The following is a 288,358-nucleotide window of genomic DNA, read 5'->3' on the forward strand; positions in this document are numbered from 1 at the left end:
CTTGATTTACGTGCATAATGAGGAATTTCAGCAAACAAGCAAGCACTGTTCTATGTGCAAAATGGCTTCACTGTGCAGTTATGACAGGAGTCACTGAAAGACGGTTTTATTCCAGAGGCCACAGACGTCAAATACAGTCATGGTGCCACAGACACACAGACTATTGCACTTTAACCTTGGTGGGATTGTTCTTCTGGAGGTGATTGTCCCGAAGATATCAGCTGATGTCAAACTCTACTCGTACACCATGCTGCACACTCAAGGTGCTTTCAACCGCTTGTCAGAATGTAAATGGTTTTCCTCACTTGATGTCTGGAAAGGTTGCTGACAGATTGCAAGAGCTTTTACATGATCCAGACTTTCACTCCCGCTTCAAGAAATCAACAGCGCCCCTGCTGTATTTAAGAGACTGACAGAAAAGGCTGTGGGAGACCTGACACTGCTGCGAAACCTTGTATACCTGCAAGTTTTCAAACCACCACTTAAGTATGCAGGACACAGCGTCTGAGACAAGAATAGATCCAAAGGAAGTGAAAGCAGTCACACAGTGGAAAAAGCTCATTTGTCATCGCTATGGTTTTTACTAGGCTTCTGTGGCTACTGTTGTAGATTCAAAGCCAGTTATTGAGCCATTGTCCAACCACCAGCCAAATAAACTATTTTAAAGTCCATTTTTAACAGGGAAGAGGTGTTTATTGAAGACAAGAACGACCTCAAAGAAGCAGAGCCGCTTGGAGACCAAAACTGCATATTTTCCAAAAATCACCCACGAGCTCAACCATCCACGTGTCTGCTTATGCTGACGTAATCAGAGCAAGTGCGCAGTATAGATTTCAGCCTGAAGGAGCAGCAATCGACAGAGGATTCTCAAAGGCACTGAAAAATAAACAAGTCTGACAAGCTGTGCCCCGTGATCAGTTGGAATTTCTGACTTTTTTGTGAATTAATTCTAAAATTACAGGACAGCAATCCCTCCTCGTATGTGTGATATTGACAAAACTGAAAACCACCGGCCAGACGTGGCTGGCAGGCCTCACTGCACATGACTTTGTTATTCAATGCAACACAATGAAGCACACTTTTCATCTTGAAGGCCCAGAAAAGATCTTCTGTAAACACAGCCCTGTGTCAGCACGTAAGACTTTGTCGATCATGAGGTTTTTATCAGATTAAAAACGTGTCCGAGTGCATATACGCATTCCCAACACACCTGGGGGAAGAGCTGCATAACCCTAACCCACAGAAGAGGTGTCTTTCCGTCTTGCAGACATTTCTGTTGCAAAGGATATTGATGTATTTATGGCTGTGTTTTGTTTACTGAATCACACAGTAAGCAGCTGGAATCACCCGGCTGGACATTCCTAAACAGATTGGATGTGCTTTATTTTCTGATGCAGTGGAAGTTCTTCAGCTTCAACCGTCCATAACTACAACACAACCACTGCAGTAATGAGATTAGTGAGGGAGGACTCTTTCTGTCTGAAATAGCACCAGAGCAGCTGCTTCTGTTTCTGGATGAGCCTTCCACTGACGCGATGACTTAAAGCAGATACTGCAGCTTTTATTTGGCTCAACTTGAAGTCATGATGTGAACAGCCCACACATTATTAATAGATCATATAGCTGCTATGCACCATTTTATTTATACCAAAAGCAGACTATGATTTGTGGATGAAATAACTTCTTATCAAAGATCACTGAGCCTAACATTCATGTTCACCATGGAATGCCCATATTAGAAAAGGAGTTAGCCCATCGCTAATTTGTCCTGTCTCGACCTTGCATACTGATGTTCTGCTTTACCCTTCCTCTTTGACACCCAGCCCCTCCTTTGTAGTCTATTTTTACATCAAACATCCATTTTTATCCCTCAGCCTATAAATGTGCCATTAAAGAATTAGTTGTCTGCAATCACAGGATGTGGCGAAAAGCCAGCAGCGAACAGCTGTTGACGTGTCAGCCTCTGATCCTATATGACAGAGCCACTCCTCTGCCAAGCCCCCACCCACACCCCACCCTGAGCGATGAGACAAACAGGAAGAGGAGACGGAAACTAGTCATTCACTTGTCAGACAATTAACCTGCCTCGACAAATCCATAACTGCTCCCACTGGGTGTTAACATCAGGAGGTTAAACCCCTGCTTTGTCTTACAGACACGTAGGTGCCACACGGAAAAACTTGTTCACCATAAAAAACTTACAAGGGTGATAAAGTATTTGAAGGGCTGTTGCTGTGAGTGTGTTTTGGAGTCAGCCCTCAGAAATTACTTAATGCAGCTATAAGTTGTGGCCGAGCTCCTGCTCTGTGTTTTTCCATCCTCGTGCCATACTTAAACATATGGTATGGGCCAAGAGTGGCTTTTGAGTAGAGTCTTCTAGGAAATACGCTCATAGGAAAAGTATGGATGCCTTAAATTGTTGAGTAATTTAGCTGATCCAAACAAAAAGGCAGATCTAGTGTTTGTATTCTGTACACGTGGCATTTAAATGCAAAATGTAAAAATGCTTTCATTTGATCATTTATCCAGAAAATCATCCTAATATATGACCGAACATTATACAAAACAATGACTTTTGCGCATGAATGAATGGGAGGGAGTAGAAAATCACAGTAGTCACACAAAGATGACAACAATGAACATAGCGGCGCATTCAGCTGCTAAAGAGCTAAATGTTTCCCTTATCAGGTGGTCGAGAACAAAAACAGAGATTAAAGGAGAGTTAACATTGAGCTTACATCCATGAATGGTAATGGCGGTGTGTATCTACTGGATGTGTGAATAGGCAACTGCTTGCTCACAAGTATATGACCTTAAAAGGCAGCGTTGGTGGTGATGCATTAAAGTAACGTGTTGGAGTACTCATAGTATTTATTTTTTTGTTAGTCTCTAGTTTAGCAATTTAAGTAATCAGTTATCTAGTTACATTTCAAATAAGCAATCTGTTATTGTTAACATTATACCATATTTCCTGTTCTTTCTGCTGCCACAAAATAAATAAATAAATCCAGCTGTGTACTAGTGGACAGCGTCCAGTCTGGAGAGAACAGCGTTTAAGTCCTGGAGGTATTCACATTATTTTGAGCTTGTGGGTGAAAGGGAACATCGCAGTGGATTGTAAATTGTTCCTGGGTGGTAAGTGTCTGTCAGTCGTGAAGAGCTATCCTGCAAATCTGAAGAAGCATCTGCAAGCTAAGCACTCAGGTACCCTCGATTTCTGTTTACTTTCATGTACTTCAAATTTTTTTTTTTTTTTTTCATTGCAGCTGAATTACAAAAAGAAGAGGCAATACATTCAATAGTGACATACTGGAGGCTGTGTGCCCACTGGACAATTTAACCAACATCAGTTCTAGTAATGCAAAAGTATTCTAACAAGTTATTTTTCTCAGTGGGTAACCCTGTAATGTGATAAAGTACTTTGTAATGGCAGTAATTTTGCAATCTAGCTACGAGCTACAGCTGCCTCAAAGTGGAAAAAAAATAAATAAATACTTACTGCAAGTAGGTATAGTAACAAAATACTGTCAAGATTATTTTTCATAACATGAGCTTTTTGTGATGCACTTTTGATATATTAGTTTACCCACATCAATATAATTTGTATGGCCTTCACTATAAGTTACGTAACTTAAACATTACATTAAATTGTTTTAGTGTCATGTATATGTGGAACTACTTGTTCTGGGACATAGGAAGAACATGAATTTAAAACCACATCTTCACTGTTATTATTATCATTAACATTGTAAAATTCCACGTAAATGCAGTGTACTTACTCGAGGCCCAGCTTTCCTTCTCTGCCTCCTGCATTAACTTGCACAGGCTTGGCTGATACATAAATCCTCGGGGAGATCCAGTTTGCAGATGTATGACTCACTGCCAAGACGGAAACCGCTGAAAACCCCTTCAGCTCATCCAGCGCCATCAGTCACCACATTCTTAGTGATGGAAGATAAACGTTATACAATCCAGTTCAGATTGATGCTTGCTGCCTAAATATTTCTGTCTCTGCAAAGGAGGTTTTTGTATTAGTGGGCGAGATCTTTGCCAAATGTATCTCACATGCATCTTTCTTTGTGTCTTCTGCACACAGAACTAATAATTATTTTGTTTTTAGCCAGACCAGAAGATTTTGCTGTTTTTCAGGGCCGTTACTTTTGTTTGTCTGTGAGGAGGAACAAAAACACCACTTGTGTACAGCTCAGACTCTTAAAGCAGAGCATTGTCTTATCATTGTAATTGCATACAGGCTCAGTTGCACGTCTTTCACTGTTTGCCCTTTGTTTCATTTGGCGTCATATTTGCTAAACCATGCTGGATACACCTCTGTGGATGATATGAAATCTAAAAACATGAGTATATTGCAAAACGTATTGCTAACAAATAGTTTTCTGGTCATTAGTTGACACACAATATATTCCTTCAAGCAGACAAAACACATATAAGTGCTCATCGTGCATTTAAAACATGGAGAGGACAGACAAAAGGACAAGTCGCAAAGTGGAAAAGCAAGACAAGCTGAAAGACTGTCTGGTAAGTGTTAAATTGTTGCATAACCAAATAACTGTGGCAGCGAAACGGAAAATGGATAAATCATTCAGCCGTGGCGGACACCTGCAGATGCAGCTCAGGACACCTAATCCATGTGTAAACCATGTATTGATTAGTGCATGTTAGCAATGGGACATAAAAGAGTTGTGAGTGTATGTATCTCAGCAAGGCAAAGGCAGTAAGTTAACACTTGTGTGTGTGCGACCATGTCGATTTCTGAAACACCGATGCCTTCCATCTCCTGTGCACTTTCTCTGAATAATGAGTTGTTGACATGAAAGCTGCTGAAATTGCCTTTTTTAGAACATGAGAAGGTTTGGGACACCAAAATATATCAAGAGTGCTTTTTAAGCCAATTTTGCGTTATAGTAATGCGCTGTGAAACAAGGAAATGACTTTTTAATCTTCACTGTGGAAACTGAAAATATTTCAGTCTATTAAAGATGGTCTGGAAAGCCATCAAGACAGCATTGATTCTTTGATTGATACAAAATCGCATACATGAAGTCATGCTTTTAATGCATGTTGCAGTATTTTTAAGAGCGATTATTTCGGTGCAATGGCTTTGATCAAAGTGCTGCCCACACAGAGAGCCTTCTCTTAATGGGCAGAAACAAAACCTGGGTGGGAGAAAAGCAAGCAGAGTCGAGGGTACGGCTGCTGTCCAGTGTTATCTGTCCACAAGACATTATACTAGATGGTTCTGCGAGATGACTCAAAGCAGCTCCAATACTTATATTTACATCAGTAATAGACCAGATGACCATGTGGGATGTGAAAGAGGTCACTGGTATGACGTACCTACAGTGAATTATCACCCTGTTTATTCCCCTCAGGCTTTTAGCAACTTTCAGCCAATTGTTGCAGTTTTGTGGCTCACAGCTGTTTTCCACGAAGAACCTTTGAAAGACCCACTGAACACTGCCTGACCAGCATCAGACAGCCGGCAATCAGGTGGTAGGAACGTGACTGAAGGTATAAATAGGAAACTGCCTGCAGTAAATGACTGCAATGGTCCTGCTTCAAGCCCATTGCTGCTGCTGCTGTTATTATTATTATTATTATTAGCCATATTTCAATTGTTAACATTATTACTGCTGTTATCATTGTTATTGTTGCTGTGTTTCTGTCTTTCTCTGTCTTAACCCAACCAGTAAAGTCAGATGGCCGCCCCCCCAGAGCCAGGTTCTGTTGGAGGTTTCTGTCTCCTGAGAGGAAGCCATTCGTGTGCTCTATATGAATATATATCACGTGTCATGAAATAACTTTTGTCATGATTTGGTGCTCTAGAAAAAAAACTGAATTGAATTGAATGAAGTCCTACAAGGCAACAAACACAAGTTGTCAAAAGATTAGTAGTCACATTATGTGTAATTGAAGATAAAGTCAATAAATTGAAATGAACGTTCACAACAGACAGTTCAGGGAAATCATTTCTCCGTTTGTCTGTGGTGTATGATTCAAAATAACTTAAGCTCGCTATTTGTTTAAAACCTGTGCAACTGCCTGACGTCTTTGCGCTCGAATTGCTGACTGCAATGTTATTATTACTGATATGAATGATGGCCAAACTAGAAAAATTGGACCCAAGCTGTAATAAATACATGCACGGTGCATCATAAATATGAAAGATAAAGTCAACCAGATTAGAAATAAATTAGGAGTGTGAAGGCTGAAATGGTACATGGTGTGTTTCCAGTGTACAAACAGACCTCTCCAAAGAGAATATGTCTCTTCGGGAGTCGGCTGGAGATCGTCTCATCTGAGTTGCTGCGATGACTTCATATTAAGCGTGAATCTGCACTTTGAGCTCCATTTAGGGGCAGCTGCACGAGCTGTGTCTGGAGCCACAACAACAGGCCATCTCTGCTCAAGTTTCCATCTCAACAACATTCCACTATACTGTTAATTTTCCCTTTTGTTTGTTCAGCAGTAAATATACTGGAGTTGAAAATATAGTGAAACAGTAATTCCATGTCTTGCAGCTTCTATCCAGACTGCCCAAATCCTTCAAGCTTTCCTTGATTCTGTCACAGCCTCCATGTATGTTCCAAGCCGTGGCCTTAACATAATCCAGAGCCACATGGCAGCAGAGGATAGATGAGTAGTTTGACCTTATCTGGCAAGGTTAAGAGGTGTTCCAGCACTGGCTGTGCTGTAACATAGCTTGGTCAAACAGTACTGTAGTAAACGGGACCAGAGGTGACTGATGTTTATGTTTCCTCACGTTACAGCTGGAAGGATGTTAATGATTTATTCTATTTTCAGCTCTCTTGTCATGAGAGTTTCTCTGTTTATGCATATCTTCAAGAGCTCCAGATTTGCTATGTATCTGGCGATGACGACAAAGAAAACAGAGAGAAGAGAGATGTATGGAGCGTATCTGTTCTTACTGTCAGTCCCATCTTCTCTTGAAGTTTCCATGCATGAAATCTGGTTTCCATATCCTCTGATTGCAGAACTGGAGCTGCAAGACATCAGCAGCACATCAGACCTACTGCACAAACGTTTATCTGTCGTCTGGCACGAGCATTGGCCTTTATTTTACTTTCAACTGCACTTCCAGGAAGTTATTTACGAGCCTGACTTACTAAAGGGTTTGTGGCATCATTAACGGCATGTATTTAAATGTAAAGAATGTGTGTATTTATGACCATCCCCACTGGCTGCCTCGGGTGATGAGGTGTTGACGTTGTTAAGGATGTTGTTTCTATTTTTCGCCAATGCATGAAATCAGTTAACCGGTGAGAAACATTGCACATTAGGCATTAGGCATTAGTGCTTACAGATATGCAAGGAAGACAGTCCTCAGCTCCAACCCAGTTCATGGTCACATGAAATGATGTGCGAGCGTCATCTTTTCACAGTCACGGATCCTCATTCCTGTGATTATGCCTCTCATTTTTTCCAGTTTTTCATCCCTACTGAGCCTCCAGATTTTTCCATATAAAAGGAGAAACTATGCTTCTAAAATGATTCTATTTAGTTTATATTTAGATGAGTGATTTCACATCTCAAGCACAGAAGAACTTTTTGTAGTCACATGAAACTCAAGTGTTTTTAATAGCGAGAGGGGTGAATGAAAATCTTAATCAGTATTTCTGTGTGGGTGTTCTCACTGGATGCTGGGTCCTGTAGTTTCTTATTACAGTGATTAGCCTTCATGCCTCTGTACTGTCTTCTTCATGATATCTGTGATCAAATGAAGAATGAACCAAGCCATGAGTCAAACAAGATTTTGGATGTATTAGGTAGGATGTGCCATGCTGACATCATGAGCTTGATTCATTTCCGCTGTTTCACTTCCCCACTTTGAATGACACACACACGCTCACTAATGCCAGATCACCACAGCGTCAAACGGCCCATTAATGTGAATCAGGGCACACAATCAACAGGGCAAAGCGCAGGGGGAGGAAATGGTGTCATAACTGGCAGAGTGTGCACATCTGTCTGGAAGCTACGCAGAGAAGTCTGGAACACCTCACGGGGAGAGAAGAAATGTTCCAGGAAAAAGCTGAAGCTGCAGATGCAGATTATGTTAAATTAACTTGGATGGCAAAATGAAAACATTGGTTTGGATTTGGGTTTAGTGAACAACAAAATATCAGTGCAGTTGAAAACCACAGGGTTTTTTGTTTTTTTTTCTATTCTTTGAAGTTATTACTCCAGGAGATGAAGAAAACAAGACTTAGGAGACTTAAGAGCCCTGTGAGGCTGTAATGCTCATTGTGAAGAAATACAAACTGTTCGATAAACCAGAGTATTTGAATTGAATTTTTGACCCAATGGTCAGTGTCAGTGGATCACCAAAGTTTATAATATACTATAATAAGTTGTATGCCAGAAATAGATTTAGTATATGCCAGGACATAGTATGTCAAATATCAGCGTGTCCTACTGCATCTGGTCACACTGGTATGTGGTATGCAAGTATCTGGTATGCAAGCTAGCATAGCATAGCTTTTCGGGCTATTTTCACCCACAATCCTCCACACAGCGAAAGATACGCCACATCAACTGTGCCGCCGGGAGCAGGGTTTGTAAAAAAAAAAAGTCTTGGCACTCTTTCCAGGTCGAATACTTTCTTCTTTTTACATCAGATTTGCACTTTGGGGGGCAAAGTTCAAGATGCAATGTACAGTTCGTGCTTTGTAAGGTCAATTTAGAAAGCAGCCATGGTGTTCTGAGCTACAAACAGTAAAATGTCAACTCTAATAGTGGAGCTGCAGCACTCATATCTGCTCTGCACATGCCAGGCCCAGTGTTGTCTTCTGTTCTAATAAAGAAGCGTGTTTAGGAAATAACATGAGTGGCAATGTAGGATTTAATTGGCTAGTTGAGTAATCTGATGAGGCCAGTGGGTTTTCGGTTGATTGCAATCCTATTAGTGAAGTGCATTATTGGAGCTTAGTGTTACTGTACTTACAAACATTCATCATTTAAAGTGTTTTGTTGTGGAAGAGCCCACATGCTTTTTCTCTCTGTGATGAAGAATCCAGCAGGGTCCACGTGAAAACAGCTTGATGAGGCAAAAACTGAAAACGTGTGGGGAAGAATGGAAAACTGGATTTGCTCGGACAAAATACTAGTATATGGGCGTAATTCAGAATAATGTGTAAGAAAGTGACTTAAAGACATAAAATCAAGATCTAAAAATCTTTCTTCCAGAAATGGTTAACATGTAAACAACTATAAATTCTAAAAATGTGAGCAAATATCTTCTTGTACCATTCCCGTGTCTCTGTGTCATCAAACTTCGTGAAAGTGGAGGTATCTCTCACACATCAGATGGCTGAAAGTGGGCGTACAGCCTGAGCTGTAGCCAGGAAAAACACCTCTTACCTGATGCCTCACTTGCATGCAAATGCTTTCCAGGTGGTCTGAGTTTGTTTTTTTTTTCTTCAGGTTGACCTTGCAGAAGTTTACTTTAATTTCACACCTCATCTTCAAACAAACTGTTACATGGTGTTGATTAAATGCTGTTTCATTATGGAGGAACCATCTGGAACCGTCATCCGCCAAAGCTTCTCCTGGGAAGCAACGAAAAGCGTGTCCTCGAGCTTCAGAAGGAGCAGAACTGATTATACAGAGCCTTAAAATAACTTGGGAGGAGACAATGAGACAACATATTTGTTTAAGGTGTTGGTCTGGTCTTAAAAGGGCTATTATGTAATGTAATTGATGGTTTCATGATATTAACTGAGGAGTTTAACAGAAGCGGCAGTTATGTACAGGAACAGTTTGGCAATCCTTGACACCAAAATTGCATTGTGCTGCACACAACTGCTCCCACTCCCACTCCAGCCCAGTTGAGTTCAAAGCAAGACAATGAACCAGTGAGGCTTTTAGAAGTTTTTCATGAGTTTTTGTACCTTTTCTTAACAAATAGTTCAATATTTTTTGAAATCTGCTTATTTGTTTTTTGGCTGAGAGTTAGATGCATTAGTTAAGGTAATTACTGAGTGTGTGGTTATCCAGACTGAGACCTCAGCTACCAATTATCAGTATTGGTAATCAATCACCATGTTCGTCATTGTCATCTCTTCCTCCGTATTATCTCACAATGAAATTTTTATTCTTCTTATTATTATTACCTTTATGTAACCAGGAAGTCCCATTGAGATTCAAAATATCTTTTACAAGAGAGACCTGGCCAAGGTACCAGGCAGTCAGAACATATTAAAAAAAAACCTTCAGCAGGACTTTATTCAAGTCTCTATTTCTATTTGCATAAAGGCCATCTATATATAAACCTTACCTTTTCTGATTAGACCACTGGGATAAGACAATTACACTCTGCTTCCTTCCACTCCCTTCCTTCCCTGCCTGTTGCTTTTTATAAAGTCCCTGTCTAACAGCAGCAATGACAGCATCTGCTAAAGCGGCCGAGTCAAGGCTAATGAAAACTGGTGGGGCTGTGCATGAGGCAGGTAGTGTGCCACGTGCAAAATGTTCCACAGTAAAGGTGAGCTCAGTACAGTTAGGGCCCCCTTGCTTCCTCACAGACTGAGGGAAAACCTGGAAACATATGTGACGTGCAAAATAAACGTATCTTGACGTCCTGGATGACATCCCTTCATGTAGCGGGTCAGATGATGTGATGAATATAGAAGAACGAATAGATACAAGGAAGATTTCAATGAAACTGATCCGCTGTTATTTGTCCATCATGTATTGTGCTAAACTGTGTGGATGAGGCACGACGGGCTATAGACAACAAACACACAGCAAACAGGATTGAGGGATCCACTGAGTCAGCGAGGGCAGCCGAGTAGACGAGATGTTTCTTTTGTTAACCTGCCAAGAGTTGAAAGGATAGGCTGATCTGAGAATTAAGGATTAATCGAGGCTTATAAGCCCTTGACTGCTGCACAAACAGAGAGACAAGAGGGGGAGTCCCGCTGAATTCAGTGTGACTGAATGTTGTGCGTCTTGTGAGTTTGTGTTGCTAAAAACAGATATCGAATATAAGATCTAACAGCTTTCACAAGCAGAAAAAATACTATTAAAACTACTACTGTACTGTTAGAAGAGTTGAGGAATTCATCTATATAGGAAGTAAATGTTAAAATAACTTGCTGCCCACAATGACATGAATAAAAAGATTTTCTATGAAGCAATTGTTATATACTCATGAAAACATAATTTTTGCCAATAGATCCTCTTAAATCCTGCATACTGGACCCTAAAGTGTGTATATCTGCTCTTTTGCAATTAAAAGTTCTATAAAAGTTAACTGACACTCCAAAGAAGTGTAGAGGGATTTTGGGGAAAGAGCTTATTTGCGTTCTTGCCAAGAATTAGATGAGAAGATCGATCAGTCGGCTAAGCTAAACTAAGCCAGTAGCTTAGTTTAGCTTAGCCTAAAGGCTGGAAACAGGGTGAAACAGCTAGCCTGGTTCTGTCCAAAGTTTAAAAACTTTGCCCAAAAAGTCCCTCTAAAGCTCTCTAATTAACATATAATCTTGTTTGATTAATCCATAAATTGTGATTTATGGGAAGTTATGTACCAGTAGTATTTTGTTGCTAGGCAGCGCTTCCAGTCTTTGTGCTAAACTCAGCTTTGCTAATTACTTCTAACTTCACTGGTATCTACAGTATGTTCTCCTCTAACTCCTGGCAAGTAAGCAAATTAGTCTATTTCCCATAATGTCTAAGTATTACTTTAAGATTATCTACAATCTGTTTTGTGTCAGAACTTGATATAAAACAAGATGAATACAAGGCTTAAGTTTTTTTTTATTACATAGCACGTGTACTGTGAGTTCTGCTGAACTGAACAGCAATAAAAAAAAGTATTGGAAGTTTATTTCCCCATAGCCCATCGAGACGGTTTCATAATGTTGCATAACACTGACACACTGCTCTCAATAAAATGATAACAACCCTCACTCCATATCCTTGTTGGCAAATTTTGTTCTGACAGAAAAGTCAGATAAGAGACTGTCACGGCAGAGGAAACATCAACGGCCATATTTGGTATAGCAGGACACCAGAGATGTGAGCAGGAAATGCGAGTTGGCGTGTTTTGGGACTCACGCGACAGCTGAATTTGAAAACAATGACAGACGCCGAGATATGGTTTACACAGATTAAAGAGAGGAAGGAAACTTGAACAAAGGGTGTGGGGGAAAAAAAGGAATTCAGCAAGAGTATGGCATAAAAAAATGCAAGCGTGGGTTCTGAAGACAAAGACACGGTCAAAGGGGGACCGAGGCGGAGAGGAAGCAGGCCGAGAGAGGCGATAGAGGATGATGACAATTCCTTCTGGAAAAAGAAGCTGTGTCTGTCAAAACAGATGGCAGCTGGTTAAGCAGATTAGGCGCTGTTACTACTGTTTCCAACACCACTTCAGACTGATCAACCTCCCCCCAAACACAGACAAACACACACACACACTGCCCTCACAGAGCTTCAACTGTTTCCTCTCATCCCAACCCAACAACCGGGTCGACTCTCGACCCCGCTCCTCTTTCCACAACAGCAAAACAGCTGCTGTCAGGATGAGTGTTGATGTTCTGCGTCATGTCTCAACACTGCTCCACTCCATCCCAACAATGTCAGAGTATTGACAGTCCATATAGAAACAAACTGTTTCAGTGTGTATGGCTGTTCATAGATGTTAACAACTTGGACCTTCCTTTTTGTAGTTTTGGCCATCATTTCTGTTGGATTTGATGATAACATTGCTCCTCAGTGGGATCTACGAACATAGTGACATTGCTAGTGTGACCAGGCAACAGACACAAGCCATCAGTTTAGTGATATTATCTAAACTAGGTTATTTGAAGGTAAAGGCAAAATTAAGCTCTATACAATCAAATGTTTATTTGCTCAAATTAATGGTTTTAAGGTTTGGAAAATACACTTAGTTGGCTTTCTTGCCCATAATTAAAGGAAAAGTTCAGTTACGCACTCATGTCTGTGGGCTGAATATGAAGCTAGTGTCAGCAGACGATTAGCTTAGAATAAAGATGCCAGTGGGGGGAAACAGCTAGTCTTGCTCTGTCCAAGGTTTAAAAAAATCTGCTCACTGATTAAGGTGTTATATCTGTATTTCGTGAGTACAAAAACTGCCCTCAAAATCATTACTTGATGACTTACTACGAATTAAACAAGTGAGATATGTTACTTAATGTGTTAATTAGTGAGTTTTTGGGGTGCTAGTTGGCATCTGTTTCCATCCTTTATGCTAAGCTAAGCTAACGGTGCTGGCATAGGCTTCATATTTAGTGTTCAGACATATCAATCTTCTTGTCCCCCTGCAAAAAAGCAAGTAAGTGCATTTACCAGACTATTCCTCTAAGCAACTTCCTACTACTCATCAGTGCTTCAGTGCTTCTGGACCGATGTTTGTGACCAGTATGAATGCGCAAATGCACATAAGAAAAATGCAGACAACACATCTTACTTCATCAGTTGGTTGGTTTATTTATCATTAGCAATGACACCAAATGTACTCTACTGTTTTCACTTGCTATCATAGGAGATGCATTTTGAATTGTAAACAGTGAAAATGATAAAATGCATTTCAGAAAACTCCTTACAAGCAGTGTATGACCAGGGAAAGAGCAGATTGTACCTGCTCTTGCTCACCTATTTTTTTTTAACAATACATGTCATCTTATAGTTTTGTCTCTCGTATTTACATAGATACAGCTGGGTCCCACATTCATCACCAGCAGAGACCTATTGGTTTTTTGTTTTTGTTTGTTTTTAATGTGTTATCACATAGTTTTTCTTAAAGAATTATATTTACAACCATAACGCCCCCAGCTGCCTGCTGCCGGGGGTTAACACACAGTTAGAATCACTTGCTTAAAATTCATTTAACTACTTATGTTTCTTGAAAGTTTGCGTTGTAAGTCAACCTTATAGCTCTAAGTTTTTTTTCTTCTCTTAACAAATAAAGTTAATACAGAGCTCAAGCTGTTCGTCTTTCCCCGTAAAAATTCAAAATTATCCAAATAAATGAACAAACTGAATAGAATAATAAAATAAAATAGAAAATAAAAAAAAATATTGCACTTAAAGTTCAGGACAGCATTGGACCTGTTTGGTGGTTAAGAGGAAAGTGAGAGCTTTTAGCTGAGTGCTTTAGAAGAGGTGAGGGTGTCTGTAGAAGCATCCAGCAAGTTAATCTAAATAAATACGCAAACTTTTGTACAACATGAAGCATCTTCTTCTTCTTCTTCCTCCTTGACTATGACACGAGCAACGCCTTGTGTATTGCTCAGAAGAACTAGGGAGTGCAGGTTGGAACCCTAAAGCATATAAAAACAGTGAGAGTGTAGAAAAACAGAAATAGCCGAGAAGATAAACCAAGCTGGAACCTGTCATAGCAATGTCCTGAGAACGCTTCCTCGATTAGTCCAGAATGAGCTACAATGTTAAAGGAAATGTCGTTTGGCTGCACAGAATATTTTTTTCTCTTTCTTCTTGAGTTTTTCGTTCCTTGTTGTAAACAGTCTTTGGAGACAAGAAGCAAGTTGTCTTTTTCCCCCCATTACTGGCTTTGAATGTGACTTTTAATGTCTTTTAATGTGAGAGTGACACATATCTGTGTTTCCTCACAGCTCCGGTCCATCCGTTATTTATACATTTGCCTTCTTTGCCCACCGCTGTCTCCGTCTTTGTCCCTGTTGAACACTCACAGTATCTTTCCAGTCTTGGGATGAACTCAAGAAGGTGAAAGCTGTTTAGAGAAGCTTTGAGAGGTGTTTAACAGAGATGCATGTGAAACAGAGTCATAGATCTAGCTTTCATTCAGACATCTTGTTTTTTTTTCCCCTCTGTCATACGGTTTAGAGCCTGATTTAAAAAAAAAAAAGAAAAAGAAAAAAAGACACACAAAGAAGAAGGGCTGTGTCGTACCAACAGCTTTGAAGTGGCTTCACAGAGAACAAGGTGGAGGAAAGGAGGGGGGTTTAAAATGGTAGTTTTAAAAGGAAATTAAGGGGAAAAAAGTGACAAAACAGTACCGGACTGTCTTCATGTCTGCAGGGTTTTCCGAGCAACCCCTCCTTTTCTCCAGTACAACTGGACAAAAACTTAAAAACACAACCGAAAGACTGACACCGAAAAAACAAAGAGAGACAGTGATCAGACAAGCGTCCAGCTCCTGCTCCAGCCCTCACTCGTGGGCTTCTGCATTTTTAGTGACATGCATCCATCCATTCATCGGTCCATTCATTCACCCATCCACCTGATAACTGTGTAAACTACATTCCTTTGCAGTGCCATTGCTTTGCCGCGTCCTCTCAAAACAACAACAACAAAAATCATAGTGGACAGGATGACAGACACACAAAAAATAAAAAATAAAAAAGGCAATCAAAGAAGCTCAGATCCCGCCCACCCGCTCTACTTTTTTTCAAGTCTGCCCCCTTTTTTTTTTCTCTCTCTCTCTCATCACAATCTTTCTCTTCTCCTCATTTCGTTTTCTGGTCTCTTATGATGAAGATGAAGTCGGAGTGGAGCTGGGCTTTTTTTGGTTGATTAAGTCCGAGTAGAGTTCTGAGCGCAGGAAGCGGGGGTATGAGTCCTTCTCCATCAGCCCGTATATCCGCCTCTGCGCTAGGTCAAAGCAGGAGCGCGTCACATTCTGCAGGTTGTCCTTAGTGTGATCTCTGGTGTACGAATCCAGATTTACCTGCAGAGGAACAGAGTAAAACACGTAAGCGAAGCGCAAGAAAATGCATGGCTTCTTTCCGTGCAGGAGGCCATTTTCCCCCCAGCGTCCGTATGAGCTGCGCACGCTCTCACTCACCTCTTTACAAGACTGGATCGCGATGTATTCTGCAAAGATTTTCTTGGCTTTCGAGGCCATCTTGGACTGCGACTTGATCTTCTTGTATTCCTCACATGCTAGCCAGAATTCCAGATTCTCCTCGCTGAACTCTGTGCGCAGGAAAGCTCTGAAGGCTGCCAGACCATCTGAGGGGGAGCGGGGAGGAGGAGGAGGAGAGTAAACAAGAGGGAAGTTGACTAGAGTGCCATGGCAACCTCACAGCTGAAACGCTCCTTGGAGTTTCAGTGCCTAAAATAGCTCTGTGACGGCCTTTTTGAGTCATGTGGTTGGAAAAAAGTGAGACATAAAAAATAACGTTTTCAAGGCTGTTGCATTTATTCAAGTCCTTTAAGTGACATCACCCTGCTGACCCAGTCCTTCCTTACTATTCAGCATGGTATCTATGCATTCCCCTTTATGCATGCTGGGAATGAACAAAGAGACGACTGTTTTAGTGTGAGGGGGGAAAGGACTAATTCTGGCGCTCTGGGCTTTTTAAGTTTCAGTCCGTTAATCATTTGAGGAAAAGGCATCCACGAGAAAGAATAGCAGGAAGCCGTGTCCACCCACAGCTCCCGTCTGCACCTTTCCGTTCCCATGAATCACCCACGCTGATAAGCAGAGCCGATGCAGGCGGTCATCTCTTACCTCATTCTGGTAAGCAGGAGTGAGGTAAGAGGTGGAAGGGAGGAAATTAGAAGAGGGAGAAGAGAGAGGCCAAGAAAGCTGAATGAGGAACAGATGTGGCGCTGGCTTTGCATCAGCTTGCTCATTTTAAAAAAGGATTGGGGCCGAAGTGTGGAAGATGAAATGTGGAGAACAAAAATAGCACACAGGTTGGCTGCTTTCTCTCGTTGTAACACATGGACTCTGTCCGTTGGGATTAGGGAAACTTGCTGCAATGAACTGCAGCAGTGTGTGTGTGTGTGTAATCCATACATCAGTGCATGCATATTTCCTGTGCTCCACCACCCACCCCCACCACCTCATGCAAGCGCTGAATGTCTGTATTCACCCACTGTCTACGACCAAATCGCACTAATCGCAAGAAATATCCAAAAAAAGACAGATGTTTCCCATGTATTTAAAGGAGGGAGGAGACAAAAGAGGAAACGTATCAGGAAAATGATTTAAAAGTAACTTACATTTGTGTGCCAGTAGCTTGTCAAGTGAGTCCCCCCATTTCAGTGCTTCCTCGGGGGTGGGCCTGCAGATAAAAGCAGAGCGATTCTTTAACAAGCCCATCTCAGCCAGGTTTCTCATTGTGTGACCCATCCGCAGAACTTTGTCTAAGCTGGATAGACGAGTGGAAACGTGGAAGTGGGTAATTCCTCTCCCTCCGTTGCTTCCTTCCACTCTAGTCTGTGTCTGCTGGTTCTCCCCTCACATGCGGCTCAGCCTTGTGAATGCCTACAACACTGTCAGCCTATCTGCTTCATCCTTGTGGGGGTAGGCTTTTATATTCCCGCTGAGTGCAACTTGGAAGGCGGGAGGGGAGGGGCTACGGTCGGCCAATGGGGATGTGTCGTCGGGTTTAGACACCTCCCCCCCAAACCCCCACCAGTGTCTGTCTGCCCCCTGCTGCCTCTCATCCTTTCTGTACTCTTGCTTTGAAGCATGCCTCCTCACAGGGCTCAGCTCACACTCACTGTAATCCACATCTCAGGCCTTTTTTGACACAGTAAGAGGAAAGTTGCTTTGTAATTTCAGACACATTTTAGTCCATTTTGAACATTTTTCTGTGCCTTCCGATGATGGATGTCAAGTTTTAGTGGACATTCTGACATTCTTTGTGACAAATCAGCAAAAATTGCCTCTCATGTCATGTCATGTCTTTTAGAAAATGTATGCTCACATACTGCATTTATGCATTGAAGCAGTTGCTTGGCACATTTACTTTTGTAATACAGGCCAAATGTTAATGTAATAACCTGTTAATATTTTCATGTAATTCTACAACCCCGATTCCAGCAAAGTTGTGTAAATCATAAATAAAACAGAATGTGATCACTATGTCCAAAAACACCTGTTTGGATCATTCCACAGGTAAACAGGTTCATTGGTAACAGGTGATGGGGCATCCTGGAAAGGCTCAGTCATTCACAAGCGAGGATGGAGCGAGGTTCACCACTTTGTGAACACATGATTGTATGAAGGATGTTACTACAAGAGCTCAGGAACAGTAAGGACAGCTCGTTTGCAAATGATTGCATTCTGTTTTTCTTTATGTTTTGTGGTTGTCTGGGACCAAATGGATACTGATATAAAAAAATATATCAAGGACAGTTGCTCGTGTTCCACTCTAACATTTTCCTAGCTTCCTGTGAAAGCACGGAGTGGAAACAAGGAAGCAAAGTCAGCCTAAATTAAGACATTGATCTCTAATACTTCATATATGATATTTGACATGAACACATTTGATTTGGTAAACTAATTTTCTAAATAATTTAAAAACCTGCTTCCGGACAATTCACTTGTTTCCACTGTTACAAACATTCACTCACTTCATAAATGCCACACATATCTAGCACACTCCCATCGCTGCTACTGCCCACATGTCTGCCTTCCAAGGCCAGGTCATCACCAGTTGTGGCAAGACCCGCACACACCCCCACGCACATGCCATCAGGAAGTGGCCACTTACTTGACTGACTTCATAGATTTGTCTAACTTGCTGGCTGGGTTGCTTCCTGGGGATTCATTCCTCCTCCGCAGGAAAGCCAGCCGATTCTTCATGTCTTTGGCCCTGAGTGAAAGACAGATAGACGAGAGAAAGAGGGAGACAGTTGGCAAGAGAGGGAAGATTTATGAATATGGAATGAGGTGAAGGAGGGGGAAAGTTGAGACAAGACGAGGAGAAAAATGGAATGTGGGTGAAAGCAGATAGAGGAGGAGGACAAAAAGAGACATGGGAAGAAAGTGTGTTGAGTCCAAGTCCAAAGTCCACAGTTCAAACAATCCAAGGCACGGGAATCACCAATTAAGTTCTTCAGCACTGTAAATCCAATCCACACGAAATCAAACCCACAAATGCCAGAAAAGAAGAAAATAAATGCCGTGTTGTGTACATTTTAGTCTTCAGCCACGTATGTTGGTATGGTGGGACAGAATTTTTCCAAAAGGCGGATGTCAAGCTCCCCTTCCTCGCTTCGAGCCTCTCCTGTCAATCTAATATCTCTGACAGTCTTTCCTGGAGATGCGTCCCTGGCAGGTTCCTCGGCAGGGACTGAGCGAATGTGGCAGAGAAGGAGGAGAGAGACTCAATCCTCACTCCTCTGTTTCATCACGCCATTCTCCATGTGCCTAGAGGGGTTGCTGAGAGGGAGCTGACCCAGGGCCGAGGCAACAGGGCACAGTGACCTCCTCACCTCTCTGCCGCTTCAATCCAGCAGAAGCGTCCAAAATCCTCCTGACCGCCCACCTCAGTTGTTTCACCTCCCTCGAACTGACTCTCACACGCACACACACACACACACACACACACACACATAGACCCCCCCACCCCTCGCCGCTGCACATGCGCCACCCAATATCTCACACAAGGTGATACACCAACCCTCAGTTCCCATGGTGCCTTCAGAATTCTGCGCATTCCCATAATCCCTTGGTACGTGTCCTGGCTTTTCCCGACCTGGAGCACGTGCTACCTCATTGGGATGTGACCTCACTCAACACCCATTTCCTGAGTCCCTGCTTTTGATTTCCACTGTGGATTGCCTGGCCCGCTAATAATGCAGAGCGGCAGTGCGCGCTCGCCGGCCCTAATCACCGCCAGCTGTCCCACTGCCAACCCACAGCCCCCAGGAGAGCATGTACACCCCAAATTAAGACACAGGGCTTCCTGTTATAGACACTTATCATTCAAATATGCACACACGGGGCGGTGGGAGAACACACAACTGCAGAGTAGCACAAATGTCTGTGCCAACTCATGCCCACTTCATCGGGGCTTTCATGCCAGTCACAGGTGTTGGAAAACACCCCGACTCCACCAGCGTGAGCATGTGTGTGTGAAGGGAAGTGGGATAATTTATGCGTAAATGCCGAGCGGTCACACAACGCGGCTGAACAGAGAACACAGTCAGCCGTCTGGTGTGAGTTTTTCCAACTGCTGCAGGAAAGGAAAGGTAGAAGCATGATGCGACATGACTGCATGAGCTGTTGGAGGCAGCAGCAGCTGAATGGCTCCTTTAACAGCAGGATGAGTGTGACTTGTGGGGGTGTATCGATTCAGGTGTGTCTGGGTTTCAGGGGGTTCAGCCGGTGCGACTCAGAGACCCACAAGACGTCTTTCTTTTTTTGAAAGCATTTGTAGGGACAAACCGATAAAAGACGATCGAAAGGCTTCGAGGAGCCGGAAAATTCACTTTCAAACTCGAGAAACACCTAAATGTCGACACAGCATCACTGGCGGAGAGATGACTCATCCATTGATTGAAATAACGCAGCTACCCTGTATGAAGCAGGCTGAGACCAGATGCTGGAGTGCTGAACAACAGTCAGGCCCCTCTTTCATGGTTACAACAGGGTGCTCTCACACAGTATACCTGCGAAAAGCTCACAGCCTGAAGGACATTAGTGCCCAAATAAATACTCTCTCGCTGTTAAATAAACTCGTAACATCAGAGCGGGATTCATTAGATTGTTCTATTTTTGGGCTGTGCTCAGGGCAATTAGGTCTTGAGCTGACAGAGAGCCTCTGTCTTGCCAGTGCATGTGAGGAGAACAAGAAACTTGTCTTTTACAAGAGCTGGCAAATATTTTGTTGGCCTGACAAAAGACGACTTTATTATTTATGTCTAGGTTTTATACAAGCTGAGCCTGCATGGGAACGACGTGACAATGATGTCATAACAACAGTCACTTTAAGGGAAATGTATGTTTCTATCCTGCCCCCATGTGGGTGTCAGTGGACATTGCAAACAAACATTTTCAGGCTTCGAGCAGCACAGATTGCTGGCATGGCGTTCTCTTACAAACAATAGTTGGCGTCAACACTGACAACAACTTGAGCCATGATTTATTGTTCCAATCATTTTTCAGAAACTCAAACACAGCCTGGACGCCTCACTTGGAAACAAGTGATATACACTACGTATCATGTAGCTGTCTGATTTAAACCACAACACACTGAGTGCAGCGACACTTTTTTCTGTAAATCTGCATGTTAGGTTGTATGTCATCCTGCGGGAGGTGTGACATTTCTGGTGCTTAGCTGAGAGACAGACTTTCTTCCTGCATGGCGACTCAGCCGACACGGCCGTAAATGAAACTGCCTGTGTGATTATTAGCTCAACGTGAGTCAACAACTCCCCCTACAAGGGCAGACACATTCTTCACCCGGAGTCATACGGGGGGGGGCAAACATGTCTGCGTCCTCCAGACGAAGAGATTTGCTTTGTTATAATGGCTGAGATATGCAAAATCAGCTACTTAAATATGACTTGACAAAGGGAAAACACTCTGAGCATGTTGAGTAAAGGCGATACTCTAAACCCTGAAGAAAAACTCACAGCCACAGGGAGGAAGCGCTCTTCCTCCTAACAAGGCCAGCTATTTTTGACATTAAAAAAAACCTACTGGTACACATTTTTCAAGTCACGTCACTTTATACCGACATTTTATTCGCACCATGCTCTTTGCACCTCTGCACCTCCTTATATGCCAATGACTCTTCTAACAGTCTCTCACTTTGAGTACCTCTGTATTTAAAGCTCATACTTCACTGTTTCTCTCCAGCTGAGCCTGCTAATAGCTCCCCCGCACTAACACAATTAGCAATGCGCTGCATTGCACTGCATTGGATTTATTACATCCCATGACCCCTACACTTAACTTAATCTGCTAAAACACTGACACATGCTCTGGAGAGGATTATCAAATTAGGATGATCTTTGAACTAACATGCTGCCACCCAGAAAAGTAAGCTCCTCTGCCCCCTCGGGCACATTACATACAGCATGTTTGCAGCATGGGCGTCATGTGTACACACATCTGAGTGTCTACTTGTGTCTGTCCAAGAGAGAGAACAGTTCGTGTGGTTGAGTGAAGGAGCCAGAGGTCTTCAGCTTCGCAATTATCTGCAGGTTTCCGTACTCTTTATTCCCTCTTTGCTTGGCTCACATTAGACGCACTAATAGCACCCCGTTGGCTATTCCTGGTGTTCTGAAAAGTAGGCCGCACTCCCAGGGAAAGGCTCTGGGAGCACATGGGGGAGAGCTGCAGACAGACATACTGCAGATCACAACGTACCATACAAGCACAAGCCAAATCCGACTGGCCCACTTCATCCCACTTTTCTGTTCGGTTTGCCACATGAGGTTTTGTTTCCCCGCAATGATTGAAGTTCACCCACCACAAAGCCTGACCTGTGAGATCTGGGGTACAGCAGTGATTAGAGGAGGAGCTGAAGTCCAGATGGTGATAACAGCAGCAAGGTGAACAACATTCAGGCATGTTTTCATTCTATCAGCCACGTTCTATTTACAGAAGGCTTTGTGCCTGTGAGGTGAATACAGGACAAAACACACACGCTGTGCAAGTGTCACTGTGAGTATAATGGGTCGTGGGTTGTGTCAGTGTGTCGAGAACACTTTAAATAACATTTAGATGATTTGGGCTGTGCCTAAAAAGATGTAGGAACACACTGTGAGCGTTTGTTCTGTGCTTTGCTGACAGAACAGTCCTGAGGTGCAACGTATCCCAAAGCAACACAATGAGAAGGAGAAATCATGACGAAAAAGTCACTCTGCGATATTCCTAGAAGAACAACGAAAAGGGGAAATGTCCTAAATCTAGTCCATAAATATAACACCATCTCATTCACAGTCTCCCTCAATCAAAACCAAAAAAAGGAGCTCTATTTCTGAACAAACTCACCTTCCTAGCCACAAAGACCACATGAGCAATCCTATTCCTGAAATCCAGGCTGCGTATAATAAGAAAAAGGGGCGGCCTCGAGTGAGAAGTTAAAGCTGCTTCCTCCAAAATAGTTTGAGCGCTTCACCCTCGTGGGGGGATTCTTCTCCCTCACTGCGACTGTCAAATGAGATCCATGTAGAGGTCACATAGCTTCCTACCAGCTTGAGAGCATCGATTCCTGTGGGAGGTGAAACAGCCCCCCATCCACACCTTCCTCGCCCTCCCTTCTGATGTTTCTAATTCTTGCTAACCAAAATCAACGTGCAGATGAACTCACACACACACACACACATCCGCTGCCTTGCTCTTACCTTTCAAGGTACTTCTCTGAAAAATCAACCATAGTGTGAAACATGGGTGCCAGCCTGTCCACAGGTTCTCTTGGTGTGTGTGGAAATTTGACTGCATGTAAGCGCGTGTCAGGCGTGCCGGTGCTCGGGGTCCAGGGGTTTGTTTGACAATCACATTCCTCTAACCCCTGAGAGGCTGTGGTGGAGCTTTATATAGTCCGGGGGGTCTGGAGAAGGCGGACCCTGGGCTCACCCAATCACCACACAGTGTTTAGAGAGGACAGATTCCTTCCACTGGGGCCTGGACGGGTTTTTGGTTTTGTGGGTTAGTAAGTTGAGATGACATTTGTCTTTTTAGCAAAAGAGGACGACTGTAATGATCTGTTCATCCGTCTCAGGTGACGAAGAGCGGAAGAGCTTTGTGTTAAATCTGCAACCAGGCTATAACAATGACTTCACACACGTCTTCTGTAGTTTCTCCACACTGGATGATTGCATCCAACGTTATTTAACTAATCAGTTTTAAGACGATTTCAAGTTAGGTTCTGGTGCTGTCTTTGATTTTCCAGCTGCTTATATGTCAGAATCCAATTTAAAGTCCACAGTCAGGAACTCAAAATTGATGAACCTTAAAGATCTTTTCAATGAGGCTCCTGTTCTTTTAAATTCAATACCTGAGGAGCTTTAGTCATCGTCACAGAAGCAGTACTGCTTGACTCATGATTGTGTGTTAGGGGTTACAGCGTAACTACTGAGCCCACACAACACCACCAAAGATGCGCATCTCCAAAAAATGTAGCTACACACTGGGGTTTCAGCAGCTACAGATACATCCATTGGAGACAGTAAGAACTGTGATTGGGCAACATGGCTGTTTTCTCCAACAAATTTCTAGTGGAAGTAGTTGTCAGTGGTCCTTTTCAGAAACAAAAATCTAGCCAAGCCATTTCCACTGCAAACCTGCTCTGAGCGACTGCCGCTCTCTACGAACAAATGAACGTAAACATGGTGATTGCCTGGCAGCATTTTTCTACCGAGTAATGAAACGAAGCACAATAAGTTAAATAAGCAAAAAATAAGTTCCTCGAAGTAATACAAGTTTGCTTGTGTGGAGTTGGAAAAGTAGCGAGGTTACCAGCCCGCTCCTCATCTCTGCTTGGAGCCAGCAAATTGAGGTTAAATTAGCCACTGCTAGCACAAGCCACCCGAAACTACGACTGAACTGTCAGCGGTCAAGTATTGACAAACAAGAGGAATACGTGGAATAAAAAAGATGATATCTTGACATTGATCACAGAAATCCAACACTCACCCAACAGGCTTCATCAGGTTCACCAACTTGAATCTGAATGGGATGTCCACACCTCAAGTTCCAGTTATTACATACTTTCATTAGGAGATGAAAAATTCCAGCCTCAGGAAGTCCAGTTAACTTTGACGTAGTACTTCTAGGTGTCCATATATGACCTGGATAACCGAGACCTGAGCGGTTCTCGTAATCTCAGCACTGGTTCTACAACAAGGTCAGCGCAGATCATGGCTAACCACAGAACTAACATTCACCTTGACCAAGTTTCCCAGCCCCAAAAAAAGGGCAGCAAAACTAGGTGACAGTAATTATTTGCATGGGAACTATGAGGGATAGCACAGAATCACTATTATGCTGTGAAAAACACTGTGTCTATCAATACTGATTAGTATATGTTTTATATACACATATATATACACACACACACATTATGCATACTGTATGTCAAACACACAGATGGCCATTTGTGTGTCTATAATAAAAACACTTCACGGACACTCTGTGTTTTGCCTTCTCCAGCTGTCTGTATTTCCCGTCTTTATGAACCAGAGTAGAAGTACTGGGATGTACATGTTTGTTGTAGTGATAAAATACACCTAAAAAAATAAAAAGCATTGCCTCTCAGACTTTTTAAACAATGTGTCGACAAGCTCACATTTCTGCATGCGTTACTCTGGTGCCCTAGTTGATGCATTGCTCTAGTTGATGCTAGTTTATGGCTCCATTGCTGGAAACCACCAGATGGGAAAAAAGGGAGTGGAGCTGTGCAGAGATCCATTGCTTTGGGAAGCAGAACACCTGGTCTGAGTGAAAACAAAAGGTGATAATAGAGCGGGGAAGGAGGAGATAACGTGGACAGTTTCAAGAAAACAGCTGTGCTGGATCCAGAAAACTAGACACATGGAGTGAAACGTGCAAAAAGGAGAGAAGGAATAAGAAGTCGATGACCAGAGTGGTGTAAATGATGCACAAGTGGTCAAGTGCTTCACAGGAGTGGACAGAGGAAGTCTCAAAGAGGACAGATGTCATGACCTCTTACATGTAGATACGTCTTCAAGTGAAAAATGAATCTATTTTCTTCTTTTATGGATATGTATGCATGATGTTTAGATCTGTTTCTCTCAATCTTCCAGTTACTAACGATGATTATGGTGATTAAAGCGAGAAAAAGGTCGTTCTTAGTGTGATATTTATAATCACAGTGTTTAGATATACTGCCACTAATTGCCAGACTGAGACCAGCCCACAAAAGAACGAGAAAGTACCCTTTTAAGCTATGAACTGCTACATCTCAGCTTGGCTTGGCTGTGTCGGATGCTGTTGGCCACTGATGTGCATCTAATGTGCATCTGATGTGTCATCTTGGCCTATTGGCTCTCTCCGTATGTTGTATATCAGTTTCCAACATCTGGGGAGAATTATTTAATTTCCGTCATGCTTGTTCATTGTATATAGAAAGCTAGAGATTTCTATCTATAGCAGCAACATATTGCATCTGTATTCCTCTGAGTTACAAAGAAGATATTGTATTGAGGGTCTGTTTATTGCTGTGATTTAATATGACTGAGTAGATTATTGGTTTACAGTGGGGCATAATGAAAATTGGATAAAAATGGGTCTCACATATTGGACGATGAAAAAATTCTCCTAAGTGATAACAGACTCGTGACATTAAGAATTTAATGGAAACAAAGACTGCAAATACAAGAAACAGAAGACAAGTGTGTAAACACGTCTCCAGCGTGCTGGGAAAGCTTTCTGAGCGATCCTCATTATGTTCACTAATTATTACAGACAAGGGTTGCTCTCAGTGATGAGGAGTCATTTTGTCTCCAGAAGATAAAGGGTTTTTTTTTTTTTATATGCAGCCTTCATCAATGTCACAACTGTGCAGTACAGATGCTTCTAAAAGAGCAAAATAAACACAAGCCATTAAAGGTAATTAGCATCTGATATTTACATAGCGAAGGATCTAGCACTGGAACGAGGGAAGAAATAGGGACTGGTCTGCCATAAAAATGTGTGTGGACTCACTAGAAGAGGTAATAATGGCAGAGCAAGCAGCAGGGATATAAAGAAGGAAAGAACTTGTACACAGCCCTATCCATTTTCTTCAACCAAGCTGAAATGTCCCATATAGATATGTTATACAGTTTATTACATAATGTACTCCATCATGTTTTCTATATCAAGACAGAGAACTCTAAATATAATCTTAATACTTAATTATATAATACACTATTCTACGCTGTTACAGTTGATGGTATCATATTAGTCTAAATATACTTTGCTGCTTAAGAAATCCACAGGGACAGAGCGGTGTGTACTATTTGATGAGCTAACATCATGATGCATGTTTGTTTACCTACTGTTGGTAAGCAAATCACTGCTTGCTAACCATGACCAATGCCAACAAACGCTGTCAGGCTGAGTAAGTCCATGACTGCCATGGCTGCTCTTCTCAGGTACACAGTTCACAGTGAGTCATTTCTGCCTTCCTTTGTCTTCTCTGTGTCAAGTTAAATAGAATCAAAAGGTTATTTTGTTCTCAATTTGTCCTGCCATACTGATCACAGGTCAGTCAAAAGCAGGTCTGAAGCTGTTTGCAACAGTGGACAAAAAGGCAACACACTCTGGACTCCAGAAAAGGCCTGTGGAATCTTAATCACTTAATCTGCCGGTTAACCAAACAACATAAAAACACAGCTTGTGCAGAAGAATGGGCAGCCATCAGGCCCAAGGACAGCCAATGTGAGTGGTTTTATTGTCCCCGCGGCGTGAAATGTGCTTTCATCTTGATGAACGGGAGCGTGAATAAAGCTCATTCAACAGCTGATGAATCACTGAGGTGTCGACGCGCGCAAACAAACACTCGTCACTCTCCACACACACACACCTTACTTCTCACACTGCCGAGAATGTGAGACACACATATGGTACTGCGCTCATCAGCTGCACACACATCATTTACCACTTAATTAAGTAGGTGATGATCAGCGTTAAATGATTAAACTTCCACCGTCATCTTGAGCTTAAAATGTGTCTGTGAGCAGATGTTGACGTTGCACAGACTGTTAAAATGGCCCGAATACCTGGATCTAACATTAAAGCTTGAAGCTTAAATTCATTTAAATTAAATGACCCAAGGTTTTAGGTATATACCCTATAGGTAAACCCTACAGGCCACTAATCCAATCACACCCATACTAACACACAGTCAGAATATGCCTCAATTAACCCCCCCATGTGCTGAAACACGTCATGATCATTCAACATTAGTTTGGACACGGGAGATCTCTTGAAAATAATGGATGGGTGTGAAAATGTTACCCTTTGACCGCATAGACATGTTGATGAAATTAGCATGAAAATAAAAGGCTAATGACTGAACACTGAAAGCAGAAGTGGTAAATGCTATTGTAGCTGAGAGGACTATGAAAGGTCTAGCTATTGTGCTGCCTCTCACTCACTCAAAGTTAACGCTAAGAGACAAAGCTTTGTCTTCCTAAACAATGGTGTGATACTGTCACATTTTAAAATCCACATTCAGGATGAACACAACTGAAACTCAGCACAGACAGGTAAAACACAGGAAAAACTCAACTGAGGTTTGAGTACTTACAGGTTCTTGGATTTCTTCTTCTTTGTCCCGTCGGGGCTGACCTCGCAGCTACAGGGGGATCCGGAGCTCAGCTGAGGGGAGATGAAGGAGAGCACACACTGCATCATCCACCCTCCGCACAGAAAGAGGGCCCTGTAGCCTCATGCAAATACTGAAGCTAGCTTTAACTAGCCCCAGCAGGCAATGGCAACCTAAGTTGGCCGGTGAGCTAGTGAGTCCTCGGTGTGTCCATGTAGGCTTGACTGAGACTAGTCCAGTCTGTAACACACACAGCCAGCCACCAAAATGTTTAATCCATAGCAGCGGTCCACAGTGTAAATCCCCCTAAGGAAAAGCTCTTGGAGATGTGTGTCTGTATCTGGCTGAATAAACGTGAGTGTGTGTATGCAGCAGATGGTGTTGGTAAGCAGTATGTGTCTGGGTATAACAAAGTAAGGAAATTCTGTGAGAGTGAGAGAGTGTGAAAGACTACGGCTGTTGTTTCTGTCGGCCTCCAACTGTGCCCTAGGTTTGAAGTGTTGAGCCAAGACCCCTGGTTTCACGTTACACTTTCTGCCAACCCACCGCTTTGATTGGCTAAGAGAAAAAGGGAAGTTGCCTCAGGGTGGGGAAAGGGTCAATCTCCACTAATCTGATGGCTTGAAGCTGCCCCATTGTGTGTGTGTGTGTGTGAGGCTCTAAATAATGAACCATTGTATTACAGGAACACACAGTTGAATCTGAGCTGAGATACTGGCCACAGCTGGTAACACATGGTGTGTTTTCTGTCTTCAGGGGACCCAGTTTGAGTTTCCACCTTCAGGGCGAGGGCGTTCTTGGCAAATTGAGGACATTCATGGCTGGCCTTCACTTCTTCAAGCCGCTGTTTTGAGGTCAAAGTGACACTCTACCCCAAAACACTCACCCTGTGGCCGTTAAAGTTGGCTGTAAAGTTTGTAGCTTTGTCACTGAGGGAGAACAGCAACTCAAATTCAGTCAGTTGTAATGGATTCATATCAAGTATCCCTAGAAACTCTCAAACAGTGGTAACACAACAATCCATATCTACTTTCTTCACACATTTTTTCTGCCATTTACAATGCTGCTTTTTACAATCCATAGTGACTGTCTGACTTCAAGCTGCCCACAGTTGTTGTAATCCATCAGTAAGGAAGCTACAATCCGCCTACAGTAATAAGATGAAGACAGATTTTGTGTGGAGCGGCCCTTTAAAAGTATAACTTGACATTTTGGGAGATTACGTGTATTTGCTTTCTTGTGGAGAGTTAGATAAGAAGCTCAATACCAGCTGTTTCAGTGTTTATGCTATGCTATGCTATGCTAATCGTATTCTGGCTGTAGCTTCATATTTAACAGAGAGAAATGAGAGTGGTATCAATCTTCTCATCTGACTTTACTTCCCAAAACGAGAAACTATTCCTTTAAGGTTAAAATTTGAGTGCTAGTCATGTACCACAGTTGTGATGGTTAGAGGCTAAAAACACTTCAATGAGGGCACTCGCTAGCATACTAATACAAACAATTCATTGTGTATTTGTGCATCCAATTGTTCATGCATACAGTGAAAATGTGCGTGCACATTGTGTTGGTGGGGTTATTATTGTATTTCAACAGTAACGCTTAGTCCCATGAGCAAATGCTTCCGTCATTATGCATCCACCTATGTTGAGCCACCCTACATAAACCAGCTGCTCGAAGAAATATCCTGTCACACTTTTGCATTGTTGCTGAACCTGGTCAACACATCACCCTTATTAAGCTGTGTCAGTGACCTACAACGTCAAACAGCAGAGAAAAAAAGAAGGGGAAACATGTTTATGCATAAGATGAAACTGCTGTATGAGACATAAATTATAAAACCTTAACTCGTTCATTTATTGGTATTCAGAATTTCTATAATATTGACCATCTTAATTAACTGTGATTCACCTGGTGCCTTCACAAATGCTGTTTAACGCCGTTGTCAAGTCTCTGGGGGGGTTAGGGAACTGATCAATACTATTGGACCAAAGGAAACTGTCTTCTCAGTAAAAAAAGAAAACCTTGGCAGTCCTCCTTCTGACTTCAGCAAAAAGCTGATTTTGAAAGAACCTTTCATTCCTAAAGTTTTGAACAGGGCTTTGTCATCACAACTGACAAAGACATAAGAGAAATGCAGATTTTTAAAACATGTCACTCAGGTTTCTGTCAGCAGCACTAACATCCTGACATCAGAGTTGTAAATTAGACCTTGCTCAATGCTGACTTGGGGGAGTACATTGTGTTAATGCTCCTTGACCTCAGTGCGGCTCTTGATATCCTTGACTGTGGCGTCCTTATTGAAAGATTTCCTCGTTCTTCACATTGGAGTGATAATGAGTTAACTATCTAGTAATTCCTGTCCGTGACTGGATCTGTCTGATGCAGCCCTGGATGACAGCAGGGCATCTTTCTGCCTGCTCCCTCCAACTGAGACTCAGACTGTCATTATAGGAAGTGTACGCTGATGCACTCAACGCTTTCTGACTAAAGTCACAGTTGACTGTGAAAGGGGAATGGGTGTATGTTATGTAGGAGCTGTCTAAAAATAAGTGCAAGCTAAGAGCAGGAACAAAATATTTTTAGAGCTGCAGTTTGATGGATACAAAGACCTGTTGAACCGACGAGGGTTTGTTATCCCTGTCAATTTTCATGATTTAAAATGTGCTTAGTGTATGTTTGCAAGCTAATGTTCTGTTGTACAAAAAAGCTTGATATTTTCAACCAAAGATGATAATATATGTTGATAATTGTTGGTGCTTCATTCACAAAATGAATGTCTGAGAAAAATTCAGAAAACTGCGTCAGTTCCTCTTATATCTTCCGTGCTATGACCAAAACCCAGACGGCGCATTCTCACACCACAATAAAATATTTGCTATATGTCCTCCACCTCTACATCATCCTACCAAAAATGGCTGCAAACAAGTTGTATTAGATTGCATGGGCAGGGATTAAGTCATTGAGGGTCACGAGAGTCTAAAAATCTAATCAGTGATCTCAGAGAGAACAGCACAGCCCCTGTCACTATGGGGCCGTCAGTCAGGCTTTCCCCTGAAACCACAGGAAACAAGTGGAAAACCTCCTCAGAGACATCCTGATGTAGCCCCCCAGGACAGGATTATTCAGGGGTATCAGGGGAACAAATTATGCTGTGTAGCCACAGCAACTCAGAGGTGGACTGTTGATTGCTCAGCCTTTGTCGGACTGCCTGCCTGCATGCTCATTCACACTAGACTGCTATGTTCCCGATGGATGAGGTTCACATGGATGCACACATGGTGCAATGTGCCTGTCTTCTTGCTATAGCTAGCATTAGCAAGTGACTGACTGGACGCCTTTTTAGAATCATGGTGCACACACCACCACCCCACTGCATCTGTACAAGTATCTAAAGAACAGTGTGGAAGGCTTCCAAGCAGTGGGCAAAGACAGATCATAAAGCAGAATATTTTCTGAGCCCGGACCTATGAAAGGCCTTTGCATCTCCCATCATGTCTCTCTGTCATAAGCCCCTTTCACACATGCAGCCTATCCCTGAAATGTTCAGGAACATTTCCTGCACGGGGTCATGTGTGAACAGGGGCAGGGAAATCTGTTTCGCCACTTTCACACCTCAAGACCTCATAACATTTCAGGAAAAATGCTGCTACGTGTGTGTTGCGAATGAAAGCAGAAACTTTGCAGGGACATGTGACGAAAAGGGCTTTGATGTGGAGCGAGCAATGCGATCAAAGGCTCCACTGATGACATATTTGATTTGTTCCTTTGAATGAATCAAATGTGTGTTTTTGATTCAAGTAGGTCACCAAAAAAAATTACTTTATGACTTATATCTTGCAAACTCCTTAAATATTAAACATATTAGAAGAGCACCGGACAAAGACAGCGCCTCGCCTGTTATGTTCCTGAAAATAATAAGAGACATCTTCCGTTAAATACACGAACATCTCGCCCTCCCATCTTCTTCTTCTGTTGAGTTTTATGGCAGTTGGCATCCAAAAGTGTTGCATTATCGCCATCTGCTGTAGTGTCCCTTGCCCCATCTATTCCGGCTCTGGCATGGCATGTGTGAAAAGGCCCAAGTTGGAAATGTTCCTGAATGTAGCTGCATGTGTGAATAGTGAAAATCACAAGCTGTGCTTGAAGGGTTATCCCACTAATTAACTGGCAACTATGTGTGAAAGAGGTTGTACACACACACACGCACACAGTGCCAGATCTCCTGTCTACATCAAACAGAAGAACCACAAATTAAGATACAGCACATTACTGCATCTTGTCAGTGGGAAATCAGATATAAGGAAGAAGTGTCTTCAAATTACAACCCGACAGGTTCATACACAATAAAACAGCTGTCTAGCTTCCTTTTAATTCCCATTTATAGTGAGGGTGAAATCTATAGGAACGCATCGATTCAGTTCTATGAGAGAGAGGTCGTTATGGACTTCAACAAATCACCTCCTGCCTGAACACTGAAAACCAGCCTCTAATTGAACACAGACTAAAGGAATAGAATAAAGGGCAACATGCAAAAAGCAGATGAGTTTGACTTATATTTAACTTATTTACTACATGACTACCAAGTTAATCAGAGCCGTTTTGCAATACACTGTACTTAATTGATCAGGGTTAGGGTCCAGGTGTAATTAACAAAAGTGTTATCAGCATTATTAGTAAAAAATAAATAAATAAAAATTGCAGCATCACAGGTTTATTTTCAGGTTTCTATGCTTCTGCTTTTCTCTGTGTTCCTTATGGCAGCAAGACCCCAACCGGGCCCCCACATAAAAAAGAGATTTAGACACACACACATACACACACACACACACACACACACACACACACACACACACACACACACACACACACACACACACACACACACACACTGCCTGGCAAAGGCCAGTGGAGCATAAAAAAGTCTGAGCCTTTTCTAAAAATAACCCCAGTATGCGTGTGTGCGCGTGTGTGCGCGCGTGTGTGTGCGCGCGCTCACAAGCGTGTGCAAGCTTATGTGTATAGACTGTGGACATGCCTCACTAAGACAGTAAGAAAACACCAAATCTGCCAAAGACCACAAGACAATCTAGCCCCCTGGGATGCAGATGCTGACACGCTGTTCAGGGGTTGCAGGGTGACTGTGCAGATGCACAGATAGAGGTTTAAACTGGCTGCATGTGTGCTGCTCACGTGTCTTAGCAGCCAGTCCGATGTACAGCATCTATATATGCATGCACGTGTGAAGGCAATCGTATGGGCAAACACGTTTCTGTGTTAAAAGTAACTTAGGGGAAACATTTAAGACACATGCACGTGGTCTGAGCACATGACTGTTTAGCTAAAGAAAGTTTGGAACACCGATGGGCTGCTGATTTCCTGATAGGACGGGGCAAAACTGCCTATCTTTGTCTCAACAAACTGCACATTCTTCAGTTGTGTTCTGCACTAACAAACACACCATAGGAACAATATTCTCAACACAGCTCTGAAGCATTCTTGACCCAGTCAACCCAGACTCCCAAATCCTCCAACAACCCAAAACCCCAGAGGTGGAGAAATGAATCTTGGTCTTTGTGTGTTTAAACTTGTTCCCACCAGTTCAACCCCTGCTGCTTTTCTTCATCAGACCTCCCTCTGGCTGCTTCCTTCCCTTTCATTCCTCCGTTTCTTCTTTGATTTAAAAACAAATTGAAAAGCTGGCGTCTGAACAATGTTACAGGGACCCAGACAATCTCCCACTCCATTTAGTGCAGCCTTGGATTTGCACTACGCTAGACCCCAGTTTCCTGGCATTGTGCGGCTCTGCTCTGGCCTGTGTGTGCGTGTGTGTCATACCCCTTTTAGCCTGACACAGTAACGTCATCCAACCTGGCATCATTACCCTGCTCCTGCCTTTGGTTTAAAGTTTTGATAAGCTTTGATATGAACACAGGTTTTAACAGTAAATACAGGATTACTGTACAACTACTGAGATATCACAGTATTAACAGCCTGTTGCAGCCGTCTCAACAATAAATGCTGGTCATCTCAATCTCAATAAATACTTGAACATTTCGCTGTGTACTGAGCTTGCAGATCTGGGAACTGTCTGAATTGGAATTAATGTGGTTAAATGGGGTTAAATGTGATTTAAACCTCATGGTCCATTTGGGAAGCTAATATTTGTGAGAAAACAGAGACAATCTGTTTCGGTTACGGTTTCGCTGTTTGTCTCTACTTTCACTCTCTACTGTTAAAGAATGGAGAAAGACTGCATGACAGATTTAACCGAAGTCATGTGTTTATCAGGATGTGGAACCTATAAAGTGCACAAATAGAGGAAATGATTCCCATGATTGTCTCCATGTGACTTACCGGACCAGACCATTTTAATTCACCGGGTGATATTTGGTGTACAGGAAAATTGGTCAATCTGCACTGGAAATCATACCATTTTTTTGAACATCAGCCTCCTTCTCTATCTTCTACAATCTGACAATGAATAGCAGATAGACAACAGTAGGTTAGCTTGGCACAGGATGAAATGTGAATCACAGTCACTGTCGGCTATCACTCGCTGTTTTGTGTGAGTGTGGCACACATGTTAACAACTTAATAGCCTGCAGCATCCAACGCAGCAGACTGTTTTGTACCACAGCTAAAATATGAAAGGGAATCAGATTCAGGCCTGTTTCTAAGGCTTCTCTGAGAATTAAATCAGTTCTAACTGCTTGGAAAATAACTCTACAGGGCTGTCCCCGCAAGCTCCTAACAGGTGGACAATGATGGGTAAAACACTTCTTTGACTGACTTTGGATAATGGTTCCCTTTATAAATCTGCCCAATGCAGCAGCAAGAAAATACATCGACAACAATGATGATTTGAGACATAAAAGCTGTGACTGCATCTACTGCACTGTCACTATAGAAAAAAAGGCTTCAACACATGTTGGTTATGCATGAATAATCTTTTATGTGGCCAAACTGTCCATGTTGTTGCAACTCAAAACCATGAGAATGAGAAAAAAGAGAGAGAGGAAGTGGGCAGTGGGCTGCTGTACATTAAAAAACTGCACTATGCCTACACACAGTAACTAGAGGAATATAATTAATTCCATTTTACTGCACTTGACTTTACTACAAGACGAAAGTGAAGCTAATTCTCAAGTTAATACTCTGAAGTAGAAGTATTTTTAGTCCTGGTCATACTTCCCAGGAATAAGATCCTTGATAAATACACACCCTGCAGAGATGTGATCCCAAAAGCACATGCTTCCAGAAATGAGGACCTTTATTGAGCAATAAAAGTCTATTATAGTTCGAGTTCTTCTATCTGGGCAAAACGTGCCGTTTTTTAATTTAATGCGAAACAGGTATTAGTAAACCAAGCAAATAACTACACACAGCTTGCTTTTCTTTGTGATGACAATTTGGCCTTTGCTTCGTGTCTGCACTTCCTCGTAGATCTTGGCCAGAGAGTTGAAAGAAAATAAGAAAAAGGAGACAAAAAACAGAAGACCAGGCTCTCTCTCTCTCTCTCTCTGAGGGGCACTGGAGGAACAATGGAGCTTTTATCAGAGCCAGAACATACAACAAGATATGGAGAAAAAAGATTTAATAAAGGCACAAACTGATGTTTAAACAAAGAAACATGGGAGAGAGATCGCAAAACCAAATGTTGACCTCAGTGGGGGAGCTGGAAACATTATCAAGCAATCTAATCCATATATGGAGGTGATACTTTGAGTGTTTTTTAAGTTTTTCTCACAGTTCAAAAGCCTTGAGAAAACATTCCTGATGTGTTTGCCTCTGTAATTATCTTTGATGTGGGATTACATAACTGCCTTAATGCCATGTTTTGTTTTTTTTCTGCATTGTTTCAATTTATGTCACAGGAAATATTTTTCCAACTTCCTTTACAAATAAAAGGAAATTTTTGGGTAAAACAAACTTGCGGTTGTAGCCGTGGGAGTATGTGTGTGTGTATTTCTGTGAGAGCGTGTGAGCTTGTGTAATTGGATGGCACACACACACACACACACACACAAACAGTTCAGTACAATGGCACGTATTAAATAATATCTGAACTTTGTGACCCACAGACAGGATACTGACTCATTCCTACTCAAACTACATAATGAAAGCAGATACAAAAGGTGCATTGTCTGCATGTTAGTGTGTGTGTGATTTTAACAAAGAGAGAGAGGGGTACGTGTGTGTGTGTGTGTGTGTGTGTGTGTGTGTGTGTGTGTGTGTGTGTGTGTGTGTGTGTGTGTGTGTGTGTGTGTGTGTGTGTGTGTGTGTGTGTTTGTTGTGTTCTTGATCAGACTCTCCTCTGCCTCCTGTTATTCAGCATGGCTCAGGCGATGGCTGCTTCCTGCGCAAGTCCTTCCCGTGTTAGAGGATGTTAATGAACAATGCTCGTTACAACGTCACTTCTCCGCGCTTCCCTGAAAAGCTGTCAGGTTACTCAGCCCTGGAACTGGCGCTATCTATTAAAACATTATTGACATTTTCTGACCAGCGGATGACCTTTCCGCTTGGAATTTTAATGGCCATGGCCTCATAGTTCTTTCCAAAGCTGGCAGTTATGCACAGACCCACCATCAGGAGCACCAGTGGGCCAATGATTCCCAGTTGGCTGCAGAAATAATGGGGCAAACCATGAATATATGTTTTCTTATTATGCTACATTGGCTCCATAAATTACATTTGTTTTCAGTAGCTTAATGACATTAATGACTGTTTTACCCAAAGCCTGCAATCTGTTGCAGCCAGACTCTGAGGCTTCCCTGTTGGCAGACACTCTCATAAGGCAATTAGCAAAGATGATGGATTTCTCACTTCTAATAATCCAGCAACAGGAAGAAAACATTAGTGACACATGCCCCTCAGGTCAATTAGCAGATGAAAGTTGTTATTTCTGGTATCAAGCCCACTTTATGAACCCGGGGTGGATGAAAACATCTAAGGACCTGTCTGATGATGATGTGTTTAATAGCTGAAGAGATAATAAAGAAAAAGAACGTGCTGCCCTTGTACAGTCAAACAGTCTTTCTGAGCATGATTTGCTTCACTGTGTTTGAGAGATTGATTGGGGATTTCGTTGTATCCAAATATCTTCATTATTACAGCTGCACACGCGCATACAGTAATTACTGTAATGTGTCACTGTCTTAGAATAAATAACTATACGCTTATAAAGTGTGTTTACTGTAATTCTGCTGTGATACATGTACTATATAATGTACTATTTTCTACCCACTATCTTGTTTAAATACTTAGTAATAGCATTCCTGGTCAACTGGTCGTTATTCTTATTAATGTATTACCAAGGTGAAGTGCTGTTCATGTATGGAATGATAAATGCATCCCTGCAAATGCATTCCTCATGCTTACTTGCAGTTCTGTTCTTGAACACTGATGTGAGTGACACCCATCACATTGACACACTGTCTTGACCTTGTAACACAGGGCTGATTGCCAATTCCTCTACAAATTCCACTCCCATTCAAGCCCTGCTGACAGGTCTACAGCACAGAGCTCTATGTGGCAAGATGTTGAGAAAGATAAATGTAATATCTACTTTAAAAGTTAAGGTTTTGTGTCGTGCAGGTGCTGTGATATACCAGTTAGCTGCTGCAGGGATTCTGTTCACAGCCAAAATGAAAGGCTGGCTTCAACGCAGGCAAACATTTTTTCTAGGAAAGTAGCATGTCGGGATGAGCTGTAATCTCGGCGAGAGGGAGGGGAGGAATGCTGCGAACAAGATTCCGACTGTGGCAGCCGGGGAATGATGCGGTTCACACACACACACACACACACACACACACACACACACACACACACACACACACACACACACACCCATGTTAAGGCCATGCTTCACCTCCCAGTGGAAGCAAACACCATAGCTGTCATGGAATACGTGAATACGTGTGTTGGCCTCTATTTGACAGAGAAGACTGAAGCATCTGTTCCCTGTGTTTTTAAAAAATTGTATTGGAAGTTATGAGCTTCATTCAATTTTTGTTATACAATGCAAAGAAGTTAGCCTTGACGTCTTCAAAAAGGTACATTTTGCTGTTGTAGTATAATTTTTTCCAAGTAAAAAGAATCCATTACAATGTCAAGCGATGCATAAATAAAAAGAAGACTGAAAGCACACATCCTCTATAAATTCATCAAGGCCAGAAAGACCAGACTCCAAGCAGCACTAAAAGAAATAACTGCGACTATTGTGAAAAAGAAAAAATAGACTAAATTCAAAAGTCAACTGTGACAAGCACATATACAATAATTCTATATGGCGATTGCTGTTTATTGCATGAATTATGAGTAATGAATGCCAGGAAAGAGCAGAAGAATAGTGACCGGCTTTTAGATTATCTGAGGGCCGGCGTGATAGTACTGTGAGATCACATGTGGAACATATAAAAGTGTGAGGAAACGACGAGCAGCAGAAACGCTTCAAACTTCAGTGTCAGGCAGAAAAAAAAGATTATTCAACTCCATGTCTTATTTCATAATATGTGCCTCATTCTAACATGAAGGCACGAACTCTGACTTCGCTTTCTCTACCTCCTGGACTGATTGTTCCCTTGACCCTGTTCCCTTCCTGTGAGGACAGCATGTGTGCTCCCATCATCCCACCACCGTTGGTCACCCTGCCTCCGGCCTCCTGGGGAGCGCGATGGATTGTGTGAGTGTGTCTGTGTCCTGTTTCTGCATGTGCTGCTACACAGTTGCGTGTGTCTAGAATTCAAACCTTGCCAGGGTTCGAGCTGATGTGGACCACATAGCTGGCATGCGGATAAAGCACACCATGTTCTTGTTATCTCACTCTGTGTACCATTTTTTACGCCAAAGACAGAACACAGAGGGACTCGGACAAAAAGCTGTGTATCCGACACGCATGACATCACTGAACAATTTTTAAAAAGCTCCCTAAAATGGAACTGAGTGAGCATTTAAAGGTGCATTTGCTGATTTCAGGTGCTGCAGGTGATCAGCATTCTGCACATCCCTCTGTGTGCTCCAGATATCTCTTTGTATGCACAGTCTTAACTCCTTGAAGGTTTGGGGTCATGTTGAATTAGATAATTACCAGATCAAAACTCAGTGTTGGACAAATCTTAGCATGGGTTGGGAATTACAGCTGAAGGTATGCCCACTCTTCACCCTGACCACAGTGTTCAAGAACAATGCACTGTTTCAATGTTTAAGTATTGCTTGTGTCTAGCAGCTTCTCCTTTACAGATTGTTATCAAATGAAATAAAGGGTGTAAGGATAAAGGCTGTTGTATGCAGTACAGATTGTAAAGCCCACTGAGGCCCATTATGATTTATGATATTGGGCTATATAAATAAAACTGACTTTTGTGGTTGCATTAACCAATTATTTGCACAAACGTCATTAATTCCCATGTGCGGAAAGTCCAAAGTGTAGCATCTATTGTTAACTTTACTGAGTATCTTTGAACATTAACGATTCAAAGATGAGGTGATGAGTGAATGTTTATGTGCGTATGTGCGTGTGTATGTACATGCGAGAAACCATTATCAACATTTACGTAACCGATTCCCGCAGCCAAAATACTGCTATGGCAACAAGTGCTGTAAACACCTCCATTAAAACACACACAGGACACAATTATGAAACAAGGGGCCTTCTGGATCCTTTCTTGGATTAGCTGAATGTCAGGAGAGGGCTTTGTTGTACCAGTGACAGCATCCAAAGTCCTGTCACTTAATGACCCAACTGCGTACACTGGAGGGCACGAAGGTGGGGGGGGGAGCGTGGGGCTGCTGACATACATCCAGTTACAAAGTGCCATGACATCAGGCCATGACGGCATATGACAGAAAGAAGTTTCAATTTAAAGGTCACCAAGGAAATAGTTGATAATAATGTTGCATATTCCCCTAAGTTGGTTTTCTCATAATGCTACAATCTATGTCTGCGTGCTTATTGCTCACCCAAACCAGGTGATGCTGACTGGGACAATGCCCTGTCTCCCTATCTCCAGGCTTTGGCAGGCTGGACTGTATCATAATGTCTTTATGTTAAGAATTTATCACATAAAGAAGCCACCTGTGAGCATGTTGATCATTGGGTGTGATTGGCCCCAATATAAAAAACCCTAACCCCCCCCCCCCCCCCAAATGTTTGGCTGAAGATTTCGCCCTTGTGGACAAAGTGGATTGAGTTACAAGACTTGTGCGCGCTGACATTCAGTGCTTGGCTTGTTCTATTTTGCTTGTGTTCCTTTGTTCTAATGGGAGACAACCAGGAACAAATAATCCTTTGGAATCAGTTTCAAAGGACACTATTATATCTTTGATTCACATTGTACTGTATTGTGTTACAGCAATATCAGAGCTAATGCGTGGAAACAGCATGTTCCCACAGTCCCTCACATACTGTTCAGCAGCATTAAAACCCCCAATAATCACGAAACAAACAATTGCTAATAAATAAACAAAACCAATGCTAGCTTAGCTTTTGCGATGGGGATTTGTGACGGGTGAGTCCATGTGGAGCCGGCTGAGTGTTTTAGTACAGAGAAAGAGTGAGAGAGAGAAAAAACGGGTACACAGGCTGAGTGTTTGGCCATGTGGGAGCGTCCCTGGCAAAGAAGGATTAGCGTGGGAAGCTTTGAACTCTCATGAGCACAAGGAGTTGCTAAGTTCGATAAGACAAATAGGTTTCATTTCAGGGGAAAAAAGCAGAAGTGTGTTACTTAGTTCTTTTTCAAATAATCTTAAATAATCTTTCACTTTGAGTTTTAAACCTAAATGAAACGACAGACGAACCATCAAAGGGTTCATTTGCTTTTGATGCCTCTTTCTATGTGTTTCATACTGTTTTAAATGAATTTAAACATTAAGCATAACGACAGGAGTATACAGGGAAAGGTGAAAAATTGAACAATAGTTATCAACCATCTCATTTAGATAATATAAATCTCACAGTGCAAACACATGTTTAATTTCATTCTGTCTTTTGGCAGGAAAGAAAATGTAATAAGCAGATGTGAAGAATTTATTAAATAATAAGAAAATATTTCATTTGACAGTGAAATGTCTCTATCAGGGCTGAGTGAAAGTGATCGCTCCTCCCAGAAGACTCGTACTTGCTATCACAGTTGCTCAGCTGGTAGTTGATTTCCCCTTCATGTCAGTGTGGCTATCTATGAGGCCAGAATATCTTATGTACTTGTCTCTGAGAGTCTGTGAGAGGGCACATGCAAGAAAGATGTGTATATTTAGTAAACCAGAAACAGAAAACTGTCACAATGGACTGGTGCCAGACCCCTCCCCTGAACAGCGACTGACCAATGACAGTTTAGCAAGTGTAATTAGGCATGACAGGCCTATTGAGCTTTGATTTCCACCACATGTTGAAGAGCTGAACGTGGACCTCTAATAAGAATGATACCCCGTAACTAAAGAGATGAAGGCGGGTGTCTTTCCTCTTGTAAAAGTGAAACAATAAAGCACAAATCTAACCTGTGTGCTGTTTGCTCCAAGTATGTTTATGTTTAGTACGCATCTAAACAGAGCTATGTTAGAGCAATTAGTTTAACATAACACACATTTTTATTTACAACATTATATGACAATACTAGGGCTAACAGGTTTTTTGCAATACACTAATAATAATGAAAACTTTAGCCTCTTTAGCCTGTTTCTTTTAGCATTATATGACATTGTGAAGTATCTATCTATCTATCTATACATAGCCACCATGTGGGCTCCTGTTTTGAGACAAGTGAGCTCAAGATTGAGTTTCCCACCAATTCACAGTGTTAACATAAGCTAATTAGCTAATGCTAACTAACTAGGTACCAAAAGCCAGCTTTATTTGAAAGCTTGTAGCCATGGTGTGCATGTGTGTGAACAAGTATTGCTCATGTTGTGGGGACATAAATCTGTTTACACAGTCACACTGTGGGGACTGACCACCCTTATGGGGACAAAACACATGTCCCCATAAGGTGAATCATTACATTTGATCATGAAGACCTTGGCTGAGGTTAGGTTTAGGTTAAGGTTTGGGTAAAGCTTAGGGTTAGGGGGTGAGGGTAAGACCCAGGCATTTAAGTCTATGCAATGTCCCCAAAAGTGAAGGAAACACAAATGTGTGTGAATGTGTGTGTGTGTGTGTGTGTGTGTGTGTGTGTGGTTTAAAAGCGCCATAATTTCTTATAATGTGTTGAGACTGTTCGAGCCAAGGTTGTAAATAACAAGATTGGAGAGTTGTGTGGAATAATGGGAAGAGAATGTGAGAGGACCATTTGGTTGTGTAATGTGTCTTAGTTATGTCACAGACTTGCAAAGGACTCACTAATGGATGGACGGACGGACGGACGGACGGACGGACGGACGGACGGACGGACGGACGGACGGACAGACGGACGGACGGACGGACGGACGGATATTTCATTGTAAACAGTGTAAAGAAAATCACCACAGACTGAAAAACATCAGTTCAGTTCATTCACATTTTTGTCAATACATTCTTGGGTGACTGGACACTTTGTTGACTGTCCTGAAAGCTTGTCCAGTCCGCTCGGTAAATATTTACATGTTACTCATTTAGCATTTCAGTGGACATATCGAGCCTGGCTCCGTCTCTCATGGATTTGAACCCTGGGGGACCTTTTGTCCATTCCAGGCCACCTACTGTATATCCAAACAGAAGAAAACCATGTTGTTTTTCGACAGTCCTGTCCGTTCAGTGTGTCACAGCGCTGTCACAGGATACGTGCTGATTCTACACCTTGGCTCTACAGGGAAAGGACGAGACCGGCTCTCATATTTATGTAGTATTGTTAAACTGTTTCCTCGAAAATCTTATCCAGCTCATTCACTAAAAAACATGCTATTATTAGCTCTGGTCATGTGTACTGACACGTGAGCTATGCATCCCAGTCGTGTTATCAGCAAGCGCTGTGCCTCTTTTACACTATAACCTTCGAGCTAAGATTAGCTAAACTACGAGGATCGTGCACATTAGTGCCTGGAGAATAATGAGAGGTCAGCACTAATAGCTTTGTCTTGGAAGACCGCTGAAGGCATAGACATACTTTAAGATGACTTAACAGTACACAAAGTTTACTAACATTTTTGTACACAGGTCGAAAATAGCACGTTGAGGTTCCTGTTGCTGTTTATCCTGCTTCTCAAAGTGCAGTGGACATTCAGTGGAGGTCCAGGAAATGGAAGACACTATACTCTGAAGGTATCCAAAAATGTTTCCAAACTCATTTTGGGACACTTGACCCAACATATATACAGTATGCTATTCTAAAAGGTATCTTCATAAGGAAAAACACCTTATTATTGGCTCTTCAAGTCTATTGTAGGCTAAATTATGGCACACACTATTTGTATAGGATCTATTTGATATTTAAGGGCCAAGGTGGGCCATTTAAATGAGACAAGGCTGTGTGTAATGTTTGCCTAGTATTAGATCATCCTGCAGTGTTCAGCCTGCTTGTTTTAGCCTAAAAAAATCATCATAATATGCAGTGTTTCCTGTAGTTGACAGCAGTCTAAATAATGTATTTCCCCTGTTTCAATCCTTGCTTATGACCAGGTTAAAGCAGCAATATTTAACTTACATGAGAACATTAATTTAGTTGTGCAGTGGCAGATGTAACAGATGGGCTGAATGTATCTGCGATGCACCAACACTAAAGGGAATTGACTGCTTGAGTGTTTAATTTTGAACGTCATTCAAGCGACACAAGAGATTTCACCTCCCTCTTGTTGCCACAATTTAGAAACTATTGCTTTTACTGCTTTAATATCTAGACTGTGTAATAAAAATGATAGAGGAGTGATGACATAGAAGTGATGAAGGGTAGAAGTAAATGTTCCAGTTCTGTTTCATTTTGTTCCTCGTGGTCTTCAACAAAGCCCCGCCCCCCCCCACCCCCCCACCCCCCCGGGAATCGTAGATGTGTTCTGTGCTAATGTACCTGGCTGGAACTCCCCCTGACCCATTTCTGCAGCCATTCTGATTCATCCTGTAGGCGTGCATTCCAACATACCAACTCTATTTATCTTTCTGAGAGTGTGTGAGTGTGCACAGGAAACACCACCTGTTAGCACACCTGTTTCCAAGTCTGAATGCATGCTTAACTCTATACTATGCCTCATGTGTGTCCTTTTTATCCTTCCCTCCACAACACCAGAATGTAAGCCTTCACACAACCATCAGTAAACACATTCAAACTGTTTGCCCCCCACGTCTGGACAGACAGTCGATATTTATCCAGATTTCAAACAAACATTCAGACCCCATAAACAAAATGTTCGGCCCACTTAAGCCAAAAGCGCTGGGATTGGATCCACACGTGTGTGTGTGTGTTGCAACAGCATCTGTGCGGGTGCAACACTTTCACAAACTGAAACAAGATGATGGATGGTGTGATGTCTGGAAAAATAGGGAGGATTTAAGGGTTGGACAGCAAGATGGGAGTTTAATTTAATGGTCCGATTGGAAAGAACATGCAGCGGTTTTGTCTTATATGGCTATTTACAGCATGCCTCTCATTGTCTTCTGATGGAAATGAGTTTTTTTTTTCTTAAGTTCCAATTAAGCAACAAACTTTCATTTCTTTAAATTTCCATTTTTGTGTTTTACAACCTAAACGCCGTTATTACTAAATTCTTTGTTGACCTCATTTCTTCTTTAACTAGTGGTGGTCGCTATGTTATATTTTATTAACAGGAGGCTTCTCATCAAATGCTATCCTGCTGAATGAGTGCTCTGTGTCTGTTCATCATTTAATGGGCAGACCATACCATCCTTATCACGCGGAGTCAATTGTTAGTCTAATATTAGATGTCTCAAAATAAACTGGTGCAGTTGATCCTTAAACTTCCCTCTAGGATGCAACTCTTTCCAGCTCATTTAATCAGCCTCAGATTGCTGAGAGAGGAAGAGAGAGTTTTGAAGATTAAAATGAGTCAAGCTCACAGGGTTGACTATAATGATGTCCCAAAGTACCTGTACAACTACTTCGCCAGAATTAGGGAATACTGTAATAATGCTGCAAGGAGTACAAGTGATTTGGTTCCCTTTAGGATAAAGAGCTGTGTGGGGAAGAACACCTTCCTGTACTCCTGTAATTCTGTGGAATGGGCGATAATGAGCATTAAGATGATGAACTCTGTAGTTAGCTTTAAGGCCTCACCGAGAAAATGGTTGAGCAGATGTCTACCCTGATGAATGAGCAGCACGGAGCACCTGCTTTGTATATTATATAGTGCACAACCCTGTTTCCAAAAAGGCTGGGACAGTGTGCAAAATGTGTGTAAACAGAAACAGAATATGATGATAGGGAAAACAGTGACACCTCACACTCAATTGAAAATAGCCCAAATACAACAGATCAAATGTTGAAACTGAGAAATGCCATTGTTTTTTGAAAACGATATCCTTGTTTAGAATTTGATGCCAGCAGCATGTCTGAAAAAAGCTGGGACAGGGTCATGTTTACCGCTCTGTTGCAACATCATGTACTGTAAGCGTTTGGGAACTGAGGCGACCAACTGCTGGCATTTATAAAGTGAAGTGTTTTCCTATTCTTGCTTGATGTTTGATTTCAGCTGCTCAACTGTTCGGGGTCTATATTTGTTTTCGGCCTTGTCCCTTGCGTACACGGATTTCTTCAGATTCTCTGAATCTTTTAATGAAAATACGTGCTGTAGACATTGCATTATTTGCCAGTGCAGTCTGTATCTTTCCTTCAGAGAGACTCAGCCTCTGTGAGATCTTATACCCAGTCATGTCACTAACCTGTTGCTAGTTAAGCTAATTAACTGAGATGTTCCACCAGGTGTTTTCTTTTAGCATTTCACCACTCTTCCAGGCTTTTGTTGCCACTGTTTCAGCTTTTTTGAAACATGTTGCTGGTATCAAATTCTAAATGAGGATATCATTTTCAAAAAACAAGGAAATTCAACATTTGATATGTCGTCTTGATGCTATCTTCAATTAGATAAGGGGTTTATGTTTTTTTCACAATATACAACCCTGTTTTGGAGAAACCCTGTTTTGGAAAAACAGGGTTGTATATTGTGATTCGAGGATTTGGGCTTCATGATGTTCCAGGTATTTTTCAATAGAGAACTTTGAGACCAGTTCAGCACTTTAGCTGAATTGTACATCAGGGTGTTTGTTGTCCATTGTATTGTGATTGATCTTTTAAAAGTGACACATGTTTAGAAACCACCCCTTTTATTGTGTTTTTGATGATGATTTCTGTATCTGGGCCATCTCTGGCTGGGGGTACTATTTGTATATCAATGCTCAAGGAAGAATTTCAATCAATCAGTCTATTGGTAACTGGGTCTTATCAGATGTGACTAAGAGGAAAAAGTCCTATGCAAATGAATGAGCTCTATTAGGCTAAATATTCATGTGGTGTACCTCTTCTTTTTTTAGGTCCCAAACGATTTGCGTATTGAAATACCAAAACCTGCTAGTGATACCTTTTAAAGTTGTTTCATCAAAGGTATTTCTGTAGTAACCTTTTGTAGTCACAGTATACCTAATCTAGATGCTGATGTGACCGATACAGTCTTGAACAATGCAATTACAGATAAAACACATCAAACTAACTTTTCTCATTCTACAGCATGTTTCGCGATAAATCTTTTTTAAAATTAGTTGTAATTTGATGGATAAATCCCTTTATGGCACAGTAACACATAAACCAGGCTTGATTTAGCAGCTTTGGACCCAGTCAGCCAGTGGCAGGAAAGACACAGCTTCTTTTAAGTGGTAGTTAAGAAAAATGTCTTAGTCAAACAAACTGACATTATTTCTCTTGACCTGCACTCTGTCTGTCCTTGGCTCTCCTTGCATTGATGATAGGCAACTCACATCAAGTGAGAGGAAAAGGTGCAGAGCGGAAAGAAAGACAGGACCAGAGTGGGTGCTTGTTAAAGGGCAAGTAAACACTGTCTGGCAAGAGAAAAGAGAGGTGACAGACAGAAAGAGACAGAGGAGGGGGGGGGCACACTGTGTCTGTTCCTCTGTCACACTCCTCTCTCTCTATGATGCACCACACACACAGTGCTATGCATCAAACAGCTCTGATTTCCTGCTTTTTCAGCCAGAAGCTTCAAGTCAACTGAAGTCTGAGCATTCAAGTCGCTGCAAAATGTCTTAGAATTGATTGACTGATGGATCCCAAGTGAAAAAAAAAAGCCACACTTTTGCACAAAATCCAAAATAGTCAAGAAAAAACGTTTCTGGGTTAGGGTTAGGCATATTTGCAGGGAAGCTAATGTCTAAATTCTGACCATCTTTCAGAATGCATATCAATTAACTTGAGCACTACGGATATGTAGCATAGTGTTACATATAAGTAATCCCAGGTCAGAGGTTGGACACACACACACACACACACACACACACACACACACACACACACACACACACACACACACACACACACACACCAACATATACTCAAGTTCTGCATCTTGAGATGTCACAAGATTTATGTGTGAAGGGGACGTTGACAGATCGTTTTAAATAATGATACTGTGTCCATGACGCCAATAGGTAGTAAAATTACCCTTGAATCTGCCAAGACCAATAGGCTCCAGCCCTGTCTGCTGCATTCCTCCTCTGCACAGCTCACACACACTGCCATTTAAGGCTACCGAGAGTGCTGACAGACTTGTGGAGGGAGAGGCAGATAAAAAGGAGCACTGTTTCTGATTGTCTGCCATGACAGAGAGAGCACTTGATCACCTCTGTCAGTTGAGTATCATTAAGTCTGTACAGCTCTGATATCACTGTCATGTCCTCTCTCTTCTATTTTCGCTCCATTTCTCTCTTTGAGAAACAACCAAATGTACACTGATGGAATAGATGTGCAGGTGTGCCGTTAAAAACTGCTTTAAACAGTGTTGTTGGCTGAAATCACTGCAGACATGATGACCTGTCTGCATTCCAGTTAAGCCGTCATAATTCTAGAGAAATTATAAAACACATTACTTCACAGTTAATAAGTAAACATACCATACCAGGGTCACACTGAGAATTATTGTTCATTACACAACTTTGACCAAAGTGAAGTGGGAAAAGATATGAGGCTGCTGGGCTCACGGGCTGTGATGCATGCTTCCCTCTGTTGGACAACTAGAACAACTGCTGCCTGTGCTTGCTGCAGCACAAACCCTTTTCAAAAAGTAATTATTTGGGAACCAAATATTGAATGAATATATTCAATTTCGTTTGGCAGAATTCTCTTTTTCTTGTGACTCCCAGCAATAAGATGCCACAGTAAAACAATACACAATGGTAGGAAAATGAGTAATACGCTGCTATGAAAGCCATCAATCAATTCATAGTCATAATTTCATGACAGCCTCATTTTTCACTCGGCTGCAGATGTTATTGTATGAACATATTGGCGTACGTGTGCAACTATCACAATACACAACGTCAGTTTGTATTTTGCCAATTTAATTTTGTGATCAATATTTTGTGTACTCAATGACAGCATTGCCTGTATGTAAACATTAAAGTTTTGTGCTTTCTTATGAGGGTTATGTTAGTGTTTAACAAATGTGCAGTCTGTGTGAAAGCAGGAATGAATAGTTGCTATTATATTTTCGGTTAATTGGCTCTTTGTTTCAGTGTGTGTCGTGTTTTGGGATGTCTTGTTTATAGCATCAGTATGTGAGGGAGTGTGAAAAGCAGCAACCGTGCTGAGTTTGAGTTGAATCTGTCCCGTTTCACCCTTATGTTGACCAACTAAGCCTTGTGTGTTAAAGGATTATATGACACTTTTTAAAAAGTAATTGTTCTGTGCAGTGGAAGCATATTAGAGTCAGAAAACTGCTTAGGTTTGACTATTGACTGCAAATATGGGTGGGTGTGTAAGTACCTTTTCTTGTGCAGTTAATATTTTAACATCCTAAACCCGCATACTTGATATGTTTTGAGACTTGAACGCCCCTTAAACACATTTTTACACTGCAGTTAAGCAGAAAATAGTTGAAAAGGAATTCTGTTGTACAGTTAATCAATGTTTTTGTGCTATAAATATACTGGATATTCAGAAACAAGACTGTCCTGGCATAAAACTTTAGTTGCAATACATGACCAATATGTACAATGTCTATGTACATGTATATTCTCCCGTCTTGGAAATCACTTGGCATTTTGTCATACACTGTAAACCTGACTCTATGGCCACAGGATTCTCATGTACTTGCTCTATTTTGCCACTTGATGTCGCCCTTTTTACAGAAACCAGTAAAATGACACTTTGGCCTGCATCACCCACCACTGCTGATGCAATAGTTGGGAGACTCAAGGGGACAGAGCTGTTTCATACATTTTACTCAGTAAATAGGCTCAGAAAGAAAAACTGAAATACTCTGAGCATTATTACAGACCCAATCCCAGTGTTAGGGCACATGTTTGTGTGTGTTTTAATAACTTTGTTCCTTCAAAATCCTTATAGTCTCTTCCTTATCTTCCTTTTTGTTGTAAATGACAACATAATCAGTGTTGTCCAAGTACAGAAAATGTGTTAGAACCATGACAGGTGCTGACTTTTCTATCATTTCTAAGCGCTGTATTTCTATACGTGTGAAGCTGCTCACCTTCCTCCCAGAGAACAGCATACACAGCTGATGCATGGAGCCTCCGTTCTTCGTCAGCTCTTTCTTCAGGGTTTTGGGTGATGGGAGTGTCCAGCCGCCCTTGTGGTGCGCTCCCCCCACCTCCAGGCAGTTGATGGCGTTGTCGGAGGTGAAACACGGCGTGCGGGGGTCCTGCAGGAGGCTCCCTTCACTGTGGGTGCGCCTGCGGAGGGAATTCTGCACGCTCAGCCCGCCGCCTCCATGCTTCTCACAGGTGGCGCCCTCCACCATGCTGCGCCGCTTGCTGTCACTACGCTGCAGGTAGGCATCGTCGCTGTCGTCTTCATCGTCCTCCTCTTCAGACTCCTCGTCTTCATCTTCATCGTACTCTTCTTCATCAGTGTTGGGTGAGGAGAGGGCATCGGCACTGAAGGAGCGATCGAGGCGCAACTCGGGGATGACAAATGAGGATGAGGAGGAGGAGGGGGGAGCATTGGTGTCAGGTGGCTCTGAGGCGTTGTCTTCATCTGTGTTAGACACCACCAGGTTTAAGTTGACTTCCTCTTCATTCCTCTCTCCCTCCTCCTCGTCTCCTTCTTTCTCTTCCCCCTCACTCCCTGGACTCTTTCTGCTGGCCATATACTCGTCCTCCTCCTCATCTTCCACTCTCCTGCCGTCCCCATCCTTCATCTCTTTCCAGATCTCCATCTCCTCCATACTCTTGCAATCCTCACCCTCGGTGGAAGGAGGTGGAGTTGGAGGCACCTTGTGTCGCTCCTCGGATCCCACCAGACCCCCGAGGGGCATGTAGATCTCATCCAGAGGGGTGAGAGGCTCTGAGGGGTGAGGACTGCCCAGGGTCGGGGGCTCTGAGGGGCTGGAGGGGTACAGGCTGCTTTCCTCACCTTCAGAGTTGCGTGGGGGCAGGTGGAGGCACACACCTCCTCGATCTCCTCCTACTCCGCCCAGCTCACATGAGGGGTCATCCACCTTAGGCTCCAACATCTAGAAAAGGGCACAGAGAAAGACAGAGAGAGAGAACAGTTAGTCATATCTGTTTGGACAATTAATGCACCGTCTATAAATCTAACAAGTCTAACTCAGCATGATTGAGATTTACTTTGTTGCCATGAGCAAATCCACTTATCACAACTATTCCATCACCAGTTATTGAATTTGGCCTTGAGACATCCGTAATGCTAGATGTTGGATCAGACTCGTGGGATCAGACTGGGTGACGTTTATGGCTTATGAGAAGATCACAATGTTAGAGTGAGCGATGACAGTCCTGCCGTGACCTGCCCAACAGAGGGACTACACAGTGAAGCCTCACTGAGCACAGCAGAGTCTTTCATGAGATGCTTCCTGGAACAGGAATGTCTATAACCATGGCATCACAAAGCACTAGGCAAATGACAGCATAAGAATTATGATTTGCCAGTATTTCAATTAGAGCCTCAGGAGGCCTCTGACATGCAGGGTAGGCTGTGAAAAGTTGGGACGCTGCGTAAGACATAAATAAAAACAATGCAATCATTTGCAAATGAAATGTGTTTACTGTTTTACAAAGCGTTCCTGAGCCCATGTAGTAACATCCTTTGTACAATCATGTGTTCACAAAGTGGTGAATCTCACTCCATCCTCACTTCTGAACGACTGAGCCTTTCCAGGATGCCCCTTTCACACCCAATCATGATACTATCACCTGTTACTAATGAACCTGTTTACCTGTGGAATGTCCCAAACAGGTGTTTTTGGAGCATTCCACTACTTTCCCAGTCTTTAGTTGCATCTGTCCAAACTCGTTTGAAACGCGTTGCTGCATCAGATTCACAATAAGCAGATATTTATAAAAATCAATGAAGCTGATGAGGTAATACTTTAAATATATTGACTTCATACTGTTTTCAATCGAGTAGATGTCAAAAAGGATTAGCAAATGATCACATTCACATTCTAACCCCCTAACCCTAACCCTATTTACTTTTGAGGGTCGTACTAAACTGAATAACAAACTGTCGTGCTCAATGCTAATTTTCACTCATGAGACTGATAATTGGCTCATCTACAACAGACCACGTTGCAATATCAGTGCCAGTGAGTTCATATTGTGATATATTGCTGTTTTGCTCACTCATGCTGCTATACTACACTGGAGCTGGCTGCACTTAGTCTGTCAAACTAACTGGTACCGTGCCCTTCGGCACTATGGAATAAAAAACAAGCTGAACCTCTTGCAGAAATTAACGCAATTACTGCTACAAACTGTTGCCACCAGCCACACGTCTGTTTAGCCACCAATCTTCTCCCTGATGTGCTCCTATCATTTCAACATACTGTAATTCTCTCTCTAGCCCAAATGACCACACACATACAAGTCTTCCCTCACCCACTTCCCAGGGCCAAACACGATATTCCCATCACACGCTAATGTACACGTGTGTGTCGTGCACGCACACACAGCACACTGCCTGTCCTCACCCTCTGCCTTTGGCAATCTATCTGCGTTAGCTCCCAAAATCTGCTGGTTTTAAATGCTGCTGTAACCTCTTCAAGCTTGCAGAGCCCTCAGTGGGAGGATGATTACAAATGCATTTTGAGTGGGACAATATCACTCAAAGTCACAGAACTGCATTTTAAATTTGACTGAAGATCATAAAGTTTTCACTGATGCTGAATACATCAAGCTGAATAAAGGAAATGCTTATAAAGTTAGCTTCTTTCCCAAAGTGAAATAAGGAGGAGCATAACTTTAATAAAGTATTAAAAATGTATTACAACAAGTAAAATCAATTTACCTCCTTCAAATCTGCAAAGAGTTCCTATGAAGGGCCTCTTTGTGCTACCTAACTTAACCCATGATGACAAGCTCCAGTCACAAGACGCTCTGCTCTAATTGGAGATCATGCTGCCTCCTCTCAGACAACTCGCATGATATTTCACAAGCTGTTTGTGTACTTTTGCAGTTCATATTAGTTTCCCCACATACTCTTGCTCTCATTGTTCTCGCCTCTAAACTTTCGACCTTTATTGGTGAACTCTGTAAAGACCTTTAAGGACGCTTTGTTCAGATCAACTCAATCAAAACAATCCTTGAACTAATGTTATCTGTACTGTCTGAAGATAAATACACATGCTATCATTAGAGTCTGTCAATAGAAATCAGTTTTTATTGACCTGGACTAGAAGCAGAAGTAATGTATGTGGTTATTTGTATATGGTGTGACTGATACAGGCACAATCTGAATACAGTATGTCTGGATACAGGACACTGAGGTCTGGAATTAGGGTCACTGTGTCTCCTGCAACAATATGACCTCCTATTTTTGTAATGTGGGCTGTGGAGAACCTCGAGACGCTGCTCAGTCTCATTTCTTGTCTTTGTGTACACGTACGAATAACCGCTTGCAAACTTTTAACTCTGATGTCTTGGACCAGACTAAGTTATCACACCAACACCTGTATGTGTTTATTTATCATATGGTGGCTGAGGGCCTGAGGAATCCGATATTTTCCCATGTTGGGCATTTTCAAAAGTTTCAGGAATGTTTCAGAAATAATAAAATGATTCAAGCCGAATTGAATCCCAGTGAAAATGACATTATACTTCCATCTGATAATCAATTTTCCCGTGTGGAAAGTAATTCAGTGCCTTGTTGTGCATATTCAAATTACAGCATCGGCATGGTGCTGAAATGAGCCCAAACAACGTAGCAGAAAGACTGCAACAGTTTTGTTGCTTATTGATAGAAACTTGATATCTTTTAGTGGGGGGTAGAGGTGCTGGCTCTGACTGGAGCCTTTATTAATGACAGATCCATTTAATCTCTCAGACACATAAACGATATCTGATCGCTCTACAACAGTCACGACTTAAAGACCTTTAAGTACAATATATTGGCTAAAGGTCTGGCTTCCAATAAAGCATTGCATCACTGGGAGTTGCCGTTCACCATCATTGTCCTAGAACTTCATGGACAGGATCTGAGGATGCAGATGCATTTAGAGTGTCCGGTTTGGGCACCTCAGAATCGCCTCTCTGCTCTTTGGAGATCATGTAGTTCTGCTGACTTCGTCAGACCGTGACCTCTAGCACACACCACCAAGAGAGTCTGTAACCCCAAGTCTGAGGCCATGGCAGACTGCTGGGAGTGAGTTGCTACCCCAAGCAAAGGAGATCAAGTATCTTGCGGTCTTGTTCAACAGTGAGGTTAGAATTCAGCAAACGGGCAGATTGGTGCCGCAGCATCAGTAATGCAGGCATTGCGTCGGTGAAGAGGGAGCTCCATTGTCAGGCTCAGCTCTCAGTTTGCCAGTCGATCTACATTCCAATCCACACCTATGGTCACAAGCTTTGGGTAGGGACTAAAAGAACAAGAGTGTGGATATGAAATATGAATTTCCTGCGTGTAGTGGCAGAGCTCTTCCTTAGAGATGGGTAACAAGCTCAGACATCCGGAAGGAGCTAGAAAAGCCGCTGTTGCATTAAAAGGATCGAGCTGAGGTGCTTTGGACCTCTGATAAAGATGCCTCCCGGGCTCCTCCCTTTTGAAGTTTTTTGGGCACGTGCAACCGACAGGAGACGCAGGGATAGACCCAGAACACACTGGACGGGTTACATATCACATGAGCGATGGTAATGATGGTGGAGCTCAAACATCAAACAAATCTGCATTTCAAGCAACTTCCAAGCCCCTAAAGAGGAGAACTAAAAATTGGTCCTTGGTCACACCTTATTTCACATCTTATTTTTCAGGATGACTTATCATTCTGGCAGGGGATCTTCCTCTGAGCAGCACAACCTGACATTTATCAAACCTCTTGCTTGCTTGTTTGTTTGGCTGGTGTTGGTTTCATTTACCATTTGTGGCCACAGTGAAGCTCTTGGAGACATGGGCAGTGACTCAGGGCTACAAATATAAACTTTGCTTGTGTTGATGTTCATGGGTATATACAAGTGCCTCAAGGTGATCCAGACCTCTCATTTTCCCTTCTAACTCCCTCTTAACCTCGCCGTGATCCCATCCAAATGGTTCACAGTAGTGTTACAACCAAGACGTCAAGGCTTCTCACTGATGCACTGGGTGTATGAGGGGTATTTTTAGAATGACGTGCGCTTTCATAAAAGCCCCCTTGGAGGAAAGTGGAAGTAAAGCCTCAGTCTTTATCCCTTTCTGGCCCTCCTTTTCCTGCTCTTTCTTTGTTCATGGTGGACAGGGAGTCACTGTCAGAAAAATTATGACTTTTTAATGTTTTACAATGGGATAAACATTTATTCTTCTGTCCGTCATTTATGCAGACCGGAGATTTACACAGTTTCTCTTTCCCTCTCTCGACCTCGCTGACCCCCATCTCTCTTCCCCTGTCTTACATACATAAAACCCTGACTGCTGAAGATATGGACTGAGACACAATGGAGCCACCTGTCCTGTCAGATACACTTGTTCCCTCTCACGCTCACAGAAACACAAACACACAGAAAATCAAGTTAACCCCTCATGTCTTTCTAGTCTGTCCTCGTGTCATGAAAAGACATCAAGTATCAGCAAACGTCTTCATCTTCAAAACATTTTCCAATTATGACATTTACCACATTCATATCCTCCCTTCAATGAACGAGCTTCAAGAGCTAAATGAAAAGCTAATGTGCTGCGTGTGTACATGCAAACACAATACACGTGTACTCAAATGGGGCTCAGAGTCATCAATGATTCAGCACAATACAATGTCTGGCATTGCCTCAATTAAGCGTGGAAACAAAACCAGCACTAAAAGGCAGGGAGAGTGGGATGCAGGGTAAGAGAGTGAATAGATGGCGGAGACAAAGTGGATAAGACAAGCAGAAGGGAGGAGGGGAGTCAGTGAATGGTAATGACACAGAAATGAGATGAGTAAGTGGAAGAGGGCAGAGAGAAAGACATAAAGCAGGAGAGAAGACTAAATCTTGGAAACTGTCCATCTTGGTTTTTTACTGTAGATTAGGCTACGACCAGCATTACCGCTCTAACTAGCGAATCGCCACTTAACTCTAACCCTTCCAGGCAATAATTCCCTGAGATAGAAGTCACTAAAATAAGCTATCAAGAAGGACAAATGAATTGTACGAATATGAATTTTGAAACATAATTTTGGAAATGGATGGGGGTTTTTTTCCATTTGTGTGGCGAAGAGTCAAACAGCAAAAGATTGGATTCAGCTCACTGAGAAGATGTGATTTAATGCCTTACTGGCAAGCTAACTCCATGTGTTCGATGAGATTCATCATGTTAGAGATTGTGCTGAAGGCCTGGAGGCAGCCTGAGAGGCTTCTGACATTTTTACCCCACGAGTTAGCGAGCTACAGTGAATTTCTCTATTCTATTTTACACAATTCTGTATGTCCAATGTGCAGAAAACACAGCCCTTTCCTCTCAGACCTCTACTGAATCTGTCAAATAAAGCAAAAATAGCCAAAAAACAGAAGACAAAAAATGTTATTTTTCCATGAGAGAAATATTCGACTCCTGTCATGCTGAAGTGAACTGGGAAATTCAAGTGTCACACAAACAGTGTGGCTGATGTATCGTGGTGATATGACATTTGTGGTCTGCAGAGGATGTATCCTGCTAACTTTAGCGACTCCCAATGTGGCCACTGTGAAGCCTCCCAAAAGTCAAACAAAAGGAAAAAGTGAGGAAAAGGCCTTGAAATGGCCAAAATCAATTAAATTATGCTTTTTAAACTACAGAAAACTGGTCAGTCCCTTCCCCCTGTGACATAATCAGTGCAACACAGATACTGTACAACTTTCATATGCCACAAACAGCACATAAAATACATTTGCATGCTTGGCAGCCTTGGGAGTCTCAAAATAGGAAATTTGGTTTTTAAAGTTGAATTGGGCCGTGGAGGGAAGCTGCCCTTGACCTTCTTTCCTGCAGTTACAGACTTTTAATGCATCACTACAGAGACAGAGTTCAGAAACTGTATCCAGAAATGTAGAAATATATCACAATTTACATGTCGCAAATTGAATTTGAACATAAAATTCTACACATATTGGACTTTAAATTGTATTAATGTGTTTACCTGTGTCCAGCACTGATGTAGTAGGGATAGAAATGATGTTGCCCTTGCACTCAGTGGTCTAATGAGCCTACTCCAACTAGCAAATCTAAAAAAAAAAAAAAAACACAACCCCTGTCTTTATCACTATCTAAGGTCCAATGGCAACTGCCAAATTACTCACTCATGAGTCATGCTTGGAGTAACTATGTCAACTGGGTGGAAAAGAACCCCAGAGGAAGGTGAGAGCAGTGAATACCTCCAAAAGTCCTACTTCCAAGATGTCTCCTTTAAGAAATGAAGCCTGACACAAATGACCTCCTTTGCAAAAAAAAAGAAATCTCATTCCGAAGGTCAGAATCTTCTCATAAAGATAGAACGAAAGGAACACACACACACACACACACACACACACACACACACACACACACACACACACACACACACACACACACTCCTTTGGACAGCCAGCCAGAGACAATCGTGTGAACTTTGTCTAGCAGTTACCATGGTGATGAGCGACCCATCCCAGGGGAGCAGCTGTGCTGTGCGTTCTCCAAAAGCTAAAGCTGTACCTTTGAACTTTGCCGTCGTAGTTTCCCTCAACCTCTCCCGCGTCTCAATTTCAAGGTGTCATCTTTCATCTTCATCTCTTTCCTTCCTTTTCCTCCTTTCATTTTCTCCTTTTAATTTCCTGTGCCCTGGTTGTTTTTAAGTAAGACATTACAGTAAAGAGCATTAAAGCCCTCCCCTACCTCACTCTACTTAGTCTGATATTAATGGTTTAATGTTTCCACCATTACACTTGCCAAATCCACGTCCAAACTTAATAAATCCGTCTCAACTCAATTAGCGATGCTGTTAAAAATATTGTGCACTGCCAAGCAAAAGGACATGTTTTCTCTTCTCTTCCTCTTTGCCACTCCCTCCGCCTCAACTCGCTAACTCGGTGGTGGATCTGTACGACAGCAAGTTGGCTGGCAGGATGCCTTGGTGATGTAACTCCACCCAATCAGTCTGCATTACTCTTGTTTATCCCGTTCTTTCATTTTCTTTGCCCACTGCCTTAGCTCATTGATTTCTTCAAAGGACATGTGAGGTCAGTGGAATCTAGACAAAGACTTCCTGCTTACATAGCCCAGAGAGGAATCATAAAATGAACACAGTGAGAACAAGAAATAGGAACAAACTGGGTACTTTCACACTTGCTCTCCTTTTATTTACACTGTCTACTTAAATTGTCTGTATGTCTTCCCTTCTCACCCAATTTCTAATGGACAATTTCATACATGTGGCAGTCCATCTTCTGACTCTGATGTTCATCTGGGGATGGTACTGTATATACAGCCATCTCCTCTGATTTAAAAACAAGTGACACACAGTTGCTTTTTGGTCACACGCAAGTTGCTTGCCGAGGAGGGCAATACCTCGTATGGATGTCCTCCCTTCAGCTTCGCAGTAAGGACGTGATGCCTCTACAGCTTCCCACCCATGAACCTGGTGCTTTGCCCTGTTTGCCTTACTCCATTCACAAATGGTTAAATTTAATGAAGCCAAGCTGAACTGTAAATATCGACTCCTTCTGAAAGATCATTTATAATTTCTTAGGATTCATAAACAGCCAATAACTCATTCGGCAAACATTTAACACAATTCGGTATAAATTTTGGCTCCATGTAACGTGAATAAATGTGACGTTTCCCAGATAACGCTCATCTGCCTGAACAACGCAAATTGCACATTTTTAGAACTGCTGATTTATCAAATTGGAGTTCTACTGAGTGTAACATGACACCAAATTTAATATATAAATACTCTGACAACTTATGACTAAAATGCGAACTTTAAAAAAAGAGTAAAATGTGACTTTAAACCACCCGACTTAAACTAAAACTAAATTTAAAATTCGTTCATTCATTTTGAGGTCCTAAACATCCCTTTGTGTGTGACCCTTCTTGTTATCTCCCTCGACAGCGAACTTGTTTTCTACGGAGTTTGTGAAGTGAACCACATCCTCATTTTCCACTAACTCCTTTTCATACACACATAACCCAAGTTGTTTATTTGCCTTAAGTGAAATCATTTGCTCCGACCCACGTCACAGGTTGTTACATAAACTCACACACACTTACACAAACACACGGTTCATTTTCTACATTCCTGCAATCACAGGTTATACATTACAACAGACTCCCACATGTTCTGTCTAATTTGGAGGAGGTGTGTATGTTGATAAGCTTGTCATGCAGTTTCCTGTCTGATAATCATCCTTCTGCTTGTTGTAACTTTGAAATATTGTATGTGTGTCTGTAGATTTGTGTGCATGTCTGCGCCAGCTAAATGTGTATTCGGCATGTGTTGACATGTGCTGTCTAGAACAATCTGTCATCTGAAGATTTAAGAGCCTTTATTGGTTTGTGTAATACCAATAACTCATCAAGGGGCCAGACCATATTGATGATCAATCTCTGAATGGCCTCATTATATGCACCGCAATGCACCGGCCCATTTTACCCTCGATTTCACTGGGAGAAGAGTGATGAGACGGTCATAGTCGTTTATACGTCACACCCCTCCACTGTGATCAGGCCGGAAGGGAAGGAGAAAATGGAAAATGGAGGGAGCAAGTGAAAAAAAAAAGGGGGTCTGTGGATCAAAGAAATCCAGGAGGACAAGATTTGAGGTGAACACTGGGAACATTAAAGTCTTTTCAACTGACCCATTAAAAAAAAAGCCATCAAAAGATTAATGGCTTAAGAGAGTCACCAGAATTACTTGCAGTTGTGTGCTTCCGCCAAGCAGTCAAGCTGCAGTTTACATCCATGTCTGCCCAGACTGATATCATAGTGGAGATTTTGAAGGAATTTTGGTGAAATGCAAGTTTTCACCATACTGACATGTAATTCCATTGAATAATTTCCAGTGAGAAACAAGCTGTCTTCACTTACAGACTATTTTTACAGAGGAGTGCAGAGAGCTTCACCACATGGTGCAACGACAACCACCTGAAGCTCAGTGTCAGCAAAACCAATGAGCTTATGGTGAACTACAATGCTTCAGATATGGATGTTGCTGCAAAGAGTCTTTGGTTGTAAACCGTGGATGCTTTCAGTCTTCAGTCCTGAAGTTCAATACAATCAGCGCAGTTTCAAGGTGGACACCCAAGATTAGTGTCACCAATTCAGGATCTGACCAAATGTGAAATATGGTCACAATCATCCCTTCTGTTCCTGAGTTACGATGCTGAATGATGGACAGAAAAGTGTTTTTTGCAGATTATGACGCTGCAGTGAAGTTGACCTTTGACCTTTTGGATATAAAACGACTTCATCGTTTTATCCTGTGAGACATTTGTGTGAAATTTGGTCAGAATTAGCATCTGAATTCTTGAGCCAAAAAAGTGTTTTATGACTGCAGTGACCTTGACCTTTGACTTTTGAATTCTAATCAGTTCATCCTTGAGTTCAAGTGAACTGTGCGTGCCAAAAGAAATTCCCTCAAGGCCTTCCTGAGATATTGCATTCAAAAGACTGGGACTGACGGACAACCTAAAAACACAATGCCACAGCTGTCACTGGCATGGAGTCATCATAAAAATGTCTTATGTTCTCATAGAATTCTAGTTTTTGTGTAGGTCTGGATTTTTAGTTTTAACTGGAGCATTTGGGCACAATATGAAGTAAAAAACCAGCGTGGTTTTCAGCTCACAACTGCAACATTATCATTATGTAACTGAAGCTCACTTATAACAATGCTGCTATTCATTTCAGGTAGCAGTGCCGCAGGATGGCAGGAATTTTCTGAAAGTCAGCAACACTAAATGAACCGCATAAGAAACGCAGTGGCCACAGAAATACCTTGCAGATGTCAACTGCAATTTATTAGCATGACGCCTCTTCTCATTAATATTTCAGCTGGTGATGTAGCCTTCCTGTATGTGCCCGTGTGTGTGGTGTGCCCACGTTTTTGTCGTTGCGATCACATTTAAGAAATAAAGTAGTGAATTTCCACACTCACGGACACCGGCCACAGTCCGTGACAGCGGGAGAGGGGAGAAATGGGATGGGGGTTGGGTTTTTTGGGGGTGTGTGAGCGTGTCACATCCAAAGATGCAAAGGCATTATTGATAGAAGCTGAAGGTTCAGAGAGAAAATGTCATTGACGTAACTTGCCCCGTGACGCCAGGCAGCTGAAGACAATGTGACCACAGAAAAAGACTGCGAAAGGCCTTCATAGGAAGAGCGGAGAGAGATGTTTGTGTGAGCCTGTGTGTGTGTGTGTGTGATAGTGGTTGAGGGCTTATGCATGTGTGTGTGTGTGTGTGTGTAAGAGGATTGCAAGAGAAGATGCATTTATCTTTTGCTTCATTTGTGTCTTTCGTTTTGTGTGTGTGTGTGTGTGTGTGTGTGTGTGTGTGTGAAATTGTTTTTCCCAGGTTTTAACAAACATGTCATTTGTTCAAGCTGGGTCTGACTGTGTAAGACCAGCATTCAGTCTTGTGTGTGTGTGTGTGTGTGTGTGTGTGTGTGTGTGTGTGTGTGTGTGTGTGTGTGTGTGTGTGTGTGTGTGTGTGTGTGCGTGTGTGCGTGCGTGTGTGTGTGTGCGCACGCAGCAGAGGGATGGGTCACTGACACTGTCCACTATTGATCAAGAACAAGGGAAAGACTGAGGGGAGGACACTCCGTATCTGTACACCACTGCACTGTAAAATTCATTCAAACACACCCACCATTTGCTGGGTTATCGATCATCTGCCTATTTGTGTATCAACAGGCACAACACAAACTCCTAAACACAGCACAAATTCTCTCTCTCTGAGAATAACTCCACAATTCCCCTAATGAGGAAAAGAGAGAAGCAATTTTCCCCAGTGTGCTTCCTGTTGTTTTTTTCCCCCTCTGGTCCCTCTGTTTGTTCTCTGCTCTCGTCTCTATCACATTCAGCGTGGTTCGAAGACGGTTTACAGTATGCCGTCTTCATGGCTTTCTCCCTCTCAGTCCCCGTGCTCTTACCCTACGACTCCTCCCAGCCATGTGGGGGGCTAAATCATGTCACTGGCACACAGCCAGAGCAGAAATGACCGGAATAAAAGTGCCAAGGAGAGGGATGTAAACAATTTGTTGTTGGGAAAATGCTGTGCACAACTCTTGTTTATTAAAGGTGATATTACAGGGGCAATTATACTAAAGAGAATTCTGAAAGTGGATGGAGGGATAGTAGAGACAGAGGAAAACAAAAGACAGGCGGTAAGAAAGAAAACAAACAAAAAACAATCCGACAAACAGAAGCATAGATACAGAGAAGTTAAATAAATCAAAGAGAGCAATACACTGACACCCATCTCCTCCTCATATGAGCCTGTCATAAAGATGCCTCGTGATAAATAAGCCTTTATTGCTTTTCCTATCTTTCCTCCCATCGCTCTGTCTTGTCTCTGTCTCCGTATGGCCAAACCACTCCCTGTCCCTCAGCAGCACCACAATATCAGCAACTCAAACTAACTGCACGAATACCCTAAAAAAACCTTTTGTTCTCCAAAGCTGAAGAAAAGCACTGTAAAATCCATTCGCATGACACCTCTCTTTTCAGGTTAGCCACAAAAGAAGATGAACTCTACAGAAGAGAAATAAAGTGATGGTTTTTAAACCCTACCTGGCAAGAGGAAGCAGTTCCAGGTTACAATCCACTTAAGGCAGATACAGGCACTCCACACATCCCCATTAAAGTGGCCTACTTCCTCTGGCAAACTGGTGTGTGAGTGTTTGTAGCTGGCTAGCTGCGGCTGGTGTGTGTGATTCTCTCAGTGTGGGCTAGGTCAGCTGAACTGTGCATATAGAGAGAGAGAGAGGGAGAGAGAGAGAGAGAGAGAGAGAGAGAGAGAGAGAGAAGGGGGAAGAGAGAGAGGGAGAGAGCGAATACCCAAGAGGCTAAGAAGGTAGACTCCCAAGCTGCACAAACAAGGGAGAAGGAACGAAGGAGAGGGAGGAGATTGCGATAATGAGAAGAGACAAATGAGTGGTGAGAGCTCAGAGAGAATGCATGTGATCGGTGTTTATACTGACTGCTCTCTGTGACAACAGATGTGTCTACAAACATATGTGTACATAGATCGTGTCCATTTGTGCCCCCACACAACACCCACGGCCTTCATTACTTTGTGAAGACATTAAGGCACTACGGCCAGGTCCCACAGGATGCACGAAGCACACAATGGACCCGTATCCATTGTGAGCGTACACAAACACCTGTAGTACAAGTTTAAACACACATACATGTTGCATACGTGACACACACAATGCAGCTACAGAGCCACAGTCACCATATAGGGAGCAATAACCGTGGCATGTTGTAAAAATGTCCTATCTGAAGAGGAAACACTAACACATAACAGCTGTTTAATAGCAGCCATAAGCCTGAAAGGTCATACGTGTGAAATGTGTGCGCTGTAAAAAGTGTTGGTCGATAACTGCCAATGTGGACAAAGTCACTATACTTCCTGGTTTTGTGGCCATATTTCTAAATCCAGTTCTTCTGAAATTCCTCTTTTGAATTCCTAGATATAACAATGAGTATAGATATGTACTGTTTGGCTGCATATGAAATTAGTTCCACAGAGACCAGAGAAGGATTTCTTAAACACTTTAAGATAGCTGGGAAATGGTAGAGCCACTTTCAGCCAAGCCAGGCTGATGGCAGCTTCTGGTTCTACTGTTTTTCCAAACTGCAATTACATTTCCAGAGGTTACTCAGACAAAAACAACCAACAATAAAACACCCTAAAAGTGTGAAACTGGAAATCTACTGCACTATAGGCACCACCAGTGCTTGAAAATTCAACACTATATATACAAATAAGTTCTAGTTTAGAGGAGGAAATCTGACCAAAGAATAAGAGATGCCCTCAGCATCTGTACGTACGTCAACAAACTAAATATTCATCAGCAGCTGCAGGTCCATCCACTGGTTTTTATGCACATTTTTAAGTCATGGCAAAGAAGTGACACTGGAAGAATATCGCAAACATTTTTTTTTAACACTTGGCTGGGGTGCAAAAGTTGTTTGTGTATTGATAAAAGCAAAATGCCACAAAGCGCTAAAGAAACAGACTTAGCAAATATATCATGACGTAGAAGAAGTACGTGACTTGAACATCAATGAAGAGACTAAAAATTGCTGAAGACGACATCAAATCTGTGCTGAGCAAAGAAGCCAACTGTCCCGCTCTTCAAAACGAATAAGCAGAAACACATTTTCTGCACTTTTTCTCCACCATTTGAGGTTTTACTGGCACTCGTTTAATTTCGCCCTTCCTGCTGCACCATCCTCTTCTGCAGTGCTTTAATGGCACCAGCTGCTTATCTCTGTGAACCAACTCCTAATAGTATTTTCTTTTGCTCTTTTTCTGGAAATTCTGTTAAACTTTGCGTTATATTTGGATGGAAACCTACCTATTTGTTAGACAAACAAATGCACCTGCTGTACCTGTGTGTCTAATTGAACCACATGGTGCCCTCACTCTGTCTCTCACTCATTCATTCACACTCTCTCTCTCAAGTCTCTCACCTTTCTCTCACTCTGTTATCTCAAGAGCCTCTCACTGCCACGCAGGGGAAAGGTTTTTTTTAATCTCCACAGTGTGACAAGGAACATTTGACACCGAGAGGTAGAAGACACACACACACACTCACTCACTCACACACACGAACCTGCTGTCTCCCTACACGGCTGCTTGGGTCTAACTATCCATCACTGACAGTACACGTCAAGAGGTAAATGTTCAACACAAAACAAGATGGTTTCTGATACAGGAGGGAACGCTTCAGTACTGATTAGTGAGGGGAGAAGAACATGAACTCCAAAGTGTCGCAATTACACTGATACTGAGTCAACAGTGGCAGAGTTTCTCCAAAAATACAATTATATACACAAATAGACAGCAACAACAGCACACCCAGAGAGAGTGTTAAAGTAGTTAAATGTCCTGCATCTGGAACTACATGAGTCCAAATTAACAGAAGACTGAACCACATTCAACCATTTGCCCACACATTAACAGAAACAACACAGTCCAAATATCCTGCACAAACTAACACAGAGAAAAACATCGCTGATGCACAAATTGAGCAGTGTGAAAACTTCACGTATGACAGCATTTACACCCCAGCGGTCAGATTCACACACAGCCAGGATATTTACAACATATTCACAGCAATAAGCACAAACACAATAATCCTAATCCGAACTACAGAGACACCACCACAAGACTCCAGACAGAGCTCTCAGTTTGACCTTCATACCAGTCCAAAAAATGACACACGTTACCTTAGACACAGGCATCTGGACGCGCAGTGTGCTCGCTCGCTTTGTATGTGTGTAAGTGTGTCGTTGTGTGTGGTGCGTCCCAGAGTAGAGCAAAGGCTGGCACAGTTCATCCACACACGCGCACACACACACTGCGCGGGGCGAACAGACACAGGCAGCTAATCCAGTGTGACCACATGCGATTATTTTTCCTGTCCGTCTCTCTGGATGTGTCAGGGCTTCTTTTCTCCTGCTTGTTCTGTTTCTTGTCTGTGTTGTTGCTGCAGTCCCAGCTCCCCCCCCCCCCCCCCCCCCCTTCCAGCTTGATAATAACGTGCGTGCCAACGTGTGTGCAAAAGAGAGGGGGGGGTGGGTAAAGAGGGATTTGGTGAAGGAGGGGAAATGAAGACAGATGGAATCAGGGAGAGACGGAGGTGTGAGAGTGAGAGGGGGAATTGGAAAATATGTGATGTATTAGAAACGTAGAGGGAGGGATGGTTATGAAAAGATCAAATGCAACTAACTCTCTGGAGACCAAAGCGCTCTCTCTCTCTCTCTCTCTCTCTCTCTCTCTCTCTCTCTCTCTCTCTGTCTCTCTCTCTCTCACTCTGTGTGTGTGTGTGTGTATCTCTCTCTCTCTGTCTCTTCCTCTACATGCTATTTTTAGAAGTTGCTCTGTCGCAAATCAAAGCACTGAATCAAAACCTATCAAAGAGCAGGATGTTAAGGGCCATGTCTTTCACACCTAATAAGATACGCACACATGCACATGCACACGCACACACGCATACACACACAACTGTCTGTTACAATGACCATGTGTCTGCATCAGACCTGAAGGGAGCCATGTAAGCTATTCATCAGGCCTTATCTAATCACATCATGTGCTAATAAATAATGGGCTTTTCAAATAGCTATTTTAAACACCGTCAATTACACTGCACAGACCTCTGTCTCCCCAGCTAAAGGTATTCCCGTAGAAACATTTCCAGATGACGCACAGTAATGATTGACATTCAAAAAGTAGAATATCAACCAAACTAGATTTTGCCAGTTTCGTCTCTTCCCAGCTTTTTTTCTGCTTCCTCCAGTTAATTGGCGGCAGAATGTATTAAAGTTCTCAGTGTCACCGCTGTCATCAAACACATGTGCTAATCAAAATGTCAAAAAGAGCCCAGCTATTTGCAGATTAAACTATTATCCCGGCTCTATTGCATACTCAGTGGAGCAAACATCATCTTTCCAAGTAAAGAATGTGCGTAATTAAAACCGACGGTGAATGGATTTCATGCTCTGCTGTACCTTCTTACGGCTGAGTCCACGAGGCTCTTATTGATACTGGCTCCTGTGCTGGTGCATAAATTGCCATTATATAACACAGTTATGAATAGTTAAAGGCGAGCTAAAATAAAGCCAAACACCACTCCATCAAAGGGAAATCATTAATGTTTAACGAGCAACGAGGGAATTAATCCTACACTGCCGGCCACAATGAATAACATCACTGAGCTGTGAGTGTGCGTGTGTGTGTAACTCACAGAGAGGGAGAGGACGGTAGCAGAAGGAAAGTAGACAGTGAAAAAGACAAAGAGAGAGAGTGAGGGGGAAAGATTGCCTATTTGCCATTGACGGCTGCAATACATTTGAAAAGTAGTGTAAGAAGACGAGAGAAAAGGGGGCAAATGACACCAGAGAAGATGGTGCTCCAGGCAAAAACCAAAGATTTTAGAAAACAAGATGAGAGGAGAATGATTCGCTCTCAACTAAAGCCTCCACATTAAGGTACTGTAGAGTTACGTGCATTTGAAATACCAGAAATACTGTATGAGCTCAAACTACTGACATTTGCACCCACATAGGAGCAGTATTATCTTCAAAAGAAGGAAACTTTCAGATCTGTTTCACTCTCACACATAAAATGACTGATAGCTGTACCAGGTATGTGTCTCCTTCAACACACAAATGCGTCACAGAGTGGAGAGCTTTTTTGGAGCTTTTTACTCCAAATTTTCTAACTGTGAAGAGCAATCCTGACATGTTTTGGTAAAAAATGTGAGCACAAAAGGTTGCCACTGCCTCACCTGAAGAAAATGGCACCACCCACTTACTGACAGTTCAGCAGCATGCTGCATTTAAGCTTCTTGAGAGATGATCTCTCTAACCAGCGGACGACTCTGTCGCACATTAAACCCTTTTAGAAGCAGGTTTGCAGAGGCAGAAATAAAACACCATTGAGAAAGACGACGAGCCATGACTACGCTGAGCTATGACGACACGTCAGCTCGCTTCAGCTTGGCTCCTCGTATCTGCTCCAGCTGAACAAGTTCTGAATATGGATGTCTCACTTTGAAACGCATCCCGAGAATAGCATGCAGTGTGCTGTTTGTGCGTGTGCATGTGTGTGTTTGTGACGAAAAGGGAAGAGCAAAGACAAGACAAATGGAATTCATCCGTGTCTAATTAGAGACAATGAAGGGGAAAGTGTGCGTCTGCAGCAGAGAAGCAAAGGGAGCGAGAGAAACGTTGATCACGTGAACATGTGCTGGTGCAGATGTTGCCCAGATTTGACTTTATATTTAAATACCTTACATTTAAGATGTAGTTTTCAGACTAAAACTGGGCGGTGATCGCACAAGAAATTCTCTATATCTGACATGCACGATGCAAATATGTGTATTTACTCTGCTTATGATTCTCCACTTCTGATGAGGTGACAGGTGTGCAAAAGCCTCCCTCACACACTCCTTTCACGGACTTGTTAGCTCTCTCCTCACATTCTCTCGTGTCACTCACTGCATCCAATTGTAACCAGTCAAGCTGTCTTCCTCTCCAACTCTCTAAGGTCTCTCTGAGCTTAAAAACCTGGGACTGTGCCCGTCACTGTCTCAACGCACTGTCAATCACCAGACTATCACTTCTAATATGCGCCCTCCTCTGTCATCAGTGTCTTCCTGACATTCATTCCAAGGGTGTTGTTCGACCAGCTTAAAAACGACCATCGTGTCTCACACTGGTCCAGTACAGATTTGCTCTACATCGTCCACATCAGACCCTTTCCCACCCTCTATCCAACTCTTCGTTTTTGGCCTTTGTCATCTTTCATTTACTTTATTTCTTCTGTTGATTTGTAGCTTGTGTTCTGTTGCAAATCAGATGTCCAATTTGGAGCAATAAACAGCTTGAAGACCGCTGAGTCATCAGACCTTTGACTAAAGACATGTAAACACACCATTAAGTATACTTCTGGGAATAAGGACACTTGTGTTCATATATCACTAGATAAACTATGTGTATACTTGTTGTTGGAGCAGTACTTTTACTTCTTTGTTTCTTTTAGTTAGAAGTGTACTTCAAGATACAAACATTAAGTGTATTTTATGCGACTGAACTACTTCATGGTTATATGTCATTTTGTACTTGAAGTAAACCTATTGCAGTGTTATTTTGTGCATAAACTTAAAGTTTACGGTGCTGCCGCTAATTATCAACGACTGAAATGTAGCAGACATCAGCAGGGTGTCTCAAATTTCAAACGCAGAGTGCGTCACGCAGACTGAAGACGCAGTCAAGGTGCATTAGCCAGCAGGTGCCGATAAAGGGGAGTGCTAAAACTGCTGAAGAGTTGACATGCAACGCTGGGAAATACAGTAAGACCGGCATATTCTGAGAAGATAACGCGAGTCAAGATGCTCCTGTGTGTAGCCCTTTACAGGCATAACGGGAAAAATGGGGAAAAAATGAATTATTCCATTTTCTGAAAAGTCCCGAACTGAACTGGAGTCATCGGCTTATTTTCTGTTTGTAATTTTGTGTTGCTGCTTAAGATTCAGTGTGTCCTCGCAGTGAGATACGCCTCTCAGAAAATGCACACTCACTGACACCTCTTATCTGTTCAGGGTTTAGGTTATCGTTGATTGAATGCATACGCGTTTGCCTGGAGGTGGAGGGACATGGTAGCCTAATTTCATCATGAATAAACAGTTTGTGGAGTTGAGAGAAAGAGCATGACAGAGAGGGAATGAGAGAGGGTCCTTGTGCTTGCATCACTGCTTCCTCCAACATAAATGCTGTATTATAACCACTTCAGCAGCTGAAACAGATTCTCATAAATGTGAAATGAGACAGCCAGAGAAAGAAAACAGAACAAGTTGCCTCCAAACCACAGCAGACACACTTTATTCATTAGCAGCCATCTTTTTTTCACTGTTCATGTGAGCCCATGCTCTCATGTACAAAATTTATGCCACTTTTACTGCAGATAGTTTGCTTTCCTCTTCTGACTCAGAGTGGGAGTGTCACCATTGCTCATCAAATGCTAACCGTGTGTGATGAAGTGCGGCTGTCATTTTCCAACTGGCCAGTCCAATTTTAATTCCCATTTGGAGGCGTGCGTGTGTGTGTGCAGCTGAACAAATGTATTTGTCCAATTGCTTAATGGCTAATGCTACCCAGGCAAGAATGTGCTTTCCAAGCAAGGACTCATAATGGCTGTGAAATACCAAACCACAACTGTGTTTCTGAACGGAAAGAAAACAGTTGAAATATAAATTATTAGCTTATACACAGTGCTGTACACTGAGCATGTTTGGTGCTCTCAGATGGCCTGAATAAGGATTGAAGATTAGAGTTGCCATCACAACATTAACTGTCAACATAAACATTAACTTTGCTGCTTTTACTTTGAAGGCAAAAAGCACTGGAGTCTTCTGTTCAACTCAGTCACTGAGGAGGGCGCGATCACAGTGTGGCAAACGTGCTGTGACATGAATAAATATTGAATAAAGTGGTCATAAAACTGCAAACCCGCTGTCTCAGGGTCTTTACGTGGGTCTCTGTCCAGGATCATCCTCAGTTATAACACCTAACTGTAGAGTTTTTATGTGCAAATATCACAGAAAAGTTTTTACGTTTGCCCAAAGTGGAAAATTTGGCGCATCAGTGAGAGTGACAAACTGCAGCGGAAATAGACTTGATGAATATATCATGACATGCATTAAGCATATGACTTAAAAATCTACAGAGGAATTTCTCAAATTAACGCATGAAACAAGCATAAATGCCATATTCCCATAATGTTTTCCACATTGCTTTTCATTGTTTGATTACATTACCTTAAATAAGCCCTCTTCTTCTGCTTCTACGGTTTAATGGAACGCTGCAAGCGCCACGAGTTGTTTATCTCAACAAACCAACTCCTCACAATAACACAGCGGCAGTGGATAGACATGTGCATTAATTTACATTTCCTTCAGTAGATTTTCTCAAAATGTGGTGCAAGTTTGGCTAAATTTGGACAGAAACTAGTGTATCATCACCTACTGCTTAATATTCTCTCTCCCATCTCCATGACTAGCTCATCCCTTTTGCCGCCTCCCATCTAAGCCAGAGAGAAAGAGATGCATCAGTTATTCAAGTTGAGGTTAGTCATCATAAACATTCGCCCCAAATCCTCTGACTTTAAATGAAGCTCTGCACAAAATAGAAACTGGCAAACTCTCATCATGGCCCCTCTCACAGAGGGACGGGAGGATTAGAGAATCTCCAAGTGAAACGGCTCACGTCCAAATTTTTCCAAAGGGAAGTATTCAAAGCATCGAGGCGCTGGGGGAACTAAGGCAGCTGCTGACATCAACACTGTGACGGAGTAACCCCATTTGCTGGAAAAACATGAATGAACAAAGTAACATAAATAGACAGAATCAATGTGACTTCTGCAGCAACTGTGTGTTTTCCCTTCGGTGTGGATCCTGCTCTCTCTGCACACTTGAACACAACCCTCGAGAAAAGTGCATGCTTCAGCTAAGTGTAGATTTACTCGGCTTTGTGCATGAGAGGACAAATGCAGTTTCTGACAAAGGAAAAACGTCTGAGTCAATGGGTAATTTTCTAAAGCTCCTTTGCTGCAATTCTTACTCACTGGCAGGAATACACACAGTGCATCAAAGATACACTCTATTCAGTGTTCAAAATAAGTTGGAGTGTTGACTCAGCAGTCACAATGGGGGCAGAAATGAAGTTACTTAAGCTCTACCAGAGGAATATTCTTCCCTGGAACACTCTCTAAGGTGTTAACTGATCATTCTGACTCAATAAAGCTTCAATGAAAAGACATTTATTTAGGTTTGGTATGTGCTGCACATGTTTATCACTATGTCAAAGGGAATATTTATTTCTTAAAATGTTTAGTGTGATTTAAAGTTAGTTTTTTATGTGTTTATCTAATGCTGTGGTCGTTCGTGGAAGCATGTGACCCACATATGTTTATACGTCTATCTATTAGAATATGCCCTCCTTTGTTTTACCAATATGAAATTACCATTTTCCAAGATGCTGAGTAAAATACACAGGACACTTTGTCTTTTAAAGGCTGCCATGTAACAGATACTACGAGGGCATCGCCTTCATGTCTCCTGTGCAAGACAAAGCTGATTTGCATACAGTTAAACACATTTGGAGTTGACTGAATACAAACTATTTGCCTCTAAGGTACTCTGGAGAAATGCAATCAAACGTGAACTAATTTGTCAAGAAGTGAAATGTTATGATTAAGCATGTATTCCCTTGCCTTCAGGACACCGTTCAGATCTCCGTTTAATAAGAGATTACAGGAAGAGATTCTAATAACTACACAAAGAAGGTACAAAGAAATAACTCCAAAGGGCATGACACACATGGACACTGGCATGCATGATTTCACTGAGATGGTACCAGCACCTTTTACAGGATGAATTTCCCTTTCTGTAGCAATGTCCGTGCCTATGTGTCTGAAGTTTTCTCATAGGTTTGCCAAATGTGAAAACACAAATGTGAAAATGGCGTGTGTCCATATAAGCACTGTTCAGTTGTTTTTCCAAAGGTGTCCATCCACACTGAAAAAACATGAAGAATGGGAGACAGGAAAACAATCTCATTTTGGTCAGTAAACAGCAAAACTGAGGCATCTAAGGTTCAGATCTCAATGAAATCACAATTTTAAAATCATGTCGTTGTGTGACAAAAAACGACCACGGTCAGCCAAGCTTCCATCAACACCACCCTCAAACTGGAGCGCCACTCGCCACACTGTGTTTATGTGGAGTTGTATGTTAGAGGAAGTAGCAGGCTTACGTCTTGTCCGCACAAAAACATAGGTGTGGAAAGCACCGGCTTAGTCTGGATGGAGGGCCGAAACTCAGAGAAAAGGAAGTGTTTTATTTAAAGGGTAAAGCGCAAACTTAGTCTCAGAGAGTCAGAGATCAGTCTCCCTCAGGTACCTCCTCCCATGAGACTCATCTCCTAAGTTCACACACTCGATGGTTTGTTTTGCTTTCTTATAAATGAAAGCAGCTGCAGCTTTAAGAAGCACAGCAGTTTCTTTAACATACACACTGATCAATGCGTTGAATTGATCAATAGAGTTTGAGCAAATGGGAATGAGCTACGTGACTTAGCGTGCTTGCTAAGCTGTTCTGTTATTGAACGTATTGAACCAAGCAGTGTGTGTAAATGTGTGGATGCACCTAATTGACACTGAGCACGGGAAGCTGTTTTGCTGTGGAAGCTCATGGATTTTATGTTTGAAACAGTGTTTAAATGTTTAAATTGGTATATATCTTAAGTAAGTTCAGAAAGTTCACCCTAAAGTAGTTCAAATATTGGATAATATTCAAATACAGGCCAAGTTCTGGGTCATTCACACTTCTGGTTAATGAGGTCCCATCCTGAATCTTTTTCAGATGAACCATATGGGCAAAAATACACACTCATATACAGGGACACACATAAATACACACACATGCAGAGCGAAAGGGATGAAAGACTGTCGGCTTGTCCCTCTCTCTCTCTCTCTTTCATGTGTTGATGAAATGAAGCCCTAATGTACAACAGGTGTGACAACTCCACACAAGGCTATTTATCCTTTTTAATCACCTTTCAGCTAAACTCAAATTAAATCAAATGTTGGACTGCTTTCAAATTTATGAGGCAAATGGGATGTTGTTGCTGTTCATCAAAAATGAAAGACGCGAGGAACAAAGAAAGAAACTAATAATAATCTAAAGGAGTAAATGCATCTTAATTTCACACCTCAGAATATTGTTCCAGAGGACATGACTGTATCTATTCAGTCCAAAGTTTTGTCAGATTGGCACTCACTCGCACAACTCTCACAAAAATTTCCTCGAATAGCAATTGGGAAAAAAAAAATTGAGTAGATTTCCCTTGGTAATGCTTGAAATGACCGAATTGGGCCACAGTAATCTCATCTTCCCAGCAGCTCCCCTCTTAATCAGGACGGTCAAAGCCCAGTGAGCACTTTAAAGATCAACTACAGTGCATCACCCTGCAGCACCATTACGAGTAGGGGTGCAAGAACATAATTCAGCATTGTTGGTAGTTTCTACACATGGTTGGATTCAATTCAGTCTGATTTGCTTCGTTTTAATGCTTCCAAAAGAAACACAGGTGTGCAAAAGTGAACTGTCAAAGGGACTTAAAGCAGCTATAATCAATATGTTTACATTAACAACAAATCAAATGATTGAGTGGATTTGAGGGGGGTCCACAGAGAATTATCACCCAACAGTTTCCCTCATCTCTATGGAGCGTTAAGCATCTTCCAGGTCATTGCTTTCATTTTCTAGCCTGTAAATTTACTGCTTTGGTTCACTTTCATAGAGTTGTTTTTGGGTGCAGAAGGCAGCGAAAAAGCACAAAAGATCCCATCACCAAACAGCAGACGAAGTTAGCAGCTAGTTGGTGATCATGGTGGAGCATTTAGCAGCTTCAGTGCCAAATATTTCCCTCAGGAGTTTGGTAGAGACCAAGGGAATATTGGTCTTACAGTCATCAGGTTCAACTGGCCTTAATTTCTAAGGACAACAGCACAACTGCTCAGCACTTTGTGCTATGACGGAAGCCGAACATAAATGCAAATTTGTAAATGAAAAACCCAACAGAGCAGCTGGCTGTCTCGAATCACACAGAGGAATTTGAGTTTTTAATGATTAAATAGTTTTTATGCATCACCACAGTTAAACTGGCATGCTGAGAAAACACCTGGTATTCACAGAGCTCAGGACTCCAGTGGGTTTCAAATGATCACAACAAATATAGTTTACCACAGCTGTGATTTTGTCAAGGTTCAAAGTTCAGTTGATATTGAGTGCAGAACAAAAACCAGCTTTTGCCAGCAAATATCACTCCTTTGGCAGAACTGAAGAGAGCCTGGCAGGGCTTAAATTGGACTGAGCCGATACTTCACTAAAGCAGTGCAACTATTCAAATTCTGCCAGATAAAAGACAGCATTAAACTTGCCCAAAGAAATGTAAGAGCTGAGTGGAAAATCGGAATGATGGTAATGTGAGCTGCAGGAGAGCGTTATATGTAACTGATCGAGTGTGCATGCTTGGGAGTGTGTGATGTTCACGGGGTATCTGTGATGGGGGTATGCACAAATATATGCATTCCCATGTGTTCATGTGTTTTCTGAGTCATCTTTGGCCTCACATGAAATTGGAAATGCTCCTTGATGTGTGTCTGTGTGTGTGTGTGTGTGTGTGTGTGTGTGTGTGTCTGTGTGTGTGTGTGAGTCTGTGTACCATACCTGTTCAAAATGCGGAACGTGAGGCTCCCTCCTGTGAAGCTGAAGCTGCTTGTCAATGTTGTCCTTCAGGCACTGGCACACGCGGCGCTTCTGGTCTGCTGAATAGGCTTCCAGGCTGAGCAGGCAGTCACACTTCTAGAGACAGAGAGAGAGAGAGAGAGAGACAGAGACAGAGAGAAAGACAGAGAGAGAGAGAGAGAGAGAGAGAGAGAGAGAGAGAGAGAGAGAGAGAGAGAGAGAGAGAGAGAGAGGAGCAAGAGGGGTGGAGGAAAAGACAACGGGCAATTAGGCATCTACTGTCAGAGAAGTGAGGAAGTAGAGTCTCCTTGGATGGTGAAAGTGCTCAAGAAGGGTAGAGGGAGCAAATTATAGGATTACAATAGGAAGTAAGACTGAAAAAAAAAAAAATGAATGAACAGCAAAAATTTGTTTTTTTCATGTGCTACAAGCGGTCTTTAATGAGACCTTAACAGTAGAGCTACCAGTGCGTGTGATGATGAGAGGGCAGTGAGTGCTTTCCAACAAGATAATGACAAACAAAAAGAGCATAATCCATCACAAGTACAGTATCAGAGGTGTCGCGTTATCGTGTGCATGAGTGTACAGTGTGCATGGGACTTCTATTTTTGCACATTCAGTTGTCATCTGAACTTTGTTTTCATGACACCACAGACTGGAAAGTGGCACTGGGAAGTAAAATGCTAGCATTAGTGAAATTAGATAATGGCCAGTATCCATTTTAGGCAGAATTTGATATGCTGACAAAATGATTATGTCACCAGTGGCAAGATGGTACTCCTCAAAGAGTACAAATCAATACACCCCTGCTGGGAAATACAACTATCTGACAACCAGTGGTTGAGTCAGAGGTGGCAGAGCTTGGTCAAACAGGGGCATTAATACCCCTCAGCTGACTCTCCGGGACATCCAGAATCTGTGTTTGATCTCACTGATGTCACTGTATTTTTTGGGGGTCATGATTCCGGTTATGTACTTTTGATGAGAGACAGATGCTGTACAAACAAACAAACAAAAAAAGGTTTGACATAAAGCACATGAAACGCATTCACAATACGTCAACTGCTCCAAATCCTAATTCAGAGAAAGCTTCTGAGCAGAGTCAATGGGAGGATAATAGCTAGGATATGAACACTTTGGGCCAGTTATTGTCATTTCAATCCTGGAGTTGTTTCCGGGCAGTGTCACCAGTGTTTACATTTGTTGCTACAATCATTGATGGGGATTATTTTAGTTCCATCACATTCTTGAGACTACTCCATAACCTTACATACTGGTGGAAATACCGAGTGTAGTAAGCGCCTCCTTGTTACATCTCTTCATACGTATAGGCTAGTATCATTCAGTGTGCACAGGTACAGCACGTCTGCTGTGACAATCCATAGTTATCGACCTCATTAGAGGAACTGCACGGTCCTTCGACACATAAAACCTATGGCTCTCGGGGCACCAACTACCAAATCCCTATTCAGCCATTTCCACACTCTCATCCACCTTTGCTGTTGTATCACTGAGGTATACTCAGTGAAGAAATAGCTTCCATTACTCCTTCCTCTTCTGATTAAACTCCAACATGAAAGGAACCCATTGTGCTCAAGTACAGCTTTTTCTCCTCTTTCCAATCTGATCATTTGCATCTACCTCGGCTGTTCAGTTTCTGGCGGCATCAGGGAAAAAAAACATTTGGGTCCTGACGTTTTTGGGCACAAGTCAAGCTATAAATAGGTTTTTTTCCATTTTGTGCGAGTCTTCGGAGATTGACCGAAGTCCTCAGGGCTTTTCTTCATGCTCACTGTCCTGGTCGGTGGTGAATCATGATGCTTGTCTATTTGCCTGTTTCCTGGCATGGGCTGCTGCATGACCTGGTGTATAGTTATCTCGTGGACTGTCTGTCTCTTTCAATGTCAGTCAATGTCCTTTTGAAGACAGGGATGCTGCTGTTGAAGGGTCTAATGGCACAAAGTGTTTGGTGGTTTAAGTCCTGTCATTGTTGTGATACTAATGCAGGATAAAAAGGTATTTAAAGCCTGTGTTAATGGAAGCAAAGTCAAGACTGTTTGGCCTTGATGCAGTATAAAATGTACTGCACACAAGGCACAGCTGTGTGTTAAACTGAAGTGTCAATATTAAGGAATATTTTGTTGCTAATTAATCCAGGAAAAAAGAAGGAACAAAGGCAAAGAGGAATGACACATGAGGTGCAGTAAAAGACAGAAAAAAATCAAAAACGGAGAAATAAAGAGACAAAAACATGACAGAGACACAGGCTAGCTAGCAAAAGCATTTATGAAATTGAGCCTGACTGTTTCCAATTGCACCACAAGATGATGAAATAGTGGCTTTTTCAGAGCGGACAGAAATCAATGCTGATGTTCTCTGATATCCATCATTTGGACTGAATCTGAGTCTAAAAGGGTGCAGCAGAGGCCATAATGCTTGAAACGCATGCACACACACGCACACACTGGCTTCAATGTAAACAACTCGCCCCTGGGCAAACCCTTATAATATCGCCGTCAGTGAAAATCTCATAATTCAATTTTAGGTTATCTTTGAGTTTGCGCGTAAAGGATTACATGATATTCTACAGGTCAGGAAAGGTCAGGAAAAACACTTCAAAATCCAGTGGGCAAAGAGGCAGAAAGCTGGAAATAATCCTGTGTCCCTTGGTTACTGAAAAGTTTACTTTTTGAGGGCAGGCCGTTGCTTACTTGAAATGTAGGGCTGTGATCACAAAGGATGTGGGACTCTATGAAAGGCAATTTCACTCAGTCCACCACTTTGCTCCAAATTGAAATAGCTCAAAAACTATTGCATGGTCTGCTGGAACATTTTGGACAGATATTCATGGTCCCCTGAGGATGACGTTGAATTATTTTGCTGATCCTTTGACTTTTTCTCCAGCATCACCAAGACGTCAAATTTTTAATTTGTCCAATACTTCAGTTTATGACCAAATTCCTGCAACATTTAAAACACTCTCCACCGCATATTGTGTTCAGTACTGATTAACAAATGTTAGCATTGTCTAATTCTGATGGCGACCACGGTAATCATTACCTGTTTAAGCATGTTAGCTTGTCATTGTGAGAATCTTAGCATGCTGGTATTACCATTTGGCTCAAAGCACCACTCAATGCACAGCCTCATAGTGGTCCAAGTGTGGCTGTGGACTCTTTATTGTTTTAGGGAAGACCTGCACACCTAAAGCTGAAGATAATTCCCTTAGCACCAGCAAAGATTTGAGCAGTTCCAGCTTTACTTTGCTTTTATTTATGTAAACAAGGAAAAAGGTGGAGAGAACAGAGAACATCGATAAATCGCACGCTGAAATTAAAGTTGTTCCTCCTTACTTACCCAATGGCATTAACTAGCTGACGAATCAACATCGCTTGACATCACATTATGGTTGCCTCGAGACAGCAAAGTGACACTTCTTACGCATGCACCAAATCAAGATGGAGCCATGTGCAGTCTGAATTTCTCCATAATGACACGTGGTCACACCCCAAGCCAACTGACGTTCAATCATGTAACGCTAATGTCACCTGTTAGCGCAACCCAGCGCCTCCCAACAGACACAATTTCCACAGATTCAATGTCTCTTACTCGTGTCTGATAAAGAAAAGATTTGTTTGTTTCTCTGTCTTCCACATCCTTCGAGCCTCAGTTAGTAATTATTTGGGATGTGTAATACTGTAAAAATAATGCAAAGGTTCAGGCTTTCCAGAAAACATTGCCTCATATGGCCAGGATTTTCCGGGCGACTCCCTACTCTCCCACATTCAAGAAAACACATCTGCTATGAAGCGGCTCGGGGTCCCAGAGGCATGCGTGCACCTGCATCCACAGACACATTCACCCAGCTTTAAAATCTGTACACAGTACCAGTTTAAACTCTTAGTATACTGTCTTAATGTTGCTATATATTAACAACACGTAATGATAAAAACCAGCTGGGTCTCTCTGCTCTGTGACTCAGAGCAAGGCACAGGTCTCAGAGCAGCATGGGGACTTACATCCTAATCTGTCAAAGACAGGAAGAGTGTATGTTTACACAGTCTTGGTGTGTAAATATGTGGCAGTGCATACTATACTGTAAACCATTTACTGACATCATGCATATTTTGTCTTGGGTAAAGAGAGAAGAGGGGGAAATAACCGATGTTGACGGATATAGAATAACATAGAGGTCACTGTTATTATGAGTAATGCAGCGCACACAGCAGTGCATTTCCTTTTGCATCATTTCTTCAAAATGAACTATGCTCTGCTGGGGGGCAACTAATGATGATTTATTTGCCTCTTGCTATTAATTCCAGCCATAAATTTCCCATTCATTTTTGTTAAACTGGCCACTTTTTTAGCTGTTTAACTGTACATTATTACAGATATGTGGGATAGTTTTTCTGACAGCGACTTGCACATCATTTCATTACATCAGTTAAAATAATCAGTCACGCCAGCAAATGAGTAAAGTGTTGACAGCTGGCCACAGACCACATATTTTAGGCAGAAATCTTCTGGAGCCAGCTGGAGCTTTCTATAATGTCCGCACTGCTGTATATTTTACAGAACAGCTGTCTGTTAGCTTGAACCGGATTTAAGTGCTTCTTCACTGTTGTGATGCACACACAAACTTAGCTTTCCTTTTATGGCTAACACAAAAATAAATTGAATAAAATAGCAGCATATTCATGTTGACTAAATCACCTTCAACATTTGGACTGTTCTGAGTTTGCAGGGAGTTCACTGGAATCTCCCTGCCTCTGTGGAAGCAGGTCTTTTGGGATTTTCATGTTAAGGTCATGCTGCTTCTTGGCATTAAACAGCATCCGGTCAGTGACCCAGGCTGCAGCCCCAGAAACAATAAATTATCCTTTTCCAAGACAAATTCTAATTTGTCAGTTCCAGCCGCAGAGTCAGGCCGTAAATGAAGTCATTATTGTTTGAATAATGGAGTGGCTACTTATCTTGTTCATAAAATGATTACCCAAAGAACTGTAGTAGCTAAAAAAGCAAATGATTCCCTCACTCTAGCTCCTACTTTAGTTCTCCCCTTTTTATACATACACCCGTCCAAGAGAGTAAACATGAAAGCTAATGAAACAAAATTCAATGAATGGCCACTGGCCTGCCATGGAGTGGCTAAAAATACAGGCAGCATTTCCCCTTAATCAGATTGATTAAAGTGCTCCCTGGTTGAAACCCTCCCCCTGAGCCATCTGGCAGATGAGTTTTCAGTGTGTCACTGGACTGCTGTCAACACGGCTCACCTAAGGTGCTTCAGCACAGGTTAGCTTGGTTTCAGTGACAGCTAATGTACATATTACTACTGGATGGGCACACGATCAGGGATCACGTTCTTCATATTGCCTGGTAATAATGACCTAAGTCTTATGTTTTTCTCTCGTGGCAAAGATCACATATATATATTATGAATGTTTAAAGGAAGAGTTTGACATTTTGGGAATGATAAGACAGATAACATATCTGTATGCTAAATATAAAGCAGCTAGCAGTTAAAAAAAAAAGACTTGAGGCAGCTTTATAAAAATTCATTCTGCTGTTGGGATGGACTTTTATCTGAGAGTTTATTGAGACACACATGAGAGTGTTTTGTGTGCACACATTGGAGGCAGATACGGCTCACTTTTTAAAGTAGATTGTAAACAAACAGTTAAAAAGCACATAGCAGGAGAGTGAGCCTATGACAAACACAGAAGAAAGTGAAATCTGCTCCATCTCAAGTGAACACCACCGAAGATCACAGCATTAAAAGGAGAAAACATATCCTCAATGTTGCAATGGAAATCTCTGTAAGGCAGTAAAATAGGTCTGAATGAAGCCATAATGTCACCAGCAGCACTTGCTATTACAGGATTATGGTAATGATTGTGAGAATGCTGCAAAGTATGTTTTTGTAATATTGCAAAAACCCTGAAATAGCTTTGCAGATACTTGCCAGACACACTAGCAGGAATGCTATGAAATGTAAAGTGCCTCTTATACCAAGTGCTCCTCAGAGAGCTAAGGCTTTTTTCCATTGCATGTCCTATCCATGCAACACTCCATGAAACACTGTCATGCCATGTTAGTCGCCCATATACTGGTGCTGAACATGGTATCGTGACCATCACCGCTGAGCTGGTTACAAATACCCGCACATCATTGTCCTATTATCTCATAGTTTTGCTTAACGACGAGCACACAAGTATAGTTTAGGGTTTAATCCCTGGAAACAGGATTCCCTCAATAATTATTAATACCACCAAATAATAGACTATAGCAGTTAAGGCTGGGAACCAATAGGTTTCTGCATATTTCTTCTTGTTGCATTTGGTGTTGCTTGAAATATGTTTTGACTGTAGCTGAAGCCGAATCAAGTGCAGTTCCCAGAATTCCCAGGATAGTATGCTCTGTTCCTGGGATAGAAAATGTCTCATTTTGGGGAAAAATATTGCTCCCTCCTATAGCCATAACTCTCGTGCCTCAAACCTTTGGACAAAACCTTCGGCTTCTCTGCACTGAGCTATAGGATTTCACTTCTAAGCAGTGATGCTTGTAACTGAAGCGTTTAATGGGCTTATGGCTTCCAATTAAGTGACATGTAAACAAGAGCTAACGATGCTTAAGCAGCTCGCTGACTCTTGGTGCAGTACATCATCACTAATGTCACTGGATGTGGAAGCCACTCATGCTGTACACTCCCTCCCTGTTATTTTCTGTATTATCTCATCATCACTTGCCTTCTCATGTGAGCTTTTTGAATTCCTCCTTCTCATTTCATAACCATGCTACTGGAATGACTCTGGGGATGGCTGGTCCAACATTTTGGCTCGAACAGAGAAATCTCAGCATCTAGTGGCCTGTTCTGGATTCATTTTGGTGATGCCTGGACTTTTCCTCTAGCAACACCATGAGGTTGACATTTTTGTTTTTTATTGAAATGACATAACAGCTATTGGCTGTATTGCAATGAAATTTGGTGAAGGCGTCTACTGTGCCTGGACACTGTATCCTTATAACTTTGGTGATCTTCTGACTTTCGCTGTAGCGCCCCCAGCAGGTCAAAGTTTTCACTTATACAATAAAATATCTACTTCAAAGAGATTCCCGGAGGATGAATCCCGCTGACTTAATCGACCCTCTGACTTTTCCTCTAGCACCACCACCACGTTTCACAGTTGGTGGTTTTACATCAAATGTCTCAACAACTATTGAATTGACTTCCATGAAATTTGGTTGTCACATTTATCCGCTTGTGACAACTCCGACGACTGACATTTACACTTGGCCTCAGGAGACTCCAACAACTCTATTGGTATTAATGACCTTGATAATGTCATTGTAAGCCTGTTAGCATGCTGACTTTAGCATTTACTTCAAAGCATCGCTATGTCTGCTACAACTGCCAGCATGACTTAGTCTTGTTCTTTCTCCACAGCAATTTTTATTTTTGTCATTCCCATTCATGAAACAATAGACTACATATGACTGCATCAGAAAGTCTTGTGAGGTCAGGATAAGAATGACTGTATTGAGTCAAAACCTGGTTCAGCTTAGGTTGGAGTCAACTGAGTCGCTGTGATGCTCCAAGGTACAGGTTCTGGCTTCATGCTTGCTATGTGGTCTCAAAGTTGACCCCTGATGGGGCAACTGCTGTCACTGACAATATATTGCACTAAACACAAACAAATACATGTTTTATATTCTACAAAAAAGAAAGCAGAAAAATTAATTTCCTCTGAACTCAGCGGCTTTCCCACAAGTTTGTGGTAAGTTTGTTTCTCCAGTTTCCACCTCAGAGATCTTCTGTGGTTTGCGAAGCAGCCATCAAAAGAGCATGTACACTGGAGTCCCTGGCCTGGGGCTCTTCCTATGGCCACCGGGTAGGATGATAAGCACATGATAGGGTTAGACGAAGTCATGCACTGTTTCGAAAAGGTTTCTGTGTGTCTTTTTTCGGCAACAGTATTTTTTCATGTTTGCTTTCGTCATGATCATTACTTGGTCAGAGAAATCATTGACCACTTGGATTGTTTTTGCCTTTTCACATGATTGTATCAGTTATGCTTTTATTGCATAAGCATGAGCGCACTATTTCGAGCCTCAGACAAGATTTGCATTCAGGTCATTTACTGGGGATATGTATGATAATATGCAAGTGATCATCATATGAATTTAATGGAAGTGAATTAGATAGTTGCTGTGAAAACCTTTTATTGTTAAATCGTTGTTAAATACTGTATGTACATACCTATGAAAATGAAATTAATTATTCATTTGGAAATTACTTCTGCACACTTTCCCATAAAGGTCAGTGAATAATTCAGATGCTGATTACCATTTGCACCGCAACTGATGGAACAGGAAGATACACCACAGTTTAGTACGGTACAGGAGAATACTTTCATCACTGAAAGCAATGTTGTTGGGTAAGTTGTTGGTGGTCGTAGATCTCAGTGCAATCATATCGCTAAGATGGAGATCTTTAAGTGATTATATTTAGATGTATTGCCACTGTCACTGCAATCCTGCCCATCTGTGCTGGAACATTAAATCAGAGAAAAAGCAAAGTAGACTTTAAGCTGTGGCTTAACTGGCAAGAAGGGGGTACACTTCGGTTCAATCAGACCCCTGAGAGACTGGTCCTGCCCTAGCCATGTTATGGATGGCGAGCATAAAGTAGGTATTCTGCTGACAAGAACCCCTGGGTGCATATCATTCACACCCTGCCTTCAAATGATAAGTGACAGCCTGTATATCATGCAGTCAATGATATGCCTGAAGGTCTGGAGAAATACATCCACACAGAGATGCATAAAATGGCATACTGTTGTGTATATACATGCACGCATAGCAAACAAGCGCCTATATGCGTACGTCCTTACAGATATTTTCAAGATGTCTTCCTCGTCTCAGAAAAAGCATCAACAGTGAGTCTTCACTTCCAGTCACAAAATTAAAATTGCTCCATTATTTACTGTGTCCACAAACGTCACATGAACGTCACCCTACGCATAATAAACCAAGAACACTCTGACCTTTTACGGTGCAGACCTCTTGCAGAAAAAAGACTATTTGTATGCACAGCACTGTGCTTTGTTAGCTGATCACAGAGCTCCCTCGCTGTTCCACGGCCTACACGCAAGCCATCACACTGTGATTTCACCTAGTTTGGCAGTATCTCTCTGCACTTGGTGCATCTTATCTCATTTCTTAATCACCACATTCGCTATGCTGTTGGGAGTATAAAAAGTCTAATTGATAAATGGTAAATGGGCTGCATTTATGCAGCACTTCTCTGTCTTACAGACCACCATGTCAGCATTCAAACTGTTGGCAACCCACAGAACTGACAGTAAACAGGCAAGAGGCCGTGTTTGGCAAACTGCAGTGCATATTCCAAATGTACTGTACACATGTCCAAAGAATGCTCCACATATTCCCACATGTCTTAATCAGAAAATGCTATTTTTATAAGGCCTAATTGCAAAAATCCAACCGGAAAATGCTGTTTGCATGACCCGTAACAAATTCAGAATTTTGTCATATTTGGAATAATAGTGAAATATTAGTGTGTATCCAAACAGTCATTGTTACTGCTGTGTTTGGTAAGTGGGGATTACTCATGATTTCATTGTAATTATTGGCGACTACACTGTGCCAATTAGACCCTAATGGGTAGACGTAGGGGAAATAGTGGTGAATGAGTGACCATGCACTTAATGGAATTCTCAGCTTCCCTTGTACAGACCTCACACACATCATCAACCATTACTGGAAAATCAGGACCACATTCATACAGCCAGTGTTGGTACAGAATAACACCAAAACAGCAGAGTATAACATATGATGTAATGGACGTGGTCACCTCGGTGCCACATAGTGCATTGAAAACACCATCAAATTACATGGCTGTTCCTTTTGGACCTACAGAAAGGCTTACTGTAATCACACATAACCAGTAAATTTATCAAGTGTGACATAATAAACTAAGAACTTCATGCAAATGATTATGTATGCACTACATAATCTCTCAAGACTCAAGCGCTTTCTTCTATCAAACTACAACTACCGCTCTTTCAAAAAATGGAACTATGATCTCTGTTCGTCTTGTTTCGTGCAGTTCAGCCACACAGTGAGAACAACGCAAATCTCCTTGTCTAAACCTGTGAATGTACTCTGAGCAGAACCATCAGTCAGCGGCACTTACATCTCCAGAGTCAGCTAGCAGGTGCCGCTGAAGAGAGCTCGCCTCCCTGACGAACCTTTTCTTAGGCCCGACCCGGTCAGCCAAGTTGCCCATGATGACTCTGTGATGACCCTGATGCGCTCCGCTGGTCAATAATCTCGCACGGCGTCTCTCCTTGCTGTCTGTGTTTTCCGTTTACCTACACAACGCTTTCTTGCTCCCTCGCTTCCTGCGTCACTGACACACTTACACACACACACGGGCGCGACACACACTTGACTTTCCTTAAATCTGGGTTAGATCAGTTCTGTTTTGAGCAAGCGCTAAAATAGGATGACCTCCAGTGATGGAGGAGAAGGGCAGGAGCAGACAAAGGGAGGAGAGCGGACTGTGACAGCGTGAGATGGAGGAGAGGACTGAAAGTGTTCACAACTTCAGGGGAAACGAAGAGAGCTTTCCTTACCTCTGCAGAATGAAAGTGCCATTTCACCTCACTCTGCCAGCATCTTATACATAACTAAAGGAAAATTCACTGTGCAAAGAGGTCATTTCAAAGACGTAGTCCTCGAACAATAAACACAACAGACAGCAGAAAATTCTGAATAAGCTAACACAAGATTTTGAGAGACTCGTACGCTCTTTGCATTTTATGGAGCAGGAGATAAAATGCTTCCCTATGATGAGGGGATGGAGAGTCTGTGGCGTGATGAGTGAGTCAGTTGGGAAAAGCTGTATGAGGTGATGTGTAGGAGCCACATATGCTGCTGTGTGGTCCCATGTGAATCAGTGCAAATTTGCACTGTTAATGTGTTTCTATTCTATTATTCAGTACACAGTTCGCTGGTCAGATAGGACCTCAGATCTATTGTATATGTATGTATGTGCACAGAGGAACAAGCCATCAAAGCAAAGATAAACTGGTACGGAACAGGCAAGAAAAATCATCTCTAAGATAATATATAAAATAAGAAAAATCAGAAACATTGCTCCTCATCATCATTCTTTTCATTATATAGGATCACAGTCTTCCAGGTAAAGGCAATGTCTAACTAAAAACATGCATTGAGCAAGAAGATGGTGTCCTAAATCTCTCTCTTTCTCTGTTTGTGTGTGTGACCTTTGCTCAGACAGGCAAGAAAGAGCAATTCAATTAGTCTGTCACATAGCACACATCTCCCATGTGAGTAAACACACACACACACACACACACACACACACACTGAGCAGTGAGGGTCAAGGACACTGCAACACTTCAAACGCGTCTTCATCTCTGATCAGCAGCAACTCAAGACCACCGTAGACGTTCTCTACCAGTCCCTTTGATATCTTTTCCTCTCTCTCTCTCCTTCATCCCTCTCTCCATCTACCTCACATCGTCCTACTCTTCACACACCGGCGTGCCCTATCAGAAGGAGCAGAAGGTCAATTGCTGTGTATATACGCTGCCCTCACTTAAAGATAATTGAGCGCCACAGTTGTTTAGCGTATGCTCATGTAACTTTGAGCCTGAATTACAGAGAGAGCATCTTCATTGATTATTTGATCAATTTTCAGCATATTTTGGTGGTTTAAGAAAAATGAATGATATTATACATCTAAAATGACCTTTTTTTACAGTGTCTCTATGCAGCACCTGCGCGAGATACTGTAGGAGCTAAAGTATCCGATGTTTTAGTGTGGCTACTCTTTGCTCCCTGAGGTATGAAATGAACTGCTGACAGGTGTATCTATTGTAATAGATGACTGCACACTGTGTGTGTTTGTGTGTGTGTGCGGGCATCTGTCAGAACGATTGGAGGAATGGGTCTGACAGAGGACAGAGGGGAAGCTAAGCCAAGTAAATCTTTACTGGAAATAAGAGCGCACATGCAACCTCTTTGCTGTTTGTCTGTCTTCTTGTCCATTTTCTCTTATATACTGTACTGTATATTGCACTAGTTTGGTATTTGGGGAGCATCCTTGCAACGCTGCCTGAGCTGACTGTTTTGCCAGAGAATTGATAGGTCTTTTCAAGCCGAAGGTGTCAAACTGTCAGTGGGATCGGCCAATGTGAGATTTATTTGCTCATACGTGGCATTTATATGAGATCTTTAAAGCCACAAGGAACACAGAGCTTATACAGAGAATACAAAAATAATAATATAAACCATTCAGTAGGAAATAGCACACTGCTGGAGAAAGAAAATATGATAACAATAAAAGCTTCAGCACAAGAGCTGATAAAGCCATTCGTGCAGACCTTTTTAATGTGTCGTATAAAATCCAAAATCTGCCTTTGACTCACTCAAACCCGCTCCCCTTCTCTCCCATGCTGTCTTACGTAAGAGTTTCTATTTATATATGTTGCCTAATTGGATAGACTGAATAATTTTAGAGCTTTTTCCTTCCTCTTTTCCAGCCCATGGGACAGATATCAGGCCCGTCTCATTCTGTCTGGAATTTCTGAAAAAAAAAAAGGCCCTTTAAAAGATTCATAAGCTGCTAATGAGGTTATGCAGCACATTTCAAAGCAAGAAATAGTGTGACGATATGTGAGCGTGTGTGTTTGTGTGTCTGCGGCAAGAGGGGTTGGGTTTGGTGTAGTCGCTCAGAGAGAAGATTATCCCGACGAAGAGACATTTGCAGCCGCAACAAATCACAGGCGAGTCACAGCGGCTGGATGGATAAAACAAAAAAGGAAAGTAGCCCCTACAGTTATGCAGTGTCTTCAGCCTAAATTTTCAAACACCTCTGAGACGTTCCATCCTCGGCATGAGTGAGGAGTGCTGATAAGCTAGTTTCATAACACGGCTTCCAAAAGGCTAAAAAGAAAGACAGGAGGCTACAGATTGGCACTTGTCTTGTCCAAAATCAGGGATGTCCCGAACTAATCTTAAGAATCTGGACATATCTGAATGGATCAGTATGAGCTAAATTGAATCTGATCAAAATCCTCCACAGGCTCATGAAAAATAAAGTGTGCCAAATTTAGAAAGCTGTTATTTCAGCGTCTCAGACACATATTATATAAAGATAATGATCGTCTCGGACTCAGCATCCGCAGATACACGATATTAAAGGAGCTGGATCCAAAAAGAGTTCACTTTTCTGTGATGTGCGATCCAACACCCCTCTGGACAGGTGCCTCTGTCGACCACAGTGAGTCACTGGTGCAGCAACAAGGACTGGACCCCCACTGGCTTCCTGCCCTAAACGCTACCAATTGTGCACGAGGCAGTCTATTCTCCGTGCCACCTGATCAGAAAGAGACAAAAATTCTGCAGGGATGCGTGCCAATTATCTCACTCCCATTTCACCCTCATTTTTGCACAATAAAGTTATTTAAAGTTTCACATTTTTTCAGTCTATCTTAATCACATGTGAAGAGATCACACCCTGGGGCCGATTCCAATGTAACAAAACTTTCACACAGTCCTCACACTGTGTAAACTGTGTGACCAAAAAAATGTTTTATTGTACTCGTGGGCATGTGAGTATTGCCTTAGAACATGTACAAAAAATGTTCAATTATCCTTTCAAGAGCCATTCAGACTCTTTCAAGCCAAACAACCCTTCCATTAGGGCTGGATTCCATTATGGTTCTGGTCTCTCCTCACTCTTTGCAAAAGGAGCACATGAAGAAAACATTTAGGTAACAGCTTATTATTTCAGCCGACGATGTTTTATGTCAACTGTCGCTAATTAATATTTAAACACTTTGAAGCAAGCAGCTCAAGAAAATTAGGTTATAAAAGTAGATGCATTGAATCAACATTTCATATCTTACGTTCCTCCTCTCATTTTCAGCTTGTGGCCACAGGTTGTGAATATTAATTCAAAACTGTTGTGTTTCTGCCTTCTTGTCCAAAAAAATGCAGATCGTAAGATACTGAAAACTAAACCTGAATATATTTGGGAAAAGGTTCACAAGGATATAGACTCTGTAAGGGGCTTCAATACTAGATTATAGGCTTGATAAAAAGCAATTGAATCCCAATCCTACCCTTCACCATGGTGCCACCCAGCTACACATCCTTGGTAGTACATGAACTAGCATCCTAAGCAGTTTGCAGCACACTTCAATGCTCTGTTACATTTTTCCCATCAGGATAAATCTGGCTGGAGGTGTTGGTGGTAAGGTCTCCATACATCATTCTTTACATGTCTTCTGCACATTAACGTAATAAGACTGGTGGCTCCAGAGGGAGTGAGGCAGCTGTTACAGTTGGATACAAACAGCTTGAGAGATACGTGCAAGATGGGGAAGGAGAGGGTGCAGGAAGGTGGAAGAAAGCCATGAGCAGAAGTGATCATCACGTATATGGCATCATTAAAGGGGTGAGGAAACCTGCAGTGGAGAGGGAGGGGCAGCTCAAGAGATGGAGGGGAGGATGACTGGCTAATACCTCCACAAACATGCTCATTCAGTACAGCAGATCTGCCCAGACAAAAGAAATTTAAAGACTGGAAAATAGCCAAACAGGCTCTATCTGTCAGATAGCTATCGTATCCTCTTTGTTTATGGCTGCTTCCCAGCAGCTTGCCTTTATGCCTTCCTGTCTCCTCTCTCCCCCTCTGTTTGAGCGCAACAGATTTGAGTTTTTTATCTTAAAAACTACTGTCTAAACACCATAAGGACTACTTGTAGAACAGACAGTAATGTATCAGGATGCAACAGAAATTGAATATAATAAGTAAAGTTATATATCAATAAGTTCCACAGAGACCCCAGTCTCCCACTCAACTCTTCCACCAAAACCTGTTCCATATGTGGACATTGTGGCTTTTTGCTCAGTTGCAATAATGTTCCTGGTGCATTGATGATTAATGATGATGGTGCTATCAAATAAACTCACACAATATGTTGGCAGAGATCATGTTTTGGTGGTTTTAAGGCAACAATATAATGTTTCTGCCTTGCTGTATGTGAACTTGCCTTTAAAATGTTCTTCATACCACTCGAATCCTGTGCACTTTTCATACTGCTGGAACGATTGAAAACGTTAGCTGTTAAAGTGCCATTACTGTTACCCAGTGTTGAATAATTGGTGAACTCAGCAATTAAATATTAATAATTATGCTTTTTCCTTTTATGCTTTTTCCTTTCACCTTAAAATGTCCGCTCAAGAGGCGTTACAGCAGATAGAAGTGAGGATGACTTTCATAATAACTGATTGTCTAAACAACAAATCACAATGTGAACAGATAAACACATCATACTTTAACACATTTATCCTGTTTTATACTCAATACTGCTGCTGTTTTGCATGTGAGAACATGTAGCAACTTATAGTCCACGGCCTTATTTACAATGAGGATTACAATATGTATTTTCTGCCCAAAAAGAATAAAAAATAACCACCAAACCAACTATTGGAAGCCAGAAAATAGCATGATGGTGCAACTAGGTCACTAGCTACGTCAAACATCTTTACAGTGTGTTTCAGCTTGTCCTGCTGTGACACACATTTAAATAATATAAAAAGCAGATGTGTGTCGTGTGTGTGAAGGGACAGCTCTGAGATGAGGTCAGATCTGAGAAAGACACTCAGAGAAAAGACATTTTCATTAGAGCTTTCTGCTAATCCATGTGTCTGCCCTGTAATGTGATTTCCACCACAGTCAATTGCCCCTCCGGCTCACAGACAAAATAGGCTCTTCACATTAGGCCCTCCTTTTCTCTCTTTCTCTTTCAAACACACACACACACACACACACACACACACACACACACACACACACACACACACACACACACACACTCGTTTCTCTTACCTCGGTCATGTGAATCAGGTAGAATCTCAGCTCTTCGGCATAATCTGTAAGACAAAGTGAGAGTTAAGAGATTTATTTGAATTCTTTCTTTGCTTCATCTTTTTCCTTCCTGCCAACGACTCGTCCATCTTCCCTCTGTTTTCATTTCCTTTCCTTCCTTCTGTCTTGTACACAAAGCAGCATCTTTGATTTCCTATCATGATTTTGCCAAAATACTTCTATCGATCGAAGGCTTTTACTTTGGGTCAGCCGCATAGACATCAACCCATAATTCACTGACGCAGCGCTCTGTGAGACAGGCCGGTGGATCTGGAGTCAAGATAGATGGTTTTAATCGAGTGACCCCCCCCTACCCCCACCCGACACACACACACACACACACACACACACTCAAACATACACTCACACATTCTATATACGCTGTGGTGATGTTTGCTATTGTATTTGAAGTAAGTGCGCACACAAGCCAACGTGCTGACTGATTGGTGTCACACCCGTCTGGTGTCACACTGAGGAGTATCTCGGCCCTGGAGTGACATTTAAAATGATTAAATGTGTTCTAAAAAGACAGGGATGATCCATTAAGACCTACAAACCTCCTTTCCCCCTTTTTATCTTTCATTGGTATCTATTTATCTATTGAAAATTTGGAGAAATCTTTAAGTATTATTTATACACTTAGACTTTATAAGGACTTCTGATGTGGTTTAAATTACCAATTTAATCATAGCAGGTTTGTTGATATATAATAGTTTCTCATAAATGAAAACACAAGTGACGCTAGCTCAATGCACTGAGGCTGTTGGGTGTGTCGGTCAGTGTGCGTCATCAGAGGAGTCTGTCAGATGGGCGAATAGCTTCAGACACTCCTGATCCCACACACCTTTCTGACCTTCACGCTCACGTCACGCTGTGATTGGCCAGTAGCGCCAAGGTGCAAGAGTAAAGCAGGGTTTGAACTCCTCTCTCTCGCTCTCTTTTTTCATCCTTCACATACATTTGTGCGCTGTTATCCCCGTATTTAAAAAATATCGCATCGCTCTCTTCTCTATGATGGTCGGCTTTTCACTCTGCCTAGGAGTGTGGCCATCTGGAACAGCTATAAATACTTGATTTCTGGCTCTCTTTAAACTATGACCATCATCCTTTCTAATTATTTTGAGGAATTAAAGACTCTCCAGGCTAAGTCTCATAACAGAGTCCTTCTTATTCAGCATGTAGAATCTGCAAGCTTTACCAGCACAGCAAAAAAGAAAACAGTGGCAAACACACACAGAGAAATCACCTGCAGTCACTCACTGAAAGATCTCTTCAGGAGTTTTGGTGTTTATTATGCTCCCAGAAACATGCATGAATCCAACGTCTACCTCTTCACACTGACAGCAGCCTCCCACTGCAGCAGAAGACCACGGGCAGCTCTTTAACTGCTTCCTGTTTCTTTATTTAAGAATACAAGGTCTGTAAACTAATGCAGCCCACAGTGTTGAGCTTAGGAAAGACAGCTTCAGCAGCGGTCGTGGTCAAGTAAAAATTACACAGATTTTCTTTTCAAAAGCAACAGCAGAGGTCACTGTTGGATATCTTTCTGTTTTCAGCAGAGTGCAGTCAAAGTACACAGTACAGCATAGTACTACTACATGAGGGGGTTGTTGATGAAGTCAGGTGAAGACCTGGTAGCACTTATAGTTAGTAGTAAGTTAAAGTCTTTTGCCTCTTGCACTGTAGTTAATCACTTGATCTCCCCCTTGTTAAACAACTGCATCACAGATTTAATTGTTAAGTCTTTTTTCCTATAAGGACTCGTCCTGGTCATCTAACATTGTTTAGTACAATAGAAATGTTTGTCTTGACATGCGTTAATGTTGGTTTTATGTGTGTTCAATGCCATTCTCAATGTTTCCCACGCTCCTCAGCATAGTATCGGGGTGACAGGAACACAGGAAAGCCCCTGTATTGAACTTGTACTGTGTCATTACACGCACGCACACACACATGCATGCACACACACGTCAAACACACCCTTGCTGAAACAAACACAATCCCCCGGCGCCTCTTTCCTGAGTGACGCTGCCGAAGCGAAATAACAATGACAGGCAGCAGGGTGGAGATGCGTGTCTGTGTGTTTGTGTGCGTGTCCTCTCGTGAAACGCACACACAGACACACAAGCTGTGCTGGATCTCCTCCCTGGCGATCTCCAATTGTTTGGGTGAAGGGTGGAGGTCAGAAGTGGCCCAGAGGAGACCAGCAATGTCTTTGGGGAGGTCAGAGCAGCTCAGGCTCTGCATTCATTGGATGTTTTCCTCAGTACAATTCTTCACCGTGACAGCCTTATTAGTTTGCAATTAATAATGTTTAATGTAGTTATTTAAAGACCTGCACACGCTGAGTGCTCCCATGAAAAACAAGGCCCTCTCTTAGCTGCTTGACCAATAAGCAGCACCTTACATTTCATTATGTCTGTGCCAGTGACGTTAGCCGATCAACAAAAACAACAAACCATGACGACAGGCACTCCAATATTGCCAAAATAAGATTGAAATGTCACAAAAACTGACGTGCATTTTCATAAACTCATTACCCCCAGCACAACATCACGCAAAAACACCAGTGAATTATGTGTTGAATGATGGCGAATTCTGCCACACGCACCTCCTGCAGTGGTGCAGCCTGGGGAGAACGTGTGGCTCTGTGAGGCTACACTGACACCTGTAGGGAGCTGAAAGTGTCAAACCTATTAGTCACTCTGCACTCACGCTGGCTGTGAACACTACGATACACTGCCATTAAAATCATTATTCTGGGGGACAGAACAGATAATATCCTCTCAACAGCATCCTTTTAACACCTGGTAAATCAAACATACATACAACCTTTCCATAATCATAGAGCACAAATTTGTGATGATACGTCACTTGTTTTCTGCTTCATTTCCTGCTCAGCGTAATAAACTGACCTGACACCCAATATGGCAGGAGTAGAGAGAGTCTATTATCACTGTCTCTCACCCATGAACTTATCAGCTTTCAGCATTGCCCGCTCTCTGCTCTGTCCCAAGAGTGACTCCAAACTTTGCCACCGTCTAAGCCAACCACTCTAAACACAGATATTTCCAGTGAGCCCTATTTATTTGATTTCCCTGGGCTCTGTGCAGCCCCAATGGCCAGACTATTCTTTCCATACTGTTAGAGGAGATGGCTGTTTACACCAAGGTGAAATAAAAAGACAAAGCAACAGGAACTTGGGCAGCCTTTCCCTAAATATCCTCTGGTTAAGCTCAACTGAAAATATCACTGCAAGCATAGTGCTGTGTGTTTACTCCTCGTTGCGCAATTTGTGTGTTTGCATGTTGAATTTCCCTTTTTCTTCTGTGTTCGACTGTTAAAGGTCAAATATGGTTTAATGTGGTGACATACAGATAAGACCGTTTGGAGATTTAGTTACATCTTACAGTTTCGGCCGCTGTATGGTTCTTTTTGGACTTTTAAGAAACATGAATTTACTCTGAAACACTGATCTCTCTGTTGTGTTGAATGAAGAATTAACCATCTTGAATGAATTTAATAAGACTTCACACAGTTTGGCGACAGGTTTGTCCGCGCTTACGTACCATCCTGGAGCCTCAGCTGTCGGAGATACAGGGGACTCTGCAGGACATTACACCTGCCCGGCTCATCTTCTCTTGTCACCAGCATCAGGTCACTGTAGACAAACACCGTCACCTACAAAGATAGAGGCGGAAGGTACAAAAAGAGTGGAGATTTTAAAGAAGTATGAAGGGGAGGAGGGGGTGAGGTTGTATGTAAATGTATTTCATACTTCGCTCTCACATGGTGTCATCAGGAGTTTACACCTTAAAGCAATCACATCTCTCAAACACATCTGCAGTCCGGTAAGATGCACACACACCACCCAACACTCAGCAAGCCCACCCCCCCACCAACCTCATGTCCTAGCACAGGAAATGCTGTTCACACTTTGGTAATCATGGCATGCATATATATACATAAACCCACGTCTTGCTTTTTAGCCTGCTGAATGTCAACCCTGCTCTTTAAAGTGTACTGACTTATAAATTTCTCTCATGTATTTAAAGATAATCAAATAACGCACCTTATACCTGCAATGTCATTATTTTTCCACTGACACTTCCCCATAGTTTCAATTTTTGTACTATTTTGCTTGCTTCTCTCAGTCGTAAACATTCATGTTCTTTTACTACTGTAAGTTTCTAAAATCATGTCCGATTTACCGGTTTGATGTCTGCTGAAAAAACAATTATTATACATGTCTACCTTGTTAATTCAAGGCATCCAAGGCATTTGACCAAGAGTTTTGCAACATGTCACAACAGCCCATGACTGGCATTATGCTTCTGCAGTGGCTAAGTGAAAAGAAAAGTCATGCCAGAGAAGCATTAAAATGAAAATTAACGTAGAGCATGAAGAATAAAGGAAAAAAGCAGATGGCAAAAAAAGAAAAAACAGCTTAAATGTACACATGAAAGTTGCTTATGTGAGTTGTGCTTTCATGCAATATGTAATTCATGTACATGGGCACTGTTTCAAGACAATGTTTGCTTTGGTGGCTTCTTCTGAAGGGTGAGATAGCAGAGGTATTTCAGATGCAGCCAGTATGTGGTTAGAGTGATTGTGAGAGTGTGTGAGTTGCGTAGAGGTTTGAGTGGGTGGAAGAGGATGTAAGTAAGAGTAAAGAACAAGGACAAAGCAAATGAGAGGCTAGCAGCAAACGGTTTTCATACAGAGAAACACACACACTGCATGCATACACACACAAATGCACACTTTTCAAAGGTGCTCAAAATGCTGCACAAAGACTTTGTTATAATTCACACACTCTCTGTGATTCTCCCTCTTTGAAACTTCACCAGTCAATAACTTACATTAAAACATTTATATTACAAGTTTTCTGAAATGTGATGTTTGAATACGGAGATGAGGTCAAATCTAATGAAATATTTGCAGAAATTTCCACGACGGAAATCTGGATTGGATGGAGCCAGGCTCAAAAGTCATGTTTCATTTTGTCGACAGCCATTTCACCTTGTATTTAGGAAGATATCTTGATTAGGTGTCAAATTGCCTGAATGTCCAGAACAGAGAGCTGCACTTCAATAAAGACCTAAATGTGTATTTTGGACGTTTCCATTCCACTAGTCTGAAATAAGACATGTCATAGAAAGAAAACAGCCCGAAATCTGCACACACACACACACACACACACACACACACACACACACACACACACACACACACACACACACGATTATAACAAGTACCAAGCAACTCGATAACAGGCTCATAAGGCACCATGTCAAATACCTGCCAACTGAAAGTATAATTACTCAGCTTTAAACATTTATACTGATTGAAATTCTCACAAAATTACTTGAGTGTAAATAAAATTATTTACTTGTTTCAGGGCATTTTTTCTACTTTATTAAGAATTCAGATTATGAAATCATTTAAATCTGCTATGTCCAAATGTGTTTCTATGATTTAATAAAAAAAAAAAAAAGTCTGTCTTGTTCAAATGTCACTTTGGACTAAATCAAATTTGTTGCACTTATTATTTGTGTTCAGACATTATAATGAAAGTCGTACGTGTTTTTGCATTGTGTGTTTGCCTCCCGGGCGGACTCACAGAACTCCGGCAAGTAAAGAGCAAAAGCTGGAACAACACTGACTGATCATTAAAAACAGTCATAGTATAAAGTGGCCTAGTGGAGAGAAACTCCCTCCTGACAAACACTGGCTGTTAAATATTTGTTTTATGACTGACCCCAGCGAGAGGCCAGAATTAGCTTCCATGCCAGCAGTCACTGCACTTCACTGCACTGCACAGCAAAGACTATCTGACAGGGCAAATTAAAGAACTGCAGGGCGAGCTTAATTCAATAAAACAAGACTCTCTCCCCCTTCTTTTCTCTTCCCGAATGCGCAAAGACTTTGCTAACACGTTCCTCCTGAAAAACATCATAACGATGACATGTCAGACAGGATTTCCTCATTCCCTCGTCCAGCTGTCGTTATCATTTTTAACGTTTTTGCAGGCGGTTGTGATGTTGTTGCAATTAATTCTACTGCCAAAACATGAAAACTTGACCTGCGTCATAAGTTTTTCTTTCAAGGAAAATATATCTGGATGTTTATCGACTAATGTGGCTAACAGTCGCTAATATTAGCTTGACTTACAGTCAGCTTTTCTATGGGAACATTAATTTAGATTATTATGGGCACAATGACATTATCAGATCTGGTGCACATTACTTAATGGTTTCTTTGCAGGATTACATGTGCAACACGTAAACATGTGAGTAGACTGACACCTAGAACATGAAAGCACCTTACAGAATAAAAATATATATTTCAGATTTCTGAAACTTCTGACAGAATGAGTAACTTTTGATAGAAAAGCATTCCATATTTCCTACGTTCACTTCACTAATATACTGTATAAGAGTCCTTATAATACAGAAAAAACGAGTTTAAGGTGAGCTTAACGTATTGTGAAAGAATCATTAATATATACTGAGGGAGCTACAGCTTCTTTTGATACATAAAACAGAATTTATGTCGGTCAGATCTTTGGCACTCTCCTCCTTTATCAATTATTCATTTTCCTCAACTTGATATGGGTTTGATAGTTGAGAGTAGTTACAAATTCTTGAAAGATGCTCAGACATCTCTTCTCCCATTCCTCCTCTCAGGAAGCTGCTCTCCACTTGTTCCTCCTTTCTGCATACATGCATAAGTCTAAAACATGCATACGTTTTGACTTAAGATGCACATCTGGGCAATGGACTGTCACTTTCAGTTTGACCGAAAACAGAAATCACGTAACTGGCTGTGACAAACCAACAAAATGTTTGCCACACGTCTGTTTGTCTGCAATCTGAAGAGGCTGGAGAGGAGAGGAGAGGAGAGGAGAGGAGAGGAGAGGAGAGGAGAGGAGAGGAGAGGAGAGGAGAGGAGAGCCTCAATCTCTGTGCATCAGTCAAATATATAAATTCTTTGAAGGAGCAGAGAGAAAATCGCATTTCATCTTCTTTCAAATCAACAAGATCCAATCCTGCCTCTTCTAACTACCATTTTGCAGCTTTTGGGTTTTCCTTAGATTAGTTTCAGGTCATATTCTGCATAACAACAACTGAAATCCCTGTGCAGAATACTGAACTGAAGTAAGACCTGGACAGAACCTCTGAGCTTTTGAACACGCAGCAAACATACAAGTTTTTAACGTGTATTGAAATCGCCCGTTAAATCATTAAATGGCATTTACCTTGAGAGAGTGGTGCTTGCTCTCGTGTAGTATCATCTCCTCAGATATGATGAGGGCTCGGCTGCACAGGTCAAGAGGCTGAACAACAACATAAAACACAGACCGGTTAGAACACAGCGTTTGTGGACACTGGCTCATTCAATTTAATATGATATTCATCAAACACACATTGTTCTTTTATATACCCTTAGTCTAATTAGCAAAATTGGATCATATCAGGAATATGATATTGCGTTTCATTGAGCGAAATAAAACATGAGGCATTGCAGTACCAAATCCATTTGGCTCTGAAATCCGAACGATCTGCAGAACAGCTAACAGTAAGCCTTTTCTCGAGTGTGGGAAATACGACTGAAAGTGATTCTATGAAGACAGAACGCGAGCTGTGACTGTGAGGCGCCTTGTGTGGTCTGTGTATGACAAGACACTGACACTTAAAATGAACTAGTGCAGGAACACGGGAGGAGGGGACTTCCTCTCAAGTCCAGAGAGTGACTGAGGGCCAATTCAGTGTGTGTGTATATGTGTGTGTGTGTGTGTGTGTGTGTGTGTGTGTGTGTGTGTGTGTGTGTGTGTGTGTGTGTGTGTGTGTGTGTGTGTGTAACATTTGCATACTGTTTGAAGCAAGGTCAGGGTTGCATGTTTCTCTATGAATTAACAGGAAGTACCACCATCCCTGCATTCTGAGGGCTTAAATGGCTGAAAGACCTTAAGTTACCAAGAGTATTTTCAATGTTGCAGTAGGAGTGACAACTATGTTTACACATGTTGCAAAATAGTCATTATAGCAACTGTAGTGTGTACTGCAGGTACAGAAGCAGAAATGAGTGCATTTATTTTGCAATGACACATGACATAGCATGACTTGCCTCTGCATCCTAATTTAAACTATTCACCCTTAATGGAAAATGCAAACTGTCTTTCCAGTTATAAAACTAAGAAGAATATATATATAATAAAACATTTTTCTACACACAGCTACTCTTACAGATACAGTTGGACGGACCATTAATATCCCATAAATAAATAATCATCACTACAGTGACTTGTTTTCTTGTCCTGTATCTGAAAAATAAGTGCAGAAACCATCCTGGTTGCTCAGTTTGTAACAATGACCCCCTCAGTTCACTTTTTGTGTTGACTGTGATGAATAAAGGATGTCTTCTTTAACATCCCCATAATTTCCTGTCTCTCTTCACAGACAGACAGAGAGCTGTGGCCTAAAGGCAGAAATTCACAGAAACATCTGCATATCTAAAACGTGTTATATGTGATAATGGAGCCTTCATGACTTGCACATTGCAAAACGCTCAGACAGAAAGACTAATAATTTCATAACTGCAAACCTCAAATGTCCATTTCTTTTTGACCGTAATGGGGAAAAACGTCACTTTGAGATTGATACTGTCTTTTGCACCACCATATATGGATTTCCCTGTTTGACCACTGAAGACTGGTTTTCAGAGCATAAGGGTGACCTTGCGGTCTTTGATCCACGCCACATAACCACTGCAGTGGTGCACAGTTCAAGTACAACCAAACCTTTGCATGCTATCCCCATCCCTCTCCCAACATGCATTTTGGTACAGAGGCTAAGAAGTAGAACTCATTATGAGTGAAAATACTGTAGTGCGCTAGGTTTCCCCTAAAGCGTGAATAATAAAACACAAAAATGTTGTGTAAATCAAGATGTCAAAACGAAAACACATACGTATTTTTGCATAAACTGGCTTACCTGAACAAAGATGGGGAAGATGAGGATCTTGGGCGCCACTTTGACATATCCGTAGTTGGCATGTGGAGTGTGTGAGCGGACTATGGTACAGTTCTGGTAATTGGCGAAGTTGGCATTCTGCTGTTGGTAGTTGGGTACAGCGGCATTAGTGGAGGTGGACGATGTCTTTGTTGACTTGGAGTTATTAGACCGACGCAGGAAGCCAGTACGGCTGGAGAGACCCCCACCGCCGCCGCCACCACTCACACCTCCAGAAAAAGCACCCCCAGCACCAGCCTGGGTGTGTGTACCAGAGGCCTGTCGTGTGGGGTACAACCTGGCAGCTGCGGAACAGAAAGAGGAAGGTGAAGGAAGGAAAGACGTAGGCTACTTGTCATTTCTGGGGCCAGTGTGCAGCAACTGCACACCAGGATTAAGCGACAAGTGCTGCTAAGGGATACTCTCTCACCAAAGTCAATTTTTTTTTTTTTTTTTTTTTTTTTTTGTTTAACTGACAGAGTTCCGTAATGACAGAGGAAACATATTTGATATTTTAAGCTGTTATACTGGCCAGATTCCAGAAAAAAATGACACACAATAAGCATAAACCTATTAACTAATTAATTCTAAAACCATTCTTTTGTCAGGATCACTAATAAGGCAGTAAATGTCATTTTGGAGAGCACAATTTAAACTGAGAGCATCAAAAGTATTTAGCATTCACTGTATTTCTGAGGTCAGTATAATTTGAGACCATCTGAGGTTGCCAAATGTTAAGTGATTTTAATCATAGTCATTAAAATAACAATAACCTGAAATGTGAAGTCAAATATTTAATTAACATTGGTCCACATCCAAATTAATAAAAGCACCAAAGCCAACTTAACCAAAGGCTTTCAGCCAAAACATCCAGTCAAGAGTTCACTGTAGCCTTTCACAAAATGTTGCATGAGTGTGAGCATAAAATACTGCTCGTGCCTTACCTAACGTTCCCTGGCCGTCTTGGTAAACAGGCCGCAAGATCTGAAAGCAGAATCATATTAAAGGACGTTAATATTAAATAGGTTTGCTTCAGTACAATGAGGGCTGGCATCTAGAATGGAATCAAGCCAAAATACATTCAAACAATGACATAAGATACAGTGTGTCATTGTTTTATTACTAAATTGATACAATGTTGATAGTTGAAATGCAATTCAGAGATTAGCTTTCTATGATGAGATATTGATCATCATCATAGAGCATCCGGATAGGAAAGGATCATAATGAGATATACTGTGTGTCCTTATTACAACAGAGAGGAACTGCCGTTTTGGAGAAAATACTGTGTGCTACATCCTACACTTTCTTTTTCTTTTGCCGTGCTGTGAGTCAAGCTGAACATTAACATGTGCAGTTTCTTGCATGACACAGAATTCAACGTCCAGGACTCAGCTGAGCCCATTTGATTTGAGCTGGACTCAGCGAGGCAATGATGGTTTCTACGTGTCATAACAAATCACATTCGGCCGAGGGAGCAAAGATAGAAAAGCTGCCACCACGTCACCATGTTGTTCACATTAGCACAGTAGGTGAACTCGGGGTTGGAAAGTCACAAAATGTTTCAAACGTATGATTAACATGTTTTTCTGCCAGCATATCATAATAAATATTTTCTGCAGTGTGGGCTTTCAGAGCTCTTTGTTTGTGAACTAGAGTATTGTGTCGGTGTGATATGTCACCAACATGACCCATTTCCACAGGGCCTTTGGTATATTTAGCCTGTGATGGCCACCGCAAAATCTCACCAAATCCCTGCCTTCTCTTTTGTTTGGGATAGAAGTGGTGGCTGTTTGAAGGGGAATGTTTGATTACTATGTCGACACATAACCTCTAATCTTTCTCCAGAGGTTAACCACAACACTCTGCTCTATTTCTTTCAATGTTTTTTTTTTCTGTGATTTCTCTGAATCTACTTCTGTTCTTCCTTTTAAAATCAATCTCATCCACGTGCCTTTTCACTGAACCTCAACCTGAGAAGCGTTCACAGATGAAGATGGACACAACATGATGCACACACAGATACACATGCATAACACACACACACACACACAGCCCCATGTTACATAGTTATTAGCAGTTGGACACAGAGGAAGAGAGAAGGAAATCAGACAGTTTAAAGTAGCCATCAGCTCTACATATGACAGCCAAAAGGATTTAGTTGTTTTGGAAGTCTAGAGCAACTATTTAGACACTGTCGGCTGAACAATCAATACAAGACAGAGGGCACTGCTGCAGGGAGAGACTCTAAAAACACATCTTGAATCTTTTGGTTCAACGTGTTTTTTACCCTGAGGTGGTTAATGGGTTAGTATCGTATTGTTACAGTCGTGTTAGCTGAGGAATTCAGTTCAGTCTTTTTGATTTAATGAGTTTGCTTTATTTTATTTTTATGATCAGAAGCTTTTGCCTCATATACATGATGTCACTGGATGAAAAAATAAGTACATGCTGTCTAAAATGTCATATACAGTACATGTCATAATCTGCATGTACATGCATGTTAAACCGAAACTGCATATTGTGCAGTGGACCAGTCTTGCAATGTGTGAATTTTCATTAAGTACTCATTAAAATACTACTTTTGTTGAGTTCTATCTCTTTTTAAAATGCGATTTGTTGTGAAAATACTGACGTATAATCCATGGCACACAGATGGTTTTTGTATTCTATATGATATCTAGAAGATAAATTATGTCAGATACATATGAACTGTTTGAGCTGTGCTTAGTGATTGAATGTAATGAAAGAAATAATGCCAAAGCTTCACATAGTACAGGCATACAAAATATTAACAGCTACATATAACATGTTATTGTCTCTTGTCTCTTGCAGTCTATACTTCATATCTCCATTACATTGACGTGTATGTAATGTGTGCAGTGTATTCAATACATGTGTGAAAGCACAAGTCAGTGATATGGCAGCAACCCAAATGGCCCAGACATGCAATACATACAGTCCTTCTATCTATCAGCACCAGGGATGTAAGGTAAGGAGACATATCTAGGATGAGCCACCATATGACCATGGTGAGGATGGGGAGGACGAAGGAGATGATGAAGATGCAGCCCAGCACCAGATTGCGGTACCTGGCTTCCAGGGTTGATGGGGGCCAGGATGATGTAGTTGTCCCCATTGGATGCCTTCACCCTGGTACCCTTCAGCGTGGCAGTGTGAGGGTGATGGAGGTGTCGCGGTTTCCCATCGAGCTCCTCGGCCGACCCTCCCTGGGCCCCCCAACCCATTGTCCCCAGGCCTACACCACTGCTGTTTCCAGCTTCAGAGCCGTTGACCAGCAGCCTGCGGGCGGCGGTGGCACGGTGGTGGGCTGGGAGAGGCGGCACAGCTGGGGGGGTTTTGCTGGTGCCAACATCTGGTGCGCGTCTGCGAGTAGGGGGTGAGGGGGCATCATAGTTTGAGGTGGAGGGCTTGTAGGAGGGCCGGTGGATGAGGCCCTCGAAATTAGGCTTAGCTGAAGGGCCTGTGCGCCACACCACCACTGTGATTTCATTAGCGCTGTTTCTACAATGAGGAAGAAAGACGAGGATCAGTCAATTCAAAGTATCTATTTCTTAAACCAACTGCACATGTATCTGTAAATTATTGAATTCTAATGTCTGTTTTATAAGAATTTAATAAAATCACAATACAGAAAGAAAATCATGCAAATCTATTATGTTGCTGAAAATGAACTGATTCATAAAAGTCTTACACCAAAGGCCTTCCTCAGGCAGTCAAGCATATCAGACTGGCTCTGATTGGTCTGTAGGTCAATCATGATGGCAAAATTAACTCCATAAACCTCTCAGTCTATCAGATAATCGTTACAAATCACCGGTGCTGAGTCCTGAATAAGCTTATGAAAAGGATTCTCCAACATTTTGGTGTAAATCCGCCCATAATCCTCTGGTGTGTTGGACTCATTACCTGATAGCGTGAGCCAAGTCCACACATTTCCACTGCTCCACTGGCTGACCATTTAGCTGCAGGAGAGTGTCCAACTGCTGCAGGCCTGCCTGATCCGCTGGACCCCCTGCCAGAGTGAAGAGACAGACAAAGTTCAAATCACTGCACACTCTCAGGGGCTATTCATGCTATACACAGCTATAGCTCCTTTATGTATTAAGCTTGTTCCCTCAGTATTGCAGGTACAGAACAGTATGTTAGTGTACAGATTACGCAAAAGTATCAGTACTTCTACAATCAGATTCTCAACCCAAGGTTGAACAGATAAAACAAAGGGAAAATACTACTTGCTTTTTCCCCCTTTCACAGTGAAAGACGTATCAAGTACTCCTTTTTTCTACTCGTAGTATTGACATTTTTTTTATCTTGACAGTTATACTACAGATGAAACAATAACATATTACTATGCTTGGAAATTGTGTCAAAATTCTGCTTGCATTCCCTCTCATCTTTCCAGCTTGTCCAATTGACAGACAGGATCCCCATTAAGTGCGACACCCTGCTGGCTGAGCTGATGCTAATGGGAATTCTCCAAGCTATGACCACCAGTGAAAAAAAAAAAAAAAGATTTAATCACCCACTGGTGACATGAAACTTTCATGATGTCAGGTGTATTCATGAGATGCCAAACTAAGGTCAATCAATGTGAAGCAAAAGCACCTTTTACAGGAATATAATCCATTAGCATATTGTTTACATAGTCTAGTGGCTTTAAAATGGAATACAGGAAACAAAATCAATATTTTCTGGCTAAGAAATCAATATTTTCTGGCTTAGAAAGCAGACGCTACGTGCTTCAAAACCATATACTTTATATGTCCTGCAACAGTGTGCAGTCTCAAGCCAAGTTCATGTCATAAAAATAATTAAAAAAGGAATCTACTCTTGGCAGTCCTGCAAGTGAAAATCCAAAACATCACTTATAGGCAGAAAGTACTACAATCAAACCTACTTTGGGAAAATAACTGCATTTATTGCTGTTTTTCAAGCTTCTACAAATTTGATTTTAAAATTAAAGACAGATTTCTCCACCTTCAAGCAATAAAGTCCAAAGAAGACCACTGCAGAACAGCGAGGACATCAAAATTGAAACAACCTCTTTCTGCAAAGCTGCGTTTCATTTGTACGGCCATGTGCATGCAAAACTTGCCTGGATCAACAGCCTGCACCCTCACGGGGGAATCTGAGCAGATGGTGAAGCCATATCCATCCTTTCCTCGAAGGATGGTCACCTGTAGAACACACACGCAGACACACATAGTCATTTTGTGATAGGAAGATAGGACCTCTCCCCACACACACACACACACACACACACATACACAGACACGCTACCGGAGGAATCAAAAGTAGCATGCTGGCAAAATAATCAACTTCCTTCCTACAGGATGATTAAGTAGATTTGTATTCTGCTTCTACTTCCTATTGAAACTGTCTTGACAGCAGTTTCCCGGTGAACCCAATTAGCTGAGTTAGTGGGAAAAACAACTCAGAGATGGAAGAAGGACATTCTTTGTCCAGTAGTCGGGAAAGAATTGAAAAAACTGAATCTACAGAAAAGCAGATCGTCTGTTCAGTTACGGCTGTACTTTTTTTTAATATTGGAAAGCTGGTATGCATAAAGAACAGGTCTACGGCGCATAACTGCTTCTTTAAGTACAAGTAATACTAACTGTAAGAGTAAATCTAGACTGTTTAAATGATGATTTTTCCTGAACAGTTCTACTGACATTAAGATTCTACAAACCTAAAACAGCAGTTCATATTCATACTCCATTCCAGTCCACTGTGTCTCTGTGTCTTTGCTGGCAGCTCTCAACATTATGATTCACTATTTTAAAATACAACATGAAGACTCAAATACACCAGACCCCCCCCACCACCAGCACACACATAACACTGATGGCTCTTTCCCATTGTCTCTCGTTTTCTTTGACCCTGCATCGTCAAACATGCCGTACCTGTGCCCGACAGCCTGAGCCAAAGTCAACATGGTTCCATCCCAAACATCTCACTTTCCATCTCATCTGCTGACAACCAGGGGCCTAGAACACACAGACACCCCTCCCTACCCCCACCCCACGCAATCCCTCTCTCATTCTGTCTCTAGCAGAGGAAAACTACATGTGTGTGCTGCTAACTTACAGTCCATCCATGAGCAAGACGGAGCAACTTAGAGAAATACGGTGATTATTCAGGGGCCCGAAGCTCGTGATGACCCTAAAATGTCGAGTACGATTGTGGTGTTTTATAGTCCACTGATTTTATATGCCCTGTGTCACACTGTTTGCAGCCACAGTTCCTTTACCATATTTCTCTGCCCTTCATCCCTCCAATTTCTATCTTTTCAGTCAACCTTCAAACAAAAAGACGACTGACTTTCTTACCCGCTGCGCAAAAGAAATTAGCATTGTCAATGGTTTTTGTGTGCATGTACCCTCTTTGACGTGTCTGAAACTTGATTAACCGTCTCGCTAGATAAAGTTGATTTGATGTTGTCTTTAGAATTCTCGTTTCATCATTGTGTCATTGCAGATAAACACTAGCAGTGGGAGCACCCATGGGCTGTGTGATTAAAAAGACACACAGTATGTTAGGGCTACTTTTATGATAAGGAGGTTGACCTTCTTCCTTTAAGGCTGAATAAGCAGTAACAGACACACACACAGGGGTGCACGTACAACACCTCATCTTCATGCATTACTTTTGCAAAAAGTACAGGTGGTTTAATAAATGCTACAAGTGCTGCTCTGCACTTTGTGTATATTTCTGTGTGAAGACAGACGGATATTAACGAGTAATCCTCAAGTCGGGCTGTGACAGAAATGGGGATAAACAGAGAAATGTAAAGTGAAAGGAATGGAGAATGAGGCATACAGAACTGTAGGTGAAGAGAGATGACGAGACGATAAACAGGGATAAAAGATTAAATAGTGATAAAAGAGGGCAGGGGGAGACAGAGCAGATGAGAGAGACAAACAGGAGCAGATGGCATGAAAAAAAAACATTACAGTGGAATTAAGCAAGACAACAAACAGTCATAGAACATTTTGAAGGATCAGCTTGAAATTTAATGCGTGAAAGAAATTGTTGAAAAGCAAAGACAGTCACTCAGAATTAACAGAAAAGAGAGATACATCCATCTACCGTGTCTCATCTTTCACTTCATTTATACCTTCTTATCAAAAGCTGTTTCAGGGACTTCTTAAGGGACCTCTAAGAGCTGCCTAATTTGGACCAATTCATCCAAACTCCAGAGACTTTACAGCATTAATTCAATTTGTATAAGTATAGTTGAGTCCAACCACTTGGACCCCTCTGGTCTGGCTGGGAGAAGCTGTCTCATGCCCCCCTTTCCCACTTGTAAATGAAAGCAGAGAGTTTATTTTCAAAGCGGAACAGAAAAAGAGGAGAGTAGCTGGGAAAAAATGCAAGAAATCAGTATGAGAGTATGATTTCAGTGCATCAATCACAAGACACATTACTGAAAACAAATGAAGATAAATGAATGGGGAACGTTCCCAGTGTGCATTAAATATTCAAATTGTGTGAGCAGGGCCGTATTGATGAATTAATAATACAATCAAAGGGATTGTGGAAGAACTGACAAGACGAAGATCTTAACTTTCCCGCAATGAATTTAGATGAGAAAACCCTGTATCCCGTGTGTGTGAATATATGTTCATGCATGTGTGGCAGAGCTTTTCCCTTTTTACTTTCGTGCCTCCACCATCCTTTCGGACTTGACTGCATGAAGCTGGGGGCAGAACTCCTGCCAACCTCCATCTGATGATGACAGTACATGTCTGCTTTCCTGCAGTGCAGCAGAGGCAACATTAACTGCAGAGAGGTCCGGATAAGCTAAATAAAATCTACCAACCAGTGGTTAAACAACGATATCTGGGTGAGTATGTTCAGACACAAGGAGAGCACACCAACCACAGACACATACATACGTTTGACTAAATTGTCATGCTGTATTTCTGTCATGTAAAGCAAAACAGACACGTCTATTCATATTAGGTTCCATCGCAGTCAATAACATTATATTCTACTTCATCGCGTTTGATTTCCCATTTGTTCTAATGTGTAGTTCAGATAAAATGTACAAAGAGGCTTATGTAAGAATAGTGGCATCAGCTCACATTATAGCAAATATTTTTCTCCTGTCTTCCACTCTTGCCATCCCTCTCTCTGTGCAGGATGAATAATGTAGAGAAAAGCGCGCTCTCCCTCTCAAGAAACACACATCCCTTAAGTCTCATACACTCGCTCTCAGATAATCATTCCCTTTGCGGATGTGTTGGAGTTGAAAGTGCATTTTCTTCCATACAGTAATGGAAAATTATCAGGATCCCAAAGACATTGCTACATCAATTTTTCATACACTGCTTTTGGTATTAGTTTGACAGCTACCTTGTTGCACCTTTGATGGAACTGGCACCGGTCAGAGATTGAAACTGTCAAACTTTTCTTTCTCCCAGTCTCACAATAACAAGTTGATAGTGTCTACTAGATGCTCTTTTTCCCATTTCCCCTTCCCCCTTCCCCTTAGCTTTACTCTCCGTAACACAAACACACCTGAGGCAGCCTACATCCGATGCAGAGGCGGCACAGTCCGTGGATAGTGTGCACCACACCACCACCTCCTCCTCCTCCTCCTCCTCCTCCAGCGTTCAAGTCTGCAGCCAGCACACACACACTGCGACGGTGACTTTCCACCTGGCCAGCCCCTCTGCAGCCCGAGTATCTCCACAGCCTCCGTTGTGCGGCTGAGTGTGTGCTCCTGGGGCTGTGCTCCGATGGCTGAGTGGACTTAAGCGTGTTATGAATCATCTCAACAGTGGCAGCTACCCAGTTTTGCAGTTGTGAAAATGTCCAATTCCCAGGTGACAGTCCAGTTGAGGTGGCTCTGGATAATGGTATTGTGTCTCACCTTGCTGGAAGACAGACAGAAATCTGTCCAGTATAATAAAAATGTGTCCTTGGAGACCTTCACTCTGCATCAACTTTCCCTAAATGAGTATAGATTCAATTTTCTTGGTAACAGTCCTTTTGGAAAATTGGCGCCACTGACCTCCAGCTGCACTGTTATCCATTCAAGGTTTGTCAGTAATGAATCCACTCATCAATGCAGCTTCCTGTGTGCAAGTTTTAATGAGTCTGTACCTGTCATTTCATCCACAGCTTCATGTCTTCCTTTTGCTTCTTTTAAAACCTCAGTTCAGGCTTCCTTTCTTCTTTCCTTTAACTTTTCTTTGCTCTTCTTCTTCTCTTCTTGCATTTCTCCTATCCCACAACACACTGCTCCGTTCTCCGTGGCCTTAACAGCAGCAGTTGCAGCAGCTCCTGAGCTCAGCTGTGTGAGAGTGTGGTGGCGTCATGCAGGCGAGACTGGCGCTGGCTCGGCCTGTTCAGGCCACACTGTAGCTCCTGGCAGGGGCGCTCATGGGAACTCTTCAACAGCAGAAGAATAGGAGGAAGTGCCTCCCACCGCCACCCCCCTCGACACACATACACACACACATGCACTTACGCATACCTCACCACCCCACAGCCAGGACAGCTTTGTGTGTCTGCCCCCGATAAGGCCAGTTTGCTTCCTGAGTCCACACTATGAGGCTGTGAGAGGTGCTATAGCTCTCAGTCATTTGCAAATATACACTGTAGTGACTCATGTAGGTGGCAAAGGGAGGCATGTATGAATCAGAGAGAGAAGCAGGATTTTTATTAGGAGGTGTCGGGCAGTCCTGGGTCCGCAAACTTGTAACAGAGAACTTAAACTCTGGACCATATTTACAGTGCAAACGGAAATGTTTCTAATTGCCTATGACTTTCAGTGACCACATTTCCCAACAGAGTGACAGCGGTATTGTTTGGGCACATATTTAACCCACACACACACACACACACACACACACACACACACACACACACACACACACACACACACACACACACACACACACACAAACACACAAATTCCTCAATCAGACTTCACACCTCAACTGACTCTTTCCACCTTAACTACCGTACTCCCAAATCTCCATCCAGACATTATGCTTGTTTGTTATGTTTTCAACTTCCATATTTCCTCTGCTTTTCCTTTCAGCTGCTCCCCCTCACCCCCAACCGCACGGCACGGAAATTCACAGGTCTGCGACTCTCTGACAATCTCCCCTCCTCTTCCAGTTATCCAAACATCACTTTTATTTTTGTTTTCAATGACTGTACGCCTGGGAAAGAGGTGGTAATCTGCAGAAAAAATAACAACAAACAGCTCAGCTGCAGTGCAAAAAAAAAAAAGAAAAACTGTTAAATACAGCTAAAACAGTGGCCAGTCTAACCCCTAGCAACCCCATTAATTCCCAGCTTGCCTCTTTTCCTTTTTTATCATTTGGATGTCTGGCTCATGTATTGAAATATGGACATAGAAGTGATGAAGAAAGAGAGGGGTGAAAGAGGAGCAATGCTGCACTAGCCTCTACAATGCTAATAAAGTGGCAGAAAAGGCCGTTGTCTTAAGATCCCTTCATGCCAATAGTAATGGCAGCTTTTCCCTGTTTGCCTTTTCAAAAGGGCGAGGGTTACCCGTCAAGCACACAAAAAACACTTTCTCTCTCTTTCATGCTGCGCTGTTCACCTCTAAATAGGCAGAAGGACGGATTAGAGGGAGAGAAGAAAGGGAGAGAAGAAAGCATGTATTAGGGAGAGAAGTGAAAGAAGAGTTTGAAAAGCTTGTCTGGGAGCCAGACGAGGCCAATCTGGTGTTTGGTAGTGTGGGATCTCTCTCTCTCTCTCCCTCTCTCTCTCTTTCTGACCTGAATAAACAGCTATCAAAGGAGGAGGCGTCTTCCAAGCCAGTGAACACACAAGATGGGTCTAAGGCCAAGTTAAGGGTCACAGCTCAGGTTGTACTTAAAATCCAATTCTCGGCATATGGATTCATAACTACATTACAATTTCAGCATTACCGCGCATAACGTGAGACAGAGTGAGATGACTAGAAATCTAAAAGAGCAGTCCCATGTCAAGTCAAATCAATTAAAATGCACAGATTAGCACACTTCGAAGTGCTTAATAGATCAATGACAAACAAGTAGCGATATAAATGGCACAACAGATACACACACACAATTGTCAAAATGTAAACATAAAATTAAAATCTTAAATAAAAATTATGAAATGCTGGCTGTGAAGTGCTAATTTATGACATTCTAGTGCCTCTGTAGGCATCACATCCTAAATGCTAATTTACAATGTTCTCCATCTTAGTTTTACATGTTAGCATGCTAACATTCACTAAATGGCGCTAAACGCAAAGTATAGTTGAGGCTGATAGGGACTGTCATTAGTTTCCATGCATTTCTTGTAGCCTAATATTCAAGTCATTAGATTTATCCTGTGGAGACGATGAACATCCTGAGAAAAAAAAGAAAGTAAATCCATCCAACCGTTATCAATATATTTAAGATATTCCTAAAATAAGATAAGATATTCCTTTATTAGTCCCACAGTGGGGAAATTTCCGATTTCAACACTGCCATCTATAGAGCGTTGCTTTTCAACCTGAGTAGTACCAAGATCTTTATAAAGCCTGTCATCCACCCATGCATAAACAATTTAACACATCGATGGCCATAGGCCTGCCATGCAAGGTGTTGGCCATCTGGAGCAGTTTGAGGTTATGGGTCTTGCTCAAGGACATGACATGTGATGGCAGGGATTTGACCACCCAAAGTTTTTTGGGCAACTCGCTCTCCCACCCGAGCCACAGCAGTCTGTACAATGTGATAAACACTGTAGCTACTGCATGAAAAGACAGGGCAGAACAGTTATGGGCGAGATTAAGCATGATCCATCTAGCAGAGGACATATGAGGGTTTGGAGCTGCCTGGACCGTGGGTCTAAAATACTCACAAAGGGACACGTTCTGGCAATAAAACCAACCATTCTTAATTTATTCTGAGACGCCAGCCAGAAGTAAGCATCACCTCCCTGTCCTCCTTTCAGCTCACCCTCCCTTCCCATCTTCCCTGTCAGACAGAAGTGTCAGACCCATTTCCACAGAGACAGTTCAGGAGCTAATGCTAGCTGACAAGCAGAGTGATGCAGGGGGACACATTGTCTGGGGCGCAACTGTTGTTTATACAGTATTCATGAACTCTCTGTTGCCTGTCAATGACATGGGCAGATAGTATTTTTTTTGGCCTTAACATAATTGATAAATGCTGACATGGCAAGTGAGGAAGTGAATTCCTGTTATGCTGCATGTCAAGTCTTTTACTTCTGGTTCAGGTGATGTTTTGGAGATACTAAAACATTTCATGATGCTTTCTCACAGGCCATCATACATCAGTGTTTACTTTAAATAAATGTCTATGAATCAAGGTAACACAAACAATGCCAGATTTTCCACAAAGGAATTAACTTAATTATATCAAAAGCGCACTGGGCTAGAGATTTGTTTCAAACAAAAAGGAAAATTTCTCCAAAGATCACCCTGACAGAAAGCAGCAGGGTCACCTCACATCACAAAATGTCATTGATGATTGATTAATGTCATTGACTATGACTAGTATTTATCCCAAATTGCCAATAACCACTGCCCACATTATCTTAAAAAGCAAACCATGGGTGCACTAGATTCTTTTAGATAAGCTCACACTGAATCAGAAGAAGCAAAACAACAGAACTCGATTGATGTGACATTTTTTAAAGCATGATTTCTTTCAAAGACATAGTAATTATTGAAATAAGAATATTTTTTTGCAAAAATGTGTGTGTGTGGGGGGGTGTTGTTGAAGTGCAGTCAGTGGGTAGAAAAGTGTTCTTGAAATAGTTACGTGGTTTTCTGAGGGACGTTCCTTTGTGGATATCGAGTATTATCTCCACCAACATCTGAAGTGTCCAAAAGCCTTCAGTGAGCTCTGTGTACATTACCGAAATTATTCATGTGTAAGGCCATCGTCAAACACTGAAAAATGTTTGAGTAGGTAAAGAGTGGGCAGTTAATGATACAACAGAGCTCTTTGTGTAGTGTGGGTGATGGCCATGGGGTGATAGAAAGAGAAAGGAGAGGGAAAAGAGAGGAGCTGGAGGAGGCCGCAACAGTGAAGGAGACATACGCAGTGGTCTGGAAGGGAGCAAGGACAAGGCAACAGAAAACGGGTAGAGAAAAGAAGAAAAAGTCTAAAAGGTTTTCCATTCTCCGCTAATTTAGTCTGTGAATGTGCTCCCCCCCCTCCCTTAACTCTCCCCTGAGACTGTCCCACACAAACCGCACAATCATCTGTTACTTTGATTCACCCGGAGATAAAGAGGAAGAGGGAGAACAAGAAAGAGGGGGGAGGGAGGGGGGAGGAAGGAGAGAGGAAAGGAGCGTTCACAAATACGGATGTAAAACTTTTCCATCTCAATGCTGTGCCACATCATTACTGCCTTCTTCACCTTCCACATGACTTCAAAAGACTCCTGACATGCTGGGTGTTATTGTTATGCTGCCAGCAATATAAGGAATTTAATGACTGCTGCGAGAAACAGAAATTAAATGTTTTGCTTATGACACGCTCTGCCAAGTACAGGTAGTGTGTCAGGTAGACAAAGCAGCAAATGCATTACATTGAGAGATAAGTAATGCCTGACTTATGTTTCTGTGTGTCTGTGTGTGTGTGTGTGTGTGTGTGTGTGTGTGGCTGCATTTTGTGTAGAGAGAGGAAGAGTGTGTGAAAGGTGAAAGTAAAGTGAGTGCCTCTGTCTAATCCTGTTCAGTCAAGCTTCTTAGCTACAGTAAGTCCATATGACCACTGCTCTGTGCTGAGTTTACATCCTGGAGTGTTTCGAAAGCAACACGGATATTTGTTTCACTGGCATACTCTGGAGTGCTGGAGGAGAGTGAGCCATTACGATCCTAAGACATATTAACAAAATTGACCTTTTTTCAACCAACAATGTCCAGTTTGGTGGTTAAAAGCTAATTATTTTCCAACTTACCTGCACTGTACCACCAATTACAAGATTACATTTTTTTTGCCTAAAGCTAAGCACAGGCAAACCCCAGACTTAAGTGTGAAGGTCCTGCACTTTGTACCACTTCTGTGCGGTACATAAAAGTAGTGCGTCATTCACTCAACAATGTTTCCAGTGAATATAATCCAGCCAGCAATTAAATTACATGCCAAATCAGTACTATATAAATGTAATTTTTAGGAGAAAGGGTTGACATGGCATGACCCTGCAGGCCACAATATTTAACTCATTCCAGTTATTGTGAAACAAATTACACAAATGACAAGACACTAAAGTTTGGCTTGGCTCTCACTTCATTCCAACTGGGCTTGTATAGTCTGATGATAGCAGCTATGACCTGCTCCGCTGGATTTCTGTCCTGTAAGCAGTCGGTACGATTGGAAATTAAAGGTTTTGGACTACACTTTAACGCAGTGTGAATGCATATTTGGACAGCATATTTGGAGCACACTCCAATATATATTTGTCTTATAGCAGGCGGCCAGGCCATGTGTGGTTGTGGCTGCCACTGTCTCTGTGCTTTTGGTCTCTCAGAATGTTTTATGAGGCTACTGCCTGATAGTGCTCTGCTGTTTTCTGACAATACGCTGTAGAAAAATCAGCTGAGACTGTATAGTTAGATTGAAAACTGTTAGTCTTTTTCACATTCATGCTCCATACACTGCAGCTCCTCCACTACAGTATCATATATAACAAGAACCTGGCGCTGCAGACAAGTGATGCATCACAGAAATACCCACAAAGGGAAGATAGTTTATAAGTTGTAGTCTCTTTATGCTACACAAGAAAACCTGTTTTTTTGGTGGAGTACAGAGGATCATTTGAGGAGCCTCACAGCCTGAAGCAAAAAGCTGCGCTGCTGGTATGGCAGCAGATACTTCTGTATTGCTTGCCTGCCTGGTCAGCAGGGTGAACAGGCTGTTACTGGGGTGGATAACATTCTATATGTCTTATATGATTTTCGATAAAGGCTGGTCCTATCTAAATATAGCCACTGTCACACATGCATCCTAACCTATTAAAGTGAATTTGCTCAAGTATTGGCATCGTGTGTGAACAGAAGCCTGAGGCAATTTGCCATGAAAGTCACTCTGGAAATTTGCCAACTCAGGACACAGTAAGATTAGAAAGCCGTGGAGGGATAAGTCTCCCCAAACAGCTGCAGCGTGAATAATAGCATGCAAAAAGATGCAACACTCACCGACAACAAGGCAATCCTATCTCTGCCAGGTCAAATGAGTCAGGGAATAAAGACAGAGGCACTCCTCTGTCAGCAATAATATATGAGTATCTTTGTGTTTGTTTATCTGTATGTCATGAACAACTTGTGGCAATGTCACTTTGCATTTGAGTATCACTTCCAAAAACAGTTCATTGGTACAAGAAAAGAAGCTCATGTTGAAATAAATGTTGATTTCTTCAGGTGTGTGTAAAAAAAAAAAGTAAAATAATCTAGTTTGTTTAAAGTTTCTCATTTATTGTCCACATAATTTTATTGTTGAGAAGAAGAAAAGGTTTTTGACATGTATCGGAAAGGCTCTTGTGCTGCTTTGCATTGTCTTTGACTGACAGATGAGCTCTGGCACTGGGACAGGGACATGATTGTGGGCAACATGCTCTGTTAACTATAGCTTAAAAGCTAAAGGACAAAGTGTGCACAGATGGCTAAAGAAGCTCCACTTTGCATTAAAATAAACTGAGCTGTGGAGATGGCTACAGCTAACTAGCTAACTAGCCTGGTGAATAATGTTAACAACTGCACTTTTCCCTGATGGATTGTATCTGTAATAGCATGCCAAGGTGCAGGTAATGTAGAACTTGGTTTCTATTGGATTTATTCCTCAGAAATCCAAATGGAACCGGCTAGAACATGACACAGCCTCCTAGTGAAGCTCAACACTGGCAAAGAAGCTGCTGGCAAAACCATGTGTTAAGGAGATAGCACATGGTTGTCTTCACCCCTCAGGAGGCCAACAGTAGAGTAAGCAGTGATAAGGACTACAGTTCATTGGGGATTGAGCACTTCAAACAGGAGAAAAACAGGGAAAATCCACATAAGCTAAAAATAACACACTTACTTCTGCCTCTTGGGGGTCCATTATGGGTCCCAAACCACACTTTAATACAGTTGAGGACTGAGGTCTTTACATATAGAGATATTTCTGTTCTTGTGTGTAGTCATTATTGCTGCTGTTGTAAAGCAAATACTGACTTAAATAATCACCTATTCCCAGCTGTAAATGGGTAAAAGCATCATCAGTCGCATTCTAGTGTCTCTCTAAACAGTTTAAGTGTTCTTTCTGATTCATTTTTAATTAATTCATGTCGACCATACAGTTAGCAATGTGGAAATGGACCTTAAAGAACTTGAAATATTAAGACAAAACTGAGAAGCTATCAGATGTAAAGGATGAGAGAGGAAGGAAGGATTTGTGATGTCCATGAACAGATAGGAAAAACTGGCTTCACATCTGACTACACAGTTCTCTTCTCCCATTTCTCATGACAAACCATCATTCTGCTCCACACGCAAGTGAGCTTTTTGACAGACATTGTCTTTCAAGAAATGACATCTTGCTCCATTCACTGCTCTAAGCTCAAACGCATGATTCAATTAGTTGCTATGGCTGCTGAGAATGCGTAACATGGAATCCATGCAGTAAATATCCTTACTGATGGCATGTTTATGCATGATGAGTTTGTTGGACATGGTGCAATGTCACGGGTCAATTACTTTGTATAAATTAAACACAGGCCAATCCATTCAATGTGCACGCATCATGTGAACGCAACAAATAAAAACACCAGAGAGCACACGCAAACTACCAACGATCAAAGAAATAAATAAGTTCTGCACCTGCAGACAGACATACTCACCAAAACTTCAAACAAATACAGCGATAGAGTTGAAAGATATTTACTGTGTGTACGCACACCCACACACTCCATTAAACTTCCAAAATATTTCTGTTGTTCAAGTTCAAATGGACCCACAGACAGAGCAGAAAAAGACAAGGATATGAGCATGGTTAAAGTTTACATGCACACGCACACAGAGAAAATGTAAAAAGGTTTGATTGTACTTACTGTTAAGCATTGCATATTCTCAGGGCGATTGGTCTCGGGGGCAGCACCATGGTTTGACAGCACAGCCTCTGAAATGTAGACAAAGGAATCACGGGCTGAGACAGTGCCTTTGGAGCACATTTCTCTCTGTGCCAACGCAAAACAGCCTTGTGGATGCACAAAAATAAAGTCCTCAAACAGTTCTGAGAGTCCATAAAAGTGACTCAGAAAGATAACAACAAGCAATTATGGCAACAGTTGTCTGGAGCAGCCTTCGCTGGGCTGGGATTCAAACTTCAGAGCGCACATAAAAGGCAAAAAACAGGCCAGCCGAGTCAAGGAAAATCCCGTAAGATGCGAGGATCCAACAAACTGCCCAAGAGAGGAGTGGAAGTGAGAACAAGTGAGAGGGAGGGAAGGAGGGAGGGGTGAAGAGGAGAAAAGGAACTCCTCTCTCACTCTATTATCTGTCCGTCACAGGGCTCCTGGGAAGTTGCTATGGTTACAGGGACTCACGCCTCAGTGTCCTTTAACTATTGCTCATAAAGGCGGCATTCAGCTTTGGGCCACAATGCAGATCCCCCTCTCTCTCTCTTTCTCTTTCTTTCTACATTTCCTTCTGTTTACATCGGTCTACATCTTTTACTAAACATCATTCCCTCTCATTTTCTGCCCTTCCCTGTCCCTCTCTCAAACTTCACACACAGCAACCCCGCCGCCCCCCCTCCAACCACCGCCTCCTTCGTCTGTTTGGTGTTTCTATCCTTCCTTTTATCCCTCACTTTGCCATACTCTTCCAGCACACCCCTACCTCCATCACCATAGGAGATAAATTATCCTGACCCAGACTGTGAAATTTTATTTTCAAAACTCTGCCAACCAAGTCGAAACAGCCCCAACACGAGTCAAAGAGTGTAAGCACCCTTCTGTTAACCTCGTGAAAAGTTGGAATAATCACATTACACACAACAAGTGAAAAAGCACATTTCTAACACTGTGTCGTACATACATTTTTTGGTGCGACACTTCGCTGAAACTATATCAAATTGAGCACATTTATTCTAAATAAAACATTCAATGCAAGACACCATTTACAATGCATTTACTGCTGCTAAAATGGAAGCTTCGAGATGTCTTGAAAATCATTTTATTCTGTTGACTAAAAGCTACAACAAAAGTATGAGAGACCACACAAAACTGCCCAAAAACAAAGTGTTCACGTTCAAGTGACAAAGCGGCTGTAGCAATTAGCACTCTTGCCTGCTGGGAACAAAGGAGGAAGTTGGGTGACGTTATTACGGAGCCAAAAATCCAAATAGGGAGGCAGTCAGGGTGGATGGGTGGTTCAACAAAATGTAGGACATTGCCACGGGGGACAGCTGTTCGTTTCCTGTTTCAAAATGACTGTCAAGTTTCTTTTAACCATAACCACAACGGCTCCCTAAAATTAACCAGGTGGTTATTATTGCAACCATGACAATAAAGGTCCTCTAATCCTAACAAAGTACCCTTGTTTAACTCAAATGATAATATTCTCCAAAACCCAACCAAGCCATGTTTGTGCCTGAACCTATACAAACCTAAACCATACAGTTTAGACACTGACAATTACATCGTCCTATCGGGGTGTTGGATCAGAAACTGTATACAGTATGTGTCATTCAGGAAGGCTGGAAGACTTGTATTTGTAATGATGGGTCCTTGTGGGTCCAGCAGAGTTTAAGAGGTCAATCGAGAGCTAACCCTAACCCTTACTGTGCTCACATGAATGCAAGGCCGTCAAGAGTCAGTCCTCGAAAGCATAGTTAAAAGAGGCCAAACACACACACCCACACACACACACACACACACACACACACACACACATACATATTGGACAATTGTTGGCTTCCAAACTAGATGAGATGTTGCATAAACATGTTTGAGGACACACTCATCACCTCAAGAAGCTTTCCCCCTTCAGCAGTGTTCTCGTGTCAAACCGTGCACACAGACCATTCTGCGCAGTGAAGGTCAAGCATCCGACTGAGGTAACAATAAGCAAAACAAATTTTTGAGAAGGGGGGACTTTAAAATGTATCTGTAGGTGATTAAAGGCAGTCCACATACAGAAAATTAATTAAGCATGTCTCAATGCTTTGGACAGTTTTGACTTTCCTCTGCAACCCTATAGATTAACCCCGAAGTAAAAGTCCCAATCCCATAGTTTCAGTTGACATGGTAACCTGGAGGCTTTTCTAAAAAACAGGCATTTTGTCACTTGTGAATCTGAAACCTCCAGGGGTCCAGCAGAAAAGAGGGGCTAACCTGGCTGGCATCAAGCCCAGGAGAGGAACCTTTTGTGAGGGTACTGTAAGACATCAGTAATGTAGGGCATCTGAGGGAAGAGGCAAGGAGCAGCTGGCAACAAGAAGCATCCAGCATGACTGACTTAAAAATGAGGGAAAGAAAGGGGGACAATAAGAGAAATAGTGGGCAGTGGGAAAAGTCCACAAAGGAGAAATTCAGGGAATGAGAAAAAGTAGTTTGAAGAAGCGAGTAAGAAACGGAGAAGACTGAAGAAAGACAGATAATGAAACTAGACGGGGGGGAAACAAAAAGAGGCTGAAAATGAAGACGTGCAAAAGGAAAGAGCAAAGAAGAGAAATCAAAAGGTGTTGGCAGTCTTCTGCAGTCGAGTCAGCCTCACTCTCAGATCTGCCAGAACATAAAAAGCCCTTGACTGTGCCCAAGTCCCTCATTGCAACACTCACTCACTTGACACCCAGCCCCTCTTTTCACCTCCTGTCGCCCGCAAACAAATAAACACTTGATGGAGAGAGGGGAAAAGCCAAGATGGGAGGAGACTGCCTCCACTTCACTGTTTGAGTGTCTTAAGATCACCTCAAGCATCGAGAACTGATTGTCTTAATTGGTAACACCAAGAACTAACACAGACTATAAAGAAGTGAACTGGACTGGCAAAGGATAGCATTGTGACACTAACACAGTGATGAGTGAATGACAGGTCGCTATGCTTCAAACTGTTGCCTATGTTGACAACCAATCAGCACATTTCAGTGTGACATGCTTGATGTCACAGCACATGGAAAAGTACAGTATCTGACAATAATGACAATATGCTGGGTTTTTGACAACTGTGTTGGATTATAGTGACATGTAATCCTTTCTTTTTGTACAAAGGTAAAACCACATTACTCTTGTTAACAATCGTTTAAGCTTAAATTTGAGTTGACAGCATTAGCACTTATGAAGTAATGAATGACATTTTGAATTTAGCAAATGCACTCTGTACTTAAACTGCTGAAGTAGTCAAGTTAGTTAAATGACTGAAAATTAAAAACAGGTAAAGTAAAACTACTGTGTACTTAGTTACAGTAAATGCAAATAAGTACTTTGTCTTTTATCAATCAAAAAAACATCTAGGATAGACCACCAAAGTCGTCTACACCTGCTAAGAAGACTGAGGGCCTTTGGAGTGCGTAGGACACTGAAAACATTTTATGACTCTGTGGTGGCATCTGCAGTTTTCTATGCAGTGGTCTGCTGGGGTTGTGGAAGCTCAGAGAGGGACAGAAAAAGACTGAGCAAACTGGTCAGGAGAGCCGGCTCTGTCCTGGACTGCCCTCTGGACACCATTGAGGAGGTGCGTGAGAGGAGGATGTTAGCCGAGCTGACATCAATCATGGACAACCCACCCCACCCCCTGCATGAGACAGTGGGGGGCTTCAGTAACAGACTGCTGCCTCCAGTCTGTCAGAGAGAAAGCTAACGCAGGTCCTTCATTCCAACAGCTGTCAGACTGTTTAACTCCAGCATCACGCAAAGTATCACAGTGTTTTTTTTCCCCAAGTCTACATCATAAATCTACTGTTTTTTGCACTACTGTTATCAGTGCAAATATATGCTCACATTATCCTTTTCATCTGGTGCAATTTCTAATTTGCTGTATGTTAAAAATACTCCTACTACTACTTGCTGTCGTATCTCTTTTGACCCCAAAGTGATAGTCAATTGGAGAGCTTTTCAGCAATGGCTGGACGAAGGCTTCGATTTATTGAACAACTCAACTGGAATGTTTTAAATCAGGGCTCAGCGCACCAGCGGGCTTTCTGCTCGACTCAGTTTCTACACACAGACGAACACAGCAGAGGAGTTGATACGGAATTCAGGAGAAAATCATATGAGAGCGAAACAAGTACACACATACAAACCACCGGAGGTTTGAATACTGCAGCATGACTGATGCTTGGTGAGGCATAGTTTCCAGTAAACAGCTACACGATTTTGTGGAACCCGACTGTTTTGGTTCTACAAATTAATGGAAAATGACAGGGAAAAAGACACATGATAACAGTATTCAAGCCGGAGTAACAGTACAAACATACAGAGTAGTGCTGTCGTGTATATTGTTCAAAATCACATTTGATTGCATATGTATGAATTGTCTGCATATTTGGCAACACTACTGTCATCGACATCTGCTTCATGATAAAGGGCAATAAAAGCTTGAATGTGCCCTGTGGCATTTGTTTTTGTAAACAAGCATAAGCTACATTTACATTCAGTGTTTCTCACCAAACACATAGTGCTGATCCTTGAGGCCTAACAAGGCCTTCTTTTTTCTCTAAATATGTTTAATCATGTATTGTTTATTGCTATTCTATCTTTCCTGGCACCTCATTACCACCAACTGAGCAGAACAGCATGAAAATGTTAGTGGGATGCGAACGGTACTCAAGTCTGTCTCCAAGAAATAGGAATTGTTTATATACAATTCATTTGCAACAGATATGTTTTGTGGGGAACGAAATGCAGACCAGATTTTGTTTTGTAAGTACAAAAGGAATAAATGTTGTTAACTAATGTATCTGGTAAGCTGCAAAAATGCTCTTAGTCTCACTGGTGCGATAAATAAAACTGGCACTTCATTCCCTCAGAAGGATGTTGCCTGTGAACATAATGGAGCAAGCGATTCGGTTTAACTGCACAAGCAGTTTAGTCACATGTAAATCTAACTTGTATGAGGAAGGGTTGTTTCCCTTTGTTGTACACGTTTGTGAAATGGGAGGTGCATGTTGGATGGATCATACTGTTTTATGTTAAGTTTGTTTTATTTGTCAGAATTCCATGTTTTTAACATTGTCTTGCGATTGTCGAGCAAATAGCATATTTGTGTTTCTCTGAACTATTTTTTTTTCTTCCTATGTATCAATAAATACATTCACACTTCAGTTTGGGTGTTTTTTTTTGGTTTGTTTTTTGGTTTTTTCGGGGGGGGGAGGGGTCATTAAAAACATGGCTCATCAAAAGGCTGAAAGAGTGAAAGCAGTCTTGAGCCTGAGGGTGTTTTTGGTGGTCAATGAGCAAACTGATCTGAAAGAAATGCAAAAGATGTGAAAAGGCCTAAAATACTGTAGCCGCTCAGTGTTTCTATATGTTCTCTTTTGATCAGGCTGGTCATTAGGGTGCACTGCGTTACAGCTGTGGTTTGTGTCCTTGCTGTTACATCCTAACTGCTGGAACTGCCTTGCAGGTTATTTCTGTAATGACTTGTACACACATCCTGTTCTGTCATCAACTCATTTGAATTTTACTAATTTCCTTTTATTTCATGTTTAACTAGGCTCTGCAGTGTTATCTCTATATTTCCTTTCCAGAGAGAGTTTTTCAATACTGCCTCACATTCAGAAAATCATTTATCCCACGGCCTACGGGGATCATCTCTGTGCTCCTGTAGCCCAACAGAATAACTGTGTGTAGATGAAAGCGCTTAGCTTCTTTTTTTTAATCAATTTTTCAGAGGTCAAATACTCCACATCTTACATTTATTTACTTTATGGGAATACTCGAGGATGAGGATGATCTCCACGGGCCCTCAGAATAATCTACTAAATCCACCAGGCCTCATTAGTTGCAATAACTATCAATGAGCCATTTTCAAGATTTGTTGACATGTTTACTAAATCCTTTGTTGTTCCGTTTCAAGAACACAAGGCATGTGCTAAACAGCTGGACAAAGTGAGGTTCATTAGGAACACTGGGGATGATGTTCATGTCACCCACTGAGAGCAGGGTGACATGAACACACGTGATTTCATTTAACAGCTAACAGAGAGTTACATCTTCCTTTTTCAGAAATCAGCTCAACAGAACAGCTACTGGATGCCATGAACCTAACTATGCTGGATTTTTCCAAAGACGGAGGAAGGACAACTGCATTATTCAAAAGAGACTTGGAAAATGACACAGTATGGCAGATGTGAGGATGAGGGTTTTTTAAAGGATTTTTAGCCATGCTAGCAGTATAGACATAGGGATGGCAACGTCAGTCTACTGGTTTGGTCCAGACTGTGATATATGGACAAGCACTGTATGGACTGCCATGATATTTTGAGGAAGTCAACAGTTCTTCCTGTTTTCAAGCAACTGAGCACAATATAATTCTAAAAGGATACTGCATTAACTTGGCAGTTTTCAATTGAAAATTTACTTGACATATTACTTGAAATACCATAAGGTGTTACTGTTATTTTGTCTATGCCTTTCATGTCATGAAATAAAGTACAAAAGTAGGTCATACATGCATATTGTAATACAAACATCGAGCCTGTAAATGGATGCACAGGTAATGTAATGTACATGTTCACCACATACAATTAGATCCCTGAGGATCTAATGCATTCTGTTTATGCATGGCTTATCGGCACAGTACCAGCCCAAAGCTGAATACATTTCAAATAAGACACAAGAGTAACGTTCACATTCAAAATACAGAACAAGAGATGCTTATGCCCTGGTCTCTGCTTGACCTCAGCAACCGCTGAGCGGCTGACTCATTTAATGCATTATGCCACATGGTACAAGACAATGTGATGACTTTTGGCCATTCTGGATAGCTGGACAGTCGTGACTGACGCATTTCATTTCCTGTTTCTGTCCTGAGTAAGGCATAACAGCCAGAAAGGATTATGTCTGCTGTCTGTTGACTCAAAGTGTTGAATGATTGTCCCTGATAGAGATTTGCAAAAGGGATTTGAAGAGAACAAACAGAGAAATATTCAGAGACTGGGAGGGAATTTCACATCCACCCTGAATAGCACCTCCAAATTTATTAATGTCAGCCACCACTACATCATCAGGTTGATCATTTAATTATACAGTAATAGCAGGGATTGTTGCAATACTATGCATTTCCTTTGGTGTAGCTTTGCTATTCTAAAATAAGAGAGTCAAAAACCGCAAACAAGCACGTCAATATTACAAGCAAGCGCATGAATTGAGCTTTAATGCCTTTTCCTTGTCTTCCTTGGCACAGTTAAGCTGCATCAAGAGAGGAGGTGGCTATTCAAACTGACAACTGCAATCAATTTTCTTACAGTATAACACTGGAGTACTTCAAAACTGGAAGAAGAAGGGAGCCAAGTTTTTACCAGTCTTTACAAGGAAAGCAGATGAGCCAAGATACTTAACAATATATATTCTGAATGGAGTATTTCTTCAATGTCATTTATTAATGATATATTTTCCATTATTTTTTCCTAACGTCACAAAATATTGACAACTTGATTGCTGAACTGTCACCATGTGCTGTCACACATGAGGAGAACATGTCTGTTCTCTATGAGCGTGCTCCTTATTGGCAGTCACACTCCCTCAAGTCGTGCCCACTTAGCTCCGTGTACCCTCTGCCGACTCAATATGCCTGCCAAAACAGGAAAGCAATTCTAATTTACTTTATGTCCATGACGACTATCAGCCGTCAAGGTTCATTGCCTCTGACCCAAACACATGAAAGTGTCACCCACTGGAGATTAAAGACTATACTGTTTGTCGCTTTGCAGTCTGAGGAGATTCATGCTTGTGATCCACAGAGTTTGGATTGTACAAGTGGCAGCATTCTCTGTGGTTGTCTGGGACTGGCTACACCCTTTCACCACTCTCCCCTCTGGTGGTAACATGTCACTGCAGTCTGCCACCACCTTCTTGTTCAGGTCATCACCTTTGATCACTGAAACATTTCCAGTAAATTTTGAGGATTGACAGCACAATTCACATCAACTAAAGAGGGGCTACTTTTGTTCCTATGGACTACATCAGTCAGCTGGGCATTAAGATTAGCTGAGCTACATCCATCATGTCTGTGAATGAAATTCCTTTTTACTTGGATTTCACTTTACTGCAGAAACCACCAACAGATGCAGATCACACTCTCAAATTGTCTTGTTACTAATAAGGTGAGTTTGGTCTCAGACTACAGGTCAATGAGTTGCTGTTTTACTCTCTGAATGCCAAGAAACACGAGGTCTGGCTCTGGTCTCAATTATATTGTTTATTTCTTAATTTAGAGATATCTCATTCAAAGGATAATGTATACTTAATTACTCACTTAAATGGCTTACCACTCCTGGTCCAGCAGTACACGAACACCTATGGTACACACACACCCCTATTAGTGTTTATGTGCCTACGTATCATGGTTGGAAAGATTACACCTATTGTAAACCTTTCTCACAGCAGACATTTAAACTTGTCACAGTGGGAAAAGCACAGGTGTTACTAATAACATTAACAATCACTTACATTCCAGCGTCCCAGTGAGACGTGACAGTGTGACCGTGAGCCAGCGTGCATAATATCAGGATCCTGAAACTGAAGTAGCTCAATGAAATTCAGCTTTAATTAGTTTTTATCATTTATACCTTTTACGCTTTTCCTGTTATGACAGGAAGTCTGCTGACCTAATAAATATCTCCAACCAACGCCAACCTGAGCAGTGGTCTGATTAGCCAGAATAAGTGAAAACACATGTGTAAAATAGTTCACAGTGTTGCTGGCTGTTTAGTTTTCTAACTATGAAAGAGATGAAGTATTTCAACAAAGTACGAAGTAACGAAGTATAAATAATGTTCTTTGAATACTGAATGCTAAGAAAAAGCAGTCAGACGGGCTTTAATTGATATTGATATTAATTGATATTGATTGATTTTGCATAGCTGACAGTGCCAAAGGCGCAGAATGTGTGGCGCTGTAGCACAGAGCTGAGAGTGTAAACTGTTGGGTCAAATGCTTCACTTCAGGTCAAATGGATGTAAGCGTGGGGTCAAAGCAGATACATGGCATGTCAGACATACATTCATCAACACACTGTCTCACATGATCACACACTCACAAAACAGCCAGTATTTAGCAGAACAACATCACAATATAAACCCCCACCCTGCCCCCCACATCCATGTCCATGTTCAGCCTCTTCCATATAATCACACAGTGTTCATTTTAATCGGCTGATTTGAAGGCTTGCAATCTGGGAGAGCAGTGTTTATGTGTTTATGTGCGTGTGTGTGCGTCTACACAGCATGTCTGGACTCCATTCACCTATTATGAAAAAGGAACAAGTGTGTGTACGATGAAGATGACACACTTTTTTTAGCACGAGCCCAATGGGTGTTCTGCTATTTTTACTTTCATGCATATACAGACCACCTGACCCACATTGTACGCTTGTTGGAGGGAAATGCATTAGCCATGGTCAAAAACACACACACGTACATGTCACTGTGGGTCAGTTGTCTCCATTGACACACTTGGCGAGCCAAAAAAGCAGAGCTGAGGGAGTTTCTCAAATGCTCACTTTCGTATTTAATCGGTAACAAATGCCAAGGCATCCATGCTTGTGCACAAACACGCACAGATGGGCAACAAAATACCTAATCTCCAAAAAAATATACTGCCAACCTTATGACCACCTGGAATGCTAAAAAGTCCTTTATTAATCCACTGATATGTAATTAACTGCAAGACTAAGCACTGTTTAACAGATATCTGCTGCTTTGAGCATTTGAGGCAGTTTGAAAAAACCTCGTAGAAACACAATTTTTCATGTTTTATTTACACTTCAAATTAGTAATATCCATAGATCCTGTACAATTAGTATTTTTACTGGTAGAACAGCATTTATAGAGCAGTGCACAATATTACTGAGGTTAAAAGAGGTTCCTACCACTGCCTAATACAAAAACATGTCCTGAAAATCAACACTAATTGCCCTGTCACTCCATATCTCAGCAATGTTGTTTGGCTGCCACTCATGCACAGCCTCTCCTTTTCAGTCTCTCAGCTCGTTTTAAGCAAAGTTAAGATGGCAGCCTTTTTATTGTAGCGCGACAGGGTAATTAGCTGTCAAGCCTCAGCAGATTGGTTTTGTTATGGAAGCGAAGAGTCTGAACTATGCAAGAGGAAAGTTTGTGAGACGAAACGGCACATGAGAGTATGAGAAGCATGACTGGTAACAATCTGATTCAGAGTTCATTCCTCTCTTTGTGCTCTGCTCATATGATTTATCTGCATGTATTTTGCATCATTTGTTTTAAAAGAATATTTTTCTGCATTATGACAAAAACTCATTAAATGGTCTGCTGATATTTGAGCATTCATATTGTTGTCGTTCTAATACTAATACTGATACTGAATGTCGCAAGCCGGCCATTAGGTCAGGCCAGTGCTACATCATGTGTAGGTGTGCTGCTAGCTTCCCTGTCAAACATAATTCTGGCCCCCTCCCAGGAGTTTTGGCCTGGTACTGTGCTGGCTCTGAACTGGCACAGGTGTCCGAGCGAGGGATTAGTTGGGCACGCTGATCCAAATAGTGCACCTCTGGTGAGAGTCTGTGCACATTAGCACGGATTAATCTAGCAGACCAGTAAAAGACTTGTTTCAACAGATGATGACTATTTGTTAAGTTAGACTTTCTTTCAAAGTGGATGTGGCGTGAGAGAAAATCCATTTATCTGTTGACATTCACTGTCTTTGAGCTTGTGTGTGGAGATGGGAATTTTGAGTTGATGTCAACTCACTGACAAATTCAACTCTCAAAGCAAACTTGAGACTAACCACAACCAAAGTTATCTTTGGATCCGTTCATTGGACTTAGCTGTCTCACCCTTGTCAAACTTCTCCTGCCTGGTGAAAGAGTGCAAACTGAACCTCCTTCACACAGCGCTCTGTGGTTCTCCCTGAACAGTGCATACTATAATTCCCCTATGTGCTACACAGAACAGGATACACAAATAAACACACCAACCAACAACACACACCAACAGCAGCTCCTCCTGAGCACGCAGTGAGAGCACAGACATTACTACAAGTTTGATATGACAACTAAAAGTTAGTTTCCCCAAAATAACACATACAGCCCTGATGGTCATGTCATGTACGAAAAACTTTTTAGCTACATCTGCAAAGAAATGTAGCCAATAAGAACAAGTAAACCCTTACACTCAACTTTCAACTCATGAAAACAGACATTCTTTTCAGAATGAATGTTTTTGACAATCAGCTATTCATATGCTTGTTCATTTATACAGTAACCTGAGCTCATACTAACAAACTAGTGTCAGAACACATACTAGTCAGAATACATAATGATTGCTGCTGTGGAATCACTGCTTGAGAGTAGTTGGAGTTACAGATGAGGCAAGCAGCAAAAATTATAAATTATCTTTGAATCTAAAGCTAACTTATCCAAAGCAAGAACAGGAACATGGTGAGCCTGCCAAGCTCCCAGCATGCACCTCATTCCCATAATTGCAAAATTTCCCTTAATGAAATAAAGTATATATCGCAATTGAAGGACTTCTATGGGCTGGCAACTAGTGTTACATCAAATTGTTTGTTTAGTGAAGGCCTTTTTGCATTCTGCCACAGTGCTAGGTTATATAAGAGATGGACTGAGGACTGAGAGACAAATGACAAAGATGCCAGAGCGAATAAGGAACAGTGACGTCTGAAAAAGCAGAGAGGGGTTAATAAAAATAAAACTACAGGTGAGAGGCGTGAAATGGAAAAGACAGGCAAGGGCTCAAGGATACTCACAAACACGTGGATAATCAGTAAGAACTGACAGACATTCAATGGGCCGGAGGAGAAAGAGAGACAGAGAGAGAGACAGAGAGAGGGGATGGAAACACATAGAGGGATGCTGTAATGAATGGATTTTGGTCAGTTCCATGTTAGTGCATGTCATGGTGCAGCAGTGCATCCATGGCCTACATTCTGCCAGCTGGCAACACACAAGTGCATGCATGGTCATGCACCCCCACTCACAAACACACACAAACACGCACACACGGATCAGATGAGACAGTAGTGGGGCAATACTGCCACTCGGAAAGATGAAAACATTTCACATCCACTACATCCTGTTTTTCCTTTCTTTTGCCATGAAATTAAAATTATTTGGGATTAATGAACTTTATTGCACTTTCTCAGCAATTTGTGTTAAACACTTTTCAGCTTAGAGCTAAACGAATTACTTGACTCTGTAACCCTTAGATGCAAGTCAAGATCCCCTCATGCACGCCTTGTAATGGTTTCCTGCTGGCTGAGGCTTGAGTCCAATCTGATACTCCTGTCCCAGTTCCATCCACAGAAGCATAAAACTAATTTTAAAGTTGCATGAGGCAGATTAGCCTAGTTCAGCCAAGCGGTGTAAATTGGACTGGGTTAGCTAACGTCTTATGATATCACCATCATTCTCATAACCCAGAATGGAACTATACGAATAAGCAAAGTACTAAGAATGGGGAGGGTTGTGGAGGGTTTGGAGAAGTGCATGTGGGAGTATGTGCATGTCACTGTGTGCTGACGTGAAAGGTTTGTGCATACGCGTGCACAAAAAGATGGTGTCATAGTGTAAGTAATTCACTGCATGGGTAAGCTAAGCTCCTTCAGGGGTCTCGCACATAGAGTAATTGTGACTAATTTGGCTCAGCAAGAGAAAATTAGATGAGAATTGGCAGATTAGAAGCCTTCTCACAGAGCAACAAAGAGACATTAAAAGTAATGTCAGCAACAATGAAAGCATGCAGAAGAGAGATGTTATGATGGGACAAGATAAGGAAGAGCACACGAGCAATAAGAAGAAAAAAGAAAGGTGAAACGGTGAAGAAGCGGAGGGAGAGAGTGCAACAGACAAACACGAGTCCAGAGGAAACATCCAAACAGCATCCTCAAAAGAAAACACTTCACGTTGCAAATTTGCTGCTTCGCAATGCAACATGCAACTTCCAAAATGCACTCATGTGTAGTGAGTACAGTAATGTATGATAACACAAACATAGTACTCACCTAGTCTAGGCTGCCCTTATGGCTGGCACAGAGTAGCATAACTCCAACACACACACACCACCACCACCAACGTGAAACTACGAGTGAGTGCAAACATAAGTAGGAAGAGAAGGAGCACTCGAAGAAAAATAGATGTCCAAACAAATGTGTCTTGGTGTGTGTGTGTGTGTGAATGTGTGGGTGTGTGTGTGTGTGTGTGAGTTTGGGTGGGTGTGTGTCTGTGTGTGAGGGGGAGATCCACTCCAGCAGTGAACGGTATGAGAGAGCTCCGTCTCTCTCTCTCTCTCTCTCTCTCTCTGGCAACTGTGACGCGTCAGGGTTTCGTCCAGACCCCTCCCTCCCCACTCTCTCTGTCTTTCCCTCATTCGCTCTCCCAATCCCTCTCTCTTCCCCTCTCTTAATCCCTCGCTTCCCCGGTCGCCCCACCTCCAGACCCAAAGACTGATAAAGACTTAAGAGCTGTGAGCCTGGCACACTCCAGGCACACACAAAGATGTCAGAATATGTACTTGGCATGTACTTAAAGTACTTAAATTGAGTTGTGTTCCTGCTGTGACTCTGACACACTGCAGATTAGCCATGAAACTACAAATTTGAATCTGTTTGTGTAATTTTGATTTCACTCTTTTATACAATGCAATATGTCATTCATAACTGAAATGTTCATCCTGAGTACAGTTTGAAAAAAATCTGTGAAATCCATGCCAATATGATATCTGGGTTTCATTAGAAAAACTGCTTTTTTTTTTCTTTTCTTTTTTTTTTACCTTTGTTTGTTGAGTTTTGGTTCACAAAAAATATGCCAAAGTGCTTAAGACTACACTATCAAATACAGACTTTTGTCTAAAATAAACATGGCTTGTAGACAGAGAAGATTCCAGATTTAAATGAGGAAATGTTAAATAAAAAATCAGACAAAGCATTAACCAACTGGATTAATTGACAAAGATAGTTAACTTACCAGTAGAGCAGCAGTGTGTGGGCACTTTAAGATGCTTCTTCCTCCCGAGTTCTTCCCCAAGTAGGTAGTACCATCCTTGAACTTCCTACAGCACATACACAAAGAGTGACTGTGTGTGTGTGTGTGTGTGTGTGTGTGTGTGTGTGTGTGTGTGTGTGTGTGTGTGTGTGTGTGTGTGTGTGTGTGTGTGTGTGTGTGTGTGTGTGTGTGTTCCAAGTGCATGCACGTCTATGCATGTCTTGAAGCTTGGGGATTCAATCTAATGAGAGCTAAATTTAAAATGAATTCTCTATGTGAAAGCATAAACATGTTGTACGGAAACACACAAACACACACACACACAGACTCAATTTGCTTGCTCCTGCAGGGCTGCAAACACTGCACACACACTCACCCACTCACAATGCTTTAGCTTATTCCAGCAGCTGCTGCCCTCACTTCTGCACTCCTGCACTGTGAGCCAGATGGTGTGTGTGTGCAGACGTGTGTTATGTGTTTGGAACTACTGTATGTGTGTTACATAAAGTCGAGCAGGCTGTGGCAGAGGGGATCTGACTTGTAATCCTGACGATGTGGACACAGTCGTGCAAAAAAGGACATGACAACACTGTTGTGAGCTGACATCATTTTACTCTGTGTCACACATTTATTACAGCACACACACACACACATGCGCGTACACACAAACACGCTGCCAGCCTCCTCTTTTGTACTAAATAATGTGATGCCATGGACAGTGACAATAATCTCCGTTTTAAAAGCATCTTATCTGAGTGGACAGATTTCTGCGGGCTGTGGGACAAGGGGGGAGGATGGGCAGGGGACTTGTATAGAAGATGGGGGAGGGGAGGGCATATGTCCTGAGAGTCAGAGAGGGATTTATGCCATCGTTCAATATTACCCTGCACATGTGACAAAGGGGGAAAGAGTGGGGCAAAGAGAGCTGTAAGTCAGGATGGGGAGAGATGAAAAGCAGGAGATAGAGAGAGGTAAAGAGGCAAACAGGTGCAAACAAATGATGAGATGTGACAGACAAGCAAGGCAGGTAACAAAAATAACAGCCAACACTCATGTGCGCCAAATACTTCAGAAATAATGTAAAGACAGAGTGGAGGGAAGGAAGGGCTGAATAAAAAAAACAGAATAGAGAGAGTAACGGATGTGTTGGCGGGGTAAAGAGAAATAACTCTGTGTGACTCAAAGCTAAAGCTCCCTCATTAGCATATTAAGCCAATTAAATATTCATCGGGATAAATGTTAGAGGAAGGAAGCCATAAGCCTGAGTAAAATATAATTTATTCCCGTTGTTTGTTTTCCGCACTCATGTGGACTTTAATTGAAATGACAAAAAAACGGGCGAGTTTATGAGAGAACAAGAGGTTTTGTAAATTTGCAGCTGTGTTGAGGCTTGTTTTCCCCGTTTTATTTCTAAACGGCAAATTTAGGGTTTTGTGTCAAATTCTCAGCCAGCCAGAGAAAAGAAAAAAACAACAACAATTACAGTGGTAATAAAAATGGCAACTAATTAAAGGCCTTTTCAATGACAGCAGAGACCATTTTTCAAATTGAGCTTTGATGTCTTAAAGTTTGGGTCAAATAGTTAAAACTGAAAGCAAATATCGACTCCTACCACAAGGTGCAGCCTTTTATTTGTTCTCATAGTCAAAAATCAGAGGCCAAAAGACAAGTTTTTTGTCACTGTCAATGTAGATGGGGTTTTTTCTGTACTGATTTCAACCCCAGACTGTCATGTGTCTTAAACCACTCCATCACCAGGACCTTCATATTTCTGCTTCACAAAGAGCCCTAATTGTGGGCTTCATCTCCGCAGAATGCTCAACTACAGAAACAGACAATTGGATGAGAGTTTCTGCTATTTCTCTGAGGTTTTCTCAAATATGCTGTAACCATAATGAGCATCCAGGTTTCCTGCTTTCCCCAAATCCAAGGCAGAATCTCTGGTTAGTTTGACAGTATATTTGTTCTACTTTTATTAAGCAGTGACAAAATTATAGACTTTCTGTATTGTGGAAAAGTACCTAATGACCTTGTGTGGCTTTAAAAATACACACAAATGCATGCTAGATGATGTAATCTCATACATAAATGATAGTGCTGAGGCATTACATACCAAAGATTGGTTACTGCACAAACCACTAAAACGTGGACTTTCTTTTTCAGATGTGAATATGTGGTATGCCTGAAGAAACTATGCACATCCGCAAAGGCAGAGAAAAGACAGTTGGATAAATTAGAGCTGAATAATTAAACAGTGAAGGGCAATAGCTTGGAAAAGCAGTTACGGGGGTATACTGTACAGTGGAGGAGAACCTATTCTAACTCAGCCACAGAGCAATGCTGAACTCTTGGACCTCACATTTATCTGCTATCACCTGGGACAGTTTGGGAAGAAAGACGAAGAGACAGTGTTCTTCCATATCATTATGTAGGTGCGTGGGATGAAGTGGTGTCATGCTTTGTGTGTCTCTGAGTGGCTGTCCTTTCCTCTGTTGGATTGATCCAGCACTTTGGTGCAGACTGAAAAAACAACTACGACAACAACTGGATGGATCATCACTGAATTTGATACAGATATTCACGGTGCCCAGAGGATCGCCTGACTGAGTTAGCATTGTCATTGTTAACATGCTCGCATGCACAGCATTTTTTGCAAAGCACTGATGTCCCTGATTGCAGCTTCACAGAACCTTTAAAACAGCTGTAGATAATAACTCTTGTTTTAGTATCTCTATAAGAACAGTATTGTGTCGTCTTCAGTGCTCACACCAGCTCGTCAAGCACAGAGGCCAGAGCAGTAGCTCGGAAATGTACAGTATGTGTGATGAGAACAGGATGTGCTGTGCTTTTGACAGCTCAAACACAAGCTGATAAAAGGAGTCAACTTTGGGCTTTGTTGTCTTGTGACAGACAACAACAAAGCAAGTTGTTCATATCTTGCTCATGTTACACTGCCTTTCTCAAAAAAGATTCATTTTAATTTGTTTAAAGAGTTAAAGTATTTAATGTCCTATTACAAAAGTCTTAATGTGTCACGTCATCTGATCATACTGCATTTTTGCGCAGCAATTTAAAAAAAAAAAAAAACCTGACCTTAATTCAGTAAAAACGTGAGATTCAGTTAAATGCATGGAGTGCATGTGTGCTTATGTGTGTGACCTATAACATTTTAGTGAAGAGGGTGACTCAAACTGTGCTGTACTCCAGTATCTGGAGGCAATGTTGCTTTGCTGTAACACTGGTAACCCCAAAGTGTTTTTCCTCTCAACTATCGAGGTCACTGGAATTCATTCACACTGAACTAAACTCTTAGATTCATGGTCTAATGGAGGGACACACACGCAGAGAAGGAGCGAAAGTTGAAATGGGAGCTAAGGACAGTGTTTACAGAATGTCTTTATACCTATAATCTCCGTGTTTAAACTTACCTTGTCTGGGTCCATAAGTGAGCACACACCAAAGCTCATGCAGCCCAGCAGAGCACTCATCCTGTTGATACAGACAGAGACAGACAGAGAGGAAAAAATAAATATGTTGAAAATCAATTAATACCCCTAACTAAAGCTGATGTGTTATCTAATTCACATCTGACACCCAAAATGTGTTTTGTATCCTCCAATTGTGCTCAATCCAGCAGACCTAACTACAAATACAAACTAATCAATGTGATGTTCTTTAAAATTTATAGTGTTTTCCATCTTGGTGTCAGACTTTGTCAAACATAATTTTGTCCCACAATACCGCATGCAGAATTATTTATTACGAAAAAGATAGGACACGGTTGTTCCCTTGGGTGAAATCTGTGTTGTTAGAGGCATCGTAAGTCATAATGAAGGCAAACAAAACACACATAAAAAGTACAAAGTAGTACAAACGTCATACTTGAGAAATATTTTTCATGAATATGTCAACATACAGACATTGCACCAATATTGTCAGACTTATGGCAGTGTTTGTGTGGTGGAGGCAGAGGCGAAGGGGGTGGGGATGTTTAATTATGCATACATGAGAGAAACAGTTCTCGACAACCTCCCAGCTGGACAGGACTAATGCAGCTGCTGATGCTGTTTCGAGGGCAAACTAGCCGTCAGAGCAAATGAATACCTTAAATGTGTCTTGGCCTCAGTAGAATGAGCCACAGACTGAAAGAGCTCAGCTGCATTGACAGAACGTGGTGAAGACAATGTTGACTTTATGCCAGGCCATTCAACCAGAACCTCCTTTTCACCAGAATAGTCAGAGTGACTAGGAAGAGTGTGCAGGAAATATGCATCATGTGTACATAACAGCATATGGGTTCAGATTTTCATCTGTAAGATTATCTCAGGCAAACTTCTCACCTAGCTTTTATTACTGCGACGCAGTCATACTCTTCGGATGCACAAAAGGCTTCAGTTTAAAGTGCCTTCTATCAGATCAGAGGCTGGCAAAGCTAGTCTTTTCCATTATGGCCCTTGGTCCTGGAAAGAATCTGCAAGCCGAGCTCAACCTCGAGACTCTTGAAACAATTTTAAATTTAGAAGAAATTTTGTGGTCACTGAAAGCTGCAGTTGTTTCAACAAGTAACAAACATATGCCTAATTTAATACTGCCTTGTTTATTGCACTGTATCTCTGTTTGGACTTCTTTGTTGTTATTGTACTCTGTTGTTCTCATGTTTATATGCTTGATGTTTGATGCTGTGATCCGATCCTGTCTTAGGTCTCACTTGCAAAATATTTTTTTTTAAATGTCAGTGTGACTTTTCCTGGTTAAGTAAAGATTAAATAAATAAAATAAAAAGATGTATGTTTCATACAATCAGTCGGGTCCAGATCGGGTCCTGTTTTATTGCTGCAGGTCCCGGGTCTGTTTACTATGATGTGCAATACCCAAGTGGATCCAAGAAGACCTGGCCATGGTGAGACAGCAATGATCATGATCCAAGTGCTATCTGTGTAATGTAACTTCCCAGATTCTAACATTAGGATGCGAAAGTGCGGGCCGGGTAATTAGCTGAAAAAACTAGCCACAAAAAAATTATCTCAAAAGAATTGTTGCTAATTAGCAAAGCTAACGTTGGCAGCCATGGCAACAAAAGACCAATCATCATTATAGTTCAAAAGGGCAGACAGTCGAAGTTATTTTAATTAAGTTAGCTGCAACCAAACTGCAAATGATTCGGAACGAGTCATGTTTGTCCTCTGTCACCATGACAGCAATGGACTTTTGAGAGGAAATGAGAGGATTTTGACCTGATGATGGCGCTAGATGAAAAGTTAAGGAATAACCAAACTGATTACGATTCATCCTGAGAGGGACATCCAGTTGTTGTCGAGACATTTCACTCAAAATCCCAAATGTGAACCTCATAGTGGCACTGAAAAAGCCAGGAGGATTCATCCTCTGAGCGCCATTAATATTTGTATCAAATTAAATGGCAATCCATCATATAGCTGTCAAAGCAATTTCACCAAAAGTTAAATAAGCACCCTGTATTTCCTGCCTATGGTCCAGTAGCCAGCTGCAGTCGCACCTTGCAGTCTCCCACAGGGCTTCTCACATACTCATGTATGATGTACACTCATCATCTTAAATCTTTATGCAAAGTTATTTTTTATGTTTAACGGTGAAACTAAAGAAATAAATTAACAAAACAATACAGCATAATGACAATGACTCATCCAAAGGATTCTTTGTTGCAAACAATACTGTATATCGTGTCGCATGGTCTCACGCTGATCAAACACTGTTAAGTCTCAAGCCTGGATCCACAGCTGTGGATAAACAATGCTGTGAAGCAGGCAGAAGTCCATATGAGACTTGTTTGGTGAAATGGATCTTCTGTAGATAAGAATAAGAGTGTGATGCCTAGTGTTCATATACATTTAGTTCTCATATTATCTAACAGAAACAAGGCTTTGTGTCTGTATTGACTGGAGCTGTCATTCAAGTGAAGGTCTATTTTCTAGCTGCACAGTGTGTCATTGTATCCCTACAATACAGGACTGCTCACATTCATGTCAAGATCAACTGGGTTTGGCTACAGCAGCACCAAGGCCAGTGCTCTGGGGTGTTTAAGAGGATTTGCTGAAGAGGCACTGCTGCCCACAGTCTGTTATCCTTGTTGAATCCTCACAGAAGATCTTTTTAGACATTGATGTTTCATGAGCTGCTTCTGCGGTTTATGCAGGCATATACTGCATTACCTGATATGACAGTATCTTGTGCTATGTGGACACTTTGTAAAGCCTGGTGTTTTCTAACTTCAGCAACCTCAATGACATTACATTACAATTTTATTTACAGAGCAAAATCCAATCTGGTCTCCACCTGAACATTAAATTAGTGCTTGTAACAGACCTGGAAGTTCCATCTCATAGCTGAAGTGGGGTTGTGTGAATTATGATAGGGGTCCGAGAAGGTGCAAGATGCAATAACTTGCTTTTCTTTCCTGGCACTCCCTTTGCTTTTACGTAGTAAGTCCAACTTTAATTTAAATAACCCAATTCTCTATTCAACACAGGGTCCGAACAACTACATTCATGTGCAGCAATGTTATTATTGTTTTCAATAGTATGCTGTCCTTGGGTATTTGAGGGGACATATTCAACAGGTTGTGATCTCAAGGTCTTGTCATTAACTCCACGACAAAGCTGCAGATGGAGTTGGTCAGATCACTCCTGTTCATCCGAGGTGACAGAGTGCTGGCACGCAGCAGATACTGCTCTGGTTTGCTGGAGAAGACGACAATATTGCCCTCACTTGTCAAAGCATATGGAAAATCCATGGTTATGTGTGAAATGTCTCTCAGTGGATTTGAAGTATGAGAACAAATCCTGGTAAACACAACTATATGCACTGTAGCCTTGGTTCCAAGCCATTCAGCACAAAGAAAACAGCATATAAGAGTCTACCTCTTTCATCTTGTAGTTCATTTATACCTATTGCCAGAAGAAGGGCAGAGTGCTCTCGGCTTACAATAAATCAAGCTCTTGGGCAAGCTACACTTGGAATCTTAGCATAATAAAGCGGGCAAACTAATAATCAGACAAAAAGGCAAATTCTGTATTCGGGCAAAGAAAACTGCTTTATCAAACATGTATTTACTATTTGAAACATTTGGTCTTATTGGTTTTTCCCAATTAACACCAGGGGATATGTGCTGTGAATGAGGCTTAGCAAAGAAGAGTAAATCACTTTTAATCTGTGTCCCAGAAGCTGTCCCAAAAAGGTCTTTATCTTTATAATCATGCCAGAATCTAAACTCTGCCCCTCATGTAAGCCTGTCCCTGTATACATCTGTATACATCCTTTCAAACACATGCTGTCTTTGGTATTTTCTTTTTACACAACTGAAAACAATCATTCAAGAAAACAAAGGGGACCACAGTGTTCTGTGTAAATTGGCAAGGAGCCTTAAACCATATAAAACATGTTAAAAGTAGTGTTCTTCAGTATTTATAGCACACAGCAATACGTTTCATTTGTCCTCTCAACACAACATAGCACAAGAAATGTGTGACTCATTCGACCATATGTCCTCCATCCCCAGCAATGACCCTGTTTCAGCTTAAGTCTGAGGCAGGGAGGCGAGGCGAGAGTAACACATTCACTCTGCCAGATTCAGAAACAGCCACACAAAGACACCCACACACACACACACACACACATAGACAAACACACACAAGAATGCAGCAGCATCAATTATAAAATGGTATTTTACTGCCCTTGTGGGAAGCTTTGTTCCTGTGCACATGTGGTGCACTCCTGTGTGACAGGTCCTTGAAAACAAACATTTTAAATATGGGTTTAAAGGAAAAACATCATCAACCTTCAGAGGTGGTACCTTGTTGTGGAGTCAGAGTTCCACATGGTGAAGAGCAGTCTCTTATGAAGGTCCTCCTCACTGACAACACTGAAAACAAAGGAAAGAAAATAAGCATATTTCTGATTAACTGGATGAACTGTTCCCACTGAAACTTTGTACCAAAAACTGTTTGGCATCAATGTCACATGAAAAGTTTACAAATGAGAGTCACAATATGTGTGAGTATAATCTAAAGTTATTATCTGCATATCTGTCACATCCTGTTACTGTATCTTTCCTGTACATAATGTCAAGTGTAACTGGTGGATTGGGGAGGAAACTGACTGAATGCTTACAAGGAAAAGGTTTGCAAGAAAACAGGGTTCCTGCAGTGAGGAACCATACAAGTCTTTTGTCTGTCTCTGGGATCACTGTCTGGGAACATGCCAACCTGAGGAGGACAGCAAAGCAAAAGTACATAAAATCTAGTCTCCACCATTGTCTTACGGTTCCCACAAGGGCTTATTTTGCCTCATTCTGTGCAGTGGTACATACCTTTACATAAGAGTCACATGGCCCCTGGCACTCTGCCACCATGGCCCTTGCCTCCAAAACTGTGAACATACAAATAGGACTGAATGAAATCCATCCATCCATCCATCCATTTTCTATGCCGCTTATCCCTTTCGGGGTCGCGGGGGGGCCGGAGCCTATCTCGGCTGTCAATGGGCGGGAGGCGGGGTACACCCTGGACCAGTCGCCAGCCGATCACAGGGCACAAGCACACAACCATTCACACTCACACTCACACCTAGGGGCAATTTAGAGTCACCAATTAACCTAATGAGCATGTTTTTGGTCTGTGGGAGGAAGCCGGAGTACCCGGAGAGAACCCACGCATGCACGGGAAGAACATGCAAACTTCACAGAGAAAGGCCAGACCCGGGAATTGAACCGGCAACCTTCTTGCTGTGCGGCACACGCACTACCTGCTGCGCCACCGTGTAGCCCACTGAATGAAATATGACTTGAAAGTCGCATTAAAGGTATATGCACATCTTATATTCAGTGCTGGGTCACAACGTCACCAACAAAGAACTAGCACTGGATGCACAAATGCTGAGCTCCACTGTAAATCTTAGTCTGGCTCTGATCCTGTACAGTATACCATCTTTCTGAATGAACACACTATTGCAACACAAAAGTGGATCAGGTTGCTCATGTAGACCATGTGTGCATGTGTTATGAGTCCAGAAAACACAAAATGTAGAAGCATATTTGGCATATACACTGGGCAGGCTGCTCTGGCTGGGGGAAAAAGTGGACTGCCACGTTTTATACAGCTTGCCTGCTTCCCATTAACTCATTTTTTTGTTTCTTGTTGAAGTATGTGGAGGAAGAACAAGAGGATGTCTGACTGCTGAAATAACAAGTTGTGAAAATGATTTGCAAGATGCCATCAAGCATTTCCAGTGACTGAGAACCCAAAAAGGAAACCTGCATACTTTCTAGAAACAAGTTGTGTGAGTAAGTAAACATTTGATGCACTTTTTCTCACTGCCAACAAAGCCATTTATTGTGGGTACTTTATCCTGTGCCAAAGCACAGCAATCGAATGAGATTCCATTCTACCAGTGTTTGCTTCACGAAAATAAGAATACATGACAGGGCTTCTGCGGTGCTCAAACCCACATGAACATTGAGAAAGGAAGCTACACCAAGTCCCACAGTTTGCTTTCTAGACCCTTCTCAAGATATTACAAGATACAAGAGCAAAATGTCAACTTAATGCAGATAAAATAACCACAGCCGCCTGCACATCTTGTTAATATGTGACTCATTCAGGGCTCAAACTCAAATGCTAACTGCAGCAGAAATATTGTCACTGCATTTACATACTGGATGGATTGAGTAGACGACATATAAATGATGCAGGTACAGCTGAAAGTATAGAGAACAGGTTGGGCTTTCCATTTAAAAACTGGACAAACAGACTTGTAAACTGGGCTTGTGTTATAAACTTAAACACAATAATACATAATAATTCGAGGAATCTGTACACCATAAGGTTGCCAATCTGCAGTCTAGCTTTTGACTGTAGCTCATTTCTGACGACCTCAGATTTTTCTTCCATAACACTTGATAACATAAACTACATGCAATACACATCGAAAGCCAAAGTACATTTCGATTCCAAGTCTATTCGAGAGCTTTATTTTCCATGCAGACAAAGCAGGGTCGAAGCAAAAACAGTACATCGGCTGCTGGTTTGACTTACTGATTTATACATGAGCAAACAACAGTCACTGTGCCTGCAACATACTACTTTCCAGTGGTATCCAGGATAATCCATCCATCCATTATCTATACCGCCTATCCCTTTCGGGGTTGCGGGGGGCTGGAGCCTATCCCAGCTACAATGGGCGAGAGGCGGGGTACACCCTGAACCGGTCGCCAGCCGATTGCAGGGCCACATTCAAGGACAAACAAACATTCACACTCACATTCACACCTACGGACAATTTAGAGTCATCAATTAACCTAATGAGCATGTTTTTGGTCTGTGGGAGGAAGCCGGAGTACCCGGAGAGAACCCACGCATGCACGGGAAGAACATGCAAACTTCACACAGAAAGGCCCCGCCTGACCCGGGGATCGAACCGGCAACCTTCTTGCTGTGAGGCACGCGCACTACCTGCTGCGCCACCGTGCAGCGGTATCCAGGATAATGTGTTGATCAAATTTGACAGCAATTTCTGAGGACAGAGTGACGGTGTTGTACTGAACTGCATTATCCTGACAGGCGTTTTTAATATTCTGGTCCCCTCATGTATGTAAATTGGAGTGGGAAAAATTAGATACTTAGATTTTTCATCAAATGTGTCAAATGTGCAGGAGTGGACAAGAACAAATAAGGAAAGAAAAAAAATCTCGTCTGGAATCTGATGAGTACATGGCCATTCATTGAGAGAAATGGCAGGGACAAAAGACGCAAAGAGGGGAGATGGTGCATCACAAGCTAAAGCAGGAGGGTGCGTGCCTTTCGTTGCTGGGAGACCAAAATAAGCAACCACTTTTGTTGGATTAATGTACTCAGCTACCTTCCCACCGACCCACGCCTTTTCTCATTATTGGTCACATGTTGTTGAGTGACATGTAAAATTTTCCTTCATGTGCTGCAGTTCACAGGTGCTATACAAATAAAGTTGCCTTGCCATATAATATTTAAAATTTTGCGTATTATTCTAGCAATATGTCGCCAGTCTCACACACATGGTGTAGCACTTTTAATAAAATAAAAAAGGTACAAAATGTTTCTCCACAGCAGTGTCTCTAGAGGAACAGCCTTAAATGGGACTTACCACTAACAACAAGTACTTCATGGTCTTGGATGATTGACAGCTTCAGCTGACCTGATTGAAAACAACAGAAGGGGGGGTTATGACGTGGTGACAGGTATCATTGTTGAGCATTGTGGTTTATATTAAGGAATGATTTAACATTTTGGGAAATACACGTATTGGCTTTCTTGCTAAGACCGATACATTCCCACATGTGTCTGATAAATATGAAGCTATAGCCACAAGATGATTTGTTTACCTCAGCGTAAAGACTGGTTGTGATGGACTATTTCCTGGCCACAGTGACTGCCTGAAGTCTCCACTGGCTGCACGGCATCCAACACAAGTCCAGGTAGTCATTGCACCTGGACAAGAAATAGTCCAGCACGTAGCCCCTGTAAAACCAACCACGCTAGCAATTTCCCACTGCTACTAGTCCTTACAGTATGCTAAGCTAAATCAACCATCCACTGACTGTAGCTCCATATTTAATGGACAGATATAAGAGTGGTACTTCGTCAATCATCTCATCCAACGCTCAATAAAAAAAGCAAATAATAACTTTTCCTAAAATGTCAAATTTTTTCGTTGGATAGCAGGGCATCATTTTTGGCATTAATGCACTTGATTTCATTTTCAAAAATCAAAACAACAAAATACCACGTGGATCCTTAAACGACGCTGAACGTGACAGTATGAGAGAGCACGCAGAGGAGGAAACACGAGCAGACAGCTTTGAAAGTGCAGCCCACATGCAAACCAAAAAAGGTCAAATAGCCTCCAGGGGCCAGTAGCCTTTATGCGTGCATGCGTGCAGCACGTTGTGGTTGCAGAAATGTGTTCACACTGTAACATTGCGTCATCTCCCATCTGAGGACCAAAAAGCCTGTCACCATAGGTTTAACCATTTATGTGTTATTGAAGTTAAAGAGTGTGTGTGTCTACGTGTGTGTGCCTGTCTGTGTGTGTTTTTTGTCCACTGTCTATCATCTGTCACATTTCCTCTCCCTCACTGACACTTTCTGTCTGCCTCTTTCTCTTGTTCTCTCCTGTAAGTCTCCTAGCACTGCTAACAGCTCCAGGAGACTTGTTAGCCTTGTTGACATGGCCACTGCTAACATTGGCTTTGTGCTATTCTAAATTAATCCTGCTCATAAGAGCACAGTCTGAAGCTAAAATGTGGGAGCCTCGCTGTGTGATAACGCTGCTGGCACTTCAGGGCTTGGGTACAAGGGATGTTTGTCGTTCCCACACTGAACTTGGCATGGTTTTGTGCTGCTGGCCGCAGTGGAAGAACAAAGTGAAAACACTGTTTGAAATATCTCCCTGGTACATCTGAACCTGAAGGTAGTTCTGAAGCAGTCTCAAAAAAAACTGAATCTGGAACACACTGCATGTATAAAACAAACCCAATGGATAATGGTAAATGCAGACTTGCAAAAACAATGTCAGGACAGCTATAAAGACAGTGAATACTGACTATTGGAAGCCCAAGGCAGGAAAATAATTTTGTGCAGAAGACAGGTCCATAAAAACAGATTTCATCATACAATGTCATTACTTTTTCTGGTTTTGCAATTTGGAAATAGCTGTTCATTTTCATAAACACCATTGCTGCTCCCCAGGACCAACAGGATAACAATGCAGGAACATACGGTAAGAGGTGCTTCCTTTCTCACACAGTACATAAAGCAAAGAAGAAGAAGAAGGTCCAGATCACCGTTTAACAGGACTTAACTGAAGGGTCGAATTAAGCAAAATCCCTTCCTGCTTCTTGTCCTGCACTGCAGGGAAATTCATCCTATTTAACTGGGCACAACATGCTTACAGTGCTGTTTCAATGGCTAAAAGGTCATGTTTGTAGTAAACAGGCAGCAGGAGCAGGACTTGTATTGATCCTATAATGGGATTTTCCTTCTTTCTTAAACACTCCAAGTGATACCACGAAACACTGAACGTACAGTTAACACATTGCTCCAAAAGATAGAATGCATTAGTGTTATTTGTAACCTCAGCCCACACAAAGAAAGGGGAAAAAAATATTATAACAGTATAAATATCAGTCACTGTTAATGATGGAAGACGAACATGCAAAGGTTTTCAGAGACAAGGGAGGAAGGAGAGAAGAATAAGGAGGCACGAAGAAGAAGAGAGCTGTCCTTTTCCAAAGCAGATGGCCTGTAAGAGTGGAACAACAACATTGCAGAAGCAGAGGTTACAGCCTGAGAGAGTAGGAGTGAATTAATAGGCCATGACAGACGAGGCAGCACTGTGGGTCAAATGAAAACACACGATGCAAATAGAATCAAGCACAACCACAGTATAGATATAGGCTACTGTGCGCACATGAAACTGACGTTGTCTCCTTCCAATTATCTCCATGTACAAATATATTGTATTCTATGACTTTGGATTAAACACAGGTTGAGGAAAAGATGGCTTTGACCTTAATTATTTAACAAGACAGAGAGTCTGCGGCACAGTGATGCTTTGAGCTACAGGCTAATGTCAGAAAAAAGACTAATACTAATACATATTAGTGCAACATCACTCATAGGTGACATGTCAAACCAATGCAGATCTAAGCAGTTATGCAACATGAGGTGCAGCAATTAACTCACTCATGTGTGTTACTGAAAGAAATACCTTCAGAGACTGTTTCCTGATTCAGGAATGCTCCACCTTTGAATAAATTAGTAGGATTTATACATGGCTACCCAACCTACTCTAATCAGAGACATTTCCATTAGGAAGCAAAGTTCAGCTGCCACAAGATCTTCAAAAAGTTGCTGGATTTTAACAAATCCTGATGTCCTCTGGGGCAAATCTGTGATTTTGGGCTGTGGAAATTAAACTGACTTGGATATGTTGCTGCCAGTTGATTGAAAATCTTAAACAAATGTACACCTCAACGTCCTTCAGCCACTGCTTTGCCTCCTCAGAAATGCACTGAACACACCCTCAGGTGGCAGAGATGCCATCCTCAGCCACAGAGCTGATGTGCTGATGTGCCTGGCAGAATTCAGAGCAGGACAGAATTTAAAATGCCAAGCTTATACAGGTGAAGTAAGGTCAAGGCGAAACAAGCTTTCAGTGTTAGGGAGCTGCCAACCTTACAACATTTACAGGGACAGAGTCTGTAATTAAAATAAGGCAGCGTCATAAAAGGTCTCCAATGAGACTTTTTATGGCAGCTGTAAAAAATAATGAGTCCCCTCAACAATGAAAGTGTTCAACACTTTGGAGAACAGGTTATACTAGAAAAAAATTTTACAGGAAAAAATAAAAAGGATAAACTCAACTTGTGCTGAAGAAACAAAGACAGAGAGACTCAAGTTAATTTTCTAGTGTTTGCTTTTAACGTCACAGCGCTGCAAAGACCCAGCTCTTCACAAAGCTGCAAACACCTTTCATGGACATGAAAATTAAAAGATAAATTTCCTTGAATCCTTGTGTAACTTTAATTATTTGCTCCATTTCCTCTTATACTATAAAAACACAGTCACTGGCCCACACTATCAATTTACAAACATTACCTGCCCCCCACTTTGGGACAAAGCTGTGAATGGTTAAAAGTAAGGTGGCTAGATGTCTTACTTTTGTTGCTCCTCGTTTGAATGCCTGAGTAATTTCCCTCTTCTGTTTGGTTTTGGATACTGTTTTTCAAAGTAGTCTGTTTACCTCAGATGTAATGTAAGTGAAATCACCTGCCATTAACACAGAGACAAATGTTATGCACAGCATTACACCAGACTGGCAAAATACTGTAAGGCGTATTTAATTAGTAAGATGTGGAGAAAGGGGGAGAAAAAAGAAAAAAAAAGCCTAGAGCCACAAAAGGAGATACAAGACACTAACATATTGACAGTGGGTCACTCCCTGTCTGAGTTCCCTCTGCTCAGCCTGTCCTTGTTCATGTGCCAGCTCGATTAGGTCACAAAGTGCTGCCGCCTGTCCAGCAACAGGACATGGGTACACCCGAGTCAGCAATATGAATATTGTATAGGTTCAGATAACATCCCCTACGTGTGTCAAAACCACTGACTAATATGATTTTTTATGCAAACTTAAGAACACACACACCAGCAGACACAAACTACGTTCAAACACACATAAATGACAACACACATACTATATATTGTGGCTCCCTTTGCACTGCCAAAGGAAAACCAAACATGTCATCCAGACGTGTGTCAGATACCAAGGATGATCTGTTCATGTTTTTCCATGCCCACATATAAAATAAACGGCAGGATCTATTTTAACATTCTGTCAGACAATAACTTGTTTGAAATATTGTCCTACTTTGTCATTGCAGCAGTGGCCCTTTGACTGATGCTGTCACTCAACACAACGCCACACTGCCATGTTCCTCTGAGGCTGATTCAATGTTGACAACAACTAAAGAAGAGGACACCCAGATCAGGTCTTTTCAGGTCTCAAAGATTCAATTCAAGATTTGCTGACCTCAGGAGTGGAGTGAAAAATATTTTCTCAAAGGTACAGAATGTAACCCCAAAATATATCTTCAATTAAATTAGAAAAAGATGCAACAAAAGGCCATAGTCTAGCTGCTGAGAAGGTTATGTGATATATCTGCATGTGTGTGTCTTCGTTATCCTGTACCTCACACTCCCCCTCTCTCCCTCTCTGCCTTAATAGGCTTTGCTGCTTATTTGTCACATTTACATTTGAAAACCCGTGCCCCACCAGCACCCAATAAGGCCAAGCCAGGGGACAATGTTGGTCTTTATGTGACAGTTAAAGTAGCCATTATCAGTAGAAAGGAACAAGAAAAGAGGCGGGATTAATCCGTGTTCTGTAACATTTTCTGTGAGAACGGGACGGTTTTGAAAAGTTGGGAAACTGCTGTGTATAGGATTCAAAGTTTTCATCTGGGGCGAGCGCCAATTCATCCTATTTGATCCAAAGGGAACAAAGAGCAGATTTGATGAGAGCCACACAAGGTGTCCTCTCGTTTCCTTCCTGGATTTCTTTTAACGGCCTTGTTATATAACTTCCCAAAAACTCATCTTCTTTCTTGTTAGCTGCCAAAAGCAGTGAGATAGGCTTTAATAGGAGGAGTAGATCAAATTTACTGTGTCCATTGAATTCATAGAGGGGACACCTATATGTCAGATGCCAATGTGCCTTGACAGAAAGAACAGTGGAGCATTACTTGATAGCTTCAAAGAGGAAGGTCTGGGGGAATTCAGGCTCCGGAAGACTACACATTTCATAATTCTAAAAAGGCCTTGGCCTGTATTTAATATTTAATCACCTGAAATACTCTGTGCACTTTAATCATGATGACAAGGAACTTCCATCAATTACACATAATCATTGGCAGGCTTTTCCATTCTGAGAAGGGAAAGAAAGATAAATGCTCCATGCATGGGGAAGAACATGGACTGAAAACACAAATAAGGTGACAACAAAAAACAAAAGCTATTTTTTGTGGTAAAATGCCGATACATAAAGTACCTGACAGGCTATCTGAGGATGAGTCAACCAGCAGAAAAATATGAGTCATTTCTTACGTTAGTCTAAACAACATCCATCTCTGTCAAATAACAAGCGCGTAAAAAAGCACAAACTTCCATCTTGAAGAAAAAACAAACCATTCATTTGAAAACTGGACATTCAGCACTTTTTTCAGTTCCCCACATTCAGTTTGAATGTTAAAATCTGAAGCCATGAAATGGAGAACAGGTTTTCGGATCCACATTTTGTTTGATGCTTTTAAACCAAATGATCTTTGCTCTTCTGGAAACATTGAACATTATTACCTCACATTCAGAGCTATCAATGTTACCACAGAAGAGATCAGATTTACCATATTTTCTCAAGTCCTTTTTGGTGACTTTTGTTTTCTGGGTTGCACAATTACTGTTATTCCTCTTAAATAGTGACTTGAAAGAAATGTATGAATAAAGTCAAATTAATCTTTAAATGAGGTTGGCCTCTAATCAAAATACCTTTGAGTTGATCTTGTTTGACAAAACCTCTTTATTCTGTATCTATTCTCCAGTGATTTTTCTCTCATTCCTCTCCTCTCTCCCCTTCCCTCCGTCACCTAGAGCTTTTCTGCCTCTTCCCTTCTCTGCCTGATTTAGGCATTGCCTCAAACCCCAGTTAGTTATGCAGTAATCAGCTCTACAGTGCGACTGTGACTGTCAAATAAAAGGTAGCAAAAGACACAAAAGCTGAACAGAGGAAACTTAGCTCAAACCACTTGACTCCGTAGTTACACATATAAACTTGTCAAGTCGCTTTAAATTTCCCAGCAGCAAACTGGGCCATCTTCCATTACTATTAGGCATTCTCGTCCTAGTTGCTACAAGTCTCAATGCATGCATGTGTGTGGCTTTAAGTTGTTTAGAAGTCTTGTTTTTGTGTGTGTGTTACAGAGTATTGCCGGAATGATGGGTGGGAAAGGGTGGCAGAAGTTGCACATTTCCTCTGCTGCAACACGTGTATAAAAGTACCAGTGAAGGAAATAACAACAAAACTGTAGTCAAATACTTAACACATGAACAATTGACTGCACTCTATACATGCTATCATGCAAAGAACTACAGGTTCGATTCGTAGGAGGGAAAACTATACTGTAGATACGCTGCAAATGCCCAAAGGGGAAAGAGAAAACATTAAGTCCACACCAGGTTAGTGGCTGCCATTCACTGTTTGGTCGTGAAACATCTTTCCCTGAGGGTGACCACAGACACACTCTACCAAACAATGGAAGCTTTCTGGAAGAAGTCAAGCTCATGGCGAAGTTTGACCCAGTTCTGAAAGGGCACATTCTCAGAATGAGCTCAGTGAGTCCCCAAGCGGGAAGATCATGCATAACATAACAGATTTCTGAACGTATTAAAATCATTGTTTTAGATGGAATGCCAGATTCCAGGCATGTCGAGCAAGGCTTGATAAACATGGACTACTCACATAAATCATTCAGAAGTGTGCACAGAGGAAAGTTTGTGATCTCTCATTTTGACAAGTTTCAAATATGACATTTGAAGACTGGAGAAGTCAGCCGGCAGGAAGAAGGGTGTCCAAAATCTGGAGATAAATCCAAGAGATCTGAGTGTTGCCAACATAGCAAAAGTTCTCAGGACGGCTACACTGACAACCCCTGTTTTCTACTACCACTGAGTGATGGGATGTGTTGAGAAGCTGAGTAATTATGAAGCTGAAGTTATCAAGAGAAACAAGATGGGAGAGCTTCATTTGATCCTCCATTCCTCCTGATACACCCACCCACTTCCCTGTAATAACATATCCATATTCATTTGTGTGGACAGGTAAATACTGGATAATGGATGAGGCTTTAGTCTTACTCTAAAGAGTGCAGGTGCACCCTCCTCCAGTCTGGCTAACACCCTCCATAAATTATTCAGGGTGTCACCAGATGAGCAGGGGCAGCCTCATCACCATACCAAAGGACTTGTTGCTACATCCGAGCCCACTTGTTGCTGCGAGTAATATGCTTCTCATGTTAGACACACGGCAGGATCGCGTGTCTGTGCTGGCAGACCGCTATGACACAACGCTTTATATAACATGGGCATGTTCCTGTACCGTAGACGCGTTAACTGACAGACAAACAGGCGATATTTTGTACCTTTCCAGTTAATGCTGTTATGGACGGATGCTAAAAACCTCTTAATAAACGATTACATGCTGCAGTCTAAAAATACTGTCTATTTTCCACAACAAAAAGTGAAAAAATTTAAGCTCACCATGGGTCCTGAGGAGGAAGGACGATGTCTCAGGGGAGTTGTTAGGGGGCTTCCGCAGGTAGACTCTGAGGCAGGTCATCTCAGCGAGAGCATGCTCACTGCCACTGTGGAAGATGGTTTCAGCAGCTATAGAGAAGAGAAGAAACCTGATGCTTGTCTGTGTCTGCATGTGTGTGTGTGTTTGTGTATGTGTACAGCTAAAGGCAGAGAGAGGAAGCACAGAGAAGAGATTAAAACATGTTAAAATTGTTGAGACATTTTTATATCTTTACAATCTTCTCACAGTTGCACTTGGGCTGGCAGTAGGATGTGACCATGTGACCTGTCACCATTGCTGGCAAACACAGGGCATCCTGTTCAAATCCAGCAGCCAAGGTCAGATCGCCGTAATTAATCTTTATCTGCATACAATACTTTTCAAACTGAACAATATAATAAATAAATTACATGTGCGTTTGCGCAACATGCACAAAAGAGCTTTGTTTCTATACACTGTATCACCGACACTGTCTACAGCTTCCTAATTTACAGAAGTGGTGCAGCCTCGAGCCAGGGTTTCATAATTATCTGGCCTAAAAGTGGACCAAATGCAGCTTGTTAAGGACATAAAGTGATATCAACGTTACGCAGTTTAGTCATGTTATATAAGCCATCTATCAATGGAGCAGAAAATCATCATTAAATCAATCTGCAAAAGCACCACATACCCGTAAAAGCCTGTTTTGCAGGAATATTCTGATTAATTCTGTTTAATCTGCCTTTACTGTAACTAATGAGCCACCTACTGGTAAAAGATGACTTTGAATTTGAGGTCAAATGATTCTGTCAGAGAAAAGACCTGTTTTGTGTTATAATACAGACACTTCCTTGTTTTCTACAGCCTGGTTGGTTTGGTACCATTTGGAGCCAGACAAAGACAATGTGGCCTGCACAATTTACTTTGATGGTTATTCAGAAATTAACATGTAATATTTTTTATTAAATATTCAATATATTTTTATCAAACAGTTCAGAAATATTAGGCTGCAAAGGCAGGTGATATGATACGTTAATTTAAGACAACACGGAACAAAAAACATAGAGTTACAGCTGCTTCTGGGGCGAGCGACAAAGACATCTGTGTGTCTTTAATACACAGATTAAATCATCAGTGACTGCGAGCTGCAGAATAGATGGAACTAAGCCAGCGTAGTGGTTGTGTGGCAATAATCCAGATTATTTTACAGCATGATTTAACACACCTCTGGGTGAAGTGTGACACAATAGCGATACCCTGCAGAGCATGAGTTCATTATTTTGACATCTTGCCCAGTGGCAGTGTACCAGTAACCCAGAGATGAACTTCTCTGCTAATCCTGATTACCACACTGCCTCCCCGCCAAGAAGGCACCCAATCAAGCTTTATTTGAGGGAGATGAAAAAAATCTGGTTGTTGAGTCACCTACTGCTTACCACACACAGTGTCCAAATTCAAATCAGCAAGTACTGTACACACGGCATACACACAACAAAAGCATGCACTCAGAGTGTATTTTGGGCTGTCAAAAAATATACCTTAAATATCTCTCTGGACTTTGAAAAGTCATAATCATTTTCCTTTTTCCTCTCATTCTGTCCCTCCACAAAAAGCCCCTGATTCATTTGGTCCTTATCAGTAACAGTGAAGGGAAAACAAAGGAGCTCTCTGAAAGTCATACTCTGCTTCCCTGAAGGGGAAGCTGGCCAGATAATGTTGCTGGACGTGTCAGTCCCCCAAGCAGAGACACCCCCAAGCAGAGACACAAAACATACACTTTCTTAGGACATTTTCAACATACTAGAGAATGCAAACTCTCCAATTTGCCTTGTTCCAGTATCAGCCAAAACCCACAACTCCTCTCCAACATACCATTCAATATTCCCCAGTGTTTTCAACTATCTCGCCTTCACTCAGCCGGATAATAAAGCACAGCTTACTGGAGAAGAGTTGGGTGACTTGTTTCATTTTAATGGACCCGAATTGAAGCTCACACAGGTCTGCACTTCGTTTTATGTGCCTTCTCACAATCACAATGTTTCCAGTACCACTTTTATCCCTTAATTAAGAGTACAGTCCATAGTTCTCTCAACATAATTAGACACCTGAACACCTACTAGTTGTACTAGTTATATTTTTTACCGGTCAGTACTTTCCAGGACAACAACATTTCCAGGTAAACCAGAAATGCACTTGGATATCCTATATAATCCATCCTTACTGCCTAACAAATGCAGCAGTATAGGTTAACAGGATCGGCATCAGTGCTGGACAACAAAACTTGAGGTTTAATTGATAATTTATCCACTCACAATCTGTGCTATTCATCTTGTAAGTTTCAAAAAACCCAGTGCAAAATGAGACACAGCTTCCACCTTTTGCATACCTATTTCTTCACTGATTATTAGATGTTACAAGGCCATATTCACTGAGATTTCCATGAACACAGTTGAATCAAATCCAATAAAAGGTTTGATGTGAACCATATACACAACATTTCCACATATTTTTGTTGGATGGCCAGATATAGCTCAAAAGCCCACCACAGGCAGCTTTAGCCCGTCGATGGCTAACATCACAAGCAACAAGTTGTCGGTCAAAACCACAGCGTGCTGAAGATATAGCACATATTCTTAGGTCCCCATAAGGTAAGGCACGATAAGGAAGTGCAATGTAAAGATGTACAGTTTGGGTGAGGAAGGGGAAATATCAGGTGCAACCGTGAGAGGAAGGCAGAGGCGAGGGAGACTTAATTAAGATAGTGAAGATAAGAAGAAGAGAGCGGGACATGTTCCTCCAAGAGATGAATTTTCAATTTGCGCTGGAAGATTGGGGATGACTGAAGTTTTGACTGGAGGTGAATTGTGCAAGGAGAAGAGAGAAAGCTGTCTGCAGAGATGTCCCGATTGCACAGGGGACAGCTGAGCACCTGGTGGTAGCAGACTGGACCGCATGGCTGCTTCATCAATTAAGTGAGTGACACGCTATTTAAGTCTGCTAAATACACAACGAGGAACCATCAAAAGTGATCAGGCTGTGAGACACTGACAGAGTATGTGCAGAACAAATGCCTAATTATACATTAAATAAGAATAATGGCAATAATCAGGTTATACATTAAACAGACTTTGAAATAAGTATGTAACAGATGAAAAGAAGATACATTGATGCAACTCAGGAACAGTTTGGTGAGTACTGTGAAGAAAGGTACAAAGCTCTGCTGCTGAAATGTTTAGCTGATTAACCGAGAGTCAATTTTAATAGTCTATAAACCCCTTTAAAAATATTGTACTTTTTACTTTTTCTTTTGTTGACCGCCATAGTCACAGGTTACGTTGAAGATTAAGATTTTCTGGACAAAAACTGTGATGACTATAAAATATGATACATTGCTCCATATCATACAGTATATCAAGTAGATAACATTTAGTCACCCTCTGCCTGCCACAAAATTAAAATGCTGCTTACATTTAAAACATTAGTAATGTAATCTTATGACAGTAACAGATGCTATAATGCTGCATTATGAGTACTTTCTCTTTTGATACTTTGAGTACATTTTGCTGATAATACTTCTGTATCTTCACTTAAGTAGCATTTTGAACGCAGGCTTCTACTTCTAATGGAGTTTATAATATGGAATAACATCTTTTACTCGAGAAAGAAATCTGGATCCACCACTGAGGGCATGGTGTATATATAGCAGACTAAATTCATCTCAAATAAATGGAAACACCTTATGCACATGAAGACAAAAAATCTATGGCGTTATGACAGAGATTAAGGAAAATAGATCGATTAATGTGAGATGCAGACATTATTAAACAGGACTCCTTCAAAGCCCTGCTGCTTCTTGCTTGTTATTCAAAAGAATTCCAGCATCAGAGAGATGGGCTTCACCTCAGAAACACAAGGTTTTTTGTGCTTGTGACCACAGCCATCAACAAAAGGTCCCTCGGTAAGTACAAAGAGCAAGTACAAATAGTTTTGAAGCATTAACAAACTCAAAAGGACAAATCATCTTTCTCCTATTCTGTACCTACAGCTGCCAGCAGCAGTCCTTTTAGAAGAGCTTTGTCCTGCGCCTTCAGTATAAAAAAAGAGGGCCTATTGAATACTTATCCTTGCTGAGACGTGGAAGCGATTTTCTGCCTAGCAAGTTTTTTCCTGATTTTTTATCTGTATTTTATCCTTTTCAGCTGCACTGAACCATTTTCCATTAAGTGCAGAATAACATACCAATTCAGCACAAATCTGTCCACAAGTGAAGATGAGTATTATTGCAGTCAATACAAACAGTCCAGGGGACAAATCACCCTGAAAGATGTGTGTATTTTACTATTGTGGGATATGAAACATTGCCATCAACGTTGCCCTGTTTTCCTGCTCCAATATTACTTTTTTCCTTTTAATGCAGCAACTGAAGGAAACCTTATTGAGAGCAAATGAAATAAAATTGTGTAGTGTTTCGAGACTACCTTTGTATTTATGCAAATAAAACAGCAACTCCTCACTCTAAAGACTATTATTGCGTGTGCATGTGACAACATGTTTATGTGCTGCATGTTGTTGTCAAGTTTGTAAAATGTGTATTATTGTTAGCCTACTGAAAAATACAGCTTAATATCATTGAAACACTACCAGGAAGTCCAAGCAACACTCAGTTCAGAAATTGAAGTTTTAACAACAAAGGCAATGGCACAGCCTACTGGACAAGTTGTGAAATGCAGTCTTTTAGTGTACACTCTCAGTACAATGCACAGTAAATGATTATACTGTGCCTACTTGAATAAATATACCACCTAATAGTAGTCCCGCATGAAGGGAAAAGGAATGCTTTAAAATGCATCCAATGCATGCATTTTAAATACGAAAGATGCATGCAAATGTATTTCTCATGCATTGTATAAATATGTATTTTATATTTAAATTCATTATAGAACTGCTAAAACTGTATCACAGGTTTTTTTCACTATTTTGTTCCAGGCACAACTCTTTATGTCTGCTTTTCTGGAAAATGCTTTCAAGCTATTTCCCTGCAGGGATCACTGAAGTTTTTCTGAATCTTACAGTTCCTACATGTAACCACAAGGTGTCGCAACTCCACTCTGTAACTAACAGCCAATTCCATACAGTAAGTAAGCACAGGTTGTACTGCTAATGTGAGGGATGGGTTGTATCATAATGACAATGCTCCTTTGGATGGACAGGTGTATGAAAACGATCTGCTGCACAGTGAATGAGATGTTTTCCTCAGTTCCCAAAATGCAACTCATGGACTTATAAATCACACTCCAAAGTTGCTTGTACTCATTTGGAATGAAAGAAATTCTTCTCCCCTGCACAGTCAAGACACTGTCTATATTTGTCCTCCAAGGTGAGGTTAAACCAAACAAAGATGGCAGCTGGAAAAGAGTTTTACTTCGGCTGAAGCGAGAAAAACACAAATTCTTTATTATATATAGTGCTATGTTGAAATATAAAATGATGGAAAATAAGATAAATATAACGAAACGTTACTTTCAGCCGCCATCTTTGTTTGGCTAAACTAATGTTCATTTACAGCAACTTAAAATCTTAAGTATGCAGCCAGTGGAGAGGGCTATTTCTGTTGTAGCTAAGAGTTATTGGTATCCTGAAAACACCTTAAATATAACAACTGTTTATAAAGTGCTGGGCTTTTTAAATTTTGACTAATATTTAAATTAAAAAGCTTAATTAGCTAACGTTAAATTAACTTTGTAACTCGAATTATCACCGCATGAAAGCGTGGCGCTGCTGTCACCCATAACCTACCTTTTTACTTGAAGTGGGAGAAAGGAGATTTTAGGTCGAACGTGAACTCAAGAAGTTGTTTAAGTGTCTTAAGGTCTCTTTGCTGACCCTGTGGGAAATTCACATGAATGCTTTATTATTGACAAAGCAGGAAATTTGTGTTTGCTCGTTGCTGCATTCATCATTGGGATTGATTAAAACAAGTGAACTGCGCATGCGTTTCAGGCAACCATGGCAACTACGTTTGGGACGTTTATCAGCCAGCGTTGCCAACGTAATTATTTGCGGACTGAACGCAGAGCTGTGCTTTGTAGGGAGTGTAGCATTTAGTCTAACTTCACGGTTTCATTTAGCCATATTAACCGCGGTTATTGTATGGACGTTAGAAAGTAGCGCCAGGGAATAACGATTAAAGTTAAAGAATACGGATAATTCATCGTCTTCCTTCTTTCCACCCGGAAGAACAGGTCAGTGGACAGGAAGCTCTTCACGTGCTCATTTGAGTTAGCAAGCTACGTTAACGGGTTCCCAACTCAACGACCCTGTCGGTGAATTCAGCTGTAGTGTTTACGACTGTGTTTTGCAAACGACCCTTCAAACGTTTACAAGGAGATCTATAAAAACACCGACATATTTGAGTTGATTCGATTGTAACGTTAGCTAGATATAACGTAAGGGCTTCTGTGGACACCATCAGCTGATCGAAACTTATTACGATCATAAGGGAAACATCAGTCACCAATAATAATTTGACCATGGCTTGTCTTGTATCAGCTGTTGGGCGATCGCAGAATTCTACAAATTGATCCTTGGCAAGACAAGTATGAAAAAACAATAGTACCAGCTTCATTCATATACAGTATCCTTAACAGCGATGGAGTTTCTCCCAGTGCTTGACCCTCTTGATAAGCCCAAAGAAGGAATATGGTAAGTAAATTCCAATCAGTTAATGGCCCTTGTGATTTAAGGAGGTAAATTTTTATCTTGCTAAAAGTGTTTTTCCGTCACAGGTACGCGTTGATTCCAGGGGGAAGTGCTCCAGGTGTTAGTGTGGGTCACACCTGCACGTTCAGTCCATCTGGAGATGGAGGAAAAGGCAGAATCCTTATTGTTGGAGGAGCCAACCCCAGCGGCAGCTTCTCACATTCGGATACCATAAATCTAGGTAAAAATAGATAAATATGCAAAGAATCTGTCCAGGGATACATTTGCTTAACTGTGTTTCATACCCCACTCTTCACTCTATATATAATCTACTTGTTGGCATTTTTGTCCTTTTTGACTCCATCAGATAATCATGAGTGGGACATCCCAGACTGGGAGGGTTTGGACTCACGGTATGAACACTGCAGCTTTGTGCCGGAGAGCTGCCCCCAGAGCCTGTGGGTGTTCGGAGGGGCCCAGCAGAGCGGCAATCGCAATTGTATTCAGAATTTACAGCTAACAGGTGAATCAAACTCCCAGAGTAAACTGTCATCCTCAGTAGCATAATAGGTGATTTCACAGACTGCCCTCCATCACACGTTTGTCATGAATCAGATGGAGATGAACATAGAGTTACCAATGCCACTTTTTTAACTGCATTATAGCCAATGCTGATGCTGCGATTTCTGTACACTGAGTATGATCCGTCCTGTACATGTCTGTCCAGAGAGCGGGTCCCGCTGGAAGAACGTAGTGGTGAATGGCACACCCCCCAGTCCGAGAACTTACCACACCAACTCAGCCTGCCTGGGGGACAGACTGTATGTCTTCTCTGGTGGGGAGGCAGGAGCTGCACCTGTCTCGGACTCCAAACTTCACGTGTTTGATACAGGTTGGTTTTGGATTAACCAGCTGCTTAACATAATTGCATCAGATGGTACTTTACAGTGCGATTAGCTTTGACTATGATCAGTCAGAGGACTTACAGTTTCAACTTGAACATTCAATATAGTCATAATTACCGTGCTGTGTTAAATTTAATAAGCCACTAATTGTGACTTTTTAGGAGCTTGTGGGGCAAATCTAAATATGTATACAGAAGGAGATAGATGGCAAACTGCACAAATGTTTAGTACCCTACTGCTAGAACACCCCCACAGGTGTTTTTACTTGTTTGGCTGATTAGATCCCTTCTCAGGATTGGTTGGGCATTGGTACGCTTTGACTGTGCACGGTGGCCATCTCCCTGACTTCCCCCTTATTTGTGATGCACCTGGCCAACTGGGACAATTTTTATCAGTAAATGACATTTGGTGACGCACATAATTGACTGTCTAACTGCTGTTAACCTGTGCAGAGATCTAATCAAGGAGAATAACTGAATAAGAATAACTGGAAACACCTGTGTGAGTGTGCAAAGCCTTTACTGTTTTGTCACACTGTAACAGGCATGTCCAAACTATTCCACAAAGGGCCGTGTGGCTGCAGGTTTTTCCTCCAACCAATCAAGAGCACGCAGTCTGACCAATCAGCTGTCTGAAGACTGAGATCAGCTGATGAAATGAGTCAAGTCTGGTGTGCTGCTGCTTGGTTGGAAAGAAAACCTTCAGCCACTCGGCCGTTTGTGGAATAGTTTGGACGTGCCTGCACTGTAAGCATACTGTGATTATATTTGCCAACCAAAGTTTGAAATAAGACACATTACACTGCTCTTCGGTGCTCCTTATATGTCACGATGACAACAATAAGCAAATATGCAAATACAAGCTTTTATCTTTTGACGTTCCCAGCGTCTTCCACCTGGTCTCAACCGGAAACACAAGGCAGACACCCGCCCGCCAGACATGGCCACATTATCGTAGCAGTGGGTTCAAAGATCTATATTCATGGAGGCATGGCTGGAGACAAATTCCACAACGATATGTACTCGCTTGACACAAGTAAGCCTGAACTCTCCTGCGTCATAGTACAAGGAGCAAAGCTTCATCTTGCATTTATCTCAGATGATCATGTATAGTGAAAATGTAGAGTCTCAGAAATTGGAAACTTTTTATTAAAAAAAAGATAAAACCATGTGCGTGTTTACAGGGAGCATGAAGTGGGAAAAAGTGCAGACCAAAGGAGACATACCACCAGGAGTAGCAGCCCACTCAGTTGTGGTTCTGGGCAAGAACATCTACATTTTTGGGGGGATGACTGCAGATGGAGCCAGTAACTCCATGTACAGATTCAACACTGGTACAGTTCTGAGTATTTGTACACTTTATTTCTACATCTAAAAATTCTATGGGGCAGTTTAGTTCTTACATTAATGATATACCTCCTTTTTGCAGACAAATGTAGGTGGGTGTTCATGAAGTTTGAAGGGGACATGCCACCAAACCGCCTGGACCACTCCATGTGTTTGTTGCCATGGAAGGTGTGTGGTGAGGGGAATGGAGGCGAGGAGCAAGCCAGCAGCCCTGCAGCCTCAGAGACAATACATCTGGCCTTTGTGTTTGGAGGGATGGACACCCAGGGTGTCATTTATAATGACTGCATTGTGACTGTGGTGACATGATGTGCCTTCATGTTGTAATATTTACCAAATTTGTAATAAACTATTTGTCAAGTTTTGCACTTTTTATTGGAAACCTGAAAGCAGGTGAAGGTTAATTCTTACTGTTGATACTGAAATGAACACCATTTTCCAATTTCACTGGAGTTCTGAAGCATAAATTTTAGGTAAGAGAAGGCTGCAATGTTCATCATTTGAATCAGTAAATTAATGTAGCAAGAGACAAGTACCATTTTGTATCAAACATTTATTTCAATGTCTTTCCAGAAGTACGATGACCAGATTCAATAAATAACTTTTAGCATTGCCTGTGAACATATGAGCCCTTAATCACACAGACATCCCACTCAATGGACCCATAAAACACCTATTCCCCCCCCACCCACTTCACTACAGAACCCCATCAGGACTGCCTGAGAACAGCAGCAAGCCTCATATCCGGGCTGACGAATATCTCCGCCTTCCAGCGAAGAGAACACCTCTCACACACTGAAACTCATTTTAAAGTCTTTCAGAAGATTCAGTATGGTTGCTTGTTATCGCCACCCCTTCCCAACCATTCCTCTCACTATTTGAGTCCCATCAGTCCAATATGTACATCTAGATGCCACTACCAGAGAGGCAAGGGGCGACAGGGGAGTTGACTTCAAACCTGCCTACAACTCATCCTTCTCTTCTTGTTCGCTGTCGGCTCCCTCGGGTGGGGGTCCTCCCGCACTACCATAGAGCTTGCTGATAATGGGTTGAACCACCTCTTCCAGCTCCTTCTTCTTGGCCTGGAAGTCTTCCAGCTCAGCATCCTGATGTGACTCCATCCACTCAATCTTCTCCTCCACTGCCTTCTCAATGGTTTCCTTGTCTTCATCTGACAGCTTGCCGCCGAGCTTCTCCTTGTCTCCGATCTGGTTCTTCAGGGAATAGGCGTAGCTCTCCAACTCGTTGCGGGCATCGATCCTCTCCTTCAGCTTCTTGTCCTCGTCAGCAAAGCGCTCAGCGTCGTTCACCATGCGCTCAATATCCTCAGGCGTCAGACGGTTCTGGTCGTTTGTGATTGTGATTTTGTTCTTGTTGCCTGTGCCTTTGTCCTCAGCGGTGACACGCAGAATGCCGTTGACATCAATCTCAAAGGTGACCTCAATCTGTGGCACACCACGGGGGGCAGGAGGGATGCCAGTCAGGTCAAAGGTGCCCAACAGATGGTTGTCTTTTGTCAGAGGACGCTCACCTAAAGAGAGAATCAGTAATTAAGCTTGTGCAATAAAAAGATCTGTCTGCAAACAAGCACAATGCAAATGATAAATGTTTGAAACCATGTCCAACTCTTACCTTCATAAACCTTAATGGTGACAGTGGGCTGGTTATCAGAGGCTGTAGAGAAGATCTGGGATTTCTTAGTGGGCACCACGGTGTTCCTGGGGATCAGCTTGGTCATTACTCCTCCAACGGTCTCAATACCAAGGGTCAGGGGGCACACATCCAGAAGAACCACATCACCTGCAAAACAGGAAGATGTTTAGTCAATAGATCAAAATTCAGTTAAGTCGAACAGAAACTGCTATGCACAGAGAAGATGGCTTACCAGTGTCCTCCTCTCCAGAGAGCACTCCAGCCTGCACAGCTGCTCCGTATGCCACAGCCTCATCAGGGTTGATGCCCCTGGAGGGCTCTTTGCCATTGAAGAACTCCTTCACCAGCTGCTGGATTTTGGGGATACGGGTAGAGCCTCCAACCAGGACAATCTCATCAATGTCAGTCTTCTTAAGGTCAGCGTCTTCCAGCACCTTCTGCACAGGCTTCATGGTGGAACGGAACAGGTCCTGTCAAAGTAAAATACAAAATTAAAAGGCTTGTAAAACGTAATATTTGCTTCAGTTGTGCTGTAGTTATTGCGCATGCATATCTACACTGATAGGCTGTATAGCTCACCATGTTGAGCTCTTCAAATTTGGCACGGGTCAGGGTTTCAGAGAAATCTTCTCCCTCAAAGAAGGACTCAATCTCAATGCGGGCCTGGTGCTGGGCAGACAGAGCTCTCTTTGCCTTCTCAACCTCACGACGCAGCTTCTGCACTGCACGGTTGTCTTTGCGCACATCTTTGCCAGTCTTCTTCTTGTACAGCTTGATGAAGTGCTCCATGACGCGCTGGTCAAAGTCTTCACCTCCCAGATGAGTGTCACCGTTGGTGGCCACCACTTCAAACACACCATTGTCAATGGTCAGAAGGGAGACATCGAAGGTTCCACCACCAAGATCGAACACAAGAATGTTCTTCTCGCCATCCCTCTTGTCCAGACCATAAGCAATAGCAGCAGCAGTTCTAAAGAATAAAATTAAGAGATTATTACACAGGAAAGGAGGAACTGTTTGGAAATATCAGATTAATAAACTATTTTCATTAGATGCTTACGGCTCATTGATGATTCTCATAACATTCAGACCAGCGATGGTTCCAGCATCCTTAGTGGCTTGGCGCTGAGCATCATTGAAGTAGGCAGGAACAGTGACCACAGCATGTGTGACCTGAGAAAAAGATGGCAACATTAGATACAATTATACACTTGTTTCAGAGTGACATATTCTTCGATGTACATTCTGGCTTTTTTTGTACCTTCTTGCCCAGATAAGCCTCAGCAGTCTCCTTCATCTTAGTCAGCACCATGGCAGAAATCTCCTCTGGAGCAAATGTCTTCATCTGGCCACCACCAATGTCAACCTGAATATGAGGCTTGCTTTTCTTCTCAGTGACCTGAAGTGAAACATGGATCAATATTAATATACCATGTAAGTTGCTCAAACATCACCTGATGACCGTCAGACCATTTAACCATAACTTTCACATCAAGAGTAAAGACTAACCTTGAAGGGGAAGTACTTGATGTCCTGCTGCACAGAGGAGTCACCCCAGGTGCGCCCAATCAATCTTTTGGCATCAAAGACGGTGTTCTCAGGGTTAGAGGTCAACTGGTTCTTGGCAGCATCACCAATCAGACGCTCACCTTCACTGGTGAAGGCCACATATGATGGGGTGATGCGATTACCCTGGTCATTGGCGATGATCTCCACACGACCATTCTTGAACACTCCAACACTACAAGAAAATATTTTAGAAATGATTACTCAAACAGCAACAATTAGAGTGTTATTTAATTTTCATTACAGTGTCTTCTAAACAATTAAGCCAAAAATCACTTCTTTTTTGTTATTACCATGAGTAGGTGGTCCCCAAGTCGATTCCAACCACAGTCCCCACACTCTCTCTCTTGTCATCATCTTCGGCAAACACGGTGCCGGTCACCAGCATTACAACCCACAACAGCTTCATCTTTGCTTGGTTGAGCTCAGATCTACAATGAAATCTGCGGAGAAGAAATACAATGATGTTGAAAAAACGAGGCCTTGCGTTCATGACGTGGTTTCTGCCTCACAATTAGTTCACGTAGCTACCAGCTAATGGTAACGCTTGACGTAATTAACCGGGATTTAGACCCATGATAAATGGGAAGCGTGGCTTTTACCAAGAAACACCTAATAATGTGAAAATTATAAGCGTTGAAAGAATATTGGTAAACTGGGTGGAGCACCACTGCCTCTTCCTAATGTTAACCCCACTGACTACATTTTTTTTTCCATCCGCCGGTAGCTAGCTAACCACGTTACCGCGTATAGCAGACGTGCGAAGGAAAAACGTTACCTTGCTACAACGAGCATATGAAAATAAGTTATTTTAGCATGGCATGCTGCCATCACAGCAACTATCTTCCTCATTTTGATTTAAAAGGCAATAGTAAAATAGTAAACTTCGGGTAAATACACCACTATGGTCAAATGTCAGGTTAGCTTAGCTGGCTTCATCAAAATGAAATTGTCTTGAAATGACGTCAAACGTTGAAGAAAACACAAAATATTTGTTGTCGCATTATCATATTCACAACAATGTTTAAACATACCTTAATCGCAGTATTATCGGTGTTAACGGCCTTGACGTTACCTCAGCTGCTACTAACGTTTTCCTGCAAATTGTGTCGCTATAACTTCACTATTCTGTTGTCTTGCCTCTGTGAAATGATGTTCAATGGATTGTGCTCTCTCCATATATAAGCCGTTGCTTCTTCCCTGTCGTGGAGGCCCGCGATTGGCTGAGCAGCTGCTCGTTGGAACGCACCGATTGGTTCCGACAGGCACGCTGGCCGCCGCTGATTTGCACACATCGACTCGAGTGACGTCCGATTTTTGCCTACTGTGCCGAATGCTGATTGGCTGTCTGTCAAGCGGATTCACGTACACTGTTGGAGCAGCGACATGCCACTCCGAAGACTGGGGAAAGGGTGCATTTTCTCATTATGTACATTCAAAGTTACTGCTGCTGGTTTTAGTAAGGACCATATATTTATTGAACATTTATTCTCATGTTTCCATAGTTTCAGGAAGTGCGACAATGTGGATACTGTGTTGGTATCATGAGAAGCAATGATGACTCATAAAAGTGAGTCAGGAATGTACAACCCCTGTAATATGTGTGTCACTAAATACCCCAAAAGCAAATGTTATCACATCAGATGAACTGGAGTGTCAGGACGTTTCATCAGTCAATGCACACACTTGCAATTATGGGTCAAGACTTCCACCTTGAAATGCAAGCAACCTGCAATAAATGGTAAAACAAGTTTTAACATGGACACTGTCCAGCCCAATGATCACATATTGGTCATAGATGCACTTGATTATTTTGAACAAACAGGTTGCAGCACATCAAACAAAAGTGCATTCTCTTATACAGTCACCTATGGTCAAAGTCTAAATAGGTCAAGGTTAGGTAACTGGCTGCCAAAGGCACTCTTTAGTCTGCATGAACCCTGTATACTTACAGCAGCCAAAGTATGACTGTAAATGGGAAATTTAAGAAAGTACAGTAACTAAATATAGAGTCTGGTGCTGCTTCAGCTTTTGTTCATTATAAAGTTCACCTGTTCTGTGTATTTTCAACACACAGCCCTTTTCTGTTGGAGTTGCAGACTTAGTCATGTTATTACTTGCATGTGGTATGTCAGGCTTAATATGGCGAACACTGAAAAATATCTTACTCTTACATAAAGAAATATGCCATTGAGGTGAGATTAATTCAATTGTTTCCAATACAAATCAGCTTGTTTGAAGAATTTCCTAGAATCAAGGATAATTTTATAGATATTACAGCCATCTGCTTTGTTCTGTCTTAGCTCAACATATGTACACACACTATCTTGAACATTTTTGACAGAGATGCATGTTAATTTCAGGAAAATTATAGAAATTCCAAGAAAGAAATAGAACATCTGTGAATTCTACTCATTATTAATTTATAGGGATTGTTTGTGGGAGTAGCACTTTTTTTTTCGTAAAATAGATGGAAGAACAATGACACTGCTGCCTGAATGCTGGATGAAGTGAAACAGATCAGATACCAATACCAGAACGAAAAAAAAAGATACAGAATTATATATATTAACTATTTGCTAACATGTTTTCTTTGTATAAAGACAAAGATTTTGCATCTGTCAATCTCTTCCATTTGGTTGGATAGCTGATAACTGTCATTGTGTGAATGTTTGGAACTAAAAATGCACACTTTATTAAATGTTCTTCATGGATCTGCAGTTCATTTTAGTTCAGGAACTGTTCATGTATTCTTGCAAATTCCAATAATTTTATTCATTTCGTCATTGTTTTCGTGGTTTTTTATACAAATGGCATTGTTTTATTATAAGAATTTTAATCTTGGACCTGGTCCATTTTTCTTTGAGTTTGCATGCTCTTCCCTGTGTCAGATTTCACCCAGGTGATTTGCAGACATCACTCCCCATTGGCATGTAAATAAAATTGCGTGTCGGTTGATAAGAGACAAAAATCACCATGCGTGAATGCCAGTGTTTCTCAGTCAAAATATGGACTGTGCTCAGAACTGCACAAATAAATATTTTACAAGCTAAATGAAAAGAAAATAAATCAGTTTTTAGTGAACCAAATTAAGATAGATCCATGTGTTGTTGTTGTTGTTTTGCACATTTTACTGTTTCCTGCAGTTGAAGAAGCAAATAAGGCCATAAAAACACAAACTATAGTGTGACAGATCAGACAAGACAGAAAAGTCACAAGTTATAGTGAAGACAGAAAGAAGACAATCAAGTCGGTTGAGGTAAATATTGTTGTAAACATTGCTTACAGTATCTGACAATTTACATTTCCTGCTTAAAGTATTTAACTCAACAAATGAAACAGGGATTGGTGACACGTGAGGCGCATTCATAGCGCTGCGCCCCCTACCGGTAGAGATACCACCAGACACCAAACTGATGACGTGGTTCGGTCCGTTGACCAGAGCAGCAGTATGGCCGACCAGAGCAGGCAAATAAAACTCGCTGCAGCTAAGAAAAAGGTAAAGTATTTCACGGTCGAGCGGGCTTCATATACAGAAAGCACCGGTCCAGTTTCTCCTCGGCGGTTTGTGTTGCCGGTGTTTTGGTTTTGGTTTTTTTTTTTTTCGTTTTGTTCTAAATTTCTGTGCGGAGCAGGGGTGTTGTCATTACACGTCGTCCGACCTCTGCGCTGTCGCTTGTCCCACCTCTCCCGCTTCTCTCGAGGCTTTAAGGCGTAGGAAAGATTGGTGCTTCGTCCGGGCCTCCGTTGATAGCATTAACTTTTCCAGATTATGTATACTATTTTTAGTTCTTCGAGGCATTTACAACATGCCTTGCCGTGTAGTTAGTCAGCTATTAACTTCACCCACTCTCTCTGCCCGACGGTTTCGTCTGTTTTTTTAGCCAGCGTAAAATGTGGCAAACCTTAACGTGCTAACTAAGGCAAGTTAACGTTAGCAAGCAGGCTACCTAATGAACAGTTGGCTATGGGTGAGTGCAAAGAATGACACCCTGTAGCCGGGCAGCTTTCTGCCTTTTCTTCAGGATGGATCAATTATCTAAAGAAAACGACCAACCAAATGCAGTTTTACATCAAACAGTGCGCTAGCATTGTAGCGAAGTTATGTTGATAGAATGACGGGGACTGTTTTGACAGCTGACACCCTTCTTCCCTGTCCTGCTGTGTGCCTTAGCGAGGTGTGTTAGGCTAGTCAGAAAGATGGCCTTATCAGCTGAGAAATGTTAGCTTCAGGAAAAGACTCGTCAGCATTTTTTTGCTGCCCCACAGTCTTCGTGAACGAGTGGTCGTAGTGATAACATTTGACACCTCGATTCAAGCCAAATATTTTAGAAATGGCAGCTCTTGTAGTTCCCCTACTATTCCCTCTGGTACCCTACGACAGCTGTCACGGGCCCAATCCCCAGAACATACGTACACACGGGGAAGTGTGTTTTAACGTCCACGTGGATTATTTACACATGGATGATCATATTTTGCGGCAAGTTATCAAATTCATCTTGTGTGGTTTAAAACAGTAAGCCACTGAACAAGCGAGTCAGAGTGACAGTCTAAAATATGTTGGCATTGGCTATGCATTCCAGTTTTGGAGTAGCTGGTTAATAGTCAGAGAATGGGAGCAGTCCACCCTGCTTCACATCAGACCAAATTTTCGTCTCCTAGTTCAGTTAGCGTGAACCTCCAGTGGTTAAGACTGACCTGTTCTGACCAATGCATCTAGTTGGTTGAAAGTTTGGAATGATTCCAGAGGCCTACTGCTGGAAGTACTAAGATCAAATATAATTTTAGTGCTTGCTGCACTTCTCACATCTATTGTTTCCTTTTCCGATGTGCTGCTCAGCTGAAGGAGTTTCAGCAGAAGAGCTCCCCTGCTAGTGTGGGAGGAGAAAAGGGTGGAGGAGGAGGAGGTGGTGGAGCAGGGGCAAAGAAGAAGAGGAAGGTGAAGGGGCTGAGCCAACATGATGCACCTTCAGCAGACAGAAACTCCCCAGACAATGTAAGCTAGTCTTTCCATTTGTATGCCTGCTCATCATCTTGTCCTTGTTGGTCAAATAACAACCTCTCTTTTGTTCTTGACAGTCTGTTTGTATTCTTTACATGTCTGGTTTGTCTGTTTGTATTGGGGCCTCTGGTATAGCTTTCGAGAGCCCATGCACAGCAGATACAATCTGCAACATCTCAGTGACTACCGTTTTATAGTAACTGTGGCTGACAGAGCATTACGTACCTGATAAAAATGATCCACATGCTTGTAGATAAAGTCTTTTCCTTTTAGCTTTCTCCAAGTGGAATGATTTGTAATGGCCTGCTTGATCATTTTTTGATCAGAAAATGTTTTACCGCCTGTGAAATGATATGGCTGAATTACTATCAAGCTGGGAAATGTTTTGTTCCTTACAATCAAACACACCAAGTGCAAACAACAGAGAAGCAGTCTTGACACCTATCTGCCAGCCAGGTGACAGGGTGAAAATAATTAACCAAGAAAGACAAGATAACTGGGCAAGAAGCAGATAGTTTTAGCTCCTGATAGTAACAGAGAATTTGAACACATGGATATTTGTAAGTAAAAATTTGTCGAACCTTGTGCAGCAAAGTCTGCCTGCACATGCTAGATTTTTGTCTTGGCTGTAAATTATTTGTCGTGGTGATGTTCATTTTGAGAAATGTTTATCTTTGTCATCTGACCGTCAGTTCTGCATATTGGTTTGTCATATTCAGCTTATTTCATAGGGTGCAAGAGATATGTGAGAAAACACACTCACATTATGTACATTTTAAATGCTAAGTGTTGCCATCATGAATACTAGTCCCTTTTCTCTATTAATAGCTGCTTGTTTTGTCCTGTGTGTTGCTGTGAATCAAGGGACAGAAGGTGGACAGATGCACAGGGACTGAGCCAAATCAAAACAGCAATGTCTGTATCTGATTAATAATAATTAAATAATCACGGTCATGGAAGCATTGAATCATTCACTTGTTTTTAACGTGTCAAAATTAAAATCTAGATTTGTCTGAAATAGAAATTATACTTTATTATACTACTTAATGCGGCTGTGGTATTTTTTGTCTGGTGATTTTAGAAAACAAAAAAGGGTCACATGCCTTGCCATCTTTTTGAGAACATTGACACTCTTAATTAACTTATATGCTGCTTGCCACTACTGTTACATTTAAATATCAAGAAAGTTGTCAGCAGGATTATCAGGAAATTCTGATGGCCATTGAAGAAACACGATTAGGCACGTGACTCGTAGCACACAGCTTTCATGCATAGGGGCTGACTTTCAGGTCAGTTTTCCACAGACCATGTCGGTCTCGAGTTTTTAAGCCTGCTTGGAATCTGGGTTTGTCACAGCTTGCTGCTGAGTCTCATTGCTTGTTCTGATGCAATTTATTCTCCAAACATATTTGACTTTGGTTGGCCAAGACTGGATAGATGGCAGTCTTAAGCAGGATAAGACAGAAAATCTGAGCGTGGTGCTGTCAGTAACCAAAATGCATTCAGTTTTAGGGGTCAGTATAGAGGAGACATTTTAAAATAATGGCAACACATGAAGATAATTCATGACATGAAAATTGTCATTTCTGCCTGATTGTTACCTAAACAAAGTTCTTTGGCCAATTTCTAATTGGCTTTATATTCAGAGGTGAGTAAGCAGGCAAATAATTATAGACTCGACACAGATTATGCTAGCCAAGGGAAGTGTGAGCAAGTTCATTGTGTGTGTTATTTCATAGATCTGATTGTAGAAGAAGCTGAAGCAGCAGGGGATTTGTGGTCAGGGATTATGCCACTCTACAAAGGCAACATGAAACAACAACATTGAAAAAATACAGCACCCTTATTTGGATTTAAATCTCTTTTACATGAGTCATTTTTATCCTGATTGGGTTACACTGATCATCAGTGGTATAAAATGCTCCATAAAATTGCAGGCAATATTTGATGACCACTTGGACCAGTGCACTAGCCTCAGTTTGTCCTCATTACACACCCTACTCACTTTTAGATATCCTTCTAAGATATCTTGTAGTAGCTGCTTCTCTGTGCCTGTTCCTGTGTATGTCTATCACTTTCTAAATCGTTCTCTCACCTTTCACACCTCTTTCATCCTCCACCCTTGTTTCCTTTTTCCTGTAGTTTGACAGTATTCTGAAAGCACTTAGTCAAAGCAATGGAGTAGTCCTACCTACTTATGGCAACACTCAGGTGAGCCTCTGTCTCTCTCTTTCCTTTCTTTGTTTCTACCCTGTCTGTTTTCCAGCCTCTGCATCCCTCTGCTGTAAATAGCTGGTCCTCATGTGGTATTTAACATTGCGCCTAGCTTCCATTCCATTATTACCTCCGTCTTATGTCAAGTGCACGTATTCTTTTTTGTCACATGGATCAGAAATCATGGGACGAACTTGAGTGCAATTGAATTGGTGCTGTGCTTTTTAAATCCATGTCAACTGAGTGCAGTAATGAATAAGAAATGTGAAGGGTGCAAAGTTATTTCTCTTACATCATCTTGGTGTTGTTGGTGATCTTCAAGAGTTCGCCATCTTATCTTCTTATCAGTGTGTATGGGCAGGGTATGCACAATGAGTGGAATGAGTCTCAGTAGTTGCATGGCTGTGATACCTGCACCTGGGTGCATCATGCAGGCATGCATCTGGGAAAACAAGAAATGTGTGCACGTTCACTTTTCAAGTATGCTCTCATTGCTGCTTTTGTTTCTTTGCTGATGGGTTGTTTGTCAGTCATTCACATTGCTGTTGGCATTCATACAGCATGGTCTGTGTTCTTTCAGTGCTTTCATGCTGCAAATGTTTCAGAGAGTGTCATGTGTATCAGTAATGGGGAAAAATTGGTGCAGCAGCGAACAGCTTTCCTGCTACAGTTATCTCCATAAACAACCAAGCTTGCATTAGATGCTCTATAAGCTTTTTACCACAAAAAATGACTAACAGAGTCCCTTCATTTTCTTATTATATTTCCTGTTAGACTATGGCTATCATGCATTCATCTTGACATAATAACATAATCGAGTTAACTGAGCTATAACCTTTATCCGAGTCAGTGCAGTCATCAAGTCATCTCTGCTCAACACATGTAACATCGTTGTGCTCTTTGTGTTGCTCTTTCATCATAACTGCTTTTTCTTGGCATTAAACGAGTGTGTGCACTTTTCTGTGTGTGTATCACCTCAGACCTTTGCTGACGTTGAGGCCATGGGGCTCTCAGTTCCCCAGCTGCTGGAGGACCAAAAGGCCGAGTCTGGTCGAGGCTCACCTGTGTCTAACCCTGCTAGCACTAACATTGCTACTAACCCTGAGTCTGTCAGTCACAACACTGACCTGCAGGTGTGTCTCTCTCTTTCTGTCATTTTCTCTTTTTTCTTCCCTGTCTCTCAAATCTATCAATATCTTGTCATTTGTCATTGTAACTCCTGTATGTCTGTTACATATAAGATTATCTGCCTTAGCATAAAGACTATTAGGCTACTATTATAAGTCTGTTGCCAGTTGCTGCATTTTTATTAATTTATGCATGTGATGGAAACAACAGATCCCCTGCTTTGTTTGTTTGTGATAATATGCATTGTCATCACACATTTCTTTTTCTCAAAAGTGTTTCCTGTGTTCCTTCTCTCTCTGTCACTGTCTCTTCCTCTTTCGATCGTACTTTCTTTTTGCAGGACTATCCTGATACCAATGGCAACGAGAGTTTAACGGAGGAAAAGAGGTGGGTCACCTGATTTGTCACCGCCTGTGTCACACTTGCATGTTTTTATGGAAACACACCACACACAGAACATAGTTTGCGTATGAATATGTGTGGACTGGGTGGGAGTATTGTCGTCATGTCATGCCTGTGAAGGTTTTGCAGTGTTATGGCAAGACATGGGGTTTTTTATGTAGTTAAAGATCATAAATTGGGTATAATAAGCAATACTACTGTGGCTCCAATATGTTCTGCTACTCTAGTCATTGATTACTGATGCAGGACAGTAAATTGGTACAGAGTTAACATGTATTATTAAATATTATTATTTTTGCAATCCTGCAGGCCACTGTCTTCCACAGAGAGCCTGCGACAGCTCTCACAGCAACTGAACGGCCTGGTTTCTGAGGTACGAATGAACACCACCAATTTTACCCCCCCGTCTCACTCACTCACTCACTCACTCACTCACTCACTCACTCACTCACTCACTCACTCACTCACACACACACACACACACACACACACACACACACACCCTTCTTTGTCATACAGTGTAAGGCTTTTAACAATAACACACCACCACTGATGTGCACTTTCAACTGGGGTGTGTTGCATCTATTCTGGGTAGGAATGCGCTGGAAGCATTTTCAAAATTTGCCAGTTGTTCCCAGTGGCCTCAAGCTCACTGACAGCATCCAACAGATACACCGAACAGGCTTGATACATTTTCTCTGAACTTGGTTTGGTTTTGGTCACAGTCAGCAGAAAATCACTCAGGATGCCTTTTGTCACTTTTCTGAGACACAGTTAACATTTTATCTGCTGACCAAAACAATTAATAAGATGAGTGTAGACCAATAGTTTGCTAATCTGTAGTGGGTCATATATAAATATATATGAAGGTATTGTTGCTTCACATGTTGGTGAAATGCAGGTGTTACACTGCTTAGTGAACAAATTGCCCTGTTGCAGTGCATCCAGTACATTTCAGCTTTAAGGGCATAGAGACAGGATATTCTTAATTCAAGTCCCAACTTTTTTGGAATCAGGTTGTAAATAAAAAATGTGTTGTCATTTAGGACATTCACTTCCCATATATTGTGCATGTAAACTTGACTTCAACACAATGAATTTTCTGTGTTGGAAGTGCATTAATGTGCTTGTCTGTGTCACTTCAGTCATCTGCTGCGTATGTGAATGGGGACAGTGCATCCTGTGGCAGTGAGAGAGAACTAGAGGTAAGATAGAAATCTAATGTTTTCTTAGAACTGAAACTTTGATGTTGAAATTTGAAACTCAAGTTAGAGATCAGCCACATAGACTGACAGTATAACCAGGACTACTTCTAAGCATGAAATCATGTTATCACAGAGTGCCTCCATATAAAGTGAAACTCAGTTCACTATCAACATACTGTGCCCAGACTGGATTCTCTCCAGCAGTATTTTATTCTTTGTTATAGGATAGCTGTCTGAAGTGGTAAGCCTCATGTTTGCAGCACTGGCAGTGTAATTTACCCAAATATCTTTGACTCTTTATGTGAGGGTGACCTTTCTGGCACAATTTAATTAACCACACAAAGTACATTACATCTACTCCCCAAGTGAGCCTTGAGCTTAAACTTATCATAACATGTTACAAGTGTATTTTTATTGCATTCTACAACATCTCAGGTCAATGGTGGTTAGTTACAGCAAAGGCTGCTTCATTGCAAGTGAAGTCTTGGTTACTGCTAAAAGTTTGTAAATTTTATTAGGCTACATCCATGCAGCTAGACATGAATGTCTAGACATGAATGTCATGAATGTCTAGCTAGATGGGTGGATCATATTTTAATGTATGGCAGAATAGCAGTAGATATCACAAAGCAACAAATAGTTAAAATGAAATGAGATTCCCAAAAATAACTGCAGTTTGTAAATAAGTGTTGTCCTTTATGTAACAGTTTAAATGGGCTCTATGTATAGACAAAAGTACAGAAACATACTGTCATGTAGAATTTCTCTTGTGCACCTTTGGACCAGGTAATGTTATTTCAATGACCACAATTTGAGAGGACACTTTGATCCATTAAGTGCAACTTGGAAACAAACTTGGCACTTCATATGACAGTCTAGAGAAATTAAGGTCATGTGGAACCTGTCCACATCTTGCAAAGAATGAAGGCGCCTCTACCTTTTAGCCGGCTCCATTAATCAGTTTAATAACCATCGTTTATTTTAATTATTTGCTTTTCATCTCATTATTGAAAACACATTTTGCACCACCTGTGAAGGTGCCATTGTTTACCTCCATGTTAATAATTCACATTTGAATTTTTCTCCTCCCATGTGTCCTTTATTTGACTTTTTCCCACTGCACCTTATACCTCTCTTCTTTTTTTTTCTTTTTTTTTTATTTCCCCTTTCCCGGATGCATGTGTGCACGTGATAGAGTCGGAACCAGGAGCTGGCAGCTGCCCTGGAGTCCAGCAACCTAACAAACTCTCAGCTCAATACCAAGCTAGACCAGCTGGTAAGAAGCTGTGTGTGTATGCATATCTGTGTGCGCACATTTGTGTGTGATTGGAGAAATCCCTTTCCAGCCATTTCACTATTACCACATTAGTGCATGTACTGTATCCATTCTGTATGTCATCTTGTGTAACACATACACAAGTCATGCATGGTTTTCTTTCACTTAGGTTGACTAAAGTATATTTCTGCAAAGTATAACGTCTGCATTAAGAGCATTTGGGTGCACACTTTGGTCAGAGCTGTCATAACCTGATGGTAGATGTCTAGTTGAAGGCATTTTCTCTCCAGTTTAGCACACTAACAGCTATAAACTCAAAGCTTCAAATTAACACAAAAGGTTAACCCAACAGAGAAAGCAGGTTAATTATTTCAGTATTTTGCACCATCCATTTCCTGTCTGGCATGCAGATGAGGTCTTTTGTGCCAGAGTTTTGCGTTTTATGTTACACAAGTACAATTGTGTAACACTGCTGCGGTGATAAAAGAAATGTTGATCCTCCCTAAATTAAAATTTATATCCTGTTGCTCTGGCAGGCACAACAATCTCAGGGGCTCACAGAACAGCTGCAGAAGGTAATTTTTTTTTCTCTGCTATCTGCTGGACTGTCATTCCAGTTTTTCCAGTCTATTGAATTGTTGCTTCCTTCCTGGTCATTCATTGACTTTGGTATTTTTCTTCCTTCAGGAGCGAAAGGAATTTGAACAGAGGTTTTCAAAAGAGCAGGGAGCCATGCGAGAGCAATTACAGGTAACTTCTCTTTCCCAAACACATGAATTGAATTTGTCTGATGGCGTGCTTTCAGAATTTCTGAAACCATGCGTCTTAGCAGAAAAGAAATAGTCGAAAAGGCATCATTGTATTGCCATGTTAAGTATTTGTGTGTAATGTCAGAGTCCATGGTGCCACTGTGGTATCAACTGGATTGAAATGTGATCCGAGAACACACCCACCTGTCCCCCGATCGCTCACCCTGACATGAATAAATTGTCTCGTCTGTGTAGGAAGGCTGAAGCACGAGTGTAATTACTCTGTAAAGACTTGTATTTAGTTCATGTTGTGATATAATGAGGGACTTGATGTAAAGTCAGTTGGCTTTACAGTAGTCTCATGAAACGCCGTGCTCTCTTTTTGTCCTCTCCCAAGGTTCACATCCAGACCATTGGTATACTGGTGTCTGAGAAATCAGAGCTACAAACAGCACTACAATACACACAACAGGCTGCACGGCAGAAAACCGGTGTGTGCATTTTATAATTTTCCTCATGGCAAGACCTTACCCCTTCAGCACTTAGTTAACAGTATGTGTGTGTCTCTCCCTTTGTGTTTGTGTGTAGCCGAGACAGAGGAGTTGAATAGCCGTCTGCAGGCAACAAAGCAAAGAGTGTCAGAGCTGGAGAGAACTCTCTCATCTGTCTCAACACAACAGAAACAGTTTGAAAAGGTAAGAAACATCGCAGTAATCACTGTCACAGAAACAGAAGTCACTGAGAAATGAGTAACGGAGGTGCTTACTGAAACCACAATGAGTTGCATGCATGTAGTATGGATAAGCAGCCACGCATAAAATTATATGCCTTCATTCGATGGTTTGGTCATGCTAGCCAAGTGCCTTTCTTATTTTTAATAAATGTTTGGGGTTTTTTTTGTCTCCAGCACAACAAAGAGCTTGAAAAGGAGAGAGACAACCTGAGGCTAGAGATGTTCAGACTGAAGTAAGTCATTTTAACCTTGTATACACAAGGAGATGTATTTCACAACATTTCCACAGCAGAAGAGTTGACATTAATAATGATATTTAGAGTCTGTCAAAGGTGTGAAACGCAACAGATGGCATGAGAAAGTCTCCCAAGTCCTATTAGACTCTCACAGGTTCGAAATGATAATCAGTCGCTGCGTGTGCGTGTGTGTGTGTGTGTGTTCACAGCAATTTGAGTGAAGAGTCAAAACAGCAGAACTCAGAGCTTTCAGAGCAGCTAAAGCTGAGTACACAAGAGAATGGAGCAATGAGGCTGGAGGTGGAAGATCTTCGCAAGAGGCTTGAGATAGCTGACCTCATGTTGCAACAGGTGACAACATTTTACAGTACAGTACATACACTCTTAAACTAATCCTTTTCTTAGCAGTAGTTGGAAGTGGTGAATCAAATCTAAAGCCAGTCTACAAGGAAAGGCAATGTTTGCCATTGGTTTCATTTTGTTTGCTGATAATGCAGCCCCATGTCATGTTTTCATGTATTCTCTCCATTTCACACCAGTGTCTGTTCTTTATATGTCTCTCCAGTGCTCCAGTCAGTCAGATCCCAACAGTGCCAGCCAGCAGGTCCAGTTACTGCTGGAAGAGAAGCAGCAGCTCGAGGCACACAGTCACCAGGTCTGTGTACAAGGACTTTTCTCTTACAGTTATTTGCATATGTTTCCCTGTTTGGATGTTAATTTAAAGAGTTTTATGGCAACTCATTGTCAACTAACTACACACTAGTCTCCCTGCATTCATTCATTTATTGATACATATACCTCAGCCACAGTCCTTGTAACTGCCCTGTTAGTATTTGCATTGAGTGACCTATGAGATTTCATCTACCTTTCCTATTTTTCCTCTTCCTCTCCACATTTGATTATTTGATGCATAAGAGTTGCAAACAAACATTTTTTTATGAGCAGAAAGCATCATCATGTTAAAACCATGTTATGTTTTGTGTTGACATTTTAGCTGTTGGAGTCGATTTCCCAGCTGCAGACAGAGAGGGACTGCTATGCAGAGCAGATCCAGGAGGAGGGCCGTGTATGGAAGGACAAAACAGAACAGCTGCTAACACAGGTAAGCTATGCAGTAACATCAGCATAGACATAATGATTGACTATAGCTCATAGCTTTGAAATAAATAGAGTGGTTCACATGTGTGTGTCTGCGCCGAATAAATGACTCATTGATCCGTGTCGAATTTGTGTCTGTGCAGGTGTCTTTGGTTGCAGAGGAGAGGGACAGAAACATCAACCGAGTCCAAGAACTGGAGGCGAGCATCGCAGAGCTGAAAAATGCTGCAGGTAAGAGCTTCACACTACCCTCATCTAGTGCTGCTTCTTTTTCCTGGCTTTTCTGCAGCCACCTCCTCAATGTGATGAAATCCTCTGGTAAATAAGATGTCCGACTTCCTGATCATAGCAGGATTAACGGAATGGGCTCCACTTAGCTTCCACCAGTATACATTAAGCTGCTTCTGGGATCAAGGAAAGTAAAGCTCAGGGGGAAAGAAGACTGGAGCCTACTGATTGAACATTTTGAGTAATGTTTAAGTAGTGTCAAGATCTCCAAATATTTGTCTCTTAAAGGCTGTATAGCTATCTGCGTATATATCACAGATATATCAGCAGTGTAAGATTTTACTTTTATTGTCAACTTTTTAGTTTAAAAGTTTGAAAACACATATTTTTTTTTGTTTACGGTAATATTTATTTATGTTTAGTTCAGGTAAGCGATAAGATGTTTTTTTTATTGATCTCCAAGAGGGGAAATTCAGGTGGTCAGCCTAATATTAAAAGCTGACTATAGTCTCCTGTATTTCTCTGCAGCAAAATTAGTGTCAAAAACTGTCATCCTCCTTCTCCTCCAGCATTACTGTCCCAGGAGAGAGAGGCTCGGGATAATGCAGAGCCTCAGTCTTCAGGCCCATCAGAGAGTGAGGTGGCTCTGCAGGAGGCCCTCAACACTCTGCAACAGGAGAAAGATGCTCTTGCTGCACAGTACCAGGCACAGGTATGCATTACCACTGACACATGCTTTAACAGGCCTGTTTTAACTAATCACAAATTATAATGGAATTTTATATCATGCAGAATATTACCATGGTCATTCACCCATAACAGTTGAAAGTTACACCAATTGATCTGCTCTTTACATAATATTTCAGAGATCATTAGTACTCTGAGGTTTGCGGTTTCTATAATTAGCCCCTGCCATGTTTCCCCCAGCTGCGAGATAACGAGCAGCTGAGCCGCCTGTGTGCAGAGCAGGAGACGCGTCGAGAGGAGCTGGAGCGGCAGGTGGAGAGCCATGTCCAGGAGGAGGAGGACCGGCGGCGCATGTTGGAGGATGTTCAGTCAGACAAGGCCACTATTAGCCGTGCTCTCACCCAGAACCGTACACTGAAGGACCAGCTGGCTGAGCTACAGAACGGTTTTGTGAAACTGGTGAGGCTGAAAACCTTTCTGTCCATCTGTCCTTTTTAAGTGACACATTTTGAAAGTGCTGTTATTTATATTCTTGATGTTTCTTTCGTTTCTGTCTCTACTTAGTATGATTTTGCCGGCATCGTATCCATCCATGCATTTTGTGTCTGAATTTATCTTCTTGTTTCTTTTTCTTGTCTTTGTTATTTGGTTATTGTGCGAAGGTTTTATTCAGGCTACATTCATTAGGAAAGTACATTCATAGCAAGCATTACCTCAGAGGGTGGGAGACTGCTGTCTTTATGCCAGAATTCCCTCATTTGTACAGACTAATGAGAACATGGAGCTGACCACTGCCATCCAGTCAGAGCAACATGTGAAAAAGGAGCTGGCTCGCAGAATGGGCGAACTGCAAGAGGCACTGCACAACGTCAAGGAGCAGGTGTGGTCTTTCATACACACACACAAACACACACTCTATGAAAAACAGCTGCTGATGGAGTTTCATGTTGTGGGACTTTTTTTCTATACTTGTCTGCCATACGCATACAGGTGTATTAACACAACTGAGTAATATATGATAACAGTATCTGAAAAGACATTAAATTAATTAATTTTTTTGACAGCACATTCATTTTCTGCCCCCTCTTGGTATTCCTCTGTTTCCTCGGCTCCAGCTGGAACTGAAAAGTAAGGAGATGCAGGGTGTAATCGAGCAGCGCGACCAGGTAGTGGCGCACCTGCAGCAGTATTGTGCTGGCTACCAGGCTCTGGCCTCAGAAAGGGAGCAGCTCCACCACCAGTATCTGCAACAGATCCAGCTCATGGATCGGCTGCAGCATGATGAAACCCACGGCCGTGTGCAACTGGAGATCAGTCACAATCAGCTCAAACAAGCACAGGTGCGGATTTAAGGGATAAGGCCTTTTTCCCCACCATTAATGATACATCAGAATATTGCAGTCCAGTCTGTTGTGATATTTTAATAGAACATCATACACTTACAAATATGTTGAGACTGCTTTAAAGGGTCTGGAATCAGTTCTTTATACACTATATTTATAGTATGCTGAGTGACATTACCCTCTGTAATTGTCTCTTCTTCCACCACACATCAACTTTTTTTCCATCGTTGTTTTGAATGACTCTCTGTCTCCCCCTACAGGAGCATTTGGAACTGTTAATGAGAGACAATGAGCAGCTGAAGACCGAGGTGAGGGAGCTTCTCAGCAGCTCAGCTCTTGCCCCATCATCCAGAGACCAAGGTAAGAGATATCTATTATTGGTACATCTCTACTTTTTGCCCCTTTGTTTTATATAAAGGGGCAAAAAGCTTCTCCATATTTATTTCTTGGCGTGCCCTTCTCCTTTTGAAATTCAGTGCTAGAAAATGTACTCAAGTTCCCTTCATATACATTCATGTGGTCATGACCCACATGTTGAGCAGCACAAAGGCTTTCTTTTTTCCAGATTGTTTATTTTGATAGAAATCAACATAGAAACTGAAAACTGTCCTCTTTCACATGAAACAAGGACACAGTGTTATTGATGCAAAGCATCTGACACCTTCTAATAGTAGAGCTGCAGTACCAGCAGTTTCAGAGCTGCAGTTCCCGTCTAACCTGTGCCACCTACAGGCAAGGAAAATAAGAGCAGCAGCAATTTTGACACTTGCACCACTTGTGAGGATTGAGTGTGACTTTCTCGGATAATTCATTCAAGAAATTGAAGAAAATATCTGTATAAACTTATTATAAAACAGTATTAATTTGTCATTATGTCACTTAGGTGATGGAGTGGAAAGCCAGTCCCTCCAAGAGAGTCCAAAGATGTCCTCCTCCATAGTTATCCCTGAAGACTTTGAGAGCCAGAAGGAGATGGTGAGGAGGGTGATGAATAATCTCACCCAAAAACTACTTGAGCCCACGTGGACTTCTCGTTTTCCTTTGCTTTGACCCTTTTCATCCACTCCCTCCCATTATTTTCTGCTCCCTGCCTGCAGGAGGATTTTATCCGGGGAGCTTTGGCTCAGTTGGAGGCTGAGAGGGACGAGGCCAGAAGGCAATTGGAGGAAGAGCACAGGCTCCACATGGCGGCCCGGCACCAGACCGCTGTGGCCCTCAGCCTTGAGCACCAGCACCACAGCAACAAACAAGTTCATGACCACCATCACGAGCATCACGAGCATCACGAGCACGATCACTCTCAGGGCCAACATAGTCACTGTGAACACAGTCACGAGCACTCAGGTGAGGAAGACTGGATGGTTTGTTTGGGTGTGAGCATGCAAATGCTTTAACAATCACTAAACCAAGACTATACTTCTAGAATAGGACAGTGTGTGTCTGTTTGAATACAGTTAAGCCTGAATAATGTTCTGTAATGAATTCAGATTACATAGATAAAACAGTAGATGGGGTGCGTTTTGTAAACGCACTGTCCTCTTTCCAGAAGGAGGAGTTCCGGTGGAAGTTCATCAGGCCCTGCAAGCTGCCATGGAGAAGCTCCAGCAGCGTTTCACATCCCTCATGCAAGAGAAAGCTGACCTGAAGGAGAGGGTGGAGGAGCTGGAGCACCGCTGCATCCAGCTGTCTGGAGAGACAGACACTATAGGTGAGACAGAGGGGTTTTGCTTTTTTTATAATACTGTTTTGGTTGAGTCTAATGGCTTAATACTTTGTTAGCAGGACAGAAATAGTCTTCATCACTGTCTGTTACTGTGTTCTCTCTTTCCAGGGGAGTACATAGCCCTGTACCAGAGTCAGCGGGCCATCATGAAGCAGAAACACCACGAGAAGGAGCAGTACATCAGCATGCTGGCCCAGGACAAGGAGGAGATGAAGGTATTTGAATTAACTTTTTTCTCAGTTTTCTTACCAACATTCAGAGCCTGTTTAATATAATGGAAAAATGTCATAAGTGTTCATTGACTAAGATAAGACTTAAATGCACAGAATATTGATCCACTGAAACTCGACTTGAAAAAAACAAGATGAGGTTAATTAAACATGATAAAAAGAAGGGCATGAGACACAGGACCAGTATGCAAAGTTAATGCTACTACAGCAGTTTCATCTTCTCCTCTGATCTAACATTTTTTCTGCATGCCTTGCGTCTCCACTGTCCATCAGGCGAAGCTGGCTGAGCTGCAGGATCTGGTAATGAGGCTGGTGGCCGAGAGGAACGACTGGTACAGCCGCTACAGCGGAGCTGTGGCCGGCACGGGCACAGTGAACCCCGACCTGCTTCCTGCTGGGGAGGATCACACACACCCAGAGCACCAAGCACACACACACACGGAGCTAAATGCTGCCAGTGGAGCAGGTAGGCACAAATAGTAGTACTGCCCCTGCTGCATCATAAATCAAAAACAGCAAAATCAGTTACATCTTGTGTCCAGAGGAGTGGGTCCTCTCTCAAGCTGCATGTACTCAACAGGTTGAGCTGTCCTCACTTTGCTGTCTGCATTTACATGGACATCGGACAGCAGCATTTATCCGGCTCACGTTAATGTAGTCAGAGCAAAGGTGCAGTCACAGTGGATTTCGCCAGGTGAAATTTACTTGCTTGTTTTGGCCAAAAGCAGATGAGACAGGAAATGGCATGGGTAGGGTTTTAAACAAGAAACACAGAAGCTAGAAAGGGTAATGGGCTAGCTACAGGACTCCACAAAGCTGTTAATTCTACAGCTTCTTATGAAATACTGTCCTTTCACTCGCTGCAGCCATTCAGCATCCCGTCTTCTTTGCAGCTTATATTATGTAGCGATGCAGTTCTAAGTGTCAGAGTGCAATCAGATTAAACTTTGTGCAAAGCTGAGGTCAATTCACCAACAGAGGTGAATATTGTCTCACCCCGTTCTTCAGAGAAATGCATGGGGAGGGAAATACGACTGCAACTTAAGAATAATCTCTGTTAAGACATGTTTCTGTCAAAGAGGTGTCATTGCAAGTGCAGTCCATGTAAATGATGTCTGTACTTCTCCTTCTATTAAGAATACAGGTACTCTCTCCTCTCATTGTTTTAGAAGTAAATGCTCTTTTTATATTTAATGAAATTTCTCCCTCTCTGTCTCTGCTGCAGAAGCCATGGAGGTCATCCCTCTGTCAGAGCCCACCACAGGCCTGGAAGCCTCTTCATCCCAGACGCTCGGGTCAGCCCAGACCGACTCCAAGCCCCTGGTGCCCAAAGAGGATGGCACAGCCCAGCAGATCATGCAGCTGCTCCAGGAGATCCAGAACCCCCAGGGAGCACTAAGATCACCCCCCTTCCTCGGGGAGAACCCCTGCATCCCCTTCTTCTACCGACCTGACGAACAGGACGAAGTCAAGATCCTGGTGGTGTGAGGCGTGGGTGTGACTGAGGCTGGTGTATTTGTGTGTGTGTATGTGTGTGAGATATTGGACATGTCTTGAGGTCTGGGGAATATTTATCACCACAGTTTACCATATTTGTACCTTATTTATCAGATTCACAAACACTTGCAAAACTGGTCATAGATCCGTCAATCTCTTTGACCCAGTTACGTTAAAAAGCCCCCTCCCTGTTCCTTTGTTGGCACTAATGCGTGTGTGGTTAAAAGGAATAGTTTCCATTTGTTGTTTTTCTGTGTTTGTTGTTATTGTTTTTGTTTTTTTGTGTCTATGATGCCCTTCTCAGAGAAGAGATAATTGGTATTCCTTAATGCAATCTGATTATTCTCCTTACCGCAATTTTTAATTCCCATCCTCCCTCTCGTCTCCCATCTTACACATAAGTGCAATAAAGGGGCCGTATATTCTGCCCCCTCGCTGAAAAAGTACTTAAAGAGCTGTCAGAAATTAGCAGCCTGTTTGTGTGCAACTTTATTTTAGTGCAGATCTCAGTTTTATACAGTTCACTGTACAAATGCCAAAAAATGAGCATCACGTTTGAATGTAATAACCCGAGTATTTACCCGTATGTTTCTGTAATGAAGAAATGTGAGGAGAGCTGATGATGGCGAAAGGGAGAAGAGATAAAGAGTGAGGTGTGAGTTACAGTCGGTAAAGAAACTCCGTGCACATAATTGCTTTTGAACTATAGGCGCTGAACCAAGAGCTCGCTAGTTACATGATCAGGTGCTGGAAGGTGGAGGCGGGTGTGGCAGATGGGTACTGTTCCTAAAACTACCTTTGCTTCACATCGTCTTTTTCCTCCAGTCACTGAAAATACGTCGTATGCTTGTACAGTGTGAAATGTCAATATATGTGAAACGTTTGTGTTGTGATGTCGAACATCCTGTTAGACTGAGAGGAGACGCCACGGTTAAGAAAAGGTGGTGTCGAAGTCATTGGAGGGATAGATGCAATTTAAAGACCCCATGAAGAAACAAACACCTTAAGTTATTGAGTTCTGTCATTAAGGCATTATCTTCTCATTAGCTGCTGAAACAGTGGAGAAGGGCACCGTCTGATTCAGATAAATAAAACAGCGTAGGGTGCGGTACAGGGGGCTCCTTTCCACATTGTTTTCTACTAGTTGTTCTGCTTCATCTTTGCCATTAGCGTGATGGATACTGAGGCGCGGTTACAGGAAGTATGGCATTAAAATCTCCCTGCTCTCATAATTCATCTCTCATCGTCTGGGGCATTTGGCTCATCTCATCTCATCCATATCTCAGCTCTAACTTCTGTTTCATGGGGTCTTTGAGGTTCTGAACAAATTGACACTGTTGGTAAGAGCCTGTTCTGTTACGTTTGCTTGTAGCTCCACATATCAAAGATGAATTAATGCACATCCTTTGTGAATGGACTGTGTGAGTGTATGTGAAGTCCAGACCGTATCCTCTTTGGCTGAAGCTGCATCTGTTGTACTTTTTTCTAGAGTTCTATCAGATTATATAAGTATGATTGCACTAAAACTGTACAAAGCATCTCATTCAGCTCTGTCCTCTCTGGCTGGTTGGACAGAGGACGTTTCTACCCCCATAAGTGGGCTTACTCGTTTCTGTAGAGAAAAAGGGGAATCCTATGAAGCCACACACTTAAGCTGAGGGTTCCAGTTGAAGCAAATTAAACTGAAAGTGTGTTTGTGTGTGTTTGCGTGCAGCGTTGCACTCAGAGGATGAAGGAGGAAGGTGTGTAAATAGGAGTAGAAGGGGGAATGAATGAGATCACTCACTTGAAGAAGCCGTGATGTTATACCCAAAATAGCAGGACCAATCAGCATCTGAGAAAATGAACAGCTCTTTTCAAACAAGTCGAATTAGTCCCGTTCATATTTTGTTACTCTTGTACTGGCTAGCAACACTTGAATTAGTAAATCTGCTTTGGGCATTAAATCAAAGAAGTTAGGCAGGACTGGACTGACTTCATCCTTTTTCTTTAAGACATCACAGGTGTCAGGCTTTAAGAGAGAGATGCTCATATTCCCAAATGCAGATTGGAGGATGAATTGATTGATGTCTTCAGTGCAGAGCTCTTTCCCTTTACAACTAATAACCAAGAGCAATGCTGACACAGCTCAGTCTTTGCATTTCAGATGAACTCATGGCAGAGGCCTCTGTTTTGTGAGAGTCTTTCCATGATTTTAGTCTGGAAGGACATGAGGTTCTTGCTGTAAATCATACAGAACCCCCCATTGACTACTTACGGGGGTATTTATACCATCTTATTTGGATGTGTTTGAATTTTAAGATCCTATTATTATTGAATTTCACACTTGGTATTTATCACTAAAAACAACAGGACAGAAACTGTAAGTGCAAATTGTGGTATTTTAAGCCTATGATAGGAAGCAAAATGTAATTAAAATATTAGCTATGTGGAGGCCATGTATGTAGTTTTCTTTTCCAGGGAACGTAAACAGCACAGCGTCCTCCCTGAGCCGCAGCACTTTGTCAGTAAATGCTGTGATTTCTCTCTTCCTTGAGTTTTAATTCCTCGCTTCACAGCATTCTGTCTTTTTTCGGTTTCCTTTGAAACATGCCACAAAGTATGATTTCCTTTGTTCCTTCATTTTATTTCTGGGAGTGGGCAAACCAAGAGGTAAATATACAGTAAAATCCTTATAGTGTTGTTTCGGGGCTTGTAAAATAACAAATAAAACAATGTGGATAAAAAGACTTCCCATGCTTTCTAATTCACTGTTAAATATGTTATGCGTGATTGAAACATAGCGATGAGAAAGCATTTATTGTCTTTACTGTAAAAGAGGTGGTGTATATACTGTAACTGTGTAACATATTGTATATTCATTATGCCTGGTGTGTCGGGGGGAAGCTGCTCTGCCACCTTTACTGGCAGTTTGGACGGTGTGTATGTTCGTGCAGAGTCGGGCGTCGGCGGTTACTGACTGGCTGTGATTTAATACAAAGATTGACTAAAAAGAAAATATTATATTTATTTGGAATAAGTTAGCGTCTCAACTAATCAGTTTTAATGTAAAATAGAAGCGAGTGTTGGATGGAAATGAAGGATCTTTCAGAGAACTGATTTGTTCGAGGGCTGCTTCTGACAGAAGCTTACTGATTTTTTTTTTTTTTTTCCTTGAGTAATATTTTCTCCCCTTCTCCTGAATAAAACTGATTGAGCAACTTAAACTCATTGCGTCTTGATTTCTTGTCATGATGTCACATGCTAATAGCATGGCTCCACATGAAGGTGAGGCAGCATGCACAGTAACGAGCAGCTGAATGGAATTCAGCCATTGTTCATTATTATTTACACCTGCTTTTTCTACTCTAACAGGTCAAACTCTCTCATGAAACAGGCCTTGATGATCATTAAATAAGTGCTCAGAGATCAGCTCACATTTTGACTGTATTGTTTTTAAACCCTCTCCAATGTTAAACATCCTTTTTCTGCTGAGTTTGGTCGATTCAAACTCTCATCTCTGCCAGAAAAGTTGAGTTTCTGTCTTTTACTTTTCACCTTTTGGAATATTTGTGAAGCCCAACTTGACATACAAACTGCTTCTTTTGTCTCATAGTCCTGAAAACTCAAGATACTCAAATTACTATCAAACTAGGGTTAAAAAGACATAAAACGTTTGCATTTGAAATTGTTGCAGACACATTTCTGCTAACTTATCAATGTATCAACCCTCAGCTCTGCTACTTCCATATATTCCATATTTTTATGAAACAAATTACAGCATTTAAAACAAACCTCCATTACATGGCTTGTTTTCCTAATGTCACAGGTTCACACGAAGAACAGGAACATTTTTCACTGGTGTCACTTCATGACTCACTTAAAGCTCCATTCAGTAGCTTTTCTCAGTCACCGCTGAACCATAGATGCTCAAACTATGATACTGACCCCTCCTGGACTGTGACAATTACTGCATAGACTGTGCTCACATATGCACAGAAATGACAGCTAATCTTTTTTAACTTATAAATAAGACAGGAAACACCAGACTAACTCTGTTGAAGCAGCAGAGATACTTTTAGCAGGTCAGAAATGTGTTATTGTTGATACCGTTAACCTGGGCTGCATGCAGTTAAAGTACCTATGTGATAAGTTCAAAAGCTCCAGAGCAGCTACTAAATGGTCCTAGAGATGAGGTTGTTTGGGTTGCCTCACAGAGCTGCTAGCATGGCTGTAGACCCTCACCAGGTCCCGTGAAGCTGCTCTGCTCATGTTGTTTCCCACCTCCCATAAAAAGACAAAGACCAAGAGGAAACTTCATTGAGTACACTGAGGTTTTTAATGTGTTGACAAAGCACAGCAGTCCTGCAGGTTAAAGTCATCGTTCCATCCGCAGCAGTCTGAACAAGATGCAGGACCCGGCTGCTGCAGGAGTTCACACATTCACACCGTCCCTCCCTGCTCGTCTACACACAGAGAGAGACAAGAAAAACGAAACAAAACCCCCGCTGCTACAAGCTAAAGTATCAAACAACCTGCCAGCGTCCATATACATCACTGCATTACACATTTTTAATATTTTTTTCAAATATTATTTCATTATACACATACTCATTTATTCATAATAATTTAAATATTCAGAAATTGCAGCCTAAAATCTCTAGACAGTGGAAGTACAAGTACCATAAGATGCACCACACATATACATCATAACACATTAAAATATGTCTATAATAAACTATTTACTGTTAAATAATAAGTACAATATGTTCCGTTTTGTTTGCGTCGGGTACTAAGATGCACAAGGGGTCACTCAAGTGTTTCAGATGGGTTTTAAATGGCTAGAATAACATCAATTGAGGTACATAGGTGGGTTTTCGTGGCTGGTGGGCTGGTTGTTTTTGTTTGGGGTCAAAATACAACACGTCACACTGACAGCAGAGTTCAGGTTGTGAGAGGGTGGGCTGAACTCACAGGCTCTCAAGACAGCGATGTGAGGGTGAAACAGGAGTTTGATAGATTTGTGCATAGACTGTGGCTGTTTTCATGTTCTCACTCACCCCCGTGACCACTGAGAGAAGAAAGAAAAGGAAACAAAAGGAGGGGAAAAACAGAAAATGAATGGCAGATCCTGGATACAAATGCTGAAAGTCTTCCTGTCGATATATATCAGAAGATTGGATGCATAATGTGAGTGAGGCTGACTTAGAGACACACTTCAAATATTTCAAACCCTTCCCATGAGGGAGCTCATTCCTTCTGAATAAAAGGGACGTAAAAGGAGCTATCTAACAGTCTCAGGGTGCAACCCAGGCTACAGATTCCCTTCCTCTTGGTTAAAAATGCCATTCTGGTGCAACTGGTGTCATGAGCAGCAGAAAGACGTTCTACAGTATATATTGCACTTTCTATTTAGATCCCGCCTCAATAAGATAACACAGTAACAACGCTTTTGTGAAGAGGAGAAGAAAGTGCCATGGGAGGCGCCTCTTTAAGCCAAAAAAAGATTGGGGAATGATTTTCTTTGTTGCATAGTTTCTGTGGAAGCACAGACAACAGCGTTTCTGAGGTGGCTGTGACACAGCAGAGTGTGAGATTACAGTTATGTTACACAAGAAAGTTATGTCACAGGTGACAGCGGGGCCTTCTGGAGCCTACAACAGGTATGAAAGTCCAGAAGGTCCCTCAGACGGTCGCTCCTTCAGTCCTACTGCAAGAGGAGAAAGAGGAGGAGGAGGAGGGAAAGAAAGGATGAAGAGCAGCCGCCCCTGTCTGTCCAGGTATCTGAGGGTGAGGAGGCTGTGAGTGGTCCTCCTCCACCTTGTTTCGATCAAGCCCTCCTCCCACGTGCGAGCTGAGTGACTGATGGATGCTGCAGTCTGTTTCATAGTTGATGAAAAACCAGGATGAGTTTTAGAAGAGGAGGTAAAAGAGAGGATGGGGGGGGGTTTCTTCTAAGAGTCGAATGGCGGCAGGGGGCTCTCAGGGCGAGAGGGCTCGCCCCTGTTTGGCCGGCTGTTCGATGGAAAAGGGAGAAAACAAAAGAAGACCTTACATGGCAGGATGCTCAAGCGGAAGATGAAAAGAGAAATCATAAAGATGAGGAGACCCCAGGGACTTAACTCACAAATATATCCACTCATAGCCTGAAATGCTGTGAGGAAAATAAGCATTTCTTTTTTTTTTTGGTGAAACAATCTTTTATAAAAAAAAAAGAAATAAGCAAAACAAAAAAAAAAAACACAGGATAAAACAAATGTTAACACAAGAAAAGAAAAGTCAGTCAGCAGCCAGAATACCCATGAGAAGGCTGGAATATAAAGTAATACTCAGGCAAAGTGTCATGCTTTAACAGCAGGAATATTCTGTATGTATTTGCTTGTATACTATATATATATATATATATATATATAGATATATGTATATATCTATATATATGTGTGTGTGGGTATTTATGTAAGCAGGTGTGCATGCACATGTGCACATACACACAACTTTGTTTCTCATATTCTGTATATAGTTTATTTCATTTCTGAGGGCGCATCATGTTCATATGTCAGTCATGCAGGTGTGTTTCAAGTATTCTGCATCTCTGTGTGGAACAGAGGGCTGTGTGTGTGTGTGTGTGTGTGTGTGTGTGTGTGTGTGTGTGTGTGTGTGTGTGTGTGTGTGTGTGTGTGTGTGTGTGTGTGTGTGTGTGTGTGTGTGTGTGAGGGAGGCGGGTGAGTTTGGGAGAAGAGAGACGTGGGAGCAGGAGAGGGGAGCTGGCTCAGGTCGGGTGTGGCAGAAAACGACAGGAAGGTGGCATTGTAGTCCATGGCATCTCATCCAGAGGTGGGGCGGACGGATGGAGGAGGGAGGGGGGAGCTCAGAGGTCTAGTGGGTTGGAGAAGGTGGGGGTCTCCGGCTGCCATGGACACACAAACAGGAGCAGAGAGAAGAGAGGACTGGTTGGATTAGTGTTTTCTAGGTGTTCGCAGTCCGCTGAAGCTTCACAGGTTCATACTTACATGTTGTTATTTCAGGGCCCCCCCCCATGTGTAAATTCATGCACAGAAATACAGCACATTCACTCACACAGACAACCACCTATATCATGAGATAACACATGGAAGGAAACCCGACTACACGACCAACATCACAGAGATAACAGGCTCAGTTAACATGGCCACAATGCAGGTGATGTTTGCACATGTTTGCCAAACGCAGGCAGTATTACTCCGCACCCGAGTGTCGTCTAAGCACAGAAGCATGCACTTAAACAGGTTATTTATTAAGCTCTGTCAGTGCAATCTCTATAAATCCTCGCCACTGTCGCCAAGTGCTTGCTCATGGGGGAATTGTTGGTTTCTTTGTAGATAAAAGAGCTTGGTCTGTACCAGCTCTATATAGAAAGTGTCCTGAGACAACTTCTGTTGTGATTTGGCGCTATACAAATAAAATTGAATTGAAATTGAATTGAATAAATACTCATATGGTGTTGCTACAGGGCTGCGAAAACCCTGAAAGGCATAAAAGTGTGATAACAGGCTATTGCTGCAGATTCAGAGGGCATTAGCTCCCAGCCTAAGAGCCCTATTTCAAATCTATAAGTCTATAAATTGTGAGCAGTGCAACAAAGAGTGAGACTTCAATTTCAATTGTTTTAGAGGCCTGAAAAGGTAAAACTATGTTGCATTCCTCTAGGAAAAGGTTGAGAATCACCAGCAGTGCTAGCTTAGCACCCTGGCTAAGTTCTGTACTGAACATGATACCATGACTCAGACACAACATTGAGGATGAGTGGGATGTCATGGCCTACATACAGCACATACAACACCGACACCAAAACAACAATAATCTTTACGTTTTGGACATTTGAGTTGAATCTTGTGCAACCCACTGCTGCTGCAATCTAAGAAAACTCCTCTTTAGCAAGACACGTCGACACATCCTGACATACTGATACCCCCTTGGATAGATTAGCATCAGCTCTAAAAGGCTCAAACACTGATGCAAACACACACGCACCGTCTGAACTGGGTGTGTGTTTGCCCATGCAGCGCTCTGAGAAGAGAAAAGAAAAGTGAGAAAAAGAAAATGGCATGCAGTGAAAGGATGCCTTCTGAGAGGAAGAGAAGGAAGGAAAGTGATGATGACGATGGCAGACAGTACCCAACGTACCAGAAACGCTAGTCCTCATTGGTCAGTGATAGTGATTCTGCAGAGGGAACCAAAGTCATGTGTGGGACAGAGGTGTGGTGAGGAAAAGAGGGATGAAGAGGAGGAAGAGAGAAAAAGGAGTGCAAACAGTTACAGTGCAGGAAATGACCAATGTCACATGTGCTCAGCTCTCACTTAGGACGGGATGATAAAAGTTTGCGATTTAGGATTTCAATCGAGGCTTTTGAGGTCGTCCTCCATCCATTTGAGGCAGCATCTGCCAGTGAGAGCTTTGCTCAGCAACGTTAGTGTCTCCTACGGTAAAAGAGGCAAGCTGCTACTCTGACACCGAACAGATCCAGGATAATAAAATAAAAAAAAACGTTAGCTAGCTCACGAATACAGGCAAGCACAAGGCAGTTTTTACAGGCGCAAAGGCACAAAGAGTTAATGAGAACAGAAAAGAAAACCCACACTTTCAAACTGACTTTAAAGCACACATATATCGATTCGTCAGAGGACAGTGGTGAGGTGATCGTAAGCGTCAGTGGAGTGTCAGCTATCATTGGTGATGCTCGACAGCGTGTTGAAAGTTCAAAGTGGCGGCAGGAAAGTAGCAACAAGTGCAGGTGAAAGGAGGTAGTCAAACCAAAAACCGAGAGAAGAAGAGGAAAAGAGTCCATTGATCATGAGTCATGTCACGGTCTATCCGTCTATTTAGGGATCTATCCGTCTATTCATCTATCCTCTATCACAACCAGATGTCTCTCACTGTCATTTACCTCCTTTATCCCCTCAGCCAGGTGTCTTCACATCCCCCTTAGTAACAGAGAGTATCCACACTTCAGGTTGGCTAGCTTGTCATGATGTCATAAGCTGTGGTTTTGGTGTTTAAGTCCTGGTACTGAAACAAACTGTGAGGAGGGGCTGTCCGTCTGAGGGACCTCACGTGTTTTCACTCACCTGGGCACGCTCGGGGGTGCGCGGTTAGGCCGGGAGGGCACGGTGGGTGGCGGCCCGCTGTAAGGGTCCGGAGAGGCACCCGGGCGAGACGGGACAGGGGGTCCGCCAGCAGGAGGAGGACCAGGTGGAGGCCCACGGGAGCCTGGGCGGGCAGGAGGTCCCGGCGGAGCCCTGCGGTTTGGTGTTGGACTGGTGGCTGGAGACCTGGATGGAGGAGGATGGAGAGGACCAGAGAACGTTTAGTGAGGTCTGAAACACATCAGGAGCAGCAACAGTAGATGATTTACGGAGGTTTCTGACCAGTCAACTCCATTTTTGCATGCCATTTGAGAAAAATGTAACAAATCTGATCTAAATGCAGTGAAGCTTGGAACATAAAGTAATAGAAGTGGTTACCCAATGTGTGTTAAACAACAGACTCCCACCTCCCACTGCTCCCACCAACCACCTCTGTCTATCCTCACCTTCCTCCGGAGCTGCCGCGCTGCACCTGCAGCCAGGAGTCATCCACAGGAGGAGGCATGGAGGTGGACACAGTGGATGTGCTGATGTCACCAATGATGCTGAGGGCTTCCCGCAGGGCGTGGTACATCCGCAACATCTCGTCACGGTGCTGGGCCTGCTCCTGAGACTCCTCCATCAGCGTGTTCTGGTCACCACACGAGTACAGCTGAGCCAGCAGCTCTGCGTTGATGAAGTCCTTCGTCTGGACAAAATGAGGGAGATGTTTTGCGATGAACGTTTCTGCGCGTGGAACATACATACATCTGACGGAGCTGGCAGTCGATGGCTCACATTGTTAATCATGAGGTGCATGATGGTCTTGGGCATCAAGTCGCGGACGGTCTTGTTGACGATGGCCATGTAGGAGTCGACCAGGTTACGAATGGTCTCCACCTGCCGCTCCAGCTGAGGATCCATGCTGTGCATTAAGTTGTCAGAGCCGTTTTCATCACCGCCGTCACTCTGTGGAGACGAAGGAGGGTGGACAGAGGGCGTGACGTTTAGCTTGAGTTTAGAGAAGGGAAAGACAGCTGGAGAAACTGAGCCTGTAGATGCAACATGGAAGATAAAAGCAAGGAACCATAACACTGGAAATATACAGCAAATGGCCTTTTCTAAATGTAATTATTTTTTAAAATTTGTTCAATACTATTACAAGTATAAAGCACCAATTTTATTAAGAAATAGAAAACTGAAATTCCTTGATCTGCTGGTAACTCTGAAGATCTACTGACCAATTACTGTCAGTCTGTATTATAAGACGGTAAGCACATAAATCATCAGAGCTAATGTCGGGTGAAACATTGTATAAAAGACGCAAAAATGATGAAAATGCAGGATGCAGATGACATACCTTTCCATCCTTCTCCTATCAGGTCAAACAGCGATGGAGACAACAGACATTGAAAGAGGACAGACAGCGTCACACGAGAGACTTGACGACAGTGAAATAAACTCCAGATAAACATCACAGTCATGTAAAACAAACAGCAATAACCTGCTTTCCTTTTGTTGTGTTGCATTTTACATACGGTTTCATAATGGATATCACTTGCAATCAAGCCAATCATGAACAGAGAAATCAGCCTATGACTTAGCTTTTGCATGTGTGTGAAATACTTACCGTGACGCGTTCAGGGTAAACTCCGGCTCTGAGGAAGGAGGCCTTCCAAGCGTCAACATCTTCCTGACTCTCACAGGCCAGCTCCAGCTGACGGTAGTCCTTATACACATTCCTGTGGACACACAATGAGATCAAGACTAAATACTGCACAATGTCCTCCGTGTTTTTATCTCAGGAGTCATTCTGCATCATTTGTACTGTTACATGTATTACCTGAAGTAAGTTTTGTTGCAAGTACTAATTAACTATCTGCTTTGTGTGCGTATGCTGATGTGTATGTGTGCATAATAACACCTCTGCTCTGTGTTGAAGAGGGCAAAGATGTGCTTGCTGGACATGAAGCCTTTCTCCACATCGCGCAGCTTCAGGTTGTCCACCTGCAGCATGTACTTCTTCTCCTTCTCCTGCAGGGGGCGACAGAGAAACACACTCATCGTACAAGTGTGGGAGAGAGAGAAAGACTGACTTTGCTCCAGTGGTGAGGAATTTGGCTAAAGAGTGAAAATGGTTGCAGGGATTTCCGTATCAAAGGATTTGCACTATGTTGTGTATGAGACCAAAATGGAAAAAAAAAAAAAAGAAGCCACTGCAAAAGTCAATGCTGCATTATGATCGATGTGGGTTTGTCAGTTTCCTAATCTATGTATTCAATATTTTCAGATTTTTGCAGAATCATCTTGGGGATCAATCGTAGAGAAACAATAACAGATTAAATCGAAAGGGACGAAGAGAAAGCAGATGAAAGAGCTCCGGGGAAATCAGGAGTAAACGCTCACATATTAAATTTAACAGCAGACAAAAAAAAAGAGAGAGACAGAGGGAGAGAAGAAAAAGGCAAGAGAGACGAATGGGAAAGTCGTACACAGCCCCCGAGTCTGTGGTTTTGATTACAGTTGTGCAGAGTTAAAAAAGAAAAAAAAAGAAAAAGGGCGAGCAACAAATGAGAAACACACACACACACACACACACACACACACACACACACACACACACAGAAACCGCATTCCAGCATAGAAATCTCTTGTAGTTGTTAATCTGCACACAACATATGATATCCAGACATCCAACTATTTATGAATCAAGAAACCTCAAAGTTAGTCAGCTCAGTCTGACACATGCCAGCACTCTCTCTCCCTCTCTATCTCAGTGTCTCTCACTCCCTTACACACGCACACACGCGCGCACACACACACACACACACACACACACACACACACACACACACACACACACAAAAAACGCATTCCAGCATAGAAATCTCTTGTAGTTGTTAATCTGCACACAACATATGATATCCAGACATCCAACTATTTATGAATCACGAAATCTCAAAGTTAGTCAGCTCAGTCTGACACATGCCAGCACTCTCTCTCCCTCTCTATCTCAGTGTCTCTCACTCCCTCTCACACACACACACACACACACACACACACACACACGTGCACACACACACGCACACATTTTGTGGTCAAAGTCTATTGTTACAAAATGAAGTTTTTGCATTTGCATGTGTGTGTGTGAACGTTTTACTATCGACAGTAAAATTAGTATTTAAAAAAAAACAGAAGCCAAATATAGCACAGGGTGAGCGAGTTTCTATAAACACACACACACACACATGCGTGCACAGAAATACACACACGCCGCTTTGGTTGCAAACAGCACCTTTGAGCGTAGTCTCTAACTAACCTTAAAACCATCTGGATCGCTAACCACGGCCTGCCCTGCCCAACCGAGTGTGTGTGTGTGTGTGTGTGTGTGTGTGTGTGTGTGTGTGTGTGTGTGTGTGTGTGTGTGTGTGTGTGTGAGAGAGAGAGAGAGAGAGAGAGAGAGAGAGAGAGAGAGAGAGAGAGAGAGAGAGAGAGAGAGAGAGAGAGAGAGGGGGTTGTGTGTGTGTGACCAAACTCCTTCATCAAAGGATTTATGACCTGTGCAGCCAAATGGTCATATCCCCTAAATGCATATAAAAACACACACATACGCACACGCACACACAAACACACACACACACAGTTGTGTTTCCATCACTTTGGAGGACAATACATTGACTTACATTCATTTCCTGAAGTACTGACACTAACCATAACCCCTACTTAGCAAACCCTAACCTTAACCCAAGTCTTCACCCAAAAATGTAATGATTCATGGGAACTTGCATTTTGTCCCCATAAGGAAGACGAGTCCCCACAACATGACTGTGTAAACAGATTTATGTCCCCATAACATGAGTAATACACATCCACACACACACACATTTGGCAGGTTACCCAGGTGCTGTACAAAAAAAAAATAAACAAGCAGTCGCCCCAGACTGCTGGATGCTGACATCATCATTTATTGTGGCGGTGAGGGCAAAGAGGTCCCCGTCCTCCGTCTCTAGTTCGCTCTGTATTTCTTAGTCTTTGGCTTCCTTCTCTTTCTCTTCATTTTTTTTTCCTCTTTCCCCTTGTTCCCTCGCTCTCTGGCTTTCCCTCTCCCTGGGAGTGAGCAACCTTGGACTGATTCATACATTTTCCTCTCCTCTGGCCAGTAAATCCAGTCAGGAGAGTTGGAAAGGGGGGGGGGGGGGTGACTAGTGTATGAGTGCATGATGTGGGGAAAGTACAGAAAAACTGAACTAAAGCAGTGAGAGAAAGGCGAGTTAATGTAATGACAGGGCTATTAAGGCAATGACACCCTCTATTGTTGGTTTATACCAGAAAAAAGTTAGTAAGGACGTGCATGAGAATTAACCTACGAGCAAGAACTGCCAGAAAAGACAAACAACAAACAAAAAGGCGGCGCACATGTGAGTTTTCTTGCAGTATCACACACACATTGTGCACTTCTGCAGGGTTTCTCTCTGTCAATCAGCCCAGCTCGCATGTGTGTGCTTTTATGTGCGTGTGTGTAGTTGTGCTGAGGGGAGTCGGGACTTGAGTGCTTTCCAACATGCTCCCATAAAAGCCAGCCAGCAATAACGGGCGAACGTACAGATTTCAGACGTGAAGCACACACAGAGGGACGCACGAGAAAACAAGCGAACGCACACACAGATGCACACATGCATGAGCTCTACGAGATCCGTGCGTGCGAAGGACGCACACTCTTTGACCTTTGAAGCATTTCGCTCGCATGCGACCCAACCTCTGTGAATCAGCTTCCAAGAGGCAGAGACACAAACAGCGAGGGATGGATTTGTGATGGTTAAAGCATTACTGTGTCTACTGCGTGTGCACGGTCGTGAGGAGATTGGGGGGGGCGCAGATTCGTAAATGCGGAACAGGATTTTGACAGCATGTAAGGAGCAAACTGTTCCTGCGCTGAAATACTAGCTGCCCCTGGTGCGTCAGTTAGTTTGTGGTATTTTTGATTGAACAAACAGTTCTTCGTGAAGGTAACCAACATTAACTGAAACGCAGTAATGAGGGTATTAAGACTAACTGCTACATAGTGAACCTCGGCCTCAAGGGCTCGTAAGTAGCAGGAATGTAAAAGTCAACTTTCTAGACTATTAAAAGAATAACTTAACTTAAAACTATTTTAAAATGTCTCCGATGCTAAGATGTAATGGCAAAGTGTTTTAATCACGTTGGTTTTCCATCCTCAAGAGTGAAGAACACGGGCATCCATCTGGACCCATTTTCCACTAATGATTATATGTGAATATTATTATATTCATTGTAAACCTTAAAAAATATTAGTGTAGAGGAGAAAAAAGGAGGTGGATGTGATAAGAAAGTCCCAAATGCATGCATGTAACTGTCTTTACATAACTACTACTTCATTACGTAATTTTCGTATAATGGCTAAACCATGACGTTAAAAAAATGTGTGTCTGTTATTAACATTGTGTTGATCTGATTCAGTAAAAATATGACGTAGTGTCACACACTCAAGATGGAGGTCCCTTTTTTTTGCTGTTTCCAGCTTCTTCCAGTGAGCGTCTGTCCTCGTCTGGAACAGCCTCTTTCCACTGCTTCTGGAAGGTGCTGTGGGTGGAAACGTTTGGACGATGTCATGTCCGTGGCGCCTCACGTCCGCTGCAGCATTCACAAATATTATGCTCACGGCAGTAAGGAAGCGTTCCTGTCCCCTGTAAGTGTCCGTGTGGCTCCGAGGATGTCGCATTGCTGCACAGCGGTGACCCGGCCCTGCATTCAGCAGGACGCTCACGGAACAACCGGGGCCGCAGCTTCGAACCACTGCACTGTTTCCTCCACCACATACATACATCTCACCCAGGGTGGACACAGCAGTGCAGGACACCACAGAGCACAGATTTTTAACCTCCTCTAGGACACCCGCACAGACCTTATGAAGTGAGGCCTTCAGTACCCCCGGATGGTTCCTTGAACGGATGTTAAGCCATGACATTTTTTTTCCCAATCATCAGCACTTAAGATAATATCCAGGCTAATCTCAGGAGTGGACAAAGGCCGCAGTTGCTTCTTGTCTTCATCAATCTTTGGAGACGACTGTCCCACCTTGAGATGGTTTGGCTGTGGTAGGAGGAGGATGAGGAGATGAGATCAAAGATGGCTGAAGGATAGATTCCTCAGCAGGACTTTGAACCTCCACTCTGCTGAGACTCTCCTGAGAGCTGGACCTTGAGTCTCTGGCAATGCTCTCAGCGACCTTAAACACTTCCCGAATCCATCCATCCTCCATCAAGGTTATCTGGTCCCTCTTGCATTTAGAGGTCCTCTGATTACCTGTGTCTCTGGCAGTCAGGTCAGCCACTTTGCACGCTTCCTCCATGAGATGAGCATGCATGGCCTCATTTTCTCCTCTTTTTTTGCCATATTGTACCCTCGTGTTTCCTTTCCCCTCTGTCTCCTGTCTGTCTCTCACCTGTCTGTCATGCGAGTGTGTTCACCTGTAGGGCGTGGCTGGCTGGTCTGGTCCGGCCTCCTCCTCTCCTGAGCACACCTGACACCAATCACTCAATCAAGACTCACCAGCTGCTACAGTATAAAAGCACCGACCTTCCACCCAGTATTCGTTGAATTGCCTCTTCCTTCCAGGGGTAACATTTCTGATTCCTGACATTTTCCTAGTACCTGTTTGCAGTTTTTCCTTCCTGACTCCTGCTCTCTGCACTCAGGTTTATGCCCTGTCAGTCTGCATCATGAGTAATCTGGACCTGCCTGTCCACTCTCTGTCAACTGGCCAGCTTCAGTCTGCCAATCTCCAAGACCTGTTTCTTGAATTTTTAATTAAAACTATTGCCTTTTTACACAACCCTGCCTCTGTGTCTGAGTTTCAGCATTTCTAGAGTCATCTGATTTCTGTGGTTGCAATAAATCTCACCATCAATGTTCAGATTTTATAAGAAGTGTTTCACAGAGGTGTTCATTCAGCTGTATAATCATCTTGGAGGCTGCAGCGCTGTATCGTATTGTCTGCGTAAGGCAATACAATTTAACAGCACCGCAAACGACATCCATCACAATGATCACACAGTCGAAGCGACACCTCTCTGAAAGAGCTTCAGCAAAAAACTGAACATTATAACCTTCATGAGATTTATCGCAGGACTGCAGGACAGGACCGGCAACTGCATGCATGTCGGCGTTACTCTGCTCATGTCACATTAGCATGAGTTGAACACACACAAACACAGTAGCAGAAGATTCTCTGGGTGTGGCTGTAGTTAAGTCACAGTGTACCCGCCACCAGCCAAGCCCACTTACTTATTATGAGGTACTGTGTCGGCCTCAAACGTGTACGCGCCATTAGTAAGGAAGCTTTATAAATTCATGCTTGGTGAATGTGTTTTGTGTATTTGCAACAGCCGCATGCACGGGGAGGTTAATGTGCGGGTTCGTGCTGTTATTCTGTGGATTGTTCATTACTCAGGACAATCCACAGACCTCGCTGGGAACAGTTCATTAAAAGCACTTTCAACCAAAGAAATGGTGCCTTTGAAAACCACTGACAGTGAGCTCTCGGGGTCATCCACATTTTTTTTCTCCCAATTTTCTGAACACATCCAGAGTCACGCTACTCTTCATTCATCCTTTCACCTGCCTCCATTCCTGATTTTACTCATTTTCATCTCCATCCCAACATGTCTATTTACACCTGAACCACATGTGCCTCGTTTTTGTCTGAACTTCTACACATGCAACATTTTTTTTGTCACGCACACACACACACACACACACACACACATGTAGCGGCCCAGGCACTGCCCTTGGTATTTAACCTGTGATGTTTGGAGCAGTGTGTGAGCAAAGTACTTTCCATGGTTTTGTTTTGCTAGTGAGTAATAGCAGGCTCATTATGAAAAGCCAAAGGAAGTTCACTTCTTGATTCATAAAGGCACTTTACCACTCTGCACGCCGTCCAAGAAACATCTCGAAGACTCAAACGCTATTTCAAAATGTGGATGAAATATGGCCTCTCTCTCTCTCTCTCTCTCTCTCTCTCTCACACACACACACACACACACGCACTCAGATATACTACAGAATGTATAAACACCAAAAACACACACAAGTGGGGACCTTACACAAACCGTATCCAATTAACACTCTGAAACAAATCTGAGTAGTTTGGTGGGCAAAACCAAGAAGATACTCGTTTACGGCGTCCATGTTGTTTTAAGAGGCGGCACGTCTTAGTGTGTGTGTGTATGTGTGTGTGTGTGTGTGTGTGTGTGTGTGTGTGTGTGTGGTAGTGTGTATGTTGATGGGAGCCTGATAGAAAAGTCCTGGTGACTTGGGCCTTGCATCAAAGGGCTGCGGAGAAGCCGCACGGCATCTGGGAGCAATAACGCTGCTCCTAACCCTTCATTACCACAAAGACTGGGCCCTGGGTGGCAGCCAACGGCAATTTTCACAACCCTCCTCCTCACCTCCCTCCGCTTTTCTTTCCCTCCATTCTTCTACCATTCCCCTATTGAGTTCTGTCTTTGAAAAAAAAAAAAAAAATTAAACACAGAGCACATTTCTGTGAGCCTTACCCGATGGGGAAACATAAAAAGGACGGACTCGCGACTACACTCAAATTAGAAGAGAAAAAATTAAATTAATTCATAAAGAGTTTTAGAGATAGGTTTGTTACAGAACGGCTCATATAAAATCAACAGACGTTTAGCAGAAGAACATTTTTTCCTATATATATATATATATATATATAAACATATATATATATATATATATATATATATATATATATATATATATATATATATATATATATATATATATATATATATATATATATATATATATGTTTATATATTGCTGATTCTATGTTTAGTCAAAAATCCCACTAATGGAAGCAAAATCAGTGTTTGGTCTGTGAGTAATATGTCTCTGAGAAACATCTGAGCAAACTTAATTTGACTTAATGCAGTTTGGAATTTATTTGAAGTAATGCCACATGTTGCCAAAAATCTGAATCAGGACAGCAAACAGTTACAACTGGGAAGAGCTAGATTGGAGCTATTCTGGGACAGTGTGTAAAAACACACAGCTGCTGATGACGCATTGAGCTACAAGGTTGTGCAATAAGGCTCATAACAAATCACCTTGGGCGGCCCAACAGTGTCTGCACACTTAATGCTTTATATATCATGGAAAGTGCTACTTGATAACAGATGCAGAGAAATGTTTCTATCTAATCTGAAGTGTCCCTTTTCTCCGGGATAAAACATAAATTCTCCGTTTCTTATTTTGAAAAATGTGACTCTAATGTTTGACACGTTTGGTTTGGCGGGTGGAACTTTTTTTTCCCCCCAACTGTTTAATCTCAGCTGACTTTGCTGACTCTGAAAAAGTGACAGCCTTTGTGCTCCGCTCAGCTCTTCCTGTGGGAACGAGCGCAAACGCAAATAAACGTCTTGGCGGAGAAAGGAAACGTGGTGTCCACATGACAGTGACACGTTCAGCCGGCGGCCCGTTTGAGCGCAGGCTGGCACGCCACTGATACCTTCCTGTTTAGCAGCTAATTGCCAAGCAGTTAATGACCTGCTCTCCATTTACCTCTGCAGAGGGTCAGTGTAACAACCTAGCCGCGACATGTGATCAATCACTGCTGACCACCAAAGAGTTAAAGAAGGAGGGAGGGGGCACCGCAGCCCGCTAACCACATAAACACGTGAAAATCCCCACACGTCTAGCGACTGTTGTCTGATACACGGCTAAGGCTCTGGTCAACCTGTGTGTTCAGTGTCTGTCAGTAAACCCTCGCAAAAAAAGGTCATGTGAACTCACCACTGTGATTTTATATATTCGTGTGTGTGTGCGTGTGAAAACCTTGTCAAAATGACAAATGACAGATATAAACAGTCTCTTAGTTTTCACATGTGAAACAAATATGGTACGATGTAATGACGGGTGCAAAAAAAAGTGCACAGACGAACTGAAACGTTCACATCTGAGATACACATGTAACGTCAGAATACACTGAGGTAAAACGCTCACACATGCAAGCCAAGATGAAGTCGCACGCTGGGTTTCTCAATGGTAAATGTGTGCTATACAGAGTCCTAACGTGTACTGCACCATCCAAATGCAGCCAGATCTAAATGAACTGCTAGAATACTTTTTATCGTAAAACAAAGTGCCAGAATATAAAATTTGCACTTCTAAATCAAACCTGTTCTGCGTCCTACACAGAGGGTGTGTTTGGACTGGGTATATTTATATGCCACGATTGTGCCAATGGTGGACCGGTCCAAGGGTGGAGAGGGTTTTTTTTTTTTAACTTTACACATTTACAGTAAATCTAGTGTGGTAAAAAATTATATTTATGACCATAAAAATCTGTCACATGTGAAAGTTAAGGATGCGCTTGTATCTCATTCATGCAATGAAATATGAAAACATAAAAACACAACTGAAGTGTTGTCAGGAGCACATCAGACCAACACCGTGCTGACCAATCAGAGGCCTGACACTAGAGGTCCAACCATGTCCCATCCAAAACCAGATTATGTAGCAGTGACCTCTCGCCTCTGCCTCCTCAATAGAAAGAAGAGTAACTGTGTATTTATGTGTAAACATGCAAACAGTGCTGTTAGCGAGGTTAGCACTAGCACTATTTTGGCCACGTTTGCCATTGCATGAAATGTTGCCTCATGTAAGCACAGGAGATGATGGGATACCTAATACATAACATAAAGTATAAAGTATGAAATAGCCATGAATGCAGCATATAAATATATAAATACAATATATACATAAAACCTGAGAATATGTTCTTTCAAAGCTGTAAAACTCCAGAAATAAAAAGTTCATGTCGCGTGTTATTAAACAGATGCAGTAATCTTTAAAATTTCTGTCAATCCTCCTTCAAAGGAGGCCTGCAGAGTCTCTCATACACATGACAAAATTACAAACCACGCACACACATACACGCGCACACACAGGATGTATACAACATGCCAAAAGACATTAAGTGCACAGCAGTGTGGTTTCTGTTAATCCGTCCTCTATCTGTTTGGTCTAATCCCAGGCTTTGTTTCTCTGCTGTTTTTTGTACTGACATTACGCTCTGGACATGTGGGGTACAATCAAGAAGGGAAAAAATGATAATTTACAGAAAGAAAAACATACATTACTCATTTATCTCATCAGGCCGGCAGGATAAACTCTGAATTATCCACAAACCGCCCTGTGTACCTCCTCGGCTCCTCCGACAGGCTGCGGTCGTCACTCATCTCTTGTCTCTCTTCTACAACCTCTAACCAACTTTTCTAATGTTTTCTTTTACAATGAGACACAGTAATTTGTTCATTACTGGTTTTGGTACCATTGTTACCATTTTTCCATCATTACACGTTTCAGTTACATCCTCTCTTTTGCTCACTTTCGTTAACTTCAGTAGATTTCATACCATTTAGCTTCTCTCTCTACCTTCCTGTATGCTGCGTCTCTTATCTCTGAGCCTGATTTTCTTTACATTTAAAAGGCAGCAAAGGTAGAGAAGCCAACTCGAGCATGTCTGGCTATCTTTACAAGTGTCTTATCACCAGTCTGTGTGTGAGACAGTTGACTGTGCCTAAGTTTGAGCCATTGAAACTCATAAAAAGGAAGCTCTACTTGAGTTTTTCCCATGTTATGCTCCTTTATACTTCCACTCCAAAGTAAAAGGTTGCACTTTTTTTACACTGCATTTATCTTACAGCTGCTAGTGGCTGTTGGACTTAATGTAACTGCATCTAAAGTAGTTAAACCATGTACATTTTACTGACTACAGTAGTACAACGCTGCTTACACACTAATGAATCAGTACTTTTACTTTGATAGCGTAAGTACACTTTGCTGACAACACTTTTTGAAGTATTTTCTGAAATATGTTGGACAGTTTCTTGGTTTTTCACATCGACAAATAATAAGAAATAATAACAATATGAAATCATGTGGTTGATGTTCATGTTAGCCAATAGGAGGACTGGTGTTTTGATGTGCTATCTCCAGTCTGAAAAGCTTTCACTGTGACTCAGCTGACTGACACTGGCATGAAATACAGGGGATCACATTCTGGGGCTGCTTTCATGGGTTTGGCTGGCGTGTTACGCACACTCCCAAATAAATCTACAGCGCGGCGTTCACACGCTTGGCCTCGCCGCACCGATGCAAACACTCGAAAGATACAATTACACCCACATAAAGTGATGGAGCTGTCCGCTTTAGGCAATATCAGGATACGAGGAGGAAAAACAAAGTGAGCAACTTGAGATTTTTCATGACAATATTAACCAGCACTATTTCATGACATGACAGAATAACATGCAATCATGTGTGTGTGTGTGTGTGTGTGTGTGGGTGTGTGTGTGTGTGTGTGTGTGTGTGTGTGTGTGTGTGTGTGTGTGTGCATACTTTCACAAGATTTCAGGCTTTACTGACTAAGAGATTGTAAAGGAAGCTGCCTGCCTGGTCATCCAAACAGTGGAAACAATGTTGGTGTGACCGCAGCGCTCCCCCCACCCGCCCATTAAAATTCACTCCTTCCAATCCCTTCACCCAAAACTTAGCTGCGACAATAATGACGACTGATTTCCGTCACTCTCCTCTCTGGCTTGCTTCTCAGCTACGTTTTTTTATTTGTGTTGAAGCTCGCCGGGTATCGTTTCGCCTCTTTTTCACCCCACATTTTTGAGTCGCCTCCTGCTTTCATCTCCATTTTCCTCTCACTTTCCCTCCATCTCTCCCAGTACTGCTGACTCGTCTCTCCTGGGATTGTGCCTGCTTTGATTTGGAGCTCAGGTCGGAGCTCAGAAACCATAGCTAAAATAAACACACGGCCTTGGCCACCTCTGCACGCACGCACACACACACACACACACATATATACACATATATACACCTGGAAATGCTAGCATTGATTCCGCCTGTCTGCCAGAGGTAAGAAACTTAAACGCAAGTGTGTGTGTGTGTGTATGCGTGGGTGTGTGAAATGAAGAAGGTGAAGGAGGCAAACTTTGACTGTATGTCTCAACTGTGAATCACACAGACTTCTCCTCCTTGTTCACACACACACAACCTCTTTCGCTCTGGTTCTGATTTACCAGTACTATGTCACCCTTCACCAGCACTCCCCCCTCTGTGTGTGTGTGTGTGTGTTGGGAAGGCTGCAGAGCTGCATAAAGGGCTCTTTATTCGAGTCGGACAGGGAGAGGAAATCAGCTTTAGAAGTAAAAACAGAGGGAGCAAGAGAGAGATGGAGACCACAGGGCTGCACATCTGGAGTTATTACAAGGCTTCCTCCTGCTTGCCAAGAAAACGCCGACATTCCTGCCCTCGCTACAAAGACCGTGGAGCCTCTACTCTCATCCAGCCCCACTCCTACACACACACCCATCACTCAAAAGCCACATATACACTCACATGTACCATAAGTAGAGATGTGCACATACTGTACAATGGAAGGGAAGAACATGCAGAACACACATATGCCTCCACGTGAGCGCACAAATGCAGACGTCCTCCCATCTGCCCACATACGCTTCCACTAAAAAGTTCCCTCCCTCTGCAGCCAATCCTTCACTCCCTTTCCAAACTTTACAACGCACACGCCAAATGAATCTCACTTCCTGTTCACCTTTGACCTTCCACTTTCTCCCCAAAAAGCGAGAGAAGAAAGAAAGAACGGGGGGTGTGGATGGGGGGGAGCCAGACAGAGGGAGGGGGAGAGAGGAGGAAGAGAGGAGAGGAAAAATGGGGGGCCGACGAGCTCCTCCTCCTTCTCTCTCCATATCTCCTCTCTCTCTCTCCTTCCCTTTTCTCCTTCTGTCTCTTGGAGGGGAAACTTGATGGCCAGTCCTTTGCCACGTCGAGCCTCCAGCCGGTCCACCTTGCTCGCTGCCGGAGCGGCTTTTTAGCTCCAAACGACGCAGAATTTTGAACGCCCACGGTTTTGCCTCAACAGTGCGGCAGCCTTGAACCAAAGGACGTCGGGAGGCGAATCGGGGCCGGCCAGTGGAGAGGGAGACAAAGCAAACATCAGCCGAGAAGACGAGATATCACTGAGGCCGCAGAGTCGCAGGTATTCCCTCCGCAAGGAGAAATTCCCTCTCAGTATGGCATGTGTCAAGCAGGCGAAAGGTCACGTTTTCCTGTGTTTTAGTGGGAGGTGTTGGGTCGGACTCAGTATGATCTCAGCTGACCACAACTATTCAGTGATAGTCTCTAACCAAGAGAGATTAAGAGCCCTTGGAGAGCAAAGGTCTGGCTTTTGGCTGTTTCTATCTGAAGACGACGGCTTCGTCTTAACAGTTTTTCCCACATTCTGACACGGTGTGAAATATCCTGGTTTTTGTTTATTTATTCTTGGCCTGGGGGTCAACGGGGGCAAACCAAGTTTAGACTGTACTAATTTGCGCTTTATGGGGTATGACCTTTTATGTGTGTTTATACAGTTGTGCTCGTCTTTCTCCATCTGTGTGCTTTAATCCATTTTCAGCAAACAGACCTAGAAAGAACAAGATAAATTTCAGGTTGAAAAAAAAAAAAAGAATGAATAATTGAAAATTTGACCAATAATTTCCCAAACAATACAAATAACTCTCAGAATAAATCACTGGATTTATCAGTTGGATTTATCGCTCTTCAACATGTCATTGAGGAATATTAATTTCTGCTTCTGGTGTTTTTCCTCCAGAGTTCGCTCTGGAATGCTGCCTCTCACAGCGGGAATGTCGCTGAATCTGCCAATCGGTGGCTATCACATCTGTCTAACCTCTCCTCCTCCTCCCCCTCCTCCTCCTTCACCTCCCTGCCGGCCCCTTCATCCATCCCTCGCATGCTGTTTCTCCTCCAGCGCGCACAATCAGCCTGATCAGCACTTTGCAGCAGTCAAACTGTGAGAGCAGAGGGAGCTGGACTCCAGGGTCTGACACTGGAATCGCAGTGAGTAGAGTTAAAACAATGTGTGTGAATGAATCTGACAGCATCTCTCTACTGGGCTTATCTGCGGTGGCATCAGCAAAAATCTTCTCCACAGCATCCTTCAGCCGCCCAGCCCGCCTGCCCAGTGTTCAGACTACCTGTTCAGGAAGTAGTGGTTGTACAGTAGTCTGCACATTGGTTAGGCTGGCCGGGGAAGCACAGGACGACTCACGGTGTCCGAAAGAGAGTGACAGCAATCCAGAGCGGCATCCAGCAGGCACAAGCACATCAGGCTGAGGGAGCATGCAGCACCACCCCTCAACCATCTGGACAAGCCCAGGCACAAGCCTAAATAAAGCACCCGAAGGCTCCACCACAGAGGCCTGGCCCGCGCCTATGCTGGATTTATGAGTGACAGATACATGAGTCCCAAAGTGTCTGAGTTGATCTTGCTGTATATAGTTTTTTTGCATTTATTTGTCACTGAACCAAGCGTGAAATCTGATGAAGATAAGATTGTCCCAATAGTGGAAATAAAGACGATTGCACATCTATTTGACGCTGCTTCCATTTTTCTTTTCTCAAGCAAGTTACACAGAGATTCACGGAAACTAAACGAGTACCGATCCAAAAAATGGGAAATCCCACGTTGACGTACAGAATCGCTCTCAAATAAATATAACTGACGGTTGCATGACATTCTCAACATGTTGTTTATTTTTTCTACAAAACCGAGGAGATGTGACTGAGAGCTGAAGCCAGAAAAAGTTCAACCGCACAGAAAAAAAAGAACACTTACCCAGAAAGATAACTAAAACACACAGTCAACCCCCAGCGTCGCGCTACGCTCTTGACCAAAATGTACAATTACGTCTCTGCCTTCCCTGCATCAACTTGTGGCTGCTTTACCTCAAATGACCATGTAACGTGCAGAGAGGCAGGAAGCCACCATACAAAAATGTTGAAAGAGCAGCCACTCTGTCATTGTCTATTCGCCATTTTTACGAGTCTTTGTATAGCTCGCCCAAAAAAAGACAGAAAATTGCTTGTGGCTTCAGTGTTTGTAGGTGACGTCATGTGAAACGTTACAAGTTTAGCTAGACCCCCTGACTCATTTTCCATTATGTTTTCTTTTCTACCTTCACCGGGGCCGCAGTTTGTCCTCCAGCCCGCCTGTCTTTGATAAAGCGAAGCCGCAGCGTGCCATTTTGAACTCCCTCTCCACTACACAAAAGCAAAGTAGAGGGCAGAAACATTCACACGGTGTCCCATCACAGAGCATCGTCTGCAGGAATGAAAACCGCAAACCAACCTGTTTCCATTTAGAGCCCTGCCACCATGTCGCAGCCCCAGGAGCACGGGCACGAGCGCACATAAGTGCACACGCGCGCACGCACGCGCACACACACATACAGAATGGCAGACATGTTTCTGGTGGGTGCGCTGAAAGCATCAGTCTGCTGTTCCCCCCCAGGATGTTTACAGCTGGGATCACCAGGCGAGTCTGGCTTTCTGGCAGCTTTACAGCAGGAGCAGGGAAACCCAGGCAGACACGTGCACACACACACACACACACACACACACACATGAAGAGCCAAAAGGGGCACCCAAAGAAAATACACCCTCCAGTCACTGAAGGATCTTATCTGTGTGTGTGTCTGTGTGTGACAAAGTGAAAATATCTATAGGTAAATACAATTTGATTATTCAGAATATATGAACATCATATGTGCTGGCAGTCTATAAAATCACACACATGTGGGTCTTTTTATATACATTTTTTGTTTTCAGCCATTTTTTCTCCATTCACATCTCTCTCTAACCCTCCCCCCCTCCCTCTCTGCTTTGGGAAGCTTTAAGCTACAGAGCAGCCTGATTCAAAGAATTGGCATGTCCTGTGGTAATACAGACCAGAAGGTTTCTAGGCACACACACACACACACATTTACACACACATGCACACTAACCAAAACATCCTGGCACCACGAGTTGAGTTGAAAGTTATTATTAGTGTCTGGGGGTGGTGTGTGCATGTGTGTTTGTGTCAGTGTGTGTGTGTTACCAGGCTGCGGCAAGGGTTTTCCCCATGACGAGAGGCAGTCAATAAAAACGGTGCTGCGCTGTTTTGTGAGTTGGTGTAAAGTAACGTGAATTTGTCTGTATGTAAATGCAAAAACTGCACAAGAAGATGCAGTTTTTCTTTTTGCGCGCAGCAATTTTCTTTTTTTTTTTTTTTTACAAATCTAAACATAAAACTGTTTCCAACTTTTTATCAACTGTGTGTATTTTGGCAAGTGTCCACCCAGGTGCACATGTGAGTGTAAGCCCTCATGAGTACACTAACCTCCAGCGCGTGTGTGTTTGTGTGACTGGACTATGTAAAAATGTTCAGCTTGGATAGAAAACAAAATGGAAAGTTTCTCTCTTTTCTTTCTCTTTCCTCTCATTTTTTAAAATTATTTGCAGTGCTGCAGTGCCCTTCGGCCTCTGCGCTGAGCTTTAATACCAGCACCGTGTGTTGGTTTTGGGTCTCCCCGCGGCCTTACAGCTCCGTGTTCAAATAAATATACAGTACAAGAAGCGAGGGAAGGACGGAGGGAGGGGAGAGAGAGCGGAGAGAGTGACAAGGAAGGAGTGAGACAAAAAGAGAATGGAGAGATGGGTGAGGGGAGGGGAGAGCGAAGCAGAGTTTCCTCTGGTTTGGGGATAAACCTTCGAGGATGTAAAACGGAGCGATGGGAAATGAGGGGAGGAAAAAGGTAGGAAGAGAGGATATAAAAGCAAAACCCCAGCAAAACTTTCTCCCTGTTCTCCTCCACCCTGGCTCCCCTCTCTTTGCCCTGACCCCCACCTCTCCTCCTCACTTTCTCTCCCTTCACATGGTCCTTGTTACTCCTGCTGCTAACCAGCTAACAAGAGACACTCCTGCCTCCTCCCCTGCAATCCAGTCCCTCTCTTGCTCTGTGCCCCTTCTTTGAAATGAAGTAGGTTTATTAGAAGCAGCTTGTGTGTGTGTGTGTGTGTGTGTGTGTGTGTGTGTGTGTGTGTGTGTGTGTGTGTGTGTGTGTGTGTGTGTGTAATTGGGAACAGGGTAGGGCAGGGGGCTCTGGTATGCACATGTGTGTGCCAGCTTTGGTGTCTGACATACTGGGGGGTCTTTGTGAAGGACCTTCTCAATGCTGCGCACACACACACACACACACACACACACACACACACACACACACACACACACACTTGTGTCAGCGAGCAGAGCGGCTGTGGCTAAGGCCTGGAGACAGCAAGACTGTGGCTAGCTCCTAATAGTTCTGCAAAGCATCATGGGACACCGCTTTGACCAGTCGGTCCAGTAACAAAGCATGCCGGGTCAAGCCGTGTCAGCGCAGAGGACCAACACTCATTTCTGCCAGTGGGATGAGCTGGAATGAATTTTGGAGCAGAAAGTGGAAAAGAAAGCCTGGTGGAAGATCGTGGAGAGTAAACACCCAGATCCAACTGAAATCCTTCTCCTGGAACTGTCATTTGGTGGAAAATATTATAAAAATGCTGAGATGCATAGTTTTAAGGTGGTTCGAACACGGGGGAACGAAAAGGAACGTCCAAGTGTAGAACACAGGTTTAGCCTGATCGTGTTAAAGAACAGTCAGGGGGATTATCGACATTTCCCGGAGACCATTGAAAATCACTGGGCTGCAGGGATGAATGTAAAATCATTTGGGATGTAATTTTAGAACATACCTGAGTTTTCCTTCTGTATTAATTAATTAGTGTGCTGTCATATCATTTTACCAACTCTTCATGCTGCTTTGTTCTTTGGACAACGCTACAGAGCAGATAAACAAACGGCAGCTGTCGCGCATTGAAGACTTGACTGGCAGCGTCATCAGATTCACCACATCAAGCCTGAAGCTCTGATGGGAATCTAATCAAAAAGCTCTTTAAGTGCGGCCGCGTGTGAGCAGCGTCTCACCTCGTCGTCTTTATACCAGGACAGGGACTCGGCAGTGAGGACAAACCAGTACTCCTTGGCTCCCCCCTTCATGATGCCGATGTTGTTGATGGTCAGCCAGCCCTTCCTGATCACCTGACACACAGAAAGACACACAAAAGGTGATTATAAATAACACACAGCAGGAAATCACCATTCCCTAACACTGCACTTGTCAGCCTGTGTTTGAAACACACATACGTACCTACACTAACATGTACGCGGCACCACATTAACGTCGCTGCTTCTAGTGGAGATAAGACGCGACTGCCACAAACAACAGCAAGGAGACGCTCACTTACATGACTAAGCACATTCCTCACACTCTGGCTTTCTCTTCTCTCTGTATAAGTCATTCTCTCCACCATACAAAAACTACACACACACACACAGTACATAGTGTTATTTACCTTAAACCGATCGTTAACTCCTCTCTCCGGCTGAATGAGAATGTGGAGAGAACGTTACACAGCTACGCCAACGCAGGGCATTTAGTAAAGGCCAAATACACAAGGTTGGTCAAGTACCAGCACATTACAGCTGGGACGGCAGCAAGGGGACAGCAAGCGGGTGGGGGCAAGGGAAGTAAGGAGGCTACAACAAGAGTGGCCCATGTCAAACCTTTTCGAGGCCATGCAGTGAAATGCAGGAGCCTGACTGTTTTATACTGTATGTGCTTCTTGAAGAGAAGTGGTGGAGCGACCAAAATCCAGTTTCCTTTAAATTCCAACTGCTGTTCTCTTTACTGAAGAAGCATCACATGTGACACATACCGTATGACACACATCCCTGTCTTTACCTGATGTTTCATTTAAGATTTGACTTAAACTGAGCGAAATAATCCAATGAAATACACAGTTTTTATAGGAGTGCATCATTGCAGAGAATTCATATTGCTCTAGATTAAAATCACCTGCACGCTGACTCCAAAGTGTTGATTTATTTGAATAAAAAACAGTTGGATTGTTAGGACATATTATATTTACATATTACATTAAATAAATGAAAAAATTCTGCAGGTCATCCTTTTCACATGTTCCCTGTGTGTCCCTTGTGTCTTTAGAGAGTCTCAGATCTGGACAAGAATTTAAAATAACCTTCTGTGGGTTTGAACAAAACATGGCTGACTATCACTGACCCACTGATCAGGCAGGAGTTGGTAAATTAAATGTATGTATGTCTCCATCAGCATAACTGATGATAAGTCCATAAATTCGGGTTTTAAGGGGTCCTACAGTTTCCAGTATGTTTAGGAGGTCAGGGGGTTGTTTCATCAGGAGACCAGAGGCTGTGGGGCCAACTACATCCATCTATAAACAGGAAGTGAAGATCACCACTTTGTTTACAATGTGCCTCTAACCTCTGACCCCAACCTGGGTGGCTGTTACTACAACTGACAACTATGGAGGCTACATATGTCTGGCACACTGCAGGTCTTCATTCCCCCGGGTCTTCTGCTACTGTGGGTGAACTGGGAAGAGGCAGGGAGTCAAAGAGGGAGACGGAGGGAGTAAGTCTGGTGACGTGTAGCTAAAAATGTTTGACAACTGTCCTCGAGAAAAGAAAATGTCTTTCCTCACTCTCACTGTCTCCCTCTCTGTGCTGTGCAATTCAAGAGCACATGAGTGACTTTCTCTTTATCTGGTTCAAATTACTGCTGGGGGGCGTCTCTTCAGTGGCAAAGCAAACTAGCTTCAGTGTGTCCAAACTGAGGCTTTCAACAAGACTGAAAGATGCATGCGACAAAAGATTATATAAGAGGAACGCCAGTGTCGATTGAACTCTGTGATCTCTGGTCGTCCTGTGCTGTCAGTGTGTGTGATTGTAAGTGTGTGCGTGTGCCTGCAGGGAGGACACAGCTGAAAAAGAGAGGAAAGGGAAGCAGCCAAGCATTCCCTATGACAGCCACCTGCCCATCCACTGGTAGTTAGTATGAAGCTCATTTCACACACACACATTCATACACACACTCAGGAATCCGCTATCAACTACAATCCAGCACATATAAAAGACATACAAGTTCAAACACACACAGATACACGTATCCTGACATATGCAAAGCATAAAAACATGAGCACATACGCATGAAAGGCCACCTGCAGACATGCACACATACACTCACACTTCAAGCACACGCACACGCAAGCACACGCTACTCACCATGATCTCATCCTGAAGCAGAAAAGCCACAGAGGAGGAGAACACAGCAAGAAGAGAAACGAGACACAGCAGAAAGAGAAATCACTCCGAGGAAACAAGAGGAAAACGAAGAGATAGACACCAGAATGCAAAAGCTGAAGAGAAGAAGATTCCAGAGTAAGATTTAAATGTGGGAAAGATAGAAGAGGATGCTTTCAGAGGGCAAAAGAAGAATATAAATCATGCAAAGTCCCTGATCTGTGTGTAGCCAGTTACTGCAGGTTTTGTTTATCTGTGCACACACCTAAAAATATGTCAAATTTAAGAGAAGTTTGGTGGAAAGTCGTGAAAAAGTAGGTGATTTGTTTTTTACTCCACATCAACCTGGACTTCTCAACATTATGACCATTTTTTAAAACATGTTGCATAAACCACTGCGCTTAATGAAATGAAAAAAGAAAAAATCAGTCACATGTATTGCATAATGCTCTATTACCAAGTGTATCTTCATGTACCCAGATGGAGAATTGAAATTTAAAACCACTCTCTGTTATTAACAGACAGATTTTGAGGATTGTGCGACCCTGGTCGAGGCATTCAGGTGCTTTCTATCTGACGTTAATATTACAATCGCTGTTGTTAAAGCGGGGATGCTCCTACGTATCGATAAAACTGAGGTCTGACATTTTGCAACAGACCTTTGATTGTGCTCTGTGACTCTCACCAAAAGCTGCTTCAAGGTTCAACAACTGTTGTCCATTAGTGTGTAACACGTACAAGAGCTGTACAGGGCTGCGCTGTGTAGGGTATGGACTGTTGCCCAGTGTAACAAGATACTGTATAGCCGTGCTACATTTAGCATGGGCAAAACAGAGAGCTGAGCGCTAACAGAATAAAGCCTTGGGGAAAGGCTGTCTGAGGTTCACATGTCATGTTGCTGGCCGGCAGATGAAACGCGCTGGATGATTCCAGTGTGGAATCGTGTTCCTGCAGCTTAAAGAGAGAGTATGTGGACTACAGCCTGTGAAATGTGTGTAGCATAACCTGCCAGATGAAAGTGTGCACTGGACATGAGAGTACGCTCAGTGTGGTCAGAGTACCTGGTTGCCAGCTGCCTTCTTCTTGTTCATTTGGTTGATCCTCTGCTGAGCGCTGCACAAAAAGACACATTAAGCCTTAAACTTAAGCCTTAAAATCAAATGTATAAGCACCAAACCCTGCAGTGAGATTAAATCCACTGTATGAACTGTATGATGGAGGAAAATTAACAGGAACTCACTTTGCAAAACCAATGAAGTCCTCATGGTTGGTGTTCATGTAGGACAACTCAATGTCTATCAAGAGCAACACCTGCAAAGAGAGATTGTTTATTGATAATATTTTATCCGTAGATTCCTCAAAAATGTCTTTTTTGGTATTAGATCATTGGGTGCACTAAGCGTCTATTCAAACCTACATATTATGTCAGTTTAGTAATTTATTTTCAGCATTTTTATACCACTGAGTGCAAAATTTTGATCCTGCACATTTCATTCAACTTTTAAACTATTCAGGCATCTGTAAGTTTGCAGAAAATGCAGCAGCGTGCAAATATAACATTCACAACAATACACACAGGAAAACACACATATGCAGAAATGAATAAAACATTAAGTTCATCATTATTCTGCATAAACCAACAAACCCATGCACCACCATAAACTGCCTAATTTTCTCACAGAGTGTGTGTGTGTTTGTGTGTGTGTGTGTGTGTGTGTGTGTGTGTGTGTGTGTGTGTGTGTGTGTGTGTGTGTGTGTGTGTGTTACCTGGTCCTTGGTGCGGTTCTCTCTGTCCCTGATGTGCTGAGTGACGATTCTCTCCATCTCCTCTCTCAACATGGGATACTGGGCCAGCTGTGAGCATAAAACACAGTAGGTAGGGAGCAAAAACAACTAACAATCACACACATGCCAACACGCAAACATACACACACACACACACTCACTCAAATCCGCATACTAGCTTCAGTAAACCACTACAGTACTCATCTCACTGAACCACAACACACAGTTCCACCAATACAAAATACATTACAGAAAAACAGTTTATGTTTTTACCCCAGACTCTGCTCTAGTCTGCTGACCAGTGGGTGGATTTGACTGGATTTTATGTGCAAAATGTCAATTTGTTGCCAATATGGAACAAATGCAGAAGAATAGTGCAAAGTCTGTGATATTACCACACAAACACAGAATAAACAATGTTCCTGGCAGTGAAGCTTCTTTTTCCCAGCACACTGTGGGTCTTTTTCCATGAGCTCATTGCAAACCCACGAACGCAGACATTGGTGGGCCTCCAATGTGACACAAACACATTTGGAGAAGTGTGAGGAAAGAAGAAAAATCAAAAACCAAAATCACAGCGCGAGAAAGAAAAAAAATACGCTGTTTTCTTGCAAGTTACAATGCATCTTTCATGCCTGTCAGACGGTTTGGTGAGTGAGTGGATATCAATAGACCTCTCTCTGGTTTTACAGCTTCCTGGGTTTGGTCCAAATTACAAAGCAGAGAACATCCATAAAGCATAGATGCTTTATAATAATGGGACTCACTGTTAAGATTAATGTCAGTCTAACTGCTAGCAGTAAGACTTGTAGTGCCAGTGTGTAAGTTTTTCTTTTCTTGCAAATTGAAACAGAATTGATCCACAGCTGTCCAATCAAAGCTCAGCAGCCATAACCAGGCACAGCAGGTGTTGAAACACTGTGCATGAAGCTGTAGTAAGAGTCTTTTTAATCGCCTTTCCTAAACAAAGAACACAGGAGCAAAGGAAGGGTTTAAACAGTGAGTTTCCCTGCTGGAACGTAGGCTGCAAACATTAGCATTCAAGGCTAACCACCTTCGGTAATGACCTACCATTACTTTCAAAGCCAAGGAGTCTTTCATTGGCTAATTACATTATTTTGTTGGATTATAAGTGAGACAAATCACCATTCAAGACAGTTGCACCTTAACATTATATCAGAGTTTATATCAATCAGTGGGAAATTATCAGTTTTTACGGGAACATAATTTGTGCTTGTGGAAAGGCGCATTGTAACTTGAAGACGGATAAGGCTGTCAAAATCTGATGAGGTGTTCAGTGTCTTAAAAAGCGACACAGAAATCAGAATTTTTGTGGTTTTTTTACAGACCAGGCAGCAGGCAGAGGCACTCAAACTGATTCAGACTGACATGCAATGCAAAGGAACAGGGAGGGAGGGGCAGGAGAGAGGGTGATGGAGGAAGACTTCAAACTGACCCCTTTGTGGATTTTCCCAAACACTGTATGTTATAATACAGTATCTTTAAATACAGTGTGTCTCTGAAAGTGAAATCAAGATTAAAAAAAGTGACAGAGAAGAGAAATCCAAAGGAGGTCGCGCTTTCTTTTTGGTCATTTGCTTTGCGAGGAAGCAGCCGGCTCAAAGGGTTAGAGAACGACAGGATGGAGAGGACGAAAGAGAAATAAAACGAGAAATAAAGAGATGATCGAAGTACGTCAATTAGTCAGCGAGTGGAACTACACAATCAGTCACCATACCGACAAAGACAGAAAAAAAGACTAACTCAAAGGATTTTTAGACACCATGGGGTCAAATATGAAAGAAAATTATCTAACATGCAGGTTGAGAGGCAACAATTTGTTAAATTGTCGATATTAGGCCAATAATTGACAGAAGACAAATGAAAGAAAAGTTTAATTCAAATGCAGATCTACGATCTCGAGTAAGGGTAGACCGATATCTGCTGGCTCATGTAACACATATTTGAGGACAGACGCGTATTTGCTGTTATCTGTAAAAGTCAGACCTGCTCTGGATAAACATGTAACCTGCAGCAGTTTCTAATCATGACGCTTCTCCACAAATATCTAAGGTGGGTATTTATTCTGAGTCACTCTACATTTACATCACACTGAACACTGGCAGCCTGATGCTTTCTACCCACACTAGCAGCTTGTGGCTACAGGGGATTGTGATGTTGGTTGATTGGACCAATGCTTCAGTCCAGACTGAAATATCCAATCTATCAATTATAGGCATTTATGTTTCCCACAGGATATTTACTTTAGCAATCCCTTGACTTTCCATTAGCCTCACCATGAGGTTAACATTTGTGGTTTGGAGAGAAATGTCTTGAGAGATATTCATATCCTTTCGATACCCTTCATGTAATTTGTCCATGTTTTCTGACCAAATACCTGAAAAACCAATGACATTTCCACCAGCCTCAGCTGTACACTCTGTTCAGTGCTAATCATGAAATGTCAGCATGCTAAAATAAGCTTGTGAACATGGTAATTATAGCTGATAAATATCATGGTGAGCTGTACCTAAGCAGGCCTACAGCCTAACAGAGCCACTCGCTTGACCCTAGATTCTTGTTTTAGTGTCTATGAGGGAAAAATAAAGGTGGAAAAAAAAATCCTGACTGCGTTACGTGTTAGAGTTTGTGAATAAAGTATTCTCAAAAATAAGAGAAATCTAAGTCAACATTGGTTTATACCGATGCTTTGATGAACATTTACTTTAGATATTAAACACAGCACATAAAGACATTTTTAAAGATGTTTATCTATTTAAATCTCAGTCACTCTTTAGTCTGTAAATGGAACTTTTTGAAATATCATGCAAAAATATAACGAGGAAGCAGGCCTGTTTTTTCTCTCATGCATCAATACTTAAGTAGAAAAATGGCCAGCCATCGGTCTACCCCTACCTGTGCGATTAACAGAGTTAATGAAAGTGGCTTGGTTCTCTTTGGTATTTTACCTTGTGACTACACTTTTGTATGGTGAAGGTGAGTTCGCTCACTACCATATCTACACACTTCAGTGTGGGCTCCTTCAGCTTTTGGATCTGCTTTTTCACTATGGCCTCAAAGGCCAGGTCAGGGGTGAACAGCCCCGTCCTGTAGGGATAAGCAGGTGGCACGGGAGAGAGGAGTAATAAAAATGTCAAAAAAAAAAAAAAAAAAAGGAAGAAAGAAAGAAGGAGGACAGAGAGGAGAAGTGAAAGCACCAAATGAAGACGTAAAGGAACAGACAGAGAAGAGTGAGAAAGTGGGGACGTGAGACAAACAAAAACAAAAGGACTGAAAACAGATGGCGAGGGAAAAGGACAATAGACAGACGAGGAGGGTAAAAAATTGGAGATGGAACAACAGAAACAGATTGAAGATAAAAAAAAGGAGAGGTGTGGAGGTTGAGGGGGGATAAACAGCACAGAAGGAAGAAAATGAGAGTGAGACATTTGGTTTCCCCTGAAGCCATTCTGAAACAGGACAGTGCTGGAGTCTCTCTCTATCAACAAAGAGCAGTAAAGAACAGAGAGACAGAACGGAGACAAAAGACGAGAGAAAGAGGAAGACATAGAGAGAGCTCCCAGCATGTAGAACTCCACCAGCCAAAAACTCCAAGCGACGCATCGCGAGACTGCAGCTGTGCACCCCGTTCAGCCCAAACCCCCTGATCCCTGCTGGCGCTGACCCCCTCTCCACCCATCCCTCCTCCTCCTCTGACCTCCAGAGGGAGCATAATCATAACATTTACTATCCCAAGGCCTCCAGGTTGTTGCAGTCCAACCGCTGTTCAAATTGTTTGGTCACAGTGGATCAATTTGGATACAGACTTCTGATCTTTCTTTTGACCGCACTCACGAGCCTCTGTAGCTGAGTCCCCGAGGCCGCTTGAAGAGCAGTTAAACATAATCATCATGGCTCCTGTCTGCTGCAGGTGCACAGCTTCAGTCTCACACACAAGGAAGTCTGGACGCTGAGGTCATCCAATATGGCTGCCAGGTATTTTAAATGACAAATGATTCTCTGACATGTGTAAGCAAACAGAGGAGGAGAGAGTATCTTACTCCACGTTCTTGAGAGGAAACTAAGACTTGAGGTAAGAAATACTCAAGTGAATGTACAAAACCAACTCCAAAACCATCAGAAGTGATGACAGTCTTTCCTTTATAACGAACCTTGCCTCAGAGACTGCTCCAAGACAGACAAGAGGTTAAAAAAAAACTTAAAACTGTGTCCCAGTTCCACCAAATACTAGTTCACCAAACTCTCAGCTGTGCTCACAACTTATCAAAACTTACATATGCAAACAAGATAAAAACTTGTGCAAATAATTAAGAAGATCAGACAATATCCTGTGCAAATAAGATACAGGTAATAATAAGACGATCACAGGATAATATCATGTGCAAATGAGGTTGTACCTAGTGCAAACAAGATAATAACTCGGTCTGGACAGGATACGTATTATAATAAGATAACAAGATAACATCTTGTGTCAACTATATAACTTGTGTCAGGATCATATCTTGTGCAAATAAGAAAGATCTTGTGCAAACTGGACTGTAATTTGCGCAAACATGATAATATCTTGCGCAAAGAGGAAAAGATAAAGAAAATCTTTCAGGGTTTCAAAAGTGAGAGATTCAAAAGTGCTGTATAAGCTGTTTGTACCCACATTTTGCTTAATTTCCTGAGTACAAAATGATTAAAAAAAACACTAGCTTCTTGTTTACTGACAGCAAAAACAGTGCACAATGACTGTTAGTATAACGTGAAACACAAACTGTTTGCGCGTTGTGTGGAATTGGGATCCAGCACAAACAGTCGTCTCAAATGTGCTTATAGTAAGTCAATATATAATTTAACTTTAAAATGACAGGAAAAAAGAACAAGAGCATGAAAACGAAGCTACTCCTCTGACATTGAATCTTTTACAGGCAACAATATTTTGATGACAGCTCAGCCTCCACACTGGTTTTCTTCTGCACAGCTTGTCCAGCCCACTCCAGGTGTCCCCTCGCTGTCCAGAAAACAACGAGGGCTGGAGAGAGCCAGGTGACTACAGTTAAAGGGAGTGAACAGCAGAGGGACTTTGCAGATGAGGGTTGAAAATAAAACAAAGTGCTCGCCACCGTTTACTTGTATTTTTTACCTTCTTGGTACACTGCCTAACCGTATTGACTAGCTCAGAAATGACCATGTCCACACATTTGGTGCAAGGCTCTTTAATCTTCCCAATCTGCCTTTTCACAATGGTCTCAAAGGCCATGTCCGGGGTGAAGAGGCCAGTTCTGCCCGGCAGAGAGAGAACCAGCCACGGGGCCAAAAAAAGAGAAGGATGGAGGAGAGGAAGACAGAAGGAGGGAGGAGGGTTGGGTAAAAGAGAAGAGTGTTAATTGTGAAGAATTGCCCTCCATTTTCGAGAGAGAGGAGAAGAGTGGTGCTATAAACAGTCAGAAAGCAGTACTTTCAAGGAAATGTTAAGTAATGTGAAGTAATTTCAAGCAATCAGTAAATTAATATTTATCTAGCTACAAGCTACAGTAGTAACGTTGTTGCATGCACGGCACTACACCGGGGCTATGGGGTGTTATAGCCAAGTCACAAATCTGTGTAGCCTCGGTTAAGCCCCCTCATGCATGTTTATGACTCACCTGACTTACAGTCCCCATAATGTACGCCATTCAATTTCAGGGTGAAGACTTGGGTTATGGTTAGGGTCAGGCACCCAGAAATGAATGCACGTCTATGTAATGTTCCCAAAAGTGAAGGAAACACGACTGTGTGCGTGTGTGTGCACAGTCGTCTGATGTGCATGGAATAAATACACTTCTTATTGTTGTCACATTACGGATGCATTGTGTTGTTATTGTTATTGTGGCTGCATGGCCGTTGCACATGAAAGACGTTTTCATCGTTACCATGTGTTCACCTGTTGAATTTGTAACGGCCAAATTCAATCAAGGACTACATTTATATTGAATGTGATGTCTGATGTAGGTGTTTTTACTGCAAAAAAAAAGAACTTCCTTGTACAGTAACTCTGAAGTCATGAAAACTGACTACTCTCTAAGTCCGCCACGTATTGGTTAAGCTCCCCCTGAGCACCGGGAGAGGAAAAAATCCTGGCGCCGGTCATGCATTTCAGCAATCAGCTCTGATACTGAGAAACCAGCGAGATTCTGTCCATCATGGAAATACATTAAATAACATTTCTTCGTACATCCCACACATAGCTGTTACCCCAAGGCAGCCCATAAATCCCACATCTCCTGCCTCTCGCCATATCCTGTTTTTATCTGACTTGGTCAGGCCAAAAGCTATTTTAAAGACATTTTGGCACACTTTGGATGTTTTTTTTGGCCGCATTAGATGATACAGTACATGATGCAGGATTTCACCAACCAGACAAATGAGTGACAAACATGCCACACACCAGCATTTCTGGAAAAATTAAATAAAGAACACATAGAAATGCCACAAAAACAAGTACTGTACAACTAGCAGTCACCCATCTGATCCCAAACCTTCCCTGTCTAAGTGTACTGATGCCATTAATATTCTACAGAGCGCTCAATCTAGTATAAAGGTCTTGGCGAGCAGTCAGATGCAGCCTGGTCTGCAGAGGTGACTGAGGTGGAGAGAGACAGAGAGAGGGAGGTGAAGTAAGGAGGGAGGGAAGCAGGGATGGAGGGGTGAGTTGGAGGGCGGACATGCCTGATTCCGTGAATGTTCTTGATGGCGTAGCTGATCTCCTTGCGGAGTTCTTTCTCATCAAACTCCATCTGCAAAAGACAAGCAGAGCCGACAGGAAGGATTAAGCATAAACACTCACAGATTCTACTTTTCTCTCTCATTCTTCCTCCATTCTCGATTTTCTCTGCAGAATTACACATACCGTGGAAACTGTTAAAAAACCTTAAGATAGCGTCTTTTAGAGCGCACGTCACAACATACATGTCCTCTGTGAAATTGTTAATGCTAGCATGATCAACATTTTGCATACATTATTTATTGCTTGGACCAGAATTTCTCAACCTGGAGGTGAGGATTTCCAGGTTGATAACAACATAATCTGAAGGTTTGTGAGACTATTTGAGGAATATTCCACCGACCAGCACCTCGAAATCTGACCACTTAACTCACTGCCCAGTCTTTATGCTAAGCTAAGCTAACTGCCTCATTGACCCAGCAATGTTGTCATGACTTCCAGCAAGAAAGCAAATAAGCATATTTCTTAAAATGATATTTACATTTATTTTAAAAGGTCAGAAGCTACAAATGTTGGAGGTTAGCACAAAATATCTTTCGTTGTTTCCTAAGTGTCTCTGCTGCTTTCGTTTTGCAACCCTTTAACAGACTTTTCCCCGACAGTTTTGACTCATACATCCTGCTCAACATCCTGGAAGTGGGTTATATAAGATGATCTACTATATTCCTGCACAATCTGTTTTTAATTTAAAGAACCTCACTTTTATTTACTGCAATGAATCATTCTATCCCTCTTTCCTCTGCAAGGTTTCTTCAAAGCATGTATTATAAACTTAGAGAACATTTTTTTCTGTGTTATCGCTCAAACTTCTGGTTAGGAAGCAACCTGCTCTGTCCTCTCAGCGGGAAACCGACATTTTTGTAAGGCCTCAGTCACAGACTGTAAGTTTTATGTCCTCAGAGGGAGGGCAAGAGAGGACGGAGGAGAGGGATGAAGGAAGGGAAGGGCCGAGAGAGAAAGTGAAAAAACATGTAAATGTGCGGGTGAGGTAAAAGGCTTAGAGAGACAGCGTTTGGGGGAGGTGGATGACGGGAGGACGTGCTTGGGGTAAAGATGGTGAGCAGAGAGGAAGTGGGGGAGGGATCAAATGTGGATGATATGATGACAGAGTGAGAGAAACAGAAGGAAGAAGGTGAGGTGGGGGAAGTGAGAGTAAAGAGAAGAGAGTGGGTCGTTCAACTGAGAGGGGACATTTGGGTGAGAAAAACCCAGAGTCGGACTCCTGAGAGAGACTTTCTGTCCCTCTGAGGCTGGGAAATGATCCCCAGCAGGAGGAGACATCATGATATGGAGAGACACAGAGAGATGTTTGTCATAAAGATATGCTTTCACGTAGCCGGTGGTGCAAGACGTACTCACATCCTTTACAGCAGAAACACCATAGTCTAAAAATACTCCATTACAAGTGAAAGTAGAGTTAAGTTAAAGAACTCAGTCTGCAGCCTGGCACCTTTAAAGGTGTTATTGTATTATTCTGATGAAATACGTGTAAGAATATTTTACTGTTGTGGTTCATCAATGATCATCATCAGAAGTATAAAGCAAGTGGTGCAAGTATGTCAGAAATGTACTGAAGTGCAGTACTTTGCAGTAAATGTACTTTGCTACATTCCACCGCTGCATGTGGGACATTTTTCTTAATTATTTCTATAAACTCCAATATGAAAAATTTTACTTATTACTTTTCCCGATTTCAAGCATTTCCCATTTTTTTTACCCCCTGCATGAGACAGTTCCACACACTCACTCAAATCTAAAGACTTTGGGATCTTCAGAATCTCTTGTACATAAATATTTACAGCTGTTGAACAGACATGTTTAGGGGTTGGTGATTGTGCCAAAGTCTGCAAAATAAGCCGTTTTTTTTTTTTTTTTTATTGCAAATAGCTGCCACAAACTGGTATGGTTATGAAACAATCCCGGCCATTACCATGTGGGGTTTTAAGGGTTTCAGTAAGTAAGTGTGTCAGTCAATGTCGTATATCACCATCTTTTTCCTCCATTTAAAGTATTATTAAAAGAAATAAATTACCCAGCAATTATCAATTCAATTCCATATTCCTTTATTATTCCTGCAAGGGGAAATTCCAGAATCACTTGTTTTTTTTAATTATTTCTAACAGTAATTTCCTCCTTCACTTTGGCCTGTGTGGTCAAAGTGGAAAAGAATGACAGACAGTAAGGATGGGCTTTATCATAATTAAAGTTTACTTATTTATTTAGTGTCTCTTCATTGCAAAATAGATATATCCACCAAAAATCTGGACATTTCCAATGTGTGCATTAGTTGATATCGTAAAAACATTAATCTATTAATATATTAAGTTTTAAATTAGATTACGCAATCTTAAATTCTTTGGTTTCAGCCAAGGGAAGGCTCCTAATAAATATTGATAAAATATTGATAAAGCTTCACTTTATCAAAAAGTGAAATTTAAGCTTGCGCCCCCCTCCCCGCCCCGATGACTTTCATACAGTCTCCAAATAAAACTATACACACACCTTGACCAGTTCAAAGGGGAAGCGCTCGTGGAAGATACGATTGATCCTGGCGCCACCTGACAGCTCAGCTGTGTCAATCTGGTCCCCAGAGCCCTCTATACACTTGTCGAAGTCCACAGAGAACTGCTGCACCATCCTGCAGGGAGGCAGAGAGATGTCAGCGAATCTTTTAGTCTGCCTCTCGCTCATCTGTCGCCCCTCCACTGTTTCTACTCACTGGAGAAGAGCCTTGGTCTTGCGAGACGGATCGTCGGGTCTGAAGTTCTTGTACTCCTCCACCTCCTTCTCTATGGAGAGAAGCTGGCTCTGCAGCTTGGCCCGCAGGCCCGGCAGGGTGTCCCGGATGTGGTTGGTCAGTTGCTGTGCGGGTCAGAGGTCAGAGTTACATGCTGGAATTAGACCTGCGGGACCCACGAGTGGACGTGCCGCACTTTGACTCACCTGATTTAGGATTTTCTGGAGGTAGGGGGTGCCCATACGGTCGGCCAGGTGTCTATATGCAGGGTGGGAGAGGAAGAACTTCCTCTCAGCAGCCATAGCAGCATTGATGTCCTTCTTGCCATCTATGTCCTTCTGGCTCCTGTTCACCACACCGATATAACCTGGATACAACGGACATTTACGATGCAGTCTCAAAACGCTGTGAGATTTGCGGAAAACCAGATCCAACTCTTTTTATCACTCTCTGGAATTTGTGAGAGCAGACTGGAACAGATTCAGCACTTGCGGCCTTACTGGTAATTTGACTGGAAGATAATACAGTCTTGCATTAGAGCAATCTGGGATTGTGCTGGGCTCTTATTTTCTACACATGAGCCGCGTTTGAACAGCCAAACCCAAAGCGAACAGGCCCTCCAGGACCCAACCGCTCAGAACTGTGTTTAATAATGTTTAGCTGAGGAAAACCACATTTTAGGAGACATTGGGGTTAAAGAAAAAGAATATGGACGAAGGATGAATAGAGGAGAGGAAGGAAGGAAGGAGGAATTACGTGAATCCAAGTTTTTAAGACAGAAAGAGAAAAAGAAAAACAAGCAGGAGAGTTCAGGTCACGCGGATCCCATTTCACCTCCAGTTAAGTTTTCTCATGCATCACTCGGCTAAAGGCTGTTTCATGCTCTATAACTAATGCAACTGTGAGCCAGCAGCCTTGTAAAAGTGAGCATCCACAGCATTTGACAGAGAGGGAGAGGGGGAGCGACAGGGAGAAAAAGAAAGGGGAGGGAAAAACATAGAAAAAACAAAGGACATGGAAAATATTCAAAAGCACATGCCTGGGTTCTAACCAAGTGCAAATGGAAAAGAAAATCACCACATCAGCACATTGCAATAAAGGGCAGCTCACAAGATACATGTGAGCTCTTTTCCAAGACAGTGTTTTTCTCTCTGTCCCCTTCCCTGCTTCTCCTCTCTGGTTCCTGTCTGTCTTTCTTACTCAGTGCTGTTTTATTACACCCTCCTCCTTCCCTCCATCCATCCATCCTTTTTCTGTTTTTTCAGTGGCTGGTAGCGTTGACCATCTTTGCGTACAGCTGCCTTTTTACCACAAGAGGGAAACAGTGTGTCACCGTGAGGGCCCTTAAGTAGAGAGAGCGAGTAGTGCTGATGTGAGTGTGTGCGCTCACCCCTCCGGAGTGGAAGCAGTTTATTCTCCAGGATGTCCTTCGCATCTGTCCCCTCGTCCATCAGGTCCAGCTTGGTGATCACACCAATGGTCCTCATACCTACACACACAGAGACCACAGCGATTCCTGAAAAATGGAACTGAAAGCTAAACTGAAAATAACTTCTCATGCCGTAAATACACGATGCACACGTGTGGGGCGAAGTTCTCAAGGATATATCACAATAAAAGGAGCAAAGAAACATTAACACTGCATTACTGGGACAAAACGAAGACACATTTCAAAGTGTCATGGCACAGAAAGACAGTACAGTCAATATATTTAGCTACTTTTCTCCCACGGTTTCTGTAAACTTCAGTCAGATTACAGTACATGTGTCTGTATGCGTGCATGTGAATGTGTGTGTGTGCGTGTGTGTGTGCGCGCGTACGCTCACCCTGAGGGTCGACCTCTTTGGCAATCTTTAAAGCGTCAGAGTTGGCCAGATCGGAGTTGGCCGGGGAGACGGCCAGCATCAGGCAGTTCTCCTTGGTGACAAACTGCATCAGCATATCTCGAATCTGGGCCTCGATGTCTGCAGGTTGGTCTCCAACGGGCACCTTGGTCATCCCCGGCAGATCCACCAGGGTCAGGTTCAGCACTGCGACAAGAAAAGGGAGCAGGAGAGCTGAGAGACTGCTAAGAGAGCTTCTTCAGATGCACTGTTGCCAAAGAAAAGCTTTGTGGTAGATAATTTATTGATGTCAGACATGCAATGATTTAACCCTATATTCGGACGACTGTGAAACAGCATGCAAGTCACCACATAACCGCCTCACCATGAGGAGAGTAGACGCGCAGGTTGATGGGCACAGGGGAGATACCCTTGTTGGCCCCAGTGATGCGATCAGTCTCGGCCTCGATCTCCTGTCGGACCTCATCGAAATCGATGAACTTTTTGCCCTTACAGTGGAGAAACTCTGCATATTCTGAAAGAGACGGTGAAAACAGACAGATTTAATTTTTATTAATTTTAGTTTACCAGGAGTGAGACTCAAAATCTCTTTTGCAAGGCAGCCCTGGCGAAGACAGCAGCATTAAAGAAGCATCAACAGACTTCAAACAAACGGCAAATTACAGTATCTCAAACTCTGAAGTAGCAATGTTCAGCAACAGGACATGTGCATTCAGTGGTCAAATAGACCTGAATCCTGTTTTTGTAATCGTATATGCTTAGAAAATGATGTAGTTTAAAGTAGCTCACACCATGTGGACCGTGCAAAAACTTTAAAACTCTTTCACCAAAGACAGCGCAAGCTTGACATCAGTTTGTCTGCATGACTGAAGGTGCAGCTGCTGATAGTTTCAGGAGTCAGCAGAGAACATAAATAAGGTCATGTAATATGGCCTTATGACGAAAAATGTACCAATGCTCCGTTCTGTGGTTGCATAAGGAAGACAAACCAGCTTTCTCAGAAACACTGCCATAATGTGTGCGGAAAACCGAACCACAGACAAATCGCTATGCAGGACGCTGAGTCACTGTGACCATTTTCAAAGAAGAATTTGCATGCATATATAGAATATCACCATAATCAACTGCTGATAGAAGCATTGCTTGAATTAATTTTTTCCTTGCAGCAAAAGGGGAAAAAATAGAATTAATGAGATTAACGAAAGGGAAATTTTAGAAGAATGGAAAGAAGGAAAAGAAGGCAGCAAAGGCCCAAAAGTCAAGAGGGAAACAAGCAGCAGTTGGGCTCTAAGGATTTTAAAGTGCCTTCACTGCCTCTGTGAAAACCTCTGCCATCAGGTAATCCAGCAGGCGCGACTCTGCATGAAAATGAAATTAGGTTAATTTCTGATTCATTGTGACTAAGCTGCGCTTGCTAGCAGCAACCTAATGAAGTGTAACCATGGTCACATGTGGTTGTTGTCGTCATCTCGAGGTCTGCAGAGATGAACGGAGAGGAAACGACGTTTTCCCTCGAGGAGTGTGGAAGAGGAATGTTTAGGGAGGAGGTAAAAAGCTGCGTCCATGTCTTAACAGCTGTCTCCCTTTAGGACGAATCAAAGGACATTATTTAAAGGAATGGTGCCGTCACATCTTCAAGTAAAACACAGGAACAATGGGAGCGGACGGGGGGGGGAGGGTTTTGCTGTAGATGTTGAAATGAGTGCTGAACTGCTTTGAGATGCAGTTCGTTTAACGGCCACTAGAGGCTGGCATCAACCGAACCCAGAGACAAGAAGAAACTTCTCTCTTAAAATACATTCAGCGGGTCAGCTGGGAGGTGAGACAACAACCTCAGTTTTGACCTCATATGTCCCATGTACTGAAGACAGGAACCGCCATAGATGTCGATGTTAAGATGTCCTTACCTGTGGGACAGTTCATCAGCTGCAGAACCAAAGGACGTCGAGTCACGATGCCAGAACCACGGGGAAGGAAATCCCTGCAGAACAACAGGCAGACAGCAAGGAAGAAGGTCAGTAAAACTACCAATAACACAACATTTAAAGAAAATATGTTCAGAAAGAGCTGTCAGTCTGAAATCCCGCATAAAATATAGACACCGCGAAAACAAACTCATTCAAGAAATCAGAAACTGAAACCATATGAACAAATGAATCACCACATGACAAAAAGACAAAAACAACATGAATCACTGGTCATGAATCAGCAGTCTGAGGCTTTGGGAGGACCGGGGTAAAGAAAAGCATTATTCCCTCTGGACATCAGTGAAAAGTACAGACAACATGTACAAGTGCAAAAGTGTGTGTGTGTGTGTGTGTGTGTGTGTGTGTGTGTGTGTGTGTGTGTGTGTGTGTGTGTGTGTGTGTTTGCTGAATGCTGAATCACAACTAATCCTCACACAACAGCTGCGGTCCCACGAGGCTGAATATCCATTTGATTTACTGCAGTGCTTTGGCTACAGGATCCATCTTTGTGGGGAAGAAAACGGAATCATGAAAACAAAAGAAAAGAAAAAGAAGTTTTCGGAAATTTCCTGAAACGCTATAAATGAATGAACACTGTAGAATTTTTAAGTGAAACACAGTGGTGGAAAGCACACTCTGATCTTTTATTTAAGTGAAAATACTAATACTACAGTGTAGAAATACATGCGTCCATACAGACGACTGCCTGCCAACATGTTCTTCTATGCACAAAACACTGTTTTCTTTGGGGGGAGTTCAGCTGCTTATGCAACACCAGCGTCAACTCGCCACTGGCACTGTGTGCTCCTCAACCAGCTGACTGGACAGTTATCATTCAGTGGTGCATGGTGTGTGTGTTTATTACAATAACAAGGCGCTGTTGGAGACGCGTGCTGTTGTTTTCAGTTTGGTAGCTTGTCTTGCTCTTGGTTGGAAAAAAAATCTGTTTTCAATGATACAGTAAAGCGTCATCTAAAGGCTGAAAAATGTATTCAAATCATGCAGCGCTTCAGTACAATCAGCTCAACGACATGAATAAAAAATAGATGAGGCCTCCGTCTGAAAAAAGCGAAGCCTGCGGCCGTTTGGATGCACGAGTCGTGAGCTGAGAGTTAATCAGAGCTGAAGTGCTTTTCAGCCATGAAACTGTGACTTCGCCCCAAAAAAAAAGCAAATTCAACAATCAGATGTTCAACATGTGGACCTGCGTCTCTGTATGCTCAATTTATTTCTTACGTCTTTGTGTGTAAGGGGAAGATTTGGGAGTACTATCTGCTCCAGCTTTAAAGGAAAAATTCAACGTTTTTGGTAAATATTTGCTTTCTTGTCTTGAGTTACACAAGAGGATTGATGTTATTCTCACGTCTGCGCTCCACACTACTTCAGGAAGTCTTTGCTAGTTGCCTGGCAACAGGTCCAGTCAAGAAATACTCTGGCACACCATAACTTGTTTTTACACTTCAGTGTTTGCATGGATTAACATCTTAAGTGGTTTCAGGTGCTGTCAGATGGATATTTTACCGCTGGACAGAGCCAGGCTAGCCGTTTCCCCCTGTTTCCAGTCTTTATGCTAAGCTAAACTAACAGTAGCTGGCAGTAGCCTTTTATTTATGGTCAGACATGAGAGTGGTATTGGTCTTTTCTGAAATATTATTTAAATTTAATCAAAAGCTAAAACTTTATATCTGCAGGTTCATGTTTAAAGCATCAGCTATTTGGGCAAAGTGTCATGAGATAACTCCCAGTACACTACATCTGTATGAGCCTTAACATTGGTATTGACATATAAACAAATCAAATCATGAATCCGCAGGTTGCTGAGGTCAGTAGTAGGTCTGCAGTTTGTCACTTCATGCACGAGGGACAAAATGGCAAACAAGCTTTACCAGTGTGATTGTTGAAACAGGCCTGAAAGGACATCACAGCTCATCGTCCACACATGCTACTCCTGAGTATTGTTTCAGTGTTTGCTGTTCGACCGCAGCCTTTCACAACAAAGGAAACCCTGCTCTCTGTGAGCCGTCCATCTGATGGCCTACCTGCCGGCCAGTGTGTACTCGTTGGACGCTTTTTGGAGAAGACAGATGGCTTTAACTGCAGGTCTTCCTCTCACTCCGCCCCCCCCCCCCCCCCCCAAACTGCCACTGCCATGTTCCTCCAATGGAGAGAAGCCACACACAGAATCAGCCTTTCACACACAAACGCACACGTAACCTGTCGTGTTTGACCACAGGGAGGAAGACGTGGCTCAAGTGTGACTCTGCTCTCTCTGTCTCTTCGTTCACTCATCATCTACTTAATCCTGCTGAGAGGGTGAGAGTCCCGGCACCCACACCGTCCTGTGTTTTCATCCCTTCTTACACTCACATGACTGCCAAAAGCACTGAGACAGTTGCCAGCACAGCAGAGACACAGTTTCAGTCTGCAGTTTCACTTTCTCTGCCGAGTTTCTGAAATGTAGTGGATGTACAGTGATATCCAAGAAGAGCCACAAGCAATCAATAATCAGAGTGTGTGTGTGAGGGCGTGGGTGGGTCAGGGGAGGTCACACACACACACACTAAGCGTCACTGTTGGAGAGTCACAGCTGAGTCAGATTCATCTATTTGATTCATTTCTCTTGTTTTGCCTTTCAAGCAACATATTTACAGAATAAACTCTCATCCGCTGAATCATTCATTCATTCTCTGTTGTTGGCTGCAGTGCACGCACACACACACACACACACACACACACACACACACACACACACACACACACACACGCACGCACACACACATCTAGTGGGCGCCAGCTGCTGCGGAGTAGTGAGTCATTGTGTCTTTGTTACAGACTGTACACATTCAAGGGTGTACAAACAATACACACCGATGCAAGGACACACACACACACACACACACACACACACACACACACACACACACACACACACAGGACTTTCATCGGTACAAAAAGAGCTTCACATATAAAATGTTTTAGAGCTTATTTATTACTGTAAAACTGCTGAACAATGAACTGCAATACTTCTATTGTGGAATTTTAAATTAATGTATTGTATCACATCGATGTTTAATAACTTACTTTTCATTCAATAACTGACTGCAGGGTTTATTCTTGTTTGGTCTTTTCGGTTGGGACCGCTTTAAAAGAAAAAGAGGGAACGGCCAAATTAAGAGTGGGATGTAAACTGTTGAAATTCTCATTGAAAACAGAATTTAAAGTGTGTTTTCGTGTGGTAATCTCTTCTCTTAGTGGCTGTTTGTTACCGTACAGGTGTGCATAAATGTTCCATGCTTCCTCTAAGACGCTGCAGTAACTCAACCTGCTGCTCTGCTGGTCTCCATGTGCGTCACATCACTTCCGATTCCCACACGGCATCAGACACTGAGCCTCATCTAATCCTGCTTTAATGCCTGCAGCAATAACAGCCCTGACAGCCATAAACCAGCACAACCAGGCAATTTCCCTGCGCAGCAGTGTTTGGGGCTCACAAAGACGAGGCTGCTTTTTGGTGATGAGTTTCGCACACACATTTTGCTGTCGGCCACAGGGGTCGACGGAGCCAATGAAACGGCCTCCTGCTGGATGGTGGACTTGCAGATTAGATCAGAGCCAATGGGAGAATGTACTGCAGGTAAACTGTGGTCCAAACAGAGATTAGCGGTAATCCTCTGCAGCAGTGTCAGGACAAATGGTGTCCTCTCCTCCTCAGGCTCTCACTGACTGCTCTCTCACTCTTACTGAGTCCATCCTTTGTACTGTTCATATAGTTGACATCACTCTTTGAAGCAGATTCCATTATAAAAGAGCACTTACTTTAAGAGCGGCAACTTATTTCTTGGGTTCAGAAGTTTCCTGGTAATTTCCTTAAAAGTCTCCTGGAAAGAACTTTATGATTCGGTACAAACTAGAGCTGAAACAATGAATCAGTTCATTCATTAGTTGATTAACAATTATCTGAAGCTGTTTTTAGTTTGTTTAGTCATGTTTACCTACTTCCGGCTTCTCAGCTGTGAGAATCCACCACTTTAATTTGATGTATATGTTCTTAAACTGAATTTTTTTTTTTTGACATTTTATAGACTAAAAAAATGCAACAATCAATGGAGAAAATAATCAACAAATTGATCATGAAAAATATCGCTGGTTGCAGCCATAGGACTAATCACAGAAAAAATATACACAATGTTCGGAGACCATTTACATTCATTTATTTGTTTATGACTAATTTATTTACTTTACAGGAAATGAAATTATAGTTGAGTTCACAGACAGTTGTTCATTTCCAGACATGTTTCCTTGAAAGAACAGAGGAAGAACAAATACCCACTTACACTTAGATTAAGATGAATGACTGATGTATTAAGAAATGACTGGAAATTATACTTATATAATATTGCATTGCATTATATTATCAGAATATTACATTACATTTTCCATATATATTGAATTTTCCAGCCTGTAAATGAATTTTGCATCTTTGCATGATCAGCCGTCCTGCTGTGCTTTGACTTCTTGATTATCATAGTCATTATATGGTTCTTCTTAAGAATTAACAATTAAACGTGAGTTTCTTTCTCGGAAATTATTGGGAAACTACGGGAAAATAAAATATTACCCCAAGAGACTGATTTGACCAGATATTTTAAAAGAAAAAACCTTCAGAAACCTAATTACGCTCAACAATGGAAGCAGGAAATCAGCATTTAAATTGTAAGCTCAGTGATTTCCTTATCGCAGCATCATCCTGTCATTAAAGGACTCTTCCTCTCTGTGTTTGCAAAGAATAAAGGCTTTAACCGAGCGCTTCTCTGTCCTTGTCTTTCACGCGAGTGAAGCTGCCGCTGCTCGTCATAATGCCTTCAGCCTTCTCTGTGTTATGTAATATGTGATGAAACCAGCTATATATCATCAAATTAATCTCTGTGTGGGGGCTGGAACAGTGATGGCAGCAGGCGGAGAAAAAAACGTCTGTGTGGTAGTTTTATGTTCCTGCGTTGAGCTCGAGCCAGCACCTTTCACTGATAACAAAGCGCTTCAGTCGGCTGAGCTGCACACCGGAGCAGCATCCTCCTGGGTTTGAGAACACCCCAGTTTGGGCTTGTGTGTCCCCATCAGACGGAAAATTGACCCTATATCCCTGAAAATAAGATGCCTCACTGGGGAGGGAACTGGACAACCATGAATTATTCGCCATTAAGAGTCACAAAAAGCTGGGATACATCTAACACACTCCTAAAGTGGAGGCAGCCTTTAATCTATGACGATGATATGAATATTACACATGAAAGGCTGTTCTCACTGGAAAGCGATCATGGGTTATGTGTTGTGTTTTAGGAAGAAGCAGCTGTGGTGCTGATTCAGTTTCAGCTGGTTTTAACAGAGCTGTCCGTGGTGCTGAAAGTGGGTCCTGGACAAAGAGCGTGCAGCTGAGAACTTCCACCACGCTTTCAGAAACATCGTCCAGACTACCTGCGCTGCGTGCTGTGGTGAGCACTGCAGATGATCAGCACGCTGCATGATAAATCAAGCGAACTGAAGTCAATATTTACTGAAACTCATCAGCTCACACTGATTTACTCCTTTTATTCCTTTTAATCTGATGCATCAACTTTTCACAGCGTTCAACATTTTGCCTCCTTTTCAGATAAAATGTCCCAAAGACTTTTGTCAAATGACAACACGCAACCAAACATCCCCACCTCCACCTGAACGACACACGCAAGCAGTTTCACCCAGCTGGTGCTGCATGTGTGGGGCACTGGAGACCAGTAAGGTAAAGCTCCCTGCTTTGTCTTTGCTAATTAGACTCTTGGGAGACTGAAATACAGACTGGGAGACAGATGCAGGGAGGAAACAGGGGTTGTTCTCAGATTCACATGTGTGAGATGTCTTTTTCACTGTCAAATCACAGACAGACTGATGGGACATGACCAGAAGATGCGGGGCTAACATAGAGTGATATCATCCTGACACAGTTAGTTGGTTAATAGAGGAGTACAAAAAAAAATGATCAGCACAATTTTGATACGCAAACATTCACTGTTTTCAGCTCCTAAATTGTTTGCAGCTTTTCTCTGCTTGTGTATCATTGCAAATTGAAAATCTTTGGATGGTTTCAAATGTTCTAAAGAGATCACACTGGGCATTTAGTTTACTAATTGAAAAAGAAAAGGAAAAAGAGGAGTCCTCAAATGCAGCCAAACACGTCTCAGCTTGTATCTTTCATAATATTACCGTTGGTGCATCCCTGGAATTCTCTTATACCCTTGCTGCCTTTGCTTTGGAGTTGAGCGCTTTTATATTTGATGACAGCAAAGCACCTTTGAGCAGAATTGAAACTGAATGAGGCAGAGAAGCCTGGGAAAGGTGGCTCGAACTGAGGTGGGAAACGGAGAAGTGAGCGATGGGAACGAGCGAGACGTCAGTGGACTCTCCACAAGGACAAATCACGAAAGCAGGATCAGAGAACACTGAAGGACAGATGATAAAGGGGAATAGATAAACTTGATTAGTGTCCTCGGATTTTCTCTCATGACATTAGCGCTGCATGTCTCCACAGTCCTTGTCCCTGACTCACAGCTGCCAGACAAGCATCAAAAATCTAATCCACCTGAGACGAAAGGGGTGATGGTGAACAATCAGGAGTAACAGTGTCCAACTGCACTGTAAAGTTCACTCCTGCAGTCGCCAATTATTGCCCAAATTCTGCATCAACTCCTGTCAACACATCATAATATGCTTATGTTTTGATGATCATTTCAAATCTCAAAGGAGAACATCCTCTTTCCCGCTTTAAACAGCTAATATGCCTTGAGAAATAATTGATGCAAATGTCTCTCTGCTATTTATAAGTCTCCTGTACTTTGGTATTGATTGTCTGTGCTAACCGTAAGCATCAGTAGCCGACAGAGGGAGAGCAAAGCCGAATCCAGAGCTGTGCGAGCGAAATAGTCGCTCCTGTGTTACTGCCAAAATCTGCAAAAAGGATTAAAATACATGTGCATTTGTGAATAAGAGACAGAAAAGGTGAAGAAAAGAAGTGCTGCAGCATGTAAACACACAGTACTGCTGTAAGCATGTGTTGGTTCAGGCAGATATCACAAGCACAATGGGACCACAGGGGGGCCAGAGGACTGGAGGAGCAGGAGGACTCGAGCGACATCACTGCAGCTGTACTGGGAGAGTGCATACATTGACAGACACACACACACACACACACACACACACACACACACACACACACACACACACACACACACACACACACACACACACACACACACACACACACACACACACACAACGCTGCATGACAGGGTGCCACTCTGCAATCTGTTGCCTGTCTGCAGACGTCAGAGGCTGCAGCTCTTAGCGACACGTGCGTCCTGACACATAAAGGTTGGCTTCATTGTGAGCTAACATTTGATTTCTTTCCTCGTCTGCCTCCTGTCGTGATCATCTAAACCGCCGGTCCCTCGGGGGAGGCGCCGTAATTAGGCGCAAGCTGTTTCTATGACAACCGCGGGGTGACTACAGCAAAGCCCGGCCCTCATAATGAGCGTTAAGAGATTGTTTTAATGGCAGTAATTACTCAAAAAAAGAAAAAAAGCCTTTGACAAGTGAGCAAAACCATTTTAACATGCTGTCAAAACACTGTTTTTGAAATGTTGCTCATAAAAATGTTTGATTTCCCTACAAGAAGATAGAAATAAAGTACTAAACAAAGGTGAAAAATGGTAAGAACAAGAGTTTCTTTTACAAATTTCAGTATTTCTGTTTAAAGTCGTGTTACTAAGTTGCAGCCTTTGCAAAGTCTGGTCAGTTGCCTCGAGTGATGTCACTCGAGGCATCAGTTGGAGCTGAAAACTACTAAAAAAAAAAAGAAAAATATCCAGGTAGGTGGACAGAAGAGAGGTGACCACGCCTCTGAAGCCCACTTCTTGAGGCTACGTTAGCCACTATTAGCATAACACGACCGAATCTCCAACTGAGCCGTTGCCGGTTTGAGTTGCATTGTGGGTAGTGTAGGTGCCATGTTTTGAGAAAAAGGGGGAGAAGCCTAAATGACACTTTGGCTGCTTTGTTCACCACTTCACTAAAAAAACTGATATATCTTCCACAGCAGCACCATGTGTATATTACCCCGACATGTAAACAGTTGGCGTGCCTCACCTACTACCTGTTAAGAAGGGGAATTTGCACTCCGACCATGTGGTGAACAATTTGACTCTCCTGCCAAACAGGTGTAAGGAGCTTGAAAGTGTCAGGAAAAAGAGATAACAATGGTAGATGTGTTCACGTGTAATTAGATCTACCATGAATCAATTTCAGTCGGTTACTGCCCAGATGGATCCCTCTGTCGTGACATACCCAGGCTTTGTTCAGAGTTGGGGTGAGCTGGCTTTGAGCCACACAATCTGACCTTGCTGAGGCAGAAAAGACTGCTGAATCACACACTCTGTCTATCAAGTCTATGAAAGCGCAAAAAATCTCCCAGATCAGGTGAAATACAAGCAAGCAGGGCCGACCAACAGTTAGCGAGTGACACCCATGCTGTCGCCCGCATACAGTAAGCTTCACTTACTACAGCATAAGCACTGGCGGACAGATGGATGAGCTGAGCTGGAAGGGCTCAAAGCTCAGGTGGACTCCCTCTCCCCCTCTCTCTCTCCCTCTCTCTGCAAGGTCATACTGCAGCATAACAGATCAGATTTGTTCCCCTTGTATCATCATCAGCTCTGGCAGAAATAAAACTGTGCATGTTTGCAAGGCTGAAACCTCACTACACGCACACAGCAAGCAGCACTGCGCACCCTTTGCCTGGTCAGGATTAAACAGCCTGAGGACAACAAAATGGTAGCACTGCCACAAGAACAACAACACGTCCACCAAGCTGCCTGGAACTGTATCTGCTGGACTGGAAGCCAGCATCCACACTGACCCTGCCTCTGTGTCAGATGTCACAGGATTCACAGTGACAAACATTCAATTTTGTTTCCTTTTGGCACCCAGATTAAGGAGTTTAGAAACTTACTGAACCTCCTTTAAAGCACTCCCTAATTTAAGGTGGTTTATCATATGAAATACCTGGATATTTAACAGGAATTTGTGGTTCCGTGAATGCATCATGCAGCAGTTGACAGATAAACTTCACTGGGGATTTATAAAGGCCTAACAAAATAATCTCCTCGCCTTAGAGCCGTGTCCATGGGAGAAGAGAGGGGGGGATAAAACTGGTGAAACGATTTGGACCGTTCAGGGACTCCCAGAAGGTCTCAGTGAAGCCTGTGTGCTGGCTCTAAACCTGCATGAGAAGGGGGATGGGGACTGGGCTGTGGAAAGTGTAAAATGGATATGATGTGATGCACCGGGCCGCGCCGACACACTGCAGCCTGGAAAAGCTACTTACTTCCCGACGAAGTTCTCCAGCACCGAGCTCTTCCCCGCACTCTGTCCGCCCACCACGGCGATCTGCGGCAGGTCCAGGTTCGCGTTTTGCCCGATGGCGGAGAAGGCATCCTGCATGCGGTTCACCAGAGGAATCAGATCCTCCATTCCCCGGTTCCCCATGTTTGCGATGCACTGGGCAGTCTATCTTCCTTGTCAGCGCAGGGAGGGATGTATTTCTCGTTTGTCGCTCCTCGCGTTTAGAGGGCGTTTTGGACTGGGCGCACAGACACCGGCTCACTTTTCGGTTTGCGCCCTCATTGAGTGCGCCTCCTCGGTGTGTCAGACCTCCTCGGCAGCTCCACAGCCGTGAGTGTACGGTTCTCTCCACCAAGCACCGCAGGAGGGGGAGGATGAGGATGATCTCTTGTATTTCCTCAGGAGGGATCCCTGCAGTTCACCATGCGCACCGCTGGGTGGTGTGTTTTCACTGTGTTGACTCAAAATTGAGCTGTTGTGATCCACGGATTTTTTATTTATTTATTTTAAAAAAATGTTTCAAGTCTAATCTTGTTGGAATGAATTTAGAAAAGTGTGTGAATGAAATTCTGCTTCCATTTTTTAAATGTAAGGCCCAAAACACATAATTTTGTGTGATGTACAGATCTGTCCATGGTGCTGAACCTGTTTGCACCGTGGACAAAGGCCAGGGGGCACTCTGCAAGCTTGGGTGTGTTTGTAAATATTTTTTTACCACTGAGTGACATTTGCTGAAAGATACTGGATAAATCTGTCAATCTGCCAGAGGATAAATACTCATGATTCTGGTGACTTTTCATCCTGGTCAGCCTCCAGTTGTCCAACACTTCCATCCTGAACAGCTAACCAATAATAGATCAACATACATGTAAATACAATATACATTGAAAATATATAAAGTAACAGTGTGTCGGTGCAACATGTACAATGGATAAACTCTATAAATAATATAATATAATATAATATAATATAATATAATATATAAAATAGTAATATATTGACATTACATATGTAAATGATATATATAACATATGCTGCATATGATGTACAAATGTGTAATGAAGTCGCACTGTTATGCTTGAATTTCTATTTGAGTATCTAATATTCACTGTAGGTTAGTGTATCTTATTAATTCTTCATACTTACTGGTGTTACATGTCTAAAATACAACCGTCTGAGAATGAAACAATGCCAGATTTAATTCAAAATACACTATTATCTAATGATCCATTTAATTATGCAGACCTGAAGCGTTTCCTTTCTCCAGACGACCACCAGAGGGCGACAGAGTGCAGTCATTTCTCTACAAGGGGCTGTTTTGGGTTTCTGCTTTATGCAAGTTGCACCGGGTCTGGAGCAAGTCTTTAACCGTGTGCTATGACTTTAGTTGGATAATCAACAATCATCGCGGCTTTCCCCTTAGAGAAGTAAGTCGTTACAACTGTGGGAAGGTGAAATGTAGGAAGTACGCGAGGAGGCGCAGCAGGTTTATCTGTCAGTTAGCTAGCCACTTCAATGCTATGCAAAGCTAACTTGTTGGCTACCTTGGCTAGCTTCGTTCATTTCATGGCAGGTGTAGCATGTTCATTTATTGACTCAAGATCTCTGCTTTGTGTTAGTTTCTAAATAACGTGCAGTTCTCTTCTAAAAACAAACGTTTAACATACTGTTCTCCTAATATATTTGGCTAAGAGAGTAAAGACTTTAAAATAAACTAAGTAAACCTAAAAGTAAATTATAGTTAGCTTGCTTGCTTGCTTGCTAATGCTAGCTAGTTGTCACCATGAAATATGAGAGCGACCTGTTGTCTCAGGAGATGCGCACTGTAATTGAATGTGTCTTCACAATAAGAGGGTTTATTCCAACAGCCGGGGCACTTAATCACACAAGCTTTTTCCTGCTCCGATCCACAGATATTTTGTTTTAAGGGCTGACAAAACACTGGCACTTCAGCTGCCGGTTTGTCAACTAACGGAGGAAATTAAAGCCCGTAATGTTCAACCCACACATCCATCAGCAGCAGCAACAGCAGCAACAGCAGCAGTTTCACCAGCACCTGCGGCAGCTACAACAACTTTTCCAGCAGCAGCCTCCGCCTCCTCCTCCGCCGCAGCCGCCTCCGGGGCATCATGTCGCCCATCACCATCACCAGACACCGCGGTAAGCACATTAACTCGAGACCGGGGATTACGCAAGGGCCTGCGAATGTGTTATATGTGGCTCGCCGTAGCCGAGTAACAATACACGCCAGACTGTACGATTCTGCGGTAGGTGGGGAAAAATGTGTAGGTTTGCAGTATTTTTTTAAATGTAAAAGGAATAGTAGGACAGTTTTGAGGTGCGTTAGTCCGTTTGTGAAGAGCCATCCAGCCCAGGCTCTGATTTGTTATGGTTTTGTTAGAAGTAAACCAATGACCTAGATCCTGTAGATGTACACTAATATTTTTGTCTGTCTCAATCTGGCCGCCCTACAATGCCCTACAAATGGGTTGTTTGTATTTGTGACTTAAGAGAACTGATTACTCCAACCAAATCTACTCAATCTGTCTGGATCAGATGCTTATTTAGTCGTCAAACAGTGTTATGAGTGTATCAAAAGTTGGATTATTGCCATCCTCTGTTATCTGGCCTGCCCAAAGGTAGTGTTGATAAAAGTCATTTCATAAGATTACTGGCTCTTTCCCAAAAAGTATGACAATATCACCTCTAATCCTCATAAAAACTCAGGTCTCTTGTGTATTTTAAGTATGAGCAAAAGCAGCTCAGACTGGTTTGTTTTCTTTGACCTATGACCACACTGTCATTCCATGCTGCCACCCTGATCTTTGGTCATTGCCTGTTGTATTTACTGTTGCTGGATAAAACATTTACAATTGTAGTGTTGTTATTAATATGATTTAGCGTTGTATTATATTGGATTATGCTTGTTTTTTTAAACGCTTATGTAATGAAGCTCACTGAGTAATGCTGCTGCTGACAGGGAGTTGACTTTTGATAAAGGCTAAGCCAAGTCAGGACGGCTTGTGTTTTCATTTGGAAATTGCGTGCAGGTGTCGATGTGAAGACGCTACATCAGAATATCAGCTAATTTCCAAACATCACAGATGTGTATACAGTAAATTTTCAGGTTTGTAAGTAGTCTGACTGGTCGACAGATCATCACTGAAATGCTGCTTTTTAGCTTGAGGCTATTTACTTCTGAAATAGTGCTGCATGTTTATTTTCCCTTGTGTTCTTGTCGCCCAGAGCCATTCCCGTTCCTCCACAGACGCCCACTCCTCCCAGGATGGTCAACCTGTGCCAGGCGACCCAGACTACCATCATCGCCCCCAATCCCATGCTGCAGGGGGCCCTACTGATGCAGCAGATGCAGGGTACAGTCTGGATTAAAGCATAAAGACAGCAGCAAGAACTCAAAAGCCTCCAATAGAAAGAGCAGTAGTATGTGTGTTTCCATACCCATCATGCTTTGCTTTCATCCAGGTAACATGCGGGGCTTTGGGATGGGTGGACAGCAGTTCCGTCAGTTCTTCACAGCAGGGACCAGGTCGTCTCTACTCGGACCGGTTCCCATGGGGATGGCCATCAAGTCCCACATCATGGGTTTTCCAGCTGCTCGACCATTTCACCCACACGCTCGCTACTACAACAACACCGCCACCACCGCACCCTCTTCCTCCTCCTCCATCACTGCCACAGTAATTACAGCAGCACCATAATAATGACTATAACCACTGTGTAGGTTTACAGTCCAGCTAATTTACCACACTGTGGTCTCACGAGTGACCGGTTCACAAAGTATTGACTCAATCAGACATGATGGACGGTCACTTTAGTGTATCCTCTCAAAGAAAATCAGGGTTTCCAGCTGTGACAGCACAACTCTTTTATGCCTGATGAAAGTAATTTTATCCACTCTGATTAAACAAATTTGAAAAGGAGCTCCTTTTTGTCAAAGTTGCAAATCCAGCAGTCACTTTTTTGTATGTCTAAACAGATTAATAAAGGTATTTTCACTTTGAGATGAACCGACAAAATCAGTTATATCCAGTTCCAACAAAATCTCAGATTTGTGCCTCTGTTAGTATCTCTCACTTGCAGCTTTATCTCAGGGTTGGAAGTACAGTTCAGCCCAGTTCTAATGCTGACTTAAATAAACAAGCCAGGCCTCTTTATACACAGTCTACATGGTATCCTGTTCTCTGTGTAGGATGCTGCAGCTCGCCAGCCAGACAGGAAGAGAGACAGCGAGCAGATGGCAGCGGGGAGCGCAGGCGACCAACCAGCAGCTAGCAGTACCAATGAAGCTACTGACAGGAGTGAAACAGGTAGAGCTGATGGACTGTACAGTCCAGCGTGTTGACTGTCATATGCAACTTTCAGCTTGTGCAGAAAAGTAATGAAGAGTACTTGAAGATCAGAACATTTTCTGCAGATAATGTTTTTTTTTCTTTGTCTCCAACTTTGAGTTTGCCTGTTTTCTCTCTACAGATGGTGCCATGGGAGGAGTGGATGGAGCCACGCAGGCCACTGAGGAGCAACTTGAAGAACCTGCAGTTAAGAAGCAGCGGACAGAGGGGTAGGGAAAACATTTTTTTACTGCTGTGAGTGCAGTTAAACTTTGACCTGGCATCGCATCCTCAGGAGTGTGGAAGAGTAGAAACCTTTCTTAAAAAAAAAAAAAAAAGCCTCCTACCTGATTGCTAACCCTCAACATTTTGTCTTTTTCCTTCTTTGACTCTTGTTCATTATCTCTCAGGTCCGAGGAGCCCAAACAACCTATTGTTGAGACTGTCACCATCGCAGATACAGATGGGGACGTTCTTTCTTCAGAGTGTAACAGCAACACAGAGGACAGCCAGACTGGAGGTAAAACCAGCAGAAATCTAGAGTGCATGGTTTCAAATAGTAGTGTCGTTCGGGTCCATTGAGATGAAAACTTACTGTGCTCCTTTTGTCCTCCGATCTTTACCCAGACTGCATCATTCTGGAGGAAGGAGGCTCCACGGGGGGATCGGATGTTGTCGAGGCGTTGGAGGAGAGCAGAGCTGCTGACGTGAGAGAAGTCTTTATTTGGAATGATCATCTTATAGACAAAATAATGTGAACACTTGTAGATAATTTTGAAGTAACTAAAATCAGGCTGAGTGCTGCCTATCAGTATTTGCCAACCTCCTGTGTGCAGTACATCTCGAACAAATGGCCGACACTGGGTTTAGCTCTGGTTTGCGGCCTCTCTGCAGGGCCACGGCTGTTCGTCAGCCCCGTCCCCGTCTGGCAGGCTGAGTGAAGATGACCAGCAGGTTGATTTAGCCATGGAGGAGACGCCAGAGGGCAAAGATGCCCCCTCACCAGGCAACCAGGAGGAAGGAGAGGAGGGTGTAGTGGAGGGCGCCAACAAGTTCTACTGCTACCTCTGCAGCATTACCTGCCACAACCAGCAAGTAGGTTGAACACACACACACGTCATCATACAGAGGCCACAGTGCAAAATATGAGTATTTTATTTAACTATTCTCTTTTATCTCTTTCATCGACTGCACTCTGTGGGTTGTTTTGGTTTTTTTGCAGAACTTCAGGAGTCATATGAACAGTGTTTCCCACCAGCAGAGGATGATGGAGATCCAGCACATGAGCAACGCGTGCCTGGTCACCCTGCTGCCACGGGTGCAGGAGTCTCTCCAGGGAGCAAACAGAGACGGGTCAGTTTAAAACATCTGACTGTTTATTTGAACCTCAAACAGGTTTTGTCAGTCAGTACGAGGTTAATGTAAGAGACCGTTTTTAAAAAGAGGAAATGATCCTCATGAGGCTTGGATAATGTTTGTCCGTGTTCTCTGCAGAGAGAAGAAAGAAGAAACGAAGCACTGGTGCACCACCTGTCACATCCATTTCACCAGCAGCATCACGGACCACCGTCGCACCGAGGAGCACAGAGTAATTAGCTATTCACTTTATAGTTAAGCATGTTTAAACGCTTGAATATTGAATTTTCTGGAAATGTTTTGAAACTGCTTTTGTGGTTGCTTTAAGGGAGAATAATCAGTAATGATCTGGTGTCCCCTCTGTCTCTCCTCAGCTTGCCAGTAGATCAGCCATCTCCTCCTGCACAGTCTGCAAGAAACACTTCAGGACCTCCCAGATTTTTGTGGAGCACTTGCAGTCCCAGGAGCACAGACAGAAAGTGGAGAAGGTATCTGTGTTTGGATTCCTGATTTAGAACCATCAAACAACAAGGCAAGCATTTTGACATGACGTGTCCACTGTTTGCTAGCTCCAGGAGAAGGAGGGCTGTGAGGCCTTGGGCAAGCTGACTGCCATGGACACTGACGGCTTTTCTTTGGAAGAGGTGGAAGGGAGTGAGGTGGAGGAGGGAGAGGAAAGACAGAGGAAAGAAGGAGAGCAAGATGTCTCAGAGAAACAGGTGATCAGCATATAATTTCTGCTTGTTTGTAATTGACAGTATTTGCATTTAAATAGACGATAAGCTACACACCTCGTGGTTTAACCAACGTCCAGCTTCGCTTTGAGCTGAGCTCCTGAATAACACTATTTAGTCCATCATACTGTAGATGGTGCATCTGTTACACTGTGGATGTTCTCTGTGTCTCTGGTGACCCTGTACAGGATGGCTGGTCCTCCTTTAAAGAAGTGACTCTGAAGGACATAGCCAGTGATGAGCAGTATGACCCCGACACAGTCTACGGTGAGTGGCGCTAACTCCTGATTCGTCACTGTTTGCTGCATCATTCTTTTGTTGATGGCATTGTCATGTTGCTTACTATTCGGCACGTAAGCAATTAGACGACGAGTCAATTACACTTTGCTCGCTAGTCAGCAGCAGAAATACTAGCAGGTTAGACTTATCATTTTTTCATTTAAATTGAATTCAAAATACATCAAATCAAACCGGTTTAAGCACATTTACCCGACCGGACCAGCAAAACCATAAACTCTCCTGATAACATTGATTATTACATTTGAGTGAAGTTTATTCTTTCACTTCTTTTGCTGCAGGGTCCAGTTTTTTTGTTCCAGTCGCAGGTTTTATCTGCAGACTCTGCAACAAGTTTTACCACTTTGAATCCTCTGCTCTGCACACCCACTGCAAATCACTGAAGCACTTCGAGAACCTCAAGGTTGGTTTACTATTAAGTTTCTCTTGTATTGATTGTATAACTGCAGCCTCACTCCGAGTATGCGTCAGCTCTTGGTGGGAATTTCCACATTTGTAGTGTTTTCAGTATTTTTATGTTTTGTCCTCTCAGAGGTGCAGAGAGTTGCTGAGTCAAAAGGGTGAAGCTGCTGCATCTTCCAGAGAATGTCTCCGAGCTGCAGACAGCCCCGGGCCCGTACCAGAAACCATCACAGACTGTTCGGATGAAAATTCCCACCGTGAGGACACTGGTTTAGTGACGAACGCAAACCCCAAGCAACCTATCATTACACTCACCCGACTGAACATGCCAACAGAAAACCAGCAACAGGAGGAAGGAGCAGAACCTGACCCAACCTCACATGGCTTCACCACCACCTCAGCGACCAGCACCGGCAGCACAGACCAAGAACTGCACAGCATGGAGGAAGAGACCACATCCCAGGCCTCCGTAGCTGAGGAGAGACCTGCTGAGCAGCCTGCTGGCAGCACAGAGGAGCCTGACTCAGAGTCAGCACATGCTGCTGAGGTTGCTAACGAAGGGGAGGAGGAGAAGGAAGCTCCTGCTGTCGCAGGGAAAAAGAGCGACACAGGGAAGGCAAAAACCACACCCAAACGCAGGTCAGTGAGGGCCACAAACAGACGCTGAGTCACAGATAAGATGTGGAAAGAGAGGAAACCTTAGGACAGGATTTGTCAGTATGTGAAGAGGTGCTTTCATGAAACAGACCAAGAAGTGAGCAGCCCTGCCTCTCTCCATGTCGGAAAGTGTGAGTCAAACACAGCAACACATAAGAAGACTGAATGTTGGTAAATCGTGGCGAAACATGAGAATAGTTTCCCAGGGTGGGAAATTAACCACTGAAAGATATCAAACACACATTGAATCCGATGGTTAAGTATCTTAGTATCTCAAATTTTCAAAACGGGAGAAAAAAAAGGAAATATGGGAAATTATGTATTTTTTCAGGTTACACCATAAGCAAGGGAAATTTAGATTTTTAGTAATGCAGTTGTTTCTTCACCTTCTACTCCCTGGTGTTACAATTGCTGTAATTGCTTCTGACCCCTAAATTTGAATGTGGCCTAGTTTAAGAAAAGACCGGCTGGTGGATTTTCCATCCGTTGGTCTCCGGGGTTAAAAAGTTAATTTCCCACCCTGCTGTCTGCAAGGATCAGGAGGCTGCTCATGCTCTCGCTCGCTGCGATGAATGATTGTTAACTTAATATAATAAGTTGGAGACATTTTCAACATTGCTAACCACGTAGCACACGCTTTTAGCGACCTGAAATGTAGAATGTAACCAAATTCAATGTTGGTGACGAGTTTTGTTTCAAAAAGTATTAAAATGGTACTTTGGCTTGAGTGTTGACAAATGCTGAATCTTGAAACCAATCATAGATTTGTTCAGGGCATTTATCATCCTCTTTTTTTTTTTGTTAAGACATGTTGGGTTCAAGTTGATGTTGTGTTTGGGGCAAAAAAGTTTTTACAGCAGCTGTGGCCTTCTCACTGAAACAGTCCTGTACACATTGTCATGTTTTTTTTGTACAAGAAAGAAGCTGAATGTAGTCGTGAACACCCGTCAACAAAATGTCTAAAAACCCCAGTATTCTTGAAAACGATAAAGGAGCTTTAAAATGAAAATCTGCAGCAGCCGACAGCTTCATCAACACCGCCAAGAGCAACAAAAGAAAGGCGTTTCTGCAACAGGCACTGAATTCAAATTATTAGCTGTCCCTTACTCCAGTGGGAGTCGTTCACAAAAGGCTGCACTTACTGTATTTTACTTCTTTAAAAATTCGAATGCTTGTCAGTCAAGGCAGGTTTTTGCTGCTTGAAGCTTAAAAGGCTGTCAACTTGTGTTCCTGCTTGCCAGCTGTGAAGATTACGTCGTCAGAGGTCCCACAAATCACCCTTTGAGCTCATAAAGATAAAAGCATTTGTTTGAATGCATAACAGAGACACAACACTGGATGGAGGGAACACAGTTGAGATAAGGGAGGGAGGATAAACCATGAAGTGTCTGTAGGCGTTTAATGTAGCAAATTCTATTTTAAATTCAGCTTTTACGCACCAGTGACATACAGCAGATTATCCCAGTTACAGATCATACAAATGTATAACTTTGGTTCCAGCATTTCAGCCGCCGCAAAGCATAAACAAGGAAGGATGATGACTGATGCGCTGCTCTGGAAACGTATCCTCCACATTAGAGAAGGACATTTTAAGCCACAAAAGACTGACACATGTAGCAACTCTCCCAGTCACGGTGGCGACTGTCACATGATGGAACGAGACGCGATCGAAACTGTGCTCTTTCGATCTGAAACAGAAGGCAGCGGCAGAGAGAAAGGACATGTACAGTATAATTTCAGACAAAGCTGTATGTTTCTTATTGTATTTTTATTCAGCTACTGACAAATTGAGACGAACACACAAGTGACGTTTTCTAACTGCTGCAAGTTTATGTATTTTTGGATGTTTGTTTTCTGTTTGAGGGGGGGTCATTTTAATTTATATTAAAATCTCTGACAATTCCCACACTTGTCGACTTCATTTTGGACTTTTTTTTGGTGAGCAGTTAACACAGACAGACACTTTCCAGGTGACATCGTTTATCCCAAACAGGTTCATGAAAATGGACACAACACCTTGTAGATTTACAGTCATGCTGCAGATCAAATATTACAATACACTGTTAGACATCTGGAATGTTGCATATTTAGTTTGTGGGAATAATACAATAAGTAACCAATAGTACAGTTGATACAAAGCTGAATATCAATACTACATGGATCAACACACCACACAGAGGTTTGACAGTGACCTCTATTTGGCAAGGAGGACAAATTCTGAAGATCATGGGAGAGCCTGATGTAATATGTTCAACATAGGGCAGGTCACCATAATCAGCACGTTAGGTTTATTTTGACTAGAATCTGGGAAAATTCAAGCATGGATGGACAACGTAGATCAAGGGTCACTAGTCCAACACACAGGTTAAGAGTCGAGACAGTTCTCATAAATATTTCTACCTCTGAATTTCCTCTGTCACTCATTGGCAGTCCCGCTGTCCTTGCTCAGGTCTTCCTTGCTGGGTGAGGAGGAGTCCCCGTCTGCAGGACAATTCTCCTCCTGGGTCTGAGGGCCGGTCAGCTGGGCCCTGAACTCCAGCCGGGCTTGCCGGTTTGACTCCATTAGTTCGTGCAGTTTTCCATTAAGTGAATCGTTCCGTTCTTCCAGGTCATCAAGATAGGAGTTGATCTGATCTAGCATGGAGTTGATGGCTTCATACTCTGTGAATACACAGCAGAGAGATTAGTCTTTTCTGCCAGGCAAGGTAAATAGTTAGTTTGGACAGAATTATTGCTGCTTGAAGCTTAAAAGGCTGTCAACTTGTGTTCCTGCTTGCCGGCTGTGAAGCTTATGTCGTCAGAGGTCCCACAAATCAGCCTTTGAGCTCATAAAGATTAAAGCACTGTGACATATAGCAGAAGCTTGCTGACACATCAGCGCATTTCTAAAGATTATTCTCATTTAATTTCTACAGTACTGAACAGATGTACTTAACGTGAGGATTTGAGGAAGAACAGCACTGATGTTGTCTAGAGATAAATCTTGAATATGCTCCAGAGACAGCAAACAACACCTCACTTAAAAAGTCTATGAGATAATGATATTACTGGGGCAGATATGGATCAGACATTGTAATAAACTCGCTTGGATGTAAATACCGTAATTCAAACTCAGTGTCACCTGACATCCAGGTATGGTTCAATGCTCTAATTTAGCATTAGTGCTTCGAAAGAAAGTTATTTGAGTTTATGGATTTTGAATTTGATTTTACTGCAATGACAGATAATGAATTTCTCCACTGTGGCAATAACGTTACTAGCATAGCCTATAATGAGTGAACACATTTAGCTCGGTCATTACCTTCATCGTCGAAATCGTCTTCGTCGTTGATAATACCATCGTCTGTCGACATGTTTGGATCTCCGTTTGGTCCAGACATTATTTAGGAAACGTTCTTCACGTTCATTAGTTACTTAATTGTAAAAAGAGTCTCGCTAGCTACCGTTACTCTTAAACAGCTAAGCTAGCTAGGCTGCCATCTAATTAGTATGAGAAAACTAACGAGCAACAAAGTCCGCTAAATTAATAATTACACAATAAAATGTCTTTAATAACGATATTCTGAGACGGTTAGAAACTTAATTCAAGAGGAAACCTCTGACAGGGATAATTAGTTAGCTCGCTTGACATCTACACCTTCAGATGTCAGAGATTTGTGTACCGAACCGATGCATGATGGGAGAAATGTGGGCGGGGTTTACGGGTTCCCTGCAAAGATCGCATTAGTAAAAAGAAAGAGTGCTCCCTCTGAGATGATAACCTTGTGGATAATTGAGTTAAAATATGCTCAGTCTTACACGGCAGTAAATCTGTAAACGATTTTACGTTACTATTACTAGTGCTCGCTTTCGAGCAAGGTCCAGCTTTTTCATCCAAAGTTTCTCCTCTCTCACCGGAGCTTCCTTGTTTCTGGTTTCTAAAAATATTAACAGAGTGAGATATCGTCGTTTCTCCTGTTCTCTGATTCCGTACTGTCTGACGCAGTCAGTCAGCTGACTGACCGCACGGCTTACGATGATTAGCGTTTATTTTTGTACTGTGGCAGGAAATTTATAGTAGAACTTGTTGCAGATATAAAACACACTGACGGGTCTGTCTCAGAGATTTACGGTAAACATAGTGTTAATCGTGCCCCGTTTGCGATTTCCTGGTAGTATTACCGAAAACCTGAACATTTACTCGATTTATCCATATTGATATCAAAGGTCCGTGTTTGATAAATACAGTGGTGATAAGATTAACTGGAAGTTTCATCCTTTCGTCTGAGCTGACCTTCCTTACGTTGACCAGTAGGTGGCTTCAAGAGTCGGTCAACCCACGTGTAGCAATTTCCTGTAAGGGGGTGGCCAAAGTGATACACTCAAAGACCTGTTTTGAAGTGTTTTAAGCTATGGATGACTTACCTGCGGACATCAAATCCTTTCTTCTTAAGCACCCTTTTCTTCAGCTCACAGATGATAAAAAGGTTAGCGAGCTGATTACACCGCACGATACGGAATACACTGCGTACAATGTGATGCTAGCTGTAATGCTAATATCTGTCATGCACTGTGAAGTGTTGTGATGACTAGATGTGAGGATCAAGACTGAAAAACATGCCAGTGATGATCGGGTCTATTGTTACACCGAACTAAATGGCGTCCACTGCTAAATGAACCAGGCTTGTAACCTAATCTGTTGATTTTATCAGATCAAGTGCACTCTGAATGGCCATGAGTTTCCCTGCAACCTGACGGAGCTGCAGAAGTTCACTCAAGGGAAGAAGTACGAGAAACTGAGCGCTGCAGCAGACTTCAACTACAGCCAGTTTGAGCCACACATTGTGCCGAGCACAAAGCAACCGTAAGGACACTCTTGCTTGGCATTTCATCATTTTGCAAGAAAATGCACCAACACCTTCCTTATGTTACGTGCAGCAGCGGCAATGATTGTCAAGCAAATGCCACAACGTGTTGCTCACAGATGAGATTGAATGTATGAAGCTGATCATCATGTTTGATGTCTCCTGTGTGTTTTCCAGCAAACAGCTCTTCTGCAAGCTGACCCTCAGACACCTGAACCGGCAGCCGCATCACGTCCTAAGACATGTCAATGGGAAACGCTTCAAGAAGGCCCTCTCCCAATGTCAGTGCATAGCATATCTACATGCATGGTTATTAAACGGTGGATGTAGTGCGCTTTTTTTTTTTAACAATGGGGATGTCATATGATGCATCTGTGCGTGAAAATATATTTCTGTGGCGGCACTTCTCTGCTGAACATGATGGTTTATCAGCAGTTTGACGACCGTTTTCGTGTTTTGCTCTGATGGGTGTTCACAAATGTGCAGAATTCAGTTGAGTAGAGATGCCAAAATTAACATTATATTCAATTTTTACTCAAAAAGAAAAACAAAAAGACATTACCCCAAAAAGTTTTGATTTCATACAGATGGACTACAGAATCTATATCAAATTATGCTGTAATATTACTTCAGTTCTTATCAGCATTACCATTGGAACTTGATCCTTTAAAACTCCTTGTTAATATTAATTTTTTAACATGTCTTTCTCCATAGAGGCTTTTGTTGGCATGCAAATAACTTATTCACGATTGAAGTAGAGATCACATCTTTCTACAGATTTGTACAGACATCAGCCAAATCAGAGACCATTCCAGTGTTCTGTTAGTATTATCAGTATTGACCTTTAGCCATGTACTCTTCTTTGAAATTATGAAACAGCATCTTCATTTGGGAGCTGAGAAAAGTTTAACAGGAGTCCATGTAATGCACTGTAGATATGAGTCACTGGACAGTTGAAGCTGGTTACTGATGTGACTGTCTTTGTTCTGCTCTAGATGAAGAGTGTACGCGCCAAGGGATCGAATTCATTCCAGCCAGACTCAAACAGAAAAAGCCCAAAGACACCGGAGAGAAGGTCAACCGGGGCAGGGACTCAAAACAAAGGAACAGCTTGTGGGAACCCACATCCAGCGACGAAGATCACAGCGACTCGGAGGACAGCATGAGCGATCTCTACCCACGTTAGTACACACTGCAGACATCTTCCTCTGCTTTTATTATGGCTGTTAGGTTCAACTGTGTGTCATGGAGGTCCAGGAGTCTGCAGGTTTTCATTCCAGTGTGCATGATAACAAACACACTGTCTGTCAGGAGTGTGACTCGTAGGATTGCAGTTTTATTTTGCAGTAACATCTGTTTCATATGTTCACAGCCTCTTTATTCACTTTAAAAAACACGGCAGAAGAAAGTATGGAGGGCGACGGGGGTGAAGAGGAAGATGACTTCCAAACAGATGAAGATGAGGAGATGGAGGTGGACGCACAGGTGCTGCAGAAACGCAAGAAGGTCTGTAGAAATTTGAATTTAGCTGAATATGTGTGTGGAATCCCATTTTTTATTATTAATATCTGGCACTACTAAAATGATGTATCAGTTTTTCCTTGACAGACATTAATTGCTTTCATATTAATGTCTTTCAGGTCCAGGGTGGTGGTTCTCAGAAGAAATTCAGAAATAACCACTGGAAATCAGGGCGTAAAAAACGTGGAAAAGTGCAAAGTGGGAAGTAAAACGCAACACCATCTATGTATAGTATTTTTGCACCTGATAATTTGTCAGGGAGCAATGCTGCACTTCCAGTTTGGAGTAGGATCGCTGTGTCTGAGCCAACCTGAACTTTGAGTGAGCGAACATCCATCAGATCTTTCATATTTTATGCATATGAAATATTGTCTGGTTTCCAAGTTGTGATGTTCCAACAAGGGTGGGTTTACATGACATGGAAAATGTGTTAGTGGCAGTAAACACATCATTTTCACTGGATAAGTTGTTTTTTCTGGTTTGCAACCAAGAGCGCTTCTATAAATACAACTCAGTTTGGATATGCAACCATTGTCTGTGTTTTTTTTTTATACTAATCATCGTCCATAAACAAGATCAGAAGGAGGAGAAACCTTTACAGACACCATCCAGAGGACTGTAAGACTATATAAGAAAGTAGCTGAAGGCAATGCATGAAAAATAACCACCATACTTAGCTGATGTAGCAGGAAAACACTTTCTCTTATGATTGTCAAGAAGCGTTGATGCTGTAGATAACGGCTCTTCTTGTGCCTTGATAAATGTTTTCAGTTTGTCTGCAAAAAACTATCCAGTCAACAGCTATCATGACTTTATTGCCAAGTATTCCAACTAGCGACTGCAGCAAGTTATATTCTGATTTACTGTTTTCATTTAATGTCATTTAAACTTTTGAAATACTTTGTGCAACTGCAACTAAATGCTCGACATTGTTCTTTTGTACAACCTGTATCATCTTCCTCCTCCCTTTCCTCTGTGTAAATGTTGAGGCTTTCTTGTGCAGAGCATTTAATACTTACTGTATGTAAAGAACATCAGCTGCTGCAGTGTAAACTGGACTGCTGCTTGTGTTTTTTTTTTCTCTGCTTAACTAACAGGAAGTGGACAGAGCCTTCGTTCTTGAGAGTTAACAAGCCATGTGTGAGCTATGGCCCCTTTTACACCTCCATCCCATTTGCTTTCATGCAGCTCTGCCCTCTCATGGCAGTTATATTTGTCATCCTCTCTCACCGCCATCATCCCAGCTCGCCAGCAGCCACATATCTGAGCACCAACACCACAATGAGTCATGTGTTGACGACCAGCTCCCGCAAACATTGTTGAATTACTGTACTGCGTCCCCTCAGCTTGCATATGTCACGTCATGTCATGTCATGTCAGGTGAAGGTGTGGCTGCCCTGCTGTTTGTGGGCTGTTATAAGCACAGGAGCACATAACCAAGCTCCAGAGGCATGTGCAAATGAGAACCAGTATCAATAGTTTTTTGAAGGCAAACAGTCAGGAAACATTAATGTTGAAATGGATGAAGTGATTTGACTTTTGTGGACATAAGGGTGACAAATGAAGATGTCGATCTAATGGGATGATGATGGCTGGTTTCATCAATTTGAAAATGATGTAAGATATATGCTGTGGCCCTCACTTTCACCTGATTCCAGGGGTTTGAGGGAATATATTTTGTTTCAGACCTCTGTAGGATTCATGACAAGGAGAACTGACTCTTGACTGAAGACTTGTAATGTCCCAACACATTTTATGCTGTTTTTTTAAGCAATTCATGCATTTTGTTTCACTACGAGATTCATGATAAAGTGAAATGGTCTAATAAATTGGAATAAAAACAGTACAAATAAAATATGTTTCAAACATTTCCAAAAGCTTGATGAAAAGATGTGAAAGAAGCCAGAGACGCAGTGTGTCTGATTTCAGAAGGCTGTGAACTTGATGCAAATAGAGAGAGAGACAACTGACAAAAGAATATAGTGATGAAGATTAGTTTTGAGGGTGTATAAAGAAAATGGCATCATTTTAAATCTCATGTGATTTTCTCATTGATCATGGGTTTATGTCAGTGGTGGCAGTCTGAATACTCTCATATTTTTGAAGGCCTTCTCCTCTCTGTAGGTCCCCCCACCCCACAGACCCCAGCACAGCATGTCTGCTGCAAGCTGGATTTTGTGTGATATAGAAGCATCTGTGTTTGTTTGTGAGATCAGTTTGAGTCCTAATTGTGTGAAAAATCCCACCTTTGCTTTTTACATCCGTTTCTCTATACATTTATGTACTTAATTTTTAAGTGTATTCAAATTCTAATAATCAAAGTCATGATACATTAAATTAAATTACTTTTTTTCTTTTTCTTTTTTCAAATAAAAGATTAATAGACCAAATAATAAGACATGTTGATAAAGAAGACGTGCACATCTGTCGCAGCAGTCTGACTCTATAATAACCGCATAGATAACGTGAGCGTGTGCAGCGTGTGGAGGGTTAAATGTGAACTTGGCTGGCAATTTATGGTAAAAATCAATTCATGTGGGGCACAGGGTGCAAACTTGTGCTTGTTTATAAGTGTAAAAGCTGTAAACAACGCTGGGTGGCTGCTTAAAGCCCCTGCACGGATCAGCATACGTGGCATACAGCGGTTGCAGTACCATGTAGGGGGGCTCTGTCTCGCTCGTCAAATCGCGGGGCATTGTGGGGCGGAGGCGGCCTTTCTCTGCGTCCAGGCGATCGGGAAATCTTCAAGTAAATAACGTTCACGGGGGGAGGAACAGTACGAGCGCAGTTTGCGAAAAATCCAACACATTCAAACTGTGTTGCGCTTAGCCTTAATTAATAAACCTCGTATTATTACACGAATATGGGACAGGAGGATCTCATGAACACGGCCGAAGACGTGGCAGACCAGGTAACTTCAATTTTAGCACGACAGTTGTTCACGTTAGCCGCTGTTAGCATGTTAGCTGCTAACTAGTTTCCCTGAGAATGAAGTAACGGCGGACTCGAGTGTTTTCGTTCGTCATCTTGACGCCTTTATTTATTGTTTCTACTAGTCCTCAGTAGCTGGTTGACGGCATTAACATGACCCTGGTTCAATACGGTAGCTGATTTACTCGTGTTTTAATTGGAATGATAAATGGCTGAGGTTTCTGCTCCTGTCATGTGTCTCCCGATGGATTAGATAGCATTATCAATTCACACTGACATCTACTTTGCAACGACCAGCATGGCTAACGTTAACGGGTCTAAATTTCTATGGTTGCCTTATTACGCCAGCTAGTTAGCTTGTCGCCTGTAGCCACCTGGTTTATTAACACTATAGTTAACGATATCACAGGCGAGTTACAGGCAGCCAAGCCAAGCAGTGCCAGCCAGCATTGTGAAATCACTCACCTTAGCCCCCAAGTTCTTGGCTAACACTTGTTGGTAATATGGTGTTTGCCAAGCAGCCTAATTGCTTGACATGACTGGTGTCTTAGGTTTTACAGACTACAGCTGAGTTGCAAGACAGTAGTCGGAGGCTTACTCTAACCCCTAACCCTCCACGCAGCTCAGCCAAAAGCTGGACGTGAACCTTCACTTTATTACTTTATTACAGTGCCACAGTTGACTGTGTGTAGTTAGTTCATTCTTTTGGAGAGATTTTCATTGTACTGGTGCGACTATAGGCAATGTACTGATCTGTAAGAGGTGAGCTGAGATATGGAGATCAGATTTCAGGTCAGCCCGTGGCCCATTTTCTTATGCAGACCCAGGGAAAAGGCCCAGAGGTTAGGGATTTATATCCTGTTCCTTCTGTACTTTGAAATGTTACTGTAATCTGGCCCAAAGTGAGGCATGTGTGCTGCAGTGTTGCATGCTGGATTCAAGGACTTTTCATGTTAGCTGTCTCCTTGGAGGAGGACTGTCAGTTTTAAACATGCAGTCATGGAGTCAGTCCGGTGTGTGTTTATGGCAGCTGTGTTGACTAAATTCAACCCCCACATGCCACAGCTGCACTACTTCCCTAATCAAATTACAGCTGATTGGTTTATACACTCCTATCATGAGAGTTGTGCGTTGTAAAAAGGAAAAAAAAAACAAAAAAAAAAAACAGGAAAAGGGAACCTGAAATGTCTTGAAGTGCTTTGTTGAACTGCCACACACATTTTAAGGTCCCATCCCTCACCTCAGGGGTATGGAGCTAACATGTTACTTACATGTTACTCTACAAAATGGTCTATTTCTAGGCTGTTGCGGCAACCTCAGCCTTGTTCGGATTGGCTCCCAGTCTGTCCATTCATGCCCCATATAGCAGTCGTAGTGGGAGTTGGTGGACGCTGATAGGCTGCTGAAGTCTGACAGTGCTGATGTGGACTGCTGTGTGGGCGGGGAAGGGGGGCAGGTCGCTGCTTCTCCACTCTGTCACTGTAGTATCTGAGGATCTTTTCATAAATTGTGTCTGAGCAGGGAAAGTGGGCTAGTTTCTTTCTTTGTTTCGTTCTTTTTGGTGTAAACACTCAGTGTTTTCAACGCCAAATAATACGACAGGATACTAAAGAATGCAATGGGGAGGCACAGCCCTGTTATTGTCCTTTATGTACTGCAACAGAGCTGCCATCCTGTGCATGTTTTGCCTTATTACACTTCTGAAATCTATTATAATTTATCCTGCTCAGCTCAGTTCCTATACATTTATAGCTTGGTAGTTTGTTTCTCTTCAGCATGACTAATCGGGAGGGAAACAATGGCATATACAGTTTGATTGTTAGATATTTTGTAGAGAAAAGCTATAAATGATCAGTATTGATGTTTAAATGGCAGCTATGTAAATGTACTATGTACTAAAAGATAAACAGAAAAAAAGATCAAAAAGTAGCCCAAACTTATGTACATTTTCTACTTAGTTTATTCATTGCATTTACATACTTAAACAAATAAAAAACTGCCACAGCTTCAGGCACTGGTGTGCTCTTACAGCAGGAGTTGCACTATTTGGCAATAGGACTTCTTTGGGATTACCTTTCAAACAAGGTCTATCCAAGGCAGCAATTGTGCTTTAAATGACCACTGTTTCAACATTCACTAAGCTTGGCAATTGCGTTCAAATGACTACTGGCTTAATTCCCACCCTTATAATTGACAGTGTAAATAACGATTGACTTCTTTCACTGCTCAGGCTCTGAGATGTGTCTGCATAGTAGCAGGTTAAAATATAAATGTGTCTCTAAATAGGAGTCTTTAGGGGATTTTTGTTGAAATTCGTTCATATCTGTTACAGCTTGGTGAAGCAGTTACGTTGTTTCTCAGTTTTGCTTTTGTAAGCAAGTTCAGCAACACCTCAGGAACCACATCCTTTTACTCTTCTTTTCTCTTCAAGTCACTCTTTTTCTTGTTAATCATAAATCATCTTCTTTCCCTCTGTTGCTCAGTTCCTGCGGGTAACCAAACAGTACCTGCCCCACCTGGCACGGTTGTGTCTCATCAGCACCTTCCTGGAAGATGGCATCCGCATGTGGTTCCAGTGGAACGAGCAGAGAGACTACATCGAGGCTACCTGGAGCTGCGGCTACTTCCTGGCGACGTGCTTTGTGCTGCTTAACCTCATAGGACAACTGGGTAAGTGAATGAGAGGCAGTTCCTGGTCAGGTTAAACTGACTAAAATCCAAGAGACACTTATCCACAAATCAGTGAATTACTGTAGTGAATGTGAAAAGCAGCACTCCTGAGCTTCTTGGACTTTGGAGAAGATGGGCTGTACATTCACACGCTACACACTGATGAAGGCAACACCTAGAACTAGATGTGTCCAGTTGTTGTTGGGTTCCATTATTGTGAGAACCAGAACATGAAGCTACAATGACCACATGCTGAATATATTTGACATAAATAGTTTGAATCCATTGTCCCGTCCTACATGTTTTGCGTACCAGTTTCAGATAACATGGCATGTTGTAGATATTGTAAATAAGGAAATGGAAATGACCTTTGCCTTGTGTGTGTCCTCACAGGTGGTTGTGTCCTCATCCTCAGTAGAAATTTTGTACAGTACGCCTGCTTTGGACTGTTTGGCATCATAGCGCTACAGGTGAGAAGAATTACATCATAACTATATTCTTAATGCACATAAGCAATATGTCTTCGTATCTGATCTGGAATGTCTTTTTTTACTTACCAGACGGTTGCATACAGCATTTTATGGGACCTCAAATTCTTGATGAGGTAAGTGTCACTCACTCAGTAAACAAACTTAAGACCAAATCTATTTTTTCTTGGAATATTTTTATCAGGTTGCACCAGCCTATCAACTCCCAAACGTAATAAGCCATCACTGATTCAAGTATACGTGTGGTGTGCAATCTTGAATTTCACTGCTGTGATCATAGATTAGAATCATCTTAACCAATCAGACAGCTTGCCATGCTTTTGCTGCAGTAATTGTAACTGTGATTTGCTTGTAGTGGTCACAGATGAGAAAGCATCTCTGTTGTCAAGCAAACACCAATGATTGCTGTAATTATTGTGGCCAAGACCTGTGATTTATTTAAACACTGACCGGCCAGATGAGTCATCGGCCATCAGAGAAATCTGTTATAAATACGGTCCAGTGTGTGAGGTGGTTGTTAGTATAAAGCCAGACAGGGTGAACTGTAGTGCTGAAAGGAGTTGTGTGATTAGTGAGTTGATGAACAGAAAGATAAAGGTTGTTGGTTTGGATTGCTGATAAATAACAGACCAGAGTACCAGATCTAAAATTCCTAAAACAAAATAAGCAGTGTTGTGAAATCTGCCTCTCCAAACCTGACTGTCGTGCATGCACTCTGTCGTCCAGACGTTATTCAGCTTGAACGAGTGCAGGTCTGACAGGCACTGTCCAAAAATAACCATCCTCTCTCGTCTCCCAGAAACCTCGCTCTGGGAGGTGGTCTGCTCCTGCTGCTGGCCGAGTCTCGTTCAGAAGGAAAGAGCATGTTTGCTGGAGTCCCCTCCATGGGAGAGAGTTCGCCAAAGCAGTACATGCAGCTGGGGGGTCGAGTACTGCTAGTGCTCATGTTCATGACTCTGCTGCACTTTGACTCCAGCTTCTTCTCTGTGAGTACTGATTACAACACCTGTTATATTTCATCATTAAGATCAGTGCTACGCCACCACATGCTTAAGAACAAGAACTGAAAAGTTAGTTATACACTTAATGGAATAGGTTTCATTTTGGGGAATGGACTTATTCACTGTCTTGCCTAAGGTTAAATGAGAAGATTGATGCCACTCTTAAGTCATTATGCAAAGTATGAAGGTTATCTTAGCCTAAATACTGCAAGCAGGGGGCAAAACAACTAGCCTGCCTCTGCTCAAAGGTAGCAAAATCCATCTTACTAACACCTTTAAAGCTCACTAGTTAACATACTATATCGTTTTTGGGTGGGCTACATGCAGGTGGTAACGTCATAGAGTTCGGCCAGGAACTAGTTTGGCATGCAGCTCTCCCGCAAAACTATAACGCGTCATTATTCAAGGATAGTTTTTGCACTGATTAAACAAATGCCTAGCATCCACCCAGGTGGGAAGGATAGGAAGTCACTGTGCCTGCCAAGGAAATAGTTCAGCACACAGCCTTCCAATAAAACCACAGCTACATGTTTTTAAAAGCAGACAAGATATGACATGTTAATTACTGAGCGTTGGACGTGCAGTTAGGCAGATTTTGTTACCTCTAGTGTGTTTTAACACCTGTGCTTTTTACCACCTCAGACACAATAAGTGGAGTGAACATTGTCACGTGGTTTGTAGTGATGCGTTTTGGTCTGTATTGATTTTTCTCTATGAAAGAAACCAAACCAAGGCAGAAAGTTGACAAGCTCATCGATTAATTGAGAGCAAACAAACTCTAGGTGTGAAAATGCCCTCAGACAGAGCCAGCTATGCTAAGCTAGCCAGCTGCTAGCTGTGGCTTCATATTTATCAGGCAGAAATGACAGTGGACTCAATTCTCTCATCTAACTCTTGCCAAGAAAGCAAATTTCCCAAAATGTTGAACTATATTGTTGAAGATTGTCTGTTCGCAGATTCACTACAATCGTTTCTCAAATATGTAATGGCAGTTTTATTTAAGTAGCCTAAAATTAGTCTCAAAAGGCAGATTTGAAACATTGTTTATGGTGATGGCCCCATACGATGCTGAAAAGTGCAACCCTTAACCCTCCTACTTTGACACGTGCGTTCCACCACAGATCCTGCAGAACATGGTCGGGACGGCGCTCATCATCCTGGTGGCCATCGGCTTCAAAACCAAGCTAGCGGCGTTGACCCTCGTCGTGTGGCTCCTGGCCATCAATGTGTACTTCAACGCTTTCTGGACCATCCCAGCGTACAAACCCATGCACGACTTCCTCAAGTACGACTTCTTCCAGACCACCTCGGTCATCGGCGGTCTGCTGCTGGTGGTGGCACTGGGACCTGGCGGAGTGTCCATGGATGAGAAAAAGAAAGAGTGGTAGGCAAAGGGGGCTAAGATTAGAGGACTGCACAGCACCACTGACTTCCCCCACAGACCGGGACTCAAAGACCCTCCCTCTCCTCCGGTTCCCCCACCAGGGTACACCCTTTGTTTTTTTTGTTTTTGTTTTTTCTAGCTCATTTTTATTTGGCCACATCCACAGACACCACCTCACTCACCAATGGACAGTTTTCTTTCTATTTTGGTCCAAACTGCTGTTTTTTCGTTGAGCATCTTTAATGCCAGATTTTTTCTAAACCCTTCTTGTATGTCCTCTTTTTCCATGACAGCAAGAATAAAAAACACCAGTGTATTTCAAAGTGCAAGGTAAACAGCTAGTGAATAAGTGGAAGAGATTTATTTGTTCTGTGTGCAGGAGGAATGAAAAGGATTTATTGTATTTTATGGGTGTCATGCCATAAGTTATGATAGATTAACGTTCAAGTTTTCTGAGTAAAACCGGCAAATTGGATCTAGCGCAGCAGTTTGGGGCCCCCCCACGGATGCTGATCTTTTCCTGCCGTTGGATCTCGCCATGTCTGAGATTTGATCCCCATATCAATCCTGAGAACTCGGGCACTGATTTGACAGCAACTCGTCTCGACTCTCCAGGTTCCATCTCCCCTCTCTTTTTTTTCTCTGACACTTTAGCCTTTCATACATCTCTACACTTTCGATCTCAACTGACTCTTGTTCGCGGGGAGTTGAATCTGGGGTGGACGTGTACATTGTATACAAAGTGGTGGATTGCAGTCGTGCTTGATTGAGAATTTCAAGTTGTTAGCTCCAGGACTTGTTATTGGGCACTTTGTACTGTACATCTTTGGCAAATGCCTAACTAGTGAACTGTTTATGATCGGGGGCAATAGCGGGGGGAGGCTCAGCGTTTGTGAAACACCATATTCTGCGATCTAGAAAAGCAAAGAGGACTAAGCAGAGTCACTTGCCGCCTGGACTTGTCTTTGCTCAGTGTTTTTTGCCCTGTGTAAGAAACTATAAAAACGATTCAGTGTATTGATTTTCAGAAGTTTATATTGTATTTTTGATCATTTGTTTTTTTGATTTTGGAAGTTCATGGCGAAGAAATAAAAATCCAAAATATGAAGTCACTGTCTCAGTCAAGGTTTTTAGCTCTTGTGATGTTCCAAGAGGCTGAAGGACATGAAGATGGATGATCAGCGTGATGATTAATGTAAATTCTCCACCAGTGAAGCAAGTGATGGAGTGCCAACATGCAGTGGTAGCAAAGGCTTCCTTCTCAGGAAGTAGTAATGAAGACTTCAGAAATACTGTTTTACACACTGAATGAAATCTACATGAGAATGAAACCAGCACCTATGTACGTTACACACAGGTGTTGTGTTGCATAAGTGTTTCAATCAGCAGTTTGTTGTTAAGCCAAAGAATGTGAGCAAATACTGACCTCTAATGGACGACTGTGGTAAAAGTCAACTGCAATGAAGCGTTTCATCATTTTCAGCTGAGCAGAGGATGATGACCATATACACACAGCACCTGAAGAGGATTGTTGGTGTCATGTTGCCGTGAGCTTGTGATTGCTGCCATGATTAATACATTTGTGTGTGATGTTTACGGTCGTATGTGCGGAAAAGACTTCCTGACAAACAGATATGCTTAGTCACAGAACTTAATAAAGGATAGCATGAACTTTAAGAGGGGTGTTTCATAGAAACCTGAGCCAGATGACAAACTGGACACATTCTGCTTCAGATCTGGTGGAAGATGCCGAGCTCCAGTGAAAAAAAGATGAATGAAATGTTAGAAATGATGTCTGTGTGTGTATATAAATGTGACTGTGAATGCATATGTGTTTACATATACTGTACATTTCCCTACTTCATTCATGATTTATTATTATCAAATTACAAAAGAGAAAAAGGTGTTGAACTGATGTCTGTGTCCTGTCAGATTCTGTGACACAAGAGATTCAACTATGACAAAGATTAACTGACCGATCTGATACTGACAGATGACGTGTCAATGCTCTGCATATGAATCTGTACACTACTCTGCACCAGTTTCTGCTGTGACAGCTATCAAAATGTGTGACTCCCATGTATTATTTAGATAGGTTTGCATATTTTCATCGCAGCCACCATCACCGTTTTGGATGACCACCATCAAAAACATGATCAAGGCAGAAAATATTGACACTAATTTGGTGACAATGTACATGGATGTAAATACAACTTGGCTGGTTTGCAGAGGCATATGACTGCAAGGCGCTAAAAGTAGTTATAGATGAAGGGTTTTAAGGACTTGTCATATTTTGTCATTGGATTAATAAGTACTGTTATTTAGCATGTGGACTTGTGTATGTGACGCCAGTTAAAAGTAGCTTCATCTCAGTCTAGTAATGGAATAATGTTATGAGTAAGTCCTGCATTCAAAATCATACTCTAGTAAGAAGTGTTAGCATGAAAATATACTTAAAGTGCCAAAAGTTTAAGTGCTTATCATGCAGAATGGTCCATTTCAGAGTAATAACAATAACAACAATTATTGTAGCATAAGATTATGATTATTGGTGTCTTAATGTGTACATCATTTTAATGATGCAGCTTGAAAAGGTGGAGCTAATTTCAACTACTTTCTATACATAATAATGTACTAGTTGATTTTTATTTTTGCATTAATCTGAATCTGCAAAGTAACAAGTAACTAAAGTTATCAAATAAATATAGTGGAGTTAAAAAGTACCTTACTTGCTTCTGAATTTTACTGTGATGTGACAGAGAGCAGCAGAAGCAGAAAATGCTTCTTCCACCGCTGCTTAGAGGCTGGAGACACGTTGCATCGTGCAGTTTCCATAAAGCAACTCAAGAACATATTTCATCATTCATCGCTATCTCTTACTTATGTTGCCAATGAATTCAGAATATCTGGGCTGCTGCCAGCACAGCAACAGCAGAAGCTGCATTATAGTCGGCATAACGACAGCGACAGCGTAATTTTTCTGTGTCTGATAATCCACAAGCAAAATCAATCCATCAATCTATTAATCGATCAATTCTGTTTTTGTTATTTTCTGACAATGAATGGAAATATGTAAACGACGGTAATGCGCGCGAAGTGAACGTTATGGATGACGCAGCGGGGGCTGAACCAATCAGAGTAAGGGGTGTTTTTTTTTTTTTCGGTGGTGGCGAGTCACCAGAGCAGACAAACCATAGACATAAGCAAACGGACAGTCTCCCTCCTCCTTCCGTTGGTCACTGACCGGCAGGCGGCAACAGCGCCTTCGGATAACGCTTGTGTATCTCACAAAACCCACTTTTTCGTAAGTACAACCCACCTCCACGGTTTCATGTTTTAACTTAAGGTTTTATCTTTAAATCACAGCGACCACCTTGATTTTCGTCGGAGGGTATTTTATTACTTTGCAAGCGTTTGTCGCCTGGGCTGTCAGTTGCCATTAGTGATAACAGTTGCTGTGGCAAAAAAACGTATATATCCCACAAAAATCGTACCTAGCTATCGTAGAAACGATAAGTGTGTTTGTGCTTCACCTTGCCAATTATTGTACATCTTGTTCCCACTGCCAGCCAGACAAATTGTTAGGGGAAGCACATACACGGGCTAAGATGACCATCGATGGCACATCCCTTTAAGCTGTTGATAGTTTGAAGTTTCCTGTCATAGAGGAACAAGGAAATTAGAAAATGTGCACATTTTTAGCAGGAATCTAATCGTTGCAGCTCTATACACACTTCAACTTCCTCCATCTGGCCATAAGGCAGACCCCCAGATCAAAAAGAAGTATACTTTAATGTGTTAGAAATATTATTTAAGGATAGAAAAGTCAACATGAGAACACTTTTACTTTTTGTGCTGATTTCAAAGTATGTTTGTACGTTGTAAGTACGTTTAATAGTAATGAAGTGTAAGTAGCACAAAATGTACTTTACTATTAATGTAAATCTAAATTACTCAAGGAGTATAATTAAAGTATGCTATTTTTTTCACCTGGCACTCAACAGATTGCTTCAGGAAGGGAGGAAAACCACATGTGAAGATTTCATCCTCCTCCTCTTCAAACCATGCTGATGAAACTTTTAACTTTCATTTCCAGTTTGAATACAAGAACTGTCTTATTCTGTCAAGTGGCATATTCAACCAAAATGGGCAGCTAAATGTAGTTGTAGGATAGTTTGATGGCAAGATGGTGCTGTCAAGTGTTGTGGCAGAGTTTTTTTTAGGTTGGAAAAAGTTCTTAAAATTCACTAACAGTAACATTTAAAGAGGATTTTAAGCAAAATGTAAAAATGCTAGTCTATTTTGGTAGATATTTTCACCTGATACTATGTGCTACTTTGCTGTAAAGCACTTCAGAATCATTCTGATAGAGCACATTGCAGTACCTCAGTCCCAGGACAAGGGCTGCAGCTAATGATTATTTGCTTCATGGTTAAACTGTCTTCCAGTTGTCTAATCTTGTAGTCTCTAAATGTCAAAGAATAATGAAAATGCCCGGAGCCCAAGGACACGTTGTCGAATTTGTCCGTTCTGCAGTCTGCATTAAAGTAGAAACAGCAAAACTGAACACAAACTCTGCTGCCACTCCACAGCTTCTTCTTCCTGTTGGATTGAGGGGCCCTCATCATGTCCAAAGGTACAGTGGTTCTGGCCTACAGCGGTGGACTGGACACATCCTGCATTCTGGTTTGGCTGAAGGAACAGGGCTATGATGTGATCACATACTTGGTAAGATTTAGAGACCAATGTGTGCGCAACAGGTGTCTTAGTTTGTGTTTCCAGCCAGCTGCTTTTGCATGTTGTGTACCTCTGAAGTTTTACAATCTGCTGTTTTCAGACAGCTGAGGCTGTTTGTCCAACAGGCAAGTGGAGTTTTCCATTGGCTGTCCCAAAAGTCCTGTCAGAGCTACAGGACTGGTTAACTCCCAACCACTGGATTTAGCTTGATAATGCCGGCACAAAGCTGACTGGATTTACTTTTTGCCCTGTGGCAGTTTAAAACTGCACAGCAGGCAGTTTTTCTTATTGTCTAACTTCTCATTCTTATGGTTTGGTGTGGGGGATGGGTGATGGTCAATAGTTCACTGCTGCTGCTCACAAGGTGCAGCCCCCCCCCCAATCTTTTTTGCTTTGGCTCTGTAGAAGAGCAGAAAAAGAATAGCAGGCATTGATCCAATGCATAATTGATTGCTACTGATCAATTTACAGAACTATGCACTTGTGTCAACTTGTCAAAAAAATATGTCGTTATATGTTGTGGAAGTTTAATTCCCCAATAATGGAAAAGAGCTGACATCCGGCTGTAAGGTCACAATGACAGGTTTGTTACATGTATTGAATTGTAGCATGCTTAAGTGTTTATGCAGCAGGTTTTGTTTTGTGTACTAGATCAGTATCATGTCTTTGCAGGAAAGCGTTGCTTTGTGTTGGTGTTCATGCTTAGCCTTCGCTCTCAGGAGGTTCTTAAATCTCCCCCTCAGATGTGATCTGAATTCCAAGAGGATGGAATATCAAAATGAACACTTGCACAGTCACGAGTCTGCGTGCTTACACATGGAGGGCTTGCATGTTATTCTACAGGAGCTCTAAGCTAAAATGACTTTTTAATAAATTGCAAATATCAATGAAAATTTGTACATCACTGCGCCGTGCAATTACATGTCTGTTTTTCTAGGCTAACATTGGGCAAGATGAAGATTTTGAAGCTGCCCGGAATAAGGCAGAAAGCCTTGGTGCAAAGAAGGTAAGAGATAGAAGAGATGTGATGGTGTAATGCCATTGCATCTTCCTATCAGATTGATTTCTTAACCTTCAGCTGATGGTTTCACATTTTGCTGTTATACATTTTTTTCATATAGTACTATGGTGCAGTATGCATGAGTATGCATATTCATGTGCATGCATCTAGTGCTCTTCATCAGCTGACTGTCAAATCTCAGATACCAGAGCCCAAGAAAGTGCTTTTAAAGTGTCTGACCAAAAGCAAGTTTCCAGCCTCTTCAGCTACAAAATCATAGCATGCTGTAATTTCTATATTCACGTCACATGCTTACAGTATGAGACAAAGCTCTTTTGTGGCAAGCAACCATCAGTTATTTACTCTCCCAGAAGGGAACAATATCATAAATAATTCATTAAATATTTCTCATATGAAAATGTCCCAGAGATGAATCAAAGACTTAACACAAAGCCCTGTTCTGTGTCCTGGCCTCCATTCCCGTTTAGGTTTTCATTGAAGATCTGCGTGCAGACTTTGTGGAGAACTTCATCTGGCCCGCAGTTCAAGCCAATGCCATCTATGAGGACCGATACTTGATGGGCACTGCGATCGCACGGCCCTGTATTGCCCGCCGGCAGGTGGAGATTGCACGCAGGGAGGGTGCCCATTTTGTCTCCCATGGTGCCACAGGAAAGGTAAGCCGTTTGCAGGGTTGAACATTAACTTGTTTTAATCAAACAGCAGTAGTAAGTCAGAAATCTGTCCTCCCTACAGCCGTGTCTGCTAATTTGAAACAAATATTAACATTTCTATACCCTGCATTTTTCCTCTGAAGCTTCAGCTAAATGAAATGAGTCACTGCATTTCAAGGGAAAATGCAAATATGTTTTTGCGTGTTGGAGGCATGCCAAGTGTTTTTCTGATTGGTATGAGTGAGCAGTGACTGACAAATATTGAATATTAGCGTGGAAGCGCACAGGTGAATCAATAGTAAACAAAATGTCGTTTACCACTTTAGTAAGTGCTGTGTCAGTGGAATGACTGGAGGAGGCTATGAAAAGGTTAAAAATGACTTTTAAATTATGTGGGCAGAAAGTTGCTGGGGCACATCCCTTTCTAATGCTTTTCAAAGAATAGAAGGTTAAAGACTGGTTGTTATGTATTCATCCTGAATCAAGGTGTGGATCCTTAAGTAAAGTTTACCCGCAGCCACTTGAAGCTAGTGCGGACAGTGCCGGTTGTAAGTGGTTAAATCCACAATATTCAGCAGCATGAAGAGCCCAGAGATGTTTAGCTAGACGGAGGTAGTTAATTCTTAAGAGAAAACCAGGTTAATCAATGTCTGTGCCTCAAGAGTCTCAAAATGTGTAAGACCAGCTGGGACTCAGCATATGAATGAAAGCTTGAGATGAGGAAGTAATTTTGCATCGAGTCTCACCTATTTTACAATACAAAAAAATCCAAGAAATCATGAGCTGTAAAGGGTGAGCAGCTGTCAGATGGCTGCTTTTGAGTAACTTCAGCTACAGCGTCAATAGTAAATCTCTGTGTGTCGTGTGACTGAGTAAGCAAGACAAGTAGGCTGTTTTTGCAGTAGACAGAGGCAGGGATGAGAATTGAGAATGAATCAGTTGAGAACCGGTTCCAAATTCTTACGTCCTTTGTGACTGTATGCCTCTGAGCTTATCTGTTCCTTTTATCAGTGCTGGCATGTTTTCTGGGGGAACACAGCAGCAGTATGCTGAAACATCTTCACATGCAACATGGCCTTAAATTCCAGGAACACCATATACTTGACACTTTACACACAAATGCCTTTGCTTTCCAACTAAGTATCTGTTAAATTAGGGTAGACATCAGTAAACATAATGTTAGAATTAGTTCAGACTCAGACATAATAAAACAGTTACACTGACACTGAAAACCTTTCTTTGCCTACTGTTTTTCCCTACTAAGTAAACTGATCAGGAGTCAGTAGGGGGGTTGCTAAAGAATTGCTCCGATGAGCAGATATAATAAAGGAACTGGTGTTAATAAAATCTTATCAATTCCCATCCCTAGACAGAGCATGAGATGCTCTCATGCCTTGCGAGGTACAATACTTCCAGTTTTGATTGACACCATTTACGTCCCAATTTCCTGCAGGCCTGAGCATGTGTTTTATCCGTGAACCAGGGTGTAGACTTCATTGACTGTCTAATTTTGATAGAAAGAGGTTCAACTGACAGATAGCAAGAGCTGAGTTTAAGCTATTAGTACAACTTTCAGCAGCCTCTGTTGTTGCTGTGAGTGTCAAAGGAGCTGCAGGCATTACTGTCCCTTCAGCTGAAACGCAGTGTCCATGTTTTGCCTGTAGATGGAGACAGATACCACATCATAAAGTGACAATGGAAACCTCAAGTAATACCTTAAAACATTTTTCATCTTTTATTGTTTGTTTCTATTTGTGATCACTGCAGCTCCTCTGACCCCCCCACCCCCCCAAAAATAGTATATTTCTATTTACCTTGAAACTGGTAATGATGAAAGTGACAGTACTGTAGAGGAAAATGTAGGAATGAAAATTCGAGAAGGCTATGATCATGGTATATGTCACCAGAAAATACAGATGTGGGAAACATCACTGCTCGACCAATGAGAGTTGTCAGGCGATTAACTGATAGCCTAAATGCAGATGAACATCAGCACACCTCACATGTGGTACGTAGAGAATTTACGTAATCAGAATTTCCCCTCGAGGGACGAATAAAGGAATATTGAATTGAATAGAGCTGAAGCAATGTGTTTGTGTTTTTCAGGGCAATGACCAGATACGTTTTGAGCTCACATGCTACGCCCTCTACCCTGAGGTTAAGGTAACTTTCCTGCCTCACTGTATGGAGGTTACGGCTTGTACTGTGTGACACAGCATCTGTTGACATGATGCTGCTGCTACAGAGCTGACTCTCTGTTTGTGCTGCCTAGATCATCGCACCATGGAGGATCCCTGAGTTCTACAACCGCTTCCGGGGAAGAACAGACCTGATGGAATATGCTCAGGTAACTCCATCAGCCTGTTAAAAAAACACAAAAATCCAAGTCCAGTTTGGCCGCCAACTAAAGATTATTTGCATATAACTATAATTTTATGATGGAGCTCTCCCGGTTTTTAATCCATTTTGTATCTGTTTCTGGTCTGTCTCTTGTGTTGTTGTTACCCCTAATATCCCCCCATCCCTTTGGGATCATTAAAGAATTATCTTAATCATATGTATTAACAAAAGCTCAACAGGTTTTGAAAAAAACCTCCTCACCCTGCGTATTCAATTTAGATTCTGATCTAAGACTGAGATTAAGATTTGGTGGTTTGTACCAGATTTTCCCACTAGAGGGTGATCATGGTGTTTCAGTCAACATCACTCATGCTGCCTTATGGAGTATTTGTAAAATCACACAATCTTTAACTATTCACTTTCCCTTTAAACGTACAAGAAATATCACTCTTTGTTGATTGTTTTTGTTCTTTTCACTGCAAACTCTAAAAGTGAGAAGCATAGATGTATTTTGGTTGCACAGCATGCCCAAAACTCAACAACTGGGGATACTTTGTTTGGCGCTTTGTGTTCAGAACTCTCTGGACGTACAAGTGCAGCTCTGACTTATAGTCTGTCCTCTAACGTTCAGGTGCTGTTAGATTACAGGCAAACATTCTGTAACATGGCTTTGTCTGTCCAACTGTAGAAACATGGCATCCCTGTGCCTGTCACCCCTCGGGCACCCTGGAGCATGGACGCCAACCTCATGCATATAAGGTGGGTTGGACTGGTGCGGCATGCTTTATTTAGTTCTTGTTTAAACCTTTTTTTTCAGTCAGAATTAAATAGACCTTAATTTTCTAAATTCTGTTTCTTTACAGCTATGAGTCTGGAATCCTGGAGAACCCTAAGGTAAAACCAGTTCCCAGTTTGGAGTGTGATGTGCTTACGTTTAAAATGTAGCAATACTGATGTTGGTTTGATATACTGCGTGGTGAAGCTGACAGATTTACATCAACTGAAGACATTTCTTTGCATACACACTGCACTGAAGAGTTTTAGGTAAAACAGCTGATGTCATCTTCAGATCACTGCCTGTGCTTAAAATGCTGACGTTAAAGGACGTCATCTATTTGGAGTGACTGTAAAAATAACATGACAGTAAGGCTGACCGATGCCAGCCCACCAGAGATGGCCGCGACTCACTCTCCCACAGTGCCATGGATGAGACCGAGTTTGATCTCTGCTAAGGTTGGAGGTCAAAGCAGTACATACAGGTTGCCCCCTGTGACCCCCAAAGCTCCCATCCCTTGGTTGCTGTGTCTGTGTCTCTGTCTCTCCTCACCCCGGGTCCTCGCCGGGCCCTGGGAAGAGCCTGGGACACACAGACACTGACTTGTCGTCAGCAACGCTTCGACTAATTCCCGATTTCATGGGAGCCGGGGAGGGGGAAGGGTTAGGGCGTTGCGCCCAGCTGGGGCCTCCTGAGTTCCAGCCCCAACTCCTCGGGACCTCATTGTTCCACTAGTTGCGCCGCCGCGGGCTGCAACGTGGGAGGGGAGCCATTTCATCGTGACACCGTGACACCAAAATGTCACCAGTAACAGTAAAGTACAAAGACAGCGCGCCAGACAGATGAGTCCCCAATGGACGGGGTGTCACAGGGAGGCGAGGGGGTCCCGCGCTGGTGGAGTGGAGATGCAGGGGCAGGCCCACTGTAACTCACAGACCTCTATCTCTCTCACTCTTTCTCTGTCCCTTTCCCACCCCTCCGCTGCCTCTTAAGTGGTCGGCCTGTGGAGAAATGTTTTGAAAAGAATGAGACTAACCGGCTCAATAGCATAGCGATGCACGATGACAGTATTGTGCAACTGATTTCATTCAGGGGTTTTGTGTCGGACCATTTACTCCAATACTGAATCGATTAATGGCATTAAACAGAATGAAATATTTATGGTGCAGGGGTCCAGAGTGGTAAAAGGATTTGAATACATTACCCAGGCCACAAAATGATATTTTGAACTTTGAACGAGCTTTAATAATTGAGTAATTTCCAGCAGCCGCAACCCCTGGATCTTCTGGCAATTTGACTTTTTCCAACTATGTTTGTTAATTAGGATCAACAGCATCATCACAAAAATTCCTAGGTTAAACATAATTTTGAATGCGATTTGGTGCAGGAAATTATTACAAATATAAACTGAATTCTTAAAACAACCAGCATAACAACACAACAACAACAACAAAGTGAATTTCTCACCCAACACGACAGATTCTGATCGACCTAGAAGGTCACCTGAAAGAGGTCTAAGTATCTCCTCTCTGTATCAGCCTCCCTCTCTCCTCCAGTTACAGCCCTAAAGGCTCAGGGCAGACCTCAACTATTCAAACCTCCCCAATGCCCCCCACCTGTGGTACAAAGACCCCTCTCTGCTCAACACAGTCAGATTAGGAAATGTCCAAATGGTCGCTCATATGTTCTCCTGCAGATAAGAGTCAGCAGAGTTCAGGTTACTCTATGATTAACACTGTATCCTTCCTGATAACCCTAAACCATCCTGCCTGTAGCACAATGACTTTTTTATTTACTCACCTCCATGTGCGTTTATCTATGTGAAGACATGTGCCCAGGGCAACTTCAGCTGTTTTTTATCATGTTATTTAGTAGCCTTAGCATGAACCTGATGACTGCATTGTGTGGTTGCCATTAAGTTGAATAATTCATGCTCCCACATTAGATTCTCATTTTCTGGTATCAGGGTCAGGCGATATGACAGTGAACACTGTCAACTTCTCACTAAAAGAAAATGCTATCCTTTCGGTATCTGCTCGCTTCTGACCATTGTAGGCAATGTTGCAAAAAGGTGAGCAGGATGATTTGATTAGGAGGAGGTATTTGATTCACAGGATGTGCCATAAACAACATTTCCATCTGGTTGTTTTATCCATAAATGTTGCTCACTTCAATTTTTTAGAATTGTAATTTAAAATTTTATGAACTCTCATAGATTTTAACTGTATCACTCACCTGTTGTTGGGACGAATATGTCAGATTTGTATTGCTGCCGAGTATTCTGCATTTCTTATGTTGTGGTATTCATCACACTTAATGAGCAATATTCCAATTGTTAGATGGCTCAATACCCTGCAGATTCCTCACCATCTCCTCCCTCTGCCTCTGCCCCTCCACACATGGACGGTCAGGGCCCAGCCTGAGGCAGCCTGACACTCGTCCTGAGTCATTAAAACATCACTTCAGTCTTAATTATAGCCTCTGTCATTGAGCTTCCCCGGGCCCACTCCGCTCTTTGATCAGGGAGCTGATGGGCCACTGCTCATGTTGACCAGGAGTAAAGGAGCGTAACGGCAAGCCCCTGGTCACCTAGAGGAAATGAAAACTTGTTTTCTGCTGGTCGCATGGCTGGCTGGAAAGATGGATGGACAGAAGACTGCCTGTAGGGATAGGAAGTGGGCTTGTAGGTGTATGTATGCATGTGAATGTGTGCTTTGAAGCAAAGAGGTCAGCGTTTGTCATGTGCCTTTGCTGCCCTCAGGTCTGATTGGTCTGGCCTGTCGTACTTAGCAAGTGCTCCCTGTGTCCAGCTCGGCATTACTGTAGCTTTGCCTTAATGTAGAAGTGCCGTATGTCTTCATTAAATTGAGCTGGAGCCCTAACATTAACCAAAACATCCTGGGTGTTAAGAATATAAACATCTCACACATCAACACATCATACGTATATTGTTTTATTTTTGTCTCAATTTGCCATGTTTGCATTTTAAAGAGAAGGGCAGACTTGAAACGTGGTGATTTAAGCGTCATTTCCAACCCATTGCGCCAAAAATGTTTTTACCATCCTCTTCTCTTCTATCTCCCTCTCAACTCTCTCTCCCCTTCCTCCCCCTCTCCCTCCTGCCACCTCTGCCTCTTTGGGCTCTGTTGGCTTCGATTGAAAACCAATGAGGCAACTAATATGTGGAAAGATAGAAATTTACTTGCTTTAAGTTCATGCGTCAGCCTTCGTCTTTGCTGTATGGGCCACGTTTAGCACAACAATATGGCAGAAGCAAAGACTGCCAAAGGAGTTGCTCTGTGCTACATGATGGTGCGCTTCATGCCCCATTTCCCACCAATACCCCGTGCCCCCCGCCTTCTCTGTCTCTACCTTTTCCTCTCTTTCAGGGCCATGGCTTTGGGACAGGTCCACCTGCAGGGGGTTTGAATTGAAATGCATTGATCTCTCGCTCACTGGAAACAAGCCTATTCCCTTTATTTTTCCTTTTCTCTCTCTATCCAATAGCCTATTAGGTGTGAGCTCTCATTGCTGGAGCATGCATGAGTTTTCAAACATTACTCAGCAGGAGGCATGAATATGTATACATTTTCAAAACATGTTTTTAATTGATCAGCTGGAAATTGTTCTCATATGAGGACTTTCTCAAAGCCATAGTTCATTTATGTCCTCAATTCTTTTTAAGGCAATAAAGACACAGGTAATATATTAACACTGTTCTTAGTTTTCCCATAAATTAGCAACTCGTCTCCAGGAAATACTCTTACAGCTCGTGGTTCTTGTGTGCTATACTGCATTTTATGTGAAGGCTGAAGAAGACTACCTTTCATTTACAGCCAGCATATAACACCACAGGATAGACTTTCTCATTCTCCGGTATTTAAAATTCAGTCCATCTTTCCCCCCTCAAAGAATATGCATCAAAAGGCTTTTTAGGGTAGTCATTTCGCCCCTCTCCTGTTCGCTCTCATTTGGCATCTTTCAGGGCGCTGAGGCAGAAAATAAAGGAGAGGAAGACGGGCGCCTTCTCAGTCAATTTTGGTGTTTAGTTAAAAGGAAGGAAAGTGATTGCGCTGCTCGTTTTCTCCTCACTGACAGGCGACGAGCAGATGCCGATTAGTTATTGTATGATGATTTAGTGTCTGGTAAAGCTTTCCATTTAAATGCACCCAATAGTTATTTTGCATAGTCCCCCTGCAATTTGCCTCAGCTCAGGAGACATTGGCCATCGTCTTGTCCTAATGCTGTGTAATTGTTGGAGGGCCACATCGCTGGGCAGACACATCAGGCCGCCACGCTCTTTTGGGTCCCCACCGTGACTTACTGAAATCACTCCCGGCTCCCACCAACTGCAAATACGACAAACGTCTGTCACCCGGGACAAGTTTTGACGATTTAGGGTGTGGACTTTGTCGTGTGATGCCCATTTGGAGAAAGTCTTCATTCGGAAATAAAATCGAAGGCAAACGTCAGTCAGAAAATCAAAACTGGAAGATTAGAGGTGAAGACAGGTATAGGGGAGAACCACAGACACATGATAGAGTTGGCAGATCTGAGGTTTTTACAGAAAGGCAGAATATTATTGAGGACACAGCGTTGCTGAAATAGATTCTGTCATAGTATCAGGTGAGTTTTGACTCGTCAAGTGTTCTATTCTTGCGGATGCGAGTCATTTCTTTCTTTTGCCCTTTCCCACTCTCCTTTTTGCTGCATCCCACTTTTCCCGCCTTCCCCTGTGGTGAAGGGCCATGCACAGAAAATGAAACCAAATAGAGGAGAAAAATGGAACATTGATTTTTCTCTCTTTTTTTTTGTCTTCACTCAACTCCTGATAGTGTTTTCAGCGTTCTCCTTTTTCACGCATCAACCTCTCTTTTCTTCTCCCCTCCGCGCCTCGAGTTGTCTGTTATCAGCTCTCACAATAGTCGCCGCATCCGAGGTACTGTTCTTTGATGAGGTCTCAGAAGGTCCTGGGTGTTCATCAAGTGTGTGATACAGAGAGAGTGAGTGTGTGTGTTTTTGTGCTTTTTTCAGACCCATGCTCCAGCTGACCTGTACCTGATGACCAAGAACCCAGAAGACTCTCCCAGCGTCCCTGATGTCCTGGAGATAGACTTCAAAAATGGTTTGTACTTGCAACATGTGTCACCTGTTGATTCCTCATGCCAGTCCGCTTCTTCTTCTGATGTAGATGGAAAAACATATAACTGGTCAAAAATGTCAATTATACGTCACAATGTCAGAACTGAGATTATTTGAGCTCATTATTCAAACTTCAAATATTAATTTCATTCATGAAAATTAAATCACATTTTTAATTTCCCTTATATGTGTGTGTGCATGACATACAACACCATTAAAATCAGTAATACACTGAATAAATTTAAATTCAAGTAGAAACATCTGCCTTATAATTGGTCTTGGCTGTTATGGATTTGGTATTTGTGTGTTGTTGTTTTTGCAACTGAGCTCAAATTATATCCGATTTTAGGGCAAATCAAATTCAAACAAAATGTGCATATTCATTTGAAAAATGTCACGAATTTGATGTTTTTTGTTTTATATCACGCACATACACTGGAAAAGAAGTTTCAGTTATTGAAAGATATCCATTCTGGACTCCTATAATGGGTCATTAAGGGACCGTGTCCTCTCCGCTCAGCCTCCCTTCATGTTACTTAACATTGATGGCGATCGCCGCGGGGCTACAGCTCACATGCTGACCCGGTTGCACTTTATCACCATCCCTGACCACCCAGACTTATCCTTAACCCCTCACAGCATTACTTGGTCCAAAGCTGCCATGTTTGGCCTGGGGGCAGACACGCCGGCCGGAAGCATTAAGTCCAGCTAATACACCAAGCCCCGAGGGGCCAGAGGAACGCTCACTAGATATATTGCCACGAGGGCTGGACTGCATAGTGGAAAGTGTCACATGTTTGCGCAAAGAGAAAATGACAAGAAACATCCAAGCCTGGGGCAAATGCCACAGATGTCCCTTCGTCCTTGGTCACTAGCGGAGGCTGCAGAGCACTAACATCAATAGGCTGAGAGACACTAGCTCCTCTGATCACTTGGACTAGATGGGCAGCTTTATGAGCTATAATGATTTAAGGGAAGTTCAAAAGGTTGGCAGGATTTGATGGGAATATGTGTGATCACTGAAGCTGTAGTCATGAATTGCACTAAAATGGTGTTCAGATTTCACTTAAACTAGTTTCCCAAAGAAAATGTTTAACTATAAAACAAGTAGGTTGGTGGCAATTCACCTGGAGATGAGATGTGCTTTTGTAAAACACTGATGCAGCAGTAAAGCCTAGTCTGGGTTTGTGGGTTCTTTGCAGGCCAGCGCTCTGTTTTCACACATATTCCCTGTTCCTTTATTGAGCGCCCTATGACAAAAGCTGTTTTAGTTGTCCACACAAAGGCCCAAGCCTACTCCTCCCTCTGAGCACAAGATCAGCACAAGAATGTTTCATTTCATTCCCCCTCCCACCTTTTCATCCCTGCCTTTCTCACCAAAGTTTTCTCACTGATTAAAAAAGAATATTTAACGACAGGAACCTTTTCCCCCGTCAAACACTCCATTCCCCATTCCTCTCCCTTTTTTGAGAAAAAAAAATCATCCCTCCCTCCTTTCATGCCAAAGAAGTGGAGAGGAAAAAGAGACAGAGAGGAAAAATGTAAAGCAGTAATTTTTCCTACAACTGTGTCTGCGCTCCCATTGTCTGCACTGTTAGGCTGCGAAAAACTGAAGAAAGGGATCACGGAGAGAAAAAGACCCCTCAGTGAATGATAGAACCCGCATGATGGAGAGAGCAGGGAAAAAAGAGAGCACAGGGACGAAAGGCCAGCCCCAACACTCCCACGTTCAGACACTTAATTTATTTGAACTTTTAATCTAATTATTAGGTATCAGGGAGGGGGTGCAGTTTCAGTAATGCATCATCCATACTGCCCTCTCCTGCACCAGGAGGTACTTTTTCTTCTCCCATGGGAGCCACCACTATTCCCGCGATATGAGAATGGGCTATCAACAAAAGCCCTTGTCTGAAAAAATTTGTCAAGTTCTTCACGTGTCATTCCCGTCAGGCCTTTGTAACCTTGGCTGAAAGGCGATCAGAAGTGCTGCTCTTCTCTTCTGCAAGCATGCTGGAGTATGTATAAGACTGCATGGATGGAGGGTGAATATCGGCAGATTGTTTCTCATTTCCTCTCCTTGTGTAGTCCTCAGATGGTTATGGTCTCTTCTCAGCACACACGGACACACACCCATATGTCATGTTTGTTTCCTCGCCTCCACCTTTGGCCCGTGTTTCTCATTGAAGGCCTTGAATACGCAGGTCCATGACAGTGATTGATGCATGCTTGGTTTAAGTGGCTTTGGAGAGGAAGCGTGTGGAGTGGACGTGGGTGTCTTTTCTTGCCTGCGTGTGTGTGTGTGTGTGTGTGTGTGTGTGTGTGTGTGTGTGTGTGTGTGTGTGTGTGTGTGTGTGTGTGTGTGTGTGTGTGTGTGTGTGTGTGTGTGTGTGTGTGTGTGTGTGTGTGTGTGTGTGTGTTAGAAACATAGCGGTGGGAAGACGGGTGATCATTCTTCAAATGGTTTTGTCTCCTGCACATGTGCGTGAACACACAAACACTCAGAGTGGCACAAAATATCTCGGCGCTAAAGAGAGTACGGGTACCAAAGCTGCGTGAGTAATTGAATTAGATAAAGGCCTGCCCACGATTTCACAGCTTTCAAACCAGCACGGCCTTTGAATTTATTAGCCCTTGTCGCCACCTCCTTTTGTGATGGTTTTCACTTTTAGCTGACTAGTATTGATTTCAGAGACTGAGATAACGAGCACTTGTCAGCAGATTTTATCAACTCCTTGCTGTTTTGACAATTTAGTCTGTTGAAATTAATTTTTCCATTAGTTTTTTGAAAGCCACCTTCCAAACCTCTCGATCAGCTGAGCTGTGGAGAGGTCTTCTTTTTTTTCTTTGCGGTCGATCTGTTGATTCTCTGATCTAAATCAAAAGTACAAGTACCAATCTGAATCTTACCATCAACTCTCAACCAGCAAACCTGTTGTTTTTCCTGTGGTGTGTTCAATGCTCTGTGGGTATATTTAATAGTAGAATGTTCAAGTACAACCAACACAGCTGTGGTATACTTCTGATGGTGTTTTTTTTCCCACATCAGGGACCATTAAAGTGAAATATATCACATATCAAAAATGTAATTTTCACCTTAGTTATGCATGTAATGTTGTATGTTTGTGTTTGACTAAATCTGCAGGAAGGGTGCAATTTAACAGCTTTTTACATCAAAACAAAAATAAATTATGAGATAAATTCACATCAAGTCTGTTCAGGAAATTAGTTCCCTCAAAATCAAAAATGTGTCTCTCTTATCAACCTGCAAAGAAACCATTAATTGACCGTGTCAGTTTTTGCCTCGTAGATTATGACATATTTTAACATTATTTGAGAGTACTAGATGGTCACAGGTAAGTCATATTAAACAAAGATGAAATATTGTTGCACAGTAATGTTTATTTTTATGTTATTTCTATATTGGTGTGATATCACTGAAGAAATCAACATTTTCTCCTTGTAGGAGTGCCTGTCAAGGTGACCAATGTGAAGGAAGGCAAATCCAAGGACTCACCGCTGGATATCTTTTCATACCTCAATGAGGTTGGGTAAGCATTTTTCCCCACTTTATCCTAATGTCTATACAGCATTTACTGAAAAGCAGTTTTACCTTTTTATGTATAATTTGTTAGATATCCAGCATAAGGAAGCCTCTCTATCAGAATAGTATGCAAGTGTCTCCAGAGGGAGAGCAGTGGTTAAGTTCACCACCTCTGGAATGATGTGTGTCTGTCGCTGCTGGCCTGGGATCGAATCCCACCAGAGTTTTCCCTCCTGTGTCTCCCTCACTGCTTTCCAACTGTCCGAAAAAAATGAAATTACTGAAGGTGAGTCGGCTAAAGCTGAAGAAAAATCTGTTTCCTCTCCAGCTTTTGAGCTTTGAGTATTGAATTCTGAGTTTTATGGAGCTCTACTATGTTTAAGTTGGTCCTGCTTCATCGTAACCTGCATCACAAGCTAGTTTGAAACATTTGTAGCTCTGAATTAATGGCACTGAATGAATTTCCAAAATCTATTTTTCAGCTTTGCTATTCTAAAAAATAAATTAAAAGAGAGGAGACGATGAATGAACAGTACTGTTTGTAGAGGATGACAGCTACTTCTAATACTGACTTTTCCAATAATGCAGACGTGAGGAGAAATATTCTAACAAATATTTAATATAATATAAGTTGTGAATTGAGCTCAGATGTTGTTGGGGTTTTTACTCTTTATTAACAGGAACTGTAAATATAGAAATATGTATTAAATGATGATCATGTTTTTGACTTATGTGGGCTAATCTAATTTAAGATGAAATTAATGTGTGAGTGTATGTCTGCCTGTCCCCGTCTTTCTCGTAGTGGAAAGCATGGCGTGGGTCGGATTGACATTGTAGAGAACCGTTTCATTGGAATGAAGTCCAGAGGTAAGGAATTTAAAACTCCTTTTATTTTCATCTGTCTTGGTTATGACATTTTTCTATTTGTGCCAGGTTAGTCTAACAAGCTTCCTCCCTTACTCCAACAGTAATATACACTGTAAATGCAGCGAGACGGACATACTTGCACTTACTCTGAAATACGTCTCAATATTTTAATTTTACATCCAAAAGCTTTCCTTTCAGTATCCAGGGCTTTCATGCAATTTTCAGTTATTTTACATGAATGCTTTAAGTGTCACACTTGCTATTCCACTTCCATAAAAGTGGGCTGGATGGCAAACACGCTCCCCTCAAAGAAAATCTTTTACTCTGGTTCACCAGGAATCATAGACACTGAAGTTACTTCCATTCACTTATGCATGCACACACATACAGAAAACACACACATACTGTGAACAAGATAAAGGTGCACACGCTTCACTGGATACAAACAAATACACAGTTTGTCACATATGTGCACATGTAGTGGTGCAGGGATGTTTTCTTTATATTTGGTATCAAGAGGCAACTGGAAAAGCTCCTTTGTTAGGTCTCTGCACGTGTTGCTGTAGCTAATATGCGAGGGCAGTGAGCTGTCCTGGCCTTGTACGCCACACACACAGACACACACTCCTTTTTCCCCCACGACACTATGTGCTATGATTGGCAAATTGACTGGCCAACAGACTGTGGCTGTGGCGCAACTTGGCAGGTAGAAATTGGAAAATGGGAAGCCCACTTTTCTCTCCCCTCGGCTGAACAAAAGATCAAAGCTTTTTCCTCCACTGAAGCAATAGGAAGAGGTGGAGCACAAGGTGTCCAAGTGCTTGAATAACTGCCATGATGTGTACATGTTGGTCTCTTGTGGAATGGCAGCCGTGTTAGCACAATAGATGATGGGAGGGATTGAATGGGGACATGTCATACCTATTTGTGTTGGGTCATATTTATTTGTGTGGGGTCAGGAAGGCGGAGGGGATTGAAATGGTTTGTCAAGAATGTTGTCACAGTGCTACAAAACATCCAACAGCCTGTGTGCCAGACAAACATTTCCCACCTGTCACAGTGCTGTTAGGCCTCTGACCTGTGCACCGGTGATGGCGTTAGCTGAGGTGCACCGCTCAGAAGCAGCGGGAAATGGCTGTATCTTTTGATGATGAGCAGGCTGCTTCATGTCCAGTCCAAGACAGTGGCACTCAGAAACATAATTGTCAAAAGCTCCAAAAATATTTTTTAATGGATTTACTTGGTTATCTTTAGCAGTTTTCCTTTTATTGAAATTATTTATACAGAAATGTTCAAACACGAAACTGGCAAAGTGTTTCAGGTTAAAATATATAGTGTGATTTTCTATAAATCTGAAGATATTTATCTGCTTTTATTTATTTGTGTTGCCTGTTTATTCTGGTCTAACTGTTTGCCCAAAGAGTCAGAGAGGATCAGCTCAGGAACATTAATTCCTGACCTGAACCCCTTCAGGCCTTCAGCATGGTCAGCATACCTGCAGTAACCGTATAGATTAAAACCTCTAAAACCACTGGGGGTGTTGTCTCTAAGCTTAACTAAACTGCCACTGTTGGAGCTTAGCTAGATAACATTTCATTGTTTGCTAAGCTAGCTCTCTTTTAGAGCACTTAAACCAAGTTGTGTTGGAGGGCATTTTTAACTTATTTATCTGATAGAGCCAGCGGAAATGTCCCTACGTGCCCTCTGTGGCCCTGGATCACCGAAAAGCCACAAGCCGTTCTAGCTCAGGTGGCAACCTTTTGAGGCTTTAGACAATTAGCAGCACTGCTAAGCTCTGTTTTTGGCCGCCAGCACAAAGTAAGTGCTTCTCCATTTTCAGATCAGGGTCGGCGCAGGAGTATTTGGGGTCGTACAGATTTGAGCTATTCACCAGATTGGGAGAGATTAAATAGCGTTCATCTGTTAAATCTCAGAAAAGAGTTTAGGAGTCAGGAGAACAAAGTGCAAATTGTGGAATTTGGCAGCCTGTTGTTGGCGACAGTGAAGTATCTGTTTGGCAGCTTGGCAACATAACATGAATCAAAAAAGGGTGATTGTCATTCAAACTGACAGATGATGTAAGGAACCACGTATTGGATGGGGAAACAGCCCTCAGTTTTTGAAAATTCCAGCCCTAACAAAAATGGATGTCATTGATAAAGCTCCTATTTCTGTTGTGAAATCTGTCTTGTCGCATTTTCCCAGCCCTCCTTTTGTTTTAGCTGACGTTTGAGTGACAGCTTCATTTCTCCTGTCATCTACCTCATCTTTTCTCCTCTCCCCCCCCCCCCCCCCCCCCCCCTCGCTGTCCAGAGGGGGGTAAATTGCAGGGTAGGCAGAGCCCTGGTCCAGGCTCCAGGCTGGCAGGGGCCTCCTACCCTGTCATTTACCCAGGACAGACTCATCCATGTTTTGTGAGCACCATGAAGGCCTGGCTGTCAGTCAGCTGATGGCGAACAGAACTGTTTGCTTGGTAGTTAAGGGCTTGTAGGTTATGCTCCTGTGAAGGGCCTGTGATGATAATGATGACAATCGTGGCAACGCTGCTGGTTGTGATGAGATTAAGGGATGTATTGGAGGAAAATGTGCATATAATCTCAGTATTTTTGCAACAGTATTTCTATCATTTGGGTCTCAAGAATGTGGTAGATTATATGGAATAGAGATAACATTATACAGGCTGGTAAAGGGACATGCATCTCCTTACTAATATGTTAATTCAAACTGCTGATGTGTTTTGTGTTCATATTCATTAATTTTGTTGATTTTTCTTTTTTTTTTTTTGTGTTTGTCAGGAATATATGAAACACCGGGCGGCACGCTTCTGTTAAAAGCCCATTTAGACATTGAGACCTTTACCATGGACAAAGAGGTACGTCGGATCAAACAGGGACTGGGTATCAAGTTCTCTGAAATGGTCTACAATGGTAAGTCCCCAAAATGCGTCATCTTAATGAGATGTTTCACTTATTCTGTTTTATGTATTGTCTTTCACTTATTCCCAGGTATATTGCATAGTCATTATATTTTAAAGCCAATGAGGCTATATCTTGATTTCAGGACAGTTAAGGCTACTCGGATGCAGCAAGATTTGGCATTACACATGAGAATCTCCAGAGTTTCTGTCCATGAAAACATCTAATTTTCTTAATTTTACCATATTGTCCTTTGTAACATCTCAAATACTGGAAGCTGAGGTAGAGCTAAAAGATAAATCAGTCAGGCCTATAGATTTACTGATATTAGTGCAGATATATCTGCATAGATGTCAAAAGATAGATGACAATAAATTGCAGCACAGGAATGCAGTATTTGGGAAACACAAGAATCTGTATCAGTGTTGTTTATGTTGTGTGTTTATGTAAAAAAAAAATGCTATTAGCCAATATATCTTTAAAAAAAAAAAAACTCCCAATAATCATTATCACTATGGGCCTCAAGAATCCAGTATCAGTCAAGCTATAGACAGAAGGATCAGCGTCCCTCTGGAGTTTCTATAAGAGAGATGTGAACATGCTAAATATGTACCTATGTGTTCAGTGTGTTTGCCTGTGTGTGTATGAGCTTTTCTTGGCTCAGGTGTCTTAATCAGCCCTTCTGCTCAGTCTCCAGTCCCCTGCACCTTCATCCACATAATAGGATCAGTGCCATTAGAGACTGACTACTAGGCCACTTCAGTTATACCCTCCAGAGACAGGAAACAAACACACACACTCACACACACACGCACAAAGGTGCTACCTTCAGAAGCTGGGTAGAGATTAAACCCATTGTGGGTTTAAATCATTAATAACTCTGCAGATAGATAGCAGACGGCTGGCTGTGGGGCTTATGTTAACAATCCACCTGTTCTGCATCTGTTTTGAATTAATACGTCACTATTTACCCAAACTATTTTTCAGGAGAGAATTTGCAGTGATTAAGGGCAGTGCAGCGACAAAGCGTGGCGAGCATTTGACAAGTGCAAAGTATACAACAGCTACATTCGTATTGGTGGTCAATTAATTGATTATGGTGTTAAATAGACTAAATGATTAATCAATAATGATGTCTGAAATCTCCCCAAATAACCACCATGCAGAGACATTTGCAGTGACATGCAGACAGAACTAATATGAAGACTGAACGCATTTCTATTTGACTCTAAACTGAACGGGGGCCTGTGTGCAATTGTCATGTCCGACACCTCGTGCCAATTCAGAGGGAATGAAAGCAGGAAAGGATTGTGTCTTTGAACACAGACAGACGATGAGGTGGAGGTCAGCCTCTGATGAGAGGAGGACCCCTGCTGAGTGGGGCGTGCCTGACCTCTGAACATATACAGAAACATCCCTCGCCCATCTGTCCCAGAGACTGATGAGCCAGGTCAGCGAAATTGGACAAAAGAAAGGGGTGTATGAACTTCACCTGGAAGAGAAATGAGGCCAAAGCACAGAAAGAGTTTTAGCTCATGAAAGAGGGAACTGTGGACATCACACACACCCCTGTAGACCCTGCTGCTAATGGAGGATTTGTGAGGGAGGAGCCGCTTTCTCCAGTCCATCTATTTTTTTTATAATGATAAGTGTAAATTGATATAAATACAAATGTCAGCAAAACTAGTGGCACATTGTCATTTGTCATATACAGCAGGTGACATGAGGTGACATTAAATATTCATCAGTTGGGGCATTTAAAGAGGTTTTGTCTCTGTGTTTTAAGTCAAATCAAACCTTTCCATCCATACTTTTTGTTGTAAATATGAATTGAAATTGAAAGTTGCTGTTTCCTCACTCTCTTCAGGTTTCTGGTACAGTCCGGAGTGTGATTTTGTGCGACACTGCATAACTAAATCCCAGGAGAATGTGGAGGGCAAAGTACAGCTGTCTGTCTTCAAGGGTCAGGTCTACATCCTGGGACGAGAGTCACCCAAGTCCCTTTACAATGAGGAGTTGGTCAGGTAAGCGGGGACAGAATAAAAGCATTTGAACGTACGTGTGTATGTGTGCGTGTGCTTATCAAAGCAGCCATGTGTCCATGAATCAAAGCGGGATTTGACAGCTGTGTTTGGCTGCTCCGGGCACAGTGCAGCTATTCCACATGTTCACCAGCCAGCCTGTCGTTAGGTCAGCTCGCCCAAGTTCTCTTATGACGTCTGCATCAACATACTAAGCCGACCCTGCCTCACAAAGACATCAGAGAAGTGTCAAGCTCGGTTCCTGGAGGGCAACGACCCCAACCCCTCCTCCTGCACCCCCATGGCCTCTTAGCTGTGGTAACAGTGGGTTTGTTCAGGAGGCTCACCCCTGATGCCCTCTGGGCAGGCTCAGCACTGACCAAAGTAAAACCCCTCCATATGCCTCTCCATCTCCACTTCAGTCACACACACTCCAGTTGTACCCTAGAGTCAGAGAGCTAATGGCGTTTTCAGCCAGAGGAGAGAGGTGATTTGACTGGGCTTTTAGGAGTATAGTGTGTGGGTGTCATGCGAGTTAAACGGGTCAGAAAGAGGGAGGCAAGGAAACATGTCTCACACAGTCAGCCATTCAGTTCCTTAAACTGGTTTGGCGAGCGAAACATCCAGCAAAACAAAATCAATACGCTGAGTGTACAGTGTATTTTGTGCTATGTGAGCGAGAGAGATAATAGAGATTATACTGCATTCAGACCTTTTAACTCGTTGTATAAGTTGGTTACTTTGTCTCAGTTTTTGTGACTTTTCTGTTTTCAGCAAAACATTGACTAACTGCTGAGTCACTCTTAAGATACATTACGAATCATCGATCTTTCAAGACTTGTGTTCTGAGTTCAACATCCGACCTTGTAGAGACACATTTCTAAGCTGGGGTGACGGAGGTGTTGTGTTGCAGCTTCACAAAGGCCTCGAGGCCACTGACAGATGGGAGCAGCGGTTCCTCATAAGGGAGCACATCACAAACGGTCCAATCAAAAACCATCACAAATCAGTTTCAAATGCACAGTAGCACACAGCTAACACCACGTCATGGTAATGGCGTCCTTTCATATAACCACACATCTCTGATATAGACTTATCACTGAATTAATCCACATAGCCATACACATATAAGGCTGCAACAAATGGCTTTCTATCAGTCTAATTATTTACTCATAGTTTCTGTCCTCTAATAAAGGCAGGAAATTATTAAAAAAAACAAATCTGCATAAAAATGCAGGCTTTGTAAGATTTATTTGCTGCACTGCAATTTTCTCCTCGTATCTGCAGCATATGCCAATATCAGTATATCTTACACGCCAAAATTGGCAGATAATATCAGCCTTGTCAGTGTATCAGTCAGGTTGCAGTGCTGCAGTAATTATTCTGTCACAAAATATGTAGCCATTGTACATATGAGTATATTGGTAGGTGGTAAGTGGCCACAGTATAATCCACTGTTAGATATTTTTGATTTTTGATAAAGGGGTTATTGTGGATTATCAAAACTTCTGCATCTACCTGACAGCATACACCTGGAAGCTACAGACTCTCTCCCTCACACACACACACACACACACACACACACACACATACGCTTATTTGCCACTTCATGACAACCTGCCACAATCACACACATACACACACAGACCAGATTATGCATGAAACCCCCCGCTGACATCCTGTTGGCTCTCCACGGGCAACAGTAAACGGCGTCATTAACACAGTGGTAATACAGCCCGTCACCGCACCCATCTGAGACAGAAATGTCACCCTCATCGCCGTCCGCTGGCTCCACTCTCAATTAGACTGCAGGGTTTCTTTAAGGAATACACAAAATATCATATGCTTGCGCACACACACACACATACACAGTGCCATATTCTTTTAAGCCACTCACTCATAATGGTGTTCAGGTGCCGGGTAGGGAGCCTTGTATTGAGAGTTGATGATTTAGTTGTCTGTCTTTCTTTTTATAGTGTTTATCCTATCATTTGTTGGCAATTTCCTCTTTTGCTAAGTGCTTTTGAAGAATGAGTGCAAGCTGTACGCTGGGAGTTGGGGGTGTCGAAGGGAGGAGAGGACTCAGTGAGGGAGTGTATTAAGCACTGCAGGTAGAAACTGCTGTAATTACACAGCACACGGACACTCTTTGTGAGACACTCGCACACGCTAAGACGAGATGACTTTACAACTAGCATCCTGAGCAACGCGCAGTGGCACAAGTTATAGATTCACATCTTTTTAAAAGTAGTGGATAAACTGGAAGACAGAAAACACCAGATTACAAAATCATCTCGACACTTAGCTCAGAGCTGATATGATGGGATTGTTTTAAAATGGATTATGTGCGCCTTTTGTGTGCTTGCGAACACGAGCGTGTTTTCATTCTGCGCTATTGATTCTCCGTTATTCAGAACAAACAATGCTAAAGAGGAGCGTTCAGAGGAAAATCGATCGGAACATTATTTTCAAAAAGCAGATTATCAATGATCCAGTTATCCCAGTAGTTGCTGAGGCTCCATGTCTCTTATGTTTACTGCAATGATACCAGACGTTTCAATCATGTTGTTACCAGAATATCCTCTAACATTTTCCTCCCGCTTCTCTTGAGCTTCGTTCTCCTCCAAGCTCAAACCTGAAGATTGGTCTCACCTGCCTCTTCCTTTTCTTCTTTTCCCTCCAGCATGGATGTGCAGGGAGACTACGACCCGTGTGATGCCTCAGGATTCATCAGGATTAATGCTGTCAGGTTAGTATACTTTGACCCAGCGGCTGTACAAAACACTTCAAATTATTGGTTAAAAGTGATTTGATCCACAAGCGTTCGTACCTCGACTTTGAATCTTCTTCCTTCTTGTTCTCCTCCACAGGTTAAGGGAACACCATCGTTTGCAGGGTTTCTCCAGCACCAAGCAGTAACTGCTGCAGTTCTGCCACCAGCTCCTTCTCTCCAGGGTGTCTTAAACAGTAGTAGGTTTAGACTTTGTGCCTCCATTGTGTACCTTTTGCCTTATTGTCTACTGTTGGTTGTATTGCATCGGAAACATGGTTGTAAAACCGTGTTTCCTAAGTGGTGAAGAGTGAAGGAAGAAAAATCCATGAAATGTAACATCAGGACAGTTTGAATCAGGTGTAAAGATCATTTTTAAAATATATTGTGGATTAGCATTGTAGTGATACGTGTTTTTTTCCTGAATTTGTCTCATCCTTGGCATCAGTAAGTCAGTATCTGGACACAAATATTAAAAGTAGGTTTCAGTTTCAGAAATAAAATCAAGTGAATTGTGTTTTATTTTTCCTCATCAGTTTATATGCAAACACAATGGTGATACAAGTCATCCCATCAATTTGAATGTGTTAATGATTAATAGTTCATGTCTTTGGCAGATAGCCTCTTTATTAATGCCTGCCTGTTTAACTCTCAGGGCTGTACAGCCACTGCCCCGTGAAGGCTGCAGGGCAGCGAGGACACCGTATCATATTTACAATATGTAGATGAAGCGGTGGCAGTGCATGGGTTTGGCACAGGCGAAAGTCAACATGGTGGCTCGCTGATAGCCACTAGAGCAGAAGAAATGAGGCCATTTCTGAGCTCAAATGGCACAAGTCAGATGGAAGGAAAACCAATTGGCCACGTATGTATATTTCCCTGCACTGTATGGGGTCTCCAGGGTGAGAGAACAGAGGAAAGAGGGAGAGGTATTTTAAAGGTAATTGTATCATTCGTTTGTTGTCCTAGAATGAATTTCCTGTCCCTGAATTCATACTATTTGTCAATATCAGGACACATTTGGCTATTATGATGCGCTCTAGAATTTAATGCACACTAACATCAAATTGAAAGTTGCAAGCTCACAGTGGTTTGACAGCTGCACAGACAAGTGATGAATGTTTTAAGCTCTGACAATCAGCACCTCTGTCGTTTGAAGCAACCAACACAATGGCCAAATTTCCCAAGATCTTAGATACGATATCCACAAACTGCATGTTTATGAGTCACACAAAGCTGCAATATTGTTGTATGTGGCAAGGCAAAGAGCCTTAAAACTCCTAACACAGTAATTAGACCAGACCAACCATGTACGAACTTGACCATTAAATTAGACTGAGCGACAGATTTGACCCCTGAAAACCCTGATTAATCCCTCAAGCAAATGGAGGCTTTTTTGTCTAAATCCCATTGCAGAATTGCTGATTTCCCTGTCCTCTGTACACTTCGTTTTGCTCCATACGACATCACCCCTCAGTCTGTAGGACACAGCAGCTGTTTCTGTGCGTACCTCTTCCCCAGTCCCCACCACTGAAAGATGTCAGTCCTACATTCAAGTGCTGGGTACCGTGCGGGCCTCAAGGTGGAGTCCACAGGCACAGGAGACCCCCTGCCAGGTCTAATGGGCAATGAGGGATCCTCGGACCCTTTCAGTCCTTAAAGAGCCCCTCAGCCCCCGCTCAATTACACGGCAGGCGTCTCAGCCTTTGCCTGGTCAATTACCAGCCAGCCCCTACATTTACTGTCTCGCACACACAGGTTGCAAGATAATCAGTGTCCAAAATTGCTCGGTTAGAATGAAGGGATGGATGGAGAGGTATTCAGATTAGTCAGTCAAGCTGAAGGGGAGGTAGGAGGGATGGGGACAGCTATCAATCTCAATCTGGCTTCAGTGGTTGGAGGGGGAGGATCATAGTGACCTTTCAAATTTATTTCTGGAAAGATATGATCCCGGGAAAGATTTTTACCGATGTGATAGCTGTCTTGAGCGATGTGTGCGTTTGTTTGTGGGACAGACAGATGTTTTTTTAAGCGAGGTCCACTCTGCTCTTAGTTTTATTTAAGCACAAAATGCACAAAATGTGCATGCCTGGATCCACATCGACTTCCCCGCTCGTCTACCACGTCTCATATTCCATCCACCTTCCCCTCCCGCCTACCTGTCTACCCAGCCAGCCAGGTATGAAAACTGGCTGACACCTGACCAAGGGAATTAATCATCCTTGACCCTGGACCAATTACCCCTCATTACCCACTCTGTGTCCACCTCTCAGGGGAGAGCCGTGTAACAATAGCGCAACATGAAAGTTGGCGGCGTCACAGGACCGAGCCCTAATGGACACTCCTGTGCGACCGTGTCTCCTCGGGAGGCCAGGTCGACTAACCTTCAAGTCCTTGTCACTCTCCGACAGCACACGTACAAAGGAGGCTATTGTTCAGGATCAGGGTCTATGACCTTTTGAGATGAAGTGCAGAGGGCCGCTGGCGATGAGAGCCATGTAGCCATGCCAGAAGTGGATGATCGAAGGTCTGGAAGAGCGGGAAAGTGTACAAACACTGAAAGTGCCATTTTTCTTCTGTTTAATTGGTGCCACATCTTAATAAGGCACCCTTTTATAAACGGTTTTACGGAGTTAAAACTGATAAATGACTTGGCAAAAGT

The 288,358-nt window shown here is 42.3% G+C and overlaps 10 protein-coding genes across 30 annotated transcripts; 6 read left to right on the plus strand and 4 right to left on the minus strand.

Moving 5' to 3' along the window:
* Positions 1-15,461: 15,461 nt before the first annotated feature.
* On the minus strand, positions 15,462-130,094 carry rgs3a (regulator of G protein signaling 3a). Of its 8 annotated transcripts, XM_070988272.1 has the most exons (17): positions 129,761-130,094; positions 116,654-116,721; positions 104,688-104,769; positions 103,499-103,604; positions 102,661-103,093; positions 100,513-100,552; positions 99,551-99,873; positions 97,816-97,893; positions 94,124-94,235; positions 90,516-90,559; positions 74,546-74,680; positions 49,638-50,621; positions 27,990-28,060; positions 18,492-18,593; positions 16,993-17,054; positions 15,827-15,993; positions 15,462-15,709 (listed from the first exon to the last, which is right to left on the minus strand). In XM_070988272.1, exons 2-17 carry the CDS (start codon positions 116,666-116,668, stop codon positions 15,509-15,511), a joined length of 2,955 nt encoding a protein of 984 aa, XP_070844373.1. In that variant the 5' UTR covers positions 116,669-116,721; positions 129,761-130,094; the 3' UTR covers positions 15,462-15,508. The 8 variants fall into 8 exon arrangements, with proteins under 8 accessions (XP_070844373.1, XP_070844372.1, XP_070844371.1 ...); XM_070988271.1 differs by lacking the exon at positions 129,761-130,094 and having other exon boundaries at positions 116,654-117,006; XM_070988270.1 differs by lacking the exons at positions 116,654-116,721; positions 129,761-130,094 and adding an exon at positions 108,119-108,490.
* A 25,585-nt stretch (positions 130,095-155,679) lies between these two features.
* Positions 155,680-159,197, plus strand: rabepk (Rab9 effector protein with kelch motifs). Of its 2 annotated transcripts, none has more exons than XM_070988707.1 (8): positions 155,680-155,872; positions 156,278-156,332; positions 156,416-156,570; positions 156,697-156,852; positions 157,057-157,221; positions 158,120-158,269; positions 158,418-158,567; positions 158,663-159,197. In XM_070988707.1, the coding sequence occupies exons 2-8, from the start codon at positions 156,280-156,282 to the stop codon at positions 158,887-158,889; spliced, it is 1,056 nt and encodes a 351-aa protein (XP_070844808.1). In that variant the 5' UTR covers positions 155,680-155,872; positions 156,278-156,279; the 3' UTR covers positions 158,890-159,197. The 2 variants fall into 2 exon arrangements, with proteins under 2 accessions (XP_070844808.1, XP_070844807.1); XM_070988706.1 differs by having other exon boundaries at positions 155,760-155,872; positions 156,266-156,332.
* Positions 159,116-162,953, minus strand: hspa5 (heat shock protein 5). Its single transcript, XM_070988705.1, has 9 exons — positions 162,834-162,953; positions 162,093-162,242; positions 161,743-161,974; positions 161,495-161,632; positions 161,294-161,406; positions 160,813-161,203; positions 160,466-160,703; positions 160,213-160,380; positions 159,116-160,111 (listed from the first exon to the last, which is right to left on the minus strand). The coding sequence occupies exons 2-9, from the start codon at positions 162,206-162,208 to the stop codon at positions 159,543-159,545; spliced, it is 1,965 nt and encodes a 654-aa protein (XP_070844806.1). The 5' UTR covers positions 162,209-162,242; positions 162,834-162,953; the 3' UTR covers positions 159,116-159,542.
* A 2,267-nt stretch (positions 162,954-165,220) lies between these two features.
* On the plus strand, positions 165,221-181,966 carry golga2 (golgin A2). Of its 7 annotated transcripts, none has more exons than XM_070988604.1 (28): positions 165,240-165,298; positions 166,640-166,795; positions 168,944-169,012; positions 169,996-170,148; positions 170,484-170,530; positions 170,855-170,918; positions 171,691-171,750; positions 172,946-173,026; positions 173,563-173,601; positions 173,714-173,776; positions 174,173-174,266; positions 174,364-174,470; positions 174,683-174,741; positions 174,954-175,095; positions 175,310-175,399; positions 175,739-175,846; positions 175,986-176,073; positions 176,640-176,782; positions 176,998-177,216; positions 177,524-177,637; positions 177,873-178,097; positions 178,361-178,460; positions 178,984-179,075; positions 179,198-179,444; positions 179,647-179,808; positions 179,932-180,038; positions 180,327-180,519; positions 181,279-181,966. In XM_070988604.1, the coding sequence occupies exons 1-28, from the start codon at positions 165,251-165,253 to the stop codon at positions 181,539-181,541; spliced, it is 3,333 nt and encodes a 1,110-aa protein (XP_070844705.1). In that variant the 5' UTR covers positions 165,240-165,250; the 3' UTR covers positions 181,542-181,966. The 7 variants fall into 7 exon arrangements, with proteins under 7 accessions (XP_070844710.1, XP_070844705.1, XP_070844706.1 ...); XM_070988605.1 differs by having other exon boundaries at positions 168,944-169,007; positions 169,991-170,148; XM_070988609.1 differs by lacking the exon at positions 169,996-170,148 and having other exon boundaries at positions 165,221-165,298.
* A 6,222-nt stretch (positions 181,967-188,188) lies between these two features.
* On the minus strand, positions 188,189-236,695 carry dnm1a (dynamin 1a). 6 transcript variants are annotated; one of them, XM_070988235.1, is made up of 22 exons: positions 236,264-236,695; positions 226,792-226,865; positions 225,249-225,398; positions 224,867-225,070; positions 224,431-224,529; positions 223,247-223,407; positions 223,023-223,165; positions 222,806-222,941; positions 220,249-220,316; positions 218,684-218,822; positions 213,517-213,603; positions 212,990-213,060; positions 212,811-212,862; positions 211,732-211,743; positions 209,554-209,667; positions 192,556-192,665; positions 192,262-192,373; positions 191,430-191,600; positions 191,099-191,340; positions 190,635-190,838; positions 189,693-189,729; positions 188,189-188,436 (listed from the first exon to the last, which is right to left on the minus strand). In XM_070988235.1, the coding sequence occupies exons 1-21, from the start codon at positions 236,422-236,424 to the stop codon at positions 189,708-189,710; spliced, it is 2,532 nt and encodes an 843-aa protein (XP_070844336.1). In that variant the 5' UTR covers positions 236,425-236,695; the 3' UTR covers positions 188,189-188,436; positions 189,693-189,707. The 6 variants fall into 6 exon arrangements, with proteins under 6 accessions (XP_070844336.1, XP_070844330.1, XP_070844331.1 ...); XM_070988229.1 differs by lacking the exon at positions 189,693-189,729 and adding an exon at positions 209,982-210,011; XM_070988230.1 differs by lacking the exons at positions 189,693-189,729; positions 218,684-218,822 and adding exons at positions 209,982-210,011; positions 216,504-216,642 and having other exon boundaries at positions 236,264-236,664.
* Positions 236,696-237,563: 868 nt separating this feature from the next.
* Positions 237,564-244,985, plus strand: ciz1a (cdkn1a interacting zinc finger protein 1a). 2 transcript variants are annotated; one of them, XM_070989030.1, is made up of 16 exons: positions 237,564-237,707; positions 238,194-238,440; positions 239,527-239,654; positions 239,764-239,978; positions 240,491-240,608; positions 240,772-240,859; positions 241,040-241,149; positions 241,257-241,336; positions 241,524-241,724; positions 241,852-241,982; positions 242,124-242,217; positions 242,360-242,473; positions 242,555-242,704; positions 242,908-242,986; positions 243,298-243,419; positions 243,549-244,985. In XM_070989030.1, the coding sequence occupies exons 2-16, from the start codon at positions 238,274-238,276 to the stop codon at positions 244,083-244,085; spliced, it is 2,334 nt and encodes a 777-aa protein (XP_070845131.1). In that variant the 5' UTR covers positions 237,564-237,707; positions 238,194-238,273; the 3' UTR covers positions 244,086-244,985. The 2 variants fall into 2 exon arrangements, with proteins under 2 accessions (XP_070845131.1, XP_070845132.1); XM_070989031.1 differs by having other exon boundaries at positions 242,561-242,704.
* Positions 244,986-245,937: 952 nt separating this feature from the next.
* On the minus strand, positions 245,938-247,764 carry bbln (bublin coiled coil protein). Its single transcript, XM_070989032.1, has 2 exons — positions 247,377-247,764; positions 245,938-246,736 (listed from the first exon to the last, which is right to left on the minus strand). Exons 1-2 carry the CDS (start codon positions 247,453-247,455, stop codon positions 246,492-246,494), a joined length of 324 nt encoding a protein of 107 aa, XP_070845133.1. The 5' UTR covers positions 247,456-247,764; the 3' UTR covers positions 245,938-246,491.
* Positions 247,765-248,074: 310 nt separating this feature from the next.
* Positions 248,075-252,310, plus strand: surf2 (surfeit 2). Its single transcript, XM_070989024.1, has 6 exons — positions 248,075-248,541; positions 248,767-248,918; positions 249,097-249,200; positions 249,915-250,100; positions 250,292-250,425; positions 250,560-252,310. Exons 1-6 carry the CDS (start codon positions 248,467-248,469, stop codon positions 250,647-250,649), a joined length of 741 nt encoding a protein of 246 aa, XP_070845125.1. The 5' UTR covers positions 248,075-248,466; the 3' UTR covers positions 250,650-252,310.
* A 763-nt stretch (positions 252,311-253,073) lies between these two features.
* surf4 (surfeit 4) lies at positions 253,074-259,997 on the plus strand. Its single transcript, XM_070989667.1, has 6 exons — positions 253,074-253,351; positions 255,855-256,041; positions 256,435-256,511; positions 256,602-256,645; positions 257,329-257,515; positions 258,652-259,997. The coding sequence occupies exons 1-6, from the start codon at positions 253,304-253,306 to the stop codon at positions 258,916-258,918; spliced, it is 810 nt and encodes a 269-aa protein (XP_070845768.1). The 5' UTR covers positions 253,074-253,303; the 3' UTR covers positions 258,919-259,997.
* A 2,101-nt stretch (positions 259,998-262,098) lies between these two features.
* Positions 262,099-286,191, plus strand: ass1 (argininosuccinate synthase 1). The gene is made up of 15 exons (XM_070988880.1): positions 262,099-262,218; positions 263,507-263,642; positions 264,589-264,657; positions 265,140-265,328; positions 267,432-267,488; positions 267,598-267,672; positions 268,354-268,424; positions 268,529-268,559; positions 273,475-273,565; positions 277,046-277,130; positions 277,926-277,990; positions 280,786-280,917; positions 282,773-282,929; positions 285,610-285,675; positions 285,797-286,191. Exons 2-15 carry the CDS (start codon positions 263,541-263,543, stop codon positions 285,843-285,845), a joined length of 1,239 nt encoding a protein of 412 aa, XP_070844981.1. The 5' UTR covers positions 262,099-262,218; positions 263,507-263,540; the 3' UTR covers positions 285,846-286,191.
* The last annotated feature ends 2,167 nt before the right edge of the window (positions 286,192-288,358 follow it).

This window comes from Chaetodon trifascialis, chromosome 20, assembly GCF_039877785.1.
Source record: "Chaetodon trifascialis isolate fChaTrf1 chromosome 20, fChaTrf1.hap1, whole genome shotgun sequence".
Lineage (NCBI taxonomy): Eukaryota > Metazoa > Chordata > Actinopteri > Chaetodontiformes > Chaetodontidae > Chaetodon > Chaetodon trifascialis.

Excerpts from the sequence above, each read along its gene's own strand:
- rgs3a (XM_070988270.1), bottom strand. The coding sequence starts at position 108,373 with ATGATTCATAACACGCTTAAGTCCACTCAGCCATCGGAGCACAGCCCC. Across the intron at positions 94,236-97,815 it reads GCAAGCACCACTCTCTCAAG|GTGACGGTGTTTGTCTACAG; the intron begins GTAAATGCCATT and ends CTATCTTTGTAG. Across the intron at positions 28,061-49,637 it reads TGCTGTTCTCTGGGAGGAAG|CTGAGCTCCGGATCCCCCTG; the intron begins GTGAGCAGCTTC and ends ATCTCCCCTCAG.
- rabepk (XM_070988707.1), top strand. The coding sequence starts at position 156,280 with ATGGAGTTTCTCCCAGTGCTTGACCCTCTTGATAAGCCCAAAGAAGGA. Across the intron at positions 156,571-156,696 it reads TTCGGATACCATAAATCTAG|ATAATCATGAGTGGGACATC; the intron begins GTAAAAATAGAT and ends TGACTCCATCAG. Across the intron at positions 158,568-158,662 it reads CATGTACAGATTCAACACTG|ACAAATGTAGGTGGGTGTTC; the intron begins GTACAGTTCTGA and ends TCCTTTTTGCAG.
- hspa5 (XM_070988705.1), bottom strand. The coding sequence starts at position 162,208 with ATGAAGCTGTTGTGGGTTGTAATGCTGGTGACCGGCACCGTGTTTGCC. Across the intron at positions 160,381-160,465 it reads CTCTGGAGAGGAGGACACTG|GTGATGTGGTTCTTCTGGAT; the intron begins GTAAGCCATCTT and ends CCTGTTTTGCAG. Across the intron at positions 160,112-160,212 it reads CACCATTAAGGTTTATGAAG|GTGAGCGTCCTCTGACAAAA; the intron begins GTAAGAGTTGGA and ends TTCTCTCTTTAG.
- golga2 (XM_070988604.1), top strand. The coding sequence starts at position 165,251 with ATGGCCGACCAGAGCAGGCAAATAAAACTCGCTGCAGCTAAGAAAAAG. Across the intron at positions 170,149-170,483 it reads GTCACAACACTGACCTGCAG|GACTATCCTGATACCAATGG; the intron begins GTGTGTCTCTCT and ends TTCTTTTTGCAG. Across the intron at positions 180,039-180,326 it reads AGGACAAGGAGGAGATGAAG|GCGAAGCTGGCTGAGCTGCA; the intron begins GTATTTGAATTA and ends ACTGTCCATCAG.
- dnm1a (XM_070988229.1), bottom strand. The coding sequence starts at position 236,424 with ATGGGGAACCGGGGAATGGAGGATCTGATTCCTCTGGTGAACCGCATG. Across the intron at positions 226,866-236,263 it reads CTGGAGAACTTCGTCGGGAA|GGATTTCCTTCCCCGTGGTT; the intron begins GTAAGTAGCTTT and ends GTTGTTCTGCAG. Across the intron at positions 220,317-222,805 it reads TCCCCTTTGAACTGGTCAAG|ATGGAGTTTGATGAGAAAGA; the intron begins GTGTGTGTATAG and ends TGTCTTTTGCAG.
- ciz1a (XM_070989030.1), top strand. The coding sequence starts at position 238,274 with ATGTTCAACCCACACATCCATCAGCAGCAGCAACAGCAGCAACAGCAG. Across the intron at positions 242,218-242,359 it reads GTCGCACCGAGGAGCACAGA|CTTGCCAGTAGATCAGCCAT; the intron begins GTAATTAGCTAT and ends GTCTCTCCTCAG. Across the intron at positions 243,420-243,548 it reads AGCACTTCGAGAACCTCAAG|AGGTGCAGAGAGTTGCTGAG; the intron begins GTTGGTTTACTA and ends TTGTCCTCTCAG.
- bbln (XM_070989032.1), bottom strand. The coding sequence starts at position 247,455 with ATGTCTGGACCAAACGGAGATCCAAACATGTCGACAGACGATGGTATT. Across the intron at positions 246,737-247,376 it reads AGACGATTTCGACGATGAAG|AGTATGAAGCCATCAACTCC; the intron begins GTAATGACCGAG and ends GTGTATTCACAG.
- surf2 (XM_070989024.1), top strand. The coding sequence starts at position 248,467 with ATGGATGACTTACCTGCGGACATCAAATCCTTTCTTCTTAAGCACCCT. Across the intron at positions 248,919-249,096 it reads GTGCCGAGCACAAAGCAACC|CAAACAGCTCTTCTGCAAGC; the intron begins GTAAGGACACTC and ends TGTGTTTTCCAG. Across the intron at positions 250,426-250,559 it reads TGCTGCAGAAACGCAAGAAG|GTCCAGGGTGGTGGTTCTCA; the intron begins GTCTGTAGAAAT and ends AATGTCTTTCAG.
- surf4 (XM_070989667.1), top strand. The coding sequence starts at position 253,304 with ATGGGACAGGAGGATCTCATGAACACGGCCGAAGACGTGGCAGACCAG. Across the intron at positions 256,646-257,328 it reads GACCTCAAATTCTTGATGAG|AAACCTCGCTCTGGGAGGTG; the intron begins GTAAGTGTCACT and ends CTCGTCTCCCAG. Across the intron at positions 257,516-258,651 it reads TTGACTCCAGCTTCTTCTCT|ATCCTGCAGAACATGGTCGG; the intron begins GTGAGTACTGAT and ends GTTCCACCACAG.
- ass1 (XM_070988880.1), top strand. The coding sequence starts at position 263,541 with ATGTCCAAAGGTACAGTGGTTCTGGCCTACAGCGGTGGACTGGACACA. Across the intron at positions 264,658-265,139 it reads AAAGCCTTGGTGCAAAGAAG|GTTTTCATTGAAGATCTGCG; the intron begins GTAAGAGATAGA and ends ATTCCCGTTTAG. Across the intron at positions 265,329-267,431 it reads CCCATGGTGCCACAGGAAAG|GGCAATGACCAGATACGTTT; the intron begins GTAAGCCGTTTG and ends TGTGTTTTTCAG.